General features: G+C 39.8%; 2 protein-coding genes across 3 annotated transcripts; one reads left to right on the forward strand and one right to left on the reverse strand.

Annotated features, from left to right (window-relative positions):
- Window positions 1-13,212: 13,212 nt before the first annotated feature.
- Window positions 13,213-228,464, reverse strand: LOC149198665 (zinc finger CCCH domain-containing protein 64-like). Of its 2 annotated transcripts, none has more exons than XM_089402109.1 (10): window positions 228,241-228,464; window positions 190,068-190,341; window positions 145,877-146,006; window positions 145,551-145,670; window positions 106,380-106,497; window positions 105,198-105,670; window positions 104,656-105,001; window positions 79,241-79,337; window positions 14,303-14,448; window positions 13,213-14,054 (listed from the first exon to the last, which is right to left on the reverse strand). In XM_089402109.1, the coding sequence occupies exons 1-10, from the start codon at window positions 228,310-228,312 to the stop codon at window positions 13,920-13,922; spliced, it is 1,911 nt and encodes a 636-aa protein (XP_089258235.1). In that variant the 5' UTR covers window positions 228,313-228,464; the 3' UTR covers window positions 13,213-13,919. The 2 variants fall into 2 exon arrangements, with proteins under 2 accessions (XP_089258235.1, XP_089258234.1); XM_089402108.1 differs by having other exon boundaries at window positions 14,303-14,451.
- Window positions 192,349-194,865, forward strand: LOC149198666 (uncharacterized). The gene is made up of 2 exons (XM_089399299.1): window positions 192,349-194,562; window positions 194,687-194,865. Exon 1 carries the CDS (start codon window positions 193,013-193,015, stop codon window positions 194,315-194,317), a length of 1,305 nt encoding a protein of 434 aa, XP_089255425.1. The 5' UTR covers window positions 192,349-193,012; the 3' UTR covers window positions 194,318-194,562; window positions 194,687-194,865.
- Window positions 228,465-288,358: the final 59,894 nt, after the last annotated feature.

Below are 288,358 nucleotides of genomic sequence, written 5' to 3' on the forward strand. Positions count from 1 at the left end.
CAAAAACCAATCCTGAACCCAGAACACTGCAACAATAAACAGAAGTAGCTAAAACATATTTTATGAGACGTACGCTACTTCAATATGTAGAACCTGCGTGCATACGCTGCTATATTAAGGCAAACCTGCGTATACATTGTTTTGAATTACCTAACCAGCGTGTATACACGCCTTTGCTATGCTAAACCTGCGTACAGATCTGTAAAAGATAATTTACCCCTTTCAACTATTCAGGAATCAGTTATACCCAAATCATCAGATTTACAGATCACGACATGCGCCAAATATAAAAGATCAAAATCACACAAAGATATTTCTCTTCAAGCCTTAAGATCTTGACCCATCAATAGAACTTATCCTTCTTTTAGCGCTCAGGTTCCTCCTTGATTCAGATCCAGCTATGCACCATAACCCAATGACTAGTGTTCTAAATCTTCTTCTTCATAAGATATTTAATACTTGAGTGTCTTTGCCTAATGATCTCCTCCTCCTTTTATAGTCTTAGGCCTTACTCAATACCATGGTCCAAAACCACTTAGAAGCAATACCTTGGACCAAATACCTGGGGTCAACACTTCGGTCAAGATACCTTGAATCAATACCACGGGTCAAAATACCAGGGACTAAATACCATGGACCAAAAACAAGTTTTCCCACATGTATGCACTTTTCCTTGCGTGAAAGTGCATGCATACACATACGCGCCTTTGGATCGACGATCCTGCGTGTATACGCGGCTTGGTTAAGTGGAACCTACGTATATCTCTTTTTCCTTCATTTTGAGAGACTGAACTGTGATCTGTCATCTGAGTAAGTTGCCATCAAGGACAACACCTATGTCATAGTGCCAAACCTGTGTCATAATGCCAACAATCTCCCCCTTTGGACTTGATGGCAACCCGAAGTCACTCTCCCCCTTTGTCATCAAGGGCAAAGGGTTATGCTCCCCCTGAGTACATGTTGAAATCTCTTATCTGTTGAAGAGTGTTGTCCATGCTCCCCCTGACTGTAAGCAAGCTCTGCAAAAGGATGTTCTACAAGAAGAACATGACTCTATACATCATAAAAGGCCCTCCTATCACTAGAAACTCATACATACATCCATCTCCCAACTAAATGGGGATATACCATAATTGACTCATTCACCCAACCAAGTGGGGATATACCAAAAATTTATACGTGATAAAACAAAAATATTCCATCATCCATCCCAAGCATAGTGGGGAATCAAAATAGGTCGTTACATGACCTTGATAATAAAGGAAATACATGACATAGAGACCAAATATCTAAGACAAGACTATGATAGTCATCAACAACTATCATCAGCAGCATTTGTCAATCACCATCCGGACCATCAACCATGATCTCCCTCTGCACCTGTTCCAGTTGAATCAAAAACAACTGTGAAGTTGTACCAAGATTTGCTAAGATAATGCCAACAATTGCATTATTAGAAGTCCCCCTGAACCTGTGCCAGATGGTCTCTGTCAGACCCATATCAAACTCTTTTCATCCTGAGTCTGGCCCACTATTTTTTCTTCAAACTAACATATACGCGACTGTATCCACAGAAACCAGTGTATGTACGCGTATGCTCTTTATGAAACTTGCGTATAACCACTTTTCTCTGAAACAGATAAGTGTCAACAGTAAGATGATGCATCAACTACTCCCAGCTTCTATCTGAGGTATTCAAATGTCTCCCTGGGCAGTGGTTTGGTGAATATATCAACAACCTATTCCTTGGAGGGAAGATACTCCAATTTGACCTTTTGTTCAAGCACTTGTTCTCGAAGAAAATGATATTTGATAGGTAAATGCTTGGTCTTGGAATGCATGACAGGATTTTTTGAAATGCTGATTGCACTTGTATTATCACATAGAATGGAGATGGGTGGAGTACAAGTGATTTGAATGTCTTGCAATGTTTGCATCATCCAAAGGAGTTATGTGCAGCAAGATGCAGCAGCCACATATTCTACTTCAGTTGTAGATAATGCAATTGAACTTTGTTTCTTGTTGAACCAAGATACTAATCTGGAACCCATAAAGAATGCACCACCACTAGTGCTTTTTTTGTCATCCACGCTTCCAGCCCAATCTGCATCTGTATATGCATGAAGTGCGAGATCTGTATCTCTGAGATACCATAAGCCATAGTTTTGTGTTCCTTGAAGATATTTGAAAATCCTTTTAACTGCCTGAAGGTGTGCTTCTTTTGGATTTGTCTGGAATCTTCCAACTATTCCCACTGCATGCATGATGTTTGGTTGGGTACCTGTCAGATAGAGCAGACTACCAATCATGGATCTATAGGTTGGTTGATGTACTGCTGCTGATTCATCATTTGTGCTGAGGCTGCATCCTGTTACCATAGGGGTACATACTGGTTTCGAATCTTCCATGCCATATTTCTTCAAAATCTGCTTGAGGTACTTGGTTTGTGATAGAAAGATATCGTCTTTGTTTTGTTGGACTTGTAAACCAAGAAAATATGTGAGCTCACCAAGCAAGGACATTTCAAATTCTTTCTGCATCACCAAGGCAAAGTTTTGACTCATGGCTTCTTCATTGCTACCAAAGATGATATCATCAACATACACAACAAGTATTAGCAATTTATCATTGTCAATTTTTATATATAGATTGCTATCTGTTGATCCTTTTGAAAAACCTTGTTGATGGAGGTATTTGTCCAAACGATAATACCAAGCCCTTGGAGCCTGTTTAAGACCATAGAGAGCCTTTCTGAGTCTGCATACAAGTTTTGGATCATTTCCAAGGATAAATCCATCTGGTTGCTCAATATACACTTCTTCTTCTAAGTCTCCATTTAGAAAGGCAGATTTCACATCCATTTGATATACTTTGAACTTTTGAAAGCTAGAAAGAGTAAGGAACATTCTTATGGCTTCAAGTCAGGCAACTGGTGCAAAAGTTTCTTTAAAGTCTATACCTTCTTGTTGAGCATACCCGTTACAAACAAGTCTGGCCTTGTTTGTAATAACATCTCCATTTTCATTTAGCTTGTTTTTGAATATCCGTTTGGTCCCTATGACATTCTTATCATTTGGTCTAGGAACCAATTCCCAAGTGTTATTCTTTTCAATCTGCTCAAATTCCTCATTTATGGCCTTGACCCAACATTCATCTTTGCATGTTTCACTTATATTTTGTGGTTCAACGGAGGAGAGCAATGCTAGATAGATTGAAGCTTCTGTAATAGTTCTTGTTTGTACACCTACCTCTTTCTGCTCCAAAATTTGAGTCTTTAGATCAAGGATAATTTTAGGGGCAAATGTTCGCCCTTTGGCGAAATTAAGGGGTTTTAAATTTTTAGTGGATAAATATTTTGTATCATAATACATTTTTACAAATCACTTCAAATAGCCCACCTTATTTTAAGGGAGAGAGTAAAAAAGGTAAATTTAGCCCTTGAAATTAGGACTTACAACCTTCCATTCGCCCATTTTCAAGAATAGGTTTTATTTAAGTGAATCCTATGGGCCAAATACCATATTTATAAAAGAGGTATGGTAAATTAATAAAAATATAAATCAATGAGAAGTATGGTAAATAAATAAAACATTTTTTATATTTACTCCATAAGTCATCTTATATACATGTAAGGGTGTAAACAAATAAAAATATAAGTAAAGTGGAGGTATGATAAATAAATAAAACGTCTTTTTATACTTACTTAAAAGGTATGGTAAATAAATAAAAATATAAATAAACTAGACGTATCATAAATAAATAAAACCTCTTTTTATATTTAGTCCATAACCCTCGTTCTATTTATGAAGGCTCAAGAAAGAGGTTTTATTTAAGTGAATCCTATGGGCCAAATACCATATTTGTAAAAGAGGTATGGTAAATTAATAAAAATATAAATAAACGAGAGGTATGGTAAACAAATAAAACATTTTTTTTATATTTACTCCATAAGTCACATTATATTTACGAACACTCAAAAAATGGGTTATATTTAGGTGAAACTATGGCCAAAATACTATGGGACAAATACCATGGACTATATTGTTATTAATACCATGCAAAAAACCATTATTAACCCTAATATTAGAATTAATAAAAATAAAAATGGCACATGGTATTGACCCATGGTATTTACCAAAATGGCACATGGTATTGACCCATGGTATTCACCTGGAATGTAGCCTATTTAAATGGGGGAATTAAACCAGCATGTAGCATATGCTAAGATTCACTAGGACTTTACAAAGTTTTATTATTTAGTGAAAGACTCGCCAAGATCTTACAAGATTTTATAATTGAGTAAAATATTCGTCATGCCTGGTGAGAGATTCGCCAAAAAATTATATATACATATTATATTATTGATAAAATCGCCTTCCATTTTTCCTATATACCATGGAGATTCGCGCATTTATTATATTTATAAATTTAGGGGGGGTTCTTAAAATTTTCCCTGCTCTGGATGGTTCTTCTGGACATACCTGGATGGAGTCTTTTCTTCTACCCTTATATGTTCTTCTGGCGCCTCATAAGTTTCTTCTTCAGCATTAGTCTGATTTGATGTTGAAGGATAGTCCTCATCATCTTTAAAATCTCCAGTTTTTATCTGCTTTGGATTGTTGCCTGCTTCATCAACCACCACATCAATACTTTCAACAATTTTTCCAAGTCTTTAATTGTAACACTTATATCCTTTACTTCGGGAAGAGTAACCAAGGAGAATGCATTCATCTACTCTAGGTTCAAACTTTCCAAGCTTTTCATAAGTCCTTTTGATGTAACATTTGCTTCCAAAAACTTTGAAGTATTTTACATTAGGAGTCTTACCATACCAAAGTTCATGAGGTGTTTGAGTGTTGTTTACCCGGACGTTTGTTTTGTTGAGAATAGTAACGGCAGCAAATGCAGCTTCACCCCAGAAGGTTGCAAGAGTTCCAGACTCATCAAGCATAGCACGAGCCATTTGTTGAACCGTTTTGTTCATCCTTTCTACAACTCCATTTTGCTGAGGAGTCCTTGTAGTAGAGAATTTCCTTCTTATTCCATGTTCTTCACAAGAGTTGAAAAAATCATCTGAGGTAAATTCCTCTCCTCGATTAGACCTGAGGCATTTGATTTTGCGATTTGATTCATTTTCAACCAAGGCTTTGAAAGCTTTGAACTTTTCAAAAGCTTCGTCTTTATGCTTCAGAGGTCCTATCCAACACATCCTGGAAAAGTCGTCAATGAACAATATAAAGTATTCTTCTCCACGAGGTGAGTTTTTCCTTGATGGACCACATAAATCAGTATGGACAAGTTCAAGTGGCTTACTAGCTGATCCTTCCTTCTCAGGGAAATGTGTTCTGGTTTGCTTACCAAACTGGCATGATTTGCATATTGTATTCCCTGGAATTCTGACGTCAAGAAGATCACGAACAACCTGATATTTGCATGCTTTCCTTATCTGAGGGAAGCTTAGATGCCCCAATCTTCTGTGCCATAGCCAGTGTTCATCATTTTTGCCTAGATAGCATTGTTGTTGTCTTCCCCTGGGTATGTATAAATTATTTGGAGTTCTTATGCCTTTGATCACTGTTTCTCCTGTATCAAGCTCACGAACAATACATCCTTTTGATCGAAATATTACCCCATTTCCTTAATCACACATTTGACTAACACTCAATAGATTATGCTTTAAGCCATCAACATACATAACATTTCTAGCTTTGACATTTTCTTTTAAAAGAACAGAGTCTTTACCTTTTATGAGTGCAGGGGTGTCATTTCCAAATGAGACCTTCCTTTCCTTTTCTAAGTCACTATATGACTGAAGTTTTTCTTAATCGCCTGTCATATGTTTCGAGCATCCACTGTCAATGTACCACTTATTTTCCTGTCCTTCCGCATATAAGGCTACACCACACCTTTCTGGTTGCGGTTCTTTATTTCTCCATGTTTTGGGACCCAATGAAGCTTGCTCATTCTGAGATGTTTGTCGAAACTTACTCCTGCATTCAAAATCTTCATGACCGAAGTTGTTACAAATAGAGCATTCTATTTCATTTTCAAGAGCAGAAAAGTTATTTTAGGTCCTCTTCATGATCCCAGTCACACTCCTTTGATTTCGTTCTTCTCCAGTCATGATGGTCTTGTAGGCAACACATTGAGCAGTTTTGTGTCCAAAGTTATGACATGGGAAACATTGGCCATTAAAGAAATTCTCGCAATTATCAAATCTACCAACCAGGCGATTGTAGTTTTCATTGACATTCATTCTTGAGGCAAATTGAGAATGATTTACCTGCGGTTGGTTGTAGCTTCTGTTCATCCTTGAAGTAGATTGACCCCGATTTACCTGGTGATCTGCTTTATGTCTTTGCTAATAATTGTCAACCTGTTCACTTCTTCTTGCTGCATCAAGATAACTTTTGGAGGTGGATGGCTTTTGTGCTTGAGATGCTTCTTTAGTATATCCAAGACCTATCTTGATTAGAGCAGAACGCTGCACTTTGATAATCTCATCTAAAGTTTCAGATCCTTTAGCAAATTTAAGATTAATAGCTTTTGTTTTCTCAATATCTTTTTTAAGTCCCACAATTTCACATTCTAACTTTTCATTGTGTTTTTCCCTTTCAGCAAGTTGGAATGTCAGAGTATCTATAATCATACTCTTTTCTTCTAAACAAATTTTAAGTTTAGAAATTTCTTCATAGAAACCATCTTCATCTATAGCATCCAAGAAATCATCATCTTCAAAAGCCATTAAAAGTCTATAATCATTACCATGTTCATCTTCATCAGTATTTGAAAATCCATCGTTGTCTTCATGTGTATAATAGCTCTTCTTACTTACGTTATGTTTTATGTTCCATTTAACTGGTTCCTTACCTTTATCAAGCTTATCTTTATGAGGACATTTGGATGCATAGTGACCGACTCTTCCACAAGCAAAGCATTTGAAAGGTAGCTTACCTCTGAATCTTCCAGAACCCCGTTAAAGGTTCTTGACAAAGTTTGATTCTTCTTCTCCTTCTGACATATGTCCTGACTCATTGTATTCTCCTTTTCTTGAAGCTTTGAATGCGACTTCTCTCATGTCTGATGGACCCCCTTTTCTCATTTCGAAAGCAGTTAGGATTTCATGCAGTTGTGACATAGTAATATTCTGAAGATCCTGCTTTTCTTCTAGGACAGAATCTTTTGATTCAAATTTAGAAGACAAAGATCTTAGAACCTTTTCAACTAAAGTAACTTCTTTTATCTCTTCACCCAAGTTTTCATGCGATTAACAATCTCATCTATACGTAAGAAATAATTAGCCACACTTTCATCATTGTGCATTCTGAGAGTTTCATATTGAATTCTGAGAGATTGTAGTTTTGCACGTTTTACCTTATCGTCTCCTTCATAGCTTAGAATGATCTTGTCCCATATTTCTTTGGCGGTTTTGAGCTGCATAACCTTGACGAATTCTGATTGTGATAGACTCCCCAATAGAGTATTGACAGCCTTTACATTTGTTTCATACTGCTTTTTACCAGCCGTATCTGTAGGAGTTGCTGATGGAAATGTGTATCCTCCTTCCACGATATCCCAAACTTCTGTACCAAGAGATTGAAGATAGGTTATGGTTCTTACCTTCCAATAGACGAAGTTGCTCCCATCAAAGATTGGTGGCCTGATGGATGCCTCCTTTTCGTAGTTGCTCATGATGATAGATCTTCCTTCAAGTGATCAAGCTTCTTCTGAAGGACCTGCTTCGGTACCAATTGTTGGAAATAATACTGAGGGGGGGGGGTGGTGAATCAGTATTAGCAATTTAACAATTTTTCATTTTCATATACGCTACTTCTGTTAATTCAACTTGTGTATATACGTAACTGTGTTTAGAGAAAACCGCGTATATCTTGCAGACTTCTAATTTAGTTAGTTGATCTTAATCTGTGTATCAGAACTATAAAACAGTAGTCAAGTGCAGTAAACAATATAGGCAATCACACACATGAACACAAGATATAAGGTGGAAACCCAATGTGGGTGGAAACCACCTGCTATAACTTGTCTCTATCTTCTTTTAATAAGAAACTTCTTTTTACAATATTTTTGTACTGGTGCAGTCTTATACCAGTACGCAGGCTTCTACCTGCAGAAGGCTACAACCTTCTCTCATTCTCCAGCTTCTCCTGGAAGGGAGCTACAACCCCTTTATCTCTTGTACTAGTTGATGTATTAGTACGTAGGTGCTGACCTACAGAAGGCTACAACCTTCTCTTTTCTTCCAGGCACCACGTTTCATAGTCTTAGGCCTTACTCAATATCATGGTCCAAAACCACTTAGAAGCAATACCTTGGACCAAATACCTGGGGTCAACACTTCGGTCAAGATACCTTGAATCAATACCACGAGTCAAAATACCATGGACCAAATACCATGGACCAAAAACAAGTTTTCCCACATGTACACGCTTTTTCTTGCGTGAAAGTGTGTGCATACACATACGCGCCTTTGGATCAGCGATCCCGCGTGTATACGTGGCTTGGTTAAGTGGAACACGCGTATATCTCTTTTTCCTTCATTCTGAGAGACTGAACTGTGATCTGTCATCTGAGTGAGTTGCCGTCAAGGACAACGCTTGTGTCATAGTGCCAAACCTATGTCATAATGCCAACACCTTGATGATCTAGGAGCTCTTGATGACCTATGTGATGAATGTCCTTACCTTTGATGACCATGCTGATCTTATGAAGCCATAACCTTAGATGTCCTTATACCTCCAATGATCTTGATAATGGAAGACTACACGATGATGATGAAAAATTACATGCTGCATATAATTGATGACACATCACTATCTTGGGGACATGATGACATTTATGAGCCTAGGAGCCTTGATGAAGAAACCAAATAAAAGTAAGCTCATCCATGAGGAGCCCATCCATGAAAAATGTTGATGTCCGATATTTCTACACTAAATAACGACTAGTCAATTTAAAAATTAATTTTCACCTCCTTAGAGGTAAAATTTCACCATGAGACCTTCACAATCTTGAAGAGCCTAATTTTACCTTTCCAATGAGCTATTACACAACTCGAAATTCCAAGTGTTTTGAAAGTTATGAATTTTTTAAGTTAAATTATTAAATCTGGACATGGAACCTTCCTGAGCAGCCTACACAAGTTGGCCTCCAAACAAGGACGTGTCTTTTCATTTTGTTGTGCGAAAACCACTATTTATTAGGGATTTGAGCTCATTCTTTAGCCATTATTTTTGGGTCTAAAGTTCATAATTCGGCGGTAGGCGGTAGGGAGGACAACGAGGAGTAATCTTGAAGACAACGACATCGAAATACTTGTTTGGGTAATTTTGTGAATGTAATTACAGTGACATTGGTGCAACGATTAAAGGGACCAATCTATTGAAAGTTGCTCGGATTACAACTCAGTCATAAGGGCACAACTTACTATAAGAAGGCACAGTTAGAGGGCCTCTTTGCTACAAATAGGCTTATTGCAAGTATTGTAGTGAGTGTTTTGGAGCTGCTGTAGGTTGGTGCAGCTGTAGGAAGAAGGCCAAGGTGCTACAGCCAGTTGGGAAATGGTTTAAAGGCCTTGAAACAAGGTTGTAGGGTCTTCTAGGAGCAGTGAGTAGAAACAACATCATCTTGGAGCAAGGCTGCAACTGTGGAAGGACTAGTTGGGTAGGTTTAAGTGGGTTGTAACAGTGGGTTACTAGCCCTAACCAGCAACAACAATTACAGCAATAAAAAAGATCTACAAGCCTACCTTATGAGCAGATCTATTCATATTTGTAGCAGACTTAATTGACCTCTTGTGAAGTAGATCTGTTGACACTTTTGAGCATATTTTTGAGGGGATTCTTAGAGCAGCTTATTGAAGAATTGATGTGCATACTTGAGAGCATCCTTTGAACACTGGAGCAGTTATTAAAGGCCTTGTGGAGTTACATTGAAGATCTAAGATTGTGGAGAGTTCTTGGGGCATCCTGTGGAAAACCTTCTTGAAGCATAACTTGAAGATTTGTAAAAGCAATTTGACTATTTGAGAATATTTTGAAGCAGTGAAGACACCTTGTAGTAACGGATCTTAAAAGCATTCTTGGAGACATTGTTGACCTAGTGATGTATGACTAAAGTCATCATGAGGTGACCTTGAAGATCTCGTTTGGGTACCATGAAGAGTTGTGGAGACACCTTCATGTGAAGACAAGGTTGTCATTCATGAAGTAATTTTGAGGAGACATTGCTGAAGATTGACAGGGCTCGTTGAAGAAAACACAGGGAGCCGTGAAGTATAACCAAATACATCTTGACGAAGTAAAGTAAGGGTTGGAGCCCAAGAGGTTGGAGCCTCGAAAAGACAAGGTTGGTCCCTTGGAGGATAGGGTTGAACCCAAGAGGTTGGAGCCTCGAAAAGACAAGGTTGGTGCCTTGGAAGATAAGGTTGGAGCCCTAGAGGGTCGGAATCCTCAAGAAACCAGGTCGAAGCCTGAACCACATATAGGGTTGGAGTCCTTGAGGATGGTGCCTCAAAATTGACAAGGTTGGAGCCTTGGAAGTCCAAGTAGGTGCTTAGCACATACCAGGTTGGAGCCTGGGTGTCTTCATCAAGGGTTGGAACCCTACCCAAATTGTACTTGAATCCTTATAAAGATTATATTAATAAAAGCGTTTACTTCTATTGTTCATTTTTGTGTTCTAAATATAAGTGATCTAACTGGTAAAAGTAATAATTGAAAATAAATATTGATTCATCTCCCTCTCAGCGTTTCCAACAAAATGAATCTGAGCCATTAGATCTTAGGGTTGCCCAAAAGTCATTTAGGGAAACAAAAGGGGGAAAAGAAAAGAGAGATTGCATTCATTCTTCATGAGCAGATTGGAGAAATGAGGCTGAGATCTGGAGAAAAGTTCTAAAGGAAAAATTTGTTGCAGCAAGCTGAAAGTGATTTCTGGGCAAACCTAGGCACGGAAATCAAGGCATAGAATACATCAGAGGGTACAATACGAACATCATTTAATGTTGTGAGTTACACGTCGTTAGAGAAGTTTTTGATTTTTTTTTTGAAAAAAACATACAAGTCATACAATGGTACAGAAATCCGTATAGTCCATACAAAATTTGTAGAGTACAGTATGTAACCGTACAGCACATATTTTCAGCTTCAAGTGAGCATGGAAATTGAGGCAAAGTGGACACGGTTTTCAAGGAGTTTTGCGCTGAAGAGATAAGTTGTATTTTGTTGTTTTGTTTTCTCTACAAATGTATTTTCCGTGAACTTGAAAGATAAATAAATTTGAAGAGCTCTCTAATAGGTTTTCCCAAGAGAAGATTGAAGGGGTTTTGCCTGGGTCTAAGTTGACCAAAAATCCGTGTATTTTTATGTGTGTTGCTGCTCTGTTTATGTTCATATTTGTTTTCAGCGTGTGTTGACAGTGCTATGTGTTTTAATCTGAAAAATTTATTTCCAGAATTCTATATGTTGAATGTATATTTATGGGAAATGATATTTAACTAAATGGGAGTGATAAAGTGAAATTAAAACCAAGTTGGGATTGCAGGAAACTTTTTAGTCATCAAATTTCAACACATTGATCTTCATGTTTTGATTTGATGATTGCTTGATGAAAGTAAGATGAAAGAAGATAATAAGAATGCAAGAATAACATAAGTAATTATCAACATAAGACAATATTTTTGCCTTTTTTATTTTCTAACACAAAGGAATGGCAACCTCTGTTGCCATATATCATCACCCTTGGCTATAGCCGGAATGGAGTAAAGGTATCCACCTCTGCAGTAGAATAAAACATGTCTTTGTGAATTCTATTTTTTTTTAATATATAATTTCCTGCCCTAAAAATTTGGGGTGTGCCCTAGATGTTTTGGGCACCCATTCTCCCATTCCAAAAACTTGTGTCACATAGATGGTGATCATATTTACCATTTTTAGTTAAAAAGTGAATCTAATGAATGAATCCAAACTCAATAAATATGTTCCATATGCAGGTATGTATTAATAATGAGTACATAGCATGACATTTAAGTGACATCTTAAACTCGTGGTACTAGTATGACTGCATAGCATGACATTATCTATAGCTCTGTGTAACACATCCAAACAATGTAAAATCATAGGTAGTTAAAATAAGAAGCCACGTATTCAAATATTTGTACCAAATTATCCGCTAATACAGTTTCAGTGAACTGGCAACTTCTTCCTCACCAAGAGAATATAGATACTTACTAGTTTATATTAGACCTCAAAAATCTCCCCTAGGCGCACTGATTGTGAAAAGATAATTTTTTACTGTCTGTAAGCAGCAAACTTCTAGAATCTGAATCTTTACATTCAGATCAAGAAAGCGATAAAAAGTGGTTGAAGGCAAATTGTCCTCCTAAATATAGGAGCAATTTAACATAGTAAGCCACACGCAAGGGCGATCATCTTTGATCCCAAATGAAACAAAGAAGTCTCTTATACCTGGGAGATTGGCCAAGCAATGAACAATGATGCAGAAGCATTGGTAGCCCTACCAGGAGTACAAGTTGAACCTTCTCAGACATCACTATTATGCGAGACTACACATTCATTGCCAAGGCCTTAAGGAAGTTTGGAAGCATCTCCTCTCCAACAATAACCAGAATTATTTGACAAGATCTTCGTTCCAACTATTCAAAGGCAAATTACATCAAATATAAGAGAGCCCAGCTTGACGAAGGGCGACTATTCCACAAAGAAAAGTAGTCATAATTTGTCAAAATTCATTGTCAACCATGATAAACACCCTTCCTCTAAGCTTGTTGAAGCCTAGTTCAACATTGCAAGAAATGAAGTCTGGAGGGGGCACTCTCCCGCACTCCTTTGTTGAATCAAAAGGACATTGACGTTGCCTGGATGGGGAGCAGGGGGCTTAAGTTCTCAACGCTCATGACTCCCACACACCAAAAACCTAAGGATGCCAACCCAAACATTTAACACCCTGTGGTGGCCTCTGCATGCCTTGTTCCAACAACATTGCTTGATATGCTCCCACTGCCCTACTACTCATTTTTTATGTGTCTGAGCCCTCTTTGCCCAAGCAAGTGTGGATCTACCTAGTGACTGTTTCTTGTCCCCAGTGGCATGCTCATTCTGACACCGTTGCCTGGAGTCAACACTGAAGGATATATAAAAAGGCTTGAAGCAGTGCAAGAAGTTACGAATGGAATCGCACACCACTGCCACCCACTCCAACTCAGAGCTCACCACTGCAAAGATCGCTTGGATTCACTGGCAGTTGAAGTGAATTGAGGAAGGGACATTGCCTTCAAGACATCCGCAGGCAACTCTGTCATTTGAAAGTATGTGAACTGCCCTCCTCAAGAGTTGTTTTCAGCTTCTCAAGTGCACACTGCACCCCCAGCAGAATCTCCAGCAAACAACAGCTCCTCTGCACGAATGGAATCAGTAGCTAGTGCCATTTTATGGACCCTGAATCTCTAAGTTTAAATTTCCTATATTCTGCTGATGTATAATACTTTAGGCCAATACATGTGTCAGTATACCCGCAAAATTTTTGGGAATGATCTCCTAAGGATCACAACAAACTGCTGTAATATTTTTTAAATAATGCTGAATGGGTAAAAGTTGCAGCGCCTTCAAATGCAGATCCTCAATATTTGAGCAATTTAACACTGAGAGTCGATTCTCCTAAACACGAGTGATCTAAAGTCAAAGATCTAAGGAGAACACGTCAGCTACAAAAATGTCGTTCCCAGAAAAGAATTGTTTAAGTCAGGAAGATATTACATCCACATAATTATATTACAACAAATTTCCTTGAAACAACAACCACAAATTCTAATAAGTTACCAAATCAATCTTACACGTGACTTTTTATCTAATAGGATCTAAAACATAACCCATTGCCTGTGGTTAGGTAGATTGGACTGGATCAAATGGTTCAAATCGTTTTTTAAAGTCTTCTGCCATTGATGTTTCATCTTCTTTACTGTATTTACAGTCTCTCCAATCACTTTGGCCTGTTTTTCCTAATAGGCTGGCTAGTACCTGCAACAAGATAAATACTTGTTAAGATTACCAAAGAAGCATTTTCCAACTCCAAAATTTCCTTAGCAAATCACTATAATTCAGGTTAAATACCCATGCAACTTGCACATGATTTTTGTTCAAAGATTTCTATATCAAAACAACACCACCACAGCTCATTGTGATCATCTTACAGAAAAGTTAACTAAGTGTTACTGACTCAAGGAAATATAATAGAAATGCATAAAATTTATGTTACTATTACTAACCTCACGTCCAAATTGTATAGGCATCTTCTCTTCAGGTGCAAGGGAATGTGCTAATATAGTTCCCTCTGGGAGCTCCACAAAGAAATAGCCCATTCCTCCATGTAATACTTTCTTCAATGACATTCTGACATCAATATCATTCTCTCCTGCTACGAAATAGATAATTGTCCAGTTAGCTGCTGAGTTTGCCAAAAAGAACAAGTACACAATATCTAATGCAATGAAATGATTAAACCTCCAAATATAAATGTACTCATGTGATTCAGGAATATTAGTGTTGTAGGAAAATTACACGACTCCAAAATTGAATTGATAACTACAAATAATAACTTCCGTGCCACATTTATTTGCATATGTTCTGCAGATGCCTTTGTTAATGTTACATTATGTTACATAAGGACCTTGACAGAGGTTTGCATATTTTTAAGGATGAAAATTTATATGCTTTGATACAACTCCTCAGAACACGGATGCTAAAAGAAAGAACAAAAAAATAAGAGTCTGAAAGAAGCCTTCAAAATGAATGAACAAAGTTTTACAGCTGAAAAGTTCCTTTGGTATTAATGAACTAAATGCTACAGACATCAACACTTGAGCTAAGTTACCAGATCCGGCAGGCCTTTGTCCAAGATCTGCGTATCCATGTATCCGATCCGCAGCCGGCTTGAACCGGCTGAGAAACGGCTATGTAGCAAATTGGGCTTTTTGGGAAACGGATCCCGTCTTACATAAACAGATCCCGCCTTTCAGAAACGGATCCCTTCAATGTACAGACAGATTTCAAATAAATTCAATCTGGTTTTCTAAATAGGTTTCTTCTTGTGTTTTTAATTAGATCAAGTGTTCCCATGGACCCTGTTGACCACTACATGTCAACTTCCCATAGCAGTACACCCCCTTTTTCTTCGCAAAAGGGATAGTGCTTGATTGACGTGTCCGCGCCATTCGACAGTCATCGTCGACTTGATCATATTATGTTGTAAACCCAGTCTGCATGTGTGAATTGTAAATAATCTTAGTAGAGCTGAGTCATGTATGTAAATTCACTAGGTGGACCTAATTTTCTACTGATAATCTACGTTCCGGAAGGTTTTTTGTCTCACCGATCCATGATCGGCAGAGTTTTCCTTCAGCCTAACCCCAAAGCTGGAATGAATTTTGTCATTAGAATCTTAGGGGAATCCTAGTGCGTTGATCTACTAGATTATCGCTGTGTCGCAGAACTGGGTGGTCTATGAGGGTCTATGTCAAATGGGTTTTCCCCCTTGAGATGTAAAATTGTAAAAGTCATGATGTAAAGTGTCTTGAGGGTTAGAAAGTGTTTTAATCCCCTCAAAAGTCCTAAGTCCTAGGTGATTTTTCCAAAGGCTAAGTTCGAAGATCAATTTAAAAATAAAAATTAAAAAATATAAAAAATAAAAAATAAATAAATAAAAATAATTAAAAAATAAAATAAAAATAAAATAAAAATTTTAAAAATAATAAAATAATAACAGGTCAAATTTTTGAGTAAATAAATGCAGAATTTCAAATTTTTAATGCATTTAAAAATTCGACGGATGAGATTAAAAAAAGTTTTGATCCTCATCGACGGTCGAGATCATTTTGACATGGATCACTCGAACTAGCCGTTGGGAATTTTTCCTTTAAATAGGGTGCTAGGGGTCATTTGAGATCATTCGATCTGTGAGTCTTGTGCTGAAGAAAGCTCTCTTGTAAACTTTTTCTGGTGCAAATAAAGAAAGACTTTGGGGTTGAAATCTTGCTGGTGTTACTCTCCTGGAGTGCTGTGAACTGTTTTATTTTCTGCATAATTTTATTTTCAGCCATTAGTAATAGCTTGATGTAGAGTATTGTTGAACACAGGTATCCTGTTCACTTACTATGGTTTGAATGGTATTAGAATTTCTGAAATAATGGCAAGTATCTCCATTGCATCTGGAATCTAGTACTGTTTTTTCTCTCTTTATTGATGGTTGAAGTGAGCTGTGCAGGAAACCCTTATTGAGAAAATCAGTGGGTGTTTGGGGAAGTTCTCGGCTGAACCAGCCAACTCCCGCAAAGCATTTTCTTGTAGAGCCCAGCCAGTTTCAATTCTGGGTCTAACATTTAAAGTTTATTTTTTTGAGTTGCATGAGAGATTTTTGAAGTATCTCATAGTCATAGTTTTCAAAACCGGTGGAAAAAACCGGTTACCGGCCTAACCGGCCGGTTGGAAGGCTGGCCGGTCGGAACCGGTGGAAAAACCCGGTTTACAGCAGCATTTGCCCAAAAATATGCCCTAACCGGTAAAAATCGGCCGGTTTAGGGCGGAACCGGCCGGTTTATTGCTAACCGGCCGGTTCCGTCCTAAACCGGCCGGTTTATGGACAATGGATAATTCTACATTCCTTGGCTCTGTGATCTCATGCACACCAATGTGTCAAGACTTAGTTAATAATGGCTATCCAGATCAACCTTTAAAGGAGAGATTCCTCCTCCAAACAATTCCCATGGGTAAGTTTCCCTCTGCAATTTGGCTACTAAAAGCCTACCTTGCTGAGGTGTATGCTTTGATCTGACCTACTCTTTCAAATATAACTTGTCATTCTCTAACTACCTAATGAATTCTACACAGGCTGTCCAGTTTAGAGAAGCTTTTTTTCCTTTTGTATGCTTAGATGTGTTGGAAAGCTCCTAACAACAATATTGGGATGACATAGGAACCACACAAAGCAGTTGTGTAAAGTATATATCATTGCAATAGTTGGGTAGACGCATATCATTGAAACAGTTGTATAAAGTTCAATATGCAAAACCAGGTGCAGACACAAGGCCTGTGAAGAAAACCAGATTCTCAGAAGATAGTGAAATTCCCACACAAGGCGTGATCATCAAGATCCGATACAAATATATATTAGAATGATCAGAAAACAAACACAGAACTTCTAACAATGCACATATGCTAGAAGTCGCAAAGGAAATGTATGAAAGAAAATAGGAGGAATGCATTAAAATTTTCATGATGTGTTTTAAAGTAGGTATAGAGGCAATTATCAATAGACTAACAACATCGTGGGACCACTAACATGTTATGATTATCAATTTAAATGCACTCGGTGCTATTTTGTCGATGATATGTATTGCACTCGGTGCCATTTTGATATATTCACCTTTGCATGGTATATAAATGAGCAAACTTTGCATATTTTGTCTCTATTGGCTTGGAATCATGGTTTTACATCTTAAAAATAGTTTTGTTTCATTAAAAATTAATTATTTAATGTATTTTTTAAAAACCGGTTCGTTTAGACCAAACCAGTCCCGGTTAGACCGGTTCCGGTCGGTAAACCAGTTCATTAGGTGGACCGGTTCGGTCACCGGTTCCGGTTTTAAAAACACTGCTCATAGTAAATCTGATATTTTGAAAATATTATGGAGGGTTACTGACAAATCTGGCTGTTGCAGAGTCACAAAGTTGTAAATTTTGTAGCTGGTTTGTAGGGTTTTAGTTTTTATCCTTGCATATATTATCTCTGGGTGTTTGTTCTGCCATTGTAGGTTGCAGATCTGAAGGTGAGCTTCAATCTTGAAGCCAGATCTAGGCCTTGGAGAGTAAGATCTGGCCTCAGAATCAGTTTTCTGCAAGGGCATAGTTCTGTTGTTTGGAGTTTCATTTGCATTGCAGGAAAAGAATTTTATTGTGAAGCGGGTTTCTCCGCACTTACGTACAACCATCCTCATCGTTTCATTAATCCTATTGCTGCCCAGCCTAAAAAAAAAAACAGCGTATTATCTCAGCTGCCCATCTGTTGGCCATTATACGCATAGCTCGATCCACCTCCACGCACGTTGTTACCTCTCCTTTTCACGTTTCTGCTGTAGCTGCCCTCCTCACACCCAGTCATTCGGTCGTCGTCATCGCAACACCCTCATCCTTCCCCTGTCCACCATCGAATCCGTATCCAAACGCAATTTCATTGTTGCCATTGCTCCTTTTCCCAGCTCCCATCTCTGCGCTACAGCCTTTCCATCATAGCTGCCTTCTCAAGTTACCCAAGCGCGGCCATAAACTACTGCGCGCAGCATCCATCTGTGTGTTGTCCCCTCTGCCAATTTGCATCAGTGACTCATTTCCATCGCTTGAGTTTCCCTCTCTTCTGCTGCTCGAAAACCTTTCTGCCATTTCTTCCAGGCCTGTGGATTTTTTCACATGCAATCGCACCCCTTTCTGTGCGTTCTCCACATCTTCACGCACCTGCAATCATTCCTCTGTCCTGACAGCCATATTCATGCAGCTAATTCCACCTACGTATTTTCGATTTTGGTTTGCTGCGTTTTTTTGAAAGTCGATTTTTTCAGTTCACCTGCATTTTAATGAAATTAGATTTTAAATAGTTTTAGACGTGTTATAATTTCCCATTTTTTTTTTAGGTTTTATATCTATATATTTTTAGGTTTAAAGCTCCGCATGGAAAAAAAAAAAAAGGAAACGATTTGTTAGAGCTAGACTCTTTCTCATATATTATCTACTTTTAATTTTGTTTGACTTAGGTTGTATTGAATTTTGTTTTTTTTCAAAAAAATCATAAAAAAATAATAAATAAATAATAAATAAAAAATTGGAATTTTTCTTTTTGTTTTATTTATATTAGATGTCAGTTAGTATTCATTCTAGTTAGTATTCATATTTTGTTTCATATATATTAGATGTAAGTTAGTTTAGATTAGGTCTAGATTTTATTTAGATTTTAGATTTAATTTTACAGAAAATTAAAAATAATAATAATAATAATAATTTCTTCAGACTTTTTATTTTGTCCTATAGTTTAGAATCTTCTTTAGATTCAAGTTTCATTTATTTAGATTTCAAGTGGCTTAGTCTTGCTTTATTTAAAAATATAGAAATATTTTACCAAATTCAGTTTTGGCTCGTGGCTTTGTCATGTTTGCGATACATCTCTCCTGCTGAGGCTAAAATTTTTGATGTGGGTTTAATATTTATCATTTCTTTATGTGGTTAAACATGCTTAAATGTTCATTTGAAGATTAGCTACATGAATGTGATCTCTGGTTAGCATTTAAAATTACGTAGTTATTTAAAGCATTTAATCTTTCGAATTTTAATTGTTGGAGTATCATTAAGCCATTGAGCATTTATTGATTATCTCACATTTGGTAAAAGTTAAACTTTGTTTGAGTTGTTTGATGGTAAACGATTGTTAATGAGTTCATATTTCTGCAGCATTTGATAAATAATCGTTTAATCATTTATTTCATAAGGCACTGGTCTATTAACTTAATAAAATCAATTTAGTGCTTGTTTCCCCTCGTGTCTCCCAACCCAACTGGTCCCCAGTTGGTCATTCATTATCCCATAGGGTCTACCCCCCTTAGCCGCGGGAGACAGGCTTAAACGGAGAGATCGGGGATCAGGGTGACAGCCCCCGGTCTGAGCGTTGTCGTGACAATCTGTGCGACAACATTTTTTGGCGCGTTGCCGGGGATAGAGTTTTTTCTGTCGTTGTTCCTTTCACTTCGAGCCTTTCTATGTTTCACTTCCTGTCCGGGTGGTGACTCCACCTCCTATATTATCTACAAGAGTGTATACTAGAAGACATCCAAGCAGTCTGTGCAATCCTGCTTCTGATCCTGAAAGGGCCCTCAGGGTACGATTACACAAACTCTCTTCTTGTACACTTCTTGTTAACCTCGTACAAGAAGCACTCTCTGATATCCATTTTCTTTTTACTAGTCCAATTGGGCACGACATCAATGAATATGTATGCCCCTTGCAATTTTTCTAACATTCCAGGGTATCCCAATGCTCTTCCATCATTTGGGATAGATAAGTTGCCTAGCTTTCAGGGAGATAATGCGATTAGTACAAATTCGCATCTAAGAGATTTTAGTATATGGATGGCCAAGTACACAAGGTCTCTTGATTTCGATCATGAGGATGTCAGAATGACTCTTTTTATTTTAACTTTGGGGAGTGATGCTCATGAATGGTTTACCGGAAAGCCTCAAAATTCATTTGATTCTTTACAGTCGATCATTGATGCCTTTAAAGAAAAGTATGGAGATAAGAGAGAGGAAAGACACCTCGTAAAAGCTATCAGAATAATAAAAGAGAGAGGGAATGAAACTGTTGAAGAATTTAATAAAAGGTTTAATGGTATTGTTAGAGAATTACCTCAAGACTATAAACCTACTAAAAAATCTCTTCGATATTTTTACATTGATGCCTTTAGTCCTGAGCCATCTTATGAATTAAGGCGTGCTAGACTTAATGATTATAGAGATTGCCAGACCTTAGCTATAGAGCTTGAAAAGGACAAGGTAGCATCTGGGAAGTCTGAGATCCCATGTTTCGATAGGGCTGCTACGAAACTAAAAGAACCTAAAGGAAAAGCAATTCAAGAGCCTGAAAGTGAACTTGTTCTCAAATTGCTTCAAAAGATTGAAACAATGGAAATTAATCATAATAAGGAGATAGCCACTTTGCAAAATAGGTTGGTCCAAATGGAAAGAGCACAAACACAAAATTTCCAGCGTCGAAATAATAATAACAGAAATAACAATTGGCAAAAGAAGGGTCAATCTAGTGAGCAGACACCTCCTAATCCGTTTACTAATTTGGTTGATAATGCTCCTCCTTACTGTCGGGTTTGTGATGCTCTTCATGAAGAAGTCGCTTGCCCCATCGTTAGAAGAATCTTGGATAATGGAATGTTTGGGGCAGGTAATCAAATAAATGTAGTAGGTAGCAAGTTCCCTTTTTCTATGGATGATTGGATAGAGGAAAATAGTCGTGATGTTATGAATCCTTCATCAGCTTTTAGTGTAAATAACCTTGAAAATGAAGATGACATTTTGGCTAGGTTATATGGTGAAAAACCTTCTCCCAAGCAAATCATGGAAATTGCTAGAGATAAAGGTTTGACCTATCAGAAAAGGGATAAAGATCAGAGCGGGAATCAAATTCCCCCTCAAAACTTTAACCCTGATTTAAACTCTAGATTAGATATCGATTTGGGAAGTTGGTTCAACAATGCGAAAATCTAGGTTCTTGTCTTCGAAATCGCTAAAATCCCTTCCCAAAGAGATAAGTTACTAAAAGCTATTCAAGGTCCTCAAATAAATATTTCTCAACAGAATACTCGGGAAGTTGACTATCACGATGCTCCCATATATTTGCAAAGCTTAGATGCGGATAACAAAGATCACCAGCCTTTGTTATCACCTTGTTAGTTATATAAATTGAATAATTGCATGTTGGATTCTGGTGCATCAGCTTGTGTAATGACTAAAAGGGTCATGGAATAGCTTAACTTGAGAGTTTCTAGACCCTACTATAATATATGTGCCATGGATTCTAAGAAAATTGAAGTGCATGGTTTGATCAAAGATTTGCAAGTTCATCTATCAGTTTACCCAGACATCATGATTGTTATGGATATTGTTGTTGTGGATGTGCCTGATGCCTGGGGTATGCTTTTATCCAGAAAGTGGGCCTCTGATCTAGGAGGAAGTATTCAAATGAATTGGTCATATGCTATGATTCCTTCTCCTAGGGGTGATGGTTTTGTAAGACTAAATAGAGAGCCCGAAAGAAAATTCCATGTCGAAGATCCTAAGAGACCTCACAACGAGATAATCAAAGAGCAATCTGACATTGGGAACTATGCCATCATGTCTAATTTCATAATTCCTCCCGATGATAAGATTAAGGATCTCAATGATAGAGTTTGGTACATGTACTTCGATGGTGCATCGTCTAGGCATGGTAAAGGTGCTGGAATAGTGCTTAAATCTCCCCTTGATCACATTTTCAAGTTTGTCTATCGATTAGAATTTGAAGCAACCAACAATGTCGCTGAATATGAGGTTGTATTGTTGGGTCTTGAATTGGCAAAATCTTTGAAAATTAAATTGCTTAGCATTAAGGGGGATTCTGATTTAATTATCATGCAGCTTAAAAATAAATTCACATGTAAAAATAATCATTGCAAACCGCATCCGACCCATTCTATCTCGCCACATTGCCCCTCAACAATTCGCCTTCTTGGAACACCGTCAGATTCATGAAGCCATTGGGGTGGCTCAGGAAGCCTTCCATTCCATTTGGACAAAGCATCAAAAAGCCATCATCTTAAAAATTGATCTGGCAAAAGCCTTCGATAGGGTTAGCTGGCTATACATCAAAATGCTCCTCATTCATCTGGGCTTCCCTCATCACTTCATCACATGGATCATGGCTTGTATCTCCACCCCTTCTTTCAGTGTATTGATTAATGGATCGGCCACACCTTTCTTTCACTCTGAGCGTGGTCTCAGACAGGGGTGTCCCCTGTCTCCCCTTCTCTTCCTTATCGTCATGGACAGCCTCAGTCGCCTGATTGAATCTGCTAAGAGAAATGGAGACTTCTGTGGCCTCAAAATATCAGATGACTGGTTCCTCACTCATCTTCTATTTGTAGATGATGTCATGATCTTCTTAGATGGTAGCATCCGGGACTCGCGCACCTTCTCAAAGATCCTCACTCTTTTTTCATCAGCCACTGGGATGCAGGCAAATCACTCAAAGTCATCTATCATACTAGCCAGAACCTCTGTAAATGAATCGCATGTGGCTCACCAGCTATTTCCCTACAGCCTTCATCCCCTGGACCAGGGTCTCAAATACTTGGGATTCTGGATCAAGCCTATTAGTCCAAAAATAGCTGACTGGATCTGGCTAGTGGCCAAGTTGGAAAAGAAGCTAAACATCTGGAGCCACCGATATCTATCTCGAGCAGGTAGGCTGGTCCTGATCAAAGCTGTATTGGAAGCCACCCCGGTCTTCTGGATGGCCTTAGCATGGATCCCTCGCAGCATTCTATCTCGATTTCAGCAAACCTGTAATAGGTACCTATGGAATGGGGCAAAAGACAAGCGCATATTCGCATGGATCGGATGGAAGAGGATTGCCACTCCCAAGAAATGGGGGGGCTGGGGACTAAAGGATCTCCCATCTTTTGCACAGGCTTTGGCTGCAAAAATGGGATGGACCCTTATCTCTGGGGAAAATCTGTGGACTCACATGGTATACCATAAATACATATGGCCCCTACAGATTATGGATTGGATCCGCCTTCCCTCTTGGCCCAAAGCTGGGATCTCCTCCGTCTGGAAAGCACTACTTCATGCTTTACCCCTTATCAGAGAAAACTTGATATGGAGAATTAATGATGGCACACTGGTCAGGGTTGGGCTGGACCCTTGGAATGATAGCGGGGGCAGACACATCCTACCGGAAGCACTCATCCGGTTCCTGCACACACAAGGGATCACACACATTGCAGACATAGCAGATCAGCAGAATACCTCCATATTTGAACAGGGCTGGAAATCCGCAGACCAAATCAACATTCCGCCACAGTGGCATCAAGACTAGAGGGTGTACACCAATGCTTTATCAGAAGCACACATTAGAATCAAGCAGGGTCCCGATGAGCTTGTATGGCATCCCTCAAAACACGGTATCTACACTCCAAAAGATGGATACCTCACCCTCATCTCACACAAGATCCCGGATCGTATTGCTTTCTGGTGGAACTCCATCTGGAAGCTCACGGCACCTCCCAGACAAAAATTATTTTTTTGGTGCATCCTTAAGGGTGTTGTTCCCACGGGAGACTATCTCACGAGACGAGCTGTACACGGACCATCCTGGTACATCCTCTGCAAACAGGATGCTGAAACATGCGTCCACCTCTTTCTCAAATGCCCCACCATGACCCACATTTGGCAATCCATCGCCTCTGATATAAAATACTCAGGCAAATGGGAGGGCGAGGATATTAATCTTATCTGGGAAACCTGGTACAACCAACACAGAAGCTCCAAACTACAAAGCCTGCCCATTATTATCTGCTGGTTCCTCTGGCTAGCACGGAACCGCTTGACTTTTGAGGACAAAGAGGTACACTGGCCACACCTCTCGGCAAAGATCATCGTTGTTTTTAATGAAATACCAGAGCCTGCACAGCCACAGCCCCGTCGGCCTCATGATCCTCCTCACATCAACCAGAACTATCCGTGGGCTTTTTTCGATGGAGCTGCCCAGCAACAGGGGTGTGGGGGTGGCTTCATACTCCACAAAACTGAAATGCATTACTTCAAAGCAAAGCTGGGTTTGGGTGCTGGTTCAAATAATTACGCTGAGCTCATTACCCTCCGCCATCTTCTACATTTTGCATTGAGTCACAATTGCTTGCATCTGAACATATATGGAGATTCAAAGATTGTCATAGATTGGTTCAACAATAACACTGCATGTCACACTCACACACTCAGCAGCATATTGGATGAAATAAATTTATTGAAGGCACAGTTTATTGATATATCTTGCTATCACATCTACAGGGAACACAACAACAGTGCCGACCAACTATCCAAGGAGGCCACGGCACTTCCCAGAGGCGAGTGGATGATAAATGAACAGCGAAGCGACAATGCTTACCAATACTACCACCGCCCGTATATAGATGCACAGTATCACCGGGCAGCCAACCCATGAACATGTTTATGATCAGATATTTTTTGTTTTTGAACATTATTGTATATAGCTGAACAGAACTACTGATAGCCCTGCGCGGCAACTTACATATATGATGATACAGAACATCCTATGAGATGCTTTTTTGCTCTTTTTGTATAGACAGTACAGAAAGTTTTTTTTTTGAATCAGCCACATATGGCGAAAGAACATACAGCATATGCTAACCGCATCTACAATATGTAATTTTTTCCAAATAATGAAAAGATTACGATTTTTCCAGTGGAAAAAAAAAAAAAATTCACATGTAAAAATCAAAGATTAAGGAATTATCGGAATGTTGTGTGGGATACTATGGAGCACTTTGATGCCCTTGAGCTCAAAGCTATCCCAAGAGAGCAAAATAGTTTGGCAGATGAACTTGTCGTAGCTGCTACTACTTTCCAGTGATCTGATTAGCTAATTAAGGATAAGATCAAAATGGAAGTAATATTTAGACCATTTGTTCCAGATAACTCAGAGCATTGGCAAGTCTTTAATGATGAAAAGCAAGTCATTCGTTTTCTTAATAGTTTGGATAAGTTTGAGGATTTCCGGATAGATTTTGAGGAGGATGGATCTTTAAATCATGAGCATATCATAAATCCTACTCCTAGGAATGTGGTTGCCTTAGAGCAACATTTTCATCGGCATGATACCACGAAGTTGAGAGAAGAAAATAAGATGAACCCAGGCAAATATATCGAGATAAACATTGGTACTTTTGAAAACCCAAAGATTGTTAAAATTGGTAGAGGTACTAGTGTGGAGGAAAGAAAAAAGTTAACTAATTTACTTCGCGAATATCGAGATGTTTTAGCGTTTTCTTATGATGAATTAAAGGGCTATAGGGAAGATGTCATGGAACATACTATCCCCTTAAAAGATGAAATGCTAAACCCTTTCACCAGAAACTTAGGCAAATTAATCTAAATTAGCCCCTTTGGTTCAGAAAGAGCTTGCGAAAATGCTTGCAGCAGGAATTATCGCTCAAACAAGGCATTCGACATGGTGTTCAAATCTGGTGATTGTTAGGAAAAAGAATAGTACGATAAGGCTTTCTGTCGATTTTCGAAACCTTAATCTAGCATGCAAGAAAGATAATTACCCTTTGCCAAACATGGAGACTTTGCTGCAAAGAGTAACCGGTTCTCCAATGATGTCGTTACTAGATGGTTTTTCTGGGTACAATCAGGTATGGGTTAAAAAGGAAGATCGTCATAAAACCACATTCACCACGCCACGGGGTACTTTTGAATACATCAGAATGCCGTTTGGATTAACCAACGCTGGGGCTACATTTCAAAGGGCTATGGATTATGCCTTAAAGGGGTTAATCGGGAAATTTATTGAGATTTACCAAGATGATCTTACTGTATTTTCTAAAGATGGTATCAGTCATATAAATCATCTTAGACAAGTTTTCAATAGATGTAGAGAATACGGGATTTCTTTGAATCCAGTGAAATCTGTTTTTGAAGTAATAGAAGGGAAATTACTTGGTGATATCATTTCTAAGGATGGAATCAAGATTGATCCTGAAAGAATTGAAGCAATCCAAAAGATTCCTCTTCCTCATAATCTTAAATCCCTTCAGTCTTTCCTTGGAAAGACAAATTTTCTTAGAATGTTTATTCCAAATTACGCAGAAATAGCTAAGCCTATTCAAAGTCTTCTAAAGAAAGATGCAAAATTTGTTTGGCACGAAGACAACAAAAAGGCTTTTCAAGAAATCAAATGCGTTATTGCAAGAGCTCCTGTCTTAGTTAGTCTCGATTATTCCAAGGATTTCATGATTTTTTCTTTCACTTCCGAAGATACCATTGCTGGTGTCCTGTTACAAAAGAATAAAGATGGTCACGAGCAACCTATTGCTTTCATGAGTAGAGCGCTTCAAAATTCTGAATTGAAGTACAATACCATGGAAAAGCAAGCTTATGCCCTGGTCAAGTCTCTTAAGCACTTCAAAACTTATGTGGGTTATTTTAAAATCATTGCTTTCGTCCCATATTCTGTTGTTAAAGATATATTAACTCAAACCGATTGCTTAGGGACTCGCGCTAGGTGGATTACTAAAATACAAGAATATGATTTAGAGATCAGACCCACCAAGCTAGCCAAAGACCAAGGTTTGGCTCAAATGTTGACTGAAGGTAACGAAAATACTCTTGGTTTATTTTGTCTTAGCGATCTATCTTCGCCTGAGTTGCAAAGATTAGGAGAGCATGAGTGGTACAAGGACATATTTTATTACTTGATGAATCTTGCATGTCCTAACCATTTAGCTACTCATAAGAGAAGGGCTCTTAGACTAAAAGCCACTAAGTATTGCCTTATGAAGGATGGCCTTGGATGGAGAAATCCTAAGGGCATAGTGCTTAGGTGTGTTGATGACATTGAGTCCAAGAAATTAATCTCCGAGTTTTATTCAGGATTTTGTGGTGGTCATTATGCTGCTAGAACTACCACCCACAAAATCCTAAGAGTTGGTTATTATTGGCCTTCAATTTTTTCTGATGTGCATAAGTTTGTTAGAACTTGTCAAGCCTGTCAACCATTCACTAGGAAACAGAAGTTTGCTGCCCTGCCCCTACAACCTGTCATTGTAGAGGCACCTTTTCAGCATTGGGGTCTGGACTTCATCGGGAAGTTCCATGAAAATTCTAGCAATGGCTATTCATGGATTTTGACTGCTACGGATTATTTCAATAAATGGGTTAAAGCCATTCCTGCTAAGAATGCCACTGAAAAGGTTATTATGGATTTCATTGAAAATATTACTAGATTTGGTGTCCCTGCTAAGATCACTACTGACAATGCCAAATCTTTTAGTTCCTCAGAGTTTTCATCTTTTTGCTTCAAGTATGGCATTGTCTTATCTCATTCGTCAAATTACTATCGTCAGGGTTGTTAGTGTCAGTCTTTACAGCCTTCCTCCAGTGATCAAATGTGCTCTTACATAGTGATTTTGAAGTGTCAAGGTCAAATTTTGTCATTTCAGTGAGTCTTCAAGCAAAATTTGGTCACTAGGCATTAGGTCTAGGGTTTGCCTAAATGTCAGTCCATGTCACTATTCAGCTGAGTCTATCATCATTCATATGGTTGTCATTATCATATCAGTGTCTAATGAGTCATTTTACACCTGGTCCATGCTTCAGTTGCCACCCAGGCAAGGTCATTTCCCTCTCCTAGGGTTTTGAAGCCAATTTCTCTTGGATGGTCAAATCACCGGCAAAACTTGTTTCCTGATGTTCATACACCTTCCCCTATCCTTAACGTACCTTATAAAACACTTCCCATCCCTTAGATCCGCCAAATTCCTCATTTTTGCACAAACCCTAGTTTCTAGCTACAATCTGGCAATTTTCTAAGTTTGGCCTGTGTTTTGCCCTTTTCGACCCCTTCCCCTCACTCAATCACTGAGATTCCACTTTCCCCTGTTTCCTAACATCCTTCCCCACTCCCAAAAATTTCCCCAAGAATTTAGAAGCCCCCTATCCCCTTCATCTCGCTCCATTTCGACAAAATTCCTTGCTTCACACATCGGGACAAGTCACACTCAAATGATGTTCCAGAGCAATCAAAGATGAATTTTGCAAAACTGAGAGAGGTTTTTGTCCACAACATGCCAAGGAAGAAAAGCCTCTTTCACTTTTTACACAGGTGTCATGGTTTGAGAGAAATGTCAAAAATACCGGCGAGAACAAAGGTGCTCCAAGGACGGTTGGCCAAAGCACAAAAACAAAGGAAAACGCCCGATCCACTCCAAACTTTGGCCAAAGCCTCTTTGACTCAGCATGGTACTTGATTGGGGACTCCCAGCCCAAATTTCAAGAAATTTGGAGAAAATTTTGTCATTTGTGAATTTTTTGTGCAATTTACAGGTTTTTCCCAAGAACTGGTCTCACCCCGGGTGAGACCAGTTTGAAGGGCTGCTCGGAATTTTGAAAACTTGGCATTTTTGGAAAGGGAATTCAAAAAGAAAAATTACCAATACTTGGGAGAAGCCTGATTTTGAGTTTTGAGCCTCCAAAAGCTCAAAATACACCTAAAAAATGACTTTCTGCCCACTTTTTGAGTTGCAGAAAGTGACCTTGGGAGAAATGGTTTTTGAGGGGTCAAATCAACACCAAATTCAGAAATTCCACTTGGGATGGAAAGTAGACAGGCCAAGCTTTCCAATGAGCCATCTTGCACCTGATTTGGACCAGTGGAACCCACTCAAAAACAGCTGTGAAAGGGCGCGACCAGAACTTCCAGGGGCGCGACCAGAACTTCCAGATTTGCCAGAATTCACATTTTTGGTCAAAAAACATTGTTTTGACTATGGTTGACTATTTTTACTTGTAGATGAAGGATAAATGTAATATTTTCATGGCACTTTGGTAGTTTTTATCTTTCTTTACCCTTCTAGAAGCTTCCATGATGTAAAAAGTGAAAAATTAATGCATGGATGAGTTAGCTAAGTAATAGAGGCAAGTTGTTGGGCTCCCTATTTTCTAGTTCTTAGTTTAGAATTAGTTCAAACTGCTCCTAGGAAGCTAAGCTCGACCCCTAGAGGTGGGGAAAGGAGTTAGATGGTCTAGATGGTCTATATTATGCTCTCTCCTTCTCATTTTCATGGTTGGACTCTTGTGGGAGAAAGCATTATTGTGTATTGTACATCTACTTTTGCAATTTAAGGAAAGGAAGGCCAGGGTTTTGCAGACTTCATTGTGGATTCTTGTGGATCATTGTGTTGATGGTGTGTCTTCTAATTGTTACTGTAAGTTTGTTTATGTGTTACACCTCTCTTTCTTTGCTGCTAATTGAACAAGATAAAGTGATAAAGTTTGAATTCATGCATGCCATGCTCAGCTTTTAATTCTGTTCAATATCTATGTTTTCCACTGTTTAAAGAGGATTCAAAGTCCTTGTTTGCCCTCTTTAACCTCCTCTCTTTCTTCCCTGATCACTCATCCAAGCCAAAGGCATCAGCACAAGTTCCTACCTTGCCCCAAAGATCCCCCTGCAAAAACTGTGCTCAATCCCCGCACCCTGAATTGCACTCCCTCCAATTGCCACCAAAAAACCAAAAATCTTTAAATCAACCCCCCTTTATCAATTTACTAGCCTAATATCTTTGATCCTAATTGGTCAGCCTAATTATATTATAAGATCTATCGAATCTGACCCGAGAGAGCCTTCTCATACCTCGTAGGGCTAGCTACGAGGTGAAATGGTTTGATGTAGCCTTGAGAGTTTGTCTATCTCAGCCTAGGTGAATTCCAAGCGCTAACAAGGGTAATGGTCTGGCCTAATCAAGTAACAAGAATCTCATAACCATTATCAAGAAGATAGTAGGAGATAATAAGAGATCATGGGATAGCAAAATCAAGTATGCTTTATGGGCAGATAGAATCACTAAGAAGAAAGCTACTGGTAAATCTCCCTTTGAATTAGTTTATGGCTTGGATGTAACCTTACTTGTGCACCTGAAATTGCCAGCTTATCAGCTCCTTCAGAATTTTTCTACTAATAAAGATGTTGTTCAGAATAGAATAGATCAGATTGTGGAGTTAGATGAAGCTCGTAGGATAGCTTTTGATGCTATATGTAAAAATCAATCTAACATTAAGAAAATCTTTGATAAATTCTCTCGATCTAGATCTTTGCAGGTGGGAGATATGGTACTTCTTTGGGATCGCAAGAATGAGAAACCAGGAAAACATAAGAAGTTCGACAGTTTGTGGCTGGGACCATACATCATTCGAGATATAGCTGGACCAAACTCATTCCACTTGAGCAGATTGGATGGTGAACCGCTTGATCTACCTGCGAATGGCCAAATGGTCAAGTTGTTCTTCAAAGATGAAAGCTGGTGCCACAGGGCATCCTTTGTATTGTATTTCTAACCCTACTCCTTGTTATTTCAACATTTTTTTTTCTGTTTTAGGATTAGATTTACTTTCCTTGTTAATAAATGAAGAGCTTATATCTTTCATGTGCTTAAATGTTATATGATGATTTTTGGATGGACGCTACTTATTTCTGTTGTGTGTTGCGTGGATGCAAATTCTGGATTCTCACATTCCTGCAGTGCAGCAACGTGTCCCCAAGTAGAGCCAAATGTTGACCACTACGTGTCAACTTCCCATAGCAGTACACCCCCTTTTCTTCGCAAAAGGGATAGTGCTTGATTGACGTGTCCATGCCATTCGACAGTCATCGTCGACTTGATCATATTATGTTGTAAACCTAGTCTGCATGTGTGAATTGTAAATAATCTTAGCAGAGTTGAGTCATGTATGTAAATTGCCTAGGTGGACCTAATTTTCTAGTGATAATCTACGTTCCGGAAGGTTTTTTGTCTCACCGATCCATGATCGGCAGAGTTTTCCTTCAGCCCAACCCCAACGCCGGAATGAATTTTGTCATTAGAATCTTAGGGGAATCCTAGTGCATTGATCTGTTAGATTATAGTTGTGTCGCAGAACTGAGTGGTCTATGAGGGTCTATGTCAAATGGGTTTTCCCCCTTGAGATGTAAAATTGTAAAAGTCATGATGTAAAGTGTCTTGAGGATTAGAAATTGTTTTAATCCCCTCATAAGTCTTAAGTCCTAGGTCCTAGGTGATTTTTCCAAAGGCTAAGTTCGAGGATCCATTTAAAAATAAAAATTAAAAAATTGAAAGAAGAAAAGAAAAAAAGAAAAGAAAAGAAAGAAGAAGATATAAATAATTTAAAAATTTAAAAAATTAAAAAAATTAAAAATAAATAAATAAAAATAATAATAAAATTTAAAAAAATAATTACAAAATAATAAAATAAAAATTTTAAAAATAATAAAATAATAAGAGGTCAAATTTTTGAGTAGATAAATGCAGAATTTCAATTTTTAATGCATTTAAAAATTTGACAGATGAGATTAAAAAATGTTTTGATCCTCATTGACGGTCGAGATCATTTTGACATGGATCACTCGAACTAGCCGTTGGGAATTTTTCCTTTAAATAGGGTGCTAGGGGTCATTTGAGATCATTCGATCTGTGAGTCTTGTGCTGAAGAAAGCTCTCTTGTAAACTTTTTCTGGTGCAAATAAAGAAAGACTTTGGGGTTGAAATCTTGCTGGTGTTACTCTCCTAGAGTGTTGTGAGTTGTTTTATTTTCTGCATAGTTTTATTTTCAACCATTAGTAATAGCTTGATGTAGAGTATTGTTGAACACAAGTATCTTGTTCACTTACTATGGTTTGAATGGTATTATAATTTCTGAAATAATGGCAAGTATCTCCATTGCATCTGGAATCTAGTATTGTTTTTTCTCTCTTTATTGATGGCTAAAGTGAGCTGTGCAGGAAACCCTTATTGAGAAAATCAGTAGGCGTTTGGGGAAGTTCTCAGCTGAACCAGCCAACTCCCGCAAAGCATTTTCCTGTAGAGCCCAGCCAGTTTCGATTCTGTGTCTAACATTTAAAGTTTATTTTTTTGAGTTGCACGAGAGATTTCTGAAGTATCTCATAGTAAATCTGATATTCTAAAAATATTATGGAGGGTTACTAACAAATCTGGCTGTTGCAGAGTCACAAAGTTGTAAATTTTGTAGCTAGTTTGTAGGGTTTTAGTTTTTATCCTTGCATATATTATCTTTCGGTGTTTGTTCTGCCATTGCAGGTTGCAGATCTGAAGGTGAGCTTCAATCTTGAAGCCAGATCTAGGCCCTAGAGGATAAGATCTGGCCTCAGAATCAGTTTTCTGCAGGGGCATAGTTCTGTTGTTTGGACTTTCATTTGCGTTGCAGGAAAAGAATTTTATTGTGAAGTGGGTTTCTCCACACTTACGTACAGCCATCCTCGTCGTTTCATTAATCCTATCGCTACCCAGCCTAAAAAAAAAACAAACAGCGTATTATCTCAGTTGCCCATCTGTTGGTCGTTATATGCATAGCTCGATCCACCTCCACGCACGTTGTTACCTCTCCTTTTCACGTTTCTGCTCTCCTCACATCCATTCATTCGGCCGTTGTCATCGCAGCACCCTCATCCTTCCCCTATCCACCATCAAATCTGTATCCAAACGCAGTTTCATCGTTGCCATTGCTCCTTTTCCCAGCTCCCATCTCTGCGCTACAGCCTTTCCATCGTAGCTGCCTTCTCAAGTTACCCAAGCACTGCCATAAACTGTTGCGCGCAGCCTCCATCTGCGTGTTGTCCCCTCTGCCAATTTGCATCAGTGGCTCATTTCCATCCCGTGAGTTTCCCTCTCTTCTGCTGCTCGAAAACCTTGCTGCCATTTCTTCCAGGCCTGCGGATTTTTTCACATGCAATTGCAACCCTTTCTGTGCGTTCTCCACATCTTCACGCCGACCTGCAATCATTCCTCTGTCCTGACAGCCATATTCACGCAGCCAATTCCACCTGCGTATGTTTTTTTTTTCTCAGCCGCATACCTGTACACGCTAAACAAAATTTTCGATTTTGGTTTGCTGCGTTTTTTTGAAAGTCGATTTTTTCAGTTCACCTGCGTTTTAATGAAATTAGATTTTAAATAGTTTTAGACGTGTTATAATTTCCCATTTTTTTTAGGTTTTATATCTATATATTTTTAGGTTTAAAGCTCCGCATAGAAAAAAAAAAAAGGAATTGATTTGTTAGAGCTAGACTCTTTCTCATATATTATCTACTTTTAATTTTGTTTGACTTAGGTTGTACTGAATTTTGTTTTTTTCAAAAAAATCATAAAAATTAATAAAATAATAAAAAAAAGAATTTTTGTTTTTGTTTTATTTAGTTTTCATTCTAGTTAGTATTCATATTTTGTTTCATATATATTAGATGTAAGTTAGTTTAGATTAGGTCTAGATTTTAGATTTAATTTTACAGAGAAAAAAAAAATATATATATATATATATATATAAAATAAAATAAATAAATAAATAAATAAATAATAATAATTTCTTCAGACTCTTTATTTTGTCCTATAGTTTAGAATCTTATTTAGATTTAAGTTTCATTACCAATCATTCAATGTCCCAGGGCATATATCGAGGTTTTTCAAAGTTGGAGCTACTGAAGGTACTCTTTTTTTAATCAATATTATTTGTTGACACCTAATCATCAAGATTGGGTGAATAAATGTAATTGATGTAAATAAATAATAAGAAATATGAACAGTCATCGGGAGATGAAGTGAACAGTCTCTCCCTCATGTATATAATAAAGACCAACCTGAAGGAATAATATATGAATTGATTTGGTGGAGTTACTGCCTGGCCTGACATGGTATCAGAGCCAGCTCCATTTTTGGCATCTCCTTCTAGTCCTGTAACTCCCTTCTGCCATTTTTTTGCAGTCTGTCCACTACCCCCTCCACAGTCGCTGCCCATTAAACGTTGCCACTGTTTAAACGCTGCAAATCTCTGACATTATTCTCCGCCTTCTGTTGTAACTCCTCTCTCTCGTGACAGGGTCTTTGATTCCCTGGATGTGCACTGATTTCTTTGTATTTCCTTGCTCACTCTCCCTCTTCGGATTTTTTGTCATTTTCTACATATCTGGTGCCAATCATCATTTTCTTCTTTCCTCATAGCGTCCTTTGAATCAGCGGCACTTAGAAATTCCACAAAGGCTTCGCCTGTGGCTCTCCCATCGGAATGAGTTACAATGTGTACATTTTTTCTCTTTCAGATCATATTCCTTGAAAAACTCAATGATGTCCCTCTTCGACACCAAGAAAGGAAGGCCTCTGAGCTTCAGAAAGCCAGTATGCTCCATATGATCCTTCTCTGAAGAGCCCTTCGAGCGGTTGGTTAAAGCCAAAATTCGTTGGGTGGCAGTTCCAAGTTCGAACCTCCCACGCGCCCTGGTTCGAGTAGCTACGTGGAGGAGCAGCATCATTTTGGCTTCACCGACTTCAGCTGCAACAACATTATAGTAGTCTTGCTTTTTACAGCGAAAGACCTCATTGTGATGTCGTTGATGCAGTTAGAATACTCTTGTTAAGTTACAAACTTGGTGCGGAGGTGCTCACTGTCTTGCGTAGCAGAAGCGTTGGTGGAAGCCATCCCGTTTTGGTGCGGTTCCTCCATTCTTGACATGTTGGCGCCACAGTATTTCTGATATATATAACACTGATATATATTTAAAGTTTTTTCTCCAAAAGGCAGTGTTTCATATACATAAATGCGCAGGAGGTATTTGAATAAGTTTGTGGCTTTTGGATGGTTTTAATACACCTTTTTTACATCATTTTAATACATGCGCGCCGGTAGCCATACTGTTTTCCCACACCGCCTCACTGGTTGTGTGTGTTTTTTGGAGAATGTTGAATGTTGCTGCAATAACCATATGGGTTGAGCTCTTGTAAAAAATCGATTAATGTGTTGGTTGGGATATAAAAGATTATTTATATTTTGATGATCGTGTGCACAAGAACCTGACCTATGATTTTTTTACATCAAAAGCACATTTTGCCAGCAAAAGTATTTTTTTAAAACAGTACACAGATTTTTTTGCCAACAAGTTTTTTTTACAATATGCATTCAATCATATCTATTGTGGGAATAGTTCTTACTGGCAAGGAGAACTATCCTGAGTGGTCCCGCATGATAAAACACGCCCTCATTTTCAATGAGTTGTGGAAAGGAGTGTGTATTGGAGACGGAGACAAAGAGCCAGAACAACGTAACTCAGACAAAGAGCTCGCCATTTGGGAAAACAATAACAACAAATCTTATGCATTAATCGTAGCATCTGTAAGTGAAGTGAGTCGCCATATTTCGCCATTTTCAACTACTTTCAAAGCCTTACAAAAGCTAAATGAACTCTATGACTCACATTTTGCACTTGAAGTTGTTCAACTCATGATTAAACTCTTCACTCTTGAATTACAAAATAATGATCCTCTTTCTCTTGCCCCCGAGGTAAAAGCTATAATGCATGATATCAAATCCACTAAGGTTGAATTGGATATTCCTCTTATCGCTTTTCTCAAGGCACTTTATCCTACTTACTCCAATTATCTTGAGTCATTGCAAGCAAATGGAAATCTCAAAGATATTACCTTTGACTCTCTTGTGAAAAAATTTGTTGAAAGAGAGAAAGCTTTTGGAAAGAAGACAGCCCCTGAATCTTCTAAAGAGGTTGTGTGCCTTGCTCATAAAGAAAAGAATCCTGCTCAAGATTCTTCCAAAGGAAGAGGTGGTCGAAGAGGAAGAGGAAGATATTTCAGAGGCAGGGAGCAGACACACTCAAGGAGAAAAGGTAGATTTGTACTGCATACACTGCAAAAGAAATGGATCACATGATGCCTCTACATGAAAAATACCTTGGGACAAAATTGAAGAGCAAAGAAATCAACCCAAAGGCAAAACTAATGACATAGACAAAGGTAAAGCACCTGAATCTGCTCATATGTGGTGGCACAATGTAATATTGGAGTAAATGAAGATTTATTTAATGCTTCACTTGCTTCTTGGAAAATTGATTGGTTGCTTGATTCAGGAGCAACTTGCGACGTGACTCGTAGAAAAGATTTTTTTCAAGAATTTACTGACAATGTTGATGGAGCAGTATACTTTGCAGACCAATCAAAAATCAAGCCATCAGGGCTTGGCACAATTAGGCTTAAATTGCCTGGTCTTCCAAACTTTCTTTTGCATCATGTTCTATATCTCCCACAGCTGAAGAGAAACTTGTTGTCCTTGGTCCACATTCGCCAACAAGGTCACTCCATTCATATGTTTGATGGAAAGCTTGAGGTGAGAAAAGCATCTGACCACTCACTTGTCATGAGGGGAATAGAAGAAGAAAGGCTTCTCAAGCTGCAAGGTACCTCTGCTCGTGCACAACATTTCTCATACAATTCTCATTATGAAGAAGGTACACTTCCATCTAGTTTATTATGGCATGCTAGTTTGGACATTTGAACTATGATAGCCTCCGCTTGTTGAAGAAAAATGGTGTTGTTGGTTTGCCTAAAATTCCTAGGAAATTTAAGCAATGTGATGCTTGCATTCTAGGAAAGCATAGCAAACAGTCTTTTCATGATTCACATTCAAGAGCACATAGAAAACTTGAACTCATTCATTCAGATTTATGTGGTCCAATGCCTGTTCCTTCTGCAAATGGAAATAAATATACGATGACATTTATTGATGACTACACCAGAATGTGTTGGGTTTATTTATTGAAGAACAAATCTGATGCTTTTCAAACATTCAAGAACTTTCATAAATGGATTGAAAATGATGCACAATCTCATATTGGATCAATTCGCACTGATAATGGAAAAGAATACACATCAAATGAATTTGAAAACTATCTTCGCCAACATGGGATCAAACATCAAATGACTGTACCTTATAATCCCCAAAAAAATGGTGTAGCTGAAAGAATGAATAGGACAATCTTAAATATGGTACGCTCCATGCTCTTCTTCAAAAATGTAAAAATAATGTTTTGGGCTGATGCTATTCTATGTGTTGCATATATAAAGAATAGATGTCCATCTAATGTTATCAGAAACAAGACTCCCTATGAAATGTGGTATGGGCACATTCCTTCGGTAAAGCATCTCAGGGTCTTTGGTTCCACATGTTATGCCTTGATATCAAAGGTATATAGAAATAAACTTGGTGCAAGAAGTCGTAAGTGTATCTTTCTGGGGTATTCAAACACCTCCAAAGCATACCATCTCTATGACAAAGTTAATAAAAAGTTTGTTGTATCTAGAGATGTAATCTTTCTTGAATCATCCAAAACTGACAATGTTGTTGAGCGACAACTTGATCACTTGGATAGATTCGCAAATGCAAAATCATTTCAAGAATTTGATAATCAGATTCCACATCTTGAAGGGGGGATTCCTATTCTAGATCAACATGTGGAATCTTCTTCTGAAGAACTCTCTCCCCCGCATGAAACTCCAACAACGAATGATGCTTTAAGTGATGTGATTGATAGAATTGGGAGACTCAATCTTGATTCAGTCCCAACTCAATCAATGGAGCAGCCTGGACCATCTGAGAAAGGTCCCCCAAAGTGGCTAACAAAGACACTTGAAAGTGTTCACCCTGATGAGGTTGGAAAGACAGGAACTAGAAATTCAAACCGGCAAAATGGAGGTGATGTAGATGACTCTAATTCACTTGTTGATATGGATGTTTCTTATGATTGTGAATTGAACTTGTCTACAGATTTTGAACCAACTTCCTTTAAAGAAGTTGCTTCTCATGATGAATGGAAAGAAGCGATGCAAAAAGAGTATGATGCCCTCATAAAGAATGGCACTTGAAAGCTGGTTGATCCTCCATTAGGAACCAAACCAATTGGTTGCAAGTGGGTCTACAAGAGCAAGTATAAAGTTGATGGCTCACTTGACAAGCACAAAGCCAGGCTTGTGGCAAAAGGTTTTGCATAGAAGGAAGGGGTCGATTATGAGGAGACTTTTTCCCCCACAGCAAAATGGGCTACCATTCGGACACTCTTTGCCCTAACAACTCAGAACGGTTGGAAAGTCCATCAAATGGATGTAAAAACTGTTTTCTTGAATGGAGATCTAAAAGAGAATGTTTTTATGTCCAAGCCTGAAGGATTTGCTATAAAAGGACATGAACATAAAGTATGCAAACTTGTGAAATCCTTGTATGGCCTCAAACAAGCACCGCAAGCCTGGTATGAGAAACTAACTGAGCATCTTCTGAAACTCAATTTTAAACACTATGATCTTGATGATGCAACCTTATTTGTCAAGAAAGTTGGCAAAACAGTTGTATATTTTGTGGTATATGTAGATGATATTTTGATGATAAGGAACAATGAAAGCTACATTGCATCCATAAAGAAGGAATTGGGGAAAAGTTTTGAAATGGCTGATTTGGGCTATGTTCATTACTATCTTGGTATTGAAGTAACTCAACTTCCGAAGTCCACATTTCTTTCTCAAAAGAAGTACATTGGAGATCTGTTGAACAGGTTTGGCATGACAAAATGCAATCCTCTTACTACTCCAATGGAACAAAACTTAAAGCTCACATCTATTGAAGGAAAAGAATTTGAGGATGCAACAAAGTATAGACAGCTTGTAGGAAGTCTCAACTACCTAACTATTACCAGACTAGACATGTCGTTTGTTGTTGGAATCCTCTCCAGGTTTATGCAAAAGCCTTGTGAAGGACATTGGTCTACTGCAAAAAGAGTTCTAAGGTACTTGAAGGGAACTCAAGACTTTGGAATCAAATATACACACGTGAACGACTTCAGTTTGAATGGATACTCTAATTCAGACTTTGATGGAGACAAAGAAACTGGGGTATCTACTTCAGGATATGCTATGAGTCGTGGATCAGGAGTTGTCTCCTGGAGATCACACAAATAATCAGTTCCAACAGATTCCACAACAGAAGCAGAATGCGTGGAAGCAGCTGAGGCAACAAAAGAAATTGTGTGGCTCAAGAAAATTCTTGAAGATTTGTAGGTAAAACAAGTACAATCAACTACACTCATGATTGACAATACCTCTGCAATAAAGTTGGCCAAGAACCCAAAGTTCCATGATCGAACGAAGCACATCAATACTAAATATCATCTGTTTCGACATCATGTTGAGGCCAAAACAATTCATCTCCATCATTGTTCCACTAATGAGCAAATGGCAGACATCTTCACCAAAGCTTGAAGAGAAAAGCTTGAACGATTCAGAATGATGCTTGGACTCACCAACATCCCTTCAGATTAAGGGGGGGAATGTTGACACCTAATCATCAGGATTGGGTGAATAAATGTAATTGATGTAAATAAATAATAAGAAATATGAACAGTCATCGGGAGATGAAGTGAACAGTCTCTCCCTCATGTATATAATAAAGACCAACCTGAAAGAATAATATATGAATTGATTTGGTGGAGTTACTGCCTGGCTTGACATTATTTGTATTGAAATTTAGAAATTCTTAATTTTAAATTTATATATGATTTCTCATTTGAGATTTGACTTTTTGAAACTCGTAGGTTGTTGAAACCTGTTTTGCCTCCCACATTCTTGTCATAAAGAGGCTTGTGAAGGTGAGACAAGCATTACAAGCAATGGTCATTGACCCTCTTTGGGAATCATGGAGGACTTCTACTTCTGATAGAGGGCAAACAATCAAGCCCATCATTCTTGATGATGCATGGTGGGACAAGGTCCAATACCCTCTGCGGTTTACTGAACCAATCTTGACCTTGATTAGGACATTTGACACAAATACACCTTGCTTGGGGGAATTTTATGAATAAAATGATAGTATGTTGGAGAAGATAAGGGAATTTATCAAGGCAAGTGAAAATGACCCTTTCGAAACATTTTATTATGAAGTGAAGGACATAGTTATAGAAAGGTGGAAAAAAATGACCACACCATTACACCTTTTGGCCTATGCATGGCACCCCAAGTATTATCATTCCAAAATTTTGTCTTTACCTGGTGGAACAGCGCAAAACAAGGATTCTGAAGCGGTACAAGGACACAAGACAACTTTGAGGAAAATTTATAGAGATGTGGGAGTTGCAATGGAAGTGTTACCGTTCAAACTAGAAGGGGTCCTAGGAGGGGATCCTAAAGGGACAATTGCTAGGTCAAGGGCAACAATGGAGCAATAGCCCACTGTCACCTCGGCTAAAGCTCCCTATTCTTTACGGACTTTTACCAATGGGAGGAGACCCAGTATGATAAGGATCACAAAGATGAATAGATCAAAGATAGGATGAAGGATGATCCTAGAAGCCTATTCACAAGAGAGGCTCAAGATTGTGTCGTGCTTGTCTTGGAAGACAAGACGGAAGGCTCTCTAGGAAGGGCTTGGGGAGAATTTCAAGGGTTAGGTTTTGTGTATGTCTTGTAAAGGAGATCCCTAAGCCCTAGGATTCTTGTGGAAACTTGGGCTCCAGGTGATCTTTGAAGAATTAACTTTGATAGTGCATGGGACCACATAGGACCAAGTGGACCCGAGGTTAGGTCAAGAGGATACGATTTAGCAACCAATGATATACTTGACCTAATTAGGAAGGGGAAAGGGATCAAGAAATGAATTTTCAATGTAAGGAAATGCAAGGATCCCAGTGAGGTTTCTAGCCTACGAGAAACCAAGAGCAAGAGTTGGTCTTCGAGCTAGGGCTTACGATATCTCAAAATCCCACCGTTGAAATCTCATGAAATTTGGAGGGCTTCTTGAGGACACACCAGCGCAGTTGTGGACCAAAAATCAAAGTATTTAGATGGCTAGATTGTGGGATAATTGATGTCGTAGATGACCTATGTAGACTAGGCCTAAAAAAAGAGGGTAAGGTGAAAAAAATAAGCTTTAAAGTGATCACTAGAGGAGGACCAGTGCTTTGTCCTTTGGGAGAGATGGAGTCATGGAAGATTTAGAGTTTGGATTGATTTCCACTTGTCAAGGATGCCTAAAAGACGACTTCGTTGGGAATTAGGGCTTAATGGAAGTAGCTTCAAGGTCATTTATACTTGGTTCAACAATATTTGGTGACTTATCAAGACAAGGATGTCTCTAGGAACATACATTCATTCAAACATAGCCCAATCATGATACAACATTATTTAGAGATTTAATTTCCACAATTTTCTTCCAAGAAAAGCAAAAAATTAACCCTAGAATAGCGAAAATCCCAATATCATGAATGTAGTAAAATAAAGAATCAAAATAGCATTAACATAATTCTTACATGTAAGAAGCATATATCCAATCGCCAAGATATGCCAATCCTAGAAGCTCCAAGACAAAGAAGAATAACCAAACATCGAAATTCATTCATTCATCTAAAAAGTCTTATCCTCAAAAGATAGTGAAAATCTCACAAGAAGATATGATCCCTATCCAAGCGATGATACAAAATGAATTCATGTCTCTCCTATTTATACACATTAGGAGTTCGAATTACCTAATTTGAGCTTACATTACCCCATCAACTAAAATAATGTGCAAATACTTAGTTTTGGTGACAAGCCCACCAAACTAGCTCATAAACAAAATAATAAGCCTCCCAAGAGGTCGTATAATCAATAATGCATGTAGTTGGACTCTCTACAAGGCTCGATGAAGTCCATGAGTGCCAAAATGATGAATTGGACTTCCGAAAGTAATGGATAAGGGGTTAGCCCCTAGTGCTCCACATAATAAACCTGTGGTGCACTCAATGGTTGTGAGGGCACACAAGTGACCTCACGAGTCTCCAAGTAAGTCGAAGATGCATTTAGACCATCTGTAAGGGCTCAGATGATGTTGTAATGATACCACATCAGCATACAAGTCCTTGGTCATCTGCCAAGTGCATGGTACGACTGTGGGGTTGGCTGGGCAGAGATGAACCAGGTGCATCTTCCTAATCCAATAGGTGAATCTTGAGCAACCTTTGGACATCTTTGGGGATCCATGGACTGATGTTTACTATAGTGGAGGCCCATGGCTCTCAACACACACCCTACATGTGCCAATGTAGCCCTCGTGTGGCTTAGGACCCCATATAGGGAGACCAAACCCAAAATGGAGACAACCTGCAATCCTACATATGATCCAGTGCATCCCCTAGCCTTCCAGTACAACAGGTCATCAAGGAAATCGAGTAAAAGAACTTACAAACTATGGACAATAGGTGGGGAATTCATAATGGCATGCCCTTCCATAATGGGCTTTGGCATGTGTTAATGTCTCCAAACTCCAAATGGGGTTAACCAAGTATCTTATAGGTGGTTTCTTTTTTTAACCACAAGGTGAATCGGTAACTGTTTGGACTAATCTAAGGGATACCCAGGATCAACCCTCGTTGCTGCCACTATAACACCAAGAGTATATCTAGCAACCTGCTAGCCAAATATACCAAATCTTATGATTTAGAAAGAGCCAAGACTCATAGATAAGGGGAGTCTACTCCTTGTGCCGAGATCATAGCAGGACTCTATACTCAATGAGATTTGAACAGCGGTCTTGTGGGCTTCACCCAACAAGAATTTTCGTTAAACCACACATCATTGTATCCCATAGGTGGTTTCTACTTCTAAAGGGGATAATATGTCCAAGGTACTCCTTCAAAAGGTGGTGGCACGTGATAAAGAGATGAATGGAGTAGGGAATGAAAAGGGGAAGCCTTGCTCCACATGCCGGGGTACAGGCGTTGCTAGCACAAGGAAACCCTCACTTGGGTATATAATGTATAGGACGAAGCAATCGTGGTACATGAGGTGCCCCGACCTTGATTTTTCCACGCTTCTTTATATGCATTTTTCCTTTTATGATTTTCTTTAATTCACTTCTCGAGGCTCAAGGGATAAGAGCATGATGTGTGAGATATAGCAATGGATACCCCCCTTTAAGGTAGGGCAGGTCATTGCCCACCAAGGGTTGTGACAACCATGGATTCCTAAATGATAAAGGAGGCTTATCTAGGGATTGTAGGAACCAGGGTGATGGCCATGATGATGAGGTAGAGCTCATATATAGTATTTTGCCCATGTGCTAAATGTATTTGTCCAAACCATCTTTTGCATTTTGTGGTACATTTTCCTGATGAATGTGGCCAATTATGCTTTTACTTTTATTTTGAGTTGCATTAAAGTCCGAGGTATCATTCCAAGCCTGACCCAAGGTGTGGGTAAAGGGAGGGGGAAGGCCAACCCTATGTGGACCCAGGTGGGAGAAATGATGAATAGGGTTATAATGAGTGGAAACGGGGCAATATATGTGGATGAGGGAGCGGGACCACGCAACAAAATCAAGGTTTCCCATGAAGTACCATCCCTAAAGCCAAATGGTCAATAAAAGAGATCCCACGAGACTAGAATCCAAGGTTAACATCCAAAAGGGGTCTAGGGGACAAGAGCATAGACCTAGCCCATTCTTTCCGCCAAATCCCCACATTAATCGATGCCCAGAAGTATCCATGATAAGCAAACTACAATACTCAATTACCAAATGACAAGGGATACCTTTAGGTTCAGTAGGCCCACCTTCAAACATACGATCATGGAAGATGGGTGAGGGACCACATGGCTAGCTCAAGAGCGAAGAAATGACACAACGAGCTAGTTGGTGGCTGCAAGGGGCTACTAGCTAAGGACCATCTTGGAGAAAAAAAATCTCTTGGGATATCACCCACAAAATCGTGGGTAACATTTGGCTCCAACTGGGACGTGATCTCTTAATGAAGTAGATGAAGCTACTCGAACGAGGTCACGAAAACAACAATCTATTGGTTACCATAGACCTGTTACTTGCTCATATCAACGATTGAACCCACGGGGAAGCATGTTTTTGATGGTGTCTTATGATCACCCATGCTTAGTGTTAGGTGGTAAAATCAACAGAAAAATAAAATATGCAAATTTTAATTTAAATGCAGCTAATCTACCATGAGAAATATCATATGATGTTAGTTCTAATGCAAAATCAATATGCAATGCATCCTACCCTACCATGCATATAGTAGTGTTAATACTAAGTGTAATCATAAAGCCAATGCAACCAACATATCATCATATCAATATACATATGCCTGCTAGTATGATTACTCAGGCAGCTAATCCTAAAGCGAATGCAGATACAATTATGCGGAAGATGAAGTGGGTGGGAAGTGGGAAAATATGATCTCCATTCTAGGTAAAAGGAATCCCCAGGAGAAGGAAAATAAGCTAATTTAGAAGTGTCGGGCTTTCCCTCTAAGTACAGAATGGTGGAATGAAAGATCACTATCAAGAACTCCCCAGCACAATCATTGTTTATAATATTATGCTTTGCAAATGCCAAAAGGTCGTGATGAGAGGGGAACGAAGGGTGAGGGAAGGGAGTGCAACAAGTAGGTTGCTCAAGGTAATGTCATGGAGTGATCAAAACCCTAAGGGTGTGTCCAAGGAAGTAAAGTATAATCAATGAGGGTGTCTTCTTCGAAACTATACTCGAAAGGGGGAAAGGGATCACAGTCACGTGTGATCGTATGACAACGGGTGAGGGAATCACTTGATGAAGACTCAAGATGATGAACAATATAAAAGGGCAAAGGGGAAGGTGAAGTCTCAACGAGATCCTTTTCCTGAAAATCCAACTCTAGAGGCTCAAGTGATTTGAACATACTTTCGCAATCATAAGGAAGGTAGGTATGAGCAAGGGCCTTATCGATCCTATCATTATTGTTGCCAAAGATAGGGTCTTCCCAAAAAGGAGAGTTAACCATATCAAACTGCTCCTTTTCATGCAGGGGAAAATGAAAATTCTCCTTCCCAAGGGTATCGATGGATGTGTCCTCATAAATAATCCTGGGAGAAAGGGAGGACCAATCTCAACCTCATCCTCCTTGTCGGTGTCATAAATGGGAGCACAGTCAAATTAAGGACCAATGATTTCCCACTACTCCTTTTCAATGTGGAAGTAATCTCCAATGTCATCTTCCAAGGGGCTAATGGGATCATCTTTCTCAAGGTTCTCAAAAGAGGAGTCATTGCGAGTAATATCCTTGAGAAAGGTAAGGTTGGTCTCAATTCCACTTTCCACAAACTCATCCTTCCCAGCATTGGTGCTTTCTTGTTCATTATGTGGACCTAATGAGCACTCACCTTCCTGCTCATCACTAAGATCCTCAAGGTTATCTCCAACCTTTTCATCTTGACTAATGAGACTTTCCCTCCAAAGGGCTTCCTCTAGGCTCTCACAACCAGTTTCATTAGATTGGAATTTGGGTCCCTTATACTCTATGAATTTGTTGAGCAACTTGATAAATGATGAAATGCTTTCAAGCTCACATGAGTCGAGCCAACCTCAGTGCTTGTATTCAATAGAAGCAATAAATAACTCCACGAGGTTGTCTAGATGAACCACATTAACTTCGGAAGCATGCTTCATAAGTTTTGCTATGTGGTCCAATGTTGTGGATGGATCACCCTTGAATTGTGGCATATTTTGCATAAACTTCCAATCCAGGCCATTTGGGTACCTAGAACCCATGTGATATCCAAAGCAAGAAACCACTCATGAAGCTTTTTAGAAGCCATTGATATTTATATATTGATATCATGGGAGTCGCCAAGGTGAACTAAAATTGCCTTAACAAATGCTTGCTTCACCCTACAAGCATTGACTTTGAAGTTCAATGAAGAACCAAGGCTTCGTTCTTCCAATGGAGTTGCCAATAATGATATGTCAATATGTCTTACGGAGAAAAAACACACATCTCGTGTCCCCAGCAACTGCACCAAAATGTTACAGCTCAAACTAGTAGGGGTTCTAGGAGGGAATCCTAAAGGGACAATTGCTAGGTCAAGGGCAACAATAGACCAATAGTCCACTGTCACCTCAGCTAAAGCTCCCTACTGTTTACGGACTTTCACCAATGGAGGAGACCCAGTATGAAAAGGATCACAAAGATGAATAGATCAAAGATAAGGACGAAGGCTGATCCTAGAAGCCTATTCACAAGAGAGGCTCAAGACTGTGGCTTGCTTGTCTTGGAAGACAAGATGGAAGGCTCTATAAGAAGAGCTTGGGAAGAATTTCAAGGGTTAGGTTTTGAGCATGTCTTTTGTAAAGGAGATCCCTAAGCCCTAGAATTCTTGTGGAAACTTGGGTTCTAGGTGATCTTTGAAGAATTAACCTTGATAGTGCATGGACCACATGGGACCAAGTGGACTCGCGGTTAGGTCAAGAGGATAAGATTTAACAACCAATGATATACTTTACCTAATTAGGGAGGGGAAATAGATCAAGGAATGAATTTTCGATGAAAGGCAATGCAAGGACCCCAGTGAGGTTTCTAGCCTAAGGGAAACCAAGGGCAAAAATTGGTCTTCGAGCTAGGGTTTGTCATATCTCAAGATCCCATTGTCGAAATCTCATGAAATTTGGAGGGCTTCTTGAGGACACACCAGCACAATTGTGGACAAAAAATTGAAGTATTTGGATGGCTAGATTGTGAGATATTTGATGCCCTAGGTGACCTATGTAGGCTAGGCCTAGAAAAAGAGGGGAAGGTGAAAAAAAGGCTTTAAAGTGATCACCAAAGGAGGATCAATGCTTTTTCCTTTAGGAGAGATGGAGTCATGGAAGATTTCGAGTTTGGATTGATTTCCACTTGTCAAGGAGGCGAAGACAACTTCGTTGGGCATTAGGGCTTAATGGAAGTAGCTTCAAGTTCATTTATACTTTGTTCAACAATATTTGGTGACTTTTCAAGGCAAGGATGTCTCTAGGAACATTCATTCATTCAAACATGGCCCAATCATGATGCAACTCTATTTAGAGATTTAATTTCCACAAATTCTTTCCAAGAAAAGCAACAAATTAACCCTAGAATAGTGAAAATCCAAATATCATGAATGCAGCAAAATAAAGAATCAAAATAGCCTTAACATAGTACTTACATGTAAGAAGAATATATCCAATCACCAAGATATGCCAATCATAGAAGCTCCAAGACAAAGAAGAATAACCAAACATCAAAATTCATCCATTCATCCAAAAAGCCTCATCCTCAAAAGATAGCGAAAATCTCACAAGAAGATATGATCTCTATCCAAGTGATGATACAAAATGAATTCATGTCTCTCCTATTTACACACTCATTAGGAGTTTGAACTACCTAATTTGAGCCTACATTAGCCCATCAACTAAAATAATGTGCAGATAACTATTTTTTGTGACAAGCCCACCAAACTAGCTCATAAACAAAATAATAAGCCTGCCAAGAGGTCGAATAACCAATAATGCATGCCGTTGGGCTCTCTACGAGGCCTGATGAAGTACATAAGTGCCAAAATGATGAATTGGACTTCCGAAAGTAATGGACAAGGGGTTGGCCCCTTGTTCTCCACATAATAAACCTGTGGTGCTCTCAATGGCTATGAGGTCACACAAGTGACCCCATGGGTCTCCAAGTAAGTCAAAGATGGTTTTAGACCATCTATAAGGGCTCGGATGACGTTGTAATGATGCCACATCAGCATACAAATCTTGGGTCATATGCCAAGTGCATGGTACAACTGTGGGGTTGATTGCGCAGAGGTAAACCAGGTGCATCTTCCTCGTCCAATAGGTGAATCTCGAGCAACCTCTGAACATCTCTGGGGATCCGTGGAGTGTTGTCTACAGTTGTTGAGGCCCATGGCTCTCAACACACACCCTACATGTGCCAATGTAGCCCTCTAGAGGGTTAGGACCCTGTATAGGGAGACAACCCAAAAAGGAGACCACCCGCAATCCTGCACAGGGTTGCAGGAATCGCCCCCCCCCCCCCCCCGGATCCAAAGGCAGAATCGCGGATCGGAGCGAATCGATCCGGAATCCCCACTGGAAGCGCGATTCACATTTGGAGGTGGCGCGATTCCGGGCAAAAAAAACGATTCCTGCCCATTCATGTTGCGGCCCCCCGGAATCGCGGATCGGCAGACGCTTCGGGCACGGGGTGGCGCCACGCAACCTGCCCGGAAGCGCACGCCACCCGCACGCCACCCAGGCGCAACCCGGACGCAACCCCGCGGGCAGCGCATTTTTACTTTTTTTTTTTTTAATTTGTTTTAAAATTTAACTTAACTAGCATGAGGGGGTGGGTTAGGTGAGTTTAGGGTGAGTTTAGGGTGACTTTAGAAAAGAATAAAGCCCCCATTCTCTTCTCATTTTCTCACTTTGAGTTTATGAGAGTTGGAGAAGAGAAGAGAGGAGAGGAGAAGAGAAGAGAGGAAAGGAGAGGAGAAGAGAGGAGAGCTTGGAGGAGTGAAGAAGGAGGAGCTAGGAGAAGGAGGAGGAGCTTGGAGCAAGAGCTTGGAGGACTTCATCTACAAGAGCTAAAGAGGTAAGTTCAAACCCCAAACTCCCTTGTTTTTTTGAAAAAAAAATTGTATTTTTCTCCTCCCTCTCCTACTCTTTCCCATTGTTTCTACTTGCTCCTTTATTTACAGGTTGTCCACCACCTATATCCATATTCCAAGATGGTGTTCTTTTGGCTTCTATGTATCATTCCACTCTTGGTTTTAATGATGGCAAGGGTGAGGAATAGAGGGGAAGAGGAAGGGGATGAACTTGGTCCTAATAGTAGTGACCCAATGTATGATGAGGAGGAAGGGTTTGAAGAGGAAGGGGATGAACTTGAAGAGGACACTGAAGCACAAGATGGGAAAGGTACATCAAATCCCTTGTGGAACTATGTGACCAAACTTGAAGGGGGAAAGGGTGGTGGATCTTACAAATGGATGTGCCCTCATGGTTGTCATGGAGGAAAACCATATACGGGTTCATATACCCGTCTGAGGAGGCATCTTTGTGGGGTGCTAGACAGTGATGAAAAAAAGGGTTCTGTGGGGGTAACCATTTGCCCAAACATTTCAAGTGAACAAAGACAAAAATACATCAAAATAGAGATGGCTGCACAACGAAAAAACAAGAAACAAAAAACTCATTCTGAATCAAGTGCAACCTCTAAATTTGGTAGTTGCCCATCTCCTCATGGTACTTTTGCAACCTCTGGAGGTAGAAAAACAATAGGGGATTTCCTTAATGTTGCTGGGAGGGATGATGTGGATGGAAAGATAGTCCGTTTTCTTTGTGCTTGCGGTGTACCATTCAATGTGCTTCGCTCTCCCTATTGGCATGAAATGGTAAAGGCCATCAATGAAGCCCCAAAAGGATACAAGGCCCCCAACTATGAGAAAGCTAGAACAGTGTTATTAGAAAGAGAAAAAGCTAAGGTTCAAAGAGCTTTGACACGTTTTACACATGAGTGGGTGGATTTTGGGGTATCCATTGTATCAGATGGGTGGACAAATATTAGAAACCAACATTTGATAAATGTTCTTGGTGTTTCTTCTAGTGGTGCAGTATTTATTGCATCTCATGACTCCTCCTCCATCAGTGCAACTGCACCAAACATTGCAGATCTCCTATTGAAATCAATCAAAGATGTTGGTCCGAATAATGTGGTTCAAGTGATCACAGATAATGCAGCAAATTGTAAGTTAGCAGGAAAAATTATTGAGCGTACTCATCCACACATCTTTTGGTCTGGGTGCCTGGTTCACACATTGAACCTTTTGATGCATGATATTGTGAAACACAAAGATTGTGGGTGGATTGCTGAGGTTTACAGGAAAGGGAAGCAGCTCATTAAATTCATCACAGGGCATACAAGGGTAAACTACTTCTATGGCACTTACTCCAAGTTGCAATTGCTTAAAATTGCAAAGACAAGATTTGCTAGTTATTACCTCACCTTTAGGCGGCTAGTGAGGGTGAGACAAGCTTTAACTAATCTGGTGTGTGCTGAAACATGGGATGAAATTAACGTCAGTACAGATGGTGCTAATGAAGTCAAGGACACTGTTCTTGACAGTTACTTTTGGTCACAGGTTAAATATGTTTTGCAATTCACCAAACCAATTTATTACATGATCAAGTTTGCAGATTCAGATCGACCAGTAATTGGGGAGGTGTATGAGCAAATGGATAGCATGTTGGGGCAGATTAAAGACATTGTTGAGCCTAGAGATACCACCTTGTACAATTATATTCGTGAAGAGGTGGAAAAACGATGGGATATGCTAAATGTTCCATTGCATGCATTAGCATATGTTTTGACACCTAAATACTATCATCCATCATGGCTTTCAAAACCAGCACCTAGGGGGGAGTCAGGAGAAAACCACACCAAGATAAAGAGGTTCACGAAAAATATATGGCTGCATTGAGTAGATTAATCCCTGATGAGGAGGAGGCTGCATTGGTACGGAGACAGGTGAGCAACTATACGAGCAACACTGGTCCATTTTCGAGCATGCATGCAATTCAAGATCGAGAGCATTTTTCTGCTCTTGAGTGGTGGAACATGCATGGAGGGCCTACTCCACTTCTACAGAGTTTGGCATTGCGGGTGCTATCACAGGTGGTAAACACTTCTTCTGCAGAGAGGTGTTGGAGCTCTTATTCTTTCATCCACAGTGTTAAAAGGAACAGGTTGAATTTAGACCGGGCAGAGAGCTTGGTTTATGTTCATTACAACTTGCGATTGTTGTCCCATTACTGTGAAGATGCAAAGTCTAATAAAGACTTGTTGACTTGGGACAAGAATCCAGAGGAGCCCAATTTGGAGGATGGAGTGTTGCGACTAGAGCAATTAGAGGATTCTCTTATCCAGGTATGTCCATTGTGGTATGAATTTTCCAATTTTCCCTTATAAAGCATTTCTCTAATTCATGTTTTTTATTTTTTTGTTAACTAGTGTTTTTTTTTTTGCATGAATTTTTTGAGCGATTCTAGGATGATGACACGGGTGTTGATATGCCACCACCCCCACCCCCATCTGGTCCCTTGGTTTCTAGGTTCCATGGTTCAACACCAACGGCAGGGGGTTCTTCTTCATCAGTTCCAGTGCCACGACTTACACAGGGACCATCTTCTTCATTGCCACCACGTGGAGGCCCGCCATCACGTTCTATTCGTGGTGGAAGGAGGAGAGATTAGTAGATATATTCACAATCTACTTCTTTTTGTCATAGATTACTCATTAGACTTGTAGACTTGTGAATTTGAATTTTGAACCTTTTTGGCTTGGCGGTGACCAAGTGACATATTTTGTAAACATTATTATTTGAATTTTGGACATGACAAATGTTGACAGTTGCTCACTTGCTAGATAAATCATAATATGCTCTATGTTTTATGTTTTATAATATGCTTAAATGTTTTATGTTTTATAATATGCTTAAAAATTTGATGTATGTTTGTAATAGCTAGAATATAGATGATTGTTGTACATACTAGTAACTACAATGGAATCATGGATGCCATATCTATCTTGATTTATGCAAAAATATGCATGTTTTCATGTCTTCTACAATTAATTTGGTATTTGGGATGTTTGTTTTGAGTATAAATGCAAAAAAATATATAAAAATATATATATATAGCAGACGCTTCCGCGGACGCTTCGCTCCCTAGATTTTTGGAAAATGACGCTTCCGCGCTTCCGCTTCGCGCTTCCGCTTCGCTCCCGCTTCGTGCAACATTGATCCTGCATAACATCCAATGCATCCTCTAGCCTTCTAGTACAACAGGTCATTAAGGAAATCGAGTAAAAGATCTTACAAAACATGGACAATAGGTGGGGACTTCATAAATGCATGCCCTTCTATAATGTGCTTTCGCATGTGCTAATGTCTCTAAGCTCCAAATGGGTTCAACCAGTGTTGCAGGAATCGCCCCCCCCCCCCCCCCCGCGGATCCTAACTCAGAACCGCGACCCGTGCGGAATCGTTTCGGAATCTCGAGGCGAAGCGCGATTCCAAATTGCAGGTGGCGCGATTCCGTTTTTTAAACACGCTTCCTGGTTTTTAGGTGGCGGTGGCCCGGATCCGCGCTTCGGAGGGCGATTCTGGCATCCGGTTGCGCCACGCAACCCGCCCGGAAGCGCACGCAACCTGGACGCAACCTGGACGCAACCCGGACGCAACCCACCAATATGACATCATTCTCATATAGGATTCCTAATACCATATAACTTGAGCATTGTAGCCTGAATATACGGTCTTACTGCTCTGAATACAATGTCAACTCAATGAATATACATTGAAAAAGGGTAGAGGGGTCTTACTGCTCTGAATACAATGCCAACTCAATGAATATACATTGAAAAAGGGTAGAGGTACCATACGTACAAAGCAGAGAGCCATATATATATCTACTGAACTGATGGATGCACTTCTATATATTCATATACTGTACCATCATACATAGGGATGCCATACATATTTGTGAGATTGATACACACACACACACATAAATATATACAACTGTTGAAGTTGAGGTCATGCATATACTGCTGTAATTAGAACATAGCAATACCATACTCAAGCTATTTGAGCAGTGATATCCATACATAATGCTAAGTGCATATAAGAATGAAGAAGTCTCTGCTTATAGGTTTATACCCATCATTGCCAATATTGGGAAGCCATACCAATATTGATCTATATGAGAAACGATAACATATATATGACTGAAGCAAGTGACATGTCCATATTGAATTGATGTCATGAACAAATGTCATAATGCAAAGAATCATACTGAAGCATATGCCAATGATCATATGACACTATTGGTAAATCATACCAGGAGCAAGAGCATAGCCATATAACGAACGTCCAATTATTCCAGAGGTGCAGTATCAAATTATCAATACACTGTAAGAGTAGATCTGAGAGACTTCCTTGTAAAGTCTGCAATTCTTGCTAATGTAGTTTGTTGCCCTTACCTTGCTTCAAATCACTGTGATCTTATGTCCAACTATGCTTCCACCTATGCTGATCTACTAGGTATTCAATGTACTGCTGGTGGGGCTTAAGGTTCCTCCTCAAGCCTCCTACAATTCACGGTTTTGCTACAGCAAGGTCTAGGTCTTCATATACATGAAAATATACTTGGTTATAACTGCACTGATCCTCAGGATGACTGTGGCCTGGGTAGAGGACCTTAACTAGGCCTTCACCCCCTCAAAACAGACCCCCCAAGCTGCTGTAGAAACAACCCTTCTTTGTGGCCTAGAGAAGAATGAGAATCTCCTTCGATGACAAGGAACCACCCCCCTTTACCTGTGCTGTTGCTTGAGATGACTGCAGCTAGGGCAGTAGGTCCCTTCTAGGCCTCTTGGCGCTCTCAAATCCTCCTCCTCATACAGCTGTAGCAGCACCTTCCTGCAACCTTGTAAACAGAGACAAACCCTCCACAAAATAGCACAGAAAAAGCATCAATACTTCTTGACTTGTGGCCTGATCTAGCAAGTGAGATGCTGCCCTAAATAGTCTTGAATTAGCTCTCCAAGCCTCCTTGTTGGTTGCTTCCATTAAATGCTGAAGGAGGACTTTGCAATCATGGTTTGCATTTTCAAATTTGATTTGTGGCCTTCATGAGCAATTGAGCCCAGCTCTGACATATTCCCAAACTTGAATTCTAACAGTCCCTTGCTTGATAGAAACTTGATAACTTTCCTTGTGATTGCATTCCTTCTCTTGCTTGAGCTTGTCCTATGAAATTTTATAGGCATCAAGCAGTATCAAATTGATACTGATGTATGTTTGTAATAGCTAGAATATAGATGATTGTTGTACATACTAGTAACTACAATGGAATCATGGATGCCATATCTATCTTGATTTATGCAAAAATATGCATGTTTTCATGTCTTCTACAATTAATTTGGTATTTGGGATGTTTGTTTTGAGTATAAATGCAAAAAAATATAAAAATATATATATATATAGCAGACGCTTCCGCGGACGCTTCGCTTCCTAGATTTTTGGAAAATGACACTTCCGCTTCGCGCTTCCGCTTCGCTCCCGCTTCGTGCAACATTGGGTTCAACCAAGTATCGGAGTATCCTATAGGTGGTTTCTACTTCTAAAGGGGATAATAAGTCCAAGGTACATCCTTTAAAAGGTGGTGGCATGTGATAAAGAGATGAATGGAGTAGGGAATGAAAAGGGGAAGCCCTGGGCCACATTATGGGGTACAAGGGAAGCCCACACTTGGGTATATAATGTATAAGAGGGAGAAATCGTGGTACATGAGGTGCCCTAACCTTGATTTTTCCACCCTTCTTTATATCCTTTTGTCTTTTATGATTTTTCTTTAATTAACTGCACGGGCTCAAGGGGTAAGAGCATGATGTATGAGATATAACAATGGATACCTACCTTTAAGGTAGGGTGGTCTATTGCCCACCAAGGGTTGTGACAACCATGGGTTCCTAAATGATAAAGGAGGCTAATATAGGGCCTATAGGAACCAGGGTGATGGCCATGATGATGGGGTAGAGCTCATGTATAGGCTTTTTCCCATGTGCTAAATGTGTTTGTCCCGACTATCCTTTGCATTTTGTGGTACATTTTCCTGTTGAATGTGTCCAATTATGATTTTACTTTTCTTTTCAGTTGTACCAACCTCCAGGGCATCATTCCAAGACCGACCCAAGGTGTGGGAAAGGGGAGGGGGAAAGCCAACCCTATGTGGACCCAATGGAGGAATGTGGATCTAGGTGGGAAATGATGAATGGGGTTATAATAAGTGGAAAGGGGGCAATATATGTGGATGAGTGTTGGAATTTCTAAGTCTAACTATTAGAAACCCTTCATGTACTTTTATAATTTATTTCTGCCTACATGTTCTGATTAATTAACAAGTTATTTACCATGTTAATACTGAAAATAAATACAAGTACATGCTCAACACATTACAGATCATCAACTGAAAGAAACAAAACAAGCACACAAGTGACACCATTGTTTTTGGACCAATGTCCCTGGAAAAACCCAATGCGGGAAAACTAGTGTAGCTATTTGAGGGTTTCATGTATTAAGCAATTTCAAAATACAATCTAGGTGCCAAATCTGGCTCACCCAACAAAGAAAAATCTCAGCAGTGGCACCTCTCTACTCGGAAGCAAATATTCCGGCTGAAACCCCAGATAAATACTCTGGCAGCTCTACAACTCCAATTTGCCCCACGAAACCCCAGTGTCAGCTTCTAGGGACTGCGTCAACCTCTCTCTGGCCCAACGTTAGCCAAACGTCACTCTATCTTGGCCTGCATCAGCCTTTGGAGGCACTGCGTCAGTCCTTTGGCCCTCTGCGTCACCCACGCTGGCCCTTTGAGGCATTGTGTAGCTCCTAGTTGCCTCTACATGAGCCTTGGTTGGCTCTATGTGAACCCTTAGCTGCAACCTGCTTCTGCATCCCTCTCTCCAGTTACTGCGTTGATCCTCCCAGTGCTATCTCTGTCTCTCTGCTTCTGTATTCACTGCCCCTCAACTACAACTCTGATCACTCTCTGAACTTTATCAGCGAACCCAGCCCCAGAAAGTCGAAATCTTGATCCCTTGGTGTGTTCTCCAAGTGACCCTCAAGCCTCCTCTTATACTTTTCTCGTTGACAATGCAACGGCTGAGATTAAGCCCCTAATCAATGGCTAAGATTAATTCTGGCTTGATCCATGACTTTTGAACCATTCTAACATAGTTTTATATTAATACATATTAATATTTTATTTTCCCTAAGTTTAGACTTACGGACTCCATTAAAAATATTAATTATTTTAATATCTCTCAAATTGTTTAGAATCAGCGCAAACCATTTCTGGGTATTGGAGATCTCATGTGCCTTAGCCTCTCCACCAAGTTTTGAGGCTATAGCACATCCGATGCTACCCCAAATCAACACTCTCTTACTGAGGACTGTGCTCTAGTAATACTCCTCACTGAGTATCACCTTGATCATCCGGCACAGGTCCTGGTGCTAATGCTAGGCCTACTACCCAACATCACTGTTGCATCATGTACTGCTACAAAAGATAATGCAGATCCATTTGAGGATATGTAGTTAAACCTACTGCACATTATGATATTAGTAGATTGATCATGGATGAGATGCTCATTTTTGTACTTACTATTATCATTTATGATATTATCCTTTTTGTATGAAGGAGGATGCATCATTTCAGTGTTTCAGTCTTCATATTTATAATATATCTAATGGTTTCAGTTCTAAATGTTGTGATTTATTTACGGATTTGATTATTGAACTCAATGTTTTTTAAAATTTAAAAATTATTAATATATATTTTTGTACTTGACATATACTACTTGTCTCCGGATCCTGGATTTTCAAAAAACTAGCAAATCTGGATCCAGATCCGTATTTGTATCCGTATACGAATCTTGGTAACTTAGCACTTGAGTCTTAAAACAATATTTATTCAAAAATAGAAGTGTGAAGATAAATATTCATTGGTAGATCAAGAAATAAAGCTACTGAGAGTTATTCATATTCATTGACTAGTAACTCAACCAGCTTTTGTACAGAAGCAAAAGTCAAATTCATGGAGGTCATTTTGATCAAGTAAGCCAAAACAAGGAGGTTACAAGACTATATCAAAAATAGTTGGCAACTTGGCAAGTTATCTCATTTGAATTGGACATTTTATTGTCCACCAAGCTGTCTTTATATCAAATCCAACCTGTGACTAATTAGCAACACCAAATTATGAAACAGAGATTACTAATCTCCAAACAAAATGTGATCAAAGAAATGAATTCAGCAAAAAATCCATTTATATGATATGAGCACAGCACCAGTGGAAGAACAGAGACACAAAAAAGCAAGTATGCAAGAATGGGAGAAGATTGCCAGATTTGTATACTCATTTGTATTACAATATATAGAGTTCAAAATTGTGGGCAGAGTGATCAAAGTTGACCAAGTCTCCAATAAAATTCAATAAAGAGAGTTAGACCAAGCCATCCAAAATAGACAAGGCTAAAGTTAGTACAGATATCATACATGTTCTCATCAACTCCTCCCTCATGTGAGAGAAAATTGTTCTCGATTTATGACAATGGGGAATGTGTTGCTCAAACACTGACAGGGACAGCCACTGGGCTTGAGTGGACAATGTTAAAATCTCTCCAAAACCTTGGTGAATAATTTCCTTTGATCTCAAGTAAATTTATTTGTTGAAATTTGCTCACGGGAAGTAAAATAGACGGTGGCACTCTATGATGTGAAGGTCACCGGTTTGAAACTCCGTGGGAAAAAATTCAACTATGTAAAGGCTGGTGTGACCCGGGCTGAGTGCAATCCCCAAGTGATTTTGACACCTTAGATGCCCCTAGGTCGTGGTTTAACAAGCCAAAGATTAAGCTTGCAGTCATATCAGGACTTACACAACTTAGAAAACAAGAAAAAAAAAAAATTGCTGATATTTTATTTTAAACTGAAAATTTCAGACCACAGAAATATTACAGTTGCTGGAAGAAAAATTAGGAGAAGAAAAATAAATTCCAAGTACACATAATTTTTCCTGACCTCCAAATTAGGTTTTACATTAAAAATTATTCCAAAGTTACAAGTGATTCTGACTCTGGGAAAACTCACCCACTGGAAAACAAGAAAACTGCAGAAACCTTCCTCTGCCACATGACCGTACATCCCTGTACGACCAATTCGTACGGCTAGGAAAAACCCATGAACATAGACTTCTCCAACTGCTGTACTTACATGACCGTACAGCCCTGTACGACCAATTCGTACGGCTAGGAAAAACCCATGAACATAGACTTCTCCAACTGTTGTACTTACGGCCTGTGCATTGAGATTGTACAACCCTTGCTAAGTCAATCTCCCCCTGCATACAACCCTGAGTACAACTCCCATGAAATCATATGGTTACTCTGCAAATCTTGGCTGAGCATAGGTCCCTTGAGACTTATTGCACTGTCTTCCTTCTCTTCCTTGGCTTGCACACCGAATGAACACCTCTGTCTCTTTGTGCAATTGAGTTACTATGTCTTTCACTATATCATTTCTTTTCTAACTCGCCTACCTTTATAATTTTGACTTAATGACTAACTCTCCACAACCCTCATCACTCATTAATCAATGGTTGAGATCATTTACCAATCTCACTAGAAATGAACAGTGGAGATTTATCTAAATCACTAGTGTAGTGGACTTTGGGGAATCCGTTTTGCTTCATGATGTGATGTACATGTCGGGAATGAAGAAGAATTTGGTGTTTATATCTGCTTTGCAAGACAAAGGGATGAGGGTCGCCTTCATTAAGGGAAAAGTACTTACTTGGCTGGTGGGATCCCCTATGAGAGATGCTTTCACAATGGGATCTAGATTTGAAGGACTCTACAAAGTCACTGGAAGACCCCTTCTAGCGATGGTCCATCACATTAATCATCAAAGCAAGTTGTGGCATCGTAGATTGGCTCATCTCCACTATGAAGCTCTTCCGAAATTTAAGAAGTTGGTCTTTGGGATCCTTGATGTTCAAGCTCAACATGATGGAGTATGTCCAGGATGTGCCAGTGGAAAGAAGACAAGGGGATCATTCCCCTCTAGCAAGAACAAGACTAATGACATCCTCAAACTCATTCATTCTGACATATGTGGACCAATGCCCGTACATTCACTTGGTGGCCATCTCTACTACATTACCTTCATCAATGATTTCTCAAGGAAGACATGGATATATTACTTGAAGCATAAGGATGAGGCCTTCAATTTGTTCAAGAACTTCAAGGCTTTGGTTGAAAATCAAACAAGGAAGAAAATTAAGATCTTCAGGTTTGACAATGGTGGAGAATACATTTCAAATGAATTCATAGATTTTTGTAAGAAGGAAGGCATCAAGAAAGAGACGATTGTGCCCTATAATCCCGAACAAAATGGAGTGGTTGAAAGAAAGAACAGGTCTATTGTGGAAGTTGTTAGAGCGATGCTCCATGATCAAAAGTTGTCGAAGTTCCTTTGGGGTGAAGCAACAAATACATCGGTATATGTTCAAAACAGGGTGCCTCATCAAGTATTTGACAACAAGACTCCCGTAGAAGTATTAACAAGTGTCAAGCCCAACATTAGTCATCTCTGTATATTTGGTTGCCTTGTATATTTCCATGTGCCTAAGGACAAAAGAAACTAGCTAGAAGCCATTGAAAGAAAAGGTAGGTTTGTTGGGTATTGTGAAGATTCCAAAGCATTTAGAATATATATTCCTGGTCAAAGGAAGGTCGAAATTAGTAGGGATGTAACGTTCGATGAAGATGTTGCCCTTGCGAAAGCAAGGAACTTTGACAATTTGAGTGCAACAAGACCTCTCATATGCCACCATCCCCATGCCAGATAATACCTTTGTCTAGCTTGATCGGGAACTAGAGCGAAGATATCATGTTGAAAATTTGAGGAACCCAACAACGAAATTATTTGTGGGTCATTCAAGCTAGGAATTTATGCAGTGTTGATGAACTTTCCAGCACCCCTGACAAAGCAGATTAAGAATAAAGAAGTTGGGTATACCGCAAAACACTTGGATACTTCAAATTTTCCATCAAGACATTTTCAAGACAAGGAAGAAGAGTTGGTAGTAATTGAACCATTGTCACCATTACAGCTTACCAAGAAAAAAAACAAAAAAGAAAAAAAAGAAAAAATATGTAAAAAGATGATTGCCAGTTTTAGGTAGGGTCAAGCCTCAACAAGTTGATAGTCGAAAAGGAAAAAGGAAGAGGCAGAATAGATATGATGGCCACAAACAAGTCAACATTGGGGCAAGGCAAAGTCCCAAGATGGTCAAGATTGGACAAAGTACATTAGAAAAGGAACCTATGGATCTGCCTATGAGTAGGCAAGTTCTCAAGATGGACTTCACTGAAAACATCTGATGCCCAAGGGGCAATTTTGAAATTGTATTTCTAACCCTACTCTCTTATTTCTTGCTCTTAGTATTAGCATTTTACTTATGCATTTCCTTTCAGCATTTCCTTTGTCATTTCATGTTGATTTTTGGATTATTTTGACATATGTCTGGTGTAGGTATAGGTACTACTGATTGTGCTTTGTTGTTTGAATTGGATGCAGATTCCAAGTTCTAGCAAGCTTTCATGAAAATCTAGCATGCTTCCCCATGTGGAGCCAAATGTTGACTTTTGAGTTGCCTTAGCAGATGTTATGAAGACTCCATAGCTCAAGACACAGATTACACATCAAAAAATTTCAGAATTCTAGAAGTCGGCAGGGCAATCTAGCCCCTTTCTCCTCTCTCTACATTTTGTTTTCAAATTCTACAACCCTGTGGGGAATTGTAAATATGTCACTAGCACAATGAATAAAGCTTTGTAACAGTGCTAGGAGACTTGGGACTCAATCAACAAGTGAGTACAACCTAGAGTGCTTTTTTCACTTAGCTAATTATTCTCGTTTTTCAACAACAAATAACTAGCAAAGCTTTTCACTCATAAATACCCACAAAGCTGGGGTGATGGCTTAAATATTGAGCCTTGGGTCCATCCTAGTGTCTAGGCTCAAATATATTACAACTCTAGGTCATCTATAAAGTTTTGCGAAATTTGACTGTCTAGATAGGATTTTTTAATAACTAAAAATTAATTTATTCTTACGTAAAATGTAAATAAGCAATGGCAGAAGATGTTGAGGGTGTATGAGTACTTAAAATTCATCCTCTACACCTCAAAATTCTTCTAGGACACACTTTGGGGGTCAAAAAATCACTTATAACCCCTCAAAACCCACTTTTCCTAAGTCTAGTGGATAAATTGGGAATAAATTGCCCATAAATTATATAACGAGAGAAAATAATAAATTCTCTCCAAGTCAAATAAGGAGAAAAATGATATGGAAATTCATCTTTAGTCAAGTGAAGTCAAAATCTAAGTTAATGGCGACTTGGAAGGCCACATAGGAAGGCCAAATTTTAGTGCCAAGTGGAGGGGAAAATTGGTGAATTCTACAAATAGTTTGAGGGACCAAATCCCATGAAATGTGGTCCACAAGCAGTTAGAAGGAGGCCAAGTTCATTACTTGAGAGGTGGCAGCCTTACTGGAGTTGAAAGAGCAATCAAATGGGAGTTAACTCTTCCATTTTCCTTACATCTGTCCACACATGTTTCTCCTACAGCAGTCCACGTAGGCCAAGAGAGACAACACGCAACAACTTTCACAAGTGTAATTCAATGGGGGAAATAAAACAACAGTTGAGCACAAATTTCGTGGGAGTTGTCTCCCCTAAAATCCTACTCATCCACACTTGACAACTCAAGGGAACACGCACTATTTTTCACAATGATATGTCGTCCAACAAGGGAGTATGCACTGCCACCTATAGCAGCTCGATTTTCTTGGATCTCACACTTGGCATGGCATCGTTACACTAGGATAAATTCGTTGGACATTGGGATTGACACCCATTGCCACTTGGTTGATCATTCCTTCATTTGGATTCTCTCCATTTCCTATATAAAGAGACCCATTGGGCTCTATTGTTCTCAAGGTTGGAAGTTGGAAGCTTCTTATAACTCTACTAAAATTTCTTTTGATTCAAGTAATAAATATATCAAGTCTTTGGGGGTCATCAAGTTGTGTTCTTGTGTATTTCTCCTTGTAGCATGAGGTAACATAGTGTGTTTTCATTAATTTCCTTGCATTTGCAATATTTTTGTAGTGTAGCCTAAGGGCATTTTTGTCTAGGCAAGGAAAGCTACAATTACTTGTCATTTTCCTTGGGCTTGCACATATCCTAGGCTTAGTTGGAGTTTGTATGTTCTTGGTTGAACTACAAATCCAACTTTGCCATCATATGGCAAGTTCCCATTGACACTAATAGTTGGATTTGCAAGAGTGTGGTTGTGTTTAAAACAGGTTGCCAATTGCATTGGAGTTGGGGATGTCTTTTGTGTGACTAGCCACCTCCATTGACGACAAGAAGCACATAATCCAAAGGCCAAAAACTCTCCAAAGCACTACAAAGAAGAGGGATCAAGAGGGGATTTTCATAAGCCTCCATATCTTTCCTTCCATCATTTGAGATTCAAATTCTATTGGTTAATTTATTTGTGCTTCAATTACAAATATGAGTAGAAGGCTCCATATCTAGGCCACCATCCTAAAAGTGGTCCTATTTATCTCAAGAGGGACCAAATTCTTTTAGCCTCCCTTGACTACATTTAGAGTAGTTGTTTTCACTTATTTAGACTCAATATTCCTGCTAATTAAATTTACGATATGCTAATTTCAATACTTAATTTTGTGAGTCTTCATTAGCTAGTTGTTAACTTATTTCTTCGTTGTCTTTTGACAGAGTGTTAGGCCCCTATACTACTAGTGTAACCCCTTATTGTTATTAGTACAACCCACTTATTATATTGATGTACCCATGTAGTGCCCATATTGTTACTCTTGTGCCCCATAGAAGCCCACTATTGTTATTATTGTGCCCTTACATTATTATTGTTATGTAGGCTTTGATTATGTTATGACCCCTTAGACTCCTATATATAGAAAGGAGGTATTTTCATTTGTATCATCCAAGAATTGTTCATTTATGTAATGTAAAGGAGGTTGCCCCCTCGAAGAAGCTAAATTCTAAGGCGTTGACCTATCTTTTCTATCTTTTCTTGAGCTGGTTTCATAACATTTGGTATCAGAGCTTTGGATTCTAGGGTTTCGCTGCTCCAAATAGGTCATCGTGGCATTTTCGCTATAACTTTTTCTCTGTGACATTTCAGAAGTCGCAAAAAAAACCCATTTGAGAAGAAATCGCGTTGAACGTTGGGTCCGAATTTCAGAGCTTTTCACATGATATTTGCGGAGATATGATCTGAGGAAGTTGGTCTTTTTGTAGACTCCTGAATTACATTCAAAACAGGTGACCTAGGGAAAATCGTCATAACTTTCTCTCTGGGGATCGGATTGAAATTTCGTAATAAGGTATAGAAAGACGACGGACTGTAGTTTCTTGTATATCTTTTTTAGAGCCAAAGGTCGAAAAATTGACACGTGGCACTTCATACAAGTTTGCTCTTCTAGAAAGGTCTATAATCAAGTCATCTTGGGAGATTGTGCATAACTCTTTCTTGGAGAATCCAATTTGGATCAGACTGGTGGCATTGGAAAGAGGACACAGAGGGCTACTACAAGTAGCAATTTCAGAACTTAAATATCCAAAAGTACAGAGTTACAGTCGTTTCAAGATCGAGGTCCTAAAATCAAGAAAAAGCAAGATGAGGAAGTTTGATGGCAAGGATCCGATAAATTGGATACTTCAGATGGAGCAATATTTTGATCTACATGGTGTACCACTATTACAAAAGGTATGTATTGCATCTTCATATTTAGAACCGGATCAATTTTTATGGTATAAAGGGCTTTGTTCTCGTAAACAACTTGTTACGTGGTCAATTCTCACGGAGGAAATGATAGCACATTATGAGGATACAAAGAGCAACACCTTCTTTAGAGCAACACCACAACAATTGGAAAGAGTAAAAAGGCTTTGTGACATATTTGAAAGTAAAATTATGGCAACAAGGAAGTCTACCCCTCACAACTATAAAGATGGACGTGTTGTTTCTCCTAGCCTTCCACAACCTACAAGGGTTACACCACAACAATTGGAAGAAAAAAGAGAAAAAGGGCTTTGTTACAATTGTGATAGCAAATGCACTAAAGGTCATAAGTGTGCTGAGAATAAATTATTTTACATAGAGTATCAAGAGGAGGAAGAAAAGGATCAAGAAACATCAAAAGAAGAGGATATATGCCAAGACCTAACCCCAGAGAAAGAAGAAATGAATCAGAACATATCTTGTAAACTATTGGCAAAAATGACCACTCCTCAAACTCTCAAGATAGAAGGACATATCAAGAAGAAAAAGGTGCAAGAAGTGAAAGATCACATCAAGAAAGAAGAAATGAACCCAACCATATCTTGTAATTCACTGGTCGGAATTACCACTCCTCAAACTATCAAGATAGAAGGACATATCAAGAAGAAAAATGTTCAAGAAGTGAAAGATCACATCGAGCGTCAAGAAATGAATCTGACCATATCTTGTAAAGGATTGGAAGAAATTACCATGCCTCAAACTCTAAAGATAGAAGGACATATCAAAAAGAAAAAGGTTCAAGCAGTGAAAGATCACATCGAGCATCAACAACAAGTTCTCCAACTTTTAAAGGATAACGCCACTTCGGTGCAAAATCAAATGAAACATCAGGAAGATCAACATCATAGTGAAAAATGTTTTGATGTAGGCGATTGGGTATTTTTACTGCTACATATAAAGCAAGCTATTTATGAGAAGGAAATGTTGGCAATACTACATGCACTTAAAAAATGGCGACCTTACCGAATGGGAAGACTCTTTAAGGATGAGGATGTGGAAGCATTGTTTTGTGCTATTTCTATTATCCAACCAGATTGGATAAACGAAGCAAGGGATGAATGGAAGAAGGACAAAGAAGTATGGCCACTTATTCAAAAGTTGCAAAAGATCCAAATTCAAACAATATTGCCAGAAATTGAAGAGGAAGGAAAAATCATATTGGAACCTGGAGTAGTCACAAAAACAAGAACCCGACAGCTATGAAATCGATCAATTTCAGAGTATCTCATCAAGTGGAAGAACCTACTTGCTGAAGATTCCACATGGGAGGACAAGAATTTTATACAGAAGCATCATGAACTACTCAAGCGTTGAGGACAACGCTTTTTGAAGGAGAGGGGCATGTTAGGCCCCTATACTACTAGTGTAACCCCTTATTGTTATTAGTACAACCCACTTATTATATTGATGTACCCATGTAGTTCCCATATTGTTACTCTTGTGCCCCATACAAACCCACTATTGTTATTATTGTGCCCTTACATTATTATTGTTATGTAGGCTCTGATTATGTTATGACCCCTTAGACTCCTATATATAGAAAGGAGATATTTTCATTTGTATCATCCAAGAATTGTTCATTTATGTAATGAAAAGGAGGTTGCCCCCTCGAAGAGGCTGAATTCTAAGGCGTTGACCTATCTTTTCTATCTTTTCTTGAGCTGGTTTCATAACACAGAGGCTTGAGGCAGCGAGGACTGTTACCCACTACCTGTGGGTAGTATGAATAGGAGAAAATATTTCTCCTAGATGGTCCACAACTGGCAGCCAACAGTGCCTTGCGGCGACCTGATAACTCAATGTGCCATTATCTCGGCCACCCGAGCCAGCCATGTGGTCCCTCGCCCATCTGTTATGATTGTATGTTTGAAGGTGGGCCTCCTGACCCCGAAGGTATGGCTTTTCATTGGTATAATTGAGTAATTTTCCTTACTGTGGTCCCTCGCCCATCTGTTATGATTGTATGTTTGAAGGTGGGCCTCCTGACCCCAAAAGTATGGCTTTTCATTGGTATAGTTGAGTAATTTTCCTTATTTTTCATGGGCACTTTTGAGCATGGATTAGTGGGGGGATTTAGCAAAAAGAGTGGGCTAGATCTATACTTTTGTCTTCTCCGCTCGATTTTATGGTTACCCTTGTATCCTAGTCCCGTGGGATCTCCTTTACTAGCCATTAGCTTCAAGGTTGACACTACATGGGAAATCATGATTTTGGTTGCATTGTCCAGCTTCCCGACACTGTATACATCACTCCTTTCTGCTCATTCTAGCCCCATTCATCATTTATCCCATTTGGTTCCACATGTGTCCACTAGGTCCACATAGGGTTACCTTCCCCCTCCCCTTGTACACACCTTGGGTCGGGCTTGCAACGATGCCCTGAAGGTTGATGCAGCTAAAAAGAAAAGAAAAAGCATAATTTGAGCACTCTCAACAAGAAATGTACCACAAAATGCAAAAGATGGTCGAGACATACAAATTTAGCACATGAGAAAAAGCCAAACATGGGCTCTAACCCGTGTTTATGGCCATCACCCTGGTTCCTATGGACCCTAGATGAGCCCCCTTCCCATATCGTCCCAATCCCTGGTGGGCAATGAAATGCTCCACCTTAAAGGGGAGTACTCACAGTTATATCCTATACATCATACTCTCACCCCCTGGAGCCCTGAGCAGTTATGAAGAAAAATCAATTAAAGGTAAAAGGCATATGAAGAAGGGTGGAAAAACAAAGGCTGGGGTAACTCATGTACCACGATTTGCTCCCTCCTATACTCATATACCCAGGTGTGGGCTTCCCTTATTATAGCTAGCCTTGTATCATGGCATGTGGCTTGTAGCATTCCCCTGACCCCGACTCCATTCCATCACTATATCATTTGCCACCTACCACCTGATGGATGTACCATGGACATGTCACCCCCTCTAAAGGTTGAAATCACCTAATAGGGTCCTTCATTAACCCCTTTAATGAGCTTAGAGACACTTGTACATGCCAAAGCCCACTATGGAATGGCATGCCACCATGAAGTGCCCCATTGATTCCATGACATGTAAGCTATTTTATTTTATTATTCTAATGATCCGTTGTATTGGAGGGCAGAGGAATGCTTTAGATCTTATGCAAGATTGCAGATGGGTCTCCATTTGGGGCTTGGTCTCCCTATACAGGGTCCTAGCCCTCCAGAGGACCACATTGGCACTTGTAGGGTGAGCAATGAGAGCCATGGGCCTCCACCATAACAAAGATTACTTCATGGATTCCAAGCACCACTCATTGATTGCTCGTTTTCCACCTTTTGGATGAGGATGATGCACCTAGTTCACCATGCCTAGCCAATTCCACACTTGCACCATACACTTGGCAGATGTTCCAGGGTCCATAAGAGGATGTGTTCTTGAATTTCCACGATCTTGGGTCTAGGTTAGAATCTTAGAATCTTTGACGCTACCAAACCAAGAATCTCAACAAGAATTAATTTGCATAGTGGAAAATATAAAGCAATAAATCACATATGCACAAGTATACACAATTTTTAACAAATATTGTAAAATAATGTACAACAACCCATTCTTCACTATATTAAACCAATCTGAATAATACAACAGTCTATGGAATACAAGATACAATGACAATCTTCGCTGCAACTTCTATGTCGTATCTTGTCCTGTCGGTCCTTCGCTTCCGTACTGCTCTCTAGTTGCCCCTTAGTCCTTCAAAGGACAACACATAGAGACTCCAGGAGGGCTGCCACCTAACACTGTTGCAAGTCACTTCTGCTGCATGTACACGGGTTGATCCTATCTGCTCTCTAGGCTGGCCAATCCCTGAGCTCCAATCCACCAATCTAGCAGTCACTTTTGTCCAATGTTACTTGGGAGTGGGAGCGAAAACAGGTGCGGGAGCGACATTTTCAAAAGCTCCCAGTTTGGGAGCGAATCCCGGAGCGTTTTTTATATAATATATATATTTTTATATTTTGATACATATATGTCAACAAAAACATGTAGAATGATGAATTCGATATAAAAAACATAAAAAAACATAGATTGAACCATATAAAGACAATCATCTAGAAGTTATAATCTTCATCAACCATGTCCACAAGTTAGTAACATAGTAACATACAACATATTGAGTCATGATTCATCAATCTTAAAGTTTCAAGCTTTCAAAATTCCATATATAACATTTATCATCATTGATCACCAAAGTTGTACTTGTAAACTAAGTGTAACCATTACAACAAATAATATCTAACATGAAATAAAATGTTATAAAATAAAATGAAACAACTTTCAACATTCATGAAGCATCATATTCATAATTCATTACTGCTGAGTTATAATTGCCAACTTCAAACTTAAATTGTCATATATTGTTTAAAAAAATATCATAATAAATATAAAACCAGTGAAACAGGAATCGGCGATTAATCGGCAAAATCGCGATTCGGACTCGGCTCGGCCATGAAACGATCTGAATTGAATCTTTGCGAGTCGGCTCGGCCATGAAACCCTAGAAAGCACAGAAACCTTAGCACCTGCTTCTCCATTTTTGTTTCCTTCCGAAATTTCGTGGCCTGCAACTGAAAACGTGGCCTTGGGTCTTCGGCGTAGTAATCCATATCTAAACCAAAATATTAGACGAGCATGTTAATATATCATTGATTGATCCGAGCAAATGCATTGGTTTTAAATCAGCGGGGAGTCGTTTTGGCAGATCAGAGCGATAGTTTTAAATTCAACAAATTTTTTCAGAACTGCGTGGGTTCGCTTTGGCAGATCAACGCCCTCACTGAGTGATAGTTTTAAATTCAATAGATTTTGGCTGCGATAGTTCATTAATTTTTCCTTTGATTGACCATATTATAAATGATAAGCTACGACAGTTTACATATTCTAATTAAGTTTTATTTTTATTTAAAGTGTAAAAAAGTGCGATTCATAAAGTAAGTTCCATAAAGTAACTTTAATGGTCATTTAATTTAAATATGAAGTAATTTTAATGATTATTTAATTTAAATATAATAATGGTTAATGGTCATTTAATTTAAATATAAAGTAACTTTAATGGTCATTTAATTTAAATATAAAGTAACTTTAATGGTCATTTATTTTAAATAAAATAATAGTAATCTATTTCAAATATAATAATAGTACTTAATGTTTGAATATTATGATACATTAATTTTAATATTATTAAATTAATAATTATTTTAAAAGTATCATATAGAAGTTCTATATTTTAAATTTTAAATATAATTTTTTATTTTATATAAATTTAATTAATATTTATCAATAATATATTAATTATGCTATTATTTATCTAACAAATATTTCTATAAATATTATATATAAAAACTATATATTTAAAAAGTAATATACGTTTTTATTTTATTTTTTATTTTCATATAAATTTAATTTTAAAAAATTATAAAATATTTTACATTGTTTGTATTTGCCGTATCCAGATCCTCGCTTTTCAAAAAACTGGTGAATCCGTATCCGAATCCGAATCCGGATCCGAATCCTGGTAACTTAGGTAAACGTAATGAAAAACGTAACGAATGGTGGACATGCCTTTACCCAATATTAATGAAAAACGGTTTTTTAAATTCAATATAGGTGTATATTTTTATTTAATGAATTCAACGATTTTTTGCCGATTTTTTCCCGATCCGATTAAAACACTTCGCTCTTTTGCCTCGCCGATTTATTGCCGATTCCCAGTCTGGTAACATTGTATAAAACAGTGAATAGTTATAAAAACTACTAGAAACTAGAAAAGACAAGTAAATCTATTATCTATTGCTTATGCTTGGGCCTCTTGCCACAACAAGAAATGTCTAATTTTTTAGTCTTGTTAGAAAATCAGGATCTTTATCATTAATATCACCCTCTAAGAATTAATATCCAGAGGTATCTTTGTCATTACCTCTGTATCTGTATAGGGATCTTTGTCATTAATATCACCCTCTAAGCATTAACATAAGATAGAAAAAGCATAGCATGTCAAGTCAAGATTTTGTTTGAGTGATGCGTACATTTTTAGGAGGGTCATGATAGAGGAGTTCGACAACCAATGTCACTAACATCAAGGTACATAGAGGGATTGGTGCTCTTGATTAAATACGAGTTCCATACCCTAATACATGACAAAATTCAATGGAAACAATGCAATCCTGAAATCCTGAAAAACTGATAAGTCTGCTGGATTTTGAATGAAATCTAAAATTCTACTTTTTGCATATGAAATCCAATGAGGTCGGAACCACTCTCAAACATCCTGAGTCATTTCATGGTAATGTTAAAAATTTAAGTAAAAGGATGAAAATGAAGATTAAAGAGAATGTCACTTTTACTTTAAGAATTTAACATTACCATGAATCGCATATCAATACTAGGGTCATAGACTTGATCATTAAGTTGCCCCACTAAAAACTTATTTGTTTCTTTGAAAAACAATTGCATTTGGAACATCATTGCAAAAAAAATTTGCAAAAAAAGCAAAACGCTCCCAAAAAGGCAGGGAGAGAATTTTTTTTTTAGGGAGTGCGCTCCCGAGTCGCTCCTACCCAGAGCGCGGATTGGGAGCGGGATCGGGGGGAGGGGGAGGCACTCCCCCGCAAATATGCTTTTGTCCATCAAAGTGCTGCACATTAGGCACCAAACTTCACCCAACCTTCAGCTCTCTTAGTCACTTCAAGATTGCTTGTCTAAGGCTACTTTGGGTAGCCAACACGCTGCCCTTCACCAGACCAATGGCACCCAACACTTCACTATGAGTTGTGCTCTTAATTAAGGTCTCCAACTGCCCAAGTTGACCTCAACACATGGCACTTATATGTTGCTATAATTATGTCCACACATGGACCATCTAACTAGCATCCAAAACTATTAAATACATACCTCTGCTAACTCAAGGGCTGGTGTTTCTTCTTTGAACTTAGTTCACTGGTTATGGCTTCCTAGCTGCCTGCTAGAATCCTATTTTCTTCATTTCCGGACCTCCCAAACAGTGCGGCCCTCTCCCAAACCTTTGCCTCGTCCTACGTTGTTGTTATGTCCACCTTCTCGGTCTCCAAATGTTGCCCTACAGCCTCCTGTTCACACATCAACTTGCCTGCGTCTCTCTGTTGTATGTCAACCTCCTGAACAATGCCCTTTAGGCCTGCACCTGAGTTGTAGCAGCTCCTCCTAGCTGTGACTCCCTTGTGGGAGGAAGACACCACAAGGAAAAGGGTTATCCACCACCCAAAACTGCCCTATAGGGTTGTGGCCTCTTGTTGTTGAGATTTGCGGCCTTGTAAGGGACAAATTAACCGAAAACAGACCCCTACAAGCTTCTCCTTCTCTTATGAACCTGCTTGCATCTCTCTGTTGTACCTCGGCCTCCTGAACAATGCCCTTTATGCCTACAGCTGAGCTGTAGCAGCTCCTCCTAGCTGTGGCTCACTTGTGGAAGGAAGACAAGATGGGAAGGCAAGGCAACTTTTCCAGTCTTGTTCCAGTCTTTTCGAGAAGAAGGGGTTTGAGGTCTTGTTCCAGGATGGGAAGGCAAGACTTGGGCATATAGGCTCTAGCTCTGATGGAATTGTGCTTGGAGTTAGAGTCCTGATACAAAAAGTACATCTTGGACCCTCATCACTTGTCCTGTCTCCATTCTGAATGGCACAACTCTCGATCCTCGGATCTCCTTCTGACTCTTGTCACCCAACACCATGTGCAATTCGAGTCCCATTAAGCTAGAGTCTCAAAAACCTCCTATGACCCTGTCATATGTTTTGTTGTACCATTGTCCACATACCATCCATCCTCATCGACAGTACCTTGCGAGAAATGAGAGATCATGGTAAAGTCCTCCTCCTCCAACCTCTTGGCGAGGGCATCTATCTCAGCAGAGGTGGCAACATCGGCGACCTGCTTTCCTTTCTTCTTCTCGTCATCTCCCTTCTTCTTCATCGAACATCTCGATGAAAAATGACCCATCTCACCACAATTGAAACACTTGACTTTACTCAAGTCCTTCTTATGCTTACCCTTCATTCATGCTGCAAGTGCCATGTCATCCTCCGAAGCCCTCTTCTTTGGATGAAGATCCTCGTCTCGCAACTCTTCTTGAATGAAGTCGTCCCACAACCTATTCTAGTCTGGCAACTTTTCTCTAGCAACAATCCCTTTGATTAAGGGTTTCCATTCCTCGATGAACCCTTTCAAAGAAATCCTCACCATATCTGAATCTGAAATAGTCACACCAATGGTGAAAAACTCATCTCTGACCTGAGACAATCTCGTTAGATACGAAGCCATTCCTTCCCCCTGTATCATCTTGGTGGACTTCAACTTATCCTCCAATACCAATACCTGGTTCTCGTTCTTATTCTGGAACAAATTCTGAAGAGCCATCCACATCTCATGTGCAGTGTTCTTCCCATACAAATGAGGTATTAGGGAATCCTTCACACTGTCAAGGATCATTAATCTCGCCCTCATATCCAAATCCTCGTACACTTCCAGCTCCTTTGGGTCAGTTCGCTTCTTGATGATTTTCTCAGTTAACCCCCAGATCCTGTTGACCTGCAAGACTGATTTGATCCTCTCCTTCCATAGACTATAGTTGGACAACCCCTCCAACCTGTCCTCATATCGGATACCAGCCTGCAACTTTGACATTGTCACCTACAATGTGACCAACTCCCTCTTAAGTTGTACTTCGTTGTGCACAACTATCATTCACTGACTTCCAAAGTAGCTCAGACATGCTCTGATACCATGTTGAATTTCCACGATCTTGGGTCTAGGTTAGAATCTTAGAATTTATGACGTTATCAAACCAAGAATCTCAACAAGAACAACTGAAAATATAAAGCGATAAATCACATGTGCACAAGTATACACAAATTTTAACAAATATTGTACAATAATGTACAGCCCAATCTTCGTTATATTAAACCAATATGAATAATACAACAGTCTATGGAATACTAGATACAATGACAATCTTCGCTAAAACTTCTATGTCGTATCCTGTCCTATCAGTCCTTCGCTTCCATACTGCTCTCTAGTTGCCCCTTAGTCCTTCGAAGGACAACACATAGAGATTCCAGGAGGGCTACCACCTAACACTGTTGCAAGTCACTTAAGTCACTTATGTTGCACATATAAGGGTTGATACAATCTGCTCTTCTAGGTTGGCCAATCCCTGAGCTCCAATCCGCCAATCGAGCAGTCACTTTTGTCCGTCAAAGTGTTGCACATTAGGCACCAAACTTCACCCAACCTTCAGCGCTCTTAGTCACTTCAATATTGCTTGTCTAGGGCTACTTTGGGTAGCCAACACATTACCCTCCACTAGACCAATGGCACCCAACACTTCACTATAAATTATGCTCCTAATTGAGGTCTCCAACTGCCCAAGTTGACCTCAACACATGGCACTTATAGGCTGCTATAATTCTGTCCACGCATGGACCATCCAACTAGCATCCAAAACTACACAAATACATACCTTTGCTAACTCAAGGGTTGGTGTTTCTTCTCTGCACTTAGGTCACTGGTTAGGGCTTCCTTCATTTCCAGACCTCCCAAACAATGTGACCTTCTCCTTTGCCTTCTCTTATGTTGTTGTTATGTCTACCTTCTAGGCCTCCAAACGCTGCCCTACAACCTCTTGTTCACACATCAACCTGCCTATGTCTCTCTGTTGTACCTTAGCCTCTTGAACAGTGCCCTTTAGGCCTGCGGTTGAGTTGTAGCAGCTCCTCCTAGCTGCGGCTCACTTGTGGGAGGAAGACACCACAAGGAAAAGGCTTATCCACCACCCAAAACTTCCCTACAGGGCTTCGGCCTCCTGCAGCCTTGTAAGGGACAAATTAACCCAAAAACAGTCCCCTACAAGCTTCTCCTTCTCCCTTAGCAAATTCAGCTATTTCAGAAGTGTATTACTCATGAATGGATGCACATTGGATGAGAGAAATGACTCTCACACACCTCTTATTTATACACATTAGATGAAGAGACATGACTTTTGGACCAAACCGACATGACTTGTTTGTCCAACAATTAATTGTCAACTTCAAAAATTCATAACTCAAGTTCTAGAGCTTCGATTTGAGTGATCTTCGACTCGTTGGAATCGCCACGCCGAGCTCTATCACCTCAAATTTTCTCATGCTCAAATTCTTCATGGTTTTGGCCCAAATCCCGATGGGTGAAAAACTCCATGCTTGGGTTCCAAGCCCACAAGTGACTCTTGTGGTGATTTTCCCTCCAAACCCTGAACCCTAGGGCTTGGAGTACCTCCCAGGCTACTCAAAAATCAAATTGTGTCTCACTGCAAGAGACAAAGGGAGGGCTTATGTCATCATCCTAACCCTTACAAATGGTTTACAAGCATTTTTTATCCACTTGGAGACCCATAAAGATGTCCTTGTGCCCCCACACCCACTTGGGAGCACCACAATGACTTATTTGGAAAATTGGAGTCCATTTTCTCACCATGGAACACTTCGGACTTCATTAGGCCTTCTCAAAAGCCCAAAGACTCATTTTTTTTATCATTATGCCCTCTTGAGAGGCTTATTTTTATGTTATTTGGCTATCTTGGTGGACTTGTCACCAAAGGATGTTATTATTGCACATAATTTTATTATTTGAGGCTTAACTAGGCCAATTAGGCAAATCAAACTCATTAGGGATGGTACAAATAGATGAGAGTTGATTCATTTATCTCACCATCACTTGGATTTGGGTTTAGTAGCTACTTGAGAATTTTACATTCCCTTTTGGAGGACAAGTTTGGTTTCATGGATGATTTTTGATGTTTGGATTCTATCTTCTTGGTCTTGGAGCTTCATTATTGGCATAATATGGTGATTGATATACTCATTTGTACATGTAAGTGAATTTTTTTCATGTTTATTCTTGTTATTTACTTTGTCACATGAACGTTGTTGGGATTTTCACTATATAGGTCTAAAATTTACTATTATTCTATGCGAAATTGTGGAAATTTTGCTCTCTTGAAGCATTGCATCATTACATGTGTCATGTATGAATGGGTGAATGTTCCTAGAGGTTATCTTTGTTGAAAATACCTTGATAAGTCATCAATTATTGCATATCAAAGTATAAAATCTTCTGGCAGCTAATCTCATGCCCTAATTTCCATGCGAAGTTGTCTAGAGGTCTCCTTGATTGGGTATAGTTTCTCCAAGTCACAAGTTCATCCTGACTCCATCTCTCCCAAAGGCAAGGCACTAATCCATCCATTGGTGGTCACCTAAATGCTTATTTTTCTTACCTCCTTTCTCTCTTTCTAGGCCTAGCCACCATAGGTCATCTAGGGCATCAAATAAATCTCATTGTAGCCATCAAAACACCTCGATTTTTGGTCCATAACTACGCTAGGGTTTCCTCTAGAGGTCCTCCAAATTTGAAGAAATTTCAACATTGGGATCCCAAGATATAGCAAGCCCTACCTCTAGGACCAACTCTTGCCCTAGGTTTCCCTTGGCTAGTGTCCTTAATTGGATCATTGCATTCAACCTTCAAAAGAAAACTTTTCCTTTTCAATCCTCTTCCCCTGCCTAATTAGGTCAAGCCTCTCCTTGGTTGATCAATTCCATACCCTTGACCTAATTTTAGGTCCACTAGGTCTTTTGTGGTCCCGCAACTTTACAACTCTAATTTCACAAACATCACATAAAGACCAATTCTCCATAAGGATTCTCCAGTCTAGGAATCATCTTGACAAAATATATTCCCAAAACCTAGCCTCGAGAATCCCTTTAGCCCTTCCTAAAGAGCCCACCAACTTGCTTTCGAAGCAAGCGAGCTATCTAATCGAGCCTCTCTTGTGAACAGGGCTTGGGAATCACTTCTTGTCCTTTCTCAGATTCATCCTTCCTTGTGATTCCTCTTATACTGGGTCTCCTCCCATCGGTGAAAGTCCATAAAGAGCAAGGAGCCTTAGCTGAGGTGACAGTGGGCTATCGCTCCGTTGTTGCCCTTGACCTAGTAGTTGCTCTATAGGATCCCCTCCTAGGAACCCAGCTAGTTTGAGCAAAAACAAGGACAATTTTCAAAGGTAGTGCTTACGGGGTGTTCCTTGATGAATTCTGTGATTTTTTTGGGGACTGTTTTGACAAATCTTATGAGCAGCAAAAGCCATTCTTTTGTGACTGAGATTTGGGATTGATTTTAGGACAAATTTGACAGTCCTTTTCCTCACTGTTTTGGGCACAAATTGCAAGGAGGATTGCACAGTTTTGGAGTGGTTATTTGGCATCTTCACAAACATCTTTCAAACCGACCAAATCTCCAAAAAATTCTAACCTTATTCAAGAAGACCATTATACTTTTCGGTAGAAGGATTTGCTTGTGAGACTTACCCAAAATCCCTTTGTAACTCCTTAGATCTCTTCCAAATTGAAGTAATTTTTTCTCTCTTCTTCCCAAAGAGACTCATTGTAGTTTTCCTCTTTAATAAGTTTGAGTTGCTCTTCAACGGGAAATTTATTTGCAACATTCACATTGTACTTACAAACTTTTGGAGAATGCATTTGTTCCTTCAAGGAACTTCATTATAAGCCTATCTCCAAGCTTGCCCCTCATCCCTCATTCAACAAAAGGGATTGTAATAAAATAATATTTTTCTCTTGGGAGCTTGGGGACTCTTTCCCCTTGGCGTCCCACTCTTCCCATTTTGGGGGAAGGCTTTCATGGTTTGATTGATTGATTGCTTTAACACCAAAGTAGATTAGATTAACATCAGTCGCTTTCAAATTTCATTTCCTTTTTCTTTCATCTCATGCAAATTGGTTCACTTTCTCTAAACTTTTACATGCTAATCACTTGCATGAGCTTTGTGAGCAATTTTTTATGCTTGAGCCTCCCATTTTCTTGCAATTGGTTATAGCGTGTAGGTTGCTCTCTTGCAATTCCATTTGCTTATTTGCACAAGTTGTTCTTGTTCCTTTCTCAAAAGCACATTTAATTGTTCAAGGCATTTTATCATTAGTTGGCAATTGCAAATTATTTCTTTCCTTTGAGCAATTAACTTGTTTTAGTTTCTCAACTTGCTAAAATTATTTAGATCTTAATTCTTTTTGCTCTTAGAGTAAAGCTCACCTCCAACATAAGCTCGTTGTATTAGATGATAGGGACCCTCCACCCCTATTAACTCCTCACTCTGAGAGTCGGGCCCGGGCGAGGGTGAGGTCTAGGGACCAGAGTTGATTTGAAACTTGCTCTTGATTAGGATTAACTAAAATAAACCAAGAGGCATTCCATCACATTCATTTTCTAGCACTTTGTACTTGATTTATCTTGTGGGCAATTGTTGTTTAAGTTTAAAGTGCATTTTATTTTCAAGGCATTTAATATTTCCAAGTATTTTCCTTTTGAGCAACTATCATCTACACTATTGGCACTGGTTTACATATTCATATCCTTATTTATTTTGTCAAGTGTTTACTCATTTGTTTATTATCATTTGCCTATGGTTTATGAATGGATATGATAGTCAATGGTTATTACTTGTTGTTATCAATTTACATTCTTTGAATTTCATGCTATATCTTTTAATGATGGTTTGTCCTTTATAGTTGAATCTAACTCCTAGAACTTGCTTAGTAAAAAACTAACCAAGCCTTAGTTTCCTTTAGGGTCTACCCCCCTTGGCTTCAACTAGAAGTGAACCTAGACGAATGAGTTGGGAATTGGGTAACAACCCCAACTCACAGCTTGCCCCCAAGGCCACAGCAAAGGGAGTTAGGGATTTTTCCACGTTAACCTTAGGTGTGGATTTAGGTGGCAACATGACCAATCCGTTGGAATCAAGGGCAATTATGTATAGTAGGATTCTTCTAGACTTGATAACAATTTGTGAAGCACTTTTACAATTTATCTTGTTAGCTTAATCTTCTTCTCTTCTTATTAATGCATGTGTGTTTACTTCATCAAACTGCTACCAAAACACAAGAAACAAGAACACAAGATGTTGGCTCTCTGCCAGGGAAAAACCTCTCTCTTAGAGAGGAAAAACCTTTTGTAAATTTCTTTTATTGAAGCTTCTATTGATCAATGCCAAACCCTAGACCCTTGACAAGAATATCCTCCAAGCACAAGTCAAGTCCTTCCTTCTTCCTGCACTTCATTCCCCAGCACTTTGTCCTCCTTTCGGCACTTTGTTCTTCTTACAACTGTTGATAGTCCTTGTTGCACATGCTCTAGAAGAGATACTTATCCTTGATCTTCAGTGAGACCCTTTACTTGTGATGATCCCTTCCTTCCTCTTGACCAACTGAGCTCCTTCTTCAAGGTGTAGTTGCAGACTTGATATGACTGTCCTGCAGCCCTAAATTCTCGCATGTGTGGGAGGTTTCCTTGAGTATTTGGTTCCTTTCTTCTTCGATTGAGAGAGTCTCTTCTTCGCTCTAGTGGGAGGCCTTATAGGCCTAAGTTTCAAGCCCAAACAATGAGAAGTATGAGACTGTTACGTTGCTACTGTTATGACTGCAGAGATGCCTCCTTTTCTCGCACGTGACTGTGTTTTACCCTAGAAACAGTCCTCCAACCTTCAGTGATGACTTCTCCTTCTTCACTGCACTAGAGGCTCCTTATACTCGTCCTTTTTCACCCTTTTCTCGGTCTTCCTTGCTCGCTGATTTCAGAGGTGGATTGCTTGTCGTTTGAGGGAGTGGACAGCCTCTATATATAGAGGACTGTCCCTCCTTTAGGCCAACTTGAGGCCGACATGATAACTGTAGGCCGACTTGAGGCCGACATGATGACTGTAGGCCGACTTGAGTTTCCTTCATCATTTTTGCTCCTTTGATGATGTCGTTGCATGGAGAGGACTTGTCTTTGCTTGGAGGGATATTCTTTGACTCTTATACAAATATGTACATGGTGTAACATGCCCTTAAGGGTCTTCAACATTTTCTTTTGACTCTTTGACTTTACCTATAGCACTTTGACATGTGCTTGACCTACTTCAATGAACAAGAAACTCATTGATAAATATAACAAAAATAATATTTAATAAAAATATCAAAAGTACATTTATGAAGACCGAACCTAGTTACACTTTCTTCAACACAATCAGCTATTGAGGTTGACACTTTACAAACGTCCTCAAGCAAGCAAAAAGGGTCAATAGAACTGAAGGATATATAAGCATGTTAGGTACACTGTACATCTCCAAAGCAAACTAAATAAGTAGAGTCTTATCATGAAGAATAAAAAGCAAAATAGTAAATAGAACTGGATAGCATGTAAGCATACAAGCTACATCTCCAGGCAAAATATACAAGCAAAAGTGTTATCATGAATAATAAAAAGCAAAATAGAAGACAATAATGACAAGTCCAATGAAATTAATTGATTACAGCAGCCAGAGATGATAAGATAATTATGTCAAACTCCGGCAAATAACCAAAAAATCAGGTCAATGGGACTGCTGAATACAATGATATCAATAGAAAACAGTAGTACCCAAACATCTCCTATATAATGTACAAGAAGTAACGTAAAAACATAAATCCATGAGGTGTACACCATTAAGAATAGCCATTAGATTTGTGCAATTTTTAAATTTATTACAGTACAGTTCTTCACATTTCAGTGTCAAGAACATACCAGGTCTAATCACATCAAACTCAAATCCTAACTTCTTCCCTGCCTTTAAAAATTCACTTCGCACGGCTGATGCTTTGGACAAGGGTATGGGAACAACCTGCTCACAAAAAAGAATATCCCTATTAGAATTTCAATAATATATTTACCATAAAGCAGCATCAGCTGTAATTTCATCTTCAATTTGTGATAACCCAACATAACTTGAAGGAAGTCAAACAATTTCATCATCTCACAATTAGAATAGAAACGTGAGAAATGGGGATCATGAAAAACCCATAAGGTGAATTGATGGGTGTAAACTTGAAAAGGAAATAAAGAAAAAACACAAAGATAGTGTATTGGTGTCAAAGTTTTGCAGATGCTGATAGTTTGTGAATATTAAAGACAGTACATATAGATTAGTTACAGCAAAGTAAGTTACAGATTAGCACATGCAGATGATGTGACGTGGGAGGTTCAAGCTGCAATGGAAGATTGGGGGAATCTGAAGACAAGAAATGAACAGACTTGCAATTAAGATTAGACTGAACCACTAGAGGCAACAAATTGGAAACTGAAGCATTATTAATGAGAATCCTTCTACTTCCTCTTATACATAATATGAAAAAGGGAATGAACATAATTACGTAGGGGGGTTTTGGTAGACAACCTGTAGAGAAGATAGAATGCTTGGGATCATAAGTAGAGGGGAGGAAAAAACATAGAAGGTGAAGAGAACCAGAGTGTTATGAACATGATCATGGAATAATACAAATAATAAATAATAATAATTAATAATTATAAAAGGGCATGTCTCAAAAGATATGACTCCTTACGAAAGGGCACTCCCATCTAATATTTATATAGGGCTTGTTACCCAGCAAAAGTGGGTGATCCCATAGGAGAAATTTTTCTCCTAGACATCTCTTCAGCCGGCAGCCGGCAGCCCCTAACAGCCACCAATGTAGCTGATGTATTGTACCATTTGATCTTCACTCCCTGAATCATTCATACGTCCCCTCGCCCATTTTTCAATAGCATATGTTCGAAGGTGGGCATTCCAACCTGGAAAGTATGTTTTTTATTGTGCAATCTGGTGCTTATGCTTGTTTTCCATTCAACATTCTGGGCATGGATTATTGGGTGACCTAGAAGAAGGAAGGGTTTTGACCGAGGCCTTGTTCCCTCACCTCAAATGGGGGGTTAATCCTCAACCCTAGTCTTGTGGGATCTCCCCTATTGGTCTATAGCTTTAGGAAAGACACTACTTGGGAAACCTCGATTTTGGTATCGTGATCCCGTTTTCCCGTTTCACATTTTACACTCCCCTTTGCATATTACAAGCCCTATTTCATCATATTCCATCTCTGGGTCCACATGACCACTGGGTCCACAAGGCATTGGCACACCCCCCTCCCCTTGTCCACATATCTGGGTCGGGCCTGGAAATGCTGCCCCAGAGATTGATGCAGCTAAAAAAATGTTAAAACCACATCATGGCCACAAGCAAGAAACAAATGAGAAGAATAGTATAAAATGCAAAAGATGGTTGAGACATTAAAATAGCACGTGGACAAAAGCCAAACATGAGCTCTACTCCTTATCATTATGACCATCACCCTAGTTCCTAGGGCCTGTGAGTGCCCCCACATCATTAAGCAACCCATGCACGTCCCAACCCCTGGTGGGCAATGAACTACCCCATCTTAAGGGGGCATTAACTACTTATATCATACACAGCATGCTCTCATTTCTTGGAGCCCCAAGCAATGATACAAAGAAAAAAATCAAAAAAAGGCAAAAGGAAAATGAAGAATGTTGGAAAGACAAAGGCAGAGGTAACTCATGTATCCACGATTGCTCCCTCCTACATTTGTATACCCATATGTGGACATTCCTCATCATTGCCACCCTTGTACCCATGGCATATGGCCTTGAGACCCATGTGTCCCCATCCATCTCATCATTATTCACATGACCCCTATCAATTGAAGCATGTACTTTAGACCTATGTTTCCCCTTAGGGGTTGGGAACACCTAATAGGGTTGCTTATTAACCACTCCTACCTAGGGAGGTAACACTACTTCGAGCTCAAAGCCTCAAATTTGGAATGGAAACCGCTATGAAGTCTCATTGTGCACTTGATAAACAAGCTTGTTTCACTTAGATACACTAATGAATTATTGTACCTGAAGGTAAGGAGGCACATTGGACATTATATGTAATTGGCAGGTGGTTTCATCATGGTCTGGACTCTGGGCAACTTAACTGAGGCCCAAGTCCACCAAAGGATCATATTGACACCACAGGGGATGCGTTGCGAGCTATAGGACTCCCATCATGTGCAGAGCATCGTTTCACACCATGGGCACCCTCAGCATCTTCTAGAGTTTTTTTATTGCCCCACATTATTCACGAGATGATGCACTTGGACCAGTGTTCCCAATTAGCGTACCATATGGAGTGGAAGTTGATCTGAGGCCTAGAGGACGTTTGTCTCACCCTTGAGACATGGGAGGGAAAACACCATCATCAAAGCCCTCATTTGGAGCATTATACAAGCTATTCTATCATCAAGAGACCCATGAGAACAACATGTGTGCTCGAAACTTACTTTGCGACCCCACATGATGACTTGCATGAAGAATCAGGGGTCATCCCCTAATTGGTGATTTATGGAGCCCTCTCTCCCATCTTGGCACCTAGAGGACTCAATGTAGCCCTCCAACGACCCTACATCAGCATGATGTCATCAACTCAGCGAGCATTTGGAAGGCTAATATAGAATTTGAAAACAATATTTGGTTTACTTGAGACCAAGGCTTGTATTTTGCACATTTTTATAATGTTAGGGAGCCCTATGCTAATAATTTGACCTCTAAGGTCTCATATAAATAGAACCCACTTTCATTTGTGAGACATCATCATCACACTTGGATTGGTTCTCTTGTAAAAGAACTCACATTTTTTCTTGGGAGCTATTAGAGACTCTTTTGATGCAATTCAATGTGTGGAAGATGATTCGCTTTTCTTCTTTGGAGTTTCTTCTTCAATGATGGATGAATATATTGCATGTGCCTTTGTAAGAACTTAATGTTGATGGAATTTTTCTTTGAAAGTTGTCTAATGTATGGAATTGTTGCTCTAGAATATGTGAATTTGTGCCCTAATTGTTGAAGATTGAATTTGGAAACCTTTTCTAGTAGAGTATTGCAAATGTTATCCAATGTAAGGCATGTAATGAATGTTCATAGTGAATGAATGTCTTTTAATTCTTCCTGAAACTCCATTATATCTTGAAGAAGTTAAATGTTTGAAATTGGTACGTAGGGCATCGATATTTTCTCCTCCTAAATTTCGGTCCCCTAAAGGTAGGGCAAAAATCTAGGGCTTGCAACGAAATTTTAGGAAGGTGATTTTTCAGGAATTCGAGAGTCCTCACATCAAGCTCAGGGTCTAGGCTACCTATGCTCCATGTTTGTTGGGCATCCAACTGGGTTTCATCATAAAATATGTTGCCCTAGGTGTTACTCCAAGACGAAAAACCTAGGTCTTTCTCTCTCACCTTGGGGACTTCTTTGAGGGTTGTATGAGCTTAGTATTCATTGGAATAAATCATATGAATCCCTTTCTTCTCTCAGGCCTTGACCTTGTGAATACCTATTACCATTAAGAAACCTCAAACCCCTATTTCTTGTGCCTTCTTTTCTATGGTTTTTCTTAGAGAGAGGTTTGCTTGTTTGAAGCCTCGTACCTTTATTGAGGCTCTCTTTGATTGAGCTCTAGCTCCATCACCTCGAACCTTCAAACCTATAATATCTATTATAGGTAATCATAATCCTACTTGGACTCCTCCCATCAGTGAAAGTTCGTAAAGAGCAGGGTACCTTGGTTGTGGTGGCAGTAGGCCATTGTCCCATTGTTATCACTTAATCTAGCTCTTTGTCCCTTGGGGTTTCCCTCTTTAGGCCCTTCTAGATTGTGTGGTAATAGAGCCCATCATTGTATTTGACCATATCAATTGTACATTCAAACATTTTCTATATAAATAATATTTATCCTGTGATGGATATTCTCATATTCCATATTTTGAATATTTGTGTGATAACGAACTTTGTTCATATCATTTAGTACCAAAGCTTCATTGTCTAATCCAGCCATTGGTCACATAAAACTTTTGGGGTCTCCTCCTTCTCTAGGTCCTTAACCACATTTAGGCTTTTGGCCACTCTTATTCTTGTAATTGAGAAAAAATAAAAAGTAAAAGTTCTACAAGAAAAATTCTAGGGTTGTGGAAAAAACACTCATATAAAAAGGTTCCAAATACTGTTAAAAAAGTACATGTGAAAGTAAAAAGGTATTTTTTCCAAATAAAAGTGCATGTGAAAGTAAAAAGGTAATTTTTCCAAATAAAAGTGCATGTGAAAGTAAAAAGGGAATTTTCTCAAATATATCAAAAATAACACATAAGAAAAGGAAAAGTACATAAATGCAATTGGTGGTTTACAAGCTTGTGGTTTCGCAACCCATGGCAATTGCCCATGGTGGTATTTTCAAGCTAAAGAAAAAAATAAAATACAAATATCTCTTTACGTGAATGATAAGTTTTATCTTTTTACATGGAGGAAATTATCCATGGAGTTAAAGGTGTGTAAGTGGGCATATATTTAAAAGGTGAAGGAAATTAAATATATAAAGGGAAGTTCTAAAGTTAAAATGGGGTGTTTGAAGTAATATATATAAATTAGCAAGGTCATTATTTAAATTTTATGAAGGAATAGGCAGCAATTTAAGGTGAAAACGTTGTTGGTCCCTCGCAGTGCAACATTTCATAACAAATACAAAAGAAAGATTAGAATCCATATATTAATTAATCATAGGGAAAAGTTTTCATGTTCAATTGAAAAGTGTTAAATTTTGTAGCTATGGTCGGTCTCCATATTAATATATTTTTATCATTGATGTAAAGCATGTTCTTCATGTATTTGACAAAAGAACAATACAACGCATGTTCTTCATGACCATGTCAAAAGAAAATTTTGAATTTTGAATATTTGCTTTTGGCTCCACAAGAAGTCCAAGTCGGCCCTCTAGTGATCAAGTTAGCCTGGCACCTATTTGGCCCCCTCCAGAAGACTATGTTTATGCATTCATTCTCCATCCCAAAAGGTAATTCAAATCACAGACATCAAGTTTATTTCTGCTCCACTAAGCAAAGAAAAAGAGGCCAAGTCAAGAAGAAGAAGTTTGAAGCCAAAGGAGAGAAAGAGACCTTGAACATGTGGATTCTTGACCTCCAACTCGCATGTGTGATTGTTCTAGGCTGAATTTCTGTGTATCTTTCTGTGGTTTTGTTTTTCCAAGATATTGGAGTCTAGGATAGAATCTTAAATCATCGATGCTACCAATCCAAGTATCACAACAAGACTACTTTACATAGCAGAACAATATACAACATAAATCTACCGGTGCACAAAATATATATGACTTTTTATAAATTTATCCAACAAACCAACTTTGTTATATTAATCAAACTGATAATACAACTATCTAGGGCTCCCGTACCAGGGATAATGGCCCTCATACATCCACTAATACAAGACAACAACAACTAGGGCTTGGTGTCAGTCCTTTGACAACCAATCTACCCTGAACAAAGTACATTGACCATCTAGCTGATGTAGAGCTCCTCACAGTTGCCTTGGTCGTAACCTGTACACATTTGCCCAGTCCTTCGGCTCCCAATCTACAACAACACAACTCTGCCTCTATCAATGAACCAACTCCATTAGATCACTGAACTCGGCTCCACCTGCTCTCTCCTTGACCGTTAGTCCTTCAGTCCATCAACAAATCGAGACTCCTGTCGAGTTGTTCACAACTCTGTTTGTGAACAACTCTCAACTGCCCACTACTACTCCTCGGCTATTTTGGGACTTTCTTCCCACTAGTGCCTTCTTGTGTTGCCCGATGAAGATAAACTTAAGGTCGGAGGGCTTCCCACTATCACTGTCGAATGTCCTTCTCCAACAATAAACTTAGGGCATGGAGGACTACCCAACTTTTGTTGTGATTGTTGATTTTGGGTAGCATCGGATTTGCTCTAGCCATGAAATTTAGTGAAGAGGCTAAGGCACATGAGATCTCCAAGACCCAGAAATCGTTTGGAGAAATTCCACCCTGATGGAGAGATATTAAAATAATTAATATTTTCAATGGGTTCCTAAGTCTAAACTTGGGAAAATAAAAATATTAATGTGTATTAATATAAATTGGGTGAGAAAGTTCTTAGTGACAAGGATCAAACTAGTTCTAATCTTAGGCGTTGATTAGGGACATAATCTCGGTCGTTGATTCGTCAACAGGAAAAGTATAAGAGGAGGCCTGAGAGTCAGTTGAAGGTACACCAAGGGAAATCAAGAATTCGATTTTTTGGGGCAGGGTTTGTTGAGGAAATCAAATTAGTGATCAATTCAATGAGGGGTAGTTCAACAAGGGATTTCCATCTGAGGCTGAAGAATACATAGCAGAGAAGCAATGAAGTGCCGAGAGAGATAGCGCAGGCCCAACAAAGGTTCACGCAAAGGCCGTAGAGGCTGACGCAAAAGTCGTAGAGGGCTTCAGAGGCAGCATTGGAAGATTTTGTGGGGCAGACTGGGAGTAGATCAACAAATTCTGAGCAGAGGAGGGTGACGCAGATCCTAAAGGAGTGATGTAGTTCTAGAGCAATGCTTGGAGCATCTTTCTCTCTCTAGCATAGGGAACAGTCGGAGTCGCTGTGGGTTGTGATCATCTGGTTGTTGATTTGCTGGAATATCTGTCTCTGGATAAAGGTACTACCGCCAAGGATACTCTCTGTTGGGTGAGCCATTTCTAACACCTTAGTTGTATTCATGAAATCTGGTTAATAATACAAACCCTCTATATGCTACACCGGTTTTCCCGAATTGGGTTTTTCCAAGGACGATTGTCTAAAAATAACAATATCCCTTGTGTTATTGTCTCAGTTTATTTCAGTGCATGATTTGTATATTTGTGAAGGTTGCAATAGTGTTTACTTTGATGTTTATGCAATTAAATAACTTGTTAATGTGAAGAACAAGTAGCAAATTGTAAACCAATATTTGCAGTAGGGGTTTCTGATGTGTTAGATTCAGGAATTTTCACATGGTATCATAAGCGACTGAAGACACCAGCCGAAAAATCTGAGAATTTGCAGCAAAGAAGTAGTTGTCCCGAGAGACAACGTTGTTCCAGGTTGAAGAGGAAAGAGGAGGACTGACGCAGTGCAGAGAGTGTGATGCAGAGGCTCACGCAGTGCCTATGTCAGCATTTTGAGCAAGGATAGGAAGACGCAGTAGCTGGGAGGAGCCCACGCAGTAGCTGCGTTAGCCATCAAGGCCAGTGCAGAGGTAGAGGAGGGCAGATCAAGCTCACATAGAGCCACGTCATCTTTCTGAGCCAGGAAGGATTAACACAGTTGGCCGAGAGGAGTAGATTCAGCCTACGCAGAGATTGCGCAGAGCTTGAAGGGCTCAGATTCTTCAAGTTGTCGGGGCTAAGGGACATATGCAAATTTTGATATGAGGAGCTGGTGGGACGTTGTTTCTGTCAGTGCGGAACAGTGTCTAAGGAGACTGAACGAAGGTAGAGGGAAGCACTACTTCGACAGATTTCTAGCCAAGAAATCTAGATCCGGGTTGCAGTGGCAAAGGAGGATTGGAGAGGAGTGATTCGACAGTTGGCCAGAGGATTTCTGAGAAAGAAATCGGGACTCAGAGGGAGTCTAGAGAAGAGGAGTAGAGATGGCATTGAACGAATTGAGGGATCAAGACAGATTGGACAGGGCTTCCAATTTTGTCGTTTGGATGGTCGGGATCTTGGCAATCCTAGATAAACATCGCATCAAGGACTATGCCTTGAGAACAGTAGTTGTCCTAGTTGACCCTGATGCAAATGAAAAGTATGAGGAGGCCCAGGCGAAGGTGAAAAGCATGATCGTAGAAGGGGTCAAGGATCATGTAATACCACATATTGTTGAGAAGAACACGGGAAGGGAAATGTGGCAGACCCTGACCACCTTATACCAGGGCTCTTTCGTGTAGCAAAAGATGTTATTAGAAAATCAGCTGAGGTCATATCAGATGCAGAAAGGAGAGGAGATAGATCCCTTCCTTCTCAGGTTGCATGGGATTCGCAACCAACTTACTTCCGTGGGGTTTACACTAGATCCAGAGTTCATGGTCAAGACTGCCCTGAATGCAGTCTCTGAGGAGTGGGAGACATTTGTCCAAAGCATTTTGGGCAAAGTGACTCTTCCCAGTTGGGAGGAGATGTGGGCAGCTCTTCGACAAGAAGAGCTCAGGAGAATGACCAAGGCAGGGAGTAGCAGTAAGGGAATTTAGATCAAGAAAGAGGAGGATGCAACTCTTGCATCAGCGGGACAGCAGGGGGTTCAGAAGAGGAAGAAGAAAGACATCTCCAGGGTCGAGTGCTTCAATTGTGGGGAGCTAGGACATTATGCATCTCAATGCTCCAGGAAGAAAGGCAAGGGAGAAACTTCCTACTCAAAGGTTGCTCTAGCAAAGGCAGAGAAGGATGTCAAGACCGATGACGATCATGCCATGAGTGCTCATGCGCCTCTAGAGAAGAGGTGGGGAGACATAGAGTTGTAGTCGAGAGGACTACAGAAGGGGGCAAGATCCTTGAGGTGCCCAAACTCTTGGATCACATACGACTATGGGAGCCCTTAAAGATAGTAGCATGATGACAGGTGTCAAGTGGAGCAAGGTGTGATGGAGCAGCAAGGCAGTGCTAGAGTGCAGAAATTTGAGGCAGCGCAGTAGAGGTTGCAGCAATGCGAGAGACACAAAGGTGTTTGCAGCAGCGCAGTGGCAATAAAGGGAGCACAGGATAGCAGCAGAGGTAGCTTTAGCATCACGAGGCTTCCAGACTGACCAGGATGTCAGTGTTTGGGTGAAGTCGATTACTTCTCAGTAACTGAGTTGCAATGCAACAGTTAGTAGTGACAGTGTTATGGGTAGCATGAGGTAGCATTTTCAGAAGGAGTTGCAGTACAGATGTAGCAGTGGCAGTGGCAATGTCATGGGTAGCAGTACAGGAAGCAATAGTGCAGTGGATGTCGAGCAGCAGGCCTAGCATCAGCATAGAGGACCAATGCGAAGGATCAGTGTGATGCTTCTATGGTGAGCCATTACTAGAGCACATTCCTCACTAAGAGGGAGTGTTGATTTTGGGTAGCATCAGATGTGCTCTAGCCATGAAATTTGGTGGAGAGACTAAGGCACATGAAATCTCAAAGACCCAGAATCATTTGGAGAAATTCCACCCTGATGAAGAGATATTGAAATAATTAATATTTTTTATGGGTTCCTAAGTTTAAACTTAGGAAAATAAAAATATTAATGTGTATTAATATAAATTGGGTGACAAAGTTCTAAGTGACGAGGATCAAGCCAGTTCTAATCTTAGTCGTTGATTATGGACTTAATATTGGTCATTGATTCGTCAACAAGAAAAGTATAAGAGGCTTGAGGGTCAGTTGAAGATACACCAAGGGAGATCAAGAATTCGATTTTCTAGGGCAGGGTTTGCTGAGGAAATCAAGTTAGTGATCAGTTGCAGTGAGGGGCAGTTCAGCAAGGGATTCCCATCCAAGGTTGAAGAATACATAGCAAAGAGGCAGTGAAGTGTCGGGAGAGACAATGTAGGCCCAAGAAGGGCTAACGCAAAGGCCGTAGAGGCTAACGCAGAAGCCGTAGAGGCTAACGCAAAAGCCGTAGAGGGCTTCAGAGGCAACGTTGGGAGATTTTGTGGGGCTGACTGGGAGCATATCTGCAGATTCTTAGCAGAGGAGGTTGACGCAGATCCTGAAGGAGTGACGTAGTTCTAGAGCAGTGCTTGGAGCAGCTTTCACTGTCAAGCATACAAAACAGCCGGAATCGCTCTGGGGTTTGATCATCTAGTTGTTGATTTGCCAGAATATCTGTCTCCGGATAGAGGTACCACTGCCAAGGATATTCTCTGTTGGGTGAGCCATTTTTGGCACCTTAGTTGTATTCACGAAATCTGCTTTATAATACAAACCCTTTAGATGTTGCACTAGTTTTCCCGAATTGGGTTTTTCAGGGGACGATTGTCCAAAAATAACGATGTCCCTTGTGCTATTGTCTCAGTTTATTTCAGTGCATGATCTGTATATTTGTGAAGGCTGCAATAGTGTTTATTTCGATGTTTATGCAATTAAATAACTTGTTAATGTAAAGAACAAGAAGGAGATTGTAAACCAATACTTGTAGTAGGGGTTTCTGATGTGTTAGATTTAGGAATTTTCACATAGATGTCCTTCTCCACAAGGCAGGTCTAAGGCTACAAACTGCTCCTAGTTGACCAGACCTTTGAAATCTTCTGCCACTTCTAACAATCCCTTGGTCCTTCAAGAGACTTGTTCCTTAGGGCTTGAAGCAAGCCTCTACAATCCTCCACAAGTTGTTACTTAGGCTGGTCCAACTCGGCCACTTCTAGCATGCCTAAAGTCCTTAGGTCACTGCACTTACGGCCAACTTGGTTCACTCTCACGCTATCATCCAATAGTCCACAAGCATCCAATACAAAACCAACCAAATTGTCCAACCTGGACACTATCCATCAACAACACATCAATAATACATACCTCTCTGTTGTAGCATCTGCTCCATCCCTGTGTCAATCAATGCAGCCTTCCAAAACCGAAATTCTGGCATGAAAATCGGTGTCAAAGGAGTTCAATATGGCCCTAGTCAACATTGGTCAAATCTGCAACAATTCCTGAAATTCAGCCCTGTAATTTGTCCTAAAATTCGTCCTTCTTCTTGCGTGCGAGAAAATAGTTGCCCAATAAGTTGAATCAACCAATTAATTGAGGAGAGAGAAGAATATGTATGATGAGATTATGCGAAATGAGGTTTGAGGTCTCTCATATTTATACGAGTCGTTGAGAGTGAAGTGACATGTCTCTTCGGCTTCATGAGCCTACATGATGATGTGGCCAACCTTGACAATTTGCACGTGTGGGTTTGACCTCAAAAACATATTTCCCCTTGTCTAAATTTGATGATCTTTAGGTAGATTTTGGTCCTCTCGATAAGAGGAATTCAAAGCAATAATCATCTCCATCAAATGAGTTTTCCAAAGTGGAATTTGGCCCTAGTTGCCAATTTTAACACTCCCTCTCAACTAGGGAGAATTCCACCTACCAATCCATCCATCATCATGCCATCCAGTCATCATAAGCCATCTATGCATCCAGTCTCTGCTCTGTTGAACACTGATATAGACAATGAAAAAGAATCGATAGAGAGTGAGTCACAAGACCTTCCCACTCTCCACTGACAAAATTCAGTCCACATAACTAGGGGTAGAACCCCAATCGGACTTGATCCCAAATCAATTTGTTGAACACCATGCATCCTAGACATAGAGAGTTCGACAATACACGTTGCGTCCATCTATAGTGCTATGATCCCTATCCACTTTTCCCAACTCATTGGCCAAATGAGAGGTACTTCCCATGAGTTCTAGACTACATGCGTAGAATGTATGTTGGGGCATCCGCAGGAGAAGGTGAACCACTCATCCTGCTCATATGCCATAGGAGAAGGTAAACCACTCATTCTATGCATATACAGATGTCATCAATCGTAGGGGAAGGTGAACCACTCACCCTACACACACATCAACCATCATGGGGTATCATAGGGGAATGTGAACCACTCACCCTGTACACAATACACCAATAAGGGAAGGTGAACCACTCACCCTGTACACAATGCACCAATAGGGGAAGGTGAACCACTCACCCTATGGTCGCTCATAGCTCCAAGAAGTACCCCAAGCCCCTAGGAGCTCCCAGAGCTCAGTGTCCAACTCAAGTGAGACCCTCATGAGAGGGTCCTTCCACGACCCCAAGTCTCTCTCTAAAGGCTAAAGAATTTGACCTTCCCCAAGGGCTTCGTGAGAATGTTTGCAACCTGCTCATCAATCCTGATGTGTTGGAGCCTTAATGCTCCTCGTTGTACCATATCCTGAATAAAGTGGTACCTGATATCAATGTGCATGGAGCAGTCGTGGAACACATGATTCTCTGAAAGGCGAATCCCACTCTGGTTGTTGCAATAGATCACAGTGGCATCCAACACGTGCTCAAATAGCTCATTGAAGAGCTTCCTCAACCAGACAACTTCACAATAGGCCATACTAGCAGCAATATATTTGGCCTCGACGGTGCTTAAAGAAATTGATTTCTGCTTCCTGCTCATCCATGAAAATGAAGCAGATCCCAATGAGAAGCAGCCTCCTGATGTGCTCTTTCTATCTACCACATTGCTAACCCAGTCAGCATCAGAATATCCATGTAGCCTCAAATTCTCGATAGTGTATCTCGATTCTCAACCAATAGTTGATTGTGCCACGAAGATATCTCAAGAGACTCTTAGCAGCAATCCAATGTATGTGATGAGGCTCAAACATAAACTGACTCAAAGTGTTCACAGCGAAGCATATGTCTAGACGGTACCTTACCAAGAACATCAGGGCCCCCACAAGTTGTCAATACTCGAAAGGGTTTCCCAATTCAAGCCCAGCAACACTTCCACATAGCTTTTTAAAGTTGAGTTCCATCGGAGTAGACACAAACTTGCAATCCACCATCTCACATCTCTTTAACAACTTCACAATGTATTTTCCTTGAGAAAGGAAAATCTCACTCGGCTTTTGGTAGACCTCCAGGCCTAGGAAGTAGCGCATCAGTCCTAAGTCCTTCATCTCGAACTCGAAAGTCAACTCCCTCTTGCATTGATAAATAAGAGAGTCTGCACTTGTCAGAAAGAGATCATCAACAATGAACCAAACTGAGAGGCATGTCCTTTTCAACCTTGAAGTATAGGTTTGGATCAACATAGCTCCTTGTGAACCCCAGCTTCATAAGATAGCTATTAATTCTCTTATACCAAGCCCTAGGGGCTTGCTTCAACCCATAGAGGGATTTCTTCAACATGCATACATGTGTCCTTCGATATTGTACTTCAAACCCCTAAGGTTGTTCCAAGTAGACTTCCTCCTTAAGTGAGCCATGCAAGAAAGCAATCTTCACTTCCATTTGATGTAGGCTCCATCCTTCGTTGGCAGTGAGAGAAATAATGGATCGGATAGTGGTATATCAGGCAACTGGTGCAAATACCTCGTCATAGTCCACTACTTCCTTTTGAGAAAAGCCTCGAGCAATGAACCTGGCCTTATATTTTTTAGCACTTTCATCAACTCCATGTTTAATTTTGTAAAGCCATTTGTGGTGACCACAGACTTGTCCTTGGGTCTAGGCACCACATGAAAGATTCATATTAAATTCATATTCCTCATTCATCACATCTTTCCATACTTGGTGTTTTACAATGTCTTCGAGCATGCCTGGTTAAGAGCTTGAACGATAGTACTCATAGCAGCCAAGTACTCTCGATACATGTTTGGCTTCTTACTTTCGTGAAATGTCCCTCTTGGAACAATTTGTCTTTCAGCATCTTCGAGAGTATATTTGTGCCATAGAGGTTGTTTCCTTGACGTAGAGGGATCTTCAGGAGGTGGATCAATAGGATCCATCGGACCATCAACATCGGGCATAGGCTCATCTGTCAGAGGTTCATCTTGTTTTTCAGTAGCATCATCATTGTCTTTTATTGAGATGGGGAGATCTTTGGCTTTCCCAAGGACAGTGTCTTCATCAAAGGTGATGATGCAGGAGCATCTAGACTTAGCCAGCAATGTGAAAGTTTGTTCACATGTTGTGGCTAAAAAAGTTGAATTTCAATGACCTGAGTGGTCAAAAGTCAATGTTTACCGTGAGGGTTGGATCTCTCAAGAAATGAGTTGTATTTCATTATTGTAATAACTAGAAATTGCCTTATTTTAGATCCAAAGATAAGTTGTTAGCATAGGTGTGTGATAGAGCTTGAAAATAGAGATTCACTGTTAGAATGTTTAAAATAGAGATTGAGTTGTTAGGCAGGATTGGATTGATAAAAAGGAGGAAAATGTAATGTGGAAGGATTGGCAGAGATAAGACAGGATTGTGTGAAGCGAGAGTCAAGTAATAGAGTGAGGATTTCCAGATTAAAACAGGGGTCTTTCAATCGTTGTAATCGAGCCAAAGGGCTAAGACTCTGTAACCATTTTTATAATGAATAATTGATGCCATGTGTATGTTTATATATCGATTCTATGTGAAATTTCATTTCGGCCTTTGTTTCTTTGTATTCGGGATAGAGTCGAATATTTCTCTGTTTTTATGCTTTATGTGATAAACTTAGAGTTCAATGGAGATCGTAGTCCTTAGTGTTAATAATAGTGTTGAAGCCCGCTTAAATCCCAGTCGTTGATCTAAGTTCCAACCAACGGTGCGAAATCCCGCCGACCGTTGGATCACCATATCGCATCGCAAAATTTGTTTATAAGAAGGGTGGACCTCAGGCCTTGAAGAATTGTGATGTGCGATCACCGCAATATCGCATCGCAGTAAAACATTAGTGTGTGGTCGGACCGCAGGCCTTAAGAAGTTGCGAAGTGCGATCGCCGAAATATCGCATCACAGAAATCCTTTGTATGTTATCGAACCTCGACCGTGGGACAGTGCGATTTGCGATTGCAATAAATCGCATCGCAACAATTCAAAGGGGAAAGCACCAGACCCAAACCCTTGCGACTTGTGATTATGCGATACAACGTGGACCGTCGGATCAAAGGTGAGGTGATCTACGGTGTACCACCGAGCAGCTCTGTTAAATAAAGGTAAGATCTGTTGTCGAGCTTATATTAAGGAAATCAAAGTAGTGCAGCGAAGGGGTTGGACTATAAAGGAGATAGCAAACGCAGGGGCCGATTGTTGAGATTCCTTGAAACAATTGATTCCTGCGTCATTTGTGGTATCAGAGCATACAGAGATTAAGGTTGATTGCAGTACACATGCCGCCAAGGAGGGAAGCTAGCATTGGTCTAGGAAGACCGGAAGCAAATGCAGTTCTACTGAAGGAGATCCGAAGTCTGCGTACGAGGATGGAAACAATTGAGACTACTCAGAGAAGAACACCTGATGAAGGGGATGACAGTGCTAAAGAAGAATCTTCTGAGGAAGAAGAAGAGGAGGAAAATGAAACTACCAGAGTTATTAAGATGTTGGCGAAAGTAGGAGGAAAACCTGTTAAAATTGGCAACTAGGGCCAAACTCCATGTGGGTCATCTTATTAATGGAAGCTGATATTTTTCTTGGATCCCTCTCATCGAGAAGCATAGGATTGATCTAAAGATCATCCGATTCCGATAAGTATTCATGGAGATATGAATTTATTTGTGTTATGGGACAATTCGTCAAGGTCGGCCAGCAACCAAATAAACCCCACTTGTGCTCAACGTTTTAGTATAAATAGAGGTGGCCTTCAAGTCATTTCAAAACACTTGGGATCTCTTCCTCTCTACTTGTCTTTGGGTTTTAGTAGGAGGAGAGATCCTAAGGGATAACGCTACCCTAATCCAGAGGGCAAAAGCTGGAACTGCCAGGATAGCTGACGCAGAGAGCAGAATTCGAAATAGCCGGAACTGTCGGGCACTGCCAGAAACTGTCAGGAACTGTTGGAACTGTCGGAACTGCCGGAAACTACTAGAACTGTCGGAACTGCCCAGAACACCCGGAACTGTCGGAACAGCCGGAAAAGTTGACACAGAGGGCAGAAGCCGGAACTGTCGGGAACAACCAGAACTCCCGGGAACAGCCGGAACTGTCCGGAACAGCCAGAATTGTCGGGAACAGCCGGAACTGTCGCAATTGTCGAGAACTGTCGGGAACTGTAGGAATTGCCGGAATTGTCGGAACTGCCAGAACTATCGAAACTGCCAAGAACTGCCGAGAACCGTCGAAACTGTCGGGAACTGTCGAAACTGTCAGGAACAGCGGGAACTGTCAAAACTGCTAGGAATTGCCAGAACAATCGAAGCATCTGCCTCCAAAGGAGAGAAGCATGCAAGGGACAGCTAACATTGGGACAGTTGTATGGTACTTAGCAGCAAATACACCATGCAATGTTACAGCTAGCATGCAAGGGACAGCTAGCATGCAACAGCAAGCATGCTAAGGACAACAAGAATGCTAGGGACAACAAGCAAGCAAGGGTCAACAATCAAGCAAGGTGCAGCCTACACATAGGTCATTATGGCAACATGGTGCAGCAATGGCACATAATGTAGTACAGTGATGGGTACAGTCATGATTAATGAAGCGTGATGAGATGCAGCATAGTGATGATGGGTGCAGCATCGTGCAGCGCAATGAGGTGCAGCATGATGACGAAATGCAGCACAACGATAGGTGAAGGAGTCACCTTGGAGAATCAGTTGAAGCAGCATGTCTTCAACTGATCTCATGTATCATCTTCTTAGAGATGATTTATGCTCTTATCTAGATAAGTCAAAGTGTTGACCTCTATTGTAAACGTACTCTCTCTCTCTCTCTGATGAACTATCGAAGAACATATAAGAAGAATTGATCAAAGGTTTCCCCACATTGGGGTTTGTCCTTGGCTAGCACCACATCTTGTGTCCTCTTGTCTTGGCTTGTCTTCTGCGATTTATGTTTATGTTCTATCTGCAGTTTACTTTAATGCTGATGTGATTGTTCATCTGGAAAAGATATTGAGCTAACTGTGAAAATTGAAATAAATTTCTCTAAGCATAGAACATACCTAAAATTAACATGGCATCAGAGCTGAGGTGAAGACAATGCCCAAGCAAGAGTGAAAGAGCAATCACCAAAGACAGTTGGGAAAGGACAAAAGGATCAGTGGATTCCTCATCCCTCTTCAAATTCACCAAGGGTGAAGTCGAAGCAGAGAATATTATCAGAATGGCGCAGCAGAAGTTTCTGATGGCCTACCTAAAGATCACTTCAATGGGAAGCCCGGATCTAAGGGTGGAAGGAAAGGCAGATGCCTTGGTTGTAATAAGTTCGGCCATTATGCGAAGGAGTGTCTGAGGTAGGGACACATCACTTGATGATGATAACAATCATTCCAGGGACATCTTCAATGATCAGAGGAATGACAGGTAATGCAAGTCATCAAGGAAACGGCCGACTCTTCAGAGAAAGCAAGGAACCCCAGGTATGAAGAATCAAATGTTGTTTCTGATAAGATAAAGAAGCATTATCTTGTATTGGCCCTCTCCTTCAAATTCTTTGGGAATCTAGCTTATTGATCGTAGTGCTTCAAGGCACCTCATCGGATAGAAGGGTGCTCTCTCGAATTTGGTAGAGACGGAAACAACCGTGGGATTATACTTGGAGTCAATGCCACCTATCCCGGAAAGGGTGTAGGGAATGTTACCCCTCAATTGAATGAGGGTAACTCTATTCATTTACAAGAATCTCTTTTATGTACCTAATCGCAAGAAGAACCTAGTGTCCATCTCAGAAATGGAAGTCAAAGGTTTCAGCGTGGCATTCATCGATGGAAAGGTACATGTTAAAAAATAGAATTTTCAAAGATGCTTTTTCTCATGGGTTCAGGGTTGGCAATTTGTATCAAGTTGCAGGATGGTCCATTGGGGATCATGTCAATTGACATATCACATCTATAACACCGGAGGTCCACCTATGAGGCCCTACCCGATGTGAGTTAGATGGTGATAAGGGATGCCTGAATTCAAGAAGAGCATGAAGTTACATGTCTGAGATGTACTGAAGGAAAATCTTATAAGGGGACCATTCCGCTCATACAGCAAGTCCACAAGTTTGGAACAACCCAAGGAGTTTGAGATTCATGATCGGGAATCTCATGTATACAGGTGGAAGAAAGCCCTCTATGGCTTGAAGCAAAACACCCCGGGCGTAGTATGAGAGGATTGATAGCTATCAGATGAAGCTGAGATTCACTAAGAGTGAAGTCGATCCAAACCATTGTTTGAAGGTTGTGGATGATAGACCTCTCATACCAGCACCTTCTGAGGACGAACTATTTCAAACAGGTGCAGACCCTCTCATTTGCAGAAGTAAGAGGGAGTTGGATTCCGGACGTGGAATGGTAAACTGCAAGCCCGTGACTACCTCAAGGATCTTAACTTTCAGAAGTTATATGGCGATGATGTCGGACCAGATTTGGGAAATGCCTCTGAGTTTCATAAACTCATTTGCATTGATGTTCTTGGTGAACTTCCGTCCAGACATATGTTTTGCAGTTAGCATGGTGAGCTCATATTTGGCTGAGCCTCACTGGATTGGTGCTAAGAATCTTCTGACATATCTTCGGGGCACAATCTCTAATGGATTGAGATACACTACCGGAAATATGAAGCTGCATGATTATTCGAATGCTCACTGGGCAGGCACTATGGAGGATCACTAGAGCACTTCTCAGTGCTAGTTCTCTTTGGGTTTGCTTCGATATCATGGATGAGCAGGAAGCAAATTTCGGTTGCTATAAGCACCATCGAGACCGAATACATAGCTACGAGTATGATCTCGTATGAAGCTACCTAGTTGTGGAAGCTCTTCAGTGAGTTGTTTGTACACATGATGAATACCACTGTGATTCTCTATGACAACCAGAGGGGGGATTCGATTATTGAGGAATCTCGTATTCGATGATTGCTCCAACAGATAGACATCAGATACTGCCTTATCTGGGATATGGTAAGTCGATGAGTGAGGAGGCTCCATCGCATTGAGACTGATGTACAGGTCGCAGACATTTTGTCAAAGCCACGGGGAAAGGTCAAATCTGTGACTTTCTCGAACGACTTGGAGTCGTTGAGAGACCTTCTTATAAGGGTCCTGCATATTGCATGCATTGAGCTCTGGGAGCTCTAGGGGGCTTGGGGTACTTACTGGAGCAACATACAACCACAGGGCGACTCACCCTCCCCTAGTGGTGCGCTATGTACAAGATGACAGGTTCAACCTTCCCCTATGATACCCCGTGGCGACTGTGGAACAGGATGATTAGTTCTCCTGTGGGCCGGGATGATTAGTTCTCCCGTGGAAACTGTGGAACAGGATGATTAGTTCTCCTGCGGGCCGGGATGATTAGTTCTCCTGTGGGCTGGGATGATTAGTTCTCCCGTGGCGACTTTGGTGCAGGATGATTCATTCTCCTATGGACAGGATGATTAGTTTTCCTGTCGAGGCATCCTACCCATGCAGTCTGGGACTCATGGGAAGTACCTCTCATCTGATCAATGAGCAGGGAAATGGGGTTAGGGACCATAGTAGTACTAACCACTGTTGATAATATCGCCGAAATATCGGCGATATTCGGAAATATCGCAATATTTTCGGCGAGCCGAAATATCGCCGCCAAAATATCGCGATATTTTCCTGTTTTAAAAATCGCGCGCGATTTCCGATATTTCGGCAATATTTCCTAAAATATCGCGCGACGAGTGAAAATATCGCTGGCGAGGTTAAAAATTTAAAAACAGTCCGCGCGCGCTGTATAAAATGATTTTTGGGTTTTTTCCGCGTCATTGTTTTTCTGAGCGCTGGAGCCACCGGAACGTGGTCTGTGCTTCTGTCCCCTAGACAAGAAAGGGCTATCAGTGATACACATGGTTCATCACTGTGCTATATTCAGTCTCCCTCAGTTCGGTCACATGATTCAACAAGCTCAGATCTCAGTCAAGGAGTACTACCTAATATACTGAACACAGTCCCGGCATACTTATATATCTGTGATTTTCGGATAGGAAAAATTGTAGTGATTACAGTGTCATCTATATAGTTGTTCGAAGGCTCTGCAATACATACCGTTATAATTGGATGACATACCACAGAATGTCACCATGATGTGCCAAACAGTGATTAATTCAACCTAGATTACAGTACACAAAACTTGGACAAAGTTTCAATGCTAAATCACAGTGCACAGTAGCGGATTACAGTACAGATAATAAACACAGTTTCCGTGACAGATTATAGTATGGTTCAGTGCTGAAGTTATCAACAACGAAAGGACATCAATATCATCATAGTCACATGTTCTTGATCCTACAATTTGGTGATACAATCTCAATGGAATCCTGGTAAGAGTCTCGATGCTATCTCAGTCAACCATAACGGCACAAGTAATCTCGGTTTAGTGCAAAACGGTGCAAATAATGCCACAATAATATGCCGCAATGATATGCAAATCATAGTATCTAGGATTCTATACCAGCAAGGAGGATTAAACTCTATAACAAGACCACAAGGATCTACAATGAATAGAGAAACAAAATCACATCAACTTTGAAGATCACCCGGAGGAAGCATCAGTGCATCTTCAACGTGATCAAGCTAAAGATTTCATCTTCAGTGTTTTCTTCATATTTATGTGCCAATGTGTTTATTTCATGTTGTTATTGCTTTATATGTTTAAAAATCTGAAAAAAATGAATATATTATGCATTTTTTATGCTTGCCGATATTTGCCGATATTTTCGCCGATATTGCCGATAAGATATTTTCTGGACCCTCGCCGATATTTTCCCGATACCGATATTATCAACACTGGTACTAACGATGGATGCATCAATGTATCTACCGTACTCCCTATGCTAGGATGACCTCCACTAATTTGGGATCAATGAAACTGATCTGGGATCAGTATGAGCGGTTTGAGACACTCTCTTGTGACATTGATTTGGGATCAATAAAACTGACTTTGGGTTAGTAAGAGTGATGAGACACATTCTCTTTAGATGAAACTGACTTCAGGTCAATAGAGAATGGTATGAGACATTCTCGATCAATTCTTCTTCTTCATGGTTCAGCAAAGCAGAGTAGAGGAAACTAGAGCTCAGTAGAGCAGAGTAGTGCAGGGCACTGATGGCAGAGATAGTACAGTCGGACATATGGATCAGCGGATGGAGTTCTCCCTAGTTGAGAGGGAGTGTTAAAATTGGCAACTAGGGCCAAACTCCATGTGGGTCATCTTATTAATGGAAGCTGATATTTTTCTTGGATCCCTCTCATCGAGAGGTGTAGGATTGATCTAAAGATCATCCAATTCCGATAAGTATTCATGGAGATATGAATTTATTTGTGTTATGAGACAATTCGTCAAGATCAGCCAACAACCAAATAAAACCCACTTGTGCTCAACGTTTTAGTATAAATAGAGGTGGCCTTCAAGTCATTTCAAAACACTTGGGATCCCTTCCTCTCTACTTGTCTTTGGGTTTTAGTAGGAGGAGAGATCCTAAGGGATAACGTTGCCCTAATCCAGAGGGCAGAAGCCGGAATTGCCGGGAACGCTGAAACAGAGGGCAGAAGCCGAAACAGCTGGAATTGTCGGGAACTGCAAAAACTACCGAGAACTATCGGGAACTGTCGAAACTGCCGGAACTGCCGGGAACTGCCGGAACTACCGGGAACTGCTGGAACAACCGAGAAAGTTAACGCAGAGGGCAGAAGCCGGAACTGCTGGAACTATCGGGAACAGCCAAAACTGCCAGGAACAACCGGAACTGCCGAAACTGTGGGGAATAGCCGGCACTGCCGGAAACTGCTAGGAACTCTCGGGAACTGCCAGAATTGTCGGAACTTCCAGAACTGTCAGAACTGCCAAGAACTGTTGGAACTGCCGAAACTGCCAAGAACTATCGGAATTGTCGGGAACAGCCGGAACTGCCGGAACAACCAGAGCATCTGTCTTCGAAGGAGAGCATCATGGAAGGCACAGCGAACTAACATTAGGACAGTTGTATGGTACTTAGAAGCAAATACACCAAGCATGCAATGTTACAACTAGCATGCAAGGGACAACTAGCATGCAACAACAAGCATGCTAAGGACAACAAGCATGCTAGGGACAACAAGCAAGCAAGGGACAACAAGAAAGCAAGGTGCAGCCTACACATAAGTCATTATGGCAACATGGTGCAGCAATGGCACATAATGCACTACAGTGATGGGTACAGTCATGATTAATGAAGCGTGACGAGATGCAGCATAGTGATGATGGGTGCAGCATGGTGCAGCGCAGTGAGGTGCAACATGATGACGAAATGCAGCACAACAATGGGTGAATGATGCAGGGTTACCCTCGCACATACCCACAGTAAGCATAAACATGCATAAATACATCTGTCCCAGGTATTTGACTAACAAAGGAGTCAAATCTTCAACCATACATGGTTAAGGCCCTTTAAGCCAAAGTGCCTTTTATATCGGAACCAATCACCCCGCTTAAACCTCCTATCAAGGGTTAAATTAATCCTCAAGCCTTCATTCATCCATTTATTAAATTCTTCCATTATATCCTTCTTATTGAGACTCTATCACCCCATAGAAACCTTCGTTAATATTTATAAACCCTTAAACCACACATATATAACCTTTCCCTTTCAAAACCTTGGTTCGTATATGTTATATCGCATGAAATGCTCTATCGGTGCTATTTCCTTATAAAACCCATTTACAAAGGAAAATGCTCCCAAAACATACCTTTCCGCCTTTAGTACGGTTTCTGCACATTTTCCGAGAATTGCCTTTATCGCAATCGGCTATCGCTCCCTTCACGGTTCATACATACATGCTTCATCACCCCTCCGACTCCAATATGCGACTATCGGACTATTAACACCACCTTTTTATGTTAGATGACTCAGCACAACACTTTCACAGAATACAAAGGAAATTCTGCTCAGAACCCTTTATTCAGATTTCAAAAACTATATACCCGCATTCATCAACTCATTGGGTCTGCTCCTCTGTATTAACTCCTCCGCCGCTCTGATTGCCCCGACCTCTGATTCCTCCGATCCCCGAACAGCGCTTTATCGCTATCGGCGTATCGGCCCTTCGCTATTCCATTGTCGCTAGACCTTTGGCCTCTCCGATATGCGATAAGCGATCACTTTTGGACCGTCGATCTGGACTCTCGATCCGACGGTCCAGGATCCATCGCATTATCGCAATCGCTCTTCTCGATGGTCAGACCCCTACCACTTCAAAGCGCCAATCCAATCAATCTTCCGGACCCGATAAGGGTATAAGCCACTCTTTATAAAATTTCAAGTCCGGATTCTAAATCCGACTATGTTTTGCACTCATTTTTAGTGTAAGTCGGGTTTTATACTTGCAAGACTTAAACTGAGTAATAAACTCCGTTGATGCGATATTTCGCTTTGCTCCTCAGCGACATCATCTAGACCGTTGATCTTCCAGATCCAACGGCTGCTGAGCGCCGATGCTTCACTTCTCGCTCCTTCTTTTTACTTAGTTTTTTTTCTAAGTCTTCAGTTCTTCCATGATTTAGCTCCTCTTCAAAGGTTTCGATTCCTTCACTGTTTCCGCTGCGACTCCCTCCTGAGCTTGATTTCTGTGATTTTTATCACTGACTATGGACTCTATTTAATCTCTCAATGGATTCAAAGATCCATCACGAACCGCTTGGCTCGTTCTTCTCCTCTGTACTCTGCCTCGACTCTGCCTGCAACCTCTATTACAGAACCTACGAGTTCACATAGTAATCAATCAATAGACACACGATTAACACATTTCCACACTCAGAATCGAATTCCTCTGTATATAAACATATAAACAGTTGATTACATAACGAGACTCTCTGTCTCGTGGCCTGATCTTCTACTATCAATGGCCTCCTCCTCCTTCTGCCCATAGGCTTACATATATGCCAGGAAGTTTTGTTCAACTCATCCTGGTTTGACTCCTAAATCTATTGAACCGACTCCTAGATGTACTCTATCCTCTATGTCAACCAACCATCGTCTCACTTCGAGCATATACAGGAAGAATGCATCAAAAGAGTTGTTGAGGTCTTGTGATACAGGATTTGCCACTTTTTATATTACTCTGAAAAGAGTTGTTGAGGAAAAAGCGAGCCTAAGAGCTATTTTTTGTAACACTGAGTGGGAGAGATCTACCCTCTCAAAAGAAACTAAGGGGAAAAATGTTGAACAAATAGTGCTCAATAATGGCTTTTGGGAAAATGCAAACAAGGTTTTAAAAATTTGTGGCCCAATTGTTAATGTGCTCCGCATGGTTGATGGTGACAAACCTTGTATGGGTTTTGTTTATGAAAGCATTGATCGTTGCAAAGAGACCATTGCAACTACTTTTAATAATGTGGAAGCTGATTACAAGGAGATATGGGATTTAATTGATCATAGATGGAAGATGATGCATAGTCCATTACATGCAGCAGCATGCTATTTGGACCCTAGATTGTTTGGGTTACCAAGACATAGGGATGAAGAAATCATGAATGGACTTATCTAGTCTATTGAGAAGCTAAATCCAGATCCAAATATTGCAGGTTTGATCAGAAGTCAGTTGAGGGCATACAGGTTAGAAGAAGGGTTATTTGGAACACAATCAGCAAAGTATGATAGGAGCAGAAGTGATCCAGCAGTATGGTGAGAATTTTATGGTTCAAGGGCACCAGAATTGCAAAATTTTGCAATTCGCATCTTAAGTCAGGGAACAAGTGCATCAGCATGTGAAAGGAATTGGAGTTCCTTTGACTACATTCATTCCAAAAAAAGAAATAGATTGTTATCTGGAAGATTAGAAGATCTTGTTTATGTTCGTAGTAACTTGCAGTTGGCATTGAAGAATGTGGCTAAAGAGTCATCCAATTATTCTACTCCGTGGATCGACCCTGTTCCAAATGCAACAATGGATGATGTTGATTTGTACATTGATATTGACATAAACACTGGCAGGGAATTCGCTGATGAATCTGATGCTGAAGCATCTAGCGGATTCACAACTCATACTGCTCTTGATGACATTAGGACACCAAGAATGGCATTATGCTTCTGATTCAACTCAGCAGTCTATCTCAATTATGTGCATGCAATCAACAAAGATGGAGGTATGACACATAAAATACTCATGCCTCAATTCACAATGATAGATTTCCACTAGGAGGGCAGTTAAATACAGGATAAGGTAAAAAGTAAATGATAGCCATAGGAAAGCATGCATTAAAATGTGTAATTAATAGCAGGTGACCAGATCTTCGATGTTTACAGATTAACCAACCTGCATAATCTAAAAAATATTTTAAGAATACAGCAAATCTAGTTGGTTTCTCCATACAATGTCTACAAATTAACCAACCTTCACAATCTAAAAAACATTTTTAGAATATATTCAGTCAATTTAGTTTCTCCAAATTAATTTTATTTTGACAGTTGCAAGCATACTTAATGCCACGTATATTTGCACCTAAGCAAACTGTGGAAAAAATTGTTCTTAACAATTTAGAACCTTGCAAACATTTTGCATCTAAATAATCGTAGAAAATTAAATTGATGTGTCTTAATAACAATGAAAAGGTATGCACATTTGAGGAAGGAAATTGCATGAAAAAGGTGGTAGATTTTTTTCTGATACCTGTAAATGAGCATGATTAGCGGTCCTTAGATTCAAGTACCTTTCAAATACAATCATTGCATTTCCATGCTTCCTGAAATATCTTTTAAGAGCATGCGTAAGCCTCTGTAATTCACTATCTGCATCTGAAGGCAGGGAAAGAGTAGAAGGTAAATGTTCAATGGGAACTATCAACACATGTTCTTCAACTAATGGACCCTTGGCTAGTGCGCAGTAGAAATTGTCCCCTACACTCACTACAAGATGAGTATCTAGATTAGGGCTTGACAAGCAAAACCAGCAGGGCTGATGTGTATTAGACACTGTATTTCTCCTTTTCTTTCCAGCATCAGGATCATGGCTAAATCTGCAATGGGAAGCATCTATATCATTTGGTTAGAATAGTAAACATTTGACAAAAAAGCAGAAAAATGACTATTCAATATGTTGCATTGTGGGAAGTTTATAAAGATATAAAGATAAAACAGTGCCACATGTCAGCCAATTGCATATAGAATTTTTAATGTATAATGACTGATATCAGAAATAAATGTAAGTCTGACCTGCAATCGTCACCTTTATCGCATCGGCCCTTCTTGACAAAATCAAAGCAGATGCCGGGTGGAAGCAAATCACTACTCCCACCATCATCTGAACTATGGCGAAACTTGCACTCTGCACCTCTTTCACATTTACCCTTGCTGATAAAATCAAAGCATGCACCTTTTGAGAACGGATTTTTGTCATCTGTATCATGTCTAAACTTACAGCTTTCACCTCGTGAACAAGAACCAGAGGATAAAAACTGGAAACACAATCTTTCACCATCTTCAGTGCCTCCTCTTTGCCTCTTTTTGGAGACATCATACCGCCAATACTGGGCATCAGAAGTTTCAGTCCATTTATTTGTATCCTTTGCCCTGACAGATGGTTGCTCAACTTTATATGGAGAAGGTGTTGAGTTTGGAGGCCTTGCTAAAAGCTCGGACACAGGCATCATTGAAGCAGGTACGGGTGAAAGTGCATGGATAAACTTCTGTAAGCCAAATATCCACAGTCAAAATATGTCCGATAATGCAGGCTAACAAGACATAAACCAACACAAATATATAACAAGAATGGATATAAAAACACAATTAAATATAACAGAAATGCATGCAAGTACAAAATAAAACAGATAATAGTCCATGATGATGCTGAGTTCAAAATAAGAGGCAACAAAGAGTTAAGATTTTGAGATGTTCCAAACTACTTCGTGTTTGTACAGTGATAAAGTGATTCAGAGATAGTTTGAACTTTAATTTACTTACTCCATATTCTGCAACAGAAACTCAGTTACCCTTACAGGAGTGTTTTTGTGGTCATTATACTCCTGCAACTGGTTCAACTCAGACCTCAGGGAAGGTTTTATCCTGTCTAATATTTTGCATCCATGTATAAGGGTTTCAGAGATCACAGCAAACAAATTGAATCTTCAAGAACCATAATGTCACAGCAAATGGTACAGCTAACATTTAATTGTAGTTCTTTAGCTACCCATATTGTCAATATTAATGTGAATTGAACATTTTGAAATCTTCAAATCACACCATTGACTGTATAACTGCAAGGAGGATGTCAAATGTAAACTGGTTAATGGAGCTGTGCACAGTAAGGGTTAAATTTTCAGAAAAGTGTCTCCTGCCTAGGTGCTATAACAAAATAGAAAATACATTAGCAGACGGACAAAGCAAATAGGATCTAACCTCTTTCTTGTCATTACCAACAGCTGCAAGTCCAAGAAAACGTGTTACATGTGAAGCTTCGTTATTTGCATAAGGCTCCCGAGAATAAAAGATACCTTCGGATCCTGCAATATGGTACCTAACCAAACAAGGAATTAGAAATTGTGCATTAATCGATGATATATCTCACATTGCCTTGCAGCTAATTTCTGCTTCAAAGTTTGCCACACAACCAAGGCAATTATGACTGCATAAGATCTTAGAAACCAGAGGTTTCCTATCGACTTCAGTTTGGTTCACAGCCTAAAATTAGAAGATAATCTACAAGTTTTGGAAATGCACTAGTCCAGACAGATTTGGACTCTTTTCAGACTCCCCAGTCCTGAATGAAACAGCCTGGGGATTGCATAGAATGAAAAGCAATAGTTCCCAAATGATTTGCTCTAATTGTATCAGGGGCAGTTACCAAGGCAGTTCATTCGGGAAAATAGTAACTCGTTTCAGAAACAACATTTCTAGAGATACAAAGAAAATATGAAAATTGGGAGAGACGGAAATTTTCCATCACAATTAAATAGCTTAGATTATCAAAAGAAATGAGACAGTTCTTGACGATTTGCCAAGTCGATCTTTCAAAATATTCAGATTGAAAATAAAGAATGTTTTTTAGATAAGCAGAAAATATGAACTAGCATTATTTAGTTAAATTTTAAGACCAGGTCTAGTTTAATTCTCTCCACAATTGTTTTATACCAGAAAAATATTTATGCTCAAATAAATTTTGAAATTGCTGGAAAATAAATACACTGGTATTTATAGCTTGACAATAAAATTATGGAGCAGAAATTAATAGGAAAATCAACCATAAGATGCAGGAATTTTCACCCCAACAAATCTTCCTTCACTTTTATTAATCTGGAAAATTTAAGGCCTTGACCCACAGAAAAATACACAGAAATTACTGCAATTATTTGAACCTGGAAATGGCCCACCGGATTTTTGGGGTAGAGGAAATTCGACCTCTAAAATCAGCTTATCTGAAAAATAACTTGGCCCCTAGCAATGTCTCGGCCTCCAACTGTACAGCATCACCCTAGAAGACACTCGGCCCCTCTAGCTGAAGTCTTGGCCTCCTCCTTAGGTCTACGCAGCCAGCTAGAAATCTCAGCCTCTCCCTTCAAGTCTTGGCCTACACAAAATCTCGAACCCCTTCTCTAATTCTCGAACCTCAGCCCTCTCTGTCCCACGCTGGCCCTGCATCAGCCTTTCTAGGCTTGCGTCAACCCCAGGCTGGCCCTTCTGGAGCTCTGCGCAGCATTTGGCTGCCTCTCCGTGGCCCTGCATGAGCCCTTGTTGGCTCTGTGTCACCCTCCTTGGCTGCTGCACTGCTCTCTCAGCACAATATCTGCCTTCTCTGTTTCTCTGTACTCAATGCCCCTCAGCTGCTCTCCCGATCACTGATTCTATCTTTTTTAGCAAACCCCGCTCTAGTGAATAGAATGACTGATCATTTGTTGTGTCCTGCAAGTGACCCTCAAGCCTCCTCTTATACTTTTCCCGAACCTCAGCCCCTAGTTTCAGCACCCAAATTTTACTCTGATATTGCTTAATAAGAAAACCCTCAGATAGCTGCACCGGTTTTCCCACATTGGGTTTTTCCGGGGACATTAGTCCAAAAATAATGGTGTCATGTGGTGTGTTTGTTCTTGTTTCTTTTAGTTGTTGATCTGTAATATGTTGAGCATGCATCGGTGTTTACTTTCAGTATTTACTTTGTAAATAACTTGTTAAAGAAAAATAACAAGTAGGTAGGAATAAATCAGAAAAAGTGCATGAAGGGTTTCTAAACTAAGTAAACTTAGAAACTTCAACATGGTATCAGAGCGTGATTGCAGATCACAGAAGGACTAAAAGACATCAGCCGAGCGGAGCAATAGCAGCAGAAAAATGTTGTCCCGAAGTGACAGAAGTTGTTTCTAGCAACGCAGAAGCAAGAAGTGTGATGCAAAGCCAGCCAGAGCCACGCAAAAGAGGTCGGGAGCTGCGCAGAGCCTCAGAGATGCCAGCGTTGCTGACACAGAGGGCCAGAGGCTGACGCAAGGCATCCCAGGGCTAACGTAGACCCATCTAGGGTAACGCAGACCCAGCGTGAGGCAAAGAGGGGTTGACACATTTCACAAAGAGGCAGTTGTTGGAGTCTAGAAGGTTGCAGAAATATTGCAGAGTGGAGCTAGTGAGGTACTGTACTCAGAACAATACCTAACAGAGCAGGGCCAGAGGAGTTGTTACCAAGGGTTTCTAGCCGAGGAACCTGGATCAGCAGTGCAGTTGCACAAGATGATCGGAGTAGGGGGCATCTCGACAAGCGGTAGAAGGATTTCCAGGAAGGGAATCAGGACTCAGAGGGAGTCCAGAAGAGAACTTCCAAAAGGGAAGTAGAGACTCAGAGGAGTCGAACAAAGAACTTCCAAGAGGGAAGTAGAGGAGCGTCATGGCACTACATGGGGTAAGAGACCAAGATAGACTGGATGGAGCATCGAACTTCGCAGTCTGGAAGGCTAGAATCTTATCAGTGCTTGATAGAAATCGTGTCAAGAACTTCGCCTTGAAGGTTATAGCTATCCCAGTCGACCCCAATGATAACGACAAGTATGAAGAGGCGATGGCGAGGGCCAAGTGCATTATCCTTGACGGGGTCAACGATCATGTGGTACTACATATAGCCGAAAAGGAAACGGCAATTGAGATGTGGGAGGCTCTCAAGAACATGTACCAGCATACTTCTGTGCAAAGAAGAATGATGCTCGAGAACCAGATGAGGTCGTATCAGATGAAGAAGGGTCAATTGATTGACACCTTCCTCGGAGGACTAAATGAGATCCGAGACTAGTTGACAGTTATAGGAGCGACATCGGATCAGGAGCTTATGGTGAGGAAGCCATAAATGTTTGTCTCAGAAGATTGGCAAGTGTTTGTCTAGAGTATCCTGGGCAAAGGGACTCTCCTACCTTGGGACGAGATGTGGGCAGCTCTTCGCCAGGAAGAGATTAGACGGCAGTCGAATACAAGTAGCAGCAGCAAAGGGATCAAAGTTCAACAGGAGGAGGAGGATGTGGCCCTAGCATCCAAGGGAAAGCAGGAGAAGTCGAAGAAGAAAGATATCTCCAAGATCAAGTGCTTCCACTGTGGCGAGATGGGTCATTATGCGACCCAGTGCCTAAGGAAGAAGAGTAAGGGAGAGTCTTCCAAGACTAAGGTAGTGCCAACACGGGCAGAGAAGGAAGTTTTGACAAACGATGACTATGCCACGAGTGCACACGCACCACTTGAGCGGAAGTGGGGAGACATCGAGCTGTAGTCAGATGGACTACAAGTGATGAGGGGTAGGAGCCTTGAGGTACCTAGCCCCTTAGATTAGACCTTGCTATGGGAGCCCCGACGAGGAGTAGCAGGACTGGCTATGTGGGTAGAGACAGATGCGGATGGAGCGGCAGAGAGAGCTACAGTGCAGGAGTCCCGAGACAGCGCAGAGCTAGCAAGCTGTAGTAATGCGAGAGGCACAGGGGTGTTGCACCAGTGCAGGAAAGCATGGAGAGGTGTGCAACGGTGCGAGATGCAGGGAGTTGTTGCAGCAGCGCAGAGGTCAGAGAGAGGGAGCACTTGTTAGCGACAGAGGGAGCTTCAGCATCAGTGGGTGTTTCTAGCCCAATAGGGCGGTCAGTTGGGAGATCAGTTACTTACTTCTCAGTAACTGAGTTGCAGTGCAGCAGTGGGCAGCAGATGCAGCATGATGAGAGGAGGTACAGTCCGGATGCAATGCTGGGAGAAAGGACTAGTAGCAGCACGGATGCAGAGGGAGTTGTCATATAGATGCAGTAGTGGCAGTGGCAGAACCATGGGCAGCAATACAGGAGGCAGCAGTGCAGAGGATGGTGGGCAGGAAGGCCTAGCATCAGCACAGGTACAGATGCTGGATGATCAGAGTAATCCTCAGTGAGGAGTATTGCTAGAGCACAGTCCTCAATAAGAGGGAGTGTTCATTTCGGGTAGCATCGGATGTGCTCTAGCCACAAAATTTGGTGGAGAGGTTGGGGAACATGAGATCTCCAATACCCAAAAAGAGTTTGGGCAGATTCTAAACAGACCAGGGGATATTAAAATAATTAGTATTTTTAATGGAGTCCCTAAGTCTAAACTTAGGGAAAATAAAATATTAATGTGTATTAATATGAATCTGTGTTAGAATGGTCCAAAAGACATGGATCAAGCCACATCTAATCTTAGCCGTTGATTAGGGACTTAATCTCGGCCGTTGAGATGTCAACAGGAAAAGTATAAGAGGAGGCTTGAGGGTCACTTGGAGGACACACCAGATAATCAGTCATTCTATTCTCTAGAGCGGGGTTTGCTAAGAGAGATAGAATCAGTGATCAGGAGAGCAGCTGAGGGGCATTGAGTACAGAGAAATAGAGAAGGCAGAGATTGTGTCGGGAGAGCAGTGCAGTAGCCAAGGAGGGTGATGCAGAGCCATCAAGAGCTCACGTAAGGCCACGCGAGGCAACCAAGTGCTACACAGAGCTCCAGAAGGGCCAACGTAGCTGACGCGGAGGCTCCCAGAGCTGACGCAAGGCCAGCATGGGGCAAAGATGGGCTGACGCAGTCCAGATTGGGCAGACACTGGGGTTGAAGGAGCAGTTTTGTGCTGAGGAACTGCCGGAAGGATTTTCCGGGATTTCAGCTAGGAGATTTCTCTCAAACTATGAGGTATCATTGCTAAGGAAATTCTCTGTTGGGTAGGCTAGTTTCGGCACCCAGATTGTACTCTGATATTGCTTAATAAGAAAACCCTCAGATAGTTGCACCGGTTTTCCCGCATTGGGTTTTACCGGGGACATTGGTCCAGAAATAATGGTGTCATGTGGTGTTTGTTCTTGTTTCTTTTAGTTGTTGATCTGTAATATGTTGAGCATGCACTAGTGTTTATTTTCAGTATTTACTTTGTAAATAACTTGTTAAAGAAAAATAACAAGTAGGTAGGAATAAATCAGAAAAAATGCATGAAGAGTTTCTAAACTAAGTAAACCTAGAAACTTCAACACTTATGAAGCAATGCTACTCTTTATTGCAAGCAGAAGCAATGCTATCTTTATTGCAAGCAGAGCCACGATAGAATTTTGTCCACTATGTGCAAAACTAGAAGTGAATTGACCAAGACTGCATCTTGGATCCACTCCACATATCTTTGGTGCATTACTCGAAGTTTTAGCAACCAATCTTCCAAAGCAAAATTTTCATTGAAGCATGGGAGTAATAGGATTGTCCCTGAAGTGAATGTGAAACACTTGGTATTGGGAGTGCTGTTGGAATTGTATAGTCATCAAGCATGGAACACACAATTTTTCTCACAAAGTTTTAGGTTGTTTGTTGTTGAGGAAAAGTGTTGAGGAAGTGTTTCACCTATCTGGGTTGGACTAAGAAGGCCTATTCAAGAACTAGAGGAGACATTGACACAATGATATCCCGAGGAGGGGAGGGGGATTGGGAAATTCCAACTAGATGTGCCTGAGAAAGAGGGAGAACAAAAGTAGGAGATTGATAGGGGGATATCCTTGATACAATTCTGTTAGAAACTAGAGGCATGAAGGGGGGAGCTTGAAGAACTATTACATGAATGGACTCTAGAGTTTTTGCATGGGGAGGAGGGATGGGCTCCATTGTTGGGGAAGTTATGGGGCATGTTGGTTGAGGAGATTCTGTGGGAGGATTGGAGGCATCAATCTATGTTGAAAATAGTAGCAAGATAGGTCTTCTTGACTTGTCAAGAAAGACCTCGATCATTCGTTCTTTAGCATGCACGAGTTCAAGGACGAGTTCATGGAGCAGTTAACTCATGGAAAGAAATTGGAGGCTCAATTTTGTTGTTCTCCAAGTGAGAGTTTATATTTGGAAAAAGACGAGTGAGACTCTCAGTGTCTAATTGAGGCAAGAACGAGTTAGAAGAGTCAGTTCGACTCAGTTAACAAATTGATCACAAGTCTGAGTTCTAAAATTAACTTGCCAGTTATAGCATGAGTCGAAATGCTTAGAAGAATGAAGGCACATCATTGTATCATAATTGTTGAGCACGAGTTTGTGTGAGAAAGAGTTCTTGCTAGGAGAGCATGTAAGGAGAAGCTTATACGCAGTTTCAGAGACAATTTCCTTGCTGATCTACTAGGAAATAGGAGATTTCTAGCGCTAGAAGATAGGGGCAGAAGCTCTGCAAGGAAATAGGGGTTGGATCGAGTTTTTTCAAGTAGGTTTCGAGCTAGGTATTAGCAGAGAGAGTAGCCTTGTTTTCTGTTGAAACAGCTTGCCTTGTAAAGAATTCTATTTGCTCAATTTCTATCAATAAAATCTACAGCAAGAAGAGGGTTTTCCTAGTTGGGTTCCCTAGAAAAATATTGTGTTATTGTGTGACTGTGTTCTTTATCTCTGTGTTTCTTTTATTCTGCTGCCTGTCTATCGTAGAGAAATCCTGTGTCTTGGTGCAACGAAATTAGTTGCAGATTTGTCATCATAGCAGTTGTAAGATTTCAAGGAATTTCTACATGGTATCAGAGAAGGAATTTACGTATTTACAAAATATTCACAATTCACCAAATCCCTAAGGATTATTTATGAGTCCACACAAAGAGATGAAGGACAACTACCAATTGTTGAATGTGCTCTCTGAATCTAGTGGTTTTAGGGATGACCACAAACTGAATGGATGGTAGAAGCTGATGTCTTCTATTAGATGATGGTTTAACGATGACCATAAACTGATGTCTCACAGAAGCCTTAAGTCTTCTATTACATGGTGGTTTAAGGATGACCACAAATTGGATGGACTATGGCTTTGGCTAACTCTCTGAATCTAGCATCCCAAAATTGCAATGGGCAACAATGTAATTATAACATTCAGATGCTTCATCTTTTGTTGGGTTTGATGCTTTGTCTCTGCCTCTTTTTGACTTTGTTTGTCCTCTATCTCCTCCCAAGGGATTCTACATGTCTTTGCCTCATGTCCATTTCTACCACACAAGTCACAGTGAAGATCAGATCTCTTTCTTCTTTCACTTCTTTCTCCTCTAGAAGAATCATTTGATTGACTCTTCCAATTTTGAGCAAGGCACACAAAGTTAGTAGGTTGACTTGTATTCTTCCTTCCAAAGTCTTTCTCGTGTTCTCCGACAAGGAATCAAATGAGATGGACTTCGTTTGTGTTAGAAAATCAGAAAGGCAGAAATATTTTCTTATAATGATAATTACTTGTGATGTTATTATGTTCTTATTAACTTCTTTGTGTTTTTCCTTTATCTTCTTCTCATCAAGCAATTATCAAGATTCAAAATAGAAACATGAAGATCATGGACACTAGATGTAGGCACTCAGCTAGGGCTAAAACCCCTATATAGGGGAAAACCCAGTCAAAGAACTCTTTCTTCAGTAGATTCAAACTGAGATAAACCAAGACCATAGAACAACAAACCTTCCTCCTCCACCAAGTCAGCCTTTCAAGATGATTTAGTAGTCTCTTCTTATTCAGCAACATCAACCTAGCAACAATCCAGGAATTCAACTTCCCAACTACAGAATTTCGACCCCCAACAACAGAATTTCGACCACCAACAATAGAACTTCGACCCAACAGCAAAATTGTAGTTTTGGCCCCTCCAACAACTCAGCAAATTCACACATGAGAGAGAGAGAGAGAGAGAACTTCAACTTCTAGTGCTTGAGTGAGACCTTTTTCCTTTTTTGCTAGTCTTCATCCTTTTCTTCCTTGAAATTCGCACTTTTTTATGGCCCAGAAGATACAAATCAAACTTGGTGAGTGAGTGCTCCAAATGAGGTTGACTTGTTACCTTTATATAGGTGTTTTTGCCCCTCAATTTAGGCCGACTCGTCCAGTTTGAGGCAGACTTGGTGGAGGAGGCCTAGAAGACCTAATTTACATTAAAATAATTTTATTTCTTGAAAAGTAAATCCCAAGAAGGATTCTTTAAAATAATTGCTTATAAGGTTGGAGTCTGACAAAGACCCAATCTCCTTCTTCGAACTCTCTTTCAGTGTGATGTCAATCAGCCTATTGTTTCATTCTATTACATGCAATCGTTAGATTCTCTTTTAATAAGTTAATGATTCTTTGGTTTTCTTCTAAGTGGTTTTTGACTACTAGAACCCTAGAATCGAGTAGTGCAAAATCATTCCATCTGGGTGGTTCATAACCATAGAGAGCTTGGAAAGGTGTCATTTTTTAATTTTAGGTATGTTTTATGCTTAGAGCAATTTATTTCCATTTTCACAGTTAGCTCAATACCTTTTCCAGATTAGCAATCACGTTAGCATTAAAGTAAACTGCAAATAGAACATAAACATAAATCGCAGAAGACAAACCAAGACAAGAAGACACAAGATGTGGCACTAGCCAGGGACAAACCCCAATGTTGGGAAACCCTTGATCAATTCTTCTTATATGTTCTTCAATAGTTCAACAGAGAGAGAGAGAGAGAGAGAGAGATAGTACATTTACAACAGAAATCAACACTTTGACTTATCTAAATAAGAGCATAGATCATCTCTAAGAAGATGATACATGAGATCAGTTGAAGACATGCTACTTCAACTGATTCTCCAAGGTGACTCCTTCACCTATCATTGTGTTGCATCTCATCATCATGTTGCACCTCACCATGCTGCACCATGTTGCACCCATCATCACAATGTTGGACCTCATGATCATGCTGTACACGTCATACTGTTGCACCTTCCGATACTGTGACATCTAGCTAATGTTGTCACTGCTCATACTGCTGCACCATGGTTGCTTGTTGTCCCATGCAAGCATCATGTCCTTGTTGTCCCATCTATCATGCTCCACCCTGATTGCATTTGTTGTCCCATTGTTAGTGACATTGTTGCTCATATGTGGCAGTATCCAACACCTAAGAAACCTTGTAGATGTTGCCACTGGTTAGGGCATCTAACCATCAAGTCTGCCCCTCCACTTTGGCTACTACAGGCTGCAAGTACATCCCATCCAAACTGATCCAAAATCATGGACCCAACACACCTCCAAACACATTGTTGTTATGTTTGCCTCTACAGTTTTGACATTCCCAGTTAGGGCAAGTTCCACAACCCTAACTCCACCTAACAGTCATCAAACAAGTCCCTTGTGGACTACAGCCCACCTTGGCAAGCTTCTTCCATAGCTACGATGCCTCCTTAGGATGCATATCAGCCCTTAACACCCCTAATGCAGTCACAGCTGTGTGCTTAGGCCTGCGGCCAAGCACAACATCAATCCTGTAGTTGCTGCCTCCACAGAATGGTGCCCAAAATAGCAACGTATTGCTCCTATTCTCCTCGGCCTGGCTGCTTGCCTTTCCTGCTCTTAACCATACCTAGAAACAGCCCTAAACTTGCCCTTAACAGATCCGCTGTCACCTACAGTAGTTGTTCCTACCACAGCCCTCCATGCTGCTCCTTAAGCTTCCCCATGTTGTCCCTTTGACCCTTCAAACTACAGCTAAGACTACGCTGTCCATACAGCCCTTTCACATTGTCTAGGGCAGCCTCCTAACCACGGTTCCAAGCCTACGTTGTCCATACAGCCCTTCCACGCTGTCTAGGGCATAGAAACCAACGTATAGGACTATAGGCTTCCTTCTAGACTGCGTAGAGACCATCGTATAGGTTAGGGCTCCTTCTTCCTAACATGACTACATCCTCTTGGTTAGGACAGACTGCGGCTAGGGCATCCTCCTCCTAGACCTCTCTTCCACTAAAACCCAAAGCGAGCAGAGAGAAATCAAGAGAGAGTTGTGTGTAGAAAGGACTATCAAGTCACCTCTTTTTATACTAAATCGTGGAGCACATGTGTGGGCTTTTTTGGTTGCTAGCCAACCTAGACGAATTGTCTTATAACACAATTAAATTCATAACTCCATGAATACTTATCGGAATCGAATGATCATTAGATCAATCCTACACCTCTCGATGAGAAGGAGCCAAGAAAAATAACAGCTGCCATAAATAAGATGACCCACATGGAGTTTGGCCCTAGTTGCCAATTTTAACATCATTTTAGCTGACATATGGTAGGTGGTGTTATACCACCATTCCGCCAGGTGTAGCCACTGAGTCCATTTATTTTGCTTGTCAGTGACGAAGAAACGAAGATATGTTTCCAAGCATTTGTTTACGACTTCAGTTTGACCATCTCTCTGGAGATGATAGGTTGTACTCATGTTGAGGGATATTCCTGCCTGGTGGCAGAATTCTCTCCAAAAATTGCCTTTGAACCTTGCGTCTCTATCACTTACTATGACCTTGGGAAACCCATGTAGTTTGTATATGATTTTACAAAACATTTCCGCAATTTGCTTGGCTGTGTTAGTTTTTTTGATAGCCATAAAATGGGTATATTTAGTGAGTCTGTCGACTACAACAAATATCTTATCCTTACCATCAATCCTACACCTCTCGATGAGAAGGAGCCAAGAAAAATAACAGCTGCCATAAATAAGATGACCCACATGGAGTTTGGCCCTAGTTGCCAATTTTAACATTATTTTAGCTGACATATGGTAGGTGGTGTTATACCACCATTCCGCCAGGTGTAGCCACTGAGTCCATTTATTTTGCTTGTCAGTGACGAAGAAACGAAGATATGTTTCCAAGCATTTGTTTACGACTTCAGTTTGACCATCTCTCTGGAGATGATAGGTTGTACTCATGTTGAGGGATATTCCTGCCTGGTCGCAGAATTCTCTCCAAAAATTGCCTTTGAACCTTGCGTCTCTATCACTTACTATGACCTTGGGAAACCCATGTAGTTTGTATATGTTTTTACAAAACATTTCCGCAATTTGCTTGGTTGTGTCAGTTTTTTTGATAGCCATAAAATGGGCATATTTAGTGAGTCTGTCGACTACAACAAATATCTTATCCTTACCATCAGATACAGGTAATCCTTCTATGAAATCCATCGAAATCTCTTCCCATTTCTGATTTGGTATGTGTAGCGGGTGTAACAACCCTGGGGTTGGGATATTTTCACTCTTATTCCTTTGACACATATCACATTCTACAACATAGTTCTGAATTTCCTCGGTCATGCCCTTCCAATAGAATGATTGTCAAATGTTGTAGTAAGTCTTGTAGAATCCGACATGTCCAGATGCAGGTGAATTGTGAGATTCTTTTAAAATTTTCATTTTAAATTTAAATGTTGGTGTTAGGTAAATTCTCCCTTTGTGCCATATTATGTCATTCTTCCACTCGAAATTGGTATATTGATTGATATTTTTAATCATGGAGTCTCAATCCTCATCCTTGGCATATTCGGCTTGTATTTCATCCAACCATTCTGGAACAACTATCACGAAGGCACATGTTGTGTTGTCGGCATCCTTACGTGAGAGCGCATCAGCTACAACATTCTCCTTCCCTTTCTTGAACAATATTTCCAAGCCGAAAGCTGACAGCTTCTCCATCCACTTTTGTTTCTTTGTTGATAATGTCTTTTGTTGAAGTAAGAATTGCAGACTATTGTGGTCGGTTCGGATTGAAAATTTACTTCCAAGCAAGTATTGGCGCCATTTTGTTAAAGCATGTATGATGGCGAGCATCTCTTTTTGGTATGTTGATTTCAAGCCTTCTCATTTATTAAGTTTCTTGCTCTCGAATGTTATAGGGTGGTTGTCCTGCATTAATACAGCTCCAATTCCGAATCCCAAAGCATCACATTCGACTACAAATAGTTTGGAGAAGTCGAGAGTCGCCAGCACTAGTGTGGTCGACATTACTTCCTTCAGATTCTCAAAACACTTGTTTGCTTGGTCATTCCACTGGAAAGCATTCTTCTTTAACAAATTGTTCAGGGGCGTTGTCAAATGTGCATAGTTTTTTATAAATCTTTTGTAATACTCAGTTAGTCCTAGAAATCCTCTTAGCTTGGATACGTTCTTGGGTTTGGGCCATTCTCTGATTGCTTTAACTTTGTTGGGGTCCACTTTGACTCCCTCTTTGGATATAACGTGTCCTAGGTATTCAACTTCTTTTTGCCCAAAGGTACATTTCGATATCTTGGCATAGAATTGATTCTTCTCTAATACAGATAGTACTGCTTCCAGATGCTTGAGGTGTTCCTTCCATGTCTTACTATAAACGAGGATATCATCAAAAAAACTAACACGAACTTCTGCAAGTATGGGTGGAAGAGTTCATTCATGGTAGCTTGGAAAGTGGCTGGCGCGTTTGTTAATCCAAAAGGCATAACCTTGAACTCATAGTGCCCTTCATGAGTTCTGAAAGTTGTCTTTTCGACGTCTTCTAGTCTTACTCATATTTGGTAGTACCCTGATCTTAGATCTAATTTGAGAAATATTTTGCACGGTGTAGTTCATCTAGCATTTCATCACTAAACGAAATCAGAAACTTATGTTTGATAGTGATTTTGTTTAACCCTTTGTAATCTATACATAATCGAAAGGACCCATCCTTCTTCCTGACCAATACTATGGGTGCGTGTATGGACTTCTACTTTTCGTAATGATTCCATGCTTCAATAGATCTTGTATCAATCATTCTATTTCTGTTTTGTGATGATGGGGATAACAATACAATTTAATGTTTATTGGTGTCGAGTCTGGTTTGACTTCAATGATGTGTTCAAATTGCCTTTCAGGGGGTAATTTCATTGCCAGATCTTGAAAACCTTTGTTGACCTAGGTTGTCATTGATGTCAATATGGCAATATTCTAGATACTAGATGATGATATGAAGCTAAGGGGATGCAGAGAAGATCCATGAAGAGATAGGAGCAAGGGCATCAGGATAGCCAAGCCATAAGCAAGAGTTTGTTAACGGAGGAGTCAACAAGAGAGGCATACTGCAGAATATCAGACCAAGAGAGGCATATCAAAAAAGGCAGAAGCCATCAAGGTATGAAGGTATCAAAGGAGGACTTTGAAAGACATTGCCAAGACAGAGGAGCCACATTGGAGCAAGAGGAGCCATATCGGAAGAGCATTGCATGTAATACATGTAGAAATTTCTGTTTTCCCACCCCGGTTTTCAGTTTCTCCTTATTTCTCCCACGTAGTTAAATGCCCATTCCCATAACCATACATTTAACAGACTGAAAAAAATAAATATTGCTGAAAACACAAATTCTGGAAATTTTTCAGAATGCTGGAAATTGCAGAATTAAAAATCAGCAATCAAAAACAGCCATTAAAACACATTAAAACACTGATATTTTTGGTCAACTTGACCCTGGAAAAACCCCCTACAACTCTTGGGGAAAACCAGTTTGAGAGCTCTTCTTTATTTCTGAAAATTGCCTTTTTACAGTGAGAATTATTCAGCAAAAAATCAGCAAGCAAATTTACAACTTATCTCATTTCCCGTGTCTCACAGCAATCAGGAAATTACAGCAAACAGGATAGCAATAAATGTTGTACGGCCTCCGTTTTGTGTGCAGAAAAATCAGCAAACTGCTCCTCGATTTTTGTGCAAAAATCTGCCTTTCACTATGTGTTGAATCAGCTGTACAAATCTGCTCAACTGCTGCCTTGGAATGTGTGCCAAGCTGCTGTCTCCTTCTCCTCCCTGCTCAGAAATCTCTCTTGCTCTCTTGCTCTCCTTCTCCCAATCTGCTCATGAAAGAATGAATGACCTTTTCCTCCTTTTCCTCCTTTAATATAACTCCAAGTGACTTTTGGGTGATCCAAGTGACTTTTGGGTGATCTCTAAATCCAATGGCTGAAATAGATTTAGATCAATGGCTGAGATTAAATGCTCATTTAAATCTCACTTTCTATTTTTTAATTCACCCCACTTTAATAAAGACCCACTTAATCATTTATTTCCAAAGTCACTTTTCCTTTCTAATTTTTCATTGACTTTATAAAAGTTACTTTAAAATTAGACTTAGTAACTTTATCACTTAAAGTCACTTTTAAATTAGATTTAACTTTATAAAATTATAAAGTCACTTTAGGAGAAAAATTAAATTCTTTTGGACACTTCTCCCTAGGCCAAAGATCAAAGCCTAAGGGAACCACCTGTCCTCCGGTACCAAATTTCAACACTCCCTCTTACCGAGGAAGGTGTTCCTCACCACACCCATCTTGTCTCTGAAATAGACATGCTTGCCCCGTGGTAAGGCTTTGGTAAGGATATCTGCAACCTGTTCATCAGTGGAAATATACTCAAGCTTCACAGCTCCCTTCTGAACATAGTCTCTGATGAAATGATATCTGATCCCGATATGCTTTGACCTGTCATGAAATACTGGATTCTCCGTGAGTTTAATGCAACTTTGATTATCACAGTCAATCACTGAAGGTCTCAACGGCTGACCAAATAAGCCAAACAACATCTTGCGAAGCCAGATAGCCTCACAACTAGCTAGACTAGCTGCCATATACTCTGCTTCCGCTGAACTCAGTGCTACTGACTGCTGCTTCCGGCTGAACCATGACACTACTGCTGAACCCAACCCAAAATAGCACCCTGAAGTGCTCTTCCTATCAGAAGCACAACCTGCCCAATCAGAATCAGTGTATGCTGCCAATCTCACTCCATCTCCCAGCCTGTAGTCCAGACCATAATCCACTGTCCCCTGCAAGTACCGCAAAATGTGTTTTGCAGCCACCCAGTGAACCTTCCTAGGCTCACTCATAAACTGACTCATCGTGTTGACTGCAAAACAGATATCTGGTCTAGTGTTGACCAAATACATCAAGGAACCAATCAGCTGCCTGTACAATGTGGGATCCACCAACTCGGAATCCGAAGCATGAAGCTTCTTCCAGTTGGTGATCATCGGTGTCGACATGGGTCTACAATCCTCCATGTGGAATCTGCTAAGGATGTCCACAATATACTTCCCCTGCCCCAGGAAGAAATGCCCCTCCTCCTGCCACACCTCCAAACCCAAAAAGTAATGCATCAGGCAGATGTCCTTCATCTCAAACTCCGCCGCAAGATCTCTCTTGCAGTGCTCTATGAGTCTCTCTGCACCTGTAATGATCAAGTCATCCACATACAGCACCAGAATGAGAGGCTCCTCACCAATCACAATAAAGTAAAGGTTCGGATCTGCCTCACTCTTTGTGAAACCCATCCCCTGCAAGTATGCATCTATCCTGGAGTACCAAGCTCTGGGAGCTTGCTTCAGGCCATAAAGGGCCTTCTTCAATCTGCACACATGGGACTCCTTCCCATGCACCTCAAAGCCCTGTGGCTGCTCAATGTACACCTCCTACTGTATGAAGCCATTGAGAAATGCGGTCTTCACATCCATCTGGTGGATCTTCCAACCCATCTCTGCTGCTATCGATATAATGGAGCGGATCGAAGTATATCAAGCCACGGGAGCGAAGGTCTCCTCATAATCAACTCCCTCTACCTGGGAGAACCCTCTAGCCACAAACCACGCTTTGAATTTCTCAATGCTGCCATCTGCAGCATGCTTTACCTTGTAAAGCCATCTGGAAGTAACCACGAATTTGCCCTCAGGCCTCGGCACCACCTCCCAAACATCATTCTTCATGATAGAAGAATACTCCTCCTGCATGGCCTCTCTCCAGACCTGCTGGCTAGCTGCCTCCTCATAGCTAGAAGGCTCAGAGTCAAGGATGCTGGTAACCATCGCCATATAACTACAAAACCTCTCAGGTGGTCTACTCTCTCTGACCGGCCTCTTCGGTTCAGCAACAGATGTGGCATCTCTCAAGGTGTCCTGAAGCCACTTGGGCTTCCTCTTCCCTCAGCATGCTTCTCCCATAGGAGAATGAAACTCCTCCTCCTCATCACCATCAGTAGCCTGAACTCCTGACTGTCTGTCTGTTGTCCTCCTGCCTGCACCTGAACCTGTAGAAGCTGAGGTACCGTGTGAACTGTCCATCAGTGGACTCCCTGGTGAACTGCTCTGTGAACTGCTCTGCATGCTGCCCGGAGCAATACCCCTCTGGCTCGATGAGCCACTGCTCACTGACGGACCTGACATCCTCATAGATGTACCTCCTGATCCTTCTGATCCCTGCCCACTGGATCCCTGCGACTGACTCAACTGCTGCTGAGGGTCTGGCAGATCCAGATACTCTAACTCTCGTGACCTCCTAAAGGCCTTGTCCTCCTCGAACTTCACATCCCGTCTGACAACAACTCTCCTCTGTGCAGGAATGTAAATCCGAAAGGCCTTTGAGGTCTCACTGTAGCCCACAAAGATACCCTTCTCTGCGGTGGGCTCTAGTTTGGTCCTCTTCTCCTTGGGTATATAGGAGTATGTAATGCATCCAAAGATATGAAGATGACCAAGATCAGGCTTCTTCCCAGAGAAAGCCTCCTCCGGAATCATGTGCCCCAAGGCACGATGCGGACTCATGTTCTGCAAGTAAACAGCTGTGTTGCAGGCCTCTGCCCACAAGAACAATGGCAACCCCTGATCATGTAACATGGCTTTGGCAGCCCCTATGATGGATCTGTTCTTCCTCTCCGCAACCCCGTTCTGTTGGGGGTTGTAAGGAACAGTGAACTCCCTCCTAATGCCTGCCTCCGCACAATAGTCAACAAACTCTCCAAGGGTGTACTCTCCTCCATTGTCCGACCTCAGGGACTTGATCTTTCGACCTGTCTGAGTCTCCACAAGAGCTCTGAACTCCTGAAACCGCTTGAAGACCTCACTCTTGGTCTTCAAGAAATAAATCCAGGTCCTCCTGGAGTGATCATCAATGAATAAGACATAGTACTCATATCCACTCAAGGAAACATGAGACATCCGACCGCTCACATCGGAATGAATCAAATCAAGTATCCCAGTCGCTCTGTTGTCACTGCTGGGAAAAGGGGATTTGGCAAACTTGCCCATCGCACAACCTCTGCAAGTATCAAAGTGATCAGTACTGAAATCTGGCACACCTGTAGTGATCTCCCGCAATGTCCTCAAGGTTCCATGATACATGTGTCCCATCCTGCGGTGCCAAATCTCGCACAGCTCAAAACTGCTAGCTCTGCTGTCGGTACTACTGCTCAATGCCAAAAGGGGCTGGAATGCAAACTTGTACACCTTTGCATGGCGTACACCTATCACTCTAGCTGAATCAGCTGGAGTGCCCCTGGGATACATCAACACCTGTCCTCCCCTGAACAGTACCTCATATCCTCTGTCCTCCAAAGCTGAGACGGATATGAGGTTCTTCCTCATCCCTGGCACATAAAGAACCTCTGACACCTTCAAGGGAGGTTTGGACTCCCTCTGAAATGTCATTGTCCCCACCCCGACTGCTCTAACAACTCTGTCATCACCGAGTACTACCTCAATATCAGTGCCACTCTCTGAAAGCTCTGAGAAGTACTCACAGACTCCTGTCATATGACGTGAAGCCCCACTGTCCACATACCAGATACCTGAAGATGCTCCGCTAATCGAGGGAAAAGCATGCTCCCTCTGAACCTGTGTAGCAGGTGATCCTGCACTAGAGGACTCACACGTAGTGAACGCAAACTCTCGGTTAAAACGACCAGCAAAGTCCTCAATCTCTGCTGAAGCTGCCACGTCCTAGTTCTTCCCCTTCTTCTTCTTCTTCTCCGGACACACAACTGCATAGTGTCCCATCTTTTGACAATTCCAACACTTCACCTTGGAATAGTCCTTCTGTGTGTTCCCCTGTTTACCTTTACCTTTGCCTTTGCCCCCACCACTGCTTGTGGAAGCCTGCTTCTTCCCTTTGCCTTTCTTGCCTCCTGCCACCAGTGCTACATCCTCATCCTGCTCAACTGGCTTGGTTGCCCCAAGCTGACCTTTCCTGATCTCTGTCTGAATGCAATCATCCCAAAACCTCTCCCATGTGGAAAGGGTCTCACGTGCACAAACCCCATCAGCAAAGTTCAACCATGAACGGGGGAGGCCATTCACTGCAATCCGCACCAACTCAGTGGGTGGAATGGCCTCTCCAATCGCTGCCAACTCATCTCTCACATTAGTAATCTTTGTGAGATATCCAGCTGCACTATCATTACCCATCTTAATGTTCTTCAGCTTCTCCTTCACGACCATCTTCCGGTTCTCATTGGTACTCTGGTAGAGATTGGACAATGTTGTCCACATCTCATGGGCATTGCTCTTTCCTCTCACATGAGGAATGCAATGGTCTTTGATTCCGTCTAGAATCAGCCTCTTACCCTTATTGTTCTTCTTTTTATACTCAGCCAACTGAGTAACATCAGTGGGCACAACAACAGGGTTCTGTGCGGTATGCACCATGATATCCCAGAGTTCTGCCTCCTCAAAGATACTCTGCATTCTCTCCTTCCAAACGTTATAATTTATATGCCCATCCAGCCTATCCTCCACCCTCAATCTCAATGACATCCTGCTGTCCTAAAACTGAAAAATAGCACTGTTGTTGTAAAGATAAAACTGTTGTTTATGAAAAAATCAGCTTGCTGGAATTTTCTGAGTGAAAAATCAGCAACTGTAATTTTTCCTTTTGCTGTCCCAAACAGCCCTTCAGCACTCAAGCTCTGATACCATGTAGAAATTTCTGTTTTCCCACCCCGGTTTTCAGTTTCTCCTTATTTCTCCCATGTAGTTAAATGCCCATTCCCATAACCATACATTTAACAGACTGAAAAAAATAAATATTGCTGAAAACACAAATTCTGGAAATTTTTCAGAATGCTGGAAATTGCAGAATTAAAAATCAGCAATCAAAAACAGCCATTAAAACACATTAAAACACTGATATTTTTTGTCAACTTGACCCTGGAAAAACCCCCTACAACTCTTGGGGAAAACCAATTTGAGAGCTCTTCTTTATTTCTGAAAATTGTCTTTTTACAGTGAGAATTATTCAGCAAAAAATCAGCAAGCAAATTTACAACTTATCTCCTTTCCCGTGCCTCACAGCAATCTGGAAATTACAGCAAACATGACAACAATAAATGTTGTACGGCCTCTGTTTTGTGTGCAGAAAAATCAGCAAACTGCTCCTCGATTTTTGTGCAAAAATCTGTCTTTCACTATGTGCTGAATCAGCTGTACAAATCTGCTCAACTGCTGCCTTGGAATGTGTGGCAAGCTGCTGTCTCCTTCTCCTCCCTGCTCAGAAATCTCTCTTGCTCTCTTGCTCTCCTTCTCCCAATCTGCTCATGAAAGAATGAATGACCTTTTCCTCCTTTTCCTCCTTTAATATAACTCCAAGTGACTTTTGGGTGATCCAAGTGACTTTTGGGTGATCTCTAAATCCAATGGCTGAAATAGATTTAGATCAATGGCTGAGATTAAATGCTCATTTAAATCTCACTTTCTATTTTTTAATTCACCCCACTTTAATAAAGACCCACTTAGTCATTTATTTCCAAAGTCACTTTTCCTTTCTAATTTTTCATTGACTCTATAAAAGTTACTTTAAAATTAGACTTAGTAACTTTATCACTTAAAGTCACTTTTAAATTAGATTTAACTTTATAAAATTATAAAGTCACTTTAGGAGAAAAATTAAATTCTTTTGGACACTTTTCCCTAGGCCAAAGATCAAAGCCTAAGGGAACCACCTGTCCTCCAGTACCAAATTTCAACAATACATGCCCAAGAAGAACCAAGAGGAGCTACAGGAGGAGCCATATATATATATACCAAAACAGAGCTACAGGAGGTGCCATATATATATGCCAAAGAAGCACAGGGCAACAAGAAGAGCAAACAGAGCCATCGGAGGAGCCAAGAGGAGCAGACAGAGCCACCAGAGGAGCAAACAGAGCAAAGAGCACACAAAGCCAATGGAGGAAGCAAACAGAGCTATCGGAGCCATCGGAGAGAGCAAAACAGAGCTATCGGAGGAGCAAAGAGTATGACGGAGCTATCGGAGGCCAAAACCCATATACATATATATGTGTGTGTGTGTGTGTGTGCATTTAACACTATCGGCGGCAAAACTCATATATATAGGGTTATATGCACTATCGGTGGCAAAAACATATATAGATAGGGCTATATACACTATCGGCAGCATAAAACCATACATATATGCAATACACTATCGGAGCAAAAAGGCAGAGTTTATATATGTGTGCGCGGAATACACTATGTCGACATTGGAAATTGACGGTTCAGCTATCTACCATCACCCCAAACCCCCCATTGCGATGCATATATGCGGACCCAACGACATATATATACGGGTATATAAATAGGTGAAGTCCAGGTAATATTTCATATATATATATATATATATATATATATATATATATATATATATATACGCGGACCTGTTGTAACATTGTGCTCTAGTTTAATGTATATCGCATCCGCCCATCGGATAATGCCTAAAGAGTTGTCCTCCGCAAAGCGCCGATTGCGATTGCAAGACCGGGCCCAATGCAACATTGCAATTTCGCTTAATGTCATATAGCGTCCATCGGCCATTGGGGACTGCCGATTGTGATTACAAGGCGAACCCGATGCAGTTTTAGATGCGGGCGTAATGTTTTTTGAAGTCCGGCCTTAAGCGCTCGAGCGGGTTTTTGTCCGTGTATTCCTGTGTAATTCAAATATTTGTATTGCCCGGGGTTTTTTTAGGCCAAAAGCCTATAATAACAGTTCTGATAGTTTAATAAGGTGGAACGATGCCATTTGTGATTGCGACAGTAACGTGACATGTGGGCTCTCCCTAATGGTACAATCTCTCCAAATGAAAGCCTCCGTAAGCACTTAAGTCCTGTGTCTGAAAGTTATTGAAAAAAAAGGGATCTCTCTGATATCTTTTATTAGGCAACGTTTCTCTATAATACGGCCTCTCTTCCTCCTGAACGTGTCCTGTGAATATTGGAACGCTCGAATAGACAGAGGAAATCGAAAGTCAGGAAGCCGAAGAAGCAAGTGAGCGCAGAGGAAATGACAACGACCAAGGAGGAAGCTGATAGGATAAGCGAGCGTTGAGGAAGCCTAAGAGCCAGCGAAAAGAGGAAACCGACAGACAGAGGCATGAGGAATGAATAAAAACAGAAAAAACAGAGAACAGTGTGTGGTTGTATTGTTGAAACAGTTGGAGAAAACAGAGGTCGTAGCAGCAACGTCCAACAGAACAAAAAACAAAAGGGCCGAAGGACCAACAGGATAGGAGGCATTCGGAGGGTGAAATTCTTAGCTAATTGTGTTACCCTGTGAAAGAATTAAGCAGGTATACAATGCAGTCTGAAGTATAATTCTGTGATGTAATGAATAGAGTTTTATCTAACATTGTTTGAAGGCAGAAGTAGCCAGCGGAGAAACAGTGATGCTAAAGCATTCACTGTGACAATAAGAACATATGCTTGAACATGAAACCAGGTTCTTATGCAGAGTTTAGTGTAGCTATAGTGGACTCACTAAAGTTGTGTGGAGATATGATCAGAGGTCAGCTATTGGAGACTCTATGTGGACTGTATGAAGAGTTGTAAAGACTCCTTCATGAGAAGACTGGTTGTCATTGATGATGTAGCATGGAGACTACAATGAAGCTGTAAACAGACAGAACTCAATAATGAAGAGTTCTGAGAGCAGAACATTACTATCAAATGTGCCTTGATAAGATTGGGTCGGAGTCCTTGGGGCTGGTGCCTCAAAAGTAAGAAGGATTGGAGTCCTTGGGGTCGATGCCTTAGAAGTAGGAAGGATAGGTGTCCTTGGGACTGCTGTCTCAAGAAATGGAAGGATTGATGTCCTTGGGAATTGGTGCTCCTAAGTCCAAGATTGGTACCTTGGCGAAATAGAGTTGGAGCTCTAGAGGTTGGAGCCTCACCAAAATCCAAGTTAGTGCTTGGAAACTTATTGCAACCATCTATATATTGTATCTATTTTACTGCAAAAATTATATTAATAAAAGCATTTATTCTTGTTGTTCATCTTGTGTTCTGAATATAAATGTTTTAACTGGTAAAACACTAGTTGGAAAAAGAAATATTGATTCACCCCCCCTCAGTATTTCTAACAATTGGTATCAGAGCCAGTACCTTCATTCAAAGCCTAACAGCTTGAAGGTTGACCTTTAGAACACAAATGGCGAAGTCAAGGAAGAAACTCTCCAATCCTCCTAAGGATGTGTCTCCCTCTACTACTAAAATAGAAGACAATCAATTTGAGGAGGCTCCAAGGCTCAATGGGAACTTTAGTATATGGGAAGCAAGAATGAGGAATTTCCTACAGACTCAAGGCATTGAAATCTGGAAATCAGTGATTGCTAATAGCAGGATGGATGAAGAATCCGAGTACAATGCAAAAGCAATGAAGGCAATCTTGAATGGGTTACCTGATTCTATAAAGAACAAGCTAGGGAAATATTCATCAATAAAGGGTATATGGGACAAACTTCATGACCTTCACTCAAAAGGGGCATTGACCATGACCATCAGTCAAGAAGATGATGGAAATCAAGAAGGAAATCTAGAACCCATCATAGAAGCTAAAAATGAGAATGATGACATCAAGGCTGAAGCAGACCTAGAAGATGAAGAGAATGAAAAAGATTTTGTAGAAGATCTCCTCGCTCAACTTATGGCTGCCATGGAAGAGATTAACAATTTGAAAAAGGAAAATAAGGAACTTAAGAAGATAGCACTAGCTAGTGACCAAGATCAAACAAGGGAGAAAGTTGACCTTGTCAAGCTTCAAGTACAAGAAAGGGATGAAGAGCTTGCTAAGCTTAAGAAGGAATTTCATCAAAGCAAAAGAAAGCATCATGAAGAAGTCATATCTATGACAAATCAATTGGATAAAGTAAAGAAACGGGAAGATACCTTGTCAAGTCAACTTGAACAAAGGCACAAGAGCTTGAACAAACTTGAAGAAGAGATTGGTCAGTACAAGGTAGAGGTCTCCTCTCTCAAGTCTCAACTACAAGAAGCAAAGAAACAAGCACAAGGAACTGAAAAGACCCTGGAAGCATTGGAAGTCATAGAAGGACAGGTTGATGAAGCAGGAAACACCATGATCTGTCAAATCAAAACAAAGGATGTAGAAATCTTCAAATTAAAATCTAGCATCAAGCTTCTCAAGGCTGAAACATGTAAAGCTACAAGGATCAAGGAAGAAATGGAGAGCAGTCAAGCAAAGAATGAAGAAATCTTCAAAATGTAGTCAGATATCATCTCCCTTAAAATAGAAGCAGATGAAGCTACTCGTATCAAGGAAGAAATTGAGAAACAACTTGCTAAGAAGAATAATGAGTGTGTGAAAGATTGGAAGAAGAGATTGTCTTCCTCAAAACAAAGGTTGAAGGGATGAACAAAATCTTGAAGAGCTCTCAGGCCTTGGATGACATGCTCAGTTATCACAGATGTCCATTTGATAAACCAGGTCTCGGGTATGCAGGTGAATCCTCAAACAAGAATGATAATGCCTCAAACAAAAGGGATGTGAAGAAGCCAGAAAGAAATGGTGATGCTCCCAGCTCCAGCAAAGGCAAGGAGAAAAATCAAGGCTACAAAAGAAGAAATCCTACTCCAAGAAGAAATGTAGATGATGTCAAAGATGCGAGAGGCAATGGTTATCATCAAAGGATCACAAGGCAGAAAGGCTTTAGAATACATCAAAGAAATCTCCATCTCCCAGGTACCAAAGTTCATTTTTTGGTTATTGTTATTCTTGTACAAACTTTGGTCACATGGCAATATCATAAAGATAGATGTGGTACCCAACCATCTCATAGAGATAGATATTATAGTCCCCAACAATCTCCAAGAAACAATTTTGCAGGAAGAAATCATGAATTCTTATTCATGAACAATGTAGAATGCTTCAAGTGTCATAACATTGGTCACATGGCACGCGATTGTAACTTAACTTGGGCTCTTACACAAGCTAGAACCATGCAAAAGAAGAAAGTTACACAAGTATGGAGAAGGAAGCAAATACAACCCGAAAGTCCCTTGAGCCCTCCAGCCAACAGCATATGTCATTGGCCTGAATTTTGACAATCTGAGCATTTGATGGGAAGACTGCCAAAAGAGATGATGCATACAGTTAGGGGGAGCCTGTAATTCTTGATCATTATTGCAAAATCTATTAGTGAAAAGGGTCCTGATGAAATCCTTGTTGAGCTATATTAACAATCATTCTTTGATGAAGATCATTTCTTAGGAGTACTCCACTGAAGAATATGATCATGTAACCATTCTTTGGACTGTTGATTAAAGATGATTTCCACTTAATCTCTAAGTAGTATTTGGAACAACAGAGAAAGTCATCTAAAACTAGAGAAATAGGGCAAATAATTATGGTGTTGATATTACCGATGCTAAATGTTTTGACTCAAGGATTTGAAGTGAGAACAGAAATTATGGAAACTTGGTGTATGTCTATTTGCAATCTGATTGAAAGCATTGAAGTAGAGCATCTTTAAGCATTGTTGAAGCCATGATACAGTAGTTATGAGACATGAAGAGGGAATAATGTGCTAATAAATGATAAAGCATCAATCCTTCTATCTTGAGTAAAAAAGAAGAACAGCACTATGACAGGGGGAGTCATAGACCCATGAAAATCTACCATTCATGACGAACAGAAGCAGTTTGATAGCGGGAGTCCCTGAGCATTCATTTGCCATTGATGTCAAAGGGGGAGAGAAGAAGAATATTGCCATCAATAACAAAGGGGGAGATTGTTGACCTAGGTTGTCATTGATGTCAATATGGCAATATTCTAGATACTAGATGATGATATGAAGCCAACAGGAAGCAGAGCAGAACCCTGAAGAGATAGGAGCAAGGCCATCAGGATATCCAAACCATAAGCAAGAATCTGTTAACAGAGAAGTCAACAAGAGAGGCATACTGCAGAATATCAGAGCAAGAGAGGCATATCGGAAAAGGCAGAAGCCGTCAAGATATGAAGGTATCAGAGGAGGACTTTGAAAGCAATTGCCAAGCCAGAGGAGCCACATTGGAGCAAGAGGAGCCATATCGGAAGAGCATTGCATGTAATACATGCCCAAGAAGAACCAAGAGGAGCTACAGGAGGAGCCATATATATATGCCAAAACAGAGCTACAGGAGGTACCATATATATATGCCAAAGAAGAACAGGGCAACAAGAGGAGCAAACAAAGCCATCGAAGGAGCCAAGAGGAGCAAACAGAGCCACCAGAGGAGCAAACAAAGCCAATGGAGGAAGCAAACAGAGCTATCAGAGCCATCAGAGAGAGCAAAACAGAGCTATCGGAGGAGCAAAGAGCATAACAGAGCTATCGAAGGCCAAAACCCATATATATATATAATATAAATATATATATATATATATATGCATTTAACACTATCGGCGGCAAAACTCATATATATAGGGCTATATGCACTATCGACGGCAAAAACATATATAGATAGGGCTATATACACTATCGGCAGCATAAAACCATACATATATGCAATACACTATCAGAGCGAAAAGCCAGAGTTTATATATGTGTGCGCGGAATACACTATGTCGACATTGGAAATTGACGGTTCAGCTATCTGTCATCACCCCGAACCCCCCATTTTGATACATATATACGAACCCGAAAACATATATGTCTAGGTATATAAACAAGTGAAGTCTAGGTAATATTTCATATATATATATATATATATATATATATATATTATATACGCGGACCCGCTGCAACATTGTGCTCTGGTTTAATGTATATCGCATCCGCCCATCGCATAATGCCCAAAGGGTTGTCCTCCGCAAAGCGCCGATTGCGATTGCAAGACCGGACTCGATGCAACATTGGAATTTGGCTTAATGTCATATCGCGGCCATCGGCCATCGGCCATCGACCATTGGCGACTGCCGATTGCGATAACAAGGCGGACCCGATGCAATTTTAGATGTGGGCATAATGTTTTTTGAAGTCCGGACTTAAGCGCTAGGGCGGGTTTTTGTCCATGTATTCCTATGTAATTGAAATATTTGTATTGCTCGGGGTTTTTTTTAGGCCAAAATCCTATAATAACGGTTCTAATAGTTCAGTAGGGTGGAACGATGCCGGTTGCTATTGCGATGGTAACGTGACATGTGGGCTCGCCCTAATGGTACAATCTCTCCAAATGAAAGCCTCTGTAAGCACTGAAGTCCTATGTATGAATGTTATTGAAAAAAAAGGGATCTCTCTGATATCTTTTAATAGGCAACGTTTCTCTGTAATACGGCCTCTCTTCCTCCTGAACGTGTCTTGTGAATATTGGAACGCTCGAATAGACAGAGGAAACCGAAAGCTGGGAAGCCGAAGAAGCAAGCAAGCGTAGAGGAAATGACAGCGACCGAGGAGGAAGCTGATAGGATAAGCGAGCATTGAGGAAGCCTAAGAGCTAGCAAAAAGAGGAAACCGACAAACAGAGGCATGAGGAATGAATAAAAACAGAAAAAAAAACAAAGAACAGTGTGTGGTTATATTGTTGAAACAGTTGGAGAAAACAGAGGTCATAGCAGCAGGGTCCAGTAGAACAAAAAAACAAGGGCCGAAGGACCAACAGGACAAGAGGCATTCGAAGGGTGAGCTTCTCCACTAATTGTGTTACCTTGTGAAAGAATTAATCAGGTATACAATGCAGTCTGAAGTATAATTCTGTGATGTAATGAATATAGTTTTATCTAACATTGTTTGAAGGCAGAAGTAGCCAGCAGAGAAACAGTCATGTTGAAGCATTCACTGTGACAATAAGAACATATGCTTGAACAGAAAGCAGGTTCTTATGCAGAGTTTAGTGCAGCTATAGTGGACTCACTAAAGTTGTGTGAAGATATGATCAGAGGTTAGCTATTGGAGACTCTGTGTGGACTGTATGAAGAGTTGTAAAGACTCCATGAGAAGACGGGTTATCATTGATGTTGTAGCATGGAGACTACAGTGAAGCTATAAACAAACAAAACTCAATAATGAAGAGTTCTGAGAGCAGAACATTACTATCAAACGTGCCTTGACAAGATTGGGTCGGAGTCGTTGGGGCTGGTGCCTCAGAAGTAAGAAGGATTGGAGTCCTTGGGGTTGATGCCTTAGAACTAGGAAGGATAGGTGTCCTTGGGACTGGTGTCTTGGAAAATGGAAGGATTGAAGTCCTTGGGAGTTGGTGCTCCTAAGTCCAAGATTGGTACCTTGGCGAAATAGAGTTGGAGCTCTGGAGGTTGGAGCCTCACCAAAGTCCAAGTTGATGCTTGAAAACTTATTGCAACCATCTATATATTGTATCTATTTTGCTGCAAAGATTATATTAATAAAAGCATTTATTCTTGTTGTTCATCTTGTGTTCTGAATATAAATGTTTTAACTAGTAAAACATTAGTCGGAAAAAAAAAATATTGATTCACCCCCCTCTCAGTATTTCCAACAACCTTCTCGTATTTCTGGATCAAGGATGAAATTTCCAAAGGCTGGTGAGTCCCTTCTTTCGATAATAACTCCAACTGCTAACATTGTGCAACAAATGTTGGGGCTCCCTTGCGAATAAATTTTTTCATCTATTAAGCAAAGATGACTTGTGTGGATGGGGCTTGGAACCCAAACAGCTTATACTTCTTTCCACCCCATTTGAATTTAATAACTGCTTTTGGTGATTAGCTGAATACGTGCCTAGTGTTTGCAACCATTGTATCCCTAAAACGACGTCTACTCCTCCTCGAGGGATTGTATAAAAACTAGACTCCATTTCATATTCACCTAGCTGTAATTTAACTTTATGGCACTTACCTACTCCATTTATTCGTTTCCCATCTGCTACCATAACTTTTAAATCTGCTATAGGGTAAGCAAAAATGTTCAGTCTTTTTGCAACATTGACATCTACGAAGTTGTGCATACTTCCTGAGTTTATTAGAACGATAACATTTTGCTTCTTGATGTGACCTTTGAGCCTTAGTGTCTACGGCTGGGCTATCCCTGTGATGGCTTCCAGAGAAATTCGTGGCATATCCTCTTCTCATTCTGGATTAGGGTTTTCATTTCCTTCATTGTTTCCTTTGTCAGAGTTGTCTTCTGAAGATTCTTCTTCTTGTTCTGCTTCGCAGTTGTAAAGTTTTTGCGTTGTGCATTTGTGTCCTACATAATACTTGTCTCCACATTTCCAGCATTTGTTATACTTTTTTCTTTCAACACTAGATTGTTGTTTTCCTTCGTTGCACATTGGTGGTGGAATGTACTTGCTAGTGTTCTCTGATGATGGTTTACCTAACCTCCCTTTAGAATAGATGTTTGTTTTCTTGTTACTGGCATATGGTGCCTTATGGAGTTTATATTTTCGTTCGATAATTATAGCTATGTGTCTGGCATCCTCAATGGTTTTGGGTTTACGTAATTTAAATTCTTCACAAATATAACCTTTAAGGCCACAATGATACATTTTTAATAGCTCTTCATCTGAAAATCATCTTTCCCTTACTGCTAACACTTCCCATTCGTGAGTGTATTCACTCACCGATCCTTTCTGTTTGAGGTGAACGAATCTCTCGTATACATCATCCTCTTCCTCGTCATGAAATCTTTTCAGCAAGGCATTTTTAAAGTTTTGCCAATTGAACGAGCAACCTGTACATTTAGAAGACCACCACAGAAACCAATCATACGCTTCTGCTTCTAGGTAGTTGGATGCAGTCATGACCCTTTCTTGCTCGCTGAGTGGTGGGTTTGCTAAAAAAATGGCGTCCATCTTATTTACCCATACTACGGCGCCTTTATGGTCCTTACCATCATACTTAGGTAATTCGTTTTTAATTTTAAGATGGTTCCTTCTGAAAGACTTAGTATAATACTGGCTTCCTTCAAAGTGTAGTTCGAGTATTCTTGGTTGCTCGTGCCTCAAAAATCCAGGGTTTGGAGAATTTTCATCTTCTGGGGTCTGGGGACTTTGCGTGGCTGAGGGTGGATTGGCTCCTCTATTAGACTGGCTCACCATGTCTTTTATGGCTCTGATATTCTATGTCATGTCGTTTTGAGTCTTCCCAAAATCGTCTTGCTTCCTTTCGACATCGTCAAGGCATATTTTCACAGCGTGTCGAGTTCTTCTTGAATTTTTTTTGAACTATCATCATGACCCATTTTGTTCTTTTTCTTCCTAATGGACCCAATTTTTAATAATAATAATAATTTATTTTTTTATTTTTTTCATTTAATTAATTATATAATTATAAATTATAAATCTTATATAATTATAAATTATATATATTATATAATTATAAATTATAATATATATATATATACACATATATAATTTAACTATGTTTAACGTATACCACCGTATAGTCGTCCGACGTATTACATATATCTGTATAGTCGTCCGACGTATTACGTATAGTTGTCTAGTCATCTATCGTTTTAACCATTACGACTTATTGAAATGACCCATCGTCCCATTATGTAAACTGTTGACTGGATATCGAATCAACCAGTTACCTTTCGTTTCACCCTCAACGATGACAACAGCGGTCTACTATGTCATATGTTGGGAAAGGCGAAAGTAGCGTCTTGTGTAGCGGATGCAACAGGTTGTGGCGATGTAGGGGAAGAGGTCGGGAATGGCACGAGGGTGTGGACAAGGTGTTTCGACGCAGATGAAGTGGCATGGACGGTCAAGCAAGGAAATAGCAGTGGAGGTATGATAGATGGGAGACCCACAAAGCCTGACGACCCGCAGGGTGGTCTGGGGGTGTTGCCAGACGATCGCTAGCTCTTATACCAGCGGTGGACGATAACTGTACATTGCAGTGTTGCGGGGGACCCCCCCCTGGCTCGATCTCGCTCCCAATCCACTCTCCGAGCGGGAGTGACTTGGGAGTGGGTCGGGAGCGCGCTCCCTAAAAAAAATTTGCACTCCCTGCCTATTTCTAAATCGACTTAGGAAGCGTCGCTACAGGAGCGGTCGGGGAGCGATCGCTCCTGGGTTATAAAAATCACTCTAGGCGGCATGAGCGACGCCCAAAAAAAATCGCGCTGAAAAGAAAAACAGCAGAGGAGACCGCTCTTGATGGTATGTTTTGGGCACGTGTGAGGCAATTATTGGATTTCACCAAGACTGTTTATCACATGATTCAGTTTGCAGATATAGATAAACTAGTGATTGGGGAGGTGTATGAGCAAATGGATACCATGTTGGGGCAAATAAAAGATATTGTTCATAAAAATGATCCCAACTTGTATACACTGATTCATAATTGTGTGTGTACATGGTGGGATAAACTTAATGTTCCACTACATGCGTTGGCGTATATCCTTACGCCAAAATACTACTTTGCATCTTGGTTGGGCCAACCTGCACCAGGGGGTGGGGTTAGGGTCAAACCCCATATTGATGAAGAGGTATCTATAGGATATTTGCAAGCACTAGACAAGTTGATACCTGACAGGGAGGAATGTGCCAGTATGCGTCTTGAATTAGGCAGATACTTCAGTTGCACTAGTTTGTTTGGTACCTTCCATGCAATGGAAGATAGAGACAGATTTGATGCTCTCACATGGTGGGAAGCATATGGCGGCCAGGGACTTTTGCCAAAATTGGCAAAAACATTCCTCTCACAGGTTGTAAATACTTCTTCTGCAGAGAGGTGTTGGAGCACCTACAGCTTCATACACAATGTGAAAAGAAACAGACTCAATGAAAACCGAGCAGAAAGCTTGGTTTATGTGCACTACAACTTGAAGTTGTTGAGTCATTACTGTGAGAGGGCTTATGAGGATCCAACATATCAAATTTGGGACAACCACCCACAGGATGATAATTTGGAGGATGGCACTATACATCTTGAAGAACTGGAAGCAGAACTTATCAGAGAGGAAGATGAAGCAACAACCATGCCACCTCTACCATCTAGTAGCAGTGCTTGAGTTCTGAGTCTTCTTCATTTGTTGTCGCCGCCTCCATCTACACCCTCACGTGGAGGGCATGTGCCTTTTGGTTCTGGTCATTGGTCTGTGCAGGAGGAGACTCCTAGAAGACCACCACGACCTGCTCATACATCAGACATTTCTTGTGGCAAGGGCCACATGAAGTAGTAGATAATAGATTTACTTGTTTTTTCTAGTTTCTAGTAGTTTTCATAGCTGTTGACAATTGCCTCTTTCATATTTATTATGATATTTTTTGTAAACAATATATGACAATTTAAGTTTGAAGTTTGAAGTTGGCAATTATAACTCATTGGTAATGAATTATGAATATGATGCTCCGTGAGAGTTGTTTCGTTTCATTTCATTTTATAACATTTCATTTCATGTTAAATATTATTTGTTGTAATGGTTAAACTTAGCTTACAAGTACAACTTTGGCGATCAATGATGATAAATGTTATATATTGAAATTTTCAATTTTCAATTTTGAAAGCTTGAAGTTGAAACTTTAAGATTGATGAATCATGATTCATGAGACTCAATATGTTGTATGTTACTAACTTGTGGACGTGGTTGATGAAAATTATAACTCCTAGATGATTGTTGTTATATGGTTCAATGATCAATCTATGTCTTTTTATGTTTTTTATATCTAATTCATCATTCTACATGTTTTTGTTGACATACATGTATCAATATATATCAATGTTTCTAAAACCGGAACCGGTGACCGGACCGGTCCACCTAATGAACCGGTTTACCAACCGGAACCGGTCTAACCGGGACTGGTTTGGTCTAAACGAACCGGTTTTAAAAAAATACATTAAATAATTAATTTTTAATGAAACAAAACTATTTTTAAGACGTAAAACCATGATTCCAAGCCAATAGAGACAAAATATGCAAAGTTTGCTCATTTATATACCATGTAAAGGTGAATATATCAAAATGGCACCGAGTACAATACATATCATCGACAAAATAGCAAAATACATAAGAAATGAGGCTCTAAATGGCCTATAAAGTCCAAAAACAATGCTGCAAGCTATGAGGCCATTGACCTACTACAAGTCTACAGTGTACACATGATCAATCATCAAGTTCATCACCACTACTAGACACAGGATCATCATCAGGAGCTACATAGACATCATCTGGTTCAGAGTCTGAGGATGCCTCAGCCTGATCTGCAACCTCAGTATCAATGCCACCAATGACAATAGAAGTGGACCTAATGGAAGCACGAGTTTGTCGACCTGCATGACTAGTGCCTTCCATTGGTTCTTTACCTTTCCTTGATGCCGCTATTGATCCTAGTTTTGATGCCACCACATAATCTGCATCATCCCCCACTAAAGCCATGTCGATATCAAAATCAGCCTCAAACACAGGTTCTTCAGTCTCCTCCACCCATTCTGATGTTGGATCAATATCGTCCAACACAATGGCATCTAGATCAGGAGTTTTGCTCATCATTTGGAGCTCCGATTGCATTTATTGTTTAGCCCCAAACCATGAAATCCTGAAAACCATTAAGTCTGCTGAATTTTGAGTGAAATCTAAAATTCTAGTTTCTCCATATGAAATCCAATGAGGTCGAAACCACTCTCAAACATCCTGAGCCATTTCATGGTAATGTTAAAAATTTAAGTAAAAGGATGAAAATGAAAATTAAAGGAAATGTCACTTTTACTTTAAGAATTTAACATTACCATTAATTGCTAACGACCTTAGTTTCCCCCCAAAACCCCTGAAACACAGTGAAAAATATGATTTTTTAACTTTATGGTGGGCGTGCCTAAAACCGGCCGGTTTAGGACAGAACCGGCCGGTTTGATACAAACTGGCCAGTTCCGTCCTAAACCGGTCGGTTTTCACCGGTTAGGGCAAAAAAATGGCGAAATGGCCTTTCCAACCGGCTTTTTTGGCCGGTTTAGACCGGTAACCGGTTTTTAAAAACGGTTTTGAAAACATTGATATATATATATATATAAACGCTCCAGGATTCACTCCTAAACCGAGAGCTTTTGAAAATGTAGCTCTCGCTCCCAAGTAACACTGGTACGTTGGCACATTGAATTGTCAAATACATTTAACATGTAACATGATAATATATATTTTTTATTAATTGATTGATGAATGGATGATTACAAGGTTGTGCTCCATAAATAGGAGTTGACTGGCCATGCCCATTTAGAGAGACATGTCTATTGGGACTGTTGTCTCTTCGTTTAAGCAAATCTAATTTAATAATTGAAACTTATGCCTTATTATTTCATTAATTAAAATAATATTTAAATATTTAATTTTTATGAATTTTAATTTCATAACAAGCATCAAGCGACAGAGATTCTCCCTTAGATCATGGGGCATGACCGAGAAACCATGATTTATGGTTGGGGAGATTGGCCCAATTAGCATCGAGGCCTAGATTTCTCCCTCAATTAGTGGGGTTCTAACCATATTATCATGGGGTTTGGCTAGTGGGTTAAGCTTATAGCTTATAGCATCCAATGAAATGTGATGACATGTGTAGTAATCATGAAAATATAATAAAATCTCTGACAGAAATTGTAATGTCCCCATTTAATAATTTTACTAAGGGAATTCTCAATTTTGCAATTTTGGCAGTTAATAAATATTTGGCATATAAACTTAGGAAATATCGGTGAAAAAGGAAAATTTATAAAGGTGCCACCCCCAACCATTAGAAAAGCCAAGAAATTCGATGGGAAGTGGAGAATGGGGACCACTCCAAGGGAATACGCACCCCTTGGAGGAATTCGAATTGGGTGAGAGAGGTAATTTGATGGGTGGAGCCCACAAGGAGCATGAGGGATGGCTAGCTATAAATTGGAGGTGAGGCTCTCATTTTAGGGGCTTTTTGACATTTGATTATCCATTGTTACTCTAGTTGTTCAGCTGAGTTACAAGTGTTGCTTAGCACAAGAGCTTCCCAAGGAGTGAAGCTCAACCTTCTCTTCAGTGGACCTTGAGTGCCACCCTAAGAAGGATTTCTATCTTATTTGGAGGCTAGGAGGGAGCCATCACATAGCACTACACCATTCTGGTTTAACTAGGACGCAGAGGGAGAGGCCACATAGTCATTGGGAGGATTGGTGACGGAAGTTGGGGTCTCTATTGCTGCAGGGGTGTTCTTGATCATATTCCAGCCAAAGGAGGGAGATTTTGGGAGGCAAAAGGGAGTCCCTCACTATTGTATGAATTGTTGAAGCTTGCTACTGCATCAACTCTCACAGGCCTGCACAGTTCTCTTGAGTAATTGTTTTGTGGAGTGTCGGTTGAAGGATTTAGGGGTTGAGCTACTAGGATTTCATTTGGAGGGAGATTGCTAGCATTTTGGAGCAGCAATTCATCATTTTCTGCTACAAGTGAAGTGTTTTGGTATTTGAGGAGGGCCAAGCTATTTGGGGTCGAATTTGGAGGTTCAAAACTAGAGAAAACCCTTTCTGGGTTTTTGACAAGGATCACATCCCCAAATTTACAGAATTTTCTGGGCAGTTTTGAGGGGCCAAATCAGGATGCCAAGTCAACCGGCAGTGCAGAAAAACTGGGCCAGCGCATATTTCTAGAGGGGCAAACTATTGCAGCAATTGGGGATTCGGAGATTGATCACCTGGGACTTGTAGCTTGCCTTGAGCAAGCCCAAGTGCAATCCTTCCAATTTTATTGTACTCCGGCATTTTATTTATAATAAAATTGGCCATTTTGGGTGTTCCGAAGCATTTTTTGTTCATGGGTGTTTGCTGAAATTTATTGTGTTGTTATTTCTATGCTTGTCTTTGATTATCTTTGTAAGATTTCTATTTGGAATATTATAGAAATAAATTCAAGAGTCAATCTAAGAATATCACAAAACTTATTCTTTATTAAATATCAAACCCTTGAGGTAGGGTAACACCATACAATCATTCCTTAAGGAAAGAGAACACTCTACAAGCCATATGCTTGTCACTACAAAACAATACTCAACATATCTCCAATGGAGAGTCTCTAGCCTCTATATAGGCTTCATAAATACAATACCATGGGTATGAGCCCTCAATACCACACATCCAATAGCATGGGCTTATCACATTATTCGATAACTACTTGTGGTCCCTTGCATAATGTCGATTAACCACTTTATTTATTAGCTATGGCTCGTTTATTCATTACCCTTAACTAAACAACTAATTGTCGTCCCTTTATAGTGGGGGTCAACCACTTACAATCGTCGTCAATGTAGGTAACCACTTACGGGTTTTATTTACTAATCTAATTAATTGTGGTCCCCCTTTTTACATTATGCCCTTGGGTACACCCCTAGGTACCCCATATTATCCACCCCTAGGTATACTACTTGTAATATAACTACAAATAGATTGAAACTTTTGATAATATAAATCCAAGAATATATAGAAATGCTTCAAATCTTATTAATAGAAAACCCTAGAGGTAGGGAAACACCATGCAACTACTCCTTAAGGAAGGAGAACACACCACAAGCCATATGTTTGTCAATACAAAACAATACTTGACATATCTCCAATGGAGAGTCTCTAGCCTCTATATGGGCTTCAAGCCTCTATATAGGCTTCATACAAACAATACCATGGGTAATACCATTTGTAATACCACGAGCCCTCAATACCATACATCCCATACCACATGCTTATTCTTGAAATATGTAACTAGGTTTGGTCTTCATAATGACATGTGTAATCATGATTTTATGTAATTAATCTAAAGAAGAAAAATAAAATTATTTTATGCTTGAGACATGGGTTTCATGCTCAAAAGATTTTATTTTATAGATGAAGCTCCCATTGTGAGTTATTAAGTCATGAAGTCAATTGAGTTAATGCCATGTATGAAAGACCCTTCTTGGGCATGTTACATATGTATTTGAGTCATTGTAAGAGTCAAAAAACCCTCCAAGACCAAGCTCAAGCTATTCTAGCAAGTCGGCCTTAAAATAGAGCAATGAGCCTAGACTAAGATGACATGTCGGCCTAGGATCCAGTCAAGTCAGCTTATTTACATGGGTAGATCACTATATAAAGGAGAACTCGACTTCATTCTAAGACACACAATTATCACAACAAGGAATTCAAGCACAAAGACAATAGAAGAGGTCTCTCATCAAGCAAAGAAGTAGAAGACAAAGAAGAAGGAAGAGCGAAGTAATTTTGAATGGTTTTATTCTAATTATGTTCACACATGCAAGGAGAATGGGGGTTGTCCTACTGTAGCAAATCCAAGGAACATTCATCTCAAGGAGGTCGAAACTGTTGGACATTGGATAAACCAACGATCCCTGTGTGTTTCGCGACATGGACTAACCACCTCTCGTGGATCCTTATCTCTGGCGATGCGATCGTTGACTAACACCTGCGGGTTTTGGTCTAACGGCAATCGTGATTCCCAACAAATGGTATCAGAGCGTAGGTCACAAGTTCGATACACACCCGGCTCACGTTGGAGGGGAAATTGTTGGACATTGGATAAATCAACACTCCCCATGTGTTTAGCGACATGGACTAACCACCTCTCGTGGATCCTTATCTTTGGCGATGCGATCGTTGACTAACACCTGCGAGTTTTTGTCTAACGGAAGTCGTGATTCCCAACAAAAACATAACAAGGAAATAATCTATCTTGCAAGCCGAAGTCACAAATATTCTAGCACAAGCCAAGCGAAGAAGGAATAGGGCTAATGTTTCCCTAATTCTTTCACATGTGCAGAACTACAATCAATTTCAGGAGGTCGAGAGTTGCAAGAAAGTGGAATATTTCAGGCAAGGATTGCAAGACCGAGGGCTAAAGAAGAAGGAAGAAATTACAGTAGCATCAAGAAGAACTTGTTGTGACTTAAAGCAAGGTTTGACTTGGTCTTAAAGAGGTTGTTAGGTCAAGAATCTAGGTCTTGGAATTCATCAATTGGAGATTATATAAGAAGAAGAATTTATTTGGGTTTTCCTCTCAAGTTGGAGAGATTTTGGCCCTAGCTGATCGCCCAAATTTTGTGTCCTTTGTCTGATGATTATTTATGATTTGGTAGTTGTTAGATGATAGAAAGCATTAATATAATCAAGAAGAAGAAAGAAGCTAATCAAGTAAAGTAAAATTACATCACAAACAATTATCATTACTAGAGAAATCATTTATATTACTGCCCCTAGATTTCTCAACATGGTAGCGGAGCTAAGGTAACAACTCAAGGAAGGGCAGCTCAACAAGGGACACTCAAGCTCTCAAAGATCAAGCTTCTAGAAGGATATCAAGGGCATCAAAGAATCAAGAAGATCCTCTCATCTCCAAGGCATTTTGAAGTCAAACGCTACATCATCATCTAGAAGAAAAGTATCAAAACCCTAGATCGATCAAAGGAGAAGTCTACACTAGAAGCATTCTTGGGATCCTTGCTCATCACATCATCACAAGGAAGGAGACCTCAAAAGAATCTTATCTATACTCAAATAAAAAGATCGAAGCATCTCGAAGTCTACTCATCCAAGGGAAGCAAGATCAAGAACATTGTCATCATCATCAAACAATCTAAGGTGATCTCCCTCTCTTTGGAGTCAAGGATCACTTTTGAAGAAAACCATCTTCATCAAGGAGAAGTTTTCTATTACCTATATCATCATCAAAATCGAGAACGCAGCGGGTTGAAGGAGGATATTCACAAGTAAGTATATCTATGTCTACATCTGAATCTGTTAAAATGTCTTTTTGCAAGGAAAGCGACAAACTGTTTGGGGCTTCAAATTTTTTTGCATGGAAGAAAAGGATAGATCTAAACCTCATAGAAAATGAGGTCATGGATCATGTTAAGGGCTCAATCACCAAACCTCCAAAGGAAGATGCTCAAGCACTTGCAAGGTATATGAAAGGGGAAGTAAGGGCTCAAAGGATTCTCATAGAATCCATCAAGGATCCCCTCATTCCCTATGTATCTAAACTTGAAACATCAAAAGAAATATATGACAAACTTGTAGAGTTGTTTTCGTAAGCACTGCAGGAGAAGTAATCTCATTAAGACAAGAACTCTACAAGATGAAGATATCAAAAGAAGAAGGAATAGCCTAATACTTTATGAGGATATCTTAAATAAGGGACCAACTACAAGATCTGGGAGAAATAATGTATGACAAAGAGATGACTACCATAGTACTGAATGCACTACCAGAGGAATGGGGTAACTTTACATCAAGCATTTATGGGAAGAAGGAAGCTACTCCATTCAAAGATCTATGGTCACTATGCAAAATTGAAGAAACTAGGTTGAAGGAAAAATCTGATGTAGGATCAAATGAGCAAACTCAAGCATATGTTGCTATGGCAAAGAGAAAAAGGAATTTTGGGAATTTGGTCCTCAGAAACAAAAGAAGAATATGGCAAAGGTTCAATGCTATGGATGTCAAGAATATGGGCATTACAAGAGAGATTGTCCTAAAGCTCAAAAAGGACAACAACAAAAGAGTAAGGGAAGAAGCCCATATCACTGAAGAAGTGGAAGAAGCAAAAAAAAAGAAATCCGAGGAAGAAAAAGATCTCTACTATGATTGAGATAGTCTTCCTCGCCTAGTTCTTTTCAAGTTTTTGTTTCAAAAATTTTGTTGTAGAGTATAACCATCATGGTAGGAATCATTAGAAGCATGATAGGATGCATCATGTTAGGAGATGGCATCACAGAAGCATACAATTGAAAGCAAGAGCTTGTAACGTTATCGTAAAGAAGCACGATAGTTGAAATAGAAGTTTGTGGATGTCACCTATAAAAAGATGTAGCGAAATGCTGAAATCACGACAACAACACAGTTGATGACAAGTTGATGGCCAAAGGCCTAGTGACCAAACAAACATGGCTTTGATACCAAATGAAGCGAACAAAGTTCCTTCTTCAGATTAATTACTCCAGAAGACTTGGAATATAAAGGTATCCATGAGGATACAAATATTATATATTAAATGTGTGAATAAGAATGATGATACAATGAGAGTGAGAGGCTTGCTTAAATACCAAGCAGGTGTCTCTTCATGGAGAGTCAAGTCTCATTTAGACATGACTCTTCAACCTAATTACTAGTTAACTAATCATTATTTATGATTATTATCATTTACATTATTTTACATTTCCTATATATTTATTCATAACAGAGTTCCCAACAAATATCGAAAATCCCCTATATCAAGAAATTCTGGAAACCAGGATTTTAGACTTGAAATTATATTCATCAAGTAAACATTACAATTGGCTATGGCCTCCATAATTCACTTCTGTGATTATGTCTCTGTGGGGTTACAAAAATCTTACCGAGGTTTGAGTTCTGCAACCAGTTCTGATATCACAGAATTGCCTCTCGATATATGCTCAATTCCTGGTGATGCTTCTGCTAAGTTAACACCATTGAGAATTCCTTGTGGCCATTCATTAGTAAAATCAGTCAAGGGGTACACAACCATTAACAAGTATCTCCAATCCTAGAAAGGAATGGTTATTGCATGACACAACTAACGAGAAAAGTATAACCAGCATGTAAGTGTAGTAAAAGTGTAAAACTTGTCTAGGCTGCCTTGTTATTCACTTAAAATACATTTTCGGAGTTTGATTTCTTTTCATCTATTGTAACACAAGGATATGTCAGAAATAGATCAACAATGCCTGATTCTTCAGCAAAAGCCCTCACTGCATCAATATCATCTTCACAATACAATCCTGCAGTTAACCCACCTGATGGACTTCTTCCAGCTAAGTAGACTATAGACAGACCTGTACAATAATACAGGAACAGCACAATCAGCAACACTATACCAGATCCACAAATTAAGTTAATTAATGCACGTAAAAGCAACCAAATAGAAAACATGTAACACATCAAAATTGTTGTGCAAGCAATAAAACCAGAATAAAGCATGCATGAAAGAAAAGACACACACCTATCAATGTGGCTGGCATACTCAATGATTCTACAGACAACCAAAATTGCTATAATTATTTGCAAAGAACAATTCTAACAACCACTAAATCGCTCTCTTGGAAATTCAGATCACTACTTTGTTATGTGCCCAATTAGTTATTTGGAATCTCAACAGAAACAACAGATGACCTAGATAATGTTGTAAATAAAACTAAGAAAAGACCGCAAAACTCTTTCCATTTTTTCTTCCCAATTCTAAAGATTTAAGCAATTCACCTTCCATACACAACCTGAAAATCAATTTTATAGTGAAATTTATCTAAGATGAGGTGATATGTTAAAATGACTTGACTTATAGTTATATCATCCCTACACCACCATATCACTTCACCAATGGGCATGACTTGACCTATCAACGACTTAATATTATATTAATATTGTATGTTTCGCATCATTATGTATTATTTAGTTAGGTTATATTTCTTCCCCTCTTGAGATGTTTATTCCTCGAAGCATGGATGAGCACGAAGTTACACAGTGCATGTGTGCAGGATCGGATGTGAGTGCCACAGAGGACCCAAATTTAGGTATCAAGGGCGCAGCACGCGAAAAACAGCTAAAACTCTCAGTTCATTGCAATAAAGCATAAAGAATTATCATTAAAATTTAAACATCAATAATATAAGCTTCATCATTCCAATGTTACCATACTCAGAATCGGCAATAAATCAGCGAGGCAAAGGAGCAAAGAGTTTTAATTGGATCGGGGAAAAATCGGTGAATTCAATAATTTAAGATATACACATATTGAATTAAACAAAACAAAAAACAAAAACAAAAAAACAAAAACAAAAAACAAAAAAAAAAAAAACATTTTTCATTGATATTCAATAAAGCCATGTCCAAACAATGCATAATATCAATAGATGTCCAAAATATCATGAACGAATAAGTATCTTGTATATGTTATGAGTCCAAACATGATCCAAAGTACTGAGTCTTGACTCCTAACCTGTGACTACATAGAACCAGAAGCATCTGCTTCTAAAAGTTTATAAAATACTGCATACTAATCAGTAAAAAAGCAATCACTAAAATCTCTTGATTGCTGCTAAAATGATACGATAATGGTTTGCTACTTAAATCTCTGACCAAGCACACATTGAAGCTACAGTGGAGCACACTGCACACTACACCTCTATTACACTATGACTTTATTATGTGGAGTAAATTGAAACTGAAACCATGCCTCTATTTCCTTCTCAACGTATGAGTTGTAGCCCTGAGCAGTGAAGTCAATTACGGACCGACTTTTAATTTTTAACCTAACTAAACTACGCAACGAAAAATGCGGGAATCCTAAAAGTTAAAACTCGTGCTCATCGAGTTGAGGGTTGAAAATCACCTCAATCACCTACATCGCAATTAATCGATGAGTTGCAAGTGAAACTCGCGTTGACCATGAGTCAAACACGGTCAACGAAAGTTTGACTCACTCGTAGCTGAATCAAATCGTTTGAGGGAAGAGCAGAGTTTGACTCGTGATTAATCGCGAGTGGTCGGAGATTCATGTTTCACTGCATCATTCAATACATAGACATTCACGATTATGGAATAAAAAAACTGAGAAAAAATCAAAACATAAACATAGATTCTTTAATTATTTTTACTTATATGGCAAAATATCAAGAGTCGGGACACTAATCAAAACTAAATTTTAGTCCTCTTCATATACTCTTTGCCACCCTCCACATCATCTAAGTTCTCAAGTTGATGATAAGAACCACCAGCAAAAGTAGTAGGATAGGAGCCAAAGGTAAAAGTATAACCGGGCACAAAAGCTCACCCATTGCATGAGCACACCCATAATTGACTAATTATGCTCTGGTAAAAAAATATTCACTAGAAGAATTCCCAAATACAAATTAGTAAGCATCAGACAAACTTACAAAGTAAGTCCAACTCACCATCATAAGCAATTCCCATCTTCCAATTTGGAAATCCCATCTTTGTATCTATCCTTTAAACAAGAGAGAAGGTGAATCTTTGTATGGAGATGTACAAGATCTTTTTCCTTTGTTGATGCCAACCTGCTCTTCATAGAACGAATATATCAATAGTTGTTGTACAGTTGAACAATTGGCAACCAATGCAACAACTCGAATTAATAATTACTACAACTCAAGGGCATCAATTCATAATATGACTACCAAGAGATTTTCCCCATTGAGCCTCCCTATCAACAAGTGTTTGGACATTTCCAAATGTATTAATACCATTATTTAGCATGTAAACATGATTATGAAGCAATAAGCCCTTGGTCCGGACAAACATATTTTGGCAAATATTACTACAATTCTAGCAGCCATCTCATTATCTTTGTTTGGAGACACCCGATTATCATCAAACTGACTCAAACAAGTATTATCATAGTGCTTGGGGCTCAAAGCATGGAAATGAGTATTGTACATATCCCACTCAGTAAGAATTTCCTTGATAATGTTGAACAACACAAGGTCTTTCACTTCCAAAAGTTGAACTCTTTTTAATATACAAATTTTGCCCTCCTGAACATCACCCATTAGAGGCATATCTGCACCACGAAGTGTGAATATTCCTACAATGGAATCCTATTGCAGCAACTGGTAATATTTCTCCCAATTGTTAATTAATTTAAAAATTTATCTACTACGACAAATATCGAAATAAACACTGCAACCTTCACAAATAAAATATTGTGGAAAAATAATGCGCTGGAAACTGAGAAATGCTAGCACACATACATAAAATATGAGACAATTATTTTTGGACAAATGTCCCCGGAAAAACCCAACTTGGGAAAATCGGTGTAGCAATGAGGGTTTTTCTTATTATGCAGCAATGAGAAATTCTGAGTACAACTAGATGCTAAAATCTGGCAATCCTACAGAGAAAAATACTGGCAAAAATCTAGTGACGAATTTCCTCACCCCACAGGCAATCCCTGGCACAACTTGCCTTTAGAAACTCGGCCCTCTAACCCTCTACGTCAGGCTTTGCACAACCTGCTTGACGTCAAGCCTCTGACTGGTCTCTAATGAAGTCGTTATGCCTTTTGCTAGCTGGGAAAATGCTTCTCTGGCACTCTAGGTCTCCTTCCCAGCCTCTAGAATGGAAGATGTCTTTCCCTCTCAGCAAATCGAACTTGACTCTAGAAGTTGTTGCACTGCCCCTGTGTCAGCTTCTCTGTGGCTCTTCTACCTCTCTGCAAATGCACTCATTGGATCTGGAATACTTCCTCTAGCCTCACTGTCTCTCCCCTCACTCATTACTTCAATCGCTAGCTCTCTACGACAACTGAATGTTGCTACTTTGGAAATCGATCTGCCAAGAAATCAAACTGCTCAAGTGCCTCAAGTGATTTCTCCATCACCACATCAACCTCCTCTTATAATCCTCTGTTGGAGCACCAACGACCAAGATTAAAACACAATCGATGGCTAGGATCATCTCTGGATCGATCCGTGTGAGTTTCTAGATGATTCTCACCTTATCTCAATTAATATTGATTAATTAACCATATTCCCTAAGTTTAGACTTAGGAAATATTTAAAAATTGATTAATAATCTAATTTAGACACTTCTAGGTGGAATTTTTAGAAACAATTTCTGGGTTTCGGAGATCTCATGTATTCTAGCCTCTCCACCAAATTTTGTGGCTAGAACACATCCGATGCTACAAAAACTAACATGAAGTCACAAAAACTCAACATTGGACTTAAATATTGCCATAATATATTCTACTTGACCCCACCAAGCTTCATAAAGGATAGTTAGTCTTATCAAAATTGCTTTTTCTATATTTGCTTGTTTCCAATTTGCCACTATTTTGCAAACCACCATAGAAAACGAAGCACCCTTCACCTCATTCATTTTTGAAGCACAACACAAATGTGAGAGTAGATAGGAACTATGCCACGCGGTTCGAATTTGAATTCAAGTTTAACAATGATTAAGTTCGATTCGAATTCGAATTTTTCAATAAGGTTTGAATGGGTTTTGACATTAAGCTCAACTATTATATATATATGTAGAGAGAGAGAGAGAGATGTCTTGTTAAGAGCATGTGTCTCCTCTTCAAAGGTCACAAGTTCAAACCTAGAGGGGATAGTGTATGTACACCTTGCAAGACTTTAGCAAAGAAGAGGATCTATTACTCCCTCCATATTCTTACTATATTATTCAACTTATATAAGTTAATTAATTTTCTAATTAAAATATTTTTAAACCATATAAAAGTTTAAATATATTAAATATTATATTAATTTTTTAAAATAATTACAATAATAATGAACGTGTATAATGAAAAATTAAACTTTTGTCATTTTGTTGGGGAGCATACACATCTTACACTGCAACCCCGATATGCAAACAAAACGCAGTCATGACACATACCATCATATCATGGGTGAATTGTGAATTATTCAACAGCTATATATGCAAACAAATGGCACCAACACATGCCCTGGGTGAACTGTGAATTATTCAACAGCGACATATGCAAACAGACAACACCAATACATGTGTTATATACCAATCAAGGGCATTTCACCGACATGGCCAAAAACAAACTGACGGAAACGACAGTCTGTTAACTACGCAAAACGTCAAGGGACATCAACATATTCCGCAGCATTTTATTTGGCACCAATTAAAACACTGACTGAAAGTCAATTATTCAATAGCAGCTAGGTCAATTCATGAATTTACAGATTGAAAATGTACCTTGTTCCTCTTTGAACACGTGGGGCGGCTACTTACTATATGTGAACCTCGTCGAGTGGGAGTCCGACTCCGCTCCTAGATCTGATGATCTCAGGCTCTCAACAACTAGATCCAACGATTTAGCACAGAAAAATTAAAAAAATTTGAATTTTAAAGGAAGTACTAAGCTCAAAACCCTTCATTAATCACCCATTGAAAATATATATATATATATATATCTTATGATAAGCCTGGGATCAAATTCAAACTAGGCTCTTCAGAAAACACGGATCGGGAGTTGGCTGGTTCAGCCGAGAACTTCCCCGAACGCCCGATGATCTAATAATCAAGGATTTTCCTGCAAAACTCAATTCAGTCATCAACATAGAGCGAGAAAACGATAATAAAATTCAGATTTAATAAAGATACTTGCTATTATATTCAAAACTTAAATTATCATTCAAACCCCAGCGACTGAGCAAGATACCTGTACTCAAATCGCTCTTCAGAAGCTATTATTAATGGCAAAAAAGAAATTATGCACGAAAATAATACATCTTACAACATTTCCATGAAGAGTAACACCAGCAGAAATTTAACCCCAAAGTCTTTCTTTATTGCTCATAAAAAGATTACAAGAGAGAGCTTTTCGCTTAGTACACGATCAAAAGATCAGATGATACTGACTGACAAATGACCTCCTATTTAAAGATAAATCCTCCAATGGCTAGTTCGAGTGATCCTTGTCAAAGTGATCTCGACCGTTGATGAGGATCAAAATTTCTTTTAATCTCATCCGTCGAAATTTTAAATATTGAGGAAATTTCGAATTTTTCAATTAAATGCATTTTAATAAATTCAAAAATTAAAATTTTGCATTTATTTCCTCAAAATTTTGACTTTGACTTAACCCCAGGGACCCAAGGCATAAAATTTAGCAAAATAATCAATTAACCTTGTTGAAATTTGGTACCGAAAGACAGGTGGTTCCCTAAGGCTTTGATCTTTGGCCTAGGGAAAAGTGTCCAAAAGAATTTAATTTTTCTCCTAAAGTGACTTTATAATTTTTATAAAGTTAAATCTAATTTAAAAGTGACTTTAAGTGATAAAGTTACTAAAGTCTAATTTTAAAATGGCTTTTATAAAGTCAATGAAAAATTAGAAAGGAAAAGTGACTTTGGAAATAAATGACTAAGTGGGTCTTTATTAAAGTGGAGTGAATTAAAAAATAGAAAGTGAGATTTAAATGAGCATTTAATCTCAGCCCTAGATCTCAATCTATTTCAGCCATTAGATTTAGGGATCACCCAAAAGTCACTTAGGGTTGGATTAAGGGAGGAAAAGGAGGAAAAGATCATTCATTCTTTCATGAGCAGATTGGGAGAAGGAGAGCAAGAGAGCAAGAGAGATTTCTGAGCAGGGAGGAGAAGGAGACAACAGCTTGGCACACATTCCAAGGCAGCAGTTGAACAGATTTGTACAACTAATTCAGCACACAGTGAAAGGCAAATTTTGGCACGATTTCCAAGTGGTTTGCACAAAAATCGAGGAGCAATTTGCTGGTTTTTTTACACACAAAACAAGGACCGTACAGCGCATTTATTGCAGGTCGTACAGCGCATTTATTGCAGTCCGTACAGCGCATTTAATGTTGGCCATACAGCAGCATTTAATGTTGAAAGTGGGGACGAAAGTCGAGAAGGCCGTACAGCATTTATTGCTATCCTGTTTTGTTGTTATTTCCAGATTGCTGTGAGGCACGGGAAAAAAGATAAGTTGTAAGTTTGCTTGCTGATTTTTTGCTGAATATTTCTCACTGTAAAAAGGCAATTTTCATAAATAAAGAAGAGCTCTCGAACTGGTTTTCCCCAAGAGTTGTAGGGGGTTTTTCCAGGGTCACCTTGACCAAAAATCTCTGTGTTTAAATGTGTTTTAATGGCTGTTTGTAACTGCTGAATTTTATTTCTGCATTTTCCAGCATTCTGTAAAATTTCCAGAATTTGTGTTTTCAGCAAAAATTTATTTTTTTAGTGTTAAATGTATGGATATGGGAATTGGCATTTAACTATATGGGAGAAATAAGGTGAAACTGAAAACCGAGGTGGGAAGACAGAAATTTTTACATGGTATCAGAGCTTGAGTGCTAAAGTGCAGTTTGGGACAGCAAGGAGAAAAAATTACAGCTGCTGATTTTTCATTCAAAAAATTCCAGCAAGCTGATTTTTCACAAACAACAGTTTTATCTTTACTACAGCAGTGCTATTTTTCAGTTTTAGGATAGCAGGATGTCATTGGGATTGAGGGTGGAGGATAGGTTGGATGGGCATACAAATTACAGCGTTTGGAATGAGAGAATGCAGAGTATCTTTGAGGAGGCAGAAGTCTAGGAATTCATGGTGCATACCACACAGAACCCTGTTGTTGTGCCTACTAATGCTACTCAGTTGGCTGAGTATAATAAAAAGAACAACAAGGGTAAGAGGCTGATTCTAGACAGAGTCAAAAACCATTGCATACCGCATGTGAGAGGAAAGAGAAATGCCCATGAGATGTGGACAGCCTTTTCCAATCTCTACCAGAGTACCAATGAGAACCGGAAAATGGTCCTGAAGGAGAAGCTGAAGAACATTAAGATTGGTAATGATAGTGCAGCTGGATATCTCACAAAGATTACTAATGTGAGAGATGAGTTGGCAGCAATTGGAGAGGCCATTCAACCCACTGAGTTGGTGTGGATTGCAGTGAATGGCCTCCCCCGTTCATGGATGAACTTTGCTGATGGGGTTTGTGCACGTGAGACCCTTCCCACATGGGAGAGGTTTTGGAATGATTGCATTCAGATAGAGATCAGGAAAGGTCAGCTTGGGGCAGCCAAGCCAGTTGAGCAGGATGAGGATGTAGCACTGTCGGCAGGAGGCAAGAAAGGAAAAGGAAAGAAGCAGGCTTCCACAAGCAATGGTGGGGGCAAAGGTAAAGGTAAAGGTAAACAGGGTGACACACAGAAGGACTATTCCAAGGTGAAGTGTTGGAATTGTCAAAAGATGGGACACTATGCAGTTGTGTGTCCGGAGAAGCAGAAGAAGAAGGGGAAGAACCAGAACGTGGCAGCTTCAGCAGCGGTTGAGGACTTTGCAATTCGTTTTGACCGAGAGTTTGGGTTCACTGTGTATGAATCCCCTAGTGCAAAATCACCTGCCACACAGGTTCAGAGGGAGCATGCTTTTCCCTCGATTAGCAAAGCATCTTCAGGTATCTGGTATGTGGACAGTGGGGCTTCACGTCACATGACAGGAGTCCGGGAGTACTTCTTAGAGCTTTCAGAGAGTGGCACTGATATTGAGGTAGTACTCGGTGATGACAGAGTTGTCAGAGCAGTCGGAGTGGGGACACTAACATTTCAGAGGGAGTCCAAACCTCCCTTGAAGTTGTCAGACGTTCTTTATGTGTCAGGGATGAGGAAGAACCTCATATCCGTCTCAGCTTTGGAGGACAGAGGATATGAGGTACTGTTCAGGGGAGGACAGGTGTTGATGTATCCCAGGGGCACTCCAGCTGATTCAGCTAGAGTGATAGGTGTACGCCATGCAAAGGTGTACAAGTTTGCATTCCAATCCCTTGTGGCATTGAGCAGTAGTACCGACAGCAGAGCTAGCAGTTCTGAGCTGTGTGAGATTTGGCACCGCAAGATGGGACATATGTATCATGGAGCCTTGAGGACCTTACGGGAGATCACTACAGGTGTGCCATATTTCAGAACTGATCACTTTGATACTTGCAGAGGATGTGCGATGGGCAAGTTTGCCAAATCCCCTTTTCCCAGCAGTGACAGCAGAGCGACTGGGATACTTGATTTGATTCATTCTGATGTGAGCGGTCGGATGTCTCATGTTTCCTTGAGTGGATATGAGTACTATGTTTTATTCATTGATGATCACTCCAGGAGGACCTAGATTTATTTCTTGAAGACCAAGAGTGAGGTCTTCAAGCAGTTTCAGGAGTTTAGAGCTCTTGTGGAGACACAGACAGGTCGGAAGATCAAGTCCCGGAGGTCGGACAATGGGGGAGAGTACACCCTTGGAGAGTTTTTTGACTATTGTGCGGAGGCAGGCATTAGGAAGGAGTTCACTGTTGTTAAATTTGGACAACTAGGTCCAAACTCCATGTTCTGATGCTCAGATTAAGAGGCTAATATTTTTGTTGGATTCCTCTTTCTGAGAGGTGTAAAATCCATATAAAAATAGTCTTAATCCGATGAGCAGAACTTATATTTTGAATTTATTATTCTTAATAAATTATATGTGCAAGGTCAGCCAGTTTTGTAATGTAGGCTCACATGCCCAACAGATGTGTCACACACTCTCATTGATGGATATATATATACAGGAAAAGTTGGAGAGAATTCGATCACAACACAACTCACATCTTCCTCTCTCATCCTAAAAGTACGAGCTACCTGGAGGACGAATTTCAGCCACACGTGGGAAGGACGAAGAGGATTTTTCTGCTGCTAGGGTTTCGCAGAAGTTTGACCAGCGTTGACTTTGGTCAACGCTTGGTCCAAACAAGCTGAAAACTTGTGGGAGGTTCGATTTTTGAAGGCCGTACTACCTGGCACAAAAATCGAGGTCAAAGGGTTGACCGTTTTGCTGCTGCGTTGACTTTTAGCTTGCTACCCCTGCGTTGACTTTTCAGGACAGCATTGACTTTTGTAGAACTGACTTGGGTTGACTCATCTACTGGTTGGAGGGTTGTTGTGACACATGCTGGGCTGGCTGACCAAAGGAGACTTTGCTGGTTGAAGCATCCTGTTGACCGCCGAAACAAACACATACATTTTTCTTGTTTCTGATTTGTCTTCTGTAAGATCTGCTTATATGTTCTATCTGCATTTTGCTTATCTACTTGTATGATTGCTGTGAGAAAAGTGAAATTGCTCTTAGCATAGAACATCTACAAAACTTTACATGGTATCGGAGCTGAGGTGAAGACAAACTCTATCTATAGCAATCATCATCGAAGGAAATGGATTCCTCTAAGCTTGAATTCAGGGAGAATGACAAGCTGACTGGAAGTGATGACTTCCATGCCTGGAAGATGTTATTAGATCTCAAATTAGAAGATCATGATCTCCTAGATCATGTGACAAGGAAGATTCAAGAACCTCCATCAAATGCCTTTGCTGCTGTTAAACACAAGTATAAGAAGGGAGAAATCAGAGCAAAGTTGCTGATCAGGGAATCCATAAATAAGAGTCTGGTTGCCTACATATCTGAATTAGGCACATCCAAGGAGATGTATGACAAACTGATACTTATGTTCCGAATAAACAATGTGAACCAAGTGCTATTCCTCAAGAACAAGTTGAAGAATATGAAGAAGGGCCGAGACGAGTCTATTCAAACTTTCTTTATGAAGTTGACCGAAAACAGGAACAATCTACTAGCTATTGGGGAGACAATAGCTGATCGTGAGATGGTTCTCACCGCACTTGGAGGACTTCCATATGAATGGCAAGTATTCACAACTACCATTCTCAACAATAATACCATCCCTAACTTTGATGAGCTTCTGTCTAGATGTATGCAAGAAGAAACAAGGATGAAGGAATTTGATAATGAAAGAAATGTTGCCTATGTTGCTCATTCCCGAAAGAAGAACTCTGGTGGTTCCAAGGACAAAGGAAGGACTAAGACTCAAAAGAAGAAGGGTAAATGTTTCACCTGCCATAGGACTGGACACTATGCTAGAGAATGCCCCTTCCAGAAGAATTCTCCCGATAGTGACGACAACAACAACAACCGAAGGAATGGGAATCGAAGAAATGACAAATCCAAAGGAAAGAGGAAGGCTCACTTTGAAGGAAACCATCCACCTTCTAAAAGGACCAGAAATACCAGGTATGAGGAGTCTAATGTTGTTGATAAAAGAAATGAGTATATTCTAATATCTGCTCTCTCAGCTGCATCTCCGCCCGACACTATGGATGTCTGGCTAATCGATAGTGGTGCCTCAAGACACATCACCGGATTCAAGGAAGCACTTTCTGACATGGTTGAAAGGGATACTAATCTAGAAATTATCCTTGGGGATAATGCCACTTATCCTGTGAAAGGGACCGGGACTGTGACCCTCCACTTGTCTCAAGGACAAGTCCTCCATCTACAAGATGTACTCTATGTACCCAAATTGAAGAAGAACCTTGTGTCTGTATCTGCCATGGAAGACAAAGGATTCAATGTAACTTTCTCTGATGGAAAGGTACTCATGTGGAAGAAGAGCTTCAAGGAAGCTATCTCAATTGGTTTTAGAGTTGGTACACTCTACCAGGTTGGAGGGAGTCCGTTGGGAGCTATGACTTGTGATACTATCTGTCAAACCGAACTATGGCACCGAAGATTTGGACACCTTCATTACAAGGCTCTTCCCGAAGCAAGGAAGGTGGTGACAGGGATGCCTGATTTTGGAAATAATCATAAAGGTGTATGTAAGGGCTGTGCTGAAGGAAAACATACAAGGGGACCTTTCCCCTCAAGTGTCACAAAGACATCTGAGATATTGCAACTGGTCCATTCTGATCTTTCCGGTATGTTGCCTGTAACATCCCTGGGGGGATGTTCTTACTATATGACATTTACTGATGACTTCTCTCGCAAAACCTGGATATACTTCTTGAAGAAGAAGGATGAGGCTTTCATGTGGTTCCGTACCTTCAAAGCCTTGGTGGAAAATATGACCGGAAAGAAGATCAAGAATTTGAGGACTGACAATGGCACTGAATATGAGTCAAATGAGTTCAAAGACTTTTGCAGAGAAGCTGGCATTAAGAGGGAGACTACCACTGCATATACTCCTGAGCAGAATGGTGTTGCTGAACGCAAGAATAGGACTATTGTGGAAGCTGCCCGTGCCATGCTATCTGACCAGGGTCTTCCAAAGTTTCTGTGGGGAGAAGCTGCAAATACTGCTGTGTACATTCAAAACCGATGCCCTCATTCCGCTTTGGACTCCAAAACTCCCGAAGAGGTTTTCTCTGGTAAGAAACCTGATGTCTCACATTTTAGAATTTTTGGATGTCCTGTCTATTTTCATGTGCCGAAATAAAAGAGAAGTAAGCTGGATGCTACTGGGAAGAAAGGAATGTTCGTGGGCTACAGTGAGACTTCTAAGGCATATAGAGTCTATGTACCTGGTCAAAGGGAAGTAGAGATAAGCCATGATGTCACTTTTGACGAAGATGCTTCCCTGAAGAAAGTAGTAGATCTTCCTAGATCTGAAGAAAACCATGAAGAAAGACCTGGAAATCTGGAAGAACCCCAGGATGAGACTATGCCTGATGTTGAAGGGCCAATGGACCCTATTGATCCTTCCCCTTCTCTAGGAAAGAGGCCATCATGGCTCAGGGACACCCTCGAAGATGCTGAGGGTCATGCTGCCCCAAGGGGAACATTCCGAGAAAGCAAGAAGCCGTGTAGATACCAAGGGTATCTAGCTGCCATGAGTACTATTATACAATCTGAACCTGGATCTTTTGAGGAAGCCATCAAGCATCAAGTCTGGAAGGATGCTATGCATGAAGAATATGAGGCTATTATGAAGAATGATGTCTGGGATGTGGTCCCGAGACCGAAGGACAAATCTGTTGTCACCGCTAAATGGCTCTACAAGATTAAACATGGATCTGATGGGAGTGCTGAAAAGTTTAAGGCAAGATTTGTTGCCCGTGGCTTCTCTCAAAAGGAAGGAATTGACTATGACGATATATTTGCACCTGTGGCTCGATATACCACCATCCGATCCATCATAGCCCTTGCTGCTACGCAAGGATGGAGTCTTCATCAGATGGATGTCAAGACCGCTTTTCTGCATGGTGCAATAAAGGAAGAGGTGTATGTAGAACAACCTCTGGGATTTGAAGTTCAAGATCGAGACACTTATGTCTGCAGGTTGAAGAAAGCCCTCTATGGGTTAAAGCAAGCACCCAGAGCTTGGTATGAGAGGATGGATAGTTACTTGATGAAGCTGGGCTTCACTCGAAGCAATGCTGATCCAAACCTTTACTTTAAGGTTGAGGAAGGAAAGCCTCTCATTCTAGTGCTGTATGTGGACGACCTCTTCCTGACAGGTGATGACCCTCTCATTCATCAATGTAAGAGGGAGCTTGCTGCTGAGTTCGAGATGAAAGACCTAGGACTGATGCACTACTTCCTAGGCCTGGAGGTCTGGCAGAGACCTGGAGAGATTTTCCTTTCTCAAGGAAAGTATATTGTGAAGCTTCTGGAAAGATTTGGGATGGTGGACTGTAAGTCCGTGTCGACACCAATGGAACTCAACTTTAAGAATTTGAGTGGCAGCGCTGCAGGGCCTATCTTGGCCAATCCTACTGAGTATCGTCAACTCATAGGAGCTTTGATGTTCTTAGTGAACACCCGTCCGAACATATGTTTTGCAGTGAATACTTTGAGTCAACAGATGGTTGAGCCTCATCATTTTCACTGGGTTGGTGCCAAGAATCTTTTGAGATATCTTCGGGGCACGATAAACCATGGGCTGAGATACACTGTCGGGAATGTGATACTCCGGGGATATACTGATGCCGATTGGGCTGGCAGTGTGGTGGATCGTAAGAGCACATCTGGATGCTGTTTCAATCTTGGTTCTGCTTCGATCTCATGGATGAGCAGGAAGCAAAAGTCGGTGGCTTTGAGCACCGCGAAGGCCGAATACATTGCTGCTAGTATGGCCTGTTGTGAAGCAGTTTGGTTGAGGAAGCTCTTTAGTGAGCTGTTCCAACATGTGCTAGATACCACTGTAATACTCTGTGATAATCAGAGTGGGATTCGTATGACTGAGAATCCTGTGTTCCACGACCGATCCAAGCATATTGATATCAGGTACCACTTTATCCGGGATATGGTACAGCGAGGCGCCGTAAGGCTCGATCATATAGGAACTGATGAGCAGGTCGCGGATATTCTCACTAAGCCCCTGGGGAAGGTCAAGTTCCTAACCTTCCGTGAGAGTCTTGGTGTCGTGGAAAGACCCTATGATGTGGGTCCTGTTGGACGATGAGCTCTGGGAGCTCTGGGGGGCTTTGGGGATAGCTTCTCGGAGCTATAAGCACTCATAATGCTTCTGCCCCACCCTTGTGATTATTGAGCTGGTTCGCCACTCATTTAATCTGTGCCCCGTATGCATCCTACCCATTGAGTTCAGGGCTCATGGGAAGTACCTCTCATTTGGCCAATGAGGTGTGGAAAAGCTAGAGACTATTAGCAAAGACTGATGGACGCATCAGAGATTGCCGTACTCTCTATCTAGGATGGCATGGTCCAACCACTTGATCTGGGATCAAGATTTGTGAGGTCTGGGACCTCTGGACTGATTATGTCAGTCGGGGAATGATGTCTTTGTGACTGACCCACTTCTGTTCTGAAATAAAGAAGCCAGCAAAGCAAGTTTCGGCGGGATGACTCACGATGTTAATTGCACTAATAGATGGAGTTTTCCCTAGTTGAGAGGGAGTGTTAAATTTGGACAACTAGGTCCAAACTCCATGTTCTGATGCTCAGATTAAGAGGCTAATATTTTTGTTGGATTCCTCTTTCTGAGAGGTGTAAAATCCATATAAAAATAGTCTTAATCCGATGAGCAGAACTTATATTTTGAATTTATTATTCTTAATAAATTATATGTGCAAGGTCAGCCAGTTTTGTAATGTAGGCTCACATGCCCAACAGATGTGTCACACACTCTCATTGATGGATATATATATACAGGAAAAGTTGGAGAGAATTCGATCACAACACAACTCACATCTTCCTCTCTCATCCTAAAAGTACGAGCTACCTGGAGGACGAATTTCAGCCACACGTGGGAAGGACGAAGAGGATTTTTCTGCTGCTAGGGTTTCGCAGAAGTTTGACCAGCGTTGACTTTGGTCAACGCTTGGTCCAAACAAGCTGAAAACTTGTGGGAGGTCCGATTTTTGAAGGCCGTACTACCTGGCACAAAAATCGTGGTCAAAGGGTTGACCATTTTGCTGCTGCGTTGACTTTTAGCTTGCTGCCCCTGCGTTGACTTTTCAGGACAGCGTTGACTTTTGTAGAACTGACTTGGGTTGACTCATCTACTGGTTGGAGGGCTGTTGTGACACATGCTGGGCTGGCTGACCAAAGGAGACTTTGCTGGTTGAAGCATCCTGTTGACCGCCGAAACAAACACATACATTTTTCTTGTTTCTGATTTGTCTTCTGTAAGATCTGCTTATATGTTCTATCTGCATTTTGCTTATCTACTTGTATGATTGCTGTGAGAAAAGTGAAATTGCTCTTAGCATAGAACATCTACAAAACTTTACAACTGTTCCTTACAACCCCCCAGCAGAACGGGGTTACGGAGAGGAAGAACAGATCCATCGTAGGGGCTGCCAAAGCCATGTTACATGATCAGGGGTTGCCACTGTTCTTGTGGGCAGAGGCCTGCAACACAGCTGTTTACTTGCAGAACAGGAGTCTGCATCGTGCCTTGGGGCACATGACTCCAAAGGAGGCTTTCTCTGGGAAGAAGCCTGATATTGGTCATCTTCGTATATTTGGATGCATTACATACTCCTACATACCCAAGGAGAAGACGACCAAACTAGAGCCCACTGCAAAGAAGGGTATCTTTGTGGGCTACAGTGAGACCTCAAAGGCCTTTCGGATTTACATTCCTGCACAGAGGAGAGTTGTTAGGCGGGATGTGAAGTTCGAGGAGGACAGGGCCTTTAGGAGATCAGGGCAGTTAGAGTATTTAGATCACCCAGACCCTCAACAGCAGTTGAGTCAGTCGCAGGGATCCAGTGGGCAGGGATCAGGAGGATCTGGAGGTACATCTATGAGGATGTTAGGTCCGTCAGTGAGCAATGGCTCGCCGAGCCAGAGGGGTGGTGCTCCGGGCAGCATACAGAGCAGTTCACTAGGGAGTCCACTAATGGACAGTTCACACGGTGCCTCAGCTTCTACAGGTTCAGGGGTAGGCAGGAAAACAACAGACAGACAGTCAGGAGTTCAGGCTCCTGATGATGATGGGGAGGAGGAGTTTCATTCTCCTATGGGAGAAGTGCACTTAGGGAAGAGGAAGCCCAAGTGACTTCAGGACACCTTGAGAGATGCCACATCTGTTGCTGAGTCGAAGAGGCCGGTCAGAGAGAGTAGACCACCTGAGAGGTTTTGTAGCTATATGGCAATGGTTACCAGCATCCTTGACTCTGAGCCTTCTAGCTATGAGGAGGCAGCTAGCCAGCAGGTCTGGAGAGAGGCCATGCAGGAGGAGTATTCTTCTATCATGAAGAATGATGTTTGGGAGGTGGTGCCGAGGCCTGAGGGCAAATCCGTGGATACTTCCAGATGGCTTTACAAGGTAAAGCATGCCGCAGATGGCAGCATTGAGAAATTCAAAGCGAGGTTTGTGGCTAGAGGGTTCTCCCAGGTAGAGGGAGTTGATTATGAGGAGACCTTCGCTCCCGTGGCTCGATATACTTCGATCCACTCCATTATATCGATAGCAGAAGAGATGGGTTGGAAGATCGATCAGATGAATGTGAAGACTGCATTTCTCAATGGCTTCATACAAGAGGAGGTGTACATTGAGCAGCCACAGGGCTTTGAGGTGCATGGGAAGGAGTCCCATGTGTGCAGACTGAAGAAGGCCCTCTATAACCTGAAGCAAGCTCCCAGAGCTTGGTACTCCAGGATAGATACATACTTGCAGGGGTTGGGTTTCACAAAGAGTGAGGCAGATCTGAACCTTTACTTTATTGTGATAGGTGAGGAGCCTCTCATTCTGGTGCTGTATGTGGATGACTTGGTCATTACAGGTGCAGAGAGACTCATAGAGCACTGCAAGAGAGATCTTGCAGCGGAGTTTGAGATGAAGGACATCGGCTTGATGCATTACTTTTTGGGTTTGGAGGTGTGGCAGAAGGAGGGGCATTTCTTCCTGGGGCAGGGGAAGTATATTGTGGACATCCTTGGCAGATTCCACATGGAGGATTGTAGACCCATGTCGACACCGATGATCACCAACTGGAAGAAGCTTCATGCTTCGGATTCTGAGTTGGTGGATCCCACATTGTACAGGCAACGGATTGGTTCCTTGATGTATTTGGTCAACACTAGACCAGATATTTGTTTTGCAGTCAACACGATGAGTCAGTTTATGTGTGAGCCTAGGAAGGTTCACTGGGTGGCTGCAAAACACATTTTGTGGTACTTGCAGGGGACAGTGGATTATGGTCTGGACTACAGGCAGGGGGATGGAGTGAGATTGGCAGGTTACACTGATTTTGATTGGGCAAGTTGTGCTTCTGATAGGAAGAGCACTTCAGGGTGTTGTTTTGGGTTGGGTTCGGCAGTAGTGTCATGGTTCAGCCGGAAGCAGCAGTCAGTAGCATTGAGTTCAGCGGAAGCAGAGTATATGGCAGCCAGTCTAGCTAGTTGTGAGGCCATCTGGCTTCGCAAGATGTTGTTTGGCTTATTTGGTCATTCGTTGAGACCTTCAGTGATTTACTGTGATAATCAGAGTTGCATTAAACTCACGGAGAATCTAGTACTTCATGACAGGTCAAAGCATATTGGGATAAAATATCATTTCATCAGAGACTGTGTTTAGAAGGGCGCTGTGAAGCTTGAGTATATTCCACTAATGAGCAGGTTACAGATATTCTTACCAAAGCCTTACCACGGGGCAAGCATGACGACTTCAGGAACAAGATGGGTGTGGTGAGGAACACCTTCCTCGGTAAGAGGAAGTGTTGAAATTTGGTACCGGAGGACAGGTGGTTCCCTAAGGCTTTGATCTTTGGCCTAGGGAAAAGTGTCCAAAAGAATTTTATTTTTCTCCTAAAGTGACTTTATAATTTTTATAAAGTTAAATCTAATTTAAAAGTGACTTTAAGTGATAAAGTTACTAAAGTCTAATTTTAAAGTGACTTTTATAAAGTCAATGAAAAATTAGAAAGGAAAAGTGACTTTGGAAATAAACGACTAAGTGGGTCTTTATTAAAGTGGGGTGAATTAAAAAATAGAAAGTGAGATTTAAATGAGCATTTAATCTCAGCCCTAGATCCCAATCTATTTCAGCCATTGGATTTAGGGATCACCCAAAAGTCACTTAGGGTTGGATTAAGGGAGGAAAAGGAGGAAAAGATCATTCATTCTTTCATGAGCAGATTGGGAGAAGGAGAGCAAGAGAGATTTCTAAGCAGGGAGGAGGAGACAATAGCTTGGCACACATTCCAAGGCAGCAGTTGAGCAGATTTGTACAGCTAATTCAGCACATAGTGAAAGGCAGATTTTTGCATGATTTTCGAGGAGTGGTTTGCACAAAAATCGAGGAGCAGTTTGCTGATTTTTCTGCACACAAAACGAGGACCGTACAGCGCATTTATTGCAGGCCGTACAGCGCATTTATTGAAGTTTGTACAGTGCATTTAATGATGTCCGTACAGCAGCATTTAATGCTAAAAGTGGGCACGAAAGTAGAGGAGGCCGTATAGCGCATTTATTGTTGTCCTGTTTGCTGTAATTTCCAGATTGCTGTGAGGCACGAGAGAATAGATAAGTTGTAAATTTGCTCGCTGATTTTTTGCCGAATATTTCTCACTGTAAAAAGGAAACTTTCAGAAATAAAGAAGAGCTCTCGAACTGGTTTTCCCCAAGAGTTGTAGGGGGTTTTCCAGGGTCACCTTGACCAAAAATCTCTGTGTTTAAATGTGTTTTAATGGTTGTTTGTAACTGCTGAATTTTATTTCTGCATTTTCCAACATTCTGTAAAATTTCCAGAATTTGTGTTTTCAGCAAAAATTTATTTTTTTAGTGTTAAATGTATGGATATGGGAATGGGCATTTAACTATATGGGAGAAATAAGGTGAAACTGAAAACCGGGGTGGGAAAACAAAAATTTTTACAAACCTTAGTCCCTGGACCTATTAAGATTTAATTTTTTAAAGGATCCACGAATTTTAACACTGGAAATTTTAAATTTACCTAGGACCTAGAACCTATGAGGGGATAAATTATTTTTCTAACCCTCAAAACACTTTACATCATGATTTTTACATTTTTTACATATCGAGGGGGAAAAACCCATTTGAAAAAGACCCTCAAAGACTACCCAGTTCTGCGACACAAATATAATCTAGCAGATCAAGTAATTTGTAATAAAATAACCTAACCAAATAGTTAGAATTATTCCCAAATCACTTTTACATAGACTCTATCTAGAACACTAGAACTCCCCTAAGATGCCAGTGACAAAATCCAATCCGACTTTGGGGTAAGGCTGAAGGAAAACTCTGCAGACCATCTGAGAATGGATCGGTGAGACAAAAGTAGGTTCACCTAGGTGATTACATACACGACATGGATCTACTGAGATTATTTACATTATACACATGCATACTGGGTTTACATTATAAGATGATCCTCAGGCTGATGATGATAGTTGAACGGCACGAATACGTCGATCAGGCGCTATCCCTTTTGCGAAAAAAGGGGGTGTACTGCTATGGGTGGTTGACACATAGTGGTCAACAAGGCTCACCACAGCAAACCACATATCATGGGTAATATCCTTCCCTGATATGTGAAGGATCACGTGATCCTTCACCCCATCCATGATGATACAATTGGATTTCACGTCTTTCAATTCGTGGGCTAACAGAGCTATAGCATCCAAAGGAGTTGTAATTTAGGTGGTTGCACTCTCATAAGTCATTCTCCTTAAGAACCAACGTTATCCTTTCCTTTAATGTACAAAAGTTGTAGGCCCCATCCAACCTGTCTTTGACCCTCACACTGATTGAGGCCATAAAAAAATCGTCGTAAAACTTCTTATCATGCCCTAATTGGTACGGTCTCCCTCTCTCCCTCAAAGGAATAACCTTTGCCAATCTTTGGGTCCTTATGGCCTGTTGCTTATGGATTTGTCCTCTATGCAGCCATGTATTGTCCACTTGTTCACTCAGCTTCCAGCTAGCTTCTCTGTCGTTGTATAAACTCAGCCCTACCTCAACCACATAATTATTTGCCTAGCCGAATAGCCCTATCGCGACCTACCTTCAGGCCTCCCTTGTTGTTGTGAGTTTGTCCTTGTTGTCAAGCGACTGCATTTGGCCGCTACAACCACCATTTTGTGCATGGCCCTCTTTGTGTGACAACCCAACCCTGTCTCGATGTTGGTCCAACCTATCCCACTGATCCTTGTCTCAATGGTGGTCTACTCAGTGTTGTCTGCCTATCACTGGATCTCTTGCATCTCTATCTCCTCGTGCCCATCTCACAGCAATTATTCCCTTCTATTCCTAGTGGCTCTTCCTACTCGACTCGAGACACCTTGCATCGTCGTATCTGCAAATTGTTCCCATTATCACGAGTTTGGCTTGACCTATCCCATTGCTCCTTGTCTCAATGACGGCTACTTAGTCGTGTATGCCTATCGCTGGAGCTCCCGCAACCATGTCTCCTCGTGCCCAACTCATGGTGGATGTTCCCTTCTATTTTTGGTGGCTCTTCCTTCTCGACCCGAGACACCCTATGATGTCGTACCTACAGACTATTCCCACTGTCACAAATGCACTCTTACGCTGCCTACTTGATCTCTAGGTTGTGCCCTTCCTTTCCTTGTCATGGCTCCTTTTTTCTCAACTGCTCTGTGGCCAATCATGTCGATGACGATGCAACTAGCTAGTGGCTGAGGGATTGTCAACCACCAGTCGTTAGGACACCTCCCTTTTGTTTTTGGCCATCTGCCTCTGCAGCTAGTTTGGCGACTATGCCATGTTGTCACCCGGATTGTACAAGGACCGCGACAACTACTCAGGTCAGGGGTTGTCACTCTAATCCCATCCCACTCCGTTCTAGTTGTCTCCCAATAGCAGGCTATGTGAGGTAGTCCCGATGGAATAAGGTGAAGGAAAACACGCTGGGAACCAACTTGTTTGGGAGACACAGATGAGTCGCCTAGTTACTTGGTTAAATTTAGCAAGATTAATGATTCAATTAAATTTGAAGTATGAAACCAATGCATTAATGGAGTCACAATTGTTGCTTGTGATAAATTAAAACCACGTGACTGGATGGACACCCGCTGCTTGAATGATTAACTAACCTATATGATGTGCAAGTCCTAGGACCTATGTGAGATGCAGTGATCTTGGTTAATTTTAATTATATGCCTAATCTAAGTATGGCCTTCCCTTAACTATTTTGAAGTTGGGCTCCAAGGTAGGTTGTGGGAAGGAGGCCAACAGGAAGCAGGCTAGGGCCTGATTAATGATACCTTATGTTGTGCTCCTATCGCCCGATGCTTACGGCACTGCAGAGACTGTGGATCTGACCACTGCAAGGTCACCATGTTAACCACTGAAGAGTTGCCAAGCCCCTCAAGCTAGGTGAGAAGGGTTGCCCTAGATCTCTATCAACCTAGCTTATGCTAGGAGGTAAGTTTTAATGCAAGCTAGATCTAGGATGCTTATGCAAGATGATGAGTGAAATTATCTTGAGTTAAGATTGTTTATGTTACTTAAGTACTTAGTATGAATTATCTTAAAGCAAGAGTACTTAACAATATTGAGATAACAATCTTAAACAAGATAAATGCTAACAGATACAAGTGCAAACTTCAACCAGAGATTAATCTACGAGATGCTTGAACAGTTCAAAGAAAACTAAAGCACTTATTCAGTAATGATTATCCACAAGATGTAAAATGTCAATATTTCAACAATGTTCAATACCACTTGGATAAACCAAATACCGCTTTTAAAATAATCAGTGAAAATTTTAAATGCCAAGTGCTTAGATCAATGATTCAATTATATGCCAAAACACAATGATGTCAATTACATATTATATCAACTTATACTAATCACAAGATCAGATCTTTGGAGCTTAAGTGTAGGAGTGCTTTACGTGTCAAATTCAGAAAATTTTGCAAACTTAGAATAGGACACACAAATGTTAGATCTTCAATAATCAAATTGACAGTAGCACTTCATAAAATTTCAATACTTATTAGTGTTGTGACAATTATGGAAAGAGTCACTCTAGATTATAGAATATGTCCAACACATGAAGCACAAAAGTTTCCAATGACCAGCAAATGTAAATCTAAGACTTTATGATGATGTATTCAGCAATATTTCAGATCTGAACTAGTTATTACAGCAGTAAATAAACCGCAGATCAGCAAACTAATGAGGCTACGAATAGTGCTTAAAATGCTCAAAAATAGGAAAATTCACCATAAACTAAAAATTTCAAGTTTTTTGACCCTTATTAAGCGTGTGATTCAAGAATATCAGATCTGAAATATTTAGTTATGTAGTAAATTCCAGCAAGTATAAAATTAGAACTAAGATAGATCTAAGGTGCCCAAGTGGCCAAAATTTGGAAAAATGAAGATTTTGCAACTTTGAATAATTTTGATCAATTTATATGTGATTTTAGGGCTTGATTATTACCAATCTTACTGTTGTAATAAAACAGAGAGAAAACAAGGGTTTAGAGGTCAAACCCTAGGCCCAAGGCCTTATAGATGTATTTTCCCAAGTGAGCTAAAACTTTTTTGATGAAGAAACCACCTGAAAATCAAACTTTTGGAGCTCAAAAATCTGCAAAACTGCCAAGGAATAAGTCCCAAAATTTCAAATTAGGGTTTAGGGCAAGCTAGGGCAAAAAATGGCCAAGAAGAGCCAATGCTAGGGCAAGGAAGGTCAGCGTTGAGGGCTAAGGCGGCTAGGATGATAGATCAGAGGTTGAAAAGGCAAGAGGAGACCGGAAAAAGGCAACGCTCGAGGAAGACGCCTAAAGGCTTGACACAGGGGCAATGGAGACCCTAAAGGCTTGATGTTGGGGGTTTAAGGGACTAAAAGGCCATGGCAAGCCCTCTAGTGTTGTCGTCTATGCTTCCAGAGGGAGGTCAAGGCCCCAAAAGTCCACGACTAGCCCTTAAAAGGGCTTAAACCCTCTGCGCAGGGGGTTGGAGATGAGGCAGAGGCCTCTAGGGCTCACAACCTGCGCTAAAAGGGCCAGAAAAGGCCGTTGGGGCCTTAGAGGCTGACACTAGCCTTGGAGAGGCTAGATCTGGTCTCAGGAGACCTGAAACTGAAAACCCTTGTCTCAAAAAAAAAAATCCTTTCCGGATCTGAATTTTGTTGCAAAATCTCCAATGAATAGCCCTGCAAAAATTTCAAGAGACTAAATCTTACCCACAAGGGCCTAGATCTAGTTTTTCTTCAACTTGATCCCTTGATCCAACCTACAAAAATGAAAAATACAACACCCAAACCTCAAATATATACAAAATACTTAAAACCCAATATAGAAAAAATAATTTACAAATTTATTTACAAGATCTACAAATATACAAGGGTTTTGAAAATTTTTTAATTTTGAAAAAAAAAAAATTATGGAGTTTTTTTCCTTTGAAGAATGGCTAGAAATACTTTAGAAATCCTAATGTATACTATAGCCTAAGCGAAGATTTAATCCACCATATGAATATTTGGAATCCAAGCAACAATGGTTATTGTCCAAGTTTGTCAACTTGGAGGCCAAGCACTGAAGTGCCTGCAAGCACTATGTATTTATCTCAAAAATAATTTGTTAGATCACATGGAAAATCAAGCCACCTAAGATTAACCCAAAACTATTAATAGTATGATTTTATCTCCATCTAATGAAAAAACAGATCTTATCAATATTCCGCACAACATAGAGATGCTCGTAATCAGCACATACCACAAATCAATAAGCAAGAACACCTTCAATTGAACCTCAAAGTCTTTACTATGATAGAAAAAATAGTTCCCAGCGGGACAACAATTACAAAGATGCTTCAGCAGCAATTTTCGAGCGAGACATCAAGATGCTAGAGACTCAAATGACTCTAATTTATAGATTCATCGTCCAAGTAGAAAAATAACGGTTAGTTTCTTTAAACCTTGTCAAAATAATCTTGGCCGTTGATAACCACTTCAAGATTTTTTAATCTTGGCCCTTGATTTTTTATTTTTGAAGAATTTTCGAATTTATTATTTATTCCATTTTTATTAGCTCAAAATTAATTATTATGAGCTAATTTCCTCAAAAAATTGATTTTGACTTAACCACCAAGGTCTAAGGGTCCAAATTTTCTTGAAATATATAATATTCCCTTGGTGGAGGACCTTTAAAAATTGATTCATTTTAGGACCCACAAATTTTTCCACTTGGAGAATTATTTTTCCTAAGACAATTTAATTTTGACTCTATGAATTAATTTTTTGGTTTAGGATTTAATTTAATTTTGCCAGAAAAATTAATTAATTTACACGAGGGGATTTAATTATTTTTCCACCCTCTAATACATAAGATTTTACATTTACAACCCTCAAAAGGGGAATACACATTTGGCTTACCATCAAGACCTATGAAACTGGATTCATTCCTCAGCCCTGACCTGTCCCGAATCAAGTGAATCGAACACGATTTGGTTGGACACGTGTCCTCTAGATCATGTTCGAGCATGTCCCATCGGGGCACGTGTCCCGCTTTGTTTACCTCTGTGTGGCCATAAAAGGCCAATTTGGGCCATTCTAACATCACAATACTCATTCTCTTGTTGTGGGTGTGTGAAAGCGAAGAGCAAAGTGTGTGGGAGCATTTTGGAGGCAATTCAAGTAACAGGGAAGTGCATTTTGTCTATATTTTTTTGCATTTTTATTACAGTAGTTTGCATTTGCATTCTTTTTACAAATTTGTGCATTTTTTCTTTACTTTTTTACAGCATCCATGGCTCAATCAAGGGTAGCAGGGAAGGGGCAAAGGAAGGGGAAGAATGTCCCCATTGGAGATGCCCCTCCTCTTCCAATTTCATCAGGGTCTGCAAGTGTTCCCTCTATTGGAAGTGGGGCTGCAACAGCAGCTTCAAATGTTGAGGGAAGACAGCAACCTCAAGATAACAAATATCCCTTGTGGAAATATGTCACAAGAGAGCAAGGGCTAGGTAGCAAGATGAAGGGAGGAGGCAATGTTGCTTGGAAATGCAACTATTGCAGCAATCATTTCATGAGCACATATTACCGTGTGAAAGCTCATTTGTTGGCTTTACCAAGTTGTGGAATTGCAGCATGTACACAGGGGTCTTTAGCTAAGAGGAAAGAAATGGAAAACAAGGCCAATGTTGGTATGGCAAAGGTGGTTGCAACATCTAAAAAAAACAAGAATGATGATCCCCTTCCATTCTTCAGGAAAAGCAGCAACAAATTTCCATTTGAGAGTTCTAGTGGGGGACAAGCACCAAAAAGAAAGGCAATGGCACTTGGTCCAATCAACAATTTTTCAAAAAGAGAAACAGGAAGAGTTTGATCTCACCATTGCATTTTTTTCTACCAGAACTTCATATCCTTTAATGTTGCACGCTCACCTTTATTTATTGAGATGTGCCGAGCTCTAACTCAAGGGGTTCCATCAAGGTATGTGCCTCCTGGGTCAAAGAAGCTTAGAACCACATTGTTGACGAAGGCAAAGAAAGAGGTGGACAAAATGCTTGAGCCTATTAAATCAACATGGCCAACATCTAGGGTTAGCATTGTTTCTGATGGATGGACAGATCCAGCACGGCACCCACTCATCAACTTCATGGTGTCTTCCTTGAATGGTCCAGTTTTCTTGAAATCAGTGGATGCACTTGGACAATACAAGGATGCACAATATATGGGTGAGTTGTTTATTAAAGTTATTGAAGATGTAGGTGTTGATTCTTGTGTGCAAATCATTACAGATAATGCACCTGTTTGCAAGGTTGTTGGCATGATTGTGGAAGCTAAATATCCACAAGTATTTTGGACACCTTGCATTGTCCATTCTTTGAATTTAGCACTTAAATCTATTGCTTTTGATGTGCTTTGGATTGGAAGCATTATTGAGGATGCACGGCATATCCACAACTTTGTACAAAATCATACAAATGCCCTCACTATCTACAAGGAGTACACCAATCTATCATTGTTGAAGATTGTGGATACACGGTTTGCCTCTTCATTCATCATGTTGAAGAGGTTGAAGGAGGTCAAGACCGATCTTGGAGCCATGGTTATTTCAGAGTTTTGGTCTTTTTGGAAAAAGACAAATCAAGCAGCCTCAAAAATAGTGATGGACACAGTGGTAGATGATGCTTGGTGGGAGAGGGTAGATCTACTTATTCATATCATGGACCCTATCATTTCTTTGCTTCGATTTGCAGATACAAACCAACCCATCCTAGGAGAGGTTTATGAGGGATGGGATTCCATGATTGAGTTTGTGAGGAGCATTATTTTACAGAGTGAGTGCCTCGAGTATGAGACATCATCAGAGGCCTTCTTCACCACCATACAGGATATTCTTGTTGTTGAAGAATCTAGGGCAAAGTAGTGTAGTGTGATTCCCCGTTACTTGATAACAATTTGTGGAGTCTTTTTACTTTTCTTGTTAGCTTATGCGTCTTCTTCTTATTATTAGTGCATATGTGTGTACTTCATCAAACTGCTACCAAAACAAAATAACAAGAACACAAAGTTTGGCTCTCTGCCAGTGACAAAAACTCTCCACTCTTGAGAGGAAAACCCTTAGTAAGTTTTCTCTTATTGAAGCTTCTTACTTGAACAATTGCCAAACCATAGACCCTTGACTAGGATATCCTCCAAGCATAAGTCAAATCCTTCCTCTCTCTGCACTATAACTTCCGGCACATGGACCTCTTCCTTCTGGCACTTTGCTCCTTAGTACTTCGTCCTTCTTCTGTTGTTTTTCTAAGTTAGATTTCTTTTCTTCTTTGGAGAAACCCTAGAACATTAGGGCTTCTTTACTTTTCTATAGGGAGAACCTTCTTCGCTTTCCTTAGAGACCTTGTAGACCTAGTTATACCTCCGAATGATGCCTCTTAATGTGTTGCCTTCATCTGTTGTCAAATCTGCAAAGGTTTACTTGTTGCACATGTGGACAGAAACCCTAAAACAGTCTCCTCCTCGTTGTCTTTTCCTTCTTCTTCTCTAGTTGGGGAGGCCTTATAGTCCTTGTTTCTTAGCCCAAAACCAAGATACTTGTCACTGTGATTTATTGTTGTAATGACCGCAGGAAGCCTCCTTTATCTTTGCACGTGTGGCTACAGAAACCCTTGAAAACGTCTATACATCTTCGTTGTTCTTCCTCCTTGCTTGCTACCCTTATAAACCCTTTACTTTGACTTTCTTCGTCCTTCTTAGTATTCATATCCTGCCTTATACCCTGACTAATTTCAGACAGAATTCATTATGCTTTTGAGGAGTAGATAGCCTCTACAAAGAAAGGTCTGTCCCTCCTCTTCAAGCCGACTTGACTATCCATCAGGCCGACTTGACAGTTTCATTGTAATTCATCTTTTATTCATTATTTTGTTGCTTGGAGACTTCGTTGTGGCTAGGAGAGGATTTGACTATGCTTGGAGGTGTTCCCATGACCTTGTATGTTGACATATATGATGTAACATGCCCTCAAAGGGTCCCATCATAATTACATTTTCACTTTGACTTTCTAGAAGCACTTTAAAATGTGCTTGACCTATTTTCAATGAGCAAGAAACTAATTGACAAATAATATAAAAATAATTCATCTTTTCTTGAATAAATACAAATATCAAAATTACATTTATGAAGACCAAACCTAGTTACATTTCTCTTAACACTCCCTCTTAACTAGGGAGGTATTCATAGTAATTTCATGCAACATTACAAGGTGTTTGGCATTTTCAATCTTGAAGAATTCACATAAGAGAAACCAGATTTGCAATCCATCTGTTATAGCATCATATTCATCAGCATTGTCATAGTGTAAGGCCTTGACTAACAGCTCCATCTCTTTACGAGACCATGAGCTACAATCCTGGCGAGACCAATGATTTATAGACACCTTCATCATTGTCTCTCAAGTTACATACCCACCCAGGTGTTCTCCGAGTATGACCTTCTAGGACTATTCTTATCTTGGGTTCCCAGCCCTCAAAGAATATCGATCCTCTTGCCTACTCTTGTCTTGGATGCCCTACACATCCTCAAAGAGTATCGGATGCCAAATGATTACCTAATCCTCCCATTCTTTCTTCCAAGCAAAGACAAGAATGTTGTGTCTATCTTGTGTTCTACATTTCCATTCATGGCCTTCATCTAGACTTACGGCTGTTAGTCCTGGTCTAGTGCATGACCCATGAAATGGAAAACACAATTGTCACTCCTTTGTAATCAGGGATGATCCAAAACTTCCTCTTGATCAGGGACCTGTCAGATCTCCCTATTAACTAGGGACTCTTTCCTTCATCAGCAGCTTCTTCTTTGTGGGTCCTCCAGCTGCTTGATCTCCTTCCTTTCTTGATGTCATGAAGTCTTTGTTCGAACTTCTTCTATGTAGGGCACCATCCATCGATCACTTTCCTTCCTGGATTGTCATGTCTTGCTTCCTTCGTGGAAAGTGGCTTTCTTGTCATTCATCAGGTTTTCTTGTCATCTTGGCTACTCTTTTGTCATCTTGTCCATGCTTCGGAATATTCTTCTCATGGATGCTTCGATGTACTTGCTAGGTTACATGCTTTGACCTAGTAGCCCATCATGACTTCATCCTAATATTGCTTCAACATTGCTTTTTCTTTTGTTGGATGGCTTCTTCATCACGACATCTCTGTAGAGTAGAATCAGTTATCTGCATCTTTTGTATCTCCAAGGCCTTCATAGGTGTCAAGGGTCCTTTCTTCCTTTATCAAAGTTGTCCTGCCTTCTTTTGGGAGATATCTTCAAGGAATTTTGTCAGATAGTGATTCTCGGTGATCATGGTGTTCTTCACATGCTTGATCTATTTCTTCATTTGCTTCTTCCCAAATAGATAAGTCAACCATCTAATGCTTCTTGTGAGAGCATTCCTTCATTGCTTGCTTTTTGGACTTGTTAGCATTTCTTCTTGCTTCATAGTTAGCAATCTTATGCTCCTTATGTGAGCATGTTTCTTTGTTGACCTTCATTGCATTGTGGTACATGCCTTCGAGCATATTCTTGGTGAAAGAGATTCTTTCATGCTTGATCATGTTATAGAACTATACCCATGACTCAATAATATACAAATGATAACATGACTTAAACTTTGATGCATACATACCTCATCTTGATTCTCCTTTGATCATCCTTTGGTGTGGCCCTTCTTGCTTCATCTTAGCTTGCCTGCATATCATCCTTTTCTTGAAACCCATGAAAGGGATTCCCAACGAGACATCTGCTTTGGTCCATGAACCTTCTTTTGAAGATTCCATCATAGGATCTTAAGATCCTTGCCTTGCAAATGTTTCCTTTCTTTTGATGATGTAGGTCTTCTAAGATTCTTAGCATGATCAATTTTATTTCATAATGTATGATGTCCTATACTAGGTATGTTTTTTCTACATGAATACCTTGAGCTATATCAGTCATGCTCCTATATTCTAGAAGGTATTTCTACTTATGCAATTTTGTTCTTATCATAAATGCTACATCTACATGAGTATCTAGAACTCTATTTACATCATGTTGCTAGATTCTAGAGGATGTTTCTAGCCATGAAATTTTAAATTATTCCTACATGCTCCTATGCTACTCAAAACTTTGAAAGAAGTCTAGAAGTAAAGAGTTTAACCTAGTCATAGTAGAGATCCAGAGGATCTTCCTTCTTTTGCTTCTTTCCTTCTTCTTTCATCTCTTGAGTTATGTGAGCTTCTTCCCTCTTCCTTTTGTTGTTGTCCTTTTTAAGCTTAGGACAATTCCTTTTGTAGTGTCCATATTCTTGGCATCCAAAACATTGGATCTTAGACATGTCTTTGTTGTTTGTTCTTCGTGGACCAAACTTGCCAAATTTACTCTTTCTCTTGGCCATGGTAACAAATGCTTTCTCCTTTGATCCCACATCTTCTTTTGCCTTAAGTTTGGTTTCCTTTGTTCTACATAGAGACCACATTTCACTGAGAGTGGTTGCTTCCTTCTTGGCATATATGCTAGATGTGAAGTTTCCCCACTCCTCAGGTAGAGCATTGAGTACTACAGTTGTCATCTCTCTATCAGACATGACTTCCCCAAGCTCTTGAAGTTGATCTCTCATTTCAAAGATTTTCATGAAGTAGGGAGCTATTCCTTCCTTTGTTATCTTCATCTTGTATAATCCATTCCTCAGAGATGTTACTTCTCCGGTTGTGGATACCAAGAATAGCTCTACTAGCTTATCATAGATTTCTTTTGATGTCTCAAATTTGGAGACATAAGGAATGAGAGAGTCTTTGATTGATTCTATCAGAATCCTTTGAGCTCTTGTCTCATCCTTATTGTACTTGGCTAAGGCTTGAGTCTATTCCTTAGCACGGATAGTGATATTCCCTTTGACATGTTCTAGGAGTTGATTCTCCTTGAGTAGTAGATGGGTCCTCTTCTTCCATGCAAGAAAGTTATTGGTTCCTACCAATTTATTGCTTTCCTTGCAAAAAGACATTGATTCAGGGCATGTACTTACTTGATAGATTTTGAGATGTAATGGATTTGCTTCTGTTGATTTGGGGTAGCATCAGATGTGCTCTAGCCATGAAAATTGGTGGAGAGGATAAAGCACATGAGATCTCCAAGACCTAGAAACCGTTTTGGAAAATTCCATCCGGATGAAGAGTTATTCAAATAATTAATATTTTTAATGAGTTCCTAAGTCTAAACTTAGGAAAATAAAAATATTAATGGGTATTAATAAAGATAAGGATGAGAAGCTTCTAAGAGACGAAGATCAAGTCTATTTTAATCTTAGTCATTGATAAGGGACTTAATCTCGATCGTTGATTCATCAATGGGAAAAGTATAAGAGAAGGCTTGAGGGTCAGTTGGAGACACACTGAGGGAGACCAGTCAGTTTGATTTCTGGAGCAAGGCTTGCTGAGAAATTCGAACTAGAAGACTGGATTGCAGCAAGAGGTAGCGAGTACGTAACAAAGAGGCAAAGACAGTGCTGAAGGACCAGCGCAGAGATCAGAGAGGCAGATGCAGAGCCACTCAGGAAGACGTAGAGGCAGCAGGATTGCACAGTCACTGGAGGGCCTGCGTGTGTGATGCAGAGAGGCCAATTGTTGACGCAGTGAGGCAAAGTGCTGACGCAGAGGGTTTGGGAGATGCATAGAGGCTAGCTGGACTGTTAGTGAGCCTAGGTGAGGCGCCAAAGAATTTATCTCTGTTGGGTAAGTTAGTTTGGCACCCTAGTTGTACTCAAGAAAAGCTAATTAATAAAATCCTCCTCTGTTGCACTGGTTTTCCCGCATTGGGTTTTTCCGGGGACAATTGTCCAAAAATAACTGTGTTGATGTGTTTGATTCTTGTGCATGTATTTTTTTCTGTATAATTGTGTGATATCTGCAGTAGAAATTATTTTAATATTTACGAAGGGATTTCGTAGATAACATATTGAAGAATAAGTAGGTAAAATAAATCAGTTGCTGCAGTAATAGAATTTTCACATGGTATCAGAGCAAGGAATCAGAGACAGAAAGGGAAAGTCAATTATGGGTCGAGATCGTGATGCAGAGGCATCTACGTCAAGAGACTCGTGCAGACTTTCAAAAAATTGCACAAGAGATAGCAATTTCGATTTCTCTATGCTGGCTTCCAGATTGGAAGATGAAGTTGCTTGTGTGACAAGCTCTGCATCATCAGAGGTATGGTATATAGACAGTGGAGCCTCCTGGAATATGACAGGAATCCCAGAATGTTTCTTAGATTAGCAGGAGGAAAGGATGAATTTTCAAATCACCATGGGGAATAAGGCAAAGTGTACTCCAGTAGGGAAGGGTACCGTAGTTTTTCAAACAGAAACGGGAGAGAAGTTTCGTGCTACCAATGTGTTGCATGTGCTAGCACTGAGGATGAACTTACTTTCCGTATCACAACGTCAAAGCAAGGGCTATGACGTTTTCTTCATTAAAGAGAGAATACGTCAAACACCCGAGTTGGAAAAATAAAGTGCAAATCGGAATCAGAAGGAACAGGTTGTACAGGTTACAGCTAGAATCACCAATGGCACTGATAAGCAGTAATGAAGACAAGAATTTGAATGAACTATGGCACAGAAGAATGGGACATTTGCACCATGGGGCTCTAAGAATTCTCATGAAAACTGTAACAGGAGTTCCAGATCTTAGTACAGAACGAGATGATGTATGCAGAGGATGTGCTCTGGGCAAGTATGCCAAAGCAACATTTTTATAAGTAAAAACAGAGCCAAGAGTGTACTAGGATTGATACACTCAGATATTTGCGGACCAATATCCACTAAAGCTCTTAATGGTGTTGAATACTTTGTCACCTTCATTGATGACCACTCTAGGAAGACTTGGATTTATTTTTTGAAAACTAAGGATGAGGTTTTCTGTCAATTCAAAGAGTTCAAGGCTCTGGTGAAGAATCTGACAAGGAAGAAAGTAAAAGTTTTGTGCTCAGACAATGGTGAAGAATATGTCGATAAGGACTTCACTGATTTTTGCGCTAGGGAGGGCATCAGAAGAGAGTGGATAACTCCTTACAATCCGGAGCAAAATGGAGTAGCAGAAAGGAAGAACAGGACTATCGTGGAAGCAGCTAGGGCCATGATGTATGATCAGGATATGCCAAAATTCCTGTGGGTAAAAGCATGCAACACGGCAGTCTATGTCCAGAATAGAACTCCTCATAGGGCATTGGGCAATATTACTCCAAAGAAAGTCTTCAGTGGGAAGACACCTGAAGTCAGCCATTTCAGGATATTTGGGAGTTTAGAATATTGTCGTATACTGGAGGAGAAAAGGAAGAAGTTAGATCAAATTGCAGAGAAATGATACCTAATGGGATATAGCGAGAATGTTAAGGCATATAGAATCTATCTTCCAAGGAGCAGCAAGGTAGTAGTTCAACGAGATGTGAAGTTCATGGAAAACGGGCCTTCAAAAAATCTCGAGAAATGCCTTCCGAGGAGTAGTCAAAAGATGAGTCGTTGGTCAAACCACTTCAACCAGCGAAAACCAAGAATTCTCCCTCAGAACAGGAAGAGGAGGAGATAACAGATGCACCTGTTACCAGAGGAAGAACAAGCCAGGAACTTTGACAGATTCTGCAGGATGCATAAGATTTCATCAATGCACCGAGAAACAATAAAAGGGAGAGAAAACAGCCAGATAGATATCAAGCCTTAGTAGCTCAAGATGGGGAGCCTTCCAGTTTTCAGGACGTTGCTCAACATCAAGTTTGGATGGATGCGATGGTAGAGGAATACAACTCTATAATGGTGAACGATGTCTGGGAAGTAGTGCCTAGGCCTCTAGACAGATCGGTGGTAGGTTCGAGATGGATCTACAAGATAATATGCTGTGTGGAAAAATACAAAGCCAGGTTTGTGGCTAAGGGGTATGCTCAGAAGGAAGGAATTGACTATGAAAAGACCGTCGCCCTAGTAGCTAGGTATACATCTATTAGAACCGTGATATCTCTTGCAGCACAGATGGGATGGGAGATTCATCAGATGGATGTCAAAATGGCATTCTTGAAAGGGGTAATAAAAGAGGAAGTATACATTGAACATCCAGAAGGCTTTGAGACACATGAGAAGAAGTATCATGTATGCAGATTGAAGAAAGCCTTGTATGGGCTCAAACATGCACCTAGAGCATGGTATGGTCGAATTGATGGCTATTTGCAGAAGATGCGGTTCGTCAAGAGTGACGCAGATCCAAATCTCTATTATCTAATTGTAGAGAATGAGCCTCTAATCCTAGTATTATATGTGGATGATCTGTTCCTAACAGGATCATCCAAGCTCATTGAGGACTGCAAGAAGAATCTAGCCACAGAATTCGACATGAAGGATTTGGGACAAATGCATTATTTCCTAGGGTTGGAAGTTTGGCAGCAGAAGGGGGAGATCTTCCTTGGACAAGGGAGATATGCTATAGAAATTTTGAAGAGATTCAAGATGCAAGACTATAGGCCTATGGTTATTCCAATGATCACCAACTAGAAGAAAATTGATGCATCGAAGACAAGGATGTCGATCCCACCTTATACAGGTAGCTCATAGGGTCGCTGATGTATCTGGTCAATACCAAGCTAGACATTTGTTACGCTGTCAACACCCTCAGTCAATTCATGGTGGAACCGAAGAGGGCGCAATAGGCAGCAACCAAACATGTTCTCAAATATATACAGGGAATAGTCGATTATGGACTCTTGTACACCAGGAGTAAGGATATCAAATTGAGTGGATTCACAGATGCAAATTGGGTTGGAAGTTCAGTGGATCGGAAAAGTACATCGGGAATGACCTCCTGGTGCAGTAGGAAATAGAAATCCGTAGCTCTAAGCTCAACTAAAGCAGAATATATGGCCACTAGCACAGCTTTGTGCAAAGCCATATGGCTTAGAAAACTGCTTGTGAACCTATTCAGAAGAAGGATGGAAGCGACCAGGATCATGTGTGATAACCAGAGTTGCATCAAGCTCTTTAAGAATCCAGTTTTTCATGATCAGTCAAAGCACATTGATATTCAGTGTCACTTTGTCAGAGACGGTGTCCAACAAGGAGTTGTACAGTTGAGCTACACTCCTATAGGAGAACAGGTAGCAGACATCCTTACCAAGGCCCTTGGAAGAACAAAGTTTGCTTCTTTCAGGGAGAAGATGGGAATGATAAAGAATCAATTTCAGTAGCAGAAATGGGTATGATATTGCAGTGCAAATGCAGTGTTGGGAGGAAGGACCAGCAGCAACACGGATGCAGAGGGACTTGTAGTGCAGATGCAGTGTTGGGAGGAAGGACTAGCAGTAGCACAGATGCAGAGGGAGCTGTAGTATAGATGTAGCAGTGGCAGTGGTAGAGCCATGGGCAGCAGTATAGGATGCAACAGTGTAGAGGATGTCGGGAAGGAAGGCCAAACATCATCACAGGTACTGATGCCGGATGATCAAGGCGATGCTCAGTTGTGGAATATTACTAGAGCACATTCCTCGCTAAAAGGGAGTGTTGATTTGGGGTAGCATCAGATGTGCTCTAGCCATGAAAATTGGTGGAGAGGCTAAAGCACACGAGATCTCCAAGACACAGAAATCATTTTGGAAAATTCCATCCAAATGAAGAGTTATTAAAATAATTAATATTTTTAATGAGTTCCTAAGTCTAAACTTAAGAAAATAAAAATTTTAATGGGTATTAATAAAGATAAGGATGAGAAGCTTCTAAGAGACGAAGATCAAGTCTATTTTAACCCTAGTTGTTGATTAGGGACTTAATCTCGGTCGTTGATTCATCAATGGGAAAAATATAAGAGAAGGCTTGAGGGTCAGTTGGAGACACACTGAGGGAGACCAGTTAGTTCGACTTCTGGAGCAGGGCTTGCTGAGAAATTTGAACTAGAAGACTGGATTGTAGCAAGAGGTAGTGAGTACGTAACAGAGAAGCAGAGACAGTGTCGGAGGACCAGCGTAAAGATCAGAGAGGCAGACGCAGAGCCACTCGGGAAGACACAGAGGCAGAAGGATTGCGTAGTCACTGGAGGGCCTGCGTGGGTGACGCAGAGAGGCCAAGTGCTGACGCAGTGAGGCAGAGTGCTGACGTAGAGGGTCTGGGAGCTGCACAGAGGCTAGCTGGACTGACACTGAGCCTAGGGGAGGCGCCGAAGAATTTATCTTTGTTGGGTGAGCCAGTTTGGCACCCTAGTTGTACTCAAGAAAAGTTGATTAATAAAATCCTCCTCTGCTGCACCGGTTTTCCCGCATTGGGTTTTTCCGGGGACAATTGTCCAAAAATAACTATGTTGATGTGTTTGATTCTTGTGCATGTATTTGTTTCTGTATAATGGTGTGATATATGCAGTAGAATTTATTTTAATATTTACTGAAGAGATTCGTAAATAACTTATTGAAGGATAAGTAGGTAAAATAAATCAGTTGTTGCAGTAATAGAATTTTCACAGCTTCCTCCTTGAAGACTTGATGGCTTGTCTTCCCGAGAACTTGATGTTCTTCAAGTTGCCTTCTCCAAGTGGACTTGCTTGGTGATGATGTTTGCTTGAAGACTTGTAGCTTGATGTAGGTCTTGCTTCAACCTACTCTTCTTTGTAGGTGCCTTTATATAAGGTTCTTCTTCTAGCTTTGTAGAACTCCTTGATGAACGATGAATTGTAGACCCTTCTTGTCCTTGAAGTGATTGAGACTTCTAGGCTTGATGCTTCAACTTTGTAGATACTTCAACTTTGTAGATGCTTCCCTTAATGAGTGTTCTTGAGTTGCCCTATCCCTGATGTGTCACCATGGCTCTGATACCATGTTGAAGAATCTAGGGGCAAAGTAGTTTAGTGTGATTCTTCATTACTTGATAACAATTTGTGGAGTCTTTTTACTTTTCTTGTTAACTTATGCTTCTTCTTCTTATTATTAGTCCATATGTGTGTACTTCATCAAGCTGCTACCAAAACAAAATAACAAGAACACAAAGTTTGGCTCTCTGCCAGGGGCAAAAACTTTCCACTCTTGAGAGGAAAACCCTTTGTAAGTTTTCTCTTATTGAAGCTTCTTATTTGAACAACTGCCAAACCCTAGACCCTTGACTAGGACATCCTCAAAGCATAAGTCAAAGCCTTCCTCTTTCTGCAATATAACTTCTGGCACATGGACCTCTTCCTTCCAGCACTTTGCTCCTTAGTACTTCGTCCTTCTTCTGTTGTTCGTCTAAGTCAGATTTCTTTTCTTCTTTAGAGAAACCCTAGAACATTAGGGCTTCTTTACTTTGCTATAGGGAGAACCTTCTTCGCTTTCCTTAGAGTCCTCGTAGACCTAGTTATACCTCTGAATGATGCCTCTTAATCTGTTGCCTTCATCTTTTGTCAAATCTGCAGGGGTTTACTTGTTGCACGTGTGGATAGAAACCCTAAAACAATTTCCTTCTCACTGCCTTTTCCTTCTTCTTCGTTGGTTGGGGAGGCCTTATAGTCCTTGTTTCTTAGCCCAAAATCAAGATACTTGTCATTGTGATTCACTGTTGTAATGACCGCAAGAAGCCTCCTTTATCTTCGCACGTGTAGCTGCAAAAACCCTAGAAAATGTCTCCTTATCTTCGTTGTTCTTCCTCCTTGCTTGTTGCCCTTGTAAACCCTTGACTTTGGCTTTCTTCGTTCTTCTTAGTATTCTTTCTCCTGCCTTATACCCTCACTGATTTCAGAGAGAATTCGTTATGTTGTTGAGGAGTGGACAGCCTCTATAAACAGAGGTTTGTCCCTCCTCTTCAAGCTAACTTGACTGTCCATTAGGCTGACTTAACAGTTTCGTTGTAATTCACCTTTTATTCATTATTTTGCTGCTTGGAGACTTCATTGTGGCTAGGAGAGAATTTGACTATGCTTGGAAGTGTTCCCATGACCTTGTATGTTGACATATATGATGTAACATGCCCTCAAAGGGTCTCATCATAATTACACTTTCACTTTGACTTTCTAGAATCACTTTAAAATGTGCTTGACCTATTTTCAATGAGCAAGAAACTAATTGACAAATAATATAAAAATAATTTCTCTTTTCTTGAATAAATACAAATATCAAAATTACATTTATGAAGATCGAACCTAGTTACATTTCCTTCAACACTTGTCAGCATATGGGACAAGAATTGCCCACCTTTAGGCTCACTCATTGAACCCAAAATACTACAGCCATGAGTGGCTGAATGGTGGACCTTCCCGCAGATTCCCTTCTCACATGGATGGTGAAATTTCACAGAGGAGGAAAGATGCATTGAGATGGATTTTTCATGATAGAGCATCCCTTGATGAGGTTGAGGATGCCTTTGCAGAGTTTTCCACTGGCACTGGTCGATTTGCAAAATGATGTGATTAGAGACAAGGGGGCTAAGAAGCCCTATTCTTGGTGGGCAACTCATGGGGCAACAAACCCTCCTCTAAATCAGTTAGCCATGAGGCTCCTCTCTCAGGTGACTTCATCCTCTTGTTGCGAGAGGAATTGTAGCACATATAGGAATTTGTATAGTGTCAAAAAAAGCAGGCTTGAGCAGTCCAGGGCAGAGACAATGGTGTATGTGCACACTGCACACCAACCTTCGTCTTATTTACAAGCAAAGGGATGAGTGGTTGACGGGAAAGACAAAGATGTGGAATGTCTTTCCTAATGATATGGGTTTGGACAGCAGTGTAGAGTTGGCATTGGCCAACTTGGATCTTAATGAGCCAGTGCTAGAACCTGTCACTTTTGATGATGATGACACTGTAGAGGGGTCATCCTCCACACCAGTAGATGCAAAGATGACATTGGATACAGAAGAGGAGGATGCAGCAGAGGAGAGCAGTGTTGACCATGATAATGAGTATAGTGATGCTGATTTTGATGATGAGGATTGATGACTCGTGAGTTACCTACTGCCTTGAGGCTTGTAGTTGTTTTTTATTTGCTATTTTTATTTGCCATTGGCATTGCAACTACCTATGTAACACATTCTGATTTTGATGACTTAATGAGAAAACTACAGTATCTTGTCTTTGTGTTATTGGATCATTGATGAATATGTATTATGTCACAATTGTATTTGTAAGCATATTGTTACTTTGTAAAACTTACATCTAGATGGGTATCTATGTTTGAATCGATGAATTTGTATCATGAATGAGAATTTGTGTAAGAAATATGTAATTTTTAATAAATATATATATAATGTGTCATCTTCGCGGGGGGGTCAATGTGTCTGTGTCCGACACTCGAATCCTCGTGTCCTTTGTGTCCCCTTTCCCCGTGTCAAGTGACTTAGCTCAAGACACATAAACCATCTGCGACACAAAATTTCACCCTAGCTTTGGGGTTTAAGTTGGAAGGAAAAAACTCTTCTTATTAGCTGTGTCTAGAAACACATGTAGTCAACAAGGTTAAAAAACCTCCTAGGATGAAATCTTTCATCAAAATTATAGGCTTACCTAGGTTGTTACATATACTCAAGGTCTTACTAGGATCATTTACATTATATAACTTGCAGAATGGGTTTAGAAAGACATGTAGATTGTTGATAGATGACCTGATCTTGTTCAAAAAGTTTGGCATTTCCGTTTCCTTGGAACTTTGACAAAATGTGTGCAACATGGCCCAACAACCTTGCTAGCCATCAATAAATGTTAGTTTTTCTTACCCTAGCAATCAGACAATCAATTTCGAGTAGAATTTCATTTACTAAATAAAAACACGACTAGGGTATTAACAAAATAAATTCGACAAAAAGCAAATTTACCAATCTCAATCACAAAAATGATAGATTCTACCAAGTCACGGTTCTTCATTAAAATTTTGAACTTACTTGGGCTCCCTTCCTATGAAGAAGACCCAACTAAGGAATTACATACAACATTGGATCCCATCGAACTGATCAAACCCTCCTTGGCTGATCTAGATCTCCTTGATGCCCCTTCCTCAAACCCAACACACTTACTGAGATGCCTCTTTCAATCTTGTGTTTTTGTATGGTGTGTCTTCTCATTCTCCTTATCCTTGCTTTTATAGCTTTACATTGAGCTAAATCCCTAAACTAATCTCCAAAGTGATTAACAGCTAAGATTAGACCTCACCTCGATTGAGAACAAGGGCTAAGATTAAAACATAATCACTAAAATAATTTACTTTACTTTTCCTAAGTTTACTTAATCTCAATAAGCCAACATAATGTGCTTTTCCCAAGTCTAACTTAAGTTAAGTTACAAAAACAACTTGATCCCAGTAGAGCAAGTATCTAAGGAAACTTTGGGCGACTTCTGCACACCTAGACACTTAGGCCAGTGGAGAAGTACTTGCCCAAGCTACGAACATCAACAACACCTATCTTGAGGAGAGTTGGAGCTTTGTGACCAAATTGGCATAAGGAGAGTAGCATTGGGCACATGAGAGGGCATGGCACATAGTTAGAGGAGTGCCTTGGAGAAGGACACTTGGATAGAAGACCATCATGGAGGGAGCATTGTACATCTTGTTAAAAAGAACACCATCTTGGAGGAGGGGCGTTGCGCAACATCATGACTTTTTGGGCATTTCACTTTGGGGATTGGATAAACCCTAGTTTGACACATGCATCCTTCTATTGTAGAGCACTCTATGTGGGTGGTGGCCTTCTTAGTTACTTGTATGGACATGTGTCCTTACCTTAAGTTAGCCTCCCTCACCTACTTGTATATATAATGGAGAAGACAGATCGTGTATTTGTTTGTTATCATTGTTGTTAATTTTAGACATGTTCTATGCTGAGAGCAAATTTACTTCAATCTTCCATATTAGCTTCATATCAATTCCAGATTAGCAATCACATTTAGCATGATAGTAAAATGCAGATAGAACATAAACATAAATCGCAGAAGACAAGCCAAGACAAGAGGACACAAGATGTGGCGCCAGCCAAGGACAAACCCCAATGTGGGGAAACCCTTGATCAATTCTTCTTATGTTCTTCAATAGTTCAGCAGAGGGAGAGAGATAGTACATATACAACAAATGTCAACATTTCGACTTGTCAAAATAAGAGCAGAGATCTTCACCTTGAAGATAACATAAAGAGGTTGCAGATCTGAGGGCATGGACTGCAGTTCCAAACTTGGGTGAAGGCAAACATTCTTTCAAGGTGATTTCATCACCATGCCGCACCCATCACCATGCTGCAACCAACACACTGCATCCATCATGTTGCATCTATCACCATGTTGCATCTCATCATGCTGCACTAATCCACTATGTTGCATATCATCATGCTGCACTAATCCACTATGTTGCAACTCACTGTGCTATGAAGTTGATCTGATGAGGGCACTAATCTCAATGGATCAGCTCTTCATAAACCCTTGTTATGATGCTATGGCCTATGGCCTAGCACATAGCAATTCTGAAGTAAAATCATCAACACCAAGGAGCAGACTTCAACGGTTCAACCCTTTCCTTTATAGTAAAGTTGTGGCTTATCAAACCTTAGAGCATGATCATACCAGCTCCCTTCATCACATAGTTACCTACAGCAAGCATCTTAATGCTTACAGCCACCTTCGCTATGAACGTAGTTGTCAATGAGTGCTTCTTTAGGACTGCGGATAGTGGCTACTTCAGGCTGAGTATAAGGACCTTCATCAATAGTATTTAGGGCTTTGTCTGAAGTTTGAACCATGTATAACAGCAAATTAGTATCTTTACTAAATGTGGATAGGGCATCATTGAACAGCAGATTAGAAGGTTGCATTAGGGCTCCTTGATAGCCCTTGAGGACTGCGGCTTAGATCCCTCCATGGACTGTGCATACATCTCTTCCTTGACTGTATCTAGGGCACCAGCTTGTAACACTTGATTAGACTGCGGTTAGGGCTTGTCAAGGCCCCCTCTTTACAGCGAATACATGCCTCCTTTTGCTGCCTCTGAAACCCTCATTGACTGTGTTCTAGGTGACTTCTTTCTCTGCGGTTATGACTCCTTCAGGACAGCGATTAGGTCACTTAAGAACAGCAGTGTTAGTCATGTGTTTAGGTCACTAAGTCACTTGCTTGCTGTGATATGGAAGCCTGCTTCCCTGACTGTGTTAGGGCTTCTTCCATGACTACGTTAGAGTCTAGGGCATCCTCTAGGGCAGTGTATTAGATTCCAGGGCATCCTTCCATGACAGTGTATTAAATTCTTCCATCACTGCTTGCAAGACTCCTCCAAGACTGCGTTAAGGACTTGCTTCATTGACTGAAAATTAGGGCAGCGTAGGATCTTCAAGAAGACCCTTTTTCTTCCACGGCTAGGGCGCTTCATGGCAGCATTAGGGCATCATTAGGCTTCTTCCCTTCATAGCAGATTAGGGCATCATTAGGCCAGCGTATATCCTAGACCACTCCCTCTAGATCTCTTCTTCGTCAAACCCAAAACAAAATGAAGAGAGATCACAAGAGTGTGTGTCAAAGTGACTTGAAGGCCACCTCTATTTATACTAAAATGTGGAGGACAAGTGGGGGTAATTTGGTTGTTGGCTGACCTTGACGAATTGTCCCATAACACAAATAAATTCATATCTCCATGAGTACATGTCGGAATTGGATGATCTTTAGATCAATCCTACACCTCTCAACGAGAGGAATCCAAGAAAAATATCAGCTGCCATAAATAAGTAGACCCACATGGAGTTTGGCCCTAGTTGCCAATTTTAACAATTGTACTCTTCTTTATACTTGTTTTGGAGACATTAGGGTTCATGAGGAAACCCTAGGAGCTAAATGCTAGAGTTCATGAGGAAACACAAGGAGCTAGACATTGGGGTTCATAAGGACACCCTTGGAGAAGATAAAGGGGAAGACAGACATCTTGGATATTCTTGGAAATATTGCTCTTGTGTGATGCTAGGGTTTTCTCTTGTTCGATGCTAGGGTTTGCTCTTGTGATGACTTGAGTGTGTGCTATACATGTAAACCCTAGAGAAACATGATGTTGAAGATGATGACAGTTTTTATGGCTCTTTTTGTAGCACTAGGGTTCTTATCTTAGTACAAGATAGACAATGGAGCCAATGCCTTGCATGATTTTGGAGCCTTGTTCTCTTAAGATGTAAAGCTAGGGCAAGATCATGGATTTCTTGTACTCTTGATGATCCAAGGAGATCTTGGAGATTGTGATGATATAAGGGTGGAAGGCCTAGAGTTCGAGGATTCAAACACTAGGATGGACATGTAGATTTGGAGGCTACCACTAGAGTTGTCTTGCCATTTACTTTTGTGATGCGACATGGCTAGCGTTTGCAAACCCTAAGGAAGACAACCATGCTAGTCTGACAGATTGTGTGATACAAGCTTCTTGTTGAGACTTGACAATGTTGATACTTGCTGGTTGGAGATCTTAGGTGGTGGCTAGGGTTTTCATGGTTTCCCTAGCCAGGGTTTTTGACAGCTTGAAAGATTGTACCAGCTTTCTGATAAAGCAGTGGTATGTTCATGTACTTTATGCCTATAAATATATATTAAAGTTTCCAATTGTCCAATACTTGTGTAATTGCAGACTTAATTTTCCGCTTTCATTGTCTTTTGGATTAGGTAATTTCAAGTGCTTATTATTCATGCTGATTTGACATATTTAAGGGTTAAAATTGTTAAATGACTTGACAAACAAATTGAAAATAATAGAATAGATTTACTGCTGTAAATCTGCAGTAATGAAAGTGATTTTAGATCTGGTTTATGCTTGAGGGCTGAAACTTGTTTGCATATGTTTCGTATTTGATATCATGGGTTACCCAGTATGTTGGGCTGAAGTGAGATGAAATATTGTCTACGATTTGCTGCTGTAAATTAATGTTTCAAATCAGCCCTAAGGCTGAAGTTCACAGGGCCTAGATCTGGAAAACCTCCAATGTGAAAAGGAATTTTTGAATTTGTAATAGAAGTCATAAACAATATCACATGGTTCAGGTTCGAGTTCGGATTTGGCAATGATTAGGTTCAGATTCGAGTTCGGATTCGGCAATGATTAGGTTCAGTTTGGGTTCAAATTTTTTGATGAGGTTCAGATGAGGTTCGCCATTAGGTTCATATATATATATATATATATATACATATATATATATATATATATAATGAATTATAGGATAAAATAGTAAGAAATCAACATCAGTGAACATCAAAAATGTTATCACGGACATGGAAACTGTAAGGATAAATTACAAGCTTGAGTTGTGACATGAGGTTATGAGTTTTGATCTATGGACTTGTCAATGGCTATGAGGTTCGATGAGGCTCTCCGAACCTCAAAAAAAATTTAAGGTTCGCCAAAATTCGAACTTCAAGGTTAAAGTTCGACGAACCTTGTCACATAGGTCACAAACACAGAATGTATAACAATAAGCATGACATAATGGGATGTACTGTGGAAAATGTTATTCAAAATAAGCAGACATCAGGCATACATTACATAAACATTATGTTTTGTGGGCCATGAAGCCTTGACACGTGCCATGTAGTTTATAGATTGGCCCACATCCTACAAAATTATTTCACTTGTAAAAACTTTGCTACAGAAGTATTATAGAATGAAATGTTTCAATAGCAAAATGAACAAACATGTAAAAGTACAAGTCCATACCATGAAGAATAAACCTGCCACTCCCTTTAAGCCAATAGAGATTCTTGCAAACTGGAATGCCTTCCATTTTAAACCCTTCATTGGCAGATTTTAATTTAGCTGCCGACAATATCGAACCAACTCCCTCTCCAAAATCCCCTATAAAATAGGTTGGTAAAGGAAATTCCTTATGACCCTCTATGTAATGCTTCATCTCATCCAATCCATCAATATTTTTCGGAAAGAATTGTCCAACACATAGCAGAGCATCAAAGGGACCATTGGCCTTGTTTACCTGTTGCATCCACATACCATCATATATACAACATGAAAAGCAAACAGTACAAGCATGAAACAACAATTCCATATCTGTCGATCTGATATTCACTAGCCTTGTTTAACCGTTGCAAACACATGCAATCATATATAGAACATGAAAAGCCATGAGAATAATGTAAAAGAACAATTTTGATCTGTCAATCTGATCTCTATGAATGTACATACTAAACTCATATACTAAATCTTCCAATTCTCAAACCAACTAATCTTCAATTCTCAAAAACAAAAAAAATAACAGCTTTTTAAGTTTTGACCAAGATTCAATATTGATTTTAGAGGCATGTAGTTCATGCAGTGTTGCAGGAACTGCCCCCTCCCCCTACCCACACCCCGCCCCCATGGTCCAAAAGCCAGAACCACGCACTGTATGGAACTGTTGCTGAAGCAGCTAGTGGTCCACAGCCAAGAAATTTGGAATCACGGTTCCTTGAAGTTGACACAGTCCCTGCCACTATGGAACTGTGATGGTTCCATACACAGTGCTGCACATGGAACCACAGTTTCGTACACAATTCCACCACAGTTCCATAATGCTTCATGTGTGGTTCTAAGGACTTAAATTTCCTTTTTTATATATATCTTTTAACTTTGAGCTTGCATGGGATCTAAGGTCGGTTTAGGGATGAGGGGAGAGTGAGGGTGACGTTAAAAGGCCTCTTCTCCTTCTCTTTTCCTCATTCTTTCATCTCATTTGCTTGAGCTTGGAGAAGAGAGGAGAACAAAGCAAAGGAGATAGGAAGTTTTTTAGGGCAGATTTGTGAGAGGTTGGAGGAGAGAGCAAAGAAGGAAAAACAAATAAAGACTTGATGGTTTGGGACAAAAATCCAGAGAATGATAATTTGGAGGATGGAGTGTTGTTTTTAAAGCAACCGAAGGATGCTCTTATCCAAGATGATGATGATTGCGTTGAGATGCCACCTCCATCCAATGCCATGGTCCCCATGTCCAAGACTTCAGCAGCAACACCAGGGGCTTTATCTTTAGTTCCATGGCCACAATCTACTTGACTACCTTCCAAGTGGAGGCCCATGACAGATGCAGCAGTCGTGGTGGAGTAAGGAGGAGAGAATAGTAGATAGACTCACTAGAATCACTACTTTATTTGTCATAGCCTATAGCTGATAGATTAGACTTTAGTTTCTTGAGATTGGACTTTTCAATCTTCCTACTTCAGTGTGTAGATGGCCTATTCTGTAAACAATAGTAATTGGCCATGTTGACAGTTTCTAGATAAGCTATTTCAATGTTTTAATGGTCTACTTTCTATTATATGCTTAAAATTTAATAATTTCTACTTCTGGAGATATGCTTGAAATTTTGATGTTTATTTATAATTGCCGGAATCTAGATGGTTGATGCTCGAATAATTAATCATAAATATACTATGGATGCAATTATTATCTTGATTTATGTACAGTTATGCATATTTGCATATATTTTGGATGCTTTAACTTTTTTTTAAATAAATGCAATCTATATATGGTAAATTAAGAATATAAATGCAAAATATTATATGTAATAGACCAGTGTTGCACACATCGCGATAAAATCGCGATAAAATCGGAAAATCGCGATTTTTTTAAATTGCCGATTCAAAGCGCGATTTTTATCCAAAAAATCGCCGCTTTTTTTTTATAGCGATTTTTATCGAAAAAATCGCGATTTTTTCGATAAAATCGCGATTTTTTCGCATTAAATCGCGAGGGGCGCGGGCAGCGGGGTTTTATATGGAAAAAACGAAATTTTTTTTATTCATTCAGCAGTCCGCCGCGGAGGAGAAGGAGGAGAAGGAGAGGAAGTGAGGGAGAGGGTTGCCGTCCGTTGTGGGAGCGAATCGAAGCGATTTTAGGAGGAATCCAAGCCAAGATCGCCAATTTGTCCATAAAAAATTTTTTTTGTTTTGGTTCTATAAAAACTTTGTTTTTCATTGTTTTTAAAGAATTTTTGGAAATTTTTCATTGATTTGGGATGGGTTATTTGTTATGACTATGAGAACCAATTTTTGATTTTTATTTTCTCATTTTCTTTAAACATTGTTTATTTTTTTTTATTTTTCATTGTTTTTTGGCATTTGGTTGGGTAACTTGGGTTTAGAAATTGGGATTTTGGAAATAATTAGCTTGTAATTTTGCAAATGCTAAATTGTAATTTGTATTTACTATTATCATTTATGTAATCCTAAATTCCTATTTCCTAATCCTTATTTTTCCATAGGTTTGCAAATTCAAAATTCAAAAACAAACATGCCAAGGAAATTGGATCCTTTCTGGGAATATGGTGACCCTAAAACTCCGAATGATAGACAAAACTTGTATTGCAAGTTGTGTGGAAAGGAAATATTCGGGGGGGTGTACAGGTTGAAGTTCCACCTTGCACAAATCCCTGGACGTGATGTGGTGCCCTGTCTAAAGACAAATGCTGAAATTATCCAAAAAGCCATGAGAGCATTGGGAGAATTAGAGCACACTAGAGACGCCAAAGAAGAACTCAAAAGGTAACTAAAAAGGTCAGTTGAAGGAAGTGGGCCAAGTGGCACAGGTTCTACTGCAGCGTCAGTCAATCCGGTAGCTGCATCATCATATTTTGTTCCTCGAACCACACCTGGTTCACAACCAACTATTGGTTCAATGCTAAAAAGAACTGAAAAAGAAAAAGCTGACAAGTTGATGACAAAATTTCTCCTCTGGAGTGATATTCCTTTCAGCATTATAAGGAATAATCCATTTTTCCAACCTACTCTTGATGCTGTTGCCAGTGTTGGCCCGGGGTACAAACTCCCTTCTCTTCATGATTTCAGAGGCCGGCTTCTTCAAGATGAAAAGCGTGACTGCACCCAAAGATTGGAGGATTTTAGGGCATCATGGGCACAAACAGGATGCACTGTTATGTCAGATGGTTGGACTGACCAAAAGGGGAGAACCCTTATAAACTTCTTGGTTAGTTGTCCCTTGGGGACTATGTTTATCAAATCTGTTGATGCAACTCATCAAATCAAAGATGCAAAAAATTTATGTGATTTGCTGGATGTGTTTATTTTGGAGGTGGGTGCAGAAAATGTTGTCCAAGTCATAACGGACAATGCTGCAAATTATGTTGCTGCTGGTAGAATGCTTATGGACAGGCATCCTACTTTATTTTGGACACCTTGTGCTGCCCATTGTATTGATTTGATGTTAGAGGACATTGGGAAAATTCCCTTTGTCAAAGAGGTTGTTGACTCATCAAAAAGCATCACAAAATTTATTTACAATCACACATCTGTGCTTAGCTTGATGAGAAAATGCACCAACAACAAAGAGTTGGTGCGCCCCGCCATTACACGGTTTGCGACGAGTTTCATATCTCTTCAATCCCTCTTGAATTCTATGTGGGATTTGAAGAGAATGTTTCTTTCAGAGGAGTGGCGTGCTTCGACAATGAGCCGCAAACCAGAAGGAGAGGCCGTCTGCAGACTAGTTTCATACCAGGAGGACTTCTGGGCGGGAGTGCAGGAGGTGTGCGCTGTTACAGAACCTTTGGTAAAGGTTCTTCGGTTGGTTGATGGTGAGAAGCCCGCAATGGGCTATTTGTATGAAGCCATGGATAGGGCCAAAGAAGCCATTCGGTCCTACTATGATGACAAGGGAGATGATGGGTTCCAGAGACAACTCCTTCTATGGAACGTCATTGATGAGCGATGGAACAACACACTCCATCGTCCCATTCATGCTGCTGGCCTTTTCCTGAACCCTGCATTTTCTTATGCATGTGGGTTTAATTTTGATGTTGAGGTCGTGGAAGGATTATTAACCTGTGTCCAGAAGATGGTGAGAACTTCAGAAGAACGTATGGAGGCCTCTAGACAAATTGAGCAATATAAGTTGTCAGCTGGCACATTTGGCTTTGAGATGGCTGTCATTGATAGGACGGTTAAAATGCCAGGTATTTTTTAGTTTGTAGTATGTACTTTGTAACTTTGTTTCAAATTTCATTGTTTCTTCAAATTCCATTTTTTTCTTATGTTTATTTAAAATTTTCTTTGTAATTTTGTTGTAGACGCATGGTGGAAGATGTATGGTGGCAGAGTACCCCTTTTGCAAAATCTTGCCGTGCGGATCCTCAGCCAAACATGCAGCTCCTCGGGATGTGAGCGCAATTGGAGTGTATTTGAAAAAATACACAACAAGAAGCGCAATAGGTTAACACTTAAACATTTAAAATATTGCAAATTTCCAAATAAATTTTTGAATTCATTAAAGTTTTAAACAATATTTTTTTTATAATATTAATTATTAATTTATTATTTCATGAACTTTGTACAGGTTGGAGTCCCATAGACTTAATGACATGGTCTATGTCTACTACAATCTTCGATTGTGGGTGAAACAACTAGAGAAGACACCTGATACGGAAGCCATCTCATTGGATGGGATTGACACCACTGCTGAATGGAGGGTTGAGACCGAGAGGCCTCTCATGGATCCCACTGAGGATTGGTTAGTGCAGGAGGAGGGGGAGGAGGAGGAGGAGGAGGAGGAGCAGGAGCAGGAGCAGGAGCAGGAGCAGGAGCAGGAGGAGTTGGAGGAGCAGGAGGAGGAGGTGACACCGCCTACCCGGGCTACCACTACCACCAGTAGAGGACGTGGTCTCCGTCCACCTCAGCCTCCTGTAGCTGCTACTACTAGTTCTTCAGCTTCTAGAGCACGTCAGACTCCACTGCCATTTCCACCATCACAGGCACCAGCTTCTACATCTAGAGGGAAAGAGAAAGCTGTGCCATATTCTCGCAAGAGGGGCAGAGGAAATCAATAGGATTAGACTTTCATTTTATTGTATATGACATTATGACATGATGAGATACATTATCATATTTTTTGTTGATATTTTGAGGCTGAGTTGGACTTGGGACTCAGGACTTACTATTCAGGACATGATTCAATGTTATGTGTGATTTTAGCGCTAGAAATGATATTGAACATCTTATATATTAGTTTTTTTATCATATTTATGTGTCAATGTATTTATTTTATGTTGTAGATGGTTTAGATATTAAAAAAATTGAAAAAAATTGAAAAAAAATGAATATTTTTGTGCCAAACGATTTTTTCCCGCTTTTTTCCGATTTTTTCCCGATTTTAACGATTTTTTCCGCTTTTTTCCCGGCGCCGATTAAATCCCGATCGCGATGTGTGCAACATTGTAATAGACGCTTCTGGGATGCTTCGTTTCCGAGAATTTTTGGATAATGATGCTTCGAACACTTCACTTCTCAAAAACACACCCACTCCGTGCAACATTGTTAATTTTAGGATAACAATGGTATGTTCTATGCTTAAGAGCAACATACATCAATTTTCTTATTAGCCCAATATCAATTTCCAGATTAGCAATCACATTAACATGACACTGTGACAGTAAATGCAGATAGAACATAAATAAAACAGTAGAAGACAAGAGGACACAAGATATGGCACTAGCCAGGGACAAACACCAATGTGGGGAAATCCTTGATCAATTCTTCTTATAATTCTTCAAAAGTTCAGCAGAGAGAGAGTACAATATACAATATTCACTTGCCCAATCACCGTGAAATCTGATCAGTGAAACAGCAGAAACAGAAAGCCCTAACCAGAAAGTCAACATTGTTCAACACGGCAGATTTTGACCTCTAAAACAGCTCGGTCAAACTCGGTCAACTCGGCCTCCAACAGTAAGTCAAATCAGCCCAAAAACAGTCCGAAAATATCCAGTCAAACCTGGTCAATGAAAGTCAACGCAGCAACAAGCCTTAGCACAGTCAACATTGGTCAAACAAGGGTCAAACAGCCTCGGATTTCGTGCCCAGAACTGCAGCCTGCCCAAACAGAAATACCCCACACAAAACCGCAGTCAAAGATGGTCAACGCTGGTCAAGACAGCCTTCTGCAATTTTTGGTCAATGCAGGGACAGAAAAAGTACAGTCCTTTCTCCGCACGTGTGGAGAGAGAGAAGCCTCAGAAATCCGTACCCAATCAAGAAGAGAGAGATGTGTGAGTGAATGAAGTGTCCAAATGAGGAGGAGGCACCTTGTATTTATATGCAAACATTGAGGATGAATAAACGTGACTGTTGGGCTTCTGAGCCTACATGAGATTGTTGGCGGACCTTGACAATTTGTCCATAATCAAAATAAATTCATAATTCCATTTGTACATGTTAGAATGGGATGATCTTTAGATCAATCCTACACCTCTCGGAGAGAGGAATCCAATAAAAATATCAGTTGCCTCAAATGAGTTGTCCAAGGTGAAGTTTGGCCCTAGTTGCCAAAATTAACAAACATTGATTTCATGTATCTATGATTCCTAAAACTGCACAAATCTCGACTATTTATTGACCAGAACTTAGAAGAATGTATGTCAGCTTACAATTTGATTTCTATTTTGTATTCCAACTATATGTAAAAACAATTTAAAAAATAAAATAAAATAACGCTATGAGAAGCACTAATGCAAAAGCATACACTTTGTATTAGTTATAGCATAAAAATAGGCATGCCTTTGAAAGCTATTGTTAGAACAAAAAACTGGAAGAGGTCTATCTCCATCTGGAGGTATTTATCACTTTGATTGCAGGCGTTGCTTTGGTGCCTAAAATGTTTGGTATTTTATTGCCATGTTAGTTAAAAATTTCCCTAAATTAAGTGATATTCGAGCTAAGGATATCATTGATCAAGATTCTTGTTGATTTTTGGGTAGTTGCAGGATGTATTCCCCAGCTACTCAAGTCGGCTCATAAAATAATTCAAAGGAAATTAAATTTATTTATTTTTTCTTCAAGTCGGCCCAGCCTAGGAGACGTGCCCCATGGGCACCCTAAGATCAGTATAAAAGGGCATTAGCCCTTCTCATTTCTCACGCACATCACATCTTGTGAGAACAACAAGCTAAGAAGAGATCTGCAGATCTCTAAGGAAGGATGAGTAGCATCAAAGAAAAATATGTTTTGTGATTTCTAATCTAGAAGAAGAGGCCGAGTTGCTTGTATGTGTATTACAAGAAGAAGAAAGGTTGTCGAAGTATCCTTTTGTTTGTTGTGTGAAAGTTTGTTTAAGGGTCAAGTTCTGTTTTGTTCTTGGAAGAGAGTTGAAGTGTAAAAGCCCTAATTTTATAATTTTACCAGAAGAACAGAAATTAACAATTCAAATTTGACAATCTAAAACAAGCCCTAATTTGCATTTTAACCATAAATGAAGTTTTTTGCCCTAAATTTATGAATTAACCAGACAATCTTAAATTTTAACAAATCATTTGCAAGTACTGACCTAAAAACTTCGTTTGGAGGTGTTACAAATATGTTGTTGCTCCCGCTCCTACTACCAAACCGACCCTTTTCCTCCCAGCCTATATGGGATCAATCTATCCAGTTCCCAAATCCAGAAGACTTCAAAATGAAGGTCTTTTGGCCCCCATGCCCAAAACCCCAAGAACAATTGCTCAAATTCCCCAAATTTGCAGGCTCGCTCCACAATTGTGTAACCTTCCTATCCTCCTCGCTCCCCCTTCTTCGTCTCCTTTTCTCCTTATATTTCCTCCGAAGCTCCTCTCCCCACCCCCACCACCTCTCCATCAATTCTTCCCCCATCTCAGTCGGTCGCCTATCGATCAATCTCTCGTTGGCCTTGTCAGGAGGATAAGGTATTTATGATTAGAGGTGGTGGTCCATCCTAGGATGACAGGTTTACAACCTCATTTTTGAAACATGAGCGTATAATATCAGCCGCCCTCCTTAAATACTAATGGTGTAGTGTGCCTTCATTATTTGGTTTGGGTTAGATAAGATATAACACATTATATTTTCTTTTTGCTTTACCTAATACACTTTTATTTAATTTTGTATAACATACTTACTTTCATTGTATACCATACATAGTATCCTTTTTTAAATGGTAATTTCTTTTATTTATAATTGTCTTTTCATTTTATTTTGTATAAATTATATTTCAATTTTAATTTGTATAGTATATAGCATTAATCTTTTATTTTGAATAATATTCTATGGTTACCTACTATGATGACGACACACACATAAATACCTACTTTAATGTATTCAATATGTTCTTGCGAGTTAGGTATTTATTTAGTATTTTCAATAACTGCGTCTTTTATCCTATGCTTGGGAATTCTTCATAATTTAATATGGATACTAGTACAGTGCATGTGATGCATGCATATGTAGCTATCATATGCATGCCTCATGTGTATGCTAATAATCGCATTCTGTTTGTAACTATAGATGGGTCATTACACGAAGCCCTAGGGAAGAGACCGAGAGGCCTTAGGTTGTTGCATAAGGGTTGAAAAGGCCTCAAAACCAAGCGCAAAAGGATCTGTCAGGGCCACAATTGTGAATCTGTCAAGGCCACAAGCTGAGGAGAGGAGTCGAGAGCCCTCAAAGGCTTGGAAGGCAAGGCTGAAGTGTTTTAGACCTTGGAAGAAACTAGCGAAGGAGATTAAGGGTTGTTGTTCAGTGAAGTAGGGTTACAGAGTGTTAATATGAAGTCTAGTCTATGTTAGTTTTTGTAGAATTAGACAGGTGTTTTAGTCTCAACTTTGGTCAGAGACGCTATGTAACACGGGATCTCCAGAACCCAGAAAAAAAATTCAGGAAAAAACACCTAGAAATAGCTTAATTAAGTTAATTGATCAATAATTAAATATTTCCTAAGTCTAACTTAGGAAAAGTGATTAATTAACACCAATTAATTGAGAAAGGCGGTAATCCTCTAGAAACTCACACCGATTGAGTTTGAGATGATCTTAGTCGTTGATGGGGATCGAGCAAGGGAGAGAAGTTCAAGCCAGAAGGGACGTAGCAGAAGCAGCAGTGCAGTAGCAGAGATTCTAGAGGAGAATTCCAGTTCCGGAGAGGCAGCAGCAAGAGGTCGAGTTATTCAACTAGAGGTTGTGCAGCCAACTTCAAAGGGCAATTCGATTTGGCTGGGGAGGAGATCAATTCAGGTGTCGGAGGCCAGGATAATTTTCCAAAGTGGCAGAGAATCACTTCCAGCAGCAACAAGACGCAGGACGTCTTAATCAGAGGCAAATCCTGGTAGTGTGAGTTACAGGCTACACAGGGGCATAGTAGCATACATAAGGGTCTTGGATAGCCAAGTTCGAGTAGCCAGATTGTTGTTGGATTGCTTGTGGAGAACGGAAAATTTCCATTAATAATTTTGGCCAAATTATTTGCTAAGAGTTGCCAGTTTGGCATCCAGATTGTACTCAGAAAATTCACTGCTACATAATAATAATAAAACCCTCATCTGTTGCACCGATTTTCCCAAATGGGTTTTTTTGGGGACATCGTCCAAAAATAACTGTCATTTTATTGTGTGCGCTCTATTTTCTCTCTTCCAATTATTATTTTCCGCATTATTTTTATGGTGAAGAAATTGTAGTGTGACTTATTCGTTATTTTGTCATAACAAAATAAACTGCATAATTAATCAGTTAGAAGAATAAATTTCCGGTTGCTGCTTTTTCAAGGAATTTTCACAGTCTAGCCCTACGAGCTCCAAGGTTGATTTGTAAAACTCAGATTGTACTTATGTTGAACTAAACAATTTCTAGTAGAAAAGATTGTAGGGTTTTCTCCTGGGTTTGGATTTCCTAGGGCAAAATTTTGTTGTCTACTATAGATGGCTATTCTACTGTGATCTCTATTGTTTCCGTAGCATATACTGTTGAATTTTCTGAGTTTAATTGCTTAAAGATGTTCTAAAGTATGCTAACGTAATATCATATATCATTGAAAGTAATTATTAGTTGCAGAAAATTGTGCTTGTCAAATTAGCACTAGAAAATCAACATGGTACCAAAGCCTAGGTGAAAGAGCAGCCATTAAAGAGACTTGAAGAAGCCAAGTTTTGGAAAGTCTGTCTTGAAGAGGTTATTCAACAGCTTGACTATTTCCCTATGGAAGACGAGGAAGCTAGTCTAGAACTAGAGGGAGCTAAGGAAAAAGCCTCAAGTTCTTAGTTCTTAGATTGGGATCATGTTTATCTATTCTTATATGTTGACTCTAGATCTTTGAGAAGTTTCATAAAATGTGGCTCCTACATGATAATACCTTACAAAGATGGCATGATACGCATATATTGAGAACCCAAATATATTGTCGATCTAAAGCAAATTAGTAACCTTGAGAAAGTCTACCTTGAGCATGTGATTTGAAAATTGTGGAACCGAATACTAATCATGACATGTTTTAATACCTCAGTTAATAGATTTTATGCAGAGATCGTCTCCACTTTTATTCCTAATACTGTCAACGCTTTTCAAAATGATGAATAGATATTGTGCTTCCTCACCTAAGTTGATAAAACTCAAGATAAAAGAAGTAATTTGCCAAGTCTTTTCCAATTGAAGACTGATCAGGTTCCCAAAGGACTTGATGTTGAGAAATTGGGAGGCTTCCAATAATTATTAGATTTCTCTTTCGTTGATCATTATTTGAGAATTATGTAGGCATATTTTAAATTAATTATGTTCTTCTTCATCAAATAATTATCAAATACAAAACATGAAGATCACAGAAACAAAAGAACATAGAATATAGGCTCTCAGCCAGGGAAAAACCCCTCTCCTAGGGGAAAGCACAGTAAAAATCTCTTCTTAAATCAGATCAAAGTGAGACATACAAGACCCATCACCATAGAAGAACTTCCACCTCTAGATGCCAAGTCAAACCTTCCATTTTGCTCAACAAAAACATCATCAAGATATCAGCAACAAAAGAATTACCAAGGCTAAACTTTCTAATATTCCATCTCAAGAAGAAACTCTTCTTCCATTTCAGACTTCGTCCCTCCACTTCATCTCTCTTTTTCTGTGAAATTTCAACCCAAAATCCATCCAAGTGTGTGTCCAAATGAGCTCATATCATCTTCTATTTATATTGTTTAGAGGGGTGCAAACAAACATGTCCATTGCGGCAAGGTAGACTTGTCAAGTAGGCCGACTTAGCATCTAGAGGGGTTTTTGACCCAAAATTACATAATAAAGATTCTCTTTCCAGAGGTCCAAATAGGACTTTGACTCTTTGACTCAACAAAACTTAGAAGCATGAAGAACATGCTTATCTAATAAATAATAATAATAATAAATTCTTTTGAGCATGAAACCCATGCTTGAAAAATATTTTTTCTTTCTCTTTCTTTTTCTTCTTTTTGCTTTTTACATAAAATACATAGAGGTACAATTATGAAGACCGAAACTAGTTACATCTTTCAACACTCCCTCTTAACTAGGGAGGTATTCATAATTGTACAAATGGTACAAGGATGACCTCAAGTTGAAATGTTCTAAGAAGAGTATCACAATCAGCATATACAATGCTAGAGATCTCGATACCATCTAGGCTAACTGCCAAGGTATCAACCCATCAAGGGATCTAGGTACCATCTAGGCTACCTACCAAGGTACCAACCCAACAGGGATCCAGGTGTCATCTAGGCTACCTGCCAAGACACCAACTCAACAGGGATCCAGGTGTCATCTAGGCTACCTGCCAAGACACCAACTCAATAGAGATCTAGGTGTCATCTAGGCTACTTGCCAAGACACCAACTCAACAAGGATCTAGGTGTCATCTAAGCTACCTACCAAGACACCAACTCAACAAGGATCCAGGTCTAGGCTACCTACCAAGACACCAACAGGGATCTCAATACCATCTAGGCTACCTGCCAAGGTACCAACCCAACCAGAAATCTAGGTGTCATCTAGGCTACCTACGAAGATACTAACCCTAACAGTACCATCATACGGGTTATTCAGCCTAAGGTACAATAATTTGTCACCATGATTTGGTCGATGCTCCAAGGTCAAACTTTTCGGAACATCTATCCTTAAGGAGTACCAATCTTAGATGCTTAACCAATCCTCCGAACCCCATTCTTTCCTCATGGCCTTCACTAAAAGTACAGTTATTAGTCCTAGCCTAGTAAATGACACATGAAGTTTATCCATCATTACTCCCTCTTAACTAGGGAGGATATACACAAAGGGAATATATCCAAGCTCTCTCAACTAGGGAGATTTGTTCAACATCGCTATTTTTTTTCTTCCAATGGATCTCATGGTAGTAGTAGTTACATGGGCTTCTTCTTTCGTATCATCATGTCATCGGAGAACTTCAACCTTCTTGAACATCATGGAGTCATCCTCTAACACTTGTGACAAGGTTCAAGTCATCAATCTTGCACATCACTTTCGTCTTGTTATCATCAATGAAGGCATTATATTGATCCTCTTCAAACTTCAAGTTGATCATAGCTTTCTTATGAAAGTTATCTCCTTGTTATTGTATGAACTTGAGCTTCAGGTTGTCTTCTCGCACTACTACCTTTTAACACATCTTGACATCATAGCTGCCAAATATGTTGAGCTTGCCTCAACATTCTTCATATATTCCTACAATATCCTTCCAGGTAGCAAAACAATATGTTAATCAAATAACCAACAACAACTATTAATATTTACCTCATCATGATGACCTTCTCATTAGAGCATCAACATCCTTATGATCTATCTCCACACGAATCTTCCTTCATGCATAAGAGTGCCCATGGATCGAGCTTGATTACCAAGTTGTAAGATATTCCTTGGAGTTGTCATTGTTAACTCCCTTCTTTTCTTCCGGAGACTATACTTGATGTCGATTAATATTGTTATATTCATGCAATCTGTGAGAGAGTCTTGATCGCTATTCATCATGCAACACATGGAAGATTTACCAAGCACATTCATCACTAATTCTTCATTCATGATTCTTGTAGAATATCTTCAAATATGCATATCTTTACTTTGAGCAGAAACTTCTACACCTAGGGTTTTGACATTCAAACCCTAGGTTTCATTTTTACATCAATCCTTGCTAGGGTTTTACCATATCTTAGATTATATCTGCAAACCCTAGATATCAAGAGCTAGAGCTTCATAAGAGGGAACAAGTGATAAGGGTTAGGGTTTTCCATTCCAAGTTCCATCTAGGGTTTACGAACCCTAGATACCAAAATCCTTCAAAAATGTAAAATCTACAAACCTTGGATTCTTATTATGCAAATAAGTTGCAAAAAAACTAATTACTTAATAGACCCTTTCTAATGATCACATAACATGAAATGCACATAGATTGTACATACCTCTAACCATGCCTTCTTCTTTGCAAGGATTAGATCCTTCTTTAATTGTCAAGGGCCAATCATATTTCAACACGAGTACTCCATATTTTTGTCCTTTTGGTTACAAAGTCCTTGTTTCTTCATGGGGTTCTCAGGATTATTGTTCCTTTCTTATGTCACAACAAGGTGACTCAAACTTCTTCCAAATATCTCAATCTTATCAATGATCCATCATGTTACTATCATTTATCAAGCTCCAATTTACTCGAAGATTACTATTGTACATGTCATTGACCTTTGCCATATACAACTTTGACTTACTATTAAATATATTATAAGTCATTATGCATGATTCTTGTATTGTCATACTTTTTATTTTCCACAAGAGATTATTGCCAAGTCTGCAACTTCCACTATTCATAATTAGAACTAAGTCTTCAAATGTAGAGGGTATGTAAGCCATTGCGGTACAAGATATATCGTTGAGCCGCAATCAAATCACCGAGTCACAATATAGATCATAGAAGATCGACCTCAGAATATCAAGCTTCATAAGCCATGTGTTTTCATAATATATGTACGAGCCATCTCTAATGATACGAGATCCAATGTCATTGTGCGATGTCATATAAAATGTGAATCTTATATGATAATGCTTCCACGGAGTGCGAGGGAGTATATGCAAGCTTTATGAAGTGAATCATCTCATTAGAGTGTCATATGGGAAGTTTGTCATACGTGTCATAAAGAATTTTTATGTGATATATGCCATGAAAATGATGTCGCAGTGCCAGAGTGCGAGTCATCAACGAATTACCAAACTTGTCATAAATTGTTACTATTTCTCGATTTCTATCATGTCCCACAACAACAACGTTATATATATATATATATATATATACAAACCATTGATTCCAATGCCAGGTCCAAAATTGTGCAGTCTTTGTACAAGCCACAAGCTTTCCACAAACCGAGCCATTATAGGTTAACAAGTAGTGGGAGTCGAAGAGATACAGATATACATCTAGGCACAAGAAATATGATCAAGCCATAACCATAAGCGAGCTAAAAGAGATGTCATTCAAGTCATGTTAGACTTCCCAGAAATGGAAACTACGCCAGAGAATATCATCGAACTAAAGTAGATGTCTTCAAAGAATGCGAGTTACAAAAAGTCAACTTTTGTGTCATGTGACTTACTGCCAAATGCGGACCTCTGTTTTTAGATACAAATTACGTAGTGTAATATATATTGTGCCATAAAACAGGTGCGAAAATCACAGAGGTGTGATCAAGGAAAAATGCAATCCACTTCATAAGATCTTTGAACCAATCATAGAACCAATATGATACGAGTCAATACAATTATCTACAAGTGCGAGCCTCTTTCCACAGAAACATTGTATCCACAAGAGATCCAAGACTTTGTTCAATCTATAGAAGTTTTGCAAGAATTCGTCCAATACAGAGAGATCCTTCAAAAATATATCATATGCCAACAATAATGTGATCTTCAACCTCCTATTCCAGACCTTAGGTCTGATACCATGTTGAGAAATCGGGAGGCTTCCAATAATTATTAGATTTCTCTTTCGTTGATAATTATTTGTGAATTATGTTGGCATCTTTTAAATTAATTATGTTCTTCTTCATCAAATAATTATCAAATGCAAAACATGAAGATCACAGAATATAGGCTCTCAGCGAGGGCAAAACCCCGTAAAAATCTCTTCTTATAAATCATATCAAAGTGAGACATCCAAGACCCATGACCACAGAAGAACTTCCACCTCTAGATGCCAAGTCAAACCTTCAATTTTTCTCAAGCAATTCATCCTCAAGATATCAGCAACAAGAGAAGTACCAAGGCAGAGCTTTCACATATTCCATCTCAAGAAGAAACTCTACTTCCATTTTAGACTTTGTCCCTCCACTTCATCTCTTTTTCTGTGAAATTTCAAACCAAAATCCATCCAAGTGTGTGTCCAAATGAGCTCATATCATCTTTTATTTATACTCTCCAGAGGGGTGCGAACATAGATGTCTACTGGGGCAAGGCCGACTTGGCATCTAAAGAGGTTTTTGACCTAAAATTACATAATAAAAATTCTCGTTCTTTTTTCTTTTCAAGAGGTCCAAATAGTACTTTGACTCTTTGACTCAACAAAACCTAAAAGCATGACGAACATGCTTATCTAATAATAATAATAATAATAAATTCTTTTGAGCATGAATCCCATGCTTGAAAAATATTTTTTCTCTTTCTCTTTATTTTTGTTTTTGTTTTTTTTTACATAAAATACACAGAGGCAAAATTATGAAGACCAAAACTAGTTACATCTTTCAACACTAGTTTCTTAAGAATCTACATTCGATCAAAATTGAAGTGCCAAAGTTCAAAGTCAAGTCTAAAATTCTAGTCCTGCAAGTCAAAAGAAATAGTGCTAGTCAATAAAGAGGCAGAGTACAAGCCTTACAAAGGCTATATTGGATCATTGATCTTGATACATTTGCTTGGACTGGAATACCATAGTGGATATTGGTAGTTTGGCCGAGATGGAGCATTCCTTGATTGACTGATAACATGATGGAATAGGGCGATCACCTTGTTGACAATTTCATCACATATGTAGAGGCATGGGGACTCTATGGCACATTCTTTTCCACTTGTGGTTTTGGACACTTGGTTATGTTCTACGCATTTGCTTATGGCTTTGAGAAATTGTCCCATCTATATTGACACAATCTCCTAGGTGCAACCTACATAACACCACTTTGGGGAGTTCAATTGATATCCATGCACATATGTTAAGGTTATTCCACTTCTTTATGATGGCATAATAGCTACATGGACATTAGACACACTTGTTTCAAGTTTCATGGTTTATGCAGGCCTGTTAGGGCATATTGATGATTGAAAGTTTAGGGATACAGAGCAACTCCACTAGCTTCATGAATTGAATTCGGAAGCAAAAGATTCATGATGTTTCATATTGAAATTTATAACTAGGTTCGGCCTTCATAATATCCAATGTATTCTTGATTTTATGTATTTGATGTAAAGGAGAAAGAAAAAATATTATTAATATTTTATAGCATGGGTTTCATGCCCTAGGTCAATTTATTTGTAGGTCAAGCACCCACTATGTGCTTCTAAGGTTTTGTCATAGAATCTAAGAGTCAAAAGAGTCATTATCATTTGTAATAGACCTCATTCGGCATCTTGTAACAAGTCAAAAGAATTTATTTGGGTCAAATTGTGTCAAAAGTCCCTCCAAGACTAAGTCGGCCTGCAAGAGAACAAGTCAGCCTGCAAAAAATGAAGTCAGCGTCATTAAGGGCAATTCACACCCTAAGAAGCCTACATATAAGAAGCATTCGACCTCATTTGAGAGAGGGCATCCAAGCAAGTTTGATCACAAGAAGAATAAATCTATAAGCAAGCAAAGATCAAGAAAAAGGTTAAGACAACAAATCCAAAGTTTTTGGGTCAATTTCTCTCACACATGCGAGTTGCAACTAGGGTTTCTGCAGTTACAATATCATATTGAAGTTCTCCATCAAGAAGTCGAAATTTTGGGGCTAGAAGATCAAGTTTTAAGGTCGAATACCTAAGGAAAGAAGATCAAGCCAAGTAAAGGAGTGAGAAGGCCTAATTTAGCCTCTATCATTCACACGTGCGAAGTTGCAGCGACTACAGAAGGGTCGAAAAGTTGCAGACCTGAAACAGTAGCTGAAAATCTGAAGTAGATGTCGAAATCTAAAGATTTTGAAGTTGTTTGACTAGTGTTGACTTTTGTGGAAAAGGAGCTCATCTAAAGAAAAGTTGACTTGGTTTTGGAGGGGTCTTGGTCTAGGGTTTAAGGGTCTTGGAATTCGTCATTTAAAGATTCTATAAGAAGCGAAGAATTACTTGTAATATATTCCTCTCTAGGAGAGGTTTTGGCCCTAGCTAGTAGCCTACATCTCATGTCCATTTTGTTCTATTGATCTTCATGTTTTGGTAGTTGTTTGATGATAAAAACACTATAATAATCAAAAGATGAATAAGTTAATTATAAATATTACAAGTTGAAGTAAAGAACATCACAAGCAGTTATCAGGGAAAAGATAAATCATCCCTAATCCAGCTGCCCTAGATTTCTCAGCATGGTATCAAAGCTAGGGTAACAAGGAAAGGCAGCTTGGAGATCATTCAAATTGAAAAAGGATACATAAGGGTTGAATATAAGAAGAAGCACATCAAGGAGATCTAGTCATCACATCACAAAGACCTTATCATCTTAAAGGAAGAACTCTTGGAAGAATAAAAGAAGACCTCAAAGACCCTACTTCCATCTCAAAGAAAGAAGGACTCTACACATTTGAAGCCTCTTGGGAAGCCTCCATCATCATCCAAAGGAAGCAAGTAGAAGCACTTCATCATCATCAAAGAAATCAAAGTAATCTTCCTCATATTGAAGAAAAGAGCAGACCTCAAGAATTTTTGAAGGAAGAAAAACATATCTCCTCATCGTGAAGAAGAAGCATTGTCATTTTGAAGAAGGAAGATCATCCCTCCCTCATTCTAAATCTCACACTCTAGTGGAAGGCATCATCTTCAAGGAGACATCTTCATTGGTCAAGTAAGTACTTTATATTTATGTCTCATCCTACAAATCAAATGACTACTTTATGCAAGGAGAACAATGAACTTGTTGGTACATCAAACTATCTTGCATGGAAGAAGAGAATAGATTTGATTCTCATAGAAAATGAATTTTTTGAGTATGTCAAGGACTCCATCACAAAGCCTCCTCAAGAACAATCTCAAGCATTGTCAAAGTATATGAAAGGAAAAATAACAGCTCAAAGAATCCTCATTGAATTTATCAAGGATTCTCTCATTCCCTTTGTAGCAAAATTGAAGACATCAAAAGAGATCTATGACAAGCTGGTAGAGTTGTACTCTGTAAGTACAACGGGGGAAATAATATCTTTAAGAAATGAATTATACAAGATGAAAGTATCAAAGGAAGAAGGGATAGCTTCATATCTCATGAAGGTATCTCAAATTAGAGATCATCTACAAGAACTAGGAGAAACAATGTCAGATCCAGAGATGACCACTTGTGTACTCAATGCACTACCAAATGAATGGGGAAACTTTGTACCAAGCATCTATGGAAAGAAGGAAGCTACACCATTCAGTGATCTATGGGCATTATGTAAGATTGAAGAATCTAGATTAAAAGCAAAGAATGACGTTGGATCAAATGAGCAAACACAAACATTTGTTGCTATGACAAGGAAGAAAGGAAAATTAGGAAAAGTTGAGCCTCGAAAGAAATTTCAAAAGAAATTGACATGTATAAGATTCAATGTTATGAATGTAATGAATATGGGCATTTCAAGAGCAATTGTCCTAAACTCAAGAAGGGCAACAAGAAAAGGAAAGAAAGAAGTGTGCGCCCATGTGACCGAAGAAGTAGAAGAATCGGAAGAGAAGAAAACAAAGAAGGAAGAAGTGAAAGACCTCACTATTAAAGGTCTCTCATACTTTAAGTTTACTATCAAGTCAACAGTCATGATAAAAGCATTACAGTTATGATAAGATGCATTGTAGAACAAGGATCATCAAGATCCTCCACCTGAATCTTTGTTAAAAAGGTTCACCTCTACTTGGAAGAAGCAAGTGTTACAGTCAACATTCCACCTAGTGTGGGATCCACAATTTAAAAGGATGAAGGTATGGTGACAGAAAGTTGCAGCATGATAATTTAGTTGAAGTATTTTTCCATCTTCGAGCAAGGGAAAGGAAGCTGCTAAAGAATTCTAGATGACCACATAAAGGAAAAAGGTATGCATGTATTTGGTAATTTTTTAATAGATAGAATCATGTCATCACTTAGTTGCAGATGGAATGGTTGGAATACTCTATCTCATGAGCATGGTTGAAGAAGATGGAACTCTCCCTTATGAATGACACATAAAGACATAATCAATATGCCTTGAACTCTTATACATTATAAACATGATAGAATCAACATCGTATGACCTCATATGAGGTGGTGGACAACAATTGTCTCTATGTAAGACGAGTTATATATAGAGAAGTTCCCGAGGAAGCAGTATATGAAGAAGGTAAAAGAAGAGTTCGTGAAGATGTGTCTACAGCTACTTAATCAACATTTGATATTTAAAGGATTGACTGTGACATCTCCATGAAGAAGTTATGAAGACCTCCTGTAGAATATAAGGAGGTGGACCATAAGGTTTCTAATAATAAGGAACTATGTATAAAGATGTTGAAGAAAGGAGTACGTGAAAAAGTTATGAAGACCCTAATGAGTACGATGAAGAAGGATAACCTCAATAATGGAACCCTTGGAGATGGATTAGTAAAGAAAAAGATGTCGATATTGCAGATGTCATGACGAAAGGCCTTCATGAAGAAGTAATTCTATTTTTGATGTTCACTTTTGATTTATGAAAGCATCTGATTGGATTGGAACGAGGCTACCAACAGAAGATTGTAGAATTTCACCTACATCTAGTACACGTAAATTTGGATGGATGATCCTAAGAAGAACATGAATTGGAAGAGGTATCAATATGAAGGATAGCCAGATGATGACAAAGATGGTCACTTTCCGAAGGATAACATGTCTAGCATTAATTGGTTCAACATTATGTTTCGTTGAAGGGAAGTGATGTAGAAGATGGTCGAAGCCCAATGAAAAAATTATGGAAGAAGATGGCTCCACAATGTAGAAGTTGAAGTTTGTTCATGACCTAATGATGCAAAAAGAGGAGCCCTACAAGCAGTTGATAGTACCATGATCTCCATGAAAGAATAGATAGTTGTTGTGAAAACAAGTCCCTAGTTAACAGGGAGCTTGGGTATATTCCTTTCATATGAAGGAATAAGCAGATCCTCCCTAGTTGAGAGGGAGAGACAGACACATCATTCTTGTCGTCATATCATGAAGAAAGAATGGAGGATTAGGTAAGTATCTAAGACTTATACAATACTATTTGAGGATGAGGTAGGGCATCCAATAGGCAAGAGTAGTCAAAGAGGAGATTCATTAAGGATGTGTAAATCCAAGACAAGAATGGTCCTAAAAGGACATACCTTGTGAACATTTGCATGCGGTATGTGCCTTGAGAGACAATGATGAAGGTGTTTATAAACCATTGTCTCCCAGCATTGTGCTCTAATCTAGTGGAGAGATAGAGCTATTAGTCAAGGCCTTGCTATATGACAATGTTGGTTAATATGATAAGATGCACTGATATAACCTAAAAAGATAGATTATGAGATGGCTTACCAATCTAACTCTTCTTATGAGAAATTCTTTAGTATGAGAATGTCCATGTACCTTCTATGTGTTATGAATACCTCCCTAGTTAAGAGGCAGTGTTGAAATTTTTAAATATATTCAGTCTTCATAATATCCTATGTATTCTTGATTTTATGTATTTGATGTAAAAGAGAGAATTTATTATTATTATTTTATAGCATGGGTTTCATGCTCTAGGTCAATTTATCTGTAGGTCTAGCACCCATTGTGTTCTTCTAACGTTTTGTCATAGAGAGTAAGAGTTAAAAGAGTCATTGTCATTTGTAATAGACCCCATTGGGCATCTTGCAACAAGTCAAAAGAATTTATTTTAGTCAAATTGTGTCAAAAGTCCCTCCAAGACCAAGTCGGCCTGCAAAAAATGAAGTTGGCCTCATTGAGGGCAATTTGCACTCCTTGGAAGCCTATATATAAGAAGCATTCGACCTCATTTGATTGTGGGCATCCAAGCAAGTTTGATCACAAGAGGAAGAAATATACAAGCAATCAAAGAGCAAGAAAATGGTTAAGACAACAAATCCGAAGTTTTTGAGTCAATTTCTCTCACACGTGCGAGTTGCGGCGAGGGTTTTTGCAATTACAAGATCATATTGAAGTTCTCCATCAAGAAGTCGAAATTTTGTGGCTACAAGATCAAGTTTTAAGGGCGAATACCTAAGGAAAGGAGATCAAGCCAAGCAAAGAAGAGAGAAGGCTAATTTAGCCTCTATCACTCACACGAGTGAAGTTGCAGCTACTACAGAAAGGCCAAAATTTGAAGTTTTTTTAGTTGTTTGACTAGTGTTGACTTTTGTGGAAAAGGAGCTCATCTAAAGAAAAGTTGACTTGGTCTTGGAGGGGTCTTGGTATAGGGTTTAAGGGTCTTGGAATTCATCATTTGAAGATTCTATAAGAAGAGAAGAACTACTTGTGGGTTTTCTTCTCTAGGAGAGGTTTTGGCCCTGGCTAGCAGCCTACATCTTGTGTCCATTTTGTTCTATTGATCTTCATGTTTTGGTAGTTGTTTGATGATAAGAACACTATAATAATCAAGAGAAGAAGAAGCTAATTATAAATATTACAAGTTGAAGTAAAGAACATCACAAGCAGTTATCAAAGAAAAAATAAATCGTCCCTAATCTAGCTGCCCTAGATTTCTCAACGTTTCAGACCTATCATCTTGGCCATTGTTGTATTGAGTATCTTGGAAGTTCACCAAAAGTATTAGACAGGAATTTCTCTTGAAATAAGAAGAAACTTTAGCAAATATTTAAAGACTGTTGAATGCCTTAGATTTGAGCTTGTGTAATCTCCTTGATAGCATGAAGAGATCCAATAAAGAGTAGTTGACGATGAGGATGAGCATTTCTAGCTTGATGAGATTGCAGATGGATTTCAGTGATTTCTACACGAAGGCAAAGATCAAGAGGGAGTTGACAATTCCCTACAATCCTAAAATCAAAAGATAAGTACTTCATATCTTTCTCCTTTGATTATTATACCTTAATTTTTGGTCAGCATCTTGTCTTTGTATATTTGGTTGGTTATAATCATTTCTTCCATGGCCTCCTAATGAGGTTTGCAAGTACATTGTAAAGGTTGCCAAGGCAATGGTTCTAGCAATGAATGGAAGCATCAGGAAGAATGAAGCAAAGTTTGTGGCAAGAGGATTCTCCCAAGATCGAGCATAAACTCAGCAAAAGTGATTTGTGTTCGAGAGGGAGAAATTGTATAAGATCTAGAACCATGCCAAATGATCGAAAGAGCTTCTAGTTCAAAGGCAACAGGCCTGCAAGTTGGGAAGGATGCCATGATGGAGGAATATCAATTCATCATAAAAAATGATGTGTATGAAATTATGTCGAGACATGAAGGGAAGTCAGTGGTTACTTCCAAGTGGATCTACAAGATCAAGCATGCAGTAGATGGCAACATAGAGAAGTACAAAGCAAGATTCGTGGCAAGAGGGTTCTCCCAGAAGGAGGGAGAGGACTATGAAGAGATATTTGCTCCAGTCGCCAAACTGAAGAAGGCTTTGTACAGACTCAAGCAGGCACCTCAGGCTTGGTATTCTCAGATTGATGGATACCTGATGATTCTTGGCTTCTATTACGATCCCTCAGAAGTTTGAGATGCACTGCAATTCCATGGCCACTCCCATGGTGACCAATTTGAAGAAGCTGAGAGACTCTAACTCAGATTTGGTGGATCCCTCTATGTATCAAAAATTGATCGAATCCTTGATGTATCTGGTCAATCCCTGTTGAGAAACCAAGATGCTAGAGAGTTAGGATTGATTTTTCTTAACATAATAATTACTTGTGAATGTTTGTCAGCTTCTTATTAAATTTATATTCTCTTCATCAAGCAATTACCAAAAAATGTACAAAACATCACAAAGAGACAAAGGACACAAGAAATTAGGCTCCAAGCCAGGGTAAAACCACACAATAGGGAAAACCCAAAAAATCCTCTTCTTATAGAATCAGATCAAAGTGAGATATCCAAGGCCAAAGACCAAGACCAAGACCACCACAAAGGCCCAAGTCAACCCTCCTACGAGTCTTCTCCAACCAAGAGAAGTATATTATTACGATCCCTCAGAAGTTTGGGATGCACTGCAATTCCATGGCCACTCCCATGGTGACCAATCTGAAGAAGTTGAGAGACTCTAACTCAAATTTGGTGGATCCCTCTTTGTATCAAGAATTGATCGAATCCTTGATGTATCTGGTTAATACTTGTTGAGAAACCAAGGTGCTAGAGGGTTAGGATTGATTTTTCTTAACTTAATAATTACTTATGAATGTTTGTCAGCTTCTTATTAAATTTATATTCTCTTCATCAAGCAATTACCAAAAAATGTACAAAACATGAACATCACAAAGGGACAAAGGACACAAGAAATTAGGCTCCAAGCCAGGGTAAAACCCCACAATAGGGAAAACCCAAAAATCCTCTTCTTATAGAATCAGATCAAAGTGAGATATCCAAGACGAAAGACCAAGACCACCACAAAGGCCCAAGTCAACCCTCCTCCGAGTCTCCTCCAACCAAGTCAAAGTCAATGAAAGTCAACACTAGTCAAACCTTCTCAAATCTGGTCAAATCAGAAATATCGGATCTGAAGTTCGGACCTGTAATTTTTCACAGATTTACCCTAGTACCTTCGCATGTGTGAACAAAAACAAGCTAGAAACCTGAATTTTCTCTCTCCTTTGGCTTCTCTCCTCTCTCTGTTGACTTTGCTGGTTTTTGTTCTTATCTTGGAACAGAAATAGATGATGATAATGAGTGATTGATTGGTCTCCAAAGTGGTTGAGTTGACTCTATATATATATATGTCCAGGAGGGTCGAATGTGCTATAGTAATATCATATATCATTGGAAGTAATTATTAGTTGCAGAAAAATTTGCTTGTCAGATTAGCACTAGAAAATCAACCATTCTAAACTGAATAAGACATAATTCTACTAAGCTTTCCTCTTGCTAGAGATAAGTTATTGGTTACGGGGGATTCAAACTTTATACGATGGAACAGAGAACAAGGACAAAACATTGGCAGATATTGACCTTATTAATGATTGTAGAGACCTAGTTCAAAAACATGAATATGCTTAGTTCTCCATTTATATAAGAAGGCTTAATATTAGCTAAAGCCTAATTTTAATGCTAATGTTAGAGCTACATGAGGTCAATTAGAAATTGGTCTCATTAGTACCTCATAAGAATTATGGATTCTAATTGAAGAGTTGAAGTAAGGCCATCAAATATCAAGTTTATACTGTTTGTAGATTTGTTGTTTTTCCAACGTATACATGGGTCCATGGAGTATACCACCTCATTTAGGCAATGTTACCTCATTTATTATTCGTAGTGGAAATTTTGTATGTCTTCTAAACTGGTTATTATTGCATTGTCACTGAAATCTAATAATTACCCTCCATCAATGGAGATAAAATGCATCTATAGATTAATAATTGCCAAATTAAGGTAAAGGAACTACATTCAAACTCCAAGTTGACAAACTCGGCCTTTTTAATTTGGAAATATTTTAGCCAGTGTTACTTGGGAGTGGGAGTGAAAGCGAGGAGAGGGAGTGGGAGCGGGAGCGGGAGTGGGAGTGAAAACGGGTGCGGGAGCAACATTTTTAGAAGCTCCCGGTTTGGGAGTGAATCTCGGAGCGTTTTTTATAATATATATATATATATTTTTTGATACATATATTTCAACAAAAACATGTAGAATGATGAATTAGATATAAAAAACATAGATTGAACCATATAACAACAATCATCTAGAAGTTATAACTTATAATATTCACAACCACGTCCACAAGTTAGTAACATACAACATATTGAGTGTCATGATTCATCATTCTTAAAGTTTCAAGCTTTCAAAATTCATATATATCATTTATCATCATTGATCGCCAAAGTTGTACTTGTATGCTAAGTGTAACCATTACAACAAATAATATCTAACATGAAATGAAATGAAACAACTTTCAACTTTCATGAAGCATCATATTCATAATTCATTACTAATGAGTTATAATTGCCAACTTCAAACTTAAATTGTCATATATTGTTTAAAAAATATCATAATAAATATGAAAGAGTCAATAGTTATAAAAACTACTAGAAACTAGAAAAGACAAGTAAATCTATTATCTATTGCTTATGCTTGGGCCTCTTGCCACCACGAGAAATGTCTAATTTTTTAGTCTTGTTGGAAAATCAGGATCTTTGTCATTAATATCACCCTCTAAGCATTAATATCCAGAGGTATCTTTGTCATTACCTCTGTATCTGTATAGGGATCTTTGTCATTAATATCACCCTCTAAGCATTAACATAAGATAGAAAAAGCATAGCATGTCAAGTCAAGATTTTGTTTGAGTGATGCGTACATTTTTAGGAGGGTCATGATAGAGGAGTTCAACAACCAATGTCACTAACATCAAGGTACATAGAGGGATTAGTGTTCTTGATTAAATACAAGTTCCATACCCTAATACATAACAAAATTCAATGGAAACGTTGCAATCCCCCAATCCTGAAATCCTGAAAAACTGATAAGTCTGCTAGATTTTGAATGAAATCTAAAATTCTACTTTCTCCATATGAAATCCAATGAGGTTGGAACCACTCTCAAACATCCTGAGTCATTTCATGGTAATGTTAAAAATTCAAGTAAAAGGATGAAAATGAAGATTAAGGAGAATGTCACTTTTACTTTAATTCTTAAACATTACCAAGAATTGCCTATCAACACTAGTAGGGCCATAGGCTTGATCATTAAGCTACCCCACTCAAAACTTATTTGTTTCTTTGAAAACAAATTGCATTTGGAACATTAATGCAAAAAAAAAAAATTGCAAAAAAGGCTAAACGCTCCCGAAAAGGTGGGGAGCTTTTTTTTTAGGGAGCGCGCTCTGGAGCTGCTCCTGCTCGAAGCGCGAATTGGGAGCGAAAGCGAGAGGAGGGGGGGGAGGCGCTCCCCCACAACCCTGGTTTCAGCACTATTATACAGTTGCTGAAATGACGACTTTGAAAGTAGTGTCCAAAATAGTGCTATTATCATGAGGACGAAGATTTTCACCATCGGTTAGGACAGGCAAAAAAATATCTACAGGGAATTAGTTGGTTGAGCCTTGGCTAGATCAAAAGAAAAGTAGGAAAAAATGGTCAGTTTAGAACCAAGAATATTATCTCTATTATTGCAAAGGAAATGTGCAATGACGTGAAGTAAATCCGGGTGGGCTTCGGCAAAGATCTTTGTGAGTTGTATGAATCTGTCATGGATTTACTCCATAATGCAGTCTAGTTAGTTTCTAAATGTGCGTGATTTTGCCAAGGAAAAACACAGGTTTGAAATTGGCTAAGAAAGATGCAATCGTTGAGGATGGCAATGTGTGTTTGATGGGAATCACAACTAAATCAGACATTGGATGACAATTTTGAGACAATGATGGCAGCATATAAGGGGTTGAATTTTGAAGGAAATGAGTGATAGAATTAGAGTAAATAGAGTGAACTAGGGTTTTTATCCATCCATAAACACTAAGCATGAGTTGTATAGCCCATTTGGGCCTTCCCTTAGGCCACACATGCCATAAAAAACAAACCCAAAAAAATTGTGAAAACACAAGTGAGCGTTTTAGGAGCACTTCAAGGGTGTTTCAAGAGCATTCCAAGAGTGCTTAAGGAGCACTCTAGGAGTGTGCTTCTAAGAACACTCTCTAGGAGTGTGCTTCTAAGAACACTTCCTACAAGGGCAGGGATCAAAATTTTATACCTTAGAGCGCACCCCCTGAAAACCAGAAGCATACTTCTGAAGGCTCTTCCATGTCCTTCCTACCCAAAGCGCATCAATGTTCCATAGGGTCGAGAGCTGTTGGAATTTCTAAGTTTAACTCGTTATAAATTCTTCCTGTACTATCTCGTTTATTTCTTCCTACTTGTTTAATTACTTCACAAGTTATTTACCATGTAAATACTGAAAATAAACATAAGTACAGTATGAACATCTACAAACCATCCACTGAAAGAAAACAAGCACACAAGTGACACCGTTATTTTTGGACTAATGTCCCCGGAAAAACCCAATGCGGGAAAACCGGTGCATCTATTCAGAGGGTTTTATTATTGTGCAGTTTTCATAATACAACTAGGGTGCCAGAAATGGCTCACCCAACGGAGAATGCCCTCAGCAGTAGTACCTATCCTCGGAGACATATTATGGCGGATTAATCACCGGATGAACAATCCCACAGCAACAATTGCAGCTCCCACTGCTCTGCATCACTCTGACAGGGACTGCGTCACCCTACCCAGCTCACCAGCACCCAGTCTATCCCACGAAATCCTTCCAGTGTTGCCTCTTGGCCCTGCGTCAACTTCTGGAGCTTTTGCGTCAGCCCCTAGACCCTCTACGTCTCACAAGCTACCTCTTCTGGCTCTGCGCAGCTCCTGGATGCCTCTGCGTAGCACCCAACTGCCTCTGCGTCAACCTCTCTGGGCTCTGCGTTGTCTCTCTGGTACCAACTCTACCTCTCTGCTATGTATTCATTGCCCCTCACTGTTGATCATTGATTCTATCTCTCTTAACAAACCCCGCTCTAGAGAATAGAATGACTGATCACTCTGGTGTATTCTCCAACTGATCCTCAAGCCTCCTCTTATACTTTTCTCGTTGGTCCTTCAACGGTCGAGATTAAATCTCTAATGAACAGCTAAGATTAGATTTGGCTTGATCCATGACTTTTGGAACATTCTAACCCAGTTTTATATTAATACCCATTAATATTTTATTTTTCCTAAGTTTAGACTTAGGAACTCCATTAAAAATAATAATTATTTTAATATCTCCCAAACTGATTAGAATCTTCCCAAACCATTTCTGGGTCTTGGAGATCTCATGTGCTTTAGCCTCTCCACCAATATTCATGGCTAGAACACATCCGATGCTACCCCAAATCAACAGGGACAGTGCCCCCCCTCCAACCCCCACTTTTTGGGAACTTCAGGGTGCCTAGGGAAACATTTCCCACACCCCTCCCTTTGGTAAATGTGAAGAAACACACAAGGAAACATTTCTCCAATGTACAAATTGTGTTTCCCAAAGGGGTTGGGGGTGTGTTCTAGACATTCGCCTTGAAAAGCAGGACACCTGGAGTTCACCCCCCACCTCCAATTTTTGCTTATGATCGTTAGAAATTAAAAAATAAATAAATATGGCATAAAACCTACTAAAACCTAGGTTGCACTAGTTTTCAAGATGGGGGAACAGCGAGGATAGGTGGATGCATCCCCAGGGCAATTAGAGCACACCCCAATATTTTTAGGGGCAACAAGTTAGGGATGGCAATAATATATATATATATATATATATAGAGAGAGAGAGAGAGAGAGAGAGAGATTAAAAAAATATTAAAAATTTAAAATTCAACATTAACATTTATAGTTGCTTTAAGCTTGTAAGCATAACAAACTATATTATAAAGTATTTTGCAATGATAACCCTTACGCTTATCAATTCTGAAAAAGCTTGGCCAATTTAAAAAAGGGCCAAGTAACATTCCATCATTGACCACTATACATGAGCAAAATGTAGTTTAGCTTTAGGAAAACCTAAGCGTAACTATTTTCAATTTGCATTAAGGTCCATAAAGGGTCCATGAGATACATAATTGTATCTATACTAACTTTTCTTCCTCATATTTCTTGTTAATGATGATTATGTAAAACATAAAAAGCATTCCCTTCTTCATAAGTTTTGCATATTTTTACATGTGTTGAAACCACTATAAAATACTTTGGTTTTGTAAAGAGATTAGATTCATATTCCAGGTTGAGAAGGTGATTGAATAGGGATTTATTCAAACATTTAGTACCTAAATCAAATCACTACTATATGGTCGTTTTAATAATGAGGTTGGGATAGTGGAAGCTCTGGACTTGAATGAACCCTGAAAACCCATGTACAATCTGTAATAGCTTCGATGACTTGAAAAATGAGAAGAACCGGAGCAATAACCACAAGGATCAACTTTTTGAAATGTTGCATTTCTTATTTCTTTTGACAATGAGACTTTGCTTGTTGTAATGTTGTTGCTAAAAAAACAATATTTAAATCACTAGAAACCCAAATTGAAACCTGTCATACAAAACCCATGTTTTGAGTTGCAAATTGTAGAACAGATTTAGATTCAATGCAATACAAACAATATGGGTAGAAAAACAATCACAGTGTCTAATCATCAATATCCATGATTGTCAAAATTGAAGATATATGCCTAGAATATCCCCCTAATCTACCCAAAAAATCCCCAAAATATGCCCAAAACACCCCCAAAATCTGTCTGGAACATCACTAAAATTTGTCAAAACATCTCGGGGATGGCCAACAAGTCCCTGAGTCCCCAAATGAAGTCCCCAGCAAATTGGGGACGTTTCCTAGGGGTCCCCAAGTCCCTGAAATATGAGAACGACAGGTACTTGAATTTTTTTTTCTTTTTTTCTTTTTTGTTTTGGGGGGTGTTGGGCGTGTGAGTGCCCATGCAATCCAGGCTAAAACCTATCTCTATCTTCAATATTTTTGAGCAATTTCAATTTACTATTTCAAACTTCACTATCTACTATTTTGCTTAGTACTATTTAGATTCTAGAATGATGAATGATGAACCTGAATCAATGTATATAGTATTTTATCTATGACCCAATGTATTTCATGTCTAAATCTGAATCTGGATCGTGATATATCATTTAAAACTTTAAATTTAGTATTTACATTTCACAATGATGAAGTTGCATGGGATGAATCGTTATTGTTTAAATTTTATCATTTTTATTATTATAATTTTGGACATAGGGCCCTACACTAGGGACCCCAATATCCCTCCATTCCCCATGAATTTCCCTAAAATTTGGGGGTGTCTCCACACATCCCCCGTGTTCATTCCCCTGTGTCACGCCCCTATCTTGGTGGTGGTCCTTCAACCGCACATAGGCAGGTGCAGCACTGCTACCCACTTTCTTTTCACCAATACTTATGAGTACGAAATACGCCTAACCATCAACACTTAGTTATTTTCTTCAATTATTCTACTAAGTATTATTATGCAATGTAAATAAACATTCACATTCTTCACATCAACATAATATCATTCATATGCACAACGGAAATACACTTTCTTTAAAGGGAGGGGCAACTCCCCAAGTATAGAGTCTGTGCAATCAGTAATATAATAGTTCAATAATATTTTGACAAGTATACAATAACCAATCAGCCTTTGCCTGGAAACTCCAAATTTCCCTTCAGCAAAGCTTGCCAAGTCACCCTGCAATTTGCCTTCAAAATCGCAGTTCACCTACTTCACTGTGTCGGGTTGCCCACCAGGTCGGGTCGCCCACCAGGTCGAGTCGCCCACCCTGCAGCTCGTCGTCGTTCGAGTCGGGTTGCCTGACGTTCAGCAGTGCCCACCCTGCACCATGCACCCGCTCCCGCTCGTTCACACGTGCCCATCGTTCACTGTTTAGCCACGCCCTCCATTCAGACGTGCCCACCATTCTGCGTTCAGTCACGCCCTTCATTCAAACGTGCCCTCCCCCTGTGTTTAGTCGTGCCCTTTGTTCAGACATGCCCACAGCCTGCGGCTCGTCCACCCAACTCGTTGGTCTAGTCATGTCTGCCCACTCGTCCAGGTCAACGCGCCTGCGCCCAACTTGTCGGGTCGTGTTGTTAAAATTGGCAACTAGGGTCAAACTCCATGTGGGTCATCTTATTTATGGCAGCTGATATTTTTCTTGGATCCCCCTCATCGAGAGGTGAAGGATTGATCTAAAGATCATCTGATTCCGATAAGTATTCATGGAGTTATGAATTTAATTGTGTTATAAAACAATTCGTCAAGGTCAGCCAACAACCAAATAACCCACACATGTGCTCCACGATTTAGTATAAAAAGAGGTGAATTGATAGTCATTTCTACACACACTTTTATGTTGATTTCTCTCCACTTGTCTTGGGTTTTTAATGGAAGGGAAATCTAGGAGTGGAAGCCCTAGACGTTGGAGGAACAGAGGTTGCCCTAGCTGCAACAAAGAAGACAGGCTAGCGAAGCTATGGAAGGGTTCTACACGCTGCCTAAAGGATTCCCTAGCTACACTTTGCCCTAACCAAGAGGACACAGTAAAGTGAGAAGCCCTAACACTATCAAGGAGGACAGCCCTAACGCAGGTATCTACGCAGTCTAGAAGGTAGCCGAGTTTATGGAGATATTCTCACTGTTTTGGGTGCGGATTTTAGAGAAGAAGAGCTGCAGCTCTTAGCCACATTGCAGGAGGCAAGAAGGATGGCTTGAGGGCAGTTTTGTGACACGTTGGAGCAGTCTTACCTTGCAAAACAGGCCGCAGACTATAGGTGAGTTTAATGACTGTTTTGTGCATGGTTTTGGGGTGTACATCTTTGTTTATAGGGCCGCAGTGAGGGACTGCTACAGCAGCAGTTGGGAGGTGAAGTTTAGATGGTCGAGAGGCCTAGAAAGGCCCTCCTAACCAGGCCGCAGTCATCTCAAAGGGACAGCGTGGGGAAGCTTAAGGAGCAGTGTGGAGGGTTGTGGTAGGAACAACTGATATAGGTGACAACGGATCTGTGAAGGGCTGATATGCATCCTAAGGAAGCATCGTAGCTATGGAAGAGGCTTTCCAAAATGGATTGTAGTCCTCAAGGGACTTGTTTAATGACTGTTAGGTGGAGTTAGGGTTGCCTAGTGCCCTAACCAGATCAGTCATGAACAGCAAGGTATGGCAATGGCATAGTGCAAAATGGCAAAATTGGGATAGCATGACTGTTAGGGACAGCAATACAACTAGGCAACAGTGGCAAGCATGGAGCTGCAAGGGACAGCTACATGGTAAATAGGACAGCAATGACATTGTGCAGCAGCAACAGCAAGATGCAACAAGCAAACGGGACAGCTAGGCAATAGTGCTTAGCACAGCATGGTAAACGGGACAGCTAGGCATGGTGCTTAGTAAAGTATGACACATGGGACAACTGTGGCAGCATGTTGCAACAATGGCACATGGGACAACAGTGCAGCAGTATGATGTGTACAACCCCAACATGGTCATGAGGTCCAACATTGTGATGATCAGTGCAGCATGGTGTAGCACAGTGAGGTGCAGCATGATGACGAGTGCAGCACAATGATAGGTGAAGGAGTCACATTGGAGAATCAGTTGAAGCAGCGTGTCTTCAATTGATCTCATGTATCATCTTCTTGGAGATGATCTATGCTCTTATCTAGATAAGTCAAAGTGTTGACTTTTGTTGTAAATGTAATCTCTCTCTCTCTCTCTCTGTGCTGAACTATTGAAGAACATATAAGAAGAATTGATCAAAGGTTTCCCCACATTGGGGTTTGTCCCTGGCTAGCACCACATCTTGTGTCCTTTTGTCTTGGCTTGTCTTCTGCGATTTATGTTTATGTTCTATCTACAGTTTACTTTAATGCTGATGTGATTGCTAATCTGGAAAAGATATTGAGCTAACTATGAAAATTGAGATAAATTGCTCTAAGCATGGAACATACCTAAATTAACACATGTGAGCTCACCCAGGGCGTGTCTGCACAACCATTCAGACTTTTGTTCAGACATTGGCTTCGGCCCTCGGTTCCGCCCTTGTTCGCTTACGCCTTCGCCATTTTGCTATCTTTCTCCTTACTCGCCCAAGTCTTTGCTCTTGCTTGAACTTGCTTGATTTGATTTATGCCTCCTCCTACCAAGTCGCTCATCCGTATATACATGGTGCCCAAGTGTAGAGGGGGTTGGCCCTCCTCCAAGCCAACCATTCGTTTTCACTAACTCGCCCATCATTCAGGTTGGCCCAGCCATATGTTAGTCTCTCCGCACGTCAGTCCAACCACATGTCATCCAACCGTATAAGGTCTCCACAACGCCCAACACTTAATCGATTTTACCTTTCGGTTTTTTGACTCTCGTGTTGACTCGTCGCCTTTAACCGATGTCGCCCACCGTTGCATAAAACCGAACTCGTCCTCCGCACAACTCGTCGCATAAAACTAAGTTTGCCTCTGACTCGTCTCGTCACACATAACCGTGTCAACTCGTGGACCTGACATACTCCACCACTCTGAAAACATTGTCGTCCTCGACAACACCATCCTAGCAACCACCATCGCTAAGACCATAAGTACAAGCACCCAGATGTATCTGCCTATGACCTGCCTCATGCCATCGATATGCCAAACTCTGCAAGAAAATCATGTGTTGGATCCCCTCGTGTTGGTGACTAGTTGGGTAGCTAATCCAACCGTACATCGTCTCCACAAGAACGCATGCCGCCTACATCATCTTAACTCATCTCCGCATCCTGTTGCCAATCGTATCCATCTCGCCCCTGGATGTCTATTCAAAATATGGGAGACTCGCTGCCATGAGCAGCTAACAATGAGCCTCATCTCCATGTTAGTCTAAGGAGGGAGGAAGTGGAGGCCGAAGGCTCTCCCTCTTCCTCAGCTAATAGCTCAATCCAACTGTTTGGATCTTCTTCCTCCAATCTCTGCATGTATGCTTCCCGACACTCCATCTGAACTTCGAGTCTAGCATCTTCATCTCCTTCCACTGCCTCTAGTTTTCTTGATAGATCCAAGATACTATCAGACAATGCTCTAATCACCTGTGACTACTCCATAAGTTTTGCCTCTATGCAAGACAACCTCTTATAGAGTTCTTCATCTCGCTTGACTTCCTCCACATTCATCGTTGTCAATTTACACTCAGTTGTCGTAGCTCCCACAGTTGATACCCCAATAGGATCATCATCCTGCCCGTCGTAAATGTACAACTTCTTCATGTGTGGCACCATCATAGCTTCAAACTGTTTCATAAATTCCATTCCCAGTACAGCTTCATAGTCATCTATCTGCACAATCATGAAGTCAACTTTCCCCGTCCATTCACCTATGCTCACATCCACTTTTCCTGCTATACCAGTCACTGAATCGGTTGGAGAATTCACTGCTTTCAACTATGCTTGAGCTAGTATAAACTTCAACCCAATCTTCCTCGCAATTTCTTCCCTCATGAAGTTATGAGTCGCACCACTATCCACCATAGTGAGTATAGTGCCTTGCCCAATCTTCATTTCTACATACTCCAACTTGTTCCTTTCAGGATCCCATCGTGAGACTGCTTCTGTAGCTACTGTAGCTCCCAGAATCTGCATCACTCCAACGGATGGTTCTTCTTTCTTCTTCTTCGCATCAGCTTGTGCTACTGCTGCCACTTTCAGTCTTGAAGGACAATTCTTCACCGTGTGTGGTTCTTCACAAATCCAACACTTCAGAGGCTTCTTCGTCTTTGACTTGTCATTCGATCTCGAAGGCTCTTCTTTCATAGACTTCTCTTTCGGCTTATCTGTCTTCTTCTTTCTCTCTTCGGTTCCTTCATCATAATGTTCTACCAAGCGATCAACTGTTGCAAATGCTTCCTCTAGTGTCTTGATCTTCTGCCTCTTCACCTCATTGTGTGCCCAAGGTTTCAATCCTATGATGAAATTGAACACCTTGTCCTTTTCCGCCATATCAGGTAACTCCAAGATCGCACTCGAGAACTCCCGTTGATATGCCTGTAGACTCCCTGTTTGCTTCATGTACTTAATCTTCGTCCTTGCATCCCAAGTCTCATCTTGTGGGCTAAAATGAGTTTACAAAGCTTTCTTCATGTCATCCCAAGAAGAGATTTCCTCAGCATCACCATTGGCAATCTGATCCATCTTTCTTTGCCACCACATCTTAGCATCTTTCGTCAAGAATTGAGCAGCTACCTTGACTTTGTCTTCATCATCAGGTATACCCAAACGCTCCAAGTATTGCTCCATATCCCATAAAAAATTGCCAAGAGCTTTCACACTCCTCATCCCATCATAAGATTCGGGTTCTTTGACCTTCACATGGGCAACTCCTCCAATAGATCCTTGCCCAACTGCTTTCTTCAAAACAGCTATCTCGTTTCAAGTATCGCCAAGTTCCTTCTGCAACTTCGAGATTTCTGCCAAACCTTGATCTCTCGCAGCTCCAATGTCCTTGACTTCTTTCTTTGTTTGTGTATACAACCATTCTGTATACTCGTATCAGATTTTGAGGTCTTCATGCTCTTCCTTCAACTTCATGAACTTCTCTTGAAATTCAACATTTTTGGCTTCTAGTGCAGCCACTCTCAAAGCATATTCCTTCATTTTATCCAACACCCTATCCATGAAAATTGTTTCGGCATCCCTGCTAGATTCACCTGTCATAACTTGAGGTTCTTTCGCTTGATCAGCCATCAGCTTTGCTTGTGATCTAGTAAAGACCATACACTTCTTTGTCATTCAACTTGGCCCTTTGCTTGCCCCTGTCAAACTTTCCAAGGCCCTGCAGAAAGCCTGATATCAATAGTCGTCAAGAGATATCTGCTTCTTCAATGGCCTTTGATACCAACTATCACAAAGTGCAGTGGTATCTGTCTTACTTCGATTTCCAAACCTGGCTTTGATACCACCAGTCACGCCCCTATCTTGGCGGTGATCTTTCAACCGCACATAGGCAGGTGCAGCACCGCTACCCACTTTCTTTTCACCAATACTTATGAGTACGGAATACACTTAACCATCAACACTTAGTTATTTTCTTCAATTCTTCTACTAAGTATTATTACACAATGTTAATAAACATTCACATTCTTCACATCAACATAATATCATTCATATGCACAGCGGAAATACATTTTCTTTAATGGGAGGGGCGACTCCCCAAGTATAGACTCTGCCCAATCAGTAATATAACAATTCAATAATCTTTTTACAAGTACACAATATCTAATCAACCTTTGCCTGGAAACTCCAAATTTCCCTTCAGCAAAGTTTGCCAAGTCACCCTGCAATTTGCCTTCAAAATCGCAGTTCACCTGCTTCACCGGGTTGGGTCGCCCACCGTTCAGCAGCGCCCACCCTGCAACTCGTCACCATTCGGGTCGTGTCATCTGTTGTTCAACAACGCCCACCCTGAACCGTGCACCCGATCGTTCAAACGTGCCCAACATTCCCCGTTCAATCACGCCCTCCGTTCAGACGCACCCACCATTCATTCACGCCCTTTGTTCAGACATGCCCACCACCTGCGGCTCGTCTGCCCAACTCGTCGATCGAGTCAAGTCTGCCCGCCCATCCGAGTCGACACGCCCACCTACGCCCAACTCATTGAGTCGTGTGCGCTCCCCCAGGGCATGTCTGCACCATGGTTCAAACTTTGGTTGTGGCTGCTGCAGCCCTCGGTTCTGCCCTTGTCTGCCTGTGCCTTCGCCCTTTTGCTATCTTTCTCCTTGCTCACCCAAGTCTTTGTTATTGCTTGAACTTGCTTGATTTGATTGATGCCTCCTGCTACCAAGTCGCCCATCCATATATACATGGCGCCCAAGTGTAGAGGGGGTCGACCCTCCTCCAAGCCGACCATTCATTTTCACTAACTCGCCCATCGTTCAAGTTGGCCTAGCCATATGTTGGTCTCTCCGCATGTCAGCCCAACCACATGTCATCCAACCGTATAAGGTCTCCACGGCGCCCAACACTTAGCCGATTTTACCTTTCAGTTTTTCAACTCTCATGTTGACTCATCGCCTTTAACCAATGTCACCCACCGTCGCATAAAACCAAACTCGTCCTCCGCACAACTCGTCGCATAAAACCGAACTCGTCCTCCGCACAACCCATCGCATAAAACTGAACCACACAACTCGTTGCATAAAACCGAACCACACGATTCGTCGCATAAAACCGAGTTTGCCTCCGACTCATCTAGTCGCACATAACCGTGTCAGCACGTGGACCTAACACCCTGTGTCCTAGAAACGTGGTGGAACATTGAAGTGCATTTTGTGAGCAAAGCCGATGGGGGTGGGGTAGCATAAGTCAGCTACAAGTCCCAGCAGAATTGGCAGAATAGAAATACTTCAGATCTAGAATCTCAGCCAATGGGAGCCAGTGTTATGCAGTGCAGCCCCTGATGTCGGAATGTGTTTCTTTAAGAAATTTTAAGAAAAAAGCTGACCATTCCGAGGTTAAAGTTTCAGCTATGAGAACTCTCCTTCTCAAAAAAGATGCATCTCCAGGAAGAGCATAATCGTGAAAGTAAGTAAAAGGACAGTCGCAGACCTAATAAAGAAGGATACTATGCCCTGAAGTCCAGCTTTACTCCAACAAATTTGAGCAATAGCGCGAGCGAAGGGAGCAACTATACGATTTAATCCTGGACATCCGTGAGCCATCAAGGTCACTGGAATGTTCACCCGGACTGTGATGCAGCTTTTCTAGCAGAGCCACCTGTGAATATTTGAACTCAGGTCATCCTCACAATATGCACTCCAACTTGCCGCTAGAGCACAACCCGCGAACTATTGTCCCTTAAACCCTTACTATATCCCGATTCCTAACACATTAATCTCAGTAGTGGGTATCCCAGCACATTCATAGTAGTAATGTGCAGAGACAACCATTTGCATTATTACGGTGAAGGCTTGCGCCTTATTGGATACCATTACTGTCAAATGCAAATATATTGTTTGCTGAAGAGGGTGTAAACCTAGGTTCGTTTTGCCATAAGTTCAACAAGAAATTTTTTAGAAGCTCGGAGGTGTACTGCTGATCGTATTTTTGCACAGTTGTTAATTTCAAAAAGCTGAGAACGGATGATTGCTTACAGAAAAGAAGGTGAATTTGTTGTCAATAGTATCTTCAACTATATTGTACAGACTACTTGGCTCTGAATTCCATATTTCGTGAATTCAAAATATAAGAATAAGGATTATAAAGACTTACAGTCGCGAGACGCTTGCAAAGGGCATCCCAACGACCCAGAACGTCCCCGCAGAGAAGAATTCGAGGAGCCATGCTTTATTATTTTCTGCACCCTGTACACCAAAAATGCACCAGCTGGTTTCAGGATGAAGGAGATTGGAAGGCTGTCCAACTTATGTTTGCAGCGATCAAAAATGTTTTAAGCAGGGCTTTGAGGTTTAACGTTGAAGGCTAAAAACAATAATGTCGTAGACTCTTTTACAAATTTCATAGGCTTAACTTAATGGATTATTAATATTATTATTATTATTATTATTATTACAAATGTCATATATTTAATTTAATTGATTATTATTATAATTTAATTTTAAGGTTAAGATCAAATTTGACACCACATTGGTATATGAGACTTTTTATTTTTGGGACAAGGGATCCACCTCCGCACATTGATTTGATCGCTAAATCCACAAAGGGCATGCATACTCTACCCCTTTAGTTTTGAACCTGTGACCTCTTAGGAGGAAACACATGCTCTTAACCATTAGGCTCACTCAATTGAATGTAGTGGAATTAAGAGTGTTAGAAATATTATGGTATTGCTAAATTAGAAGGTTTTCATAAATAATAATGTAATTGGGTGAAATCAAGTTAATTATGCAGTTTTCTTGAGCATCCAATGTCCATCCAATAATTTCTTGAGGGTCCAATGTCCTATTGAGTATGAATGAATAATATTTGAATGTTAGTGAGATTAAAAATAGTTTATGGACCAAAAGAAGAGAGTTAATTTTCCTTTTTCTCTGTCGCAACACAGCAATAAATGGGAGGGAATGTCTTAGGCACACTCTCCATAGTGATTTAATACCATAAGTTGGCAAAGGCTCCTCTTTTTTTAATTATCGTTTTGTTGTGACGTCACCATCTCTTGATTACAATCGTTGTGCAAAGCAAATTATAGGAGATCAACCTTCGTATGCATCCATGATTTTCTCCATTATGTGTGATTTTTGAGATTTCAACTACATAGTGCAATGCTATTTAGCATGGATGACTTTTACAGTGCAATCTCCCATCTACTCGATGACACTTTATGTTACATTCTATTTTTTCCTTTTTTTAGTTGCATCATGCATGGGTACATGTCGACTGCCTTCTTTGGGTTACCCCATTCCTTCCGCTTCTTCCTTCTCATTTCCCTCTTATCCTATTGAGCAGTCCAAACAATTTGTTCCCAAACTGTTTGAGTATTTCTTGTTCTAGTTCGATCATCCTTTCTATCTTCCTTATTCTTGCTTGTCACTCTCTTTGTGCCCTTGTCACCCTTGTCACTAGTCACTCTCCCTAGGGTCTTATTCATCAGTTTTGGTGGATGACAATGTCGCATTAGCATGCAAGGTGTCAATGAGAGGTTGGGTACTATGAGGCAAGAGTGGGTCCTCACACTCATAAGAGAGTGGAATCCTCAGTTAGACATTATCATTCTCAAACGCCATTAGAAATCCAAGTTAAGCCCACAAAGCTCAAGTGTGATATTGTTGGAGAACACAATTGTTTATCCAACACTAATACGTGAGGGAAGTAGCAACTTAGGTACCTAATATGAGTCACATCAAGGGAAGACAAAATCAATATATGTAAATGATTGATTTATATTATTACATGAAGGCATACTAGGTAGAGTTTTATTGGACATGAATGAAGCAAATGAAGAAATATTTCTCATGCTTGATGAGCTACAACTATATATGAAGACTTTGGACTAGTGCATGAAGAGGTCAGAAGACCATCTCGGCCTCCCACCTAATCTGGGAAACTTTCCTAATAGTGGCAAAGCACCAATAGAGATGGATCCCTCCAACTCATCTCAGTTAACATGAACTATTATTATTTATTTAGTTTTTTCTAATTACTTCTCTAGACAGTAACAGTCTTAGGACCAGACACTCAACACTTTTTATCTCTTTTTTGAACACCACGTATGGATGTCGAAGAGTTTATGGTTTTTCCACTGGTCTGGTTTCCCCAGTAACAGACTAAGGCAAACCAAGACCATATGTTATATACTACTTTGGTCAATCAATAGTATTCACAAATTATGTTCATAATTACCCATGATGTGTAGATTAGTTGGCTTATGTGACGTTTAGTCTCCACTAAGTTATTGGTTAAAATCTCATGGAGAGGGGTTGAGGGTGGAAGCCACTTATATGGGTTAAAACTACCCTACAAGGCATCCTATTGGATTTCACAATTATATTGAGAGGGGGAGTGAATCAATATAATGACAATTTCTACTTGTCTAATACCATTCAAACATCATAAAACATCAGTATCATTAACTTAACAAGTAACACGAGATATATGTGGAAACACTTACGGGATAAAACCACAACACTTTTTTATATGAAAGATCTTGTAGGCACCAACCTACTATTACATCAATTTGCAAGTACCAATCTTCATGAGACATTGTTACCCCTTATTTCTTTGTAGGCAACAACCAACAAGAGACACCAATACCCTCTACTTCTTTGTAAGCAACAACCTACAGGAGACACCAATACCCATTGCTCCTTTGTAGGCACCAACCTACAGGAACCACCAATCTAATTTGCTTCTATGTAGGCGCCAACATAAAGAAGACACCAATCCCCATTGCTGGAAATATTCATAGGCACCAACCTACTTCACTAAATCTACCTGCCTCTTCACAATGTTTGTTAGTTGTTTCTACTAATTTCACCAAGTCTACTTGTTACTTTTCTATTTACGAACTCTTTTAGTTTCTTTTGTCTTCATTAGGTTATTTGTTGCTTCTTCCTGCACCAGGTCTACTTCTCCCAAAACTTTTTGCTTTTGGCATCTTCACAAGAATGAATTCGCACAGCATGCCACGTATCCAATTTTGCAAATCTAGTTCTAAAATTTCTACCACAAGCACTTAAAGATATCTTCTTTGTCTCATCCAAATTCCACGGTCTGAAACATCTCAGAAAGAAAGATGGCAAAAGTGCCAAGATGACCTATTTCAAGCATGTTTCAGGAGCATTTAGGAATATTGACTTCCTCATATCATATCTCCAAAATTATAGTGAAACAAGGTCTGAAATTTCTATCGCAAGTACATTCATATCTCTTCTTTAACTCCTCCACATTTTAGATTATGAAACATCACAAAAGGAAAGATATAGTGAAAATACCAAGTTGATTTGTGTGAATAAGACTTCAGAAGCACTCAATAAGTCTAACTTCCTCAAAGCATATCTATGAAATTATAGTGCATCAAGGTCTAAAATTTGAACAATAAGGACATGATGATCTTCTATTTGTATCCTCTGAGTTTTATGGTCCAAAACATCCTAGAACAAAAGTTATAATGAAATGCCATGCTAACTTGTTTGAAGAAGGTTTCAGGATCATTCAAGAAACCTAACTTCCTTAGACCATATCTTTGAAATAATAGTGAATCAAGGTCTAAACTTTGAACCACAGGACGTGAATATCTTTTATTTACATCCTCTAAGTTTCACATTCTGAAACATCCTAGAAGAAAAATTATAGCAAAAATGTCCAAATGACTTGTTCACCCCATAAATCACATTTTTGCTTCCCACTTTAAACTCCAAGAATCACCCCAATAGTTATTCCTTAGCTCCTATTGTGACTTCATATCTCTTCTTACTTGGATTGTATTCAAATGAACTCATATTCCATTATTTATAGTTTTTTATGTTCACTTATGGGGCTAACGTGTAAAATTGGTTGGGTCGGCCTGTTTGTGCTTTGGTTGAGTCATCTTGATAAAATATTTCATATCTCCTCATTCCTATGGAATTAGAGGAAGTGTCATATACTACTAAAAAGGTCTCAGAATAAGCATTCCAACCATGTATTGTATGCTCCTATTTGAGCTAGGTAACTGGAGTAAGAATTCCTTTAAAGACAGGGTATACAAATGGGGTATCAAAAGTCAAAAAACAATATTTTCAACAATCTTCATTTTCCAATATCTATCTTGGACATAAGTACTCTCCCCCTGTATTTGAAATCAATGACAACAATATTTCCAACACATCTAAGATCAACCAAGCCTCGCAAAATCCTAGTGGAAACATCCTACAGGTGGGAAAATTTCTCTTTCATCCCCAGTGTTGGGATTCCATTGTATGCTTGGAGTGGGGTTCCTTCTCGTGTACAAGACAAGATATGAAACTAGTGGGATACACCAATGCCAGCCATATTATTACTTTGGCACTATATTGTTGGTTAAATTAATAATACCACCTTGTTATGTGCATTCATACCCCTTATGTATAAATTCATTATCATTTCTCTCAGCCGAGGAGGTAACTCCTCAAATGAATTTTGTTTATTCATTAAGATTACTCATGGTTATATACATGAGGGAGTGACTCTTGGGCTTCACCTCCCAATGACCTCTTCATTTTCCATTATTTACTATTTACATTATTTACAAGTGTTCACCCAATACCAATGAGCAGGTGTCAACATTCCCCTCCTTAATCTGAAGGGATGTTGGTGAGTCCAAGCATTGTTCTGAATCTTTCAAACTTTTCTCTTCCAAGCGCTTTGGTGAAGATGTCCACAATCTGCTCATTAGTGGAACAATGGCATAGATGTATTGTCTTGGCCTCAACATGATGTCGAATCAGATGGTATTTTGTATTGATGTGCTTCATTCGATCATGGAACTTTGGGTTCTTGGCCAACTTTATTGCAGATGTGTTGTCAATCATGAGTGGAGTTGAATGTACTTGTTTTACCTACAAATCTTATAGAATTTTCCTAAGCCACACAATTTCTTTTGTTGCCTCAATTGCTGCCACATATTCTGCCTTTGTTGTGGAATCTGCTGGAATTGATTTTTTGCGTGATCTCTAGGAGACGACTCTTGATCGAAGACTCATAGCATAACCTAAAGTAGATACCCCAATTTCTTTGTCTCCATTGAAGTCTGAATTAGAGTATCCAATCAAGCTGAAGTCACCCACCTGTGTATACTTGAGTCCAAAGTCTTGGGTTCCCTTCATGTACTTTAGAACTCTTTTTGTAGAAAACCAATGTCCCTCATAAGACTTTTGCATAAACCTGGAGAGGATTCCAACAGCAAATGAAATGTCTCATCTAGTAGTAGTCAGGTAGTTGAGACTTCCTACAAGTTGTCTATACTTTGTTGCATCCTCAAATTATTTTCCTTCAATGGATGTGAGCTTTAAGTTTTGTTCCATTGGAGTAGTCAGAGGATTGCACTCAGCCATGCCAAACTTGTTCAACAGATCTCCAATGTAATTCTTTTGAGAGAGGAATATAGACTTTGGATGTTGAGTTACTTCAATACCAAGATAGTAGTGAACATAGCCCAAGTTAGTCATTTCAAAACCTTTCCTCAATTCCTTCTTTATGGATGCAATGTAGCTCTCATTGTTCCCTATCATCAAAAGATCATCTACATATACCACAAGATATACAATTGTTTTGCCAACTTTCTTGACAAACAAAGTTGCATCATCAAGATCATAATGTTTGAAGTTGAGTTTCAGAAGATGCTCAGTTAACTTTTCATACCAGGCTCGCGGTGCTTGCTTGAGGCCATACAAGGATTTCACAAGTTTGCATACTTTATGTTCATGTCCCTTCACAGCAAATCCTTCTGGCTGGGACATAAAAACATTTTCTTTCAGATCTCCATTCAAGAAAGTAGTTTTTACATCCATTTGATGGACTTTCCAACTGTTCTGAGCTGCTAAGGCAAAGAGTGTCTGGATGGTAGCCCATTTTGTTGTGGGGGCAAAAGTTTCCTCATAATCGACCCCTTCCTTTTGTGCAAAACCTTTTTCCATAAGTCTGGATTTGTGTTTGTCAAGTGAGCCATCAACTCTATACTTGTTCTTGTAGACCCACTTGCAGCTAATTGGTTTGGTTCCCAATGGAGGATCAACTAGCTTCCAAGTCCCATTCTTTATCAAGGCACCATACTCCTTTTGCATCGCTTCTTTCCATTCATCATGAGAAGTGGCTTCTTTGAAGGAAGTTGGTTCAAAATCTATAGACAAATTTAGTTCACAATCATAAGAAACATCCATATCAATAGGTGAATAAGAATCACCTACATCACATCCATTTGGTCTAGTTGAATTTTGTGTTCGTGTCTTTCCAACCTCATCAAGATGAACACTTTCAAGTGTCTTTGTTAGCCATTTTGGAGGACCTTTATGAGATGGACCAGGCTGCTCAGTTGACTGAATTGGGATTGAGTCAAGATTGAGTCTCCTAATTTTGTCAATCACATCACTCAAAGTATCATCAGTGGCTGAAACTTCATGTGGGGGAGAGAGTGCTTTAGAAGAAGATTCCACAAATTGATCCAATAGAGGAATCCCCCCTTCAAGGTGTGGAATCTGATTATCAAATTTTTGGAATGATTTTGCATGTCTGAATCTATCCAAGCGATCAAGATGTCGCTCAACAACATTGTCAGCTTTGGAAGATTCAAGAAAAATTACATCTCTAGATACAACAAACTTCTTATTAACTTCATCATAGAGACGATATGCTTTGGAGGTATTTGAATACCCAAAGAAGATACACTTACGCCTCCTTGCACCAAGTTTGTCTCTTTGTACCTTTGGTACCAAGGCATAACCCGTGGAACCAAAGACTCCGAGATGCTTTACGAAGGAATGTGGCCATACCACATTTCATAAGGAGTCTTGTTTCTAATAGCATTAGATGGACATCTATTATTTACATATACAACACATAGAACTACATCAGCCCAAAACATCAATTTTCACATACTTAACAAACATCATAGAACATACCATACTTAAGGTTGTCCTATTCATTATTTCAGCTACTATGTTCTCTTAGGGATTATAAGGCACATTTGTTTGGTTTTTGATCCCATGTTGGCGAAGATAGTTTTCAGATTCATTTGAAGTGTATTCTTTTCCATTATCAGTGCAAATAGAGAAAATGAGATTGTGCATCATTTTCAATCCATGTATAAAAGTTTTTGAATGTTTGAAAAGCATTAGATTTGTTCTTCTATAAATAAACCCAACACATTCTGGTGTAGTCATCAATAAATATCATCATATATTTATTTGAATTTGTAGAAGGATCAGGCATTGGACTGCATAAATCTTAATGAATGAGTTCAAGTTTTCTATGTGCTATGGAATGTGAATCATGGAAATATCATTTGCTATGCTTTGCTAGAATACAAGCATCACATTGCTTAAGTTTCCTAGGAATTGTAGGCAAACCAGTAACACCATTTTTCTTCAACAAGCAAAGGTTGTCATAGTTCAAGTGTCCAAATATAGCATGCCATAAAAGACTTGATGGAAATGTACCTTCATCATAATGAGAACTGTATGAGAAATTTTGTGCACGAGCAGAGGTACCTTACAGATTCAGAAGTCTTTCTTCTTTTATCCCCGTCATGACAAGTGAGTGATCTAATGCTTTTCTCACCTCAACCTTGCCATCAAACATATGAATGGAGCGTCCTTGCTGGTGGATATGGACCAAGGACAACAAGTTTCTCCTTAGCTGTGGGAGATACAAAACATCGTGCAGAAGAAAGTCTGGAAGACTAGGCAATTTGAGCCTGATTGTGTCAAGTCCTGGTGGCTTGAGTTTTGATTTGTCTGCAAAGTATACTACTCCATCAACATTTTCAGTAAATTCTTCAAAAAAATCTCTTCTAAAATTCATGTGGCAAGTTGCTTCTAAGTCGAGAAACTAGTCATGTTTCCAAAAAGCAAGTGAAGCATTAAACAAGTCTTCATTTACTCCAATATTACAATGTGCCACAACATAGTGAGTGGATTCAAGTGCTTTACCTTTCTCTTTGTCATTGGTTTTACCTTTGGCTTGATTTATTTCCTACTCAATTTTGTCCCAAGGCAACTTGCATGTGGATGCATCATGTGATCCATCTCTATTGCAACGTATGCAATGAAGATAAGATTTTTCTCCTTGAGAGTGTTTGCCTCCTCTGCGTCTGAAATTTCTTCTTCCTCTTCCTCTTCGACCACCTCTTCCTCCAGAAGAATCTTGAGCATGATTCTTCTCTCTACATGCAAGACACACAACTTCTTCAGAAGACTGAGGGGGTGTCTTTTTCCCAAAATCTTTCTCTCTCTCAGAAAATTTCTTCACAAGGGAGTCAAAGGTAATCTCTTTGAGGTTTCCATTTGCTTGCAATGACTCAAGATAATTTGAATAAGTGGGATAAATTGCCTTGACAAAATCTATTAGAAGAATGTCTAGTTCAACATTAGTGACTTTGATATGATGCATAATAGATCTTACTTATGATGCTAAAGCAATATGATCATCATTTTGTAATTCAAGGCTGAACAATTTAATCATCAATTGGACAACTTCAAGCTCAGAGTGTGATTCATAGAGTTCCTTCAACTTTTGTAAGGCTTAAAAAGCATTTGAAAATGGTGAAATATGGCAACTCACCTCTTCACTTACAAATGTTGCAAGCAAGGCATAGGCCTTGTTGTTCTTGTTTTCCCAAATGGCGAACTCCTTATCTGAATTGGGCTTCTCAGGTGCATTAATTCCTACACCTTCATAGACTCCTTTCCACAACTTATTGAAAATGAGAGTGTGTTTGATCTTCTGAGACCACTTAGGATATTTATCCTTGCCAATGAGAACCACTCCCACGATAGATATTAATGAATGCATTTTAAAATCTATGTACTGTAAAAAAAATGTACTTTTGCTGCCAATATGCTGTAAGAAATTGCAATTCTGATGTATATTATAGAGGTATATATGAGAGAGGGGTTATGTGGTGGAGGGGATATATGAGGGATGGGTTATGTGGTGGAGGTATTCACTAGTGCAACAAACTATGTTAATTAATGTAATGGGCAGGTCGGACCAAAGGTACTATTAATGTAATGGGTAGGTCATACCAACAATATTAAGTATAATGGTATGGGGAGATGAGTGGTATTATCAACGTGGTATTATGAACGGAACAACATTCATTGAATGTAGTGGTATGGGCGTTCAATAAAAAATAAATAAAACATATTGTAAACAAACGTTAGTGGGAGCGGGAGTGGATAAGTATGGAGCAACCGATATGGGCCACACAGTAAAATATGGACAAAGGCCAACGTAGGAGAAGTTTGTGATACCTACATGGAGGAGTCAGAGGATGGCAACCGGAGTACAGAGTGATTACAGGAGGGAGTTGAATATGCAGTGCGAAGGTTTGGAGCCACGAGCACAAAGAGACAATGTTCAATTTCGTAGAGCCAACGTTCAACGCGTGAGGAGTATGGTGGAGCGATGCGCAGTTCGGAGAGGTTCGAGAGGTCGAGGCTTGAGGGAGAGGTATTATATGAGGGGGGCAGAGTTTTGGATGGACAGTCCGATGGACAATGCGGTCGATGGAAAATTCGATGAACAGTGTGGGTGCCAGAGGTATTGTAACCATATGGGGCGTATGGGAGTCGAACCTTAGGTCTATGTTCATTAAAATAAACACGGAGTATTACACAATTGAGGGTCGTGGTGCATTACACGACTGTGGACTGTGGTGATAATTAAAATAAATGCAGAGTATTACACGACTTCAGACACAGTTACATTCACGCATTCACCTTGATGTATCGATGAGCTCGACAGAATACCAATGGATATACTAGACAACGTCTCCAACTTGAATGTGCTAGCGTTCAATCCTTCATAGCTCCAATCCTTCCTCTATTCCATGCTCACCAACTCTCGACCTAGTAGCAGCATTTCATATGCAAGACAATCTTCAAAGCAAATATTATGCATGGCAGGACATATTTTCTGTCAAAAGAGAGGGGCAGAGGACAGACTGTAGAGAAAAAATTGGCAGAAGGGAGTTACAAGGGCAGACTGGAATGCCAAAAATGGAGCTAGCTCTGATAGCATGTCAGGCCTGGAGGTCACTCCTCAAATGAATTTTTTTTTTTATTCATTAAGATTACTCATGGTTATATACAGGAGGGAGTGACTCTTGGGATTCTCCTCCCCATGACTCTTCATTTTCCATTATTTACCATTTATATTATTTACAAGTATTCACCCAATCCCAATGATTAGGTGTTAACAATTTCAAGGGAAGATAGGCGATATTTTCCTAGTGGATTGAGACATCAAATTTCCCACAATATTGAAAGATAAAAGTTGACATTTTGAATCTAAAGGAGGATCCATCATCGTGGAAAAAAGTATGAGGGATTAAATGCATTTGAGAGAAAATATATAGAAGAGATGCCATAGATCAACATTTCATGAAGAAATTCAAGTCTACAACCCTCTTATGAATTTTATTTTAGGTTTTTTCGAAAAAGAAAATTTATTCCCATATGTCCTCTTTGTATAGGGATATGATTGGGATTCTAAGATTTATGTGATGTGTGTTGGTGGATTGAAACATCGGATTTCCCACAATATCGAAAGAGAAATGTTGTTGTTTCAAATATGAAGGAGGATCCATCATCGGGACAAAAAGTTTGAGGGAAGAAGAGTAATTGAGAGCAAATATATAGAAGAGATTCCATACATCAACTTTTCTTCAAGAAATTCAAGTTTGCAACCCTCTTATGATACTTATCCTCTTTAGTAATCTTACATCTCATATTATTTAGGACATCGAATGTAAAAGGAAATGGATTGTGCAAGTAGTTGAGAGGAGAATTTTTTTATCCTCTCCACCCAAGTTCAAATCCTACTTGTGACATGTTCACTCTTTGTAAGTCAATTGTTGATTAGGCTTATCATGATCCAATTGTTGATGGGGGTTGGCAAGGCAATAATAATCTCATCCTCACTTATGGGATTGAATGTAGGACAAATTATTTTCAAAGTTTTAAAATAGTGTTCATCATCAACTTTGTTTGTATCACAATTTTACAAATTTGTTCATTTCGAAGTGTTTTTAAGTTAGTCCAACAACCAACTTCACTATGGAGGTCATGAAAATGGGTCCTAATTTTAGCAATATTCATTTTTCTATTTATTCTCATAAAATTCATTAGTTAGTTTTGGAATGACATTTTTTTGTAATATTTCAACTTTCTCTTATTAATGACTTCATTCTCATTCCAAGCATTTTTTTAACATATGATATTATCAATATTATTAATTTGATCATCTTATTTATTGTTTTGATAGTAAAACCAAATTTTGTGATCTCTATCTCAATTTTTTTTTTAATATGTGGTAGATACATGGTATATTGTAAGCAAAACACAGAGTCAATCCTTATTCAACTATAGCAATTTATGTGTATATTCTTTGTCTATATGTGTGTGTGTGTGTTTTATGAGGCACAACCAACATCAATCAAGAGAATGTGGCAACAAATATTGGGTATATTTAAATTTATAAGTCATAACACACTTTTTTATGCGCTCAATTTTATTTTGAGTCTCACGAGAGGAAGTGCATGCCCAAGCATTACCACCATACCAAATAACTAGGAATAGTGTTTTTATGCCCATAGGCTCACCTATTTTAGAATAGGGTTTTCAGAAATTTAATTTAATTAATTTTAGAATAGGGTTTTTATAAATTTAATTTGATTTGATTTTTTTACCATGGTGAAAAGGTATTAATTTTAATTTAATTATCAATAATTATTAGGTGGATGGTAGGGATTTAACTTCCATAGAATATTCTAAAATATTCTTAGCAGTGGTCACATATCAAAGGTTTAGATTTTCTCAAAATTAGTTAATGCCTCCTTATCTTTTTAACCATCCTAGATCCATCTTAAACCAGGATCTATCAAACGTCGAGAGGGATCAAATCTATCGAGGTGCAAAACTCTTTTCTGAGTGCAAAACTTGAGGAAAGGTTTGAACCTCAAGAGATTTGATCCCTCTCGACGCTTGATAAATTCATGTTTAAGATGGATCTAGGTTGGTTATATAATATTAGAGAATATCTATATTTTTATCTATATATCTCTTTATTATTCCCTCTCTCTATATCTCACCCCCGAACATACACACTCTCCCTCCATATCTATCTATCTCTCTCTCCCTCCCTCTTCTTCTTCTCTCTCTCTCTCTCTTCCCTCCCGCTCTCCTCTCTCCCTCACCCTCTATCCATATCTCCCTTGTCACTCCCTCTCTCTCCACCTCTATGTAGAAATTCCTTGTAGATTCAAATTGTTTATGTAATATGCTAAAGAAAAGACTTGAATCTACTCTACTCATCAGCAGAAACAATTAACAATCGTGAAATCACGAAGCATACAAGAGAAAGAATTCAATCAACATATTACACGATGATTTTTTAGGGAAAGCCACCGCTAAAAACCTTGTTATTTGTATATTGCATTAGTTAGAAAATATGAGCAGATTACAATGCTTTGCTTAAGGCTGAGCAACCTCTACACTATCTCTATCTGTATCACCGCTTCCTAGGCAAGCCTTAGCCAATACCTATCCAATTTCATAGCCTTCCAAGCTCCTACTTCCTTGTGTTTTTCAATGAGGAATTAGACCCTTATTTAATAGGAATTTTACTATATAGGAATGCAGTTCCTTTAGGCTCTTCCTCTGACTGCATGCACCATCTATACAATTAATATAATTATACAATTGATAGTACACTGCCCTTGAACTCCAATCTCAACTGGGTAACTCTCATATCTGACATGCATGAGTTATTTATGACTGAATCATCAGTTAACTGGTTGAACACATGAAGCAACACCCCATTTTCTGACCTTCTACTAGTTAGTCCATCAACTGGAACTAGTTTAACTAACTTTAACTCAGTTAAACTGAATTAATTAATTACAACTCAAAATAAACTCAACCAGGGTTCCTATAAAGTAGGAGACGCTCTACATGACTCTAGTTAGACATTCAGATCGAATTAATTGTATCAACTAAGTCAAATTAACTTAGTTAACTCCTACAAGTTGTCTTGTGATGTAGAATTACTATGTTTCTCCTAATTTAATTCAAGGAAAATTAAATGAGGATTTTCTTGTTGTCATTTTCAACACTTGTTGTGCTCTACAACAACCCCCCATTTCATACAATTTTTATTTTTCAAAACTATAATATGAAATGGGTCCCTTTTCATTTAAATTGGTATCAACTTATCATTATTCAAAAGGTCCGAAAAGAAATAAAACATTATAAACCTTTTTAAATCACTTAATCGGTCTTATAATAAAGAATGAATAATCCTTTATTATTGCGATAAAGCGATCGCAAGATCGCATATCGCAATAACAAAGGATGCATAACATAAGACCCATTGGTTTTCCCCGATGCGACAATGCACAAATGGCTATCGATATCGAGAAGGCAAGTGATCATAACAAAAGGCCCCTCTTCGCTCCGATGCGATATCGCTATCGGCGATCGGGGATGTACCATGCATGCATCTAAAGCCCTCGTTTAAAACTCCCGATGCGAATTGGCGATATCGCTATCGGCGATCGGGGATTCCGAAAGGACACCAATATAACAACTTAAGCATTCCCCCGATCGCCGATTGCGATAAAGCTAAGCGCATATTTCAAAAAAGATTGATAAGGCCGGGATATATTATGGTTATTTAGTATTAAAGGCCTTTCTCTTCCCGATAGTGATTCACTTACGCTCAACCGCCAAAACATCAAAGCTACGCTTAAATGAATCATTCGGCCAATAAACGATATGATGAGCATTTAAAGGATTGACAGGTTTAAACGACCATTTAAGGCTAAAATATCTTCAGAGATTGTATCCGCGACCACCTTAAGTTAATCCTCCATTATTCATTGATTAATATATCTCGTTCATATTTGGTTTGCGCCACCAATTCTCCGCATTACGTTCATTTTCTCTCCTGTGTAGAGCTCTTCCGAAGCAGCAAATTCAAGCCAAATGGGGAAGAAATCTAAGAAAATTGGAACAGCTTCCACTTTGGCAGTTACAGGACAACACATTGCCGATCCTGGACCAAGCAAAAAGGGACTGATATCAGACACCACATGTCTAGGACTCGATAAAACTACTTGGCTGAGCATCTACAATCTGATTGAAGCCGAAGAGCCTGAGGTAACAACAGTACAAGCCACAGCAGACCCGACCCGGAAGTCTGATGCTACTCTAAAGGATTTAGCCGACTTTTACCTTCATCGGATAGCAGCCCGAGAATAAATTCTCCCATATATAGATGTGGTGAGATGGGAAATTGAAGAAATCCCAATCACAAACAGGACATTTTGCACCATGGACGGGAGAGTCTTCGGCTCGTTTCAACCCGATGATTTGAGGCAAATGTACCATTTGCCTGCACCAGAGAAGAAGTACAACAAAGCATTCCTGGAGAAATTTAGAAATGAAAACGACATTGAATCAGAACCCATATGGGATTGGAGGCAAAACCCAGCGAAACACAAGCATGAGTCTTCGGGTAAGTACTCTGTCGATTCCTTGTGTTCTCCTTATTGTTATGCCGGAGTAATGATGTGTAGGTTGTGGGGGTTACATGATTCCTCAAACTTCACTATAGAGATGGTACCTTTAATGGAAGCAACATGCAATAGTGAAATAATGGATTGGGGAAATATACTATTTGATAAGTTAGCAACAACAGTTCTTGAATTCAGAAACAAATTCCGTGTTACTGAAAGGTTCATTCCCCCATTTTACTATAGTGCCTACATCTTGGACACCCTGTGTTTTAATTCCGAATTTCCTGTGCTGGGGTGGAGATGGACTCCACAAGACCCCATGCCCATTCATATATACCACCAGAAATATGGAAAGCCCACTATAAACACCATTTATATCAAGTTTGCAATGGTTTTATGTTACCCATTCACTATGCCATTTTTGACAAACCTGCTCCTAAGATTTCCTCACAAGCCGAGATTGACTTGACAACCATAGGGAGATGGTTTGGAGAAAAAAAATTCACCTATGTAAGAGTTTTTGACAGTCATGCCAAGCCTCATGTCCTCCCTTTGTATACACTCGAAAAACTGTTAGCTCGAGAGGTAGCATATCAGATTACATCCGAAGGAGTTACACAGACTTTAAGGAATAAAAAGAAGTAGGTTTGGCCTCCCTTTCCTATAAGATGTGGTGTTTAAGCTCTGCATGACTATAAACATGCAGAGAAAGAAGCAGATAAGATTAAGGCACTGAATCTCGCCACTCTTCCTAATAGGCGATTTGATCCAAACAAAGTCGCCTACAATGCACTTGAACAGGCAAAACTCACTAAATTTGACCATAAAGATGATGAGTTTGATGACCTGTTCTCCTCAGCCGAGTCGCTATTCCAAGTTCAATCACTAGCCAGAATGAGATATCATGACGACGGGTTAGTTGAATTTAACAGACTTAGAGAACAGAGGTTGCAAACTCTGCCTCTAGATCTGTTAGCAACAACCCCGATGACACAGTCAAGCGAGCCTGAACAGCGACCTCCTGCTACATCAGAAATTGCTGGAGAAATCCAAACAAAAGAGCAGGAGGAAGTGCAGAGGAAAGAGCAGGAGCAGAGTAGCACAGACGTGAATGTAGATGCCCAGATTGACCCGAAATTTCTCCAGGAATGGCAGCAATTCGACTCAATCATAAGCAATCTTGAGAGCCCAAAGGAAGCTGATACATCTAAAGCAGCTGACACACATGATACAACATCAAAAGAGGTTCCAAGTGGAACCAGCGGCCTACCCCCTTCTATAGGAATAGAGATAATTCCCAAGGATCCTTCAGATCAGATCGTTTTGCAAGTGGAGGATATACCTCCATTGGATGTCTTTTACAGCCCAAAGCACAGGGCTGTAGTAAAATGACAGCGGAAAAGGAGAAGGACTGATCAACCTTCCCTATTCCCTGAACAAACAGTGACAGCCAATGTGGTTTGGAAAGAGGAATTTGATCCTTCTGATGACCTTACAAAATTGTCCCAATATGCTGGAGCCTATTCGGTGGCCACCATGGACAAGGCATCAGAAGTGACTAATCTGTTAAGAGAAAAGGACCAAGCAATCGCCTCGCTACAAGCACAATTATCGGAGGCACAACAAAAAGTAGAGCAACTCGAACAGCAGTTGTCTACATAGCAACAAATAAACAATCAATTGAATAAACAATTGCAGGAAGAGAAACAAAGAATTGATTCAAGTGCAATTCAAAAGTAGAAAGAGCTGTCGAAAGCGTTGGCAAAATTGAAAGCAGTGCATGAATAGATGGGGAAATCTAAAGATGAGCAAATTGCTCAATTATCAGCCCAAATAGAAAAGTCCAAGAATCTTCCGCAGCCTGCAGAGTTCAGAGCAGAAGCACAACAGATTAACAAAGCATTGGTAACACAAATAAGGTTGTTATGTCAAAAAATCGCTCAAGCAGAACCCTTATGTGACATAACAACATCACTAATTGATAAATCGGTTGATGTTAGAACAGACTTGGAGCAGGCCGATGAGACCTTGACCAATTTTCTTGAGTGGCAAGACACTGATGAGGGACTTGCAGCTAATTTGCCAAAAATCTAAGAATCCCATAAAGAGATCCTATTTATGAAATGACAGTCCCAGTTAATGAAGGCAGAGAGAGCAGTTTCCAGATGCAAGTTAACCACAAGTAATTGGGTTGAATTGATTAATGATACTCTCTATTTATCTAACATGATCTCTCAATGTACCCCAGGTAAATTACTATCGGCTAAAACATTGGAGCAGTCATGTTATCAAGAGCTGGAGAAGAATGGGAGATTGATTGCAGGTATTAACAGTTTGACTTGGGACACCTATTGGTTGTTCCTAGTAAAACCATACAACCAGAGAGCCGCCCTCAAGTGCCTGACAGATGTAATCGGGTGTATCATTCCCGATATACAAGATGCCACCTATGCTGCTCAACTCAATTCTCATCTCAACCGACCTCCAGAAGTGGAACCAATGCTAGCAATATGCCAACTCAGGTCGAAAGGCAAACAGCCAAAGTGATGAATCATGCTGCCGACTGCCAGATTGCTATGAGGAAGATATGAGGAAGATACTCCAAATCAAGTTGTACCAATTAAGTAGGATTTTAATTTCATAGTTAGTTAGTTTTAATCAAGTATTTATAGACCCTTTCAATGCATTGGAAAGGGTTGTAAGTTTTTGTATATGACTTAAACCTGAAGTTGCACTACTGTACTTCAGGGATATTTTTTATAAAGACTGGGCCAATTATTCCAATTTTGATAATGAAGCTTTTATGTGGATGTGCACTACTGCCTTTATTTAAAAGTATTTCTGAGTCGGAATAAGGAATTCAAATAGCGATTGATGTTGGGAATGATTTGCAGCTCATATGGTACTACTATCTATGTCTGAATTCATTCTTTTTATGTGAATTGTTGTTTGATCGCTCTTGCTATTATCGAATATATGCATGTGTTTTTAACAACATTCTTTACAATTTCCACTACTGGATGTTTACAACATGCTTTTCTTTTATCATACATGTATTAGTAATATAAAAGGATAAATGTAACAATGTTTTGTTAATCACTTTGTTCAACTATTTGAACAAAGCAATCATTAAGTGAATGAATGTCTATGTTTATTGTGTAGAGTCATTTATATGTCTATCAATGAACATAGATCATCAAGCGTTGCACTTAAAAGAATAGAAGCTTCCCGGGATAGAATAGTCATTTATGTTTTTGCTGTTAGATTAAGTCATCCACTCATTATCATTTATTAGAAACCAATCACTCATCCATCCCCTTTTATTCATTATTGGGAAACTGGTCCCATTATATCCAGTCGGAGCCACCATCTCAAACGGAAAAGGAGTTGTATTAAGGTCTGGACCAAGTGGTTATCCCCCAATGTTGATACAACGATTTTCGGGGTATCAACAACACTCTATCTCTCTATGTATTTGTTCTTTCCTCCATCTCTCTCCCCTCCTCTCTCTCACTCTTTCTCCCACCTCTCTCTCTCTCTCTCTCTCTCTCTCTCTCTCTCTCTCCAACTTTGTCACTATCTCCCTCCCTCTCGCTCTCGCCCCCCTCTCTCTCCCTCTTAAATTTGATCCCATTGTATTGTGTTTAAGAAAGTATCTAAATTAAAAAACTCAATTGGTTGTAAAATATTAAACTTATATTTTGGTTCAATCATGCCAAAGGAAACACAATAATGAAAATTTTAAAAGAACCAGGCACTTTCTTTCCTCTATTATTGTTAATCACTTTGCTTGCTGTCATCACTTGGATCATTAGTTAAGATGGATATATGCTAGTTCTTAATAATATTATTTATATAATATAAATTTCACATCTTTATATATAAAGTTTTCTCATTTTTAATTTTATTAAAAACTCGATTTAATTTCTACGGGAATATTTCTAGTAGCCACGATGATATAGGGTAGAGATATATCTCAAAATTAATTATGGACTTGTACACTGACATCACCAAATACTTTGTTGGCGGGGAAGTCATCCTCCTAGGTGACTTCAATGCTTGTACTAGAGATCTTTAGATTCCTCTCCATAATCGATCAAATGATGTGTTATGTACCCAGTGGATAGATCAAGATTTAGTAGGGCTTCACCACATGTCAAATAATGCTTTGGGGCCCACTACAGTTTATGGCAAGCATATATTGCAGTTGGGGGAATCCCAGGAGTTGTTGATTCTAAATGGCCTCCCCTGTTTCCCAGACCCCCGCTCTTTCACATGTCGACCATATGGCGAGGGTGTGAGTGTAGTTGATTATGTGCTTGCTAGCCAAAACTTGCTCCCTTTTATTCACCATTTCTCAGTCTTCCCCATACCCCTTTCTGATCATGCACTTATTCCCTTCTCTCTTTGGTTTTACCCTCCCCTTCCTCCCCATCCTGAACCACCTTTCGATTTGTTGAAGGTGACCCTGACATCTTCTCCTCTACCTTAAGTAATATGACCCCATCAGAGACGCGGTTCTCCTTGCTTCATTATGCTTCCACTAAATACACATGTCTTTCATCTACTATTTGTGAAGCAACACTCAAATCCTCCCCCCACTCCAATACTTCCATCTCCCTTAAAGTTGGATCTTGCCCCATGAACAAATGGTACGATGACGAATGCAAGACTCTACATCGAGAACTTTGATATGCTTTCACCCACTTGTTGAGCCTCAAACCTGCACTTCTTTACACATCCTCTCAGCCTCCTTTTCCTACTCATTTCCTTCTTTTGCCACTCATTTCCTTCATCAAATTGCTCAAATCATTGTATTATAGGACTTTTTACATGATTTTCTAATTATTCTAACGACTGTTGTTGGTTTAGATTTTTGGTTCAAAATGCTGCGTTTCCGCAGCTGATCCCGGTTTCCGCAGCCAACCCCGGATTCCGCAGCTGTTTTCTTAAATGCTATGTTCTAGGTGTCCTCCGGGTAGAAGAGCCACATGGGCAAGTTCGTGGAACCAAGGACATGGTGTGTGTCCTTCCAGCTCACCCAAACCGGTCATATAAACCCGTGGTCAATGAGAAAGCAAAAAAGGTCAAACGGAAGTCATTGGCGGTGGCACGGCTCTGCGTGTTCGGTTTGGAGCACGTAAAGAACAGCTGGCCTCTTCCTCAGCCACGAGGACCGTGGGAAACAAGAATCCAACAGAAGATTGATAGCCCATAACGACCGTTGCCTAAATCCGATGACAGTGCCAGATTACGTGTTTTTACACAGCTGATAGAATAGCCCAGTTTGCGTTAAGTTAGTTGGCTTTCTCTGCTATAAATAAAGCGTCTCTAAACGCTGGATAGTTAGTCTTTTAGTCTTTTTAATCAGTTGTAAACTCTATTGAGACATATTGTTATAAGCATTTTGTAAGCTCCCCACTGTATTTTTTTATATGTGCTGTTAATACATGAGAAGACCGTTCTGTTTCTAAGCGTGTAACTGATCTTTTGGATTGGCTGAAGTAGGCGGAGGGCCCCTGTCTGCTACAACCACTGTACAATAGTCTTTACTTTATTTTCCTGCATTTCTTTTTTCTGATTTTCATGTATATTAATGTACAGTTTGAATTGCTACATTTTTTTTTTTTTTAACATGTATATTAGTGTACATAAACTTTGAATTATGCTGATTTACATTTCTGCATTTTTGTTCATGACTGATCAGTGTGTTTTTGCAGATTTCTTAGGAGCCCGGGACAGTTTTCTTTCTTCTCTTTTTACAACTAGTGGCATTTGTGATCGTCTTATCTAGACTGCTGATCTTTATTTTTTATTTTCATTAGTATCATTGTTTTAGTTTGCACTTTACTTTCTGCTCATAGCTTATCAAGTTGTTCATCTTTTGATGGCTCTTTTTATCATAATCAACTAACTTTAGTAGAACCAAAATATCACTTAGTGCAGCTTGGTTTATTTTGTTTTAAGACTCACATTGCTAACTTGCTCATAACTCTTTCTTACATGATCAATCCAGCTAAAGGCAGAAAGGTTAAGGGAAAATTAAGTGGTGTGATTTGTCACCTAGATTTTACATTGCTTAAGATTTAATTGAAGAGTTAAAGTAGTTGTTCTTGTTTTTAATTGAGTTAATGTAGATGTCATTTTCATTTTCATCAACAATAGAGGTACTGGGCCGATGCCATTGGTATTTTATTTGATGCCTTTACTTTCCTTTAAAGCTTTGATTTCATTTCAGTTATTGTTCAAGCTTTCTTTAGAATACTCTTTAAGTTTCAAGAAATCATTTAGAAGTCGCCACAAACACACACATTCACTCGCTCGATTACATCTCCATCACATCACAATAGGAAAGATAAATAAAAAACAAACTAAAAAGATAAAAACGACAAAAGATTAAGAAAAGGTTATCTAAGTACATATAGTACACCTCACTTCATCAGCTTACGAGCCCCGGGTTGACATTTAAAAGTTGCAATTTAGACATCACTAAATTGACCAAACATTTTGGCGCCGTTGCCGGGGAAGTGAAATTAGGTAGCCAGATTCTTAAAAAAAAAAAAAAAAACACAATAAGAAAATTTCAAGGAAGGAAATTGATAACATCTCAAAGTATGCTCTCCTCTTGCACTTAATGTGATCTGGAGGATCAGAAAAGAGAGAGTTATTGGTTTAATAGTTTCTTGAGTATGCTCTCTTCTTGCACCTAGAGTGACCTGGAAGATCAGAAAGAGAATTATTAGCCCGACTTGAAGAAAAATAAAAAAAAAATGACATGCATAGGGCAAGAGATTCTAGGGGAAGGTTTTTAGCTAGAGCCAAAAGTTCGATTTTTACAACTCCATCTACTTCAAGGAATAGACAAGAGACACCTCCATCATCTCCAACTCACACTCCTAGCCCTAGGATTCCTGGAATTCAAGAGGCAGGAGTCGACTCTCCCATACCTTCCATCGAATCTGAATTAGAGAGAGATCCTTTCCTTCTTTCTCCAGAGAGACAAATTGTAATTGAAGAAGTAGAATCACCTGAAGAAGAGGGAGAAATTCCTTCTCATACACCCTTAGTACAAGAACCAGAAGACTCTGAAGTCTCCAGGGAAACTACCATGACAGATGAAGGAGCAACTGGATTTGGTAGAGGTAGAGGTAGAGGAGGAGGAGGAAACAATGGAGGAGGTAGAGGTAACATTGGAGGAAATAGGGATGGGGATAACTCATTCGAGTTTCCTATAGTTGATGAGGACTCCCGAGCCACAATGAAAAACATCTCACCGTCTGTCCTCCCAAACTTCCATGGGTTTAGGAATGAGGACCCTGAAACATTTCTATTTGAGTTTGAGGTAGTGTGTCGAACTTATGATTATCTGGATGACTCTCAAAAACTCAAACTGTTTCCTTCAACATTGAAAGGAGCAGCCTTGAGATGGTTCGTGGGATTACTCACTCAATCCATTAGGTCTTGGAATGATATGAAACAAGCATTTTTGGATAGGTACCTGGACTATTGTATGCCCACTAATCACAAGGATGAGGTATTCAAAATGATGCAAAAAGAAGATGAAAACTTGGAGGAATTAATTGAAAGATTTCAATACAATCTGAAAAGAGCAAAAATGAGTAACTTGGATGAGGAGACCTTGAAAGCCCTTTTACTAAAAGGCATTAGAGATGAATGGATAGATCTTTTGAATATGATGGGAAAAGGAGATGTATCTCAACTTCCACTTTCTGATATAGCAGAATTATGTGTCCATCTCTCAAGGGGGAAATCCAAAACTCAAAAAGGACCTAGAGATCCTTCTCTCATCAGAGCAAATAAATCTGCAACTGGATCGGTAAGTAGGGCTGAGATTGGCAACATGCTTGATGAATTCAAAACTGATATCTTAGGGAGTCTTAGTGAGCAACTAGACACCCTTAAGATTCACAATAAGCAGAAAGCAGAAGCTGAGGTTTTGGCCATCTTTTGCCCAAAGTGTAGGAAGAAACATGCTCTAAGGGAATGTCCCTTGGATGCAAAAGTTGTAGAAACATGTGTAATCTGTTCAGAGAACCATGAGACCAAGGATTTTCCTTCAATTCTTGGGCTCAAAGCTGTCTTTCAAGAAGATCCAAATACAATCGAATCTCTCTCTTTTGTTGCAAGGAGACCTTGGCAGGGGCAACAAAATCAAGGGTTTAACAACTCTATGAATTTTCAACCCCAACCAAATTGGAATCCTTGGCAACAACCTTGGTCCCAACCTCAAAATTCTTTTCAATCATGGGTACAAGGTATGAAAAATCCTTATGGGAGATTTGCTCAATTTTACCAATATCCTCCATCTTTTCAAAACCAACAAGCTCCACAACTTCCAAATCAAAATCCACAATTATCATTGCCATTTCCACAACAACAACCTTCCCAACAGAATCCAAATTCTCAACTCTTGCTTCCATTCCAACAGAAGTCAAATCAACTTCCTTCTCAGCCATTGCCAAACCCCAATAATAAAAACCCTCAAAATGCCTACATGATGGAAGGTCAGCAATTTCCTACCTATATGATTGTTCCTCTCAATGAAGTACAACTCAGATCAGGTAGAGTCTTACATAAACCTTCTATAAATGATCAAAAGCAAAGCATTTTTGAGGAAGAGTCTCTTGAAGCCAATAAGGGTTCTGAAGCATCTCTTCAAAACCCAAACACTCAAAAAGAAAAAGAAAAAGAATTAACCCCCACAACTCCCATAGTTGAGCAACCCGCATCCTTATCCACACCTCCTTTCCCTGAAAAATTACAAATTGATAAAGGAGTGGAAAAACAAATTTGGTTGCCTGACTATAATTTTCTAGATGAATTGAAGAATGTCTGTATCAAGATTCCCTTGTTACAAGCCATTAAAGAGATTCCTATTCTAGCAAAAACAATAAAGGAGTTGAGTCTTAAAAGACCAGGAAGGAAACCAAGAGATACCAGAAGGATCCACCTGGTAGGAAAAAATGCAGATATCATGATGGGAAAAATTACTATGCAGAAATATGTAGATCCCGGTAGTCCAATTGTCAAAACACATATCAATGGGGTAGAAATACCAAATACTTTGATTGATTTAGGGGCTGCTATCAACATCATGAGTAGACAGACTATGGACCAGCTAAAACTTCCTAATCTTCTTTTTACACCTACTTTATTGCAACTTGTAGATCGATCAGTTATTAAACCAGATGGTGTATTAGAAGACATTCCAGTCTCCCTAGACTCTTGGGAATATCCAGTGGATTTCATGATTTTAACCCCCAAGAGTAATCTAGGAGGACATCCTCTTATTTTAGGAAGACCTTGGCTAGCCACAGCTGATGCTTTCATAAGTTGTAGGTCTGGGGATATGTATATTTCTGATGGTAATTCGACAAAGAAGTTCAATATGTATCCTCCAGCAAAAGCAATTACAGAAATAGGGGATAATGAGTGGGTTGATGATGAAGATACTATACAACCTGTCTTTACCATTTCTGAGATTAGTGAAGATAGTCAAATTCTGAACACATTAGAAAATTTTGAACCATCTTCAGAATATGACCACACACAATTCCAGTTGGATTCTGACATAGAGTGTCTATCATCTAGACAAATGTCTCTTTTCTCTATGGAAGAGTTTGGTAGTTCTGCCATTGAGATTTTTCCAGGAAAAACACTGAATATCAACAAAAACTTGGGAAAATCACAACAGGAAGAGCTAACCAAAGTCTTGCAAAAGCATTCTACTGCATTTGCATGGGAATATACAGATATGAAAGGTATTGACCCGAAGACTTGCATTCATCACATCTATATTGAGGAAAATAGTAGACCAATCAGACAACCTCAAAGAAGGATGAATCCAAACCTTAGGGAAATAGTGAAAGAAGAGCTCCAAAAGTTACTTAATGTAAACTTCATTTACCCCATTTCAGATAGCCGGTGGGTTTCTCCTTTGGTTATAGTACCTAAAAAGAATGGTAAATGGAGGGTTTGCATTGATTATAGGGAATTAAACAAAGCAACTTTGAAAGATCACTTTCCTTTACCCTTTATTGATCAAGTATTAGATACTTTAGCAGGTAAAAAGTATTTCTCATTTCTGGATGGTTTTAGTGGTTACAATCAAATTCAGGTAGCATCTGAAGATCAGGACAAAACCACATTTACCTGTCCATGGGGGACTTTTTCTTACCGAGTACTTCCTTTTGGATTATGTAATGCACCTGCAACATTTCAAAGGGCAGTATTAGGAATCTTTTCTGATCTAATTCATGATTGTGTAGAGGTCTATATGGATGATTTTCTAGTTTATGGTAACTCATTTGAAGAAGCATTAGAAAATTTGGAAAAAGTCCTTATAAGATGTAAAGAAACAAATCTTTCATTAAGTCATGAAAAATGTTTTATGATGTTTACTGAAGGGATTGTTTTAGGACAACATATTTCGGGAGATGGGATTAAGGTTGATAGATCAAAAGTTGAAGTCATCTCCAAGTTACCTATTCCAAATTGTCAAAGGGATGTTAGAAGTTTTCTTGGGTTTACCGGGTATTATAGAAGATTCATTGAAAACTTCACCAAGATAGCATCTCCGCTCTTCAAATTACTTACAAAGGACTGTGAATTCAAATGGGATCCTGAATGACAATCTGCATTTGAAGCTTTAAAAACAAGGATATCTGAAGCACCCATTCTGAGAGGGCCAAATTGGAAACTTCCTTTCCATATTTCTACAGATGCTTCAGATACAACTCTAGGAGCTGTATTGGGACAAAAGGATTTGGTCCCTTATGCCATTTACTACACCAGTAAAAATTTGACTCCCACTAAGTTAAATTATACTATGACTGAAAAAGAGTTCTTAGCCGTTGTTCATGCAATCAACAAGTTTAGACATTATATAACCGGCTATGAAACTTTTGTCCATACTGATCATTCTGCAATTAGATATCTTATGAATAAACCTGTTACTAATGGCAGAGTTACAAGATGGCTTTTACTTTTACAAAAATTCAATATTACTGTGTTAGATAGACCAGGGAAACAAAATACAGTAGCTGATTTCTTGTCTAGAATCCAAAATACTAATGAAGATTCTCCTGTAGAGGATAAGTTTCCAGATGAATATTTGTTTGCAATAACTACTAAAACCCCTTGGTATGCAGACATTGCTAACTATTTGGTTACAGGGAAGCTACCTCCACACTTATTTCCTAATGAGAAAAGGAAAATTATTCAGGAAAGTTCAAAGTATTCATGGATTTCTAATGAATTGTTCAAAACAGGGCTAGATTGTGTGATCAGAAGATGTGTTCGGGAAGATGAAATGCCTGACATCCTTAAAGCATGTCATGATGAACCGTGCGGTGGACACTTTGCTGACAAGAGGACTGCCTATAAAATCCTTTCTTTAGGACATTATTGGCCTTCTCTCTTCAAAGATGCAAAACAATATGTTAGAAGGTGTGACAACTGCCAAAGACGTGGACGACCAACTCTTTCAAATGAAATGCCATTACAACCACAGGTACTCATCGAACCCTTTGAAAAATGGGCTTTAGATTTCATTGGACCTATCAATCCACCATATAAACAAAAGAAGTATATATTGGTTTGCACTGATTATGTTACTAAATGGGTAGAAGCCAAGGCATTGCCTTCTGCCACTGAAAATTCAGTTCAATTTCTTTTTTAGGATTTTTTTACTCGTTTTGGTGCCCAAGAGAAATTGTGACAGATCAGGGAAGCCAATTTACATCTAACTTGATGGAGAAGCTGATGGAAGAATACAAAATTAAGCATAGAAAATCTACTCCATACCATCCGCAAGCAAATGGTCAAGTGGAATCCACAAATAAAGTTCTTGAGAGCATCATCACCAAAATTGTTCATCTCCATAGAAGAGATTGGGCAGAAAGGCTTCCTGAAGCCTTATGGGCCTATAAAACTACACGGAGGAACACAACAGGACATTCTCCCTATGAACTTGTTTATGGGAAAGAAGTCTTGCTCCCCATTGAGTTTCAAATCAAGACCTTCAAGATGGCAGTTCAGTTGGGGATGAATCTATCAGAAGCCCAAAAACACAGAATGGAGCAGCTAAATGAGCTAGATGAGATGAGACAAGATGCAATTTTAAGGACTGATCTAGTTCAACACCAAAGAACTAAGTGGCATGATCGATACATCATTGAGAAAAAGTTTCAGAAGGGAGATTGGGCACTATTGTTTGATTCCAAGTTTAAGGACTTCAAAGGAAAATTTCAAACTCATTGGCTTGGACCATATGAGATTGATGAAGTCTTTAGCAATGGAGCAGTTCGAGTAAAGACGATTGATGAGTTTCAGACTCCTCTCATTGTGAATGGCCACCGATTGAAAGTCTACCACAAGCCACTCTCAAAGGACGAATTTGTTAAAATGGTCCAAGAAGATTCTGCAATGAGGTTGGTGGAGAAGAATTCTTCTCCTCCATCAGCCTAGTCTTCGTTTCTTTCAGTTTAAAAAAAAAAAAAAAAAAAAAAGAAGAAGAAGAAGAAGAAGAAGAAGAAAAAAAAGTCTCTTGTATAAGCCTAAAAACCAATCTTGAATTGGCAGTCTTATGCAGAAAATATGAGGTGAAAATCAAGGGCACCTGACACTTTGTATTTTCCAAAAAAAAAAATCTCTCTCTCTCTCTTTCCATCTCATTCGCCATTTCAGTTCATCCATCCCATCATCTCCATTCCACTTCATTTTCATTCCATTTCATTCATCTCACTCCATTCCATCAATAAAAGTCCCTCTCAGGACTACTTCATTCAGTTAGTTCTTTTTTCTAACCATTTTGTGAAGTGAACGGAGTGTTGTCTCAGTTTCCGCAGCTAACACCAGTTTCCGCAGCTCGAAACGATTTCCGCAGCCAGCACACTCTGTCTCTACAACCAGGATTACTCTGTTTTCAAAAATCACAGTCAGAGGTATCATCATCATCAAGGGTAGCAAGGATATGAGGCATTTGCAAGATCAAAAAGCAATAATGGGTCAGCAACCTTAATCAACACATGGCAAACTCATGAAGGTATGATCAAAATCTTTTCCAAACAACAATTTAATGTCGTTTTATGCATAGTTATTGAATCGTGGTAAGAGCCACTAAATGCAATGATTTGGCAAGATCACCCCACTCCTCTTCCACAGTAATGCTTAATCCACCTCATACCTCTCTAACGGTCCCCTAATCATCATTTATTCAAAACTTGAGACGAGGCTGCTCCTCCATTACTGGCCGTACCTCTGTGACGTAACCCAATGTACCATGGCTCTCCTTATCGTCATTTCCGCAGCCAACGCTGAGACGTGTGTGTAAGCCACCCGACTCTAAAGGATTCGGCCGTTATTCCGTCCACTTATCACTCCATTTACCGCATGCATGAACTCATTTCCCGTGTTTGTCTTCTACTCTCTCGTACTCACACCATTTCCACTCTCGTTTCCGCTGCAAACTCCACATCTTTGTTCAAACCCCGATTACAGTTTTGCAATACGCTTACATTTCGTTACGGCTACTCCACTTACAGCCGTAATCCACCTGTGTTTCTTCCCGTAAGCATCGGCTACACCACTTACAGCCGTAATCCACCTGTTTTTTTTTCCCGTGAGCATCCTCCTTGAGCATCCATACACTGTCAAAGCTTCAGCCGAAGTTGAGAGCCGAAGATGGGGAAGCTGCTTAGAGCAGAACTTGAGGGTCCGAAATATTTAGAAGGGTATCCACAGACGAAGGAGGCACTACAGAAAGCAAAATGGTTAAAGTTTATTCAAAAATTCAAAGGGTATAATAAAGAGGTAACGAAGGCATTTGCCCGGTCCTTCAATGGAAATATCGTGGAAGTAGGGGACCTGAAATTCACAATAACAAAGACCACCATAGCCACAGCAACCGGTTTACCTCAGCAAGGAGAACGATGGTTCAAGAACAGAGGAGTGGAAGATCAGGAATGGAAAAACATGCTTAAGAACCCAGGTATGGACACTTCAATATTCACTAAAGGGATTCCTGTACATGTAATTAAGGAAGAATGGACTGCATTGTCATTGCTTGTTCAAAAGTTTATCACATGTAAGGGCCGCTTTGGCACTATGTATATGTACCATGCAAGAATTATGATGAATTTCATGGAAGGCCATGCCATCAACTTACCCTACTTTCTGTTAGCAAGCTTAAAGAAAATGAGTTTCGCTGTCCAAAAGCCTGTAGGCCATATTGAATCCCACTTGTATCATCACGGGTTCATTAGAATTTTGATTGAAGAGCAGTTGAAAAATAACAAGGATACATGGGAAAAGTTTCTAATCAGAAACCATTTCCAAGAGGTAACTGAAGCCTCTAGCAGCTCCCCTAGAATCCCAAAAAGAAGTAGGAGAAGAGAAAAAGATGTTGCAGCCCAAGATCCTCTTATAGTAGAAACCCAAGAAATTTCTCAAGAAGAAGAGGGGGGAGCCAGAACTAAGAAGCAGAAAAAGGATAAAGGGAAAACAATTGTTCAAGAATCACATCCATCACCTGAACCTTCAGTAGAAGAAGACTCTCAAACCTTGGCTGATAGACTAGCACAACTTCAAGCTGTTGCCCTCTCAAAGAAGAAACAAAAAGAAAAACAAAGTGCCCAGCAAAAGAGCACTAGTGCACAAGTGAGAAGAAGCAGTAGACTTAAAGGAAAAACGAGTGTGACTAAACAATCACATTTCATTGACTTAGGAACACCTGAAAAAGGTCCAGCTCAACAAGTTATAGAGGCAAGTCCTCCACGTGAGGAGAGTCCTTTTCAACAGGAAAGAGAAAACAATCCTCCTTTATCAAAATTTGAGTTCAGGCTGGGAACAACACCTGAGGTTGATTCCACCCAGCAAGAAGCCTATAACTACTTAGAGACCTTGGAGCAATCAGTTGCAGGTCCAAGCACTATATTGCCCCTTGATGAACAGGTCAAATCTTTAAAACAGGAGGTGTTTGAGCTAGAAGTCCTGAACCGGCATATTAAACAAGAAAACGAAGCATTGAAAGAATAAAGCAAGGTGGACAAAATTGTCCATGACAATACCATGCTTCACTTAGGACTCTGGCAGAAGAAGAACAGAAAATTGAAGAGAAAATGCAAGAAGTTGAGCGGGGCCTTGATCAATTTGAAATTCAGGTGTTTAGTCAGAAAACCAAGGACAATTTTGGCAACAAGAAGAAAGAGAAGAAGGCTGGATGTTTTGGCAGAAGCATCTGAGCATATGGATTGAAAAAAAAACAATGACAAAGTTTTTGTTGCATGAGGACATGCAACACCTTCACAGTGGGGGTATGTTGAGCCTCAAACCTGCACTTCTTTACACATCTTCTCAGCCTCCTTTTCCTACTCATTTCCTTCTTTTGCCACTCATTTCCTTCATCAAATTGCTCAAATCATTGTATTATAGGACTTTTTACATGATTTGCTAATTATGCTAACGACTGTTGTTGGTTTAGATTTTTGGTTCAAAATGCTGCGTTTCCGCAGCTCACACAGGGTTTCCGCAGCTGATACCGGTTTCCGCATCCAACCTCGGATTCCGCAGCTGTTTTCTTAAATGCTATGTTCCAGGTGTCCTCCAGGTAGAAGAGCCACATGGGCAAGTTCGTGGAACCAAGGACATGGTGTGTGCCCTTCCAGCTCACCCAAACCGGTCATATAAACCCGTGGTCAACGAGGAAGCAAAAACGGTCAAACGGAAGTCATTGGCGGTGGCACGGCTCTGCGTGTTCGGTTTGGAGCACGTAAAGAACAGCTGGCCTCTTCCTCAGCCACGAGGACTGTGGGAAACAAGAATCCAACAGAAGATTGATAGCCCATAACGACCATTGCCTAAATCCGAGGACAGTGCCAGATTACGTGTTTTTACACAGCTGATAGAATAGCCCAGTTTGCGTTAAGTTAGTTTGCTTTCTCTGCTATAAATAAAGCGTCTCTAAACGCTGGATAGTTAGTCTTTTAGTCTTTGTAATCAGTTGTAAACTCTGTTGAGACATATTGTTATAAGCATTTTGTAAGCTCCCCACTGTATTTTTTATATGTGCTGTTAATACATGAGAAGACCGTTCTGTTTCTAAGCGTGTAACTGATCTTTTGGATTGGCTGAAGTAGGCGGAGGGCCCCTGTCTGCTACAGCCACTGTACAATAGTCTTTACTTTATTTTCCTGCATTTCTTTTTTCTGATTTTCATGTATATTAATGTACAGTTTGAATTGCTGCATTTTTTTTTTTTAACATGTATATTAGTGTACATAAACTTTGAATTATGCTGATTTACATTTCTGCACTTTTGTTCATGACTGATCAGTGTGTTTTTGCAGATTTCTTAGGAGCCCAGGACAGTTTTCTTTCTTCTCTTTTTACAACTAGTGGCATTTGTGATCGTATTATCTAGATTGCTGATCTTTATTTTTTATTTTCATTAGTATCATTGCTTTAGTTTGCACTTTACTTTCTGCTCATAGCTTATCAAGTTGTTCATCTTTTGATGGCTCTTTTTATCATAATCAACTAACCTTAGTAGAGCCAAAATATCACTTAGTGCAGCTTGGTTTATTTTGTTTTAAGACTCACATTGCTAACTTGCTCATAACTCTTTCTTACATGATCAATCCAGCTGAAGGCAGAAAGGTTAAGGGAAAATTAAGTGGTGTTATTTGTCACCTAGATTTTACATTGCTTAAGATTTAATTGAAGAGTTAAAGTAGTTGTTCTTGTTTTTAATTGAGTTAATGTAGATGTCATTTTCATTTTCATCAGCAGTAGAGGTACTGGGCCGATGCCATTGGTCTTTTATTTGATGCCTTTACTTTCCTTTAAAGCTTTGATTTCATTTCAGTTATTGTTCAAGCTTTCTTTAGAATACTCTTTAAGTTTCAAGAAATCATTTAGAAGTCGCCACAAACACACACATTCACTCGCTTGATTACATCTCCATCACATCACAATAGGAAAGATAAATAAAAAACAAACTAAAAAGGTAAAAACGACAAAAGATTAAGAAAAGGTTATCTAAGTACATATAGTAAACCTCACTTCATCAGCTTACGAGCCCCGGGTTGACATTTAAAAGTTGCAATTTAGACATCACTAAATTGGCCAAACACCACTCTCAACCCTTCTACTCAGACCTCAAATCTTCTTATCATCATCTCTTCCTTCGTAAGAAACGAGGCTTGTCTCTCATAGAAGATGAGAACTTTTTGCTCTCCTTACCCACTCCCCTAAACAATTCTTGCATACCATCCTTCCTCGATGCTCCCCTCTTCCATCTGACCTCAACCCTACATCCATGTTCTCCCACACTTCCAACCTTTATGATATTCACAGGCAAGCCCTCTTCATGTTACCTCCGCACCCTCTTCATGTTACCTACTCCCAGACAGAGATATTAGAGAGGTCGTTTGGGTGATGAACGACAACAAAGAAATCGATAAGGAAGGCTACCAACTAGAGTTCTTTAAGCATAGTTTCAGTGCTTTGGTTAGCCACTTCATTGATCTCTTCAACCATGTAGTTCATGAAGGTTTTCCACCGACATGGTCACACCACATCATCCATCCTATCCACAAATCAGGTTCCAACTCAAATCCCAATAACTACATAACAATCATGATGGGCCATACGTTCTTGAAGTTGTATGCTATTGTTCTACATAAGAAGCTCTCCAGCGATATTGAGCAAAGAAAACTCCTAGCTAGGGTACACGCAGGTTTTCGACTGGCTCATCAGACCATTGACCACATGTTCACCCTTCACGTTCTGATTGGGGAGGCATGACATCGCTCTTCGAAAGTCTATTGTTATTTCGTAAATTTTCGGAAATCTTTTGACTTTGTTCTGAGGGAAGCCTTACTCCAGAGACTCATAGATATTAACATCTTTGCGACCCTATTGATAACTATTATGCGCCTATATGATTCTGTCCTTGGTCATCTTTACGCGGTTCATGGGATGCTTAATTTCATCTGAAGCACTATTGGGGTTAAACAAGGTTGTCCAGTGTTCCCTACCTTGTTTGGGACCTATATTGATGAGTTGGAGGCATTTCTACATGGGCATATCTAGGACACGGATGGCTTCCTTCTTCACCAGGTTCTGATATCTATTCTACTCTTTGCTGACGACGTGTTCCTCCTCTCCTCACCCCCATAAGGATTACAAAGGCAGTTGGATTCCTTAGGTCTGTTTTGTGATCTTTGACAGTTTACTGTCAACCTAGGTAATACCAAGGTTATGACCTTCAATGGGGTGAAGAAAACCTTGGATCTTCACTTCCTATTTAGAGGGGAGGAGATTGAGATCACCAACACATATACTTACTTAGGGGTGAAATTCTCAGGTCCCCGCTTCAGTTTATGACCAATGCTTCAACCTCAGATTAACAAAGGATATGGATCCTTATTCCTTCTCAAGAGACAATGCTTTAGACGTCACTTCCAGGAAATCTCGTCCAAGATGAGCCTCATGGACACCTTGATCAGTCCCACTATTCTATATGGCTCAAAGATTTGGGGATCGTCTTTATTTGAGTTAGATTTGGCTTCAGCTAAGAGAGTCTAGATTCTTCTTCTCTGTCGCATCATTAAATGCAAACATACAATACCAAAACACATCATCCTTGCAGAGTTTGGAGCTCAGCCCTTTCGGCTTGAGACAGTCTTCAGATTGGTTTCATTCTTGCATCGTGTCTGGGACTTTGCAGACTTGCTAAAGAGTAAGGATCGATATCCTTACTTGGCATATTTCTCTTCTAAGACTATTGCTCATTCTAATCCCTTGGGTCGGGTCAAATGTTGATTTACAAAAGTTTCAGATCTCTTAGAGTTGGTGGGCATTCCATTGGATCGTCTCCCTCCTTTCCAATATTCCTTAAACGCTCTTGGTCACCTGTTACCTACTAGACATGAGTTAAATAATATCATTAAGGAGGACATCTACAGGTAGTTCGTCCATGTCACCTAGGTCAATCCTCTGGCAAGGTTGCGCCCAAAGATGGCCTTCTATGTTGAGCACTTATTGGAGTTGAGAGACGGGCTCATTGTTCAACCCCAACATATGTTTCGCCACCGGATGCATGCTCTTTGCATTCCTCTAGGCCAATTCAGAGTAGGTTCTCATAGAATTCGAGTAGAGACGGACCACCAGGTTGATAGAACAGACAAAATTTGTCAGGTATGTCATTTATAGGAAGTGGAGACCAATGTTCACTTCATTTTTGGATGCCCTATCTAGTATGAGATTGGGGGAAGGTTCCATTACTTATTCAGAGATTCTCGGACTCTCGCTGACTATTTCAGGTATCCCAATCAGAGATGATCGGCCATATATATGTAGGAAGCTCTCAAGTTTTGAGTGCATATTCTTCAACCTCCCTTCAGACTAGATCCCACATAGAGGATCGTGGCATTTTTCAGGGTACTGCCTTCAGACAGGGGCACCAAGAGACCGATTGATACCAGTACACGTCCAAACTCTAGATCACTAAGGATCCAAGGGACCTCAACCCACCACATGAGATCTGAGCAACATATCCCTCTCAGATTTGTTTATAGGAGATGAACTAGGTCCTCCAGACATCAACAGCGTGCAAACTCCCCTAGTCAGCGATTTAGTAGACAGTCCACACTTTCCACTGACTCTTCATCAGACCAATAGACTTTGTTGAGTTTCTTCTGTGTTCTTCATTCAACCTTGGATGTTAGGAGAGATGGGTCTGATCCTCAGACCTATTAGCTCCTGGATCTTCTCCGCCAGGGCCAGATGCTGATTTATTTCATGCATTGTATCTTATTTTTTCTAGGAGACCATTATTGTACTCAACAATCTTTTTGACCTACTTTGTGGTCATTAGTTAGACATAAATATAATTATCTTATAACCTTTTTCTTTTTATATTTAATTAAAAAATGTTATAAAAATATATTAAAATAAAATATTTTGATTGTGAAATAAGCTATGGTTTTTGGGTATGTGGTATTGATGAGTCATGGTATTTGCCTATTGTATTCTAACAAAGCCCATTTAGAAGTTAATAATATCTATGGTAATTTGGGGAGGCATATCCATGGTTAAGAATATTGTCATGTTGTTATAAAATATTTTGATTTTGAAATAAGCTATGATTTTTGGGCAATGTGGTATTGATAAACCATGGTGTTGGCCTATGGTATTATAACAAAGTCTATTCACAAGTTCATAAAATCAATGGCAAAGTGGGGGTGAATATCCATGGTTAATAATCTTGTCATATTGTTATAAATATTTTGATTGTGAAATAAGTTATGTTTCTTGGACATGTGATATTGATAAGCCATGGTACTGGCCCATGGTATTGTAACAAAGCCTATTTACAAGTTAATAATATCCACGGTAAAGTGGGGGTGAATATCCATGGTTAAGAATCTTGTCATATTGTTATAAAATATTTTGATTGTGAAATAAGTTATGGTTTTTGGGCATGTGTTGATAAGCCATGGTATTGGCCAGTGGTATTGTAACAAAGTCTATTCACATGTTAATGACGAATTCAAAATATAACAAATTGAGTTTATTATTTTTATTACTTTAACTTTTTTATTATTAATTGAGCCAACATTTAAATGTTTACACTCAACCCGGTTTATATTACTTTTAACTTTTTATACCCAGTGACACTTTTCAAATATGCAAACTTCAAGAAAGAAACGTTATCATACAATTTATTGGTCGGTATGTTTTGGAACAAAATATCTTATGTATCTCATAAACTCAAATCTCGTCCATGCAAAATAATTATGTTATCATTCCTTGAAACACAGTTAAAGCTTACAATAAATCAAATCAATATGACATGCTAAGTACAATTCCTAAAGGAGATAGGAAAGCCTTTGTGGATTAACCATGTTGAAAATAGCAACAAGAAATGTTAAAAATAGCATCAATACAAATCTTAATTTAATTCTTATAGCAACTTGTAACATTTAACTAAGTTAAGTTGACTTAGTTAGTTGGCTCAGTAAATTCAAGTTGGGAGTCTATCTAGAGTCATGTATCCTAATTTAATTTGTCCTTGAATTAAATTAGGAATTAAATTGTAATTCTAATTCTCATAGCAACTTGTAACACTTAACTAAGTTAAGTTGACTTAGTTAGTTGGCTCAGTAAATTCGAGTTGGGAGTCTATGTAGAGTCATGTAGAGTGATCCCTATATTTTAGGGGGCCATGTTGAGTTCTTATTGAGTTGTAATTATTTAATTCAGTTTAACTGAGTTAAATTCAATTAAACTAGTTCTAATTGATGGAGGAACTAGTGAGAAGTCAAGTGAATTAATTTGGATTTAATTCACATGCAGTGATCAATCAAATAACTGATAATTCGCTCATAATCATTCATAAATAACTCATGCATGTAACTTTTGAGAAAGACCCAATTGAGATTAGAGTTTAGGGACAATGTACTATCAGTTGTAAAATCATGTAAATTAAACCGATGATGCATGCAATTAGAGAAAGGCCTATGGACGGATTGCACAATTATGAGTGAGGAATATCCCAATTAAATATGGGTTAATTCCAAATGGAACAGTGAAAGGAAGTAGGGGCTTGACAGGCAACAAATTTGGCTAAATATTGGCTTGAGCTAGTTTGTGAAGTAGTGAGATAGATTGTACTTGTGCAAAGATTGTTCGGGTTGAACAAGCATTGTATTTTCTTCTCATATCTTCTAGTTAATACAATATACAAATAGCATGAGTTTTTAGCTGAGGCTTTCCCCATAAAATTATTGTGTTATGTGTTGATTGAATTCTTTCTTTTGTATGCTTTGTGATTCACAATCGTTTAATTGTTTTCATTGATGGGTAGAATAGATTCAGGTCTATTGTTTTATCATATTACAATTATCAGTTTGAATCTACAAGAAATTTCTACATGGTATCAAAGTTGAAATCACTATAGATGAGGAGAATACGATTTTGTTGTGCAGGTGAAATCGAATTTGCAGTTTCATACTTCAGAGCCAGCAGGATGTTGTTCTACGGATTGAGGCTTGAGTATGCCCTTGAGGGTAGCTCAAATTACATAGCTTGGAAGGACAGGACGAAGACAATGTCGGAAGACAATGGGCTAAAGGAATTCATAGATCATGATATCCTGAAGCCTCCAACATTTGATGCTAAATATCTGTCACAATGGATAAAGTATGTGGCAAAGGCGAGAAGGATAATCCTAGAAGGAGTTCGAGATCATATTGTATCGAATCTCCATGGTAAGGAAACTCCATTTGCAATGTGGGAGGAATTAAAAGACCTTTTTCAAAATAGCAGTGACCACAAGAAGCTGCCACTGAAGGAGAAACTCAGAAAGATCAAGATGGAGAAGGCAACTCAATTCTGAAGTACTTGACCAAGTTCACCCAATGTCGGGATGAGCTAGGAAGTGTTGGGGTTACTATTGTAGAAGACGATTTGGTGACCCTAACCCTTCTAGGACTTCGCAAGAGCTAGCACAACTACTAGGACTCAGTTAATGGGAGGGAGAAGCTACCAAAGTGGGAGCAATTGTGGTCCGACTTGGTACAAGAAGAGATTCGGTGGAACACCAGAGATGTGACCTCATCCAAAGAAGTGGAAGAGGACTTTGCATTAGTCAGCAAAAAAAATAAAGCCAAGGGAAAGAAGTCTCAAGGCGATGTTAGGTCCCTATAATACTAGTGATTCCCCCATTACTATTGTCATTGTAACCTTATTGTTATTATTGTGCCCCTATTGTCCCCATATTGTTATTATTGTGCCCCAAAGAAGCCCACTATTGTTATTGTTGTGCCGTTATACTATTATTGTTATGTCAGCTTTGATTATATTGTGACCCGTTAGACTCCCATATATAGAAAGGAGGTTTTGTCATTTGTATCATCCAATAATTGTTCATTTGTGTAAGGTAAAGGAGGTTTCCCCCTCGAAGAGGCTGATTTTGAAGTCGTTGATCTATCTTTTCTTCTATTTTTTGAGTTGGTTACGTAACATTTGGTATTAGAGCCTTTGGATTCTAGGGTTTTGCTGCTCCAAACAGGTCATCGTGGAATTTTCGCTATAATTTTTTTCTATGACATGTCAGAAGCTGAAATTAAAACACATTTGAGCGGAAATCTCGATGAACCTCAGGTCCGAATTTCAGACATTTTCTCGCTATATTTTCAGAGATAGGATCCAAGGAAGTTAGGGCTTTTGCATGCTCCCGAATTAGATCTTAAATAGGTGACCTGGGGAAAATCATCATAACTTTTTCTCTGAGCATCAGATTGAAATTTTGTAAAAAGTTATAGAAAGAGGACGGCTTGTAGTTTTCTATGTATTGGTTTCAGGTCCTAAGGTCGAAACAATGACACATGGCACTTCGTATAAGTTTGCTTTACTAAACTAGTCTATAATCAGGTCATTGTGGGAGATTTGGCATAAATCTTCTTTAGAGAATCCGATCTTGATTAGACTTGCAGGGTTGGAAAGAGGACTCAGAGGGCTACTACAAGTCATAATTTAAAAACTTGGAGATCTGAAATTATAGAGATATAACAGATCCAATATCGAGCTCCTACAAAGTGAAAAAAGGTGTATAGTTTTTTTAAATTTTTTGCATAAATTTGGTTTGAAAAATTAGTTTGAAGGAGTTTAAAGGGCATAGTGAAGCATAATTAGCATTAATTGATGCCCGTAAGAAAGAAAATGGAAACACCTAATAAGCAACTTGAAAGCTCTAGCATGACTCATGAAGAAGATGAAGTAATGCAACATGATATATCAAAATTACAAGACCAAGTGCAGCGAAATTCACTCTCACAAAAAGTAACAGAAGCTAAGATGGATGGTTTAAAGAAAGGCGTGGAAGTTAATATGGATTGGTTTAAAGAAAGGCGTGGAAGCTAAGATGGATGGTTTAAAGAAAGGCATGGAAGCTAAGATGGATTGGTTTAAAGAAAGACGTGGAAGCTAAGATGGATGGTTTAAAGAAAGGAGTGGAAGCTAAGATGAATGACATGGAAGCTAAGATGGATGGTATAGAAGAAAAACTTAAAGGCAACATGGAAGATTTGAAGACAGATTTGACAAAGTTGCTACAAAAAATACTTACTAATGGCTTAAGGGTAGTAAAGGAAACTCATGATGAGAACAAAAGAAATGTCAATCATGATTTCATAGACTCTAACGTTGGGTTGAAGACCCACCATGTTCCAAAGATCAATACGAGGAAGTTTGATGGCAAGGATCTCGTAACATGGATACTACAGATGGAGCAATATTTCGATCTCCATAATGTGCAAAACACACAAAAGGTACGCATTGCAACTTTATATTTGGAACCAAATCAGTTTGTATGGTATCGATGGATTTTATCTCATAAACAAATTGTCAGTTGGGCAGTTTTTAACGAAAAAATGATAGCACATTATGAGGATAGAAAAAGAAACGCCTTTTTTAGTCAATTGATAAATCTCAAACAAAAGGGTTCAATGATGGAGCACATTGAGGACTTCCAAAAACTGAATATAAGGGTAAAGTATATTCCAGAGGAGCATAGGATTGATGTGTCAATAGGGACTTTAAAGGATAACATCCAACATGAGGTTCATCTTTGGGAACCTGATTCATTGGCGAAGGCATTCAGGTTGGTAAGAAAAATGGAAAGCAAAATTATGGCAATAAGGAAGCCTACCACTCACAACTATAAAGATGGAAGTGTTGTTGCTCTTAGCCTTCCACAACATACAAGGTTGACACCACAAGAATTGGAAGAAAAAAGAGCAAAAGGGCTTTGTTATAGTTGTGTTAGAAAATACACTAAAGGTCACAAGTGTGCTAAGAAGAAATTATTTTACATAGATTGTGAAGAGGAGGAATAAAAGGAATAAGAAACGTCAAAAGAAGAGGATTTACACCAGGAACAAACCCTAGAAAAAGAATAAATGAATCCGACCATATCTTGTAATGCATTGGTCGAAATTACCATTCCTCAAACTATCAAGATAGAAGGACATATCCAGAAGAAAAAGGTAATAGTGTTGATTGATTCGGGTAGTACCCATAACTTTATTCATTGTAAGATAACCAAGGAATTGAATTGCTTCCTATATCTGGCACCAGAGTGTCAAGTGATGGTTGCAAGTGGAGGAACCATAAATTGCTTTGGAAAGTGCCATAATATCAAGTTATCCATGGGAAGGAAAGGAAGTTGAATTAAGGGGTATCATAGGGAAACCAGGAAAGATAATAAGCTCTAACAGAATGACAAAGCTTCTAAAGAAACAACAATGAGGCATAATTGCACAATTATGTTCGTTAGAGGTTCCCACATTGAAATCATCTATTCTCCATATCTCCAAAAAGTCTTGGACGATCATTCCAAGGTATTTGAGACTCTCAAATGCCTCCCACCTATTCATGATCATGTTCATGCTATTCATTTGATTCCAGAAAGTGTTCCTCCAAACATCAGGGCTTACAGATATCCCTATGCCCAAAAGAGTGAAATTGATGCTAGAGGCTAGTATAATTCAACCTAGTCAAAGTTATTTCTCTGCTCCAGTAGTATTGGTGCACGAGGAGGATGGATCATGGCACATGTGTCTGGATTATAGGGAGCTCAACAAGCTCACTATTAAAAATAAATTTCCCATTCCTGTCGTTGACGAATTATTGGATGAATTGAATGGATCTATTTACTTCACCAAGTTGGATCTTCATTCAGGATATCATCAAATCAGAAAGAAGATTGAAGACATTCCAAAAACAACATTTTGAACTCATGAGGGTCATTATGAATTTTTGGTCATGCCTTTTGGCCTTACCTATGCACCTTCTACATTTTAAGGTTTGATGAATTCCATTTTCAAACCCTTCCTTAGAAAATTTGTGTTAGTATTTTTTGATGATATACTAATCTACAACAAGTCTTGGAAGGATCATGTTCAACATGTTGATAGGGTGCTCAAACTATTGGAGAAGAAACAATTATATGCAAAAAGCTCCAAATGTTTCTTTGGAGTACAAGAGGTGGAAAATATGGGTCATATTGTATCTCATGAAGGTGTTAAGGTAGACCCTAGCAAAATTAAATCCATTAAGGAATGGAAAATCCTCACATCCATAAAGCATTTGTGAGTATTGCTCGGGTTGACATGGTATTATCATAAGTTTGTTAAGGATTATGGGAGAATAGTAGCACCTCTAACAACACTATTGAAGAAAGATGCATTTTCATGGACTCCAGAAGTAACAAAGGTCTTTGAACATCTTAAAGAGGCAATGTGCCAAGCACCGGACTTCACAAAAAAAATTAATGTGGAATGTGATGTCTCAGGAAATGGAATTGGTGTTTTTTTAATGCAAGAAGAAAGACCCATTGCTTTTGAAAGTCATCCAATCAAAGGAAAGTATTTACACAAAGCTATTTATGAGAAGGAAATGTTGGCAATACTACATGCACTTAAGAAATGACGACCCTACCTAATGGGAAGACACTTCAAGGCAAAAACGGATCATGATAGCCTTAATTACTTTTTAGAACAAAGATTATCTTCAGAAGAGCAGCAAAATGGGTCACAAAGATGTTGGGTTATGACTTTGAAATCATCTACAAAAAGGGAAGCAAAATGTTGTGGTAGATGCACTCTCAAGAAAGGATGAGAATGTGGAAGCATTGCTTTGCGCCATTTCTATTATCCAACCATATTGGATAAGCGAAGTCAGGGATGAATGGAAGAATGGCGAAGAAGTGTGGGCACTCATTCAAAAGTTACAACAAGATCCCGGTACATCTGATACATTTAGCTGGAAAAATAATTTGTTATGGTACAAAGATCGCTTATAGCTATGTAATAACTCCCAACTCAAACAAAAGATTCTTATGGAATTGCACAACTCTCCCTTAGGAGGGCACTTAGGATTTTTAAAAACTTACCACAGGGTTAAGAAGGATTTTTTTTGGGATGGCCTTAGATCAGATAATCAAAAGTTTGTGGCAGAATGTTTGGTTTGCCAACAAAATAAAGTTGAAACAATTAAGTGGTCTATTACAACCTTTATCCATTCCAAGCCAATGTTGGGAGGAGGTTTCAATGGATTTTATCATAGGTTTACCCAAGTACGAAGGATAGAGTGTTGTCATGGTGGTAGTTGACAGACTTACCAAGTATGCACACTTTTTTTCATTATCTCATCCATTTAAATCCAATACAATTTCTATTGCATTTATAGAAACATATTCAAAAGCTACACGAAAACCCAAAGATTATTGTAAGCGACAGAGATCCCATTTTCACTGGAAGTTTTTGGACATAATTATTTTCTTGTCTCATTACTCAGTTAGCTCATAGCTCATCTTATCATCCTCAATCAGATGGGAAAATTGAGATAGTAAACAAATGTTTGGAAGGATATCTTTGTTGCTTTGTATTTGATAAACAAACACAATGAGTCAAATGGTTGCCTATGGCTGAATGGTGGTATAGCACTTCCTTCCATACTGCAACAAAAATGACCCAATTATGGCACTTTATGGATATCATCCACCATCAATCACATCATATTTAAGGGAAAATTCTAAGGTTCAAGTTGTGGAAGATCACATTGAGCATCAACAACAAGTTCTCCAACTCTTAAAGGATAACCTCACTTTGGCGTAGAATAAAATGAAACAACATGCAGATCAACATCGCAGCGAAATAAGTTTTGATGTAGGTGACTCGGTATTCCTACGGCTACAACCATATATAAAAATATCCCTCAAGCAAGCTAAGAAGGATAATAAATTATCACCAAAGTATTATGGTTCGTACAAGGTGTTGCAAAAGATTGGTACTATGGCATACAAATTGGAGCAACTTGCAGCTTCCTGAGTGCACCCAGTTTTCCATGTTTCATGCTTAAAGAAGGTTATAGGTTAAAAGCTCCTAGTTCAAACAATATTGCCAAAACTTGACGAGAAAGAAAAAATCATATTGGAACCTGAAGTAGTCACAGAAACAAGAACTCAACATCTACGAAATCAATCAATTTCAGAGTATCTCATCAAGTGGAAGAACTTACCCTCTAAAGATTCCACGTGGGAGGATGAGAATTTTATACAGAAGCATCCAGAACTACTCAAGCGTTGAGGACAACACTTTTTTGAAGGAGAGGGGCATGTTATGTCCCTATAATACTAGTGATTCCCCCATTACTATTTTCATTGTAGCCCTTTTTTTTTAACACGATCGGTTACTTATGTATTATAAAAACTTCAAGGAACACGTCCTGTTACATATGATAGAGCGAGTAGAGAGGGGAGGATCCAAAATGGGTACACAGACCCTTGATCCTTGTTGGTGGACTTGTGAAATGCAGTTTGAAATAGATAACGGCTATATTGTCGTACAAACAAGCCTGCTAGAAAACAAAATTTACAAGACATAGATCAAGTTACAGCTGCTGGTTGACAGAATCATCGGGCTGAGGCTCCTTTTTTGCGTTGGCCCTTGTCGAGGCCTCTGCTTGCATGCTCTGAGTTATTGCTTTGATGTGAGCAATGGCTTCTTCCATATGGTTGCATTTTTCCTTGAGACCTTCGATCTCCCCTTTCTGTTTCTCCAGCTTTTTTCTTTTTGATTTGCTATCCACTTGAAATTCCTCCTTGAGGTCGTTGAAGTGCTTTACGAATCTTGCTATCATGAAACAGTGAGCTTTTCATAAGGTGCAGCTATTGTTGGTGATTACTCGCTCCAGGGGGTTCTCAGCTGGATCACGGTCTGCTGGATTCTCGGCCATTTCAAAACCTCTCTTGGGGGGAGCTTGGAGGAGATGATACAGAGGGGAGAAACAGGGGGAGCAGAAGGAAGAGGGGGGAAGGGGAAAAGATGAAAGAGAGAACTGGCAGTGGGCGCAGGTCTGAGAGGGATCGAGAGCAGCGATGAGGGAAATGGAAAGAGGAATGAAGAGCAGCGGGGCGGATGAAACCAGAAGGCAGGAGAACGCTGAAGGGAGAGGGCGCTGATTCAAGCAAACAGTGCTCTGGTTAGTAGGAAAATATAACAAAAACTTAAGATCACAATATTTACCACTGTAAACGGTTGAAGGCAGCCTCCTGTCAAAGCTGAACGTAATGCAACCTCTGGAACTGAGGAGCTCCGGAAACTTTCTGAAATGAGTCGATCCTTTGCGCTTTTGCACTTGAGGAGCTGTAGCTCTGAGCTGAGCGAAGAATGAGGTTCTCTGAAGCATATAAAGCAGGATGAGAGGCTGATCGACCGGGTCTGTCGAGTGATACGCAAGGATTTGGCTGGTCTTTAGATCAGGCCTTGGATTTTTTTTGCAGTCGGTGAAGATTTTGATGCGACATATGCCTAACTTCTGCTTGGGGATGTCACGGGGATTCTGAGATATCTTGGGCCCGTACCTGTTCATTTTGGCAACAGAGATTTCTTTTGCATCATTCAAGGTGAGGAGGGGGTCGGTGTCAGAGAGGGTGAAGGCTGCGGGCGGCTTGACAAGCTTCGGGTAGAGAGCAGGAAGAATAGTATGATTACTGAGGTGACCGATATTCAAAGAGTTTGGAGAATGGTGGATCGAGCTACGGGATTGGCTTGTCATAGGTGGTGTCGTTTTCTCTAACTTGTCCAATGGGTCTGTTGGTTGCCCTGGTGGCGAATGAGTCAATTTATGTATTATTGTCCCTCAAGACGTGCTTGAAGGTGGTGTCCCCCAAATGACTGATGTTGTCCATGATCCTTAGTTTTAGATTGCTGAGAGCCACTTTTTTAAACTCTCCCCCTGTAGCCATAGCTGCAATTACAATTGCCGAGTCTCCCAGGATGATTGGGTTCTGAATTCTCATCTGTTTCAGAATGGTTGTGCCTAAGAGAAGGCTGTAAGCCTCGGCCATGTTGTTTGACATTTGACCCAGGCCCCATTCATATGTTATAAGAGCTTTGCCATGCTGATCCTTTATAATTCCCCCTGCCCCAGCTTTCCCCGGATTATTTTTGGAGGCTCCATCAAACTGGAGAGTGGTTCGATTTTGAGCTAGAAGCCATTGACTTATATCCTCCTTGGTACCTCTAAGTTTCCAGTTGTTCCTTCTCTTGTCTGCTTTGGAGTGGGATTGCTTGTTCTTGTCGTAACTAAGACAGAATTTGTTGAACCAGTCATTCTCATCTTTGTGCCAACTGGATCGATCTGGTTGAGAGACAGAGTTGGCACTTATTGTATCAGAGACAAGAGCCATAGTTTTTGCCAAGGTGCGGGCTGGGTTTGGCTTCTGGTTGTTGAAGATACAATTGTTCCGGGTGAGCCAGATTTGCCAGCTGAGCGTTGAGGGGATGCATTTCCACAGGCGAATGATAGGGGCCTTGTTTTTCTTAGGATAAGGGTAGCATTTCTCCCAATTTTTGTGTAAAGAGGGGAGCTGGTCAAAGGTCTCTCCTATTTTCAAAGGACTGATGAGCTGATTCCAACAGCTTTGGGCATAAGGACAGTGGAAGAAGAGGTGTTGGCTGCTTTCCTCCTCAGCACGGCATAGGCAGCAGATTGAGGGGCCAAGTATACCTCTTTTTTTAAGATTCTCGGCTGTGAGAATCTTGCCTTTGAGAAGGGTCCAGTTAAAGAACTTGATCTTTGGCAAGCACTCTGATTTCCACACTGCTGTACAGAGGTTCCATTTACCTGTTGCTGTGTTTGCCTGAAGAAGTTTGTACCCCTCTTTAACTGTGAAGTTTCCTCCGCTAGGGTCCCATATGTACCTGTCATCAGCCACTTTGTTTGTGGGGGCAGATCCTGAGAGAGAGGTCTTAAGGTCGGTCCAAAGATCCCTGAGATCATTTGGGAGAGGGAGGCCCTTCCAATCAAGCCAACTATTATGATCCCATAGGGAAATGTCATATAGAGATATCAAATTTTTTGCTTCCATCCAAGTTTGCAGGGGTTTGAAGTTCTGGAGTAGGTTTCTTGGCTTTACTCCCATGATTCTGTCTGACCAAATATTTATTTCCTTACCATTGCCAGGCACTTTTGAGATGTGGTTTCTGAATTGAGGGAGGACTTTTTTGATGAGCTTCCATACAGGAGTGCACGGTCTTTCAACAATTGTTTCAGAGAGGACATTAGAATTTGAACCATTGAGATACTTTCTTTTCATAACCTCCACCCACCAGGAGCCTTTTCCTATAAGCATTCTCCAGATCAGTTTGAATCCCATAACTCTATTGGAGAGACTTGGGATTTTGATGGCTAGGCCCCCTTTTTCGAATGGAAGGATAACTTGGTCCCATCTGACAAGGCTGAATTTTTTTGAATCTTGCTTCCCTCCCTGCCAGAGGAAGCTTCTCATAATTAGTTCCATACGCTTGTGGGTGCTGGTGGGAGCCAAGGTTACTACATATTGATAGATGGAAGGGCAGAAAGAATAGCCTTGATGAGGGTAGTTCTGCTAGCCAAATTTAGCCAAGACAGCCCCCAGCTTTGAAGAAGTCCTCTCATTTTTTCTATGTGCTTTACCCAAATTTTGGACTTGACTATTTCTTTTGCTAAGGGCAGACCCAAATATGAGAAGTAGCTCCAATTTCTTTGCACTGGGATGTCCAGAATCGAGGAGATTCTTTGCATGATTTGAAAAGAGACATTCCAGGTGTATATCTTACATTTTTTATTGTTTAGCTTTCCCCCTGAGGCTGCCAGGAATGAGTCCAGAGTTTTCTTGAATCTTTTTGCCATCAGACTTGAGGCTCCCCCGATTAGAAGGGTGTCATCCGCAAAGAGCGAATGATTGATTTCTTTAGTCCCTCTCTCTATACTGATCCCTGTGATCTCCTTTTTCTTGCGAAGTTTTTCCAAGTGGATGCTCAAGGTTTCCGCCATTATGATGTATAAGAATGGAGAGAGGGGGCAACCTTGCCTCAGACCCCCAGAGCTTCTGAAGTAGCTGCTCGGTCGACCATTGATCGGGGGGCGGTCTAGGGGTTAGAGATGCACTCCATGATGATGCTTATGAATTTGTTGGAGATCCCAAATTTTCTGAGGAATTTTGTCAGGAAGTGATGGTCAACCCTGTCAAAGGCATTTGCCATGTCTAATTTGATGATCATGCCTCTTTCTTTTCTGTTGATGCTACTGTGAATTGCTTCTTGTATCAAAATGACATTGTCCGTCATTTGTCTATGAGGGACAAATCCGCCTTGGTTCTCTGAAATGAGATAGGGAAGGAGCTTTTTAAGCCTGTTGGCTAGGATTTTAGTGACTATCTTGTAAGAGACATTGCATAGAGAAATAGGCCTAAAACGGTCGAAGGAGAGGGGATTAAGGTCCTTGGGGATGAGGGCAAGGTGTGAGGATTTAGTATTTTCCCCCATCTTGTATTTTTTGAAAACATTTTTTACCATCCTTACATAGTCTTTTTTTATTGTGTCCCAATGATTTCTGTAGAAGGCGACAGTGAAACCATCGGGTCCCGGGGCCTTGTCCGGCTGCATGCTGAAGGCCGCCAACCTGATCTCCTCCTCTGAAACATCCTGGTCCAATTCTCTGTTTTGCAGATCAGAGATTTTACTCTCGACTGGTCTAAGGAAATCTGTGTTGTCCGAAGACTGAGGAACTGCTGATAATAGAGATTGAAAATGTCTGTGCGCTGCCTCTTTGATTCCCTCTTGATCGCTGATCTCTTTCCCCTCTGCAACAATTTTGTCGATTTGGTTTCCGGCACGTCTGAGCTTTATGTTGTTGTGGAAGAAGGAGGTGTTTTTATCTCCAGCTCTAAGCCAGAGACACCTTGATTTCTGCCGTTGTTCTTCTTCCTCCACTCTATTTTGCCTGTAAAGTTCCCTGTACATTTCATTTTCTTGGATTTGGTCTTCCTTTGTGTATTGGATGTTCTCTTTTTCCTGGTTCCACTGATCCAACTGCTTATGAAGATTTGCTCTTTTTTTATTTTCCATTGCTGCGTTTGCTCTTGCCCACTGTTTTATGGCTGTTCTTAGAGACTTTAATTTTGTTTCCCAAATGTAGTGGGGTGAGCCAATGACTTCCTTAGCCCACTGGTCTTTGATAAGTTTGCGGAAGTCGTCTTTAGAGTCCCAGGCTTTGTTGTATTTGAAGGGGAGAGGCCCCAAATTTCTTCCCTTGTCCAAAGTCATGACCACGGGCTTATGGTCTGAGGCAGAGGCATGGATAATTTTGTTTTTGATTGAGGAAAAGCCTGCGACAATTCTTTCATGTACAAGGATTCTGTCTAGTCTCTCTTTAATGTTGTGGATGCCAACTCTTTTGTTGCTCCAAGTAAATTTCCCGTTATGAGGAGGAATGTCAACAAGGTTGTGAGTTTGGATTATTGCTTCCAGCGAGTCTCTTGAAGGGTCCGCGAGGAAGTTCCCGCCTAGTTTTTCCTCGACATTCCTTATTAGGTTCAGATCTCCACCCAAGAAAATGTTCCTATCTTGAGCGGACTGCAAATCTGAAGTTATTGAATCCCAGCAAAGAGCTTTATCCCTGTAGTGGTTCGGGGCGTAGATGTTGTAGATAGTGTAATATTCTTTTGAGACTTTGTTTTTAAGGTCTGTTCTTACCCACCAATTACAAGAATTTTGATTGGTGAGGTTGCATTTGTTCTTGTTCCACAGAGTTCCTATACCTCATTAGGCACCCGCTGCACCTATTGTTGTACCTATAAAGCTTTTGTATCTTTTGATATGGTTTTGGAAGTCCTGTTCAGATATTTTGGTCTCCTGGATGAGGAGGAGGTCTGGCTGCGCTTGATTGACTATATCCCAGATTGCATTTGCTTTTAGGGAGAAGCCCATCCCCCTGCAATTCCAAGAGACCAAAATCATCATTTACCAATTTTTGAGTGACTCCTGCTCCTCTCCTTTGTCTTTTCCCCATTTCCTTTTTGTTTGTCTAGGTATGTGTCCATTGGTTGCTGAATTCCAGTGGCCATTTCTTTCGCTGCTGTTTCATCTCTAATTTCTTTGTTCGACTTCCTGCCTGCTTTTCTTGGAGGATCAGAGGAGAGGCTAGCTTCTTTCAATTTGTTTCTGGTAAGGATTCGCTCAATGGTTGGGGGGGGAGAGGACGGGGGCAGCGAGGGGGAGGGGATGACTGCGAGGGCAGTGTCTCGGGGAGATGTGGGGGGGGGGGGATATGGGATCTTCAACTGACAGGGATTCAAAAGGGTTGGAGGATGAGGGGAAGGGAGGGGCTGAACTGGAAGGGGGAGGAGGAGGAGCAATAGGGGTTTCCGGAAGAGGCTTGGCGCTAGGACCTTGAGAGGGGGTAGATTTTTTCTTTTTTACTTGCTCCCAAGAGCCTTCGGAGGTTTCGGCATTTCCATTAGACTCATTTATTTTTAACTTGCTACATCTATTTGCGAAATGTCCATATTCATGACATACCTTGCATTTGAAGGGTAGCTGCTCGTAGTCTAGCTGTTGGATGTGTGTCCATTGATCTACTTTGATCTTGATGGCTTCCGGCAGGCCTTTCCTGAGATCGACTTCAACACAAATCCTTGCACAAGCGTGCATATTCTCCTTTGGCTCAGATCTATCAATGTATTTACCGACTGCGTTCCCAATAGCCTTTACTGATTCATCTCCCCAGCAGTGGAGCGACAGATGGGGTAGGTGGACCCAAACCGGGACAACGTTTGGGATGTCCATTTCCGGATCGAAGTCGGGAGACCATCTGTTCAGGTAGAGGCCTCTTGAATCCATGAAATAGGGCCCATTTCTAAAGATAAGGTTCATGTCCTCTTTTGATTCGAACAGAAAGGTGTAGAAGCCCCTTCCACAGAATCTGATGGCTATTTTTCCTTGTATTATGAAATTCCAGTTGCGTTCCACCCATTTTTGGACTGCTCTGGGCGAAGGCCAGAGGCTAGTGAACTGGCCTACGAGGCCTCTTTCAGCTAAAGCGATTGTTGCCTTCCTTGGGAGGGTAGGAGGAAGAGATACTTCAGGGATTTCATCAAGTTTCTTGACGAACTTTGTCGCAGATGGGCGGATTCTTGTTGATGCATTCTCAGGGATAAGAGATGCGAACAGTTTCTCATAGTCTTCCAGGTCTGGGGACGGTGGATCAGTCCCAGCCATTGGAGCGAAGGAGAGCCAGAACGCAGTCGATCCAGGAAGAAAACGAAAGCTGCAGGGATGGGCCCCAGAGCTGGGGCCGGGCAGGAGGCCCGAGGGAAAGCGGAAGGCAGAGGGAAGCCCAAGGGGGCGCAAAGAAAACAAATCTAGCAGTGGAGTTGCCAGGCAGGGGCCTGGAGGGCGCAGAAACCAGTCGGCGATCGCGCGGGAGCTCCAAATTCGAACCGCTCTCTCGATCAGTTCCAGGTGTGACAATTACAAGCATATCATTCATTGTAGCCCTTATTATTACTATTGTGCCCTTATTGTCCCCATATTGTTATTATTGTGCCCCATAGAAGCCCACTATTGTTATTGTTGTTTCCTTATATTATTATTGTTATGTTAGCTTTGATTATATCATGACCCCTTAGACTCCTATATACAGAAAGGAGGTTTTGTCATTTGTATCATCCAAGAATTGTTGATTTGTGTACCCTAGGATCTAGTGTGTCTTGCCTCTGAAGGTCTTTTCCTGTCCTCTGGGTCTAGATTTGCTAGTGTTTTTGTCTAATTGTCTTGTTTAATTAGTAAATTATTCTCTTTGGATTTGATGTGCTTGAAGTTAGAATTTGATTGGGTTCTAGGGTTTCTAGGTCAATTAGTCATCACTTGTTTCTTGTTGTGTCGCTGAGATACTGGCTTGTTGATTGATTCAGTCTTGTTTTATGTGGAAATCATTGAAAACATCAGTTTACATTTTATTTAGCTTGTCTTTCACAAAATTTCTTTTCAAGTTGCATTAGTTCATTTTCATTTTGGAACCATCTTTGTTTTTAATCAAGCATAGATTATGTTGTTTGATTTTCAAGCTGAAAAGAGTGAATTATTTATTTTGTTCAAAAGGAAAAAGTGAAAGGTATTTTCATTTAGGTGCTTTTGAATTGGATTTGGTGTTGCTTTGGTTGATGCATTAGTTGCATTAGAGCATTTGAATCAAATTTTAATTTTTCTTTAGTTAATGCTTTATTTGCATTAGAACATTAAAAAAAAAAACATCATTTTTATAAGTGCATCTTAGTAAAAGTGAAGATCATTTTGCTTTTGAAAAAGTTGCATTTAGGATAGTGAAAAGTGAAGATCATTTTTACTTTTGAGTATTGCATTTGGAAAGCGAAAGTGAAAGTTAGTGGAAGGCATGTTGTTTGATGCATTATTGATTGAAATTTCTTCCCCTAATTAGTCTAGCTTTCATCGAAGTAGAAAGTTTTCCTTTTCTCATATAGTTGCATCTTAGGGATTCAGGTGACATCGTTTTGAGCCCAAAATTGAAATATAATTCAAAATAAACGTTAAAATTTACTCAATTAACCTAAGGATCATTTGGAACTTAACGCAGATACTTAGAGGTCTAGGCTAGAGACGTGTTCCGACGTCTATAAAACTAGCAGTTGTGGTTATCTGCCAGCATTGTATCCCGTGGGTGAAATCCCATTCCACATACGGAAGTATATAAGATCGTTCTCTAGTAATCTCGAGTATATTGAAGGTGCTCCACGTATTTAAGGTATATGGGAACACTCTCATCGAACTGTTATGCAGTAGACAACGTTAACACGGACTTCTGCTCCCCGTACCGTCGCGTATATATTGGGAGACCCCACTAGGTTTCTATCCTTTAGCCACAGGTAACCGAGTCAGCCGCCTTGTAAACATGATACACCGAACACAACATTCGGGGAGATTGGCCACCGTACGTTAAGTCCTTGGTTTCGGATAAGGTGTATATTACGGTTCATGGATACTTGGTAAACCCTCTTACCTAGCTTACCCCTCTTTTATTCTATTTTGTTAATTTCTAAAATCAATTATTTGATCGTGGAACAACATCCTTCATATGGAAATACTCCTTAGTAGATCTTAGGTTGATATTGATGGAAAAATTTCCTAAGTCTACCAGTCAAGGAAACCCCTCTGACAGGAATCCTAGTCCTTTTCTTTCTTTTTGAAATACTGATGCTCCTTATATGGCAACGTTGGCCCTTCCTGGATTGACCATTGGTATGCTAGTTTGGTTATTTTCGGCCTCAGTGATTCCGAGTGTCCAAAGGGATTTTCAACCAAGTTCTCCTCCACTTGAACAACATCAACCTCATGTTGATCCTAAAGTTGACCCCTTACCTTCTTCACCTATTTCTTCACCCTGTTCTTCCTCTTCACCTGGTGAAAATCTGGATTCTATTAAATAGGAAGCTAAGAAGAAGAAGAAGCAAAATAAGAAAGGAGGCAACCAAACAACCATTGCTACAGATGTAGCTGATGTAGAAAAATTTTCCAACCAACCCCAGAAAGTAAAATTCCCTTGCATGTTATGTAAGGGTAATCACCTTCTTCAAAATTGTCCTGGTATTGCCAAGGTCCTAGAAGTGTGGTCCATAGGTTCACATCAACCTTTGTCATTAGCCTCTGGAGATCATGTTGGTGATAAACCTTCAACTAGTAATAAGAAGCTCCATAGGAAAAAAGGAAAAGTCAAATTTCCCTGTAAGTTATGTGAGGGTAATAATCCCATTCACCTTTTTCCTCTTATGGATGAAGCTTCCAAAGAGTTGGAAAACCTTACAGCTTCTTAGCCTTGTCTTCCGGCTGGTTATCGAAAGATTCTCCTGACCCTTCACTAGTTGATCAAGTGGTTGATCAAAAGTCATATTTGGTCAACCCCACTCTCTCTAAAAGTGAGTCTCATGAGTCCATTATTGACCAACCATTGGTTGAGAAAATGGTAGACCTGGATCCACCTTCAGTTAACTATACCTTTTTGATAGAGAGTGAACCTCATACCGCTCAAGTTCTTCTTGTCTCGTCAGATTCCAATGAATTAGAGGGAAATCCTCTTGTTCCCAAGGTGAATGGGAGTAGTTCTCCTGTTCTTATAGCACAAGGAGACAACTCTCATGTTCCTATGGCACCCTTTCCGAGTAGTTTGGTCACTTCTTTTGATTGGAGTCGACTGGAAGAATATCGTCTTCTGTCTTATGTGACTTTCCATATTACAGTGCAAGCTTATAATATGGCCATACCTAGCACAATCATAGACGAGGGAACATCTGTTAGTATTATTTCCTCCACTACTTGGAAAGCTTTAAGTTATCCGCAGGTTGTCCCCATCACCAAAAATCTATTGGCTTTTAACAGAGGAACCAATCAACTGTTAGGGATCCTTCCTAAGTTCCTACTACTTTGGTAGGTAAGACTGTCTCTATAGACATGATGGTTGTCCAAGAGCCGTTGGATTTCAATTTACTCCTTGGTCGTGACTATTTTTATGTCATGGGAGCTCTTGTTTCTTCCCTCTTTCAAGTGATGTGTTTCTCGCATGAAGGAAGAATTGTGATCATCGTTCAAATTTCGTTTGTTGGTCCTATTTTGGCTACTGATCAACCATCTTCCCTAAATGGTTCTTCTATGCAAGTGGTATCACCCCCGCCATAGGTTAATTATGTGCCCACCTATGCCATGTTTGCGTCTACTAATGATCTAGTCAGTGATATAGTACGTCATGTACTGGGGGCATTGGAGCCTGATCTTTCCATTAGATCCCTTGACACATATCCCTTCCAAAGTGTTGTTCTCCCATATAATGAGAACATCTTCGAAGACATGGTCTCTTATAGTCCACGATTAAGGTCATTAGGATAATTCTTTTACTATGTCAACCTCATTAAAAAATGAAATAGGTACCCATGAGGATAGTTCTTTTACCATGTCAACCTCGTTAAAAAATGAGATAAGTTCCCATGAGGATAGTTCTTTTACTATGTCAACCTCGTTGAAAAATGAAACAAGGTATCATGAGCATATTTATTTTCATGTGTCAAGCTCGTTAAAAAATGAAACAAATCCCCTTCCAATTCGAGTCGTTGGTTAGATATTGTAAAATCCCAGTCGAGTATTTCACTTGATCTCATAAGTGAACCTTCATTCCATCCACCTGTTTGTAACCTGTAGTTTGCTTAGGTGAATGAAATGAAGCTTGCGGGGGGCATGCACCTTGAATTGAGTCATTATGTTGGGGACATGCAAACTCATATCAAGCATAGTTTATCTTTGTTTCAAGCTTATGTAAAAATGAAACCATTCTCAAGCATAATTTGTTTCCGTTTCAAGCTTGTGTAAAAATGAAACCAAATCCAAGCATAGTTTTTTCTCATGTTTCAAGCTTGTGAAAAAATGAAACCATCTTCAAGTATACTCAAGGATAGTTTTCCATGTTTCAATCTTGCGTAAAAATGAAACTAATTCCCATTTTACCTCTCGTGATTGCCATCTTTATCAGTCTGTCTTGCTAGATGAGCCTTGGATTTTTCATTCCATCGTCACCATCTCTTTAGCCGATCATATGCTTTCACGTGCTTGTTTTACCCTTGCCTGAGAAACATCTGTGATGAGTGGTCTTATCAACCAACCTCTTGACCCTTACATATTTTGAGCAGTTCCATCATGACCAGAACCAGTTGTTATCCTTTTATACCACTCGCTCTTCCAGGTGGAGTCATCTTTCAGTTCTTTTCTGACTCTCGAAATATGAAAAGATTGTCGAGCAGATGTCTATTCAAACTCGTAAAATCAAATAAAAATACGTCTACTTAGTATAAGTTTAACCCTTTTCTAGATTGAGATAGACTATTGTACGAAAAAGGAATACCTTAGTCGAACAAGGAATACCTTAATCGAACATGGCTAAGAGGTTCTCTTGGATATTGTTTTCTACCTTTTTGGATTCAAGAGTCAATTTACGAAAAGGGAACTTTGGAGTTTTTTTTTCCGCCTCTTTTAAAACTCTCTAAAAATGAAAAGATGTTGAGTTTCACCTCCGTCTGACTCATAAAACTTAAACAACGCAGGATTTGTCACCATGACAAGATCGAGTTTCGCCTTCCTAGGACTAGTTAAACTTACTAGGATGGATTCATCCGAAGGATGAAATTATATGGAAAGCATATGTTATCCCCTTCAAGATTGCGATAAAAAATAATGGGATACTCACTAGAAATAATGGGGGAAAAATGAAAGCAAACATTTCTTTTATTTTGTGTAAAGGCAGCATGTCACTCTTGAACATGACACTTATATGTTACTCGTGTCGGGTTTGGGATATCCTCACTTAGTCACTTTCCTTCTTGGGTTTGGGAAATCCATTTTGCCTCTCATATGATTATACTGCTTCGTCATCATGACCTCTGATCCCATGTTGAGTCAAATGCTACCAAACTCCGGAGTCGTGTCGCCGATATGTTCAAGAGAAGTCTATCTGCAGTTTTTACCGCTTATACACTGTCTGACCTTTCTACCACAATCCTGAATCAAACTTACCTACTCTACTATATCCTTTGTTTTGTGTCGATGATGTGGGATACATTATGGCCCTCCTTCGACAGATCACTTCCTATCGACTTCAACTCATTATCCAGGAAGATGATCTAGAAACTCCCTTCCAATACCTTGGAACTTACAGGCCTCAATGGCAAGTTCTTTGCATTCGACAATAGGTTTAAATCATTAGCCTGCTATCGAATGATTCTACAGGTGTTCGACTTCAACTTCATTATTCACACTCGTGGATTGTGCTGATTGTACATTGAGATCCATTATCATTATTGGTGGTTTCTCTTGTGCATGTTAACAATTTACATCATTGATCAATAATCAGGTGGTTTTCTATCATGTTCGACTTCGACACATCTATTCGCATGCTAGAATTCATACATTGATTAGATCGGGACAAAGCTCAAGACCCTAGATTCCATTTGATAAAATCTAGGTTGCGTGGATTTGTGAGTTATTCATGATTGTATACATGATTATATGGATGGCTGCGACCATACTGTGGGTCCATATATATGATTCATTCTATTCGGATGGATACGTCCATACCATGGATCCATGCACATGATCCCTTCTATTCGGATGGCTATGCCCATTCTATGGATTCATGTATTATTAGATGCCTATTCATGTATCATTAGGCATGTTTATATCAGATATGTCAGATATGTATATGCTTCATTTTCAAGTCTCATGACGATGTTTTTCTGGTCCTTGCCTTGACTTGTAAATCATTTCACCTATCACTCCCTATTATTCCTTCATGCTTTAGGGGGCATCTGTTACACAGTATTTTATCACATCTCCTGTTCACTTCCTGTTTCACATCTCGAAGTGCAAAAATGTTGAAAACTGTGAAGTGTATTCATCATGAAACACATATTGAAACATCCCCGAAGAATGGAAGAAAAATTGCCATGATTCAATTCTGGAGAAGGTTGACTGAAACCCTAAATTTAAGGACCAATGCTCTTTTCTCCACTGCTTTCCCATGCTAATGGCAGGTTGTAGTTCTTTGACCTAGCGCTACCAGCACAAATTTTGATATGAAAACCCACACTGAACCTCTTTTGGCAGGTTTTCTCAAAATGAAGGAGAAGCTTCGTATGCTAGAAACTTCAAGAAATAACGAGCTGGATGTTGTTGGGTAGAGATATGGTTGAGCTCTCCCATTTGGAGCTATTTATCCTTCCTTTAAGGGTCTTCACCTTTAGTGTGGACCTTCCTCCCTCTTTTTTGGATCCCTAACTCCCTCTCCCTTCCTATAAATCAAATCCCCTCCATCCCCAAATGGTTGGTCATTGATTGCCTGCATTCCTATGTTGAGATTATGCCTAAATGCTGCCCATCTAACTTGGAGAAGGAGTGCTTGAAGAGTCTTGGCTTGGACTTGGACATCCACCAAAAGGAGGTCTCCAACATCAAGGAAATGGTTGTATGCTTCCCTTTTTGATTCATTAATATATACATCTAATGTTCACTTTCCATAAATGTCTAAATATTTATGCATTTAGCTTGATACTCCTTGATCTATCAAGTAGTTTATGTTTGATATACACTATGTATGCTCTTATATCTTATATTATCCTTTGATCTCTCTTGCAGGTACTCGAACGTAAGGAACAAGCAAGGAGCGAGCCTGGAAGCTAAGGGATCAAAGCCATCACCAAAGGATTGAGAAATTAACATCAGAGCGAGGTAGGTTTCTCTCTCTCTCTGCATTTTTAAACATAAGCTAGGAAAGTCTGCATTAGTTTGTTCAATTTGTTGCTAGACCCACTCATTGGCTAGAGAGATCGCTTCTGTTCGCAGAGGGGATTTATCTTCACAACACCATCTATTCAATGTACTTAAAATGTATGATAAATCAATAAAGATTTAGTGGAGTTTAGCTATTAAATCCTCGTTCTTTGGTACAATTAACAAGATGTTACTGTCTTTCATACCACTCCTATTGGGCCGTGTGAAACAAAAAAGGAAAGTAAATGATTATGGCCACTCTCTTCATGAGGCGATGGAGAGTAATCCACATAGTACAATTTCAAGAACCATAAGAACTAATGACATTGTATCACATCAAGCACTTCCTTTACCTTGAGGATCAAACTTCCTTAAATGGTCTCCTAATTAACCTCAATATGAGGAAATGACGATTTTACTTAAAGGCTTGAAGTAAAGATAGTACAATGGCCTCTTGATGTGTCACGTGTAAAGAACTACCATGCATGAGAATCAATGTATACATAATAATGGGTGTGTGGGAGGCTGTAATGTTTGGGAGTGAAGGATGTGCAAAAGTCTGGTGTGCCGGGAAAGTAAGATGTGTGGGGGAACATATGGATGAAAACCATCCACAAATTAAATTTTTGGTTAAGTGTTGAGTATGGAGAATATGTGTGCAGAGGAAAACTGGTGCAAAGAGATAACTTGTGCGGGTTTGCTCTACATGGACCCATGAGAAAAATAACTAAGTATGGAGCTTGATTATAATGCATGAAATTTGGATCAACAAAAATCAACCGCCAAACAAAATTTGAAAATAATCATGACAGGTTACGAAGATGGAAAGCTTCTTAGGATGAAATGGAAATTCATTCCAAGGATACAAGATTTTGTAGGAGTAGTAAGTTCAAATATTTCAGCCATCACATCATGGAATGTATGTTATGGGTATTTAAACTTTGACAGTCTCTCTCAACTACAAAAAACATGGTATGATTAAGGTTTACCTACTTTTAAAAAGGAAAATGCAAGGCGTGAATCTTGCATTAATGGGAAACAAAATCGAGAGACATTTCCTACAGGATCATGGAAAGAAAACACATGTTTACAACTTATTCAAAGCAACATTTATGGCCCTCTAGGGAATTCTCTTGGAGTATGCAAATGTTTTATACTTTTTATTGATGATATTAGTTGAATGACTAGGGTGTATTTTTTGAAAGAAAAGTTAGAAACATTTGAGAAGATTAAGGATTTTCAATGTTAGGTTAAATTATAGTCAAAGACAATATAGGAACATTGATGATAGATAATAGAGGGGAATTTACTTCAAATGAATTAAAAATTTATTGCAGAGATAAGGGAATCAGAGGGAAATTTATAAATTCCTACACTCCATAGTATAATTTAATGACAAAAAGGATGAACATAACTTTGTTAGGAATGACAAGACCAATGTTAACTTTCATAGGCTCAAGTGCCTCCCACTAGACTGAAGTAATACATATTTGTCAAAAGTTCAATTCCAGTCTCATATTAAATGAGTAACTGAAAATGAGTTAAGAATGTGGTTGCTAAGGCGCTGAAATTGTTGAATGAAGACCGTGGTAGTTCGATATACCACTTTGCTGCCGTACCGGTAAGTGTGCGCTCTAAAATATGAAAACATATAGAGTCATAATTTAGAGATTTTGAAGAACACCATAAATGATAAGTCATAAAATGTGTAGATGGGTCTTTCCTAGGATTTCCATTGAACTTAGGGATATCACTAGGAAATTTTGTAGGAATAACCAACGACTGAGGAGAATGGAAAATGAGATCATTTGTAAGTTGGGTCAAGTTTTACAATTTAAGAGTTGCTTCAAATGACAACTCCCTATTGAGTTCCATTGGAGGATACACTAGGTAAGATAGGATGGCCTGAGAAATAGGTATTTGTGCTTCAAGATAGGGAGGATTTTGATAACCCAGATACATATAACCTTGATGCCCAACTCTAGGATGACCATGTAAAGGTTGAAATGGTTGGGTTTTGATTTGTTGACCTTGGTAAGGCATTTGAGGGATACCTTGATACAGTTGCCCTGTGGGAGTTTGCGTCATTCCAACATAAGGTTGGCTAGGTTGGGTATGTGCTATACCATATACTAGTTGAACCACTTGGATTTGAGGAATAACATGACCAAGTGGTAGGGGTTCTAAGATACCTTGAAGAGGCTAGGTAAGTGGGGTCTGGGAGGCCCCAAATACCGGTAGAATAGACGCAACTTGTAAAGGTTGAATTGCATTAACTTGAGCTTGAACAGGTTGGGGTATAGGTTGACAAGTATGAATATGATATGTAGATGGAACAGGTTGAGAGGTTTGAACTTTATTCACAACCAAGCCAGGTTGTACAGAAAATATAGGTTTCCAAGAATTTTCAGCCATTACTAAATGTGGAGGACTCGAATGAGGCTGAGCACTAACTTGTGATATTTGGCCAGGATATGGGAATATTCAGAAAACAGGTTCCCACCTGCTGAAAGAGGAGGGGAATATGAAGGAAATTTCCCCCCAAGAGGAGGGTTCTCAATATGAGGTAGATTGGGTTGTTGTAGGTGTTCATACCCACTGACATAAGGACCAGAATGCTACTCAATTGTAGGTTGAGATGGAGGAGAATGAGAAGACTATGTAGCGCTCATCAAAGAAGTGCCATATGAGATTCTAGAAGAGGATGACATGGGATAAGTCCATGGACTGGATGTTGCATTAAAAAAGGTACCGTATAATTATTGGGAACCAGGCGAGACGGATGGGACACCATATAAATGTGTCTTTGGCGAAGTTGAAACATGGATGAAGCTGCAACATGGGTTTTCTTGGTAATGGTAGTAGATACGGGATGAGAAACCATAACAGACTCAGTCATGGTTAAATTTCCCAAAGATGATTGTCAAGGGAAATTCAAGGGTGAGTTGAAAGGAGATGAACCAGATAAAGGAACTTGTGATGGAGTATGAGGAGAAGGAAAGGTATGGGCCTTGTAAAGAGGAGTTCCCCTCAAATGGATAAGAGAGGAGGGTCGAGGCTCTTCTTAAGGAATCTCCTTAATGCTCACAAGACCAGGTGGAAGTGGTTCACCGTCAGGTCCAAGATATATGGGTTGTAGTTGGGTCTGAGACAGAGGAAGAGAAGAAGAAGGCCCTGAAGTAATAGACATAGTTAACCGAGGTGCCTCAGGTTATATAACCTCAGGTTGTAATGTTTCTGATTCAAGATACTCAGGTTCAATAACCTCAGGTAATAAATTACTTGGTGCTTTTGTTTCGATTATGTCAGACTCACCAACAAATGAAGAAGTAATCTCGGGTTCAGTACTCACAGGAAGAGATGATTATGGTGGATCTATTTTAGATGGAGGACCAAAAGGAGTAGCCCTTGAAGTACTAGATTTGGTAGTTTACATCTTTTTGTT

The sequence above is a fragment of the Pinus tabuliformis genome, chromosome 2_1, assembly GCF_031772625.1.
Source record: "Pinus tabuliformis cultivar Carrire ecotype Pingquan chromosome 2_1, CPIR1, whole genome shotgun sequence".
Lineage (NCBI taxonomy): Eukaryota > Viridiplantae > Streptophyta > Pinopsida > Pinales > Pinaceae > Pinus > Pinus tabuliformis.

Coding starts and splice junctions, on each gene's coding strand:
- LOC149198666 (XM_089399299.1), top strand. CDS start 193,013: ATGCTAAAAAGAACTGAAAAAGAAAAAGCTGACAAGTTGATGACAAAA.
- LOC149198665 (XM_089402108.1), bottom strand. CDS start 228,312: ATGGCTCCTCGAATTCTTCTCTGCGGGGACGTTCTGGGTCGTTGGGAT. Junction 105,671..106,379: donor TTGGTAATGACAAGAAAGAG/GTTAGATCCTAT, acceptor TTTGGCTTACAG/AAGTTTATCCATGCACTTTC. Junction 105,002..105,197: donor GATAAAGGTGACGATTGCAG/GTCAGACTTACA, acceptor TTCCCATTGCAG/ATTTAGCCATGATCCTGATG.